The sequence below is a fragment of the Chionomys nivalis genome, chromosome 21 (assembly GCF_950005125.1).
Source record: "Chionomys nivalis chromosome 21, mChiNiv1.1, whole genome shotgun sequence".
Classification (NCBI taxonomy): domain Eukaryota; kingdom Metazoa; phylum Chordata; class Mammalia; order Rodentia; family Cricetidae; genus Chionomys; species Chionomys nivalis.
Genome location: NC_080106.1, coordinates 22,140,920 through 22,395,098, shown reverse-complemented (window position 1 = coordinate 22,395,098; position 254,179 = coordinate 22,140,920). Strand labels below are relative to the sequence as shown.

At 45.9% G+C, this 254,179-nt stretch overlaps 13 protein-coding genes across 17 annotated transcripts; 9 read left to right on the top strand and 4 right to left on the bottom strand.

Annotated features, from left to right (window-relative positions):
- The first annotated feature begins 18,504 nt into the window (after positions 1 to 18,504).
- On the top strand, positions 18,505 to 24,435 carry Esrp2 (epithelial splicing regulatory protein 2). Of its 2 annotated transcripts, none has more exons than XM_057753379.1 (15): positions 18,505 to 18,788; positions 18,868 to 18,996; positions 20,436 to 20,549; positions 20,659 to 20,773; positions 21,072 to 21,170; positions 21,378 to 21,432; positions 21,505 to 21,612; positions 21,685 to 21,817; positions 21,897 to 21,939; positions 22,099 to 22,400; positions 22,498 to 22,710; positions 22,815 to 23,013; positions 23,144 to 23,330; positions 23,580 to 23,745; positions 23,826 to 24,435. In XM_057753379.1, exons 1-15 carry the CDS (start codon positions 18,591 to 18,593, stop codon positions 23,913 to 23,915), a joined length of 2,151 nt encoding a protein of 716 aa, XP_057609362.1. In that variant the 5' UTR covers positions 18,505 to 18,590; the 3' UTR covers positions 23,916 to 24,435. The 2 variants fall into 2 exon arrangements, with proteins under 2 accessions (XP_057609362.1, XP_057609361.1); XM_057753378.1 differs by having other exon boundaries at positions 21,502 to 21,612.
- Positions 24,436 to 24,881: 446 nt separating this feature from the next.
- On the bottom strand, positions 24,882 to 95,353 carry Nfatc3 (nuclear factor of activated T cells 3). 3 transcript variants are annotated; one of them, XM_057753376.1, is made up of 11 exons: positions 95,022 to 95,353; positions 79,988 to 81,125; positions 76,621 to 76,783; positions 64,967 to 65,166; positions 61,909 to 62,081; positions 59,353 to 59,493; positions 56,560 to 56,615; positions 54,146 to 54,272; positions 48,242 to 49,240; positions 36,615 to 36,718; positions 27,426 to 27,538 (listed from the first exon to the last, which is right to left on the bottom strand). In XM_057753376.1, exons 1-10 carry the CDS (start codon positions 95,122 to 95,124, stop codon positions 36,618 to 36,620), a joined length of 3,201 nt encoding a protein of 1,066 aa, XP_057609359.1. In that variant the 5' UTR covers positions 95,125 to 95,353; the 3' UTR covers positions 27,426 to 27,538; positions 36,615 to 36,617. The 3 variants fall into 3 exon arrangements, with proteins under 3 accessions (XP_057609358.1, XP_057609360.1, XP_057609359.1); XM_057753375.1 differs by lacking the exon at positions 36,615 to 36,718 and having other exon boundaries at positions 24,882 to 27,538; XM_057753377.1 differs by lacking the exon at positions 36,615 to 36,718 and having other exon boundaries at positions 24,882 to 27,538; positions 64,967 to 65,076.
- A 4,762-nt stretch (positions 95,354 to 100,115) lies between these two features.
- Positions 100,116 to 141,633, bottom strand: Dus2 (dihydrouridine synthase 2). 2 transcript variants are annotated; one of them, XM_057753933.1, is made up of 16 exons: positions 141,551 to 141,633; positions 137,582 to 137,722; positions 128,685 to 128,730; positions 123,357 to 123,448; positions 121,383 to 121,426; positions 120,054 to 120,114; positions 117,800 to 117,847; positions 113,201 to 113,266; positions 112,996 to 113,066; positions 109,943 to 110,029; positions 107,778 to 107,946; positions 106,073 to 106,194; positions 104,795 to 104,944; positions 103,194 to 103,281; positions 102,216 to 102,289; positions 100,116 to 102,025 (listed from the first exon to the last, which is right to left on the bottom strand). In XM_057753933.1, the coding sequence occupies exons 2-16, from the start codon at positions 137,705 to 137,707 to the stop codon at positions 101,788 to 101,790; spliced, it is 1,482 nt and encodes a 493-aa protein (XP_057609916.1). In that variant the 5' UTR covers positions 137,708 to 137,722; positions 141,551 to 141,633; the 3' UTR covers positions 100,116 to 101,787. The 2 variants fall into 2 exon arrangements, with proteins under 2 accessions (XP_057609916.1, XP_057609917.1); XM_057753934.1 differs by lacking the exons at positions 121,383 to 121,426; positions 137,582 to 137,722; positions 141,551 to 141,633 and having other exon boundaries at positions 128,685 to 128,701.
- On the top strand, positions 141,625 to 143,512 carry Ddx28 (DEAD-box helicase 28). Its single transcript, XM_057753932.1, has one exon. It carries the CDS (start codon positions 141,708 to 141,710, stop codon positions 143,328 to 143,330), a length of 1,623 nt encoding a protein of 540 aa, XP_057609915.1. The 5' UTR covers positions 141,625 to 141,707; the 3' UTR covers positions 143,331 to 143,512.
- A 4,373-nt stretch (positions 143,513 to 147,885) lies between these two features.
- On the top strand, positions 147,886 to 150,521 carry LOC130863955 (DPEP2 neighbor protein-like). The gene is made up of 2 exons (XM_057754278.1): positions 147,886 to 147,952; positions 150,211 to 150,521. The coding sequence occupies exons 1-2, from the start codon at positions 147,886 to 147,888 to the stop codon at positions 150,519 to 150,521; spliced, it is 378 nt and encodes a 125-aa protein (XP_057610261.1).
- A 730-nt stretch (positions 150,522 to 151,251) lies between these two features.
- LOC130863719 (dipeptidase 2-like) lies at positions 151,252 to 162,558 on the top strand. Its single transcript, XM_057753937.1, has 11 exons — positions 151,252 to 151,365; positions 154,802 to 155,110; positions 155,557 to 155,683; positions 155,956 to 156,085; positions 156,165 to 156,306; positions 156,560 to 156,629; positions 157,012 to 157,188; positions 157,528 to 157,612; positions 160,124 to 160,199; positions 162,025 to 162,160; positions 162,271 to 162,558. Exons 2-11 carry the CDS (start codon positions 154,821 to 154,823, stop codon positions 162,511 to 162,513), a joined length of 1,476 nt encoding a protein of 491 aa, XP_057609920.1. The 5' UTR covers positions 151,252 to 151,365; positions 154,802 to 154,820; the 3' UTR covers positions 162,514 to 162,558.
- A 602-nt stretch (positions 162,559 to 163,160) lies between these two features.
- On the bottom strand, positions 163,161 to 163,958 carry LOC130863954 (DPEP2 neighbor protein-like; the record flags this gene model as incomplete). Its single annotated transcript, XM_057754277.1, has 2 exons — positions 163,161 to 163,216; positions 163,712 to 163,958. Coding segments are annotated over 2 exons (303 nt in total), but the record flags the coding sequence as incomplete, so codon positions are not given.
- A 9,010-nt stretch (positions 163,959 to 172,968) lies between these two features.
- Positions 172,969 to 178,800, top strand: Dpep3 (dipeptidase 3). Its single transcript, XM_057754107.1, has 10 exons — positions 172,969 to 173,246; positions 173,659 to 173,785; positions 174,241 to 174,370; positions 174,452 to 174,593; positions 174,883 to 174,952; positions 175,062 to 175,238; positions 176,055 to 176,139; positions 176,716 to 176,791; positions 177,147 to 177,282; positions 178,558 to 178,800. Exons 1-10 carry the CDS (start codon positions 172,969 to 172,971, stop codon positions 178,798 to 178,800), a joined length of 1,464 nt encoding a protein of 487 aa, XP_057610090.1.
- A 9,043-nt stretch (positions 178,801 to 187,843) lies between these two features.
- Slc12a4 (solute carrier family 12 member 4) lies at positions 187,844 to 211,034 on the top strand. Its single transcript, XM_057753465.1, has 24 exons — positions 187,844 to 188,006; positions 193,334 to 193,428; positions 194,756 to 194,887; positions 199,025 to 199,171; positions 199,246 to 199,300; positions 200,650 to 200,780; positions 202,612 to 202,853; positions 202,993 to 203,207; positions 203,759 to 203,923; positions 204,004 to 204,102; positions 204,365 to 204,422; positions 204,751 to 204,925; positions 205,266 to 205,384; positions 206,820 to 206,918; positions 207,177 to 207,296; positions 207,604 to 207,708; positions 207,942 to 208,110; positions 208,587 to 208,782; positions 208,897 to 209,066; positions 209,148 to 209,279; positions 209,356 to 209,463; positions 209,897 to 210,081; positions 210,212 to 210,345; positions 210,458 to 211,034. Exons 1-24 carry the CDS (start codon positions 187,892 to 187,894, stop codon positions 210,547 to 210,549), a joined length of 3,258 nt encoding a protein of 1,085 aa, XP_057609448.1. The 5' UTR covers positions 187,844 to 187,891; the 3' UTR covers positions 210,550 to 211,034.
- Positions 211,035 to 211,117: 83 nt separating this feature from the next.
- Lcat (lecithin-cholesterol acyltransferase) lies at positions 211,118 to 214,376 on the top strand. Its single transcript, XM_057753466.1, has 6 exons — positions 211,118 to 211,400; positions 212,114 to 212,270; positions 212,348 to 212,463; positions 212,561 to 212,656; positions 212,736 to 212,960; positions 213,781 to 214,376. The coding sequence occupies exons 1-6, from the start codon at positions 211,247 to 211,249 to the stop codon at positions 214,353 to 214,355; spliced, it is 1,323 nt and encodes a 440-aa protein (XP_057609449.1). The 5' UTR covers positions 211,118 to 211,246; the 3' UTR covers positions 214,356 to 214,376.
- Positions 214,377 to 216,364: 1,988 nt separating this feature from the next.
- Psmb10 (proteasome 20S subunit beta 10) lies at positions 216,365 to 218,883 on the top strand. The gene is made up of 8 exons (XM_057753936.1): positions 216,365 to 216,571; positions 216,788 to 216,875; positions 216,961 to 217,058; positions 217,173 to 217,313; positions 217,585 to 217,700; positions 217,814 to 217,872; positions 218,479 to 218,630; positions 218,720 to 218,883. The coding sequence occupies exons 1-8, from the start codon at positions 216,516 to 216,518 to the stop codon at positions 218,829 to 218,831; spliced, it is 822 nt and encodes a 273-aa protein (XP_057609919.1). The 5' UTR covers positions 216,365 to 216,515; the 3' UTR covers positions 218,832 to 218,883.
- Positions 218,884 to 220,635: 1,752 nt separating this feature from the next.
- Ctrl (chymotrypsin like) lies at positions 220,636 to 222,899 on the top strand. The gene is made up of 7 exons (XM_057753987.1): positions 220,636 to 220,690; positions 221,186 to 221,289; positions 221,380 to 221,459; positions 221,871 to 221,952; positions 222,107 to 222,287; positions 222,365 to 222,498; positions 222,589 to 222,899. Exons 1-7 carry the CDS (start codon positions 220,639 to 220,641, stop codon positions 222,748 to 222,750), a joined length of 795 nt encoding a protein of 264 aa, XP_057609970.1. The 5' UTR covers positions 220,636 to 220,638; the 3' UTR covers positions 222,751 to 222,899.
- An 89-nt stretch (positions 222,900 to 222,988) lies between these two features.
- Positions 222,989 to 253,352, bottom strand: Pskh1 (protein serine kinase H1). Its single transcript, XM_057754426.1, has 3 exons — positions 253,184 to 253,352; positions 241,146 to 242,160; positions 222,989 to 225,532 (listed from the first exon to the last, which is right to left on the bottom strand). The coding sequence occupies exons 2-3, from the start codon at positions 242,088 to 242,090 to the stop codon at positions 225,215 to 225,217; spliced, it is 1,263 nt and encodes a 420-aa protein (XP_057610409.1). The 5' UTR covers positions 242,091 to 242,160; positions 253,184 to 253,352; the 3' UTR covers positions 222,989 to 225,214.
- Between the last annotated feature and the right edge of the window lie 827 nt (positions 253,353 to 254,179).

The window sequence follows — 254,179 nt, the reverse complement described above, 5'->3', positions numbered from 1 at the left end:
TGGGACCCAAGAAACGGGTCCGGGAGAAGCTAGATCAACAACCTGTTCCAAATGATCGGCCTTTTCCAAATGAAGGGTTTGTCACTCGATTCTAAGTGCGGCAGGTGGAGTAGAGCTGGAAGGGGTTTTAATCGGAAACTCTAAGCCATCTATTTGTAAGTTCCCCCTGCTAAGATCGGGGCTCCGGAGCTTGCGCTGGCACGTCACCCCCTATCCATGCAAACCTGGGAACTCATGAAGGGTGCAAGATTTGAGCCAGGAGCTGGGGCCCGAGGCAGAGGCAGCCTGGGCTGAGGCTCAACACTGGTAATAAGCCAACTCTGTGGAGTAGAGTTAAGCAGGACATTTGAGAAATGAACCTCACACACTTCCTTCTGAAGGCCAGTTGCACCCTTGGGACGCTGCTTAGTCCCAAGATTTCTGTCCGACCCTTCACCTCTTCCTTCCCTCTTCTTAGTAAACATCTGACCCGTGTTAAAGTTGTTAAAGTTAGTTTTTATAGCAAAATGGGAAGTTTTTTAAAAAGATCTGTTTCATTTTGTGCGTCTGAGTGTTTTTGCCCGCGTGTATGTATGCGTATTACATGCATGCCTGGAGCTGGAAGAAGAAAGAGTCTTACCAAATAGAGTTTGCCTGGAACGGAGTTACAGGTGGCTATGAGGCACCATATGGGTGCTGGAAATCAAGCCACAGTCCTACGCAAGAGCAACAAGTGCTCTTAACTATTGAGCCATTACTTTTGCCCCAGAAAACAGGAAATTTTAAGGTCCACTAACCACTACCATAGACCCCACTTCCCCCACTTCCATCTCTGGCACCAGCAGAGGATTGCTACAGACTGATTGGTGAAGATCCAGTAGAAGATCATAGAGACATTAGGCCAAGGTTAGGGACAGTGGAAAGTCCAGAGCCAAGAGGCAGAAGGGAGATACTAAAAGGCTTAATAGCCTTGGACATTGACTAGTATGAACATCTTGCCAAACTAGCTGTTCTGGCCCTGGAAGAGTGTCACTATTGTCAACTGAGGTTTAGGTGTTCCACCTCCACAAACCCTGAAAGCGTTAAGAGTCAGGCTTACTGGGGAAAGGATGGCAAAAGCTTGTTAGTAACAACCCTTACTCATACAAGAATCAGAAGATGAGCCGGGCGGTGGTGGCACACGCCTTTAATCCCAGCACTCGGGAGGCAGAGACAGGCGGATCTCTGTGAGTTCGAGACCAGCCTGGTCTACAAGAGCTAGTTCCAGGACAGACTCCAAAACCACAGAGAAACCCTGTCTCAAAAAACCAAAAAAAAAAAAAAAAAACAAACAAACAAAGGCTTGGCCGGGCGGAGGTGGCGCACGCCTTTAATCCCAGCACTCGGGAGGCAGAGGCAGGCGGATCTCTGTGAGTTCGAGACCAGCCTGGTCTACAAGAGCTAGTTCCAGGACAGGCTCCAAAGCCACAGAGAAACCCTGTCTTCAAAAACAAACAAACAAAACAAAACAAAACAAAAAAACAAAGGCTCACTACATAGCTCAGTGTCTTAGCTAGTTTTATGTCAACTTGCCATAATCGAAAGTCATCTGACAAGAGAGAACTTCAATTGAAAAAAATGCCTCCATAAGGGACTGGAGAGACTGCTCAGAGGTAAAGAGCACTGACTGCTCTTCCAGGTATTCTGAGTTCAATTCCCAGCAACCACATGGTGGCTCACAACCATCTGTAACGGGGTCTGGCGCCCTCTTCTGGCCATCAGGCATACACACAGACAGAATATTGTATACATAATAAATACAAAACAAAGAACAAGAAAAGGAGGAAAAAGAAGATGATCCAGCTGTAAGCAGGTAAGATTATACAGGATTTCCTTAGCAATTGACAGGGCCAAGCCCATTGTGGTTGGGAACAGCCCTAGCCTAGTGGTTCTGGGTTCTTTAAGAAAGGAGGCTGAGCATGAAGAACAAATCCGTAGGCAGCATTCCTCCATGGTCTCTGCATCAACTCCTGTCAACCAAGCTCCTGCCTTGGCTTCCCTCAGCGGACTGTGATTTAGACTGTGTAAACCAAATAACCCCCTTTCTCATCAAGTTTCTTTTGGTCACGATGTTTCTTAACAACAGTAGAAAAGTAACTAAGACTTTCAGGGTTGTTATGGAATGATCTTTCTGTACACTGTGAAGATGTGTCTGTGCCTAGGTACCTTCTGGTTGGTTTCATAAAGAGCTAAATGGCCAGTAGCTAGGCAGGAAGAGGTTAGGCAGTACTTCCAGACAGAGCGAGAAAGAGAGAAAAGAGATGGATCTAGGCATGGAGGAGAGATGCCAGAGAATACCAAGAGGAAACAGGAAGTGCAAGATGGAAGAGAGGTAAAAATCCATGAGGTAAAACATAGATTAATTCAAGTTATAAGATGGCCTTATATAGCTTGGGACAAGCCTAAGGGATAGGCAGAACTTTCATAATTAATAGTAAGTCTCTGTGTCATTTTAAAACCCATCTATATATGGTGCCCAACGTCGGGCTCAAATATCCAAACACAGGGCCTGAGAAAGCTAAGAAAAGTCTAGACAAGGAGCCGGATATGACTTTCTAGTCTGCAGTCTCTCAGGCAGACCAGCTCAGCATATAGAAACACCACTTCCTGTCACAGCCTGTGGGCTGCAGGCTGGAGCCAGCCGCCAGCAGGACACACCAGCACCAAATGCTAAGCCGAGCCTTGCGGCAGATGACATGACAGTTTAAGATTTGTCTCCTGTGGTCAGAGAAGGCTGCAGGTACTCAGTGAAGACAGATCCAGACTGGAGGGAAAAAAAAAAAAAAAAACTCTAAATAGGTTTTTAAAAATGTGTGTAAGCTTTAAAAAAAAAAGAGAGAGAGAGAGTAAAAAAATAGTTTATAACTAATAAGATAAAGTCTTTAAAGAGAGAATATAATAACATAATATAAAAATATAATTAAAAGGATAAGCCCCGCCGGGCGATGGTGGCGCACGCCTTTAATCCCTGCACTCGGGAGGCAGAGGCAGGCGGATCTCTGTGAGTTCAAGACCAGCCTGGTCTACAGAGCTAGTTCCAGAACAGGCTCCAAAGTCACAGAGAAACCCTGTCTCAAAAAAAAAAAAAAAAAAACCAAAATAAAAAATAAATAAAAAAAAAAAAGAATAAGCCCCGTAAAGATGGAAAATATACAGAGTCTGAGTCATATATGGTGTCTTGTTGACTTTGAATTTTTTGAATGCTACTGAGTAAATGGCAGCTGCAGAGAAGAGGCACGGGATTGTAGAGGGACTGCTGAATTAAGCCAGCCTAGATACTTTAGGAATGCCTTAACTTTAAAATGGAATTCAAAAAATGTATTGAGTTGGGGAAGAGTTTATGCTTTTGTTTCTATGGGGAAATAAAAGCCCATGGATTCATTCAAGGTTAAAGGGAATTAGGTTTGATCAGGGAGACTGCCTGAAAATCATGGTTACTAGGGGCTGGAGAGATGGCTCAGAGGTTAAAAGCACTGACTATTTTTCCAGAGGTCCAAATGTCCTCTTCTGGCATGCAGGCATACATGGAGACAGAACACTTATACACAATAAATAAATATATATTTTAAAAAATCGTGGTTACAGACATAAAAAAAATAAGCCTAGAAAAACCTACAAGACAGGTGATAGATATTTACCTGCTCAAATATAAAACATCATCCTGGGCCGGGCGGTGGTGGCGCACGCCTTTAATCCCAGCACTTGGGAGGCAGAGGCAGGTGAATCTCTGTGAGTTCGAGACCAGCCTGGTCTACAAGAGCTAGTTCCAGGACAGGCTCCAAAGCCACAGAGAAACCCTGTCTCGAAAAACCAAAAAAAAAAAAAAAAAAAAAAAAAAACCATCATCCTGGGAGCTGGAGAGATGGCTCAGTGGTTAAGAGCATTGACTGCTCTTCCAGAGGTCCTGAGTTCAATTCCCAGCAACCACATGGTGGCTCACAACCACTAGTAATAAGATCTTGTGCCAACTTCTGTCTGCAGGAACACATGCAGGCAGACTATTGTATACATAATAAATAAATAAATCTTTAAAAAAATGAAATAAGCCGGGCGATGGTGGCGCACGCCTTTAATCCCAGCACTCGGGAGGCAGAGGCAGGTGGATCTCTGTGAGTTCGGGACCAGCCTGGTCTACAAGAGCTAGTTCCAGGACAGCCTCCAAAACCACAGAGAAACCCTGTCTCGAAAAAAAAACCAAAAAATAATAATAATAATAATAAAATAAAAAACAAAACAAACAAACAAAAAAAACATCCTGGGGGAAGGGGAGAGACAGGGAGGGAAGTAGAGAAAAATGTAAAGCTCAATAAAAATCAATTAAAAAAAATCATCATCCTCGGCTGGCTTGTGTAAAATGGTTCATACTTGCATCAATACAGATATGCACATTACCCTTGAAAGTGTGTGTGTTTTCAGAGCAAGGGGACCAGACATCGATGAAAACCAGTGGCCCAGATAACCAGCCTCTCAGAGTCCCTCTGCTACCGTTTCCTCAGGGTTCTATATCCAGAACAGCTTCAAGGCTGCTGGCCGAGATGATCCAGCCTCACAGACTATCCAGCCGGAACTTCAGAAAAGCCTTACACTTTCCCATTACACCAAGACTGGACAACAGCTAGCTCCCCAAGGACTTGACATTATCTTAATTTTCTCAGAGTCCCCTAGAGTTTCCATCACCCCCAGACAACAGGAAGTAATTTTAAGAACACAACGCCCATATTTCCAAGAGGTGGGTGAATGTTTTTGGTCATTAGGTGAGTTGAGGATGTTTATCATCATTTAAAGGGGTTGGTTACAAGTTGTTATTGGTCATGGAGGAAACTAAGATAGGAAGTTAGATCCAAGGATCTCTTTCTGAAAAGAGATTTCTTTCTGCAAGGCTAGGGATGATAGGATAAAAGAACAGATTATTGAATCTACTTTAAACCAAAAAACACCTATTAATATCAAATATGTTACATTGATATCGATTTTTGTATATTGATACAAATTTAAGGTTACTTTTGTTAGAATATACTCTATATATGTTTCTACTCTGGTTTAAGATACTTTTGTAGCTGGGCGGTGATGGAACATGACTTTAATCCCAGTACTTGGGAGACAGAGGCAGGCGGATCTCCATGAGTTCAAGGCCAGCTCTGGTCTACAAGAGCTGGTTCCAGGACAGCAAGGACTGTTAAACAGAGAAACAAACAAACAAACAAAAAATATTTTTGTAAAATGATACAAATTTGAGGCTATTTTTGTTATACTGTATTATATGTTTTTATTTCTTATTTAAGGTAGTGTACCTACCTATGTAGCTCATATAAAAATGTAATGTAAAGTTCTAGTCCTTGAAAACGATTTAGGATAATAAAAAAATATAGGTTAGTAGTTAGTCGTCTATAACAATCGGATTTACATTATGTATATTTTCTTTTTTTTAAATATTTATTTATTATGTATACAATATTTTGTCTGTGTGCATATCTGCAGGCCAGAAGAGGGCACTAGACCTCTTTACAGATGGTTGTGAGCCACCATGTGGTTGCCAGGAATTGAACTCAGGACCTTTGGAAGAGCAGGCAATGCTCTTTTTTTTGTTTGTTTTTGTTTTTGTTTTTTGAGACAGGGTTTCTCTGTGGCTTTGGAGCCTGTCCTGGAACTAGCTCTGTAGACCAGGCTGGTCTCGAACTCACAGAGATCCGCCTGCCTCTGCCTCCCGAGTGCTGGGATTAAAGGCGTGCGCCACCATTGCCCGGCATGCAGGCAATGCTCTTAACCACTGAGCCATCTCTCCAGCCCCCATTATGTATATTTTCAATGTCAATCAGAGGCAATTTTTTAAAGATTTATTTGTTTATTATGCATACAGTGTTCTGTCTGCACATATGCCTGCAGGCCAGAAGAGGGCTCCAGACCTCATTACAGATGGTTGTGAACATGTGAACATGATTGTGGTTGCTGGGAATTGAACTCAGAACCTCTGGAAGAGCAGCTAGTGCTCTTAACTACTGAGTCATCTCTCCAGCCCCAGAGGCATATTTTTAAATAGGTAGATGGTCTTCAAACACTTCAGAGATCTACAGAAAAAACAAAATAAATAAATAGGTAAATAGATAGATAAATAAATAGCCGAATGACCAATAGGTAGGCAGAAAGAGGTTAGGCAGGACTTCTGGGCACTGAGAGAGAAGAGATGAATGTAGGTATGCAGAAAAGATGCCAGAGAACACAGAGAAGAAACAGGAGGTACAAGATGGAAGAGAGATAAAAAGAGTCACAAGCTAGTGGAAGAAGCCTAAGCTATAGGCTGAGATTTCATAATTCATAATAAGTCTCCTAGTCACTCTTTTTGAGCTGGTGTCTGCACAGGCTGCCCTCCATCTGACTGTTCTGCTTCCGCAAACCAAGCTGGGATAGCATAGGCAGCCAGGACCAATGAATCCCCCTTTCACAATGGCCCTGCCGTCTCTTCAGTTCTAATCTACAGACTTGATACTATCCTGAACTCTGGGTGCCTACCTGCTTCCATTTTATGATTTTTTTTGGTATATATATATATATATATATACTAAATATATTATTTACATTTAATATTTATATTATAATATAAAAGTATACATCACATCATATATTCTAATATATAGTGTATGATATAATATCACATGTGATATTATATATTACTATATGTATTTATTTATATGTAAATATGGAACATATATGTTATGGAATAATCTTTTTTGTACACTGTAAAGATTTGTCTTTACCAAGGTGCTTTCTGGTTGGATTAATAAAGAGCTAATGACAGATGTCTAGGCAAAAACAGGTTAGGCAGGACAACCAGAGTATGCTGGGGAAAAGTAGGGCAGGGTCAAGGAGAGTAGCCAGCCAGACACAGAGGAAGCAGGCGATGAATATGCTGAAAAAAGGCAGTGCCACGTGATAGAGTATAGATAAGAAATATAGGGTTTAAGATATAAGAGCTTGCTGGGAGGTGGTGGCGCACGCCTTTAATCCCAGCACTCCAGAGAGAGAGGCAGGAGGATCAAGGCCAGCCTGGTCTACAGAGAGAGTTCCAGCATAACCAGGACTGCACAGAGAAACCCTGTCTTGAAAAACCAAAAAAAAAAAAAAAAAAACTAGTTAGTAACAAGCTTAAGCTATTAGTCAATTATTTATAATTAATAAGTCTCTGTGTGGTTATTTGGGAGCTGGCTGGCAGAACAGAAACAACACCTCCATATACACAATATGTAACTATTATAATGTTTTATAGATTTTACGTATATATGTTATACATATGTATATTGTGTGTATGTGTATGGTTTTGTGGTTTTATAAGACAGGGTTTCTTTCTTTTTTTTTTTTTTTGGTTTTTCGAGACAGGGTTTCTCTGTGGCTTTGGAGCCTGTCCTGGAACTAGCTCTTGTAGACCAGGCTGGTCTCGAACTCACAGAGATTCACCTGCCTCTGCCTTCCGAGTGCTGGGATTAAAGGCGTGCGCCACCACCGCCCGGCTAAGACAGGGTTTCTTTATACAGTAGTAGCTGTCCTGGTCATCTCTATGTAGACGAGGCTGGCCTCAAGTTCACAGAGATACATCTGCCTTTGCCTCCCCAGTGCTGGGATTAAATGCATGCACCACCACTTCCAGCTTGTTTTTATTATTTTAAATTACATGGGGGATGTATGTGTCCATGAATATGGGTGCTCTTGGAGGCCAGAAACATTGGTTTCCCTGGAGATGAGTTACAGACTGTTAGGGAATATTATTTTCAGGTGTGTGACTTTTGTTTACACTGTATTTGTTTTAACTCTGTGAAGCTGTGTTACTTTTCCTGTCTAAGACAACTGATGGTCTTAATAAAGAGACTAATGTCCCATAGTGAGGCAGGAGCAAGGATAGGCGGGGCTAGCAGGCAGAGAGAATAAATAGAAGGGAAAATCTGGGAGGAAAGAGAAGGAGGAGCAACAAGAGAACAAGAAGAAGAGGACATGGGGATCAGTCACCCAGCTACGCAGCAAGCCATGGAGAAAGAAGTAAACAAAGGTATATGTAGGCAGAGACTGCTTGTTTGTTTCCCGGTCACCCAGATCCAAAATAAATCACACAGAAACTGTATTAATTAAAACACTGCTTGGCCTATTATCTCAGGCTTCTTATTAACTAACTCTTACATCCTAAATTAATCCATTTCTATTATTTTATATTTTACCATGAGGCTTGTGGTTTACTGGTAAAGCTTTGAGACCTCTGTCTCCTTTAGCAGCTACATGGCATCTCCCTGACTCCACTTCCTTTTCTCCTGTATCTCTGTTTGGAATTCCCACCTTGCTCTATTCTGCCCTGCCATAGGCCCAAGGAGCTTCTTAATTCATTAACCAATAAAAGCAACACATATACAGAAGGACTTCCCACACTATTTCCCCTTTTCTGTCCAAATAAAAAGGAAGATTTTAACTTTAACGTAATAAAATTACATATAGAAAACAGCTATAAGCAAGAATTATAGTTACAATATTTAGTCCACTTACATTTGACAAATAAAGGAAAATACACTATTTTCTATCCTATTTCATTCCCAGCTGCTCAGACCCAAAATAATTCCACAGAAAACTATATTAATTTAAAACATTGCTTGGCCTATTAGCTTGGGATTCTTTTTTTTGTTTTTTGTTTTTTTTCGAGACAGGGTTTCTCTGTGGTTTTGGAGCCTGTCCTGGAACTAGCTCTTGTAGACCAGGTTGGTCTCGAACTCACAGAGATTCACCTGCCTCTGCCTCCCAAGTGCTGGGATTAAAGGCGTGCGCCACCACTGCCCGGCTCTAGCTTGGGATTCTTATTAACTAACTCTTATATCCTAAATCAATCTATTTCTATCATTTTATACTTTACCACAAGGCTCATGGTTTACCAGTAAAGTTCCGGTAGGCATCTTTCTTCTTTGGCAGCTACATGGCATCTCTTTGACTCTGCCTACTCTCTCTTTATATCTCTTCCAGTCTGGCTGTATTCTGCCCGGCTATAAACCAAAGAAACTTCTTTATTAACCAATGGTAATAAAACATATTCACAGTATACAGAGGGCAATCCCATATCACCTCCCCTTTTCTGTCTAAATAAAAATGGTGCATCTTATTATAATTTTCTGGTCAGAACTTCAAATGAGAACTTCAGAAAAACCCTACCAACTACTCATAGACTATTTGCAATTATACCAGACAGTAATCTTGAAACTTTTTTTTTTTTTTTTTTTTTTTGGTTTTTCGAGACAGGGTTTCTCTGTGGCTTTGGAGCCTGTCCTGGAACTAGCTCTGTAGACCAGGCTGGTCTCGAACTCACAGAGATCCGCCTGCCTCTGTCTCCCGAGTGCTGGGATTAAAGGCGTGCGCCACCATCGCCCGGCTTAGTAATCTTGAAACTTAACCATCATTTTAGTTTTACAGGATCTCATAGAAAGAACATCACCCCCATGACAGCTGAAATAATTCTAAAAGATGACATCCCCTCTTCCAAAAAAGTTTGTCCTTTAGGGTTAGGGACATCAATTAGGGGTTGATTATATCTGGTATAGAGTTGGAGATTAGGGTGCAAATTATGTAGGCTCAGGGATCTTCTTTATAAAAAAAAAAAAAGGAAATTGAATGGGATAATAAGTAGATTAGTGTGAACTTACACTAATAATCGTGAATATAAAGTGAATAATTATGAGCTATTATTTATAGACAATTTACATTGGTATAGACTCTTGTATATTGATACAAATTCAAATTATATGTGTTATATTGAATATGCTCCTATTTCTGTTTATACTTATGCAAAGTTATTTTGTTATATTGTATGCATGCATGTTTCTACTTCTACTTAAGACATTTTGTATATTGATACAAGTTTAAGATATATTTATCATATTGCACTATACATTTCTACATCTGATCAAGATATTTATGCATTGTTTACATTTTAAGTCATTGTCCTTATTTGCTGCACAGTTGTTTAAGGATTGTCTAATATTTTAATGTAAAGTCTTAGTCTTTAAGCTATATAGGTATTAATAATTATAGGTCAGTAGTCATCCATGTTTGTTATACTTACAGTTAGACTAATCAGGTTCTTTTAGATACATAGAGATTATATTCCACAGATAGGTAAACTTCAACCACTTCAAAGAACTGTAGAATGACATTTAAATAACTTAGGGTTCTGTTGACGTGAGACATGATTCCTCCTGACAGCACCAACCTCTTCCCAAGAGAATGTTGAGCACCGAAGACACTCAACTTGGGAATTTGTTTTCTTCTTGGCAAAACTGGCCTTTGGGCAAAGAACTGCCCATGCCTCAACCACTGACAAAATGCACAGTGTCCAGACTGGACAAGCAAGATACAAGAAAAAAGACTGCCAAACCTTGCCACATCAGAGTTTTGAAATTTTTCCTGCCTTTGAAAATGGTCTGTCATTTACCCTCAGCTTTAGCCAAAATTGGTTGCAAAACATTGCAAATGAAGCTGGGCGGTGGTAGTGCACACCTTTAATCCCAGCACTTGGGAGACAGAGGATCTCTGTGAGTTCGAGACCAGCCTGGTCTACAAGAGCTAGTTCCAGGACAGGCTCCAAAGCTACAGAGAAACCCTGTCTCGAAAAACCAAAAAAAAAAAAAAAAAAAAAAACATTGCAAATGAGACTTTGAGTGATTGCCCAGGTAGCCAGTTGTCTCTGTCATTTATTGCACATTTTGGAAGTTGCTTGATTGCACTTCCTGTCTACTCAAATGACATTATCTCCCTTCTCAGGTCTTCAATGGGGTTGGAGATTAGATAGTTGTAGTTACTTTCCTCTCATGACTTAGTGAAGCCATTTCTAATAAAAAGACTTAGACTCCTTAGAATAGAATAATTATGGAAACATTTAGCATATGTTTCTTGCTTAATATTGTTTATGCTAGTTGTAATTTTAATTTTTCTACTTGATATCTGTTCTTATTATATATAGTTTTGTATTGGGTTTAGAACTCTCTTATTTAAACAAAAGAAGGAGGTGCTGAGGGAACTCCTTCAGCCAATGGCCTTTGTGATGCTGGACCAGGTTGGGCATGGCCTTGGGTACTAGAAACATGCATGCACTCTCTCTCTCTCTTTCTCTCTAGGCTGTTGAATTTGATTACTGTTCCCTGCTCGTGCAGAAGACTGTAGATCTGTGAATCTATCCCTAAATAAAGAACCCTTTATTATACCCCATTCTGAACTAGTGTGGGATCATTTTATCACATTCATGTACAAGTATACAGAAATAGGGAAAAGGTCCAGAGGCAAAAGGTAAACAGGTTAATTTAAGTTAAGAAAAATAGGCAAGAAACAAGCCAAGCTAAGGCCGGGCATTCATAAGTAATAATAAGCCTCCGTGTGATTTATTTGGTAGCATTGTGGTAGGCCCCTCAAAAAGCCACCAGTAAAATATTCCACAACAATAGGCAGTTGCAAGCTACCCATAATGGATACTGGGAAGCAAACTTGGGTCTTCTGCAAAAATGACGTGCACTCCCCAGACCCACCTCCCAGCTTTTCTAACCTACAGCCTAGATAGTCAGCCAGTCTTTCCAGCTCATTCTTGTGAAGTCAAACTACCCTCACCACCACAACAGCTTCACTGCTGGGGTTCCAATGTGTGCCCTTATTCTGTAGGAATGTTCTCCATATGCTAGGTGGACACCATGAACCACAAAGTCAGGTCCCTCTAACTCACACGGGCCCATGGTGTCTCCCATTCCCAGTGAATGAAGACCTTGAATGATGTAGTCCGGCTCTGTCCTGTCCTCCCAGTTAATCTTGCCTTCTCATCTCAACCTCTGACTTCCATGCTAGTGTAGGATCCTAGGAGACCGCTGATCTTGCTGCAGTGACAATACCCTGCATTCCCCACTTAGGCTTCAGCCAAGAAATGACCGTTGCACTGGAAGCACCCTTGACTGGCTCCCACTAGGCCATAGTCACTGCAAGACCAAACTGTTTGCCTGCCCCGCTTCTAGCACATGACAGATACTTAACATGCTAAATATATAGTAATGTACTTTCTCCACAGTTTGCAAGGACGGCTCTTGGGTTCCTGTGGACCTTAGAGGAGGAAAAGGACCCAGAGGTGAAGCAGGTCAGCTATAGGTCTGAGAGAGAAGGAGGGTATTCCTGGGGGCAGGCACACTCTCGGGAAAGCTGACGTCAGTCTAAGTTAGCTCTCTCCCTTGGGTGGGAATACAGCCAACAGCCTCCTTATCTCAGCACTTCCTCATACAGACCTATGCTAGATCCCCTATGGAGACCAATGGATTATGGGCTTCCAAAACCAGGACTTCCAAAGCCATTTAGTGGTCACAGCTGAGCCCATTTGGATGCCAATCACTTTTCCCTAAACCCAGACTCTGCAGGCCACTATTCCTCTGCTTCCAGAGCCTTCCCGGAGTCACTAAGGGGACAAACTCTAGCCCAATTCAGCCATTCAATCCAGAACACAGAAGGCAAAGCATCCAGAACAGAGATCCAATCTGGCCTAGGCATCAAGGAAGGGTGTTTTACTTGAAGTATTTTCCAAGATAACAAAAGGTGAGGTAGGGCTCCAGCAGCCCAGAAAGCTAAAGAATTACAGCAGAAGGGTTCAGAATGCAAGGTGGGACAGAATCTGAGGGTCTGAAAAGTAAGCTTTAAAACTCATTGCTGCCAGGCGGTGGTGGCACACGCCTTTAATCCCAGCACTCAGGAGGCAGAGGCAGGCAGATCTCTGTGAGTTTGTCTACAGAGCAAGTTCCAGAACAGCCAGGAATTTAAACAAACAAACAAACGAAACAAACAAACAAACAACGAGTGGTAAAGAGTATCAGCTGCTCTTCTAGAGGACCTGGGCTCAATCCCCATCAACCACATGGCAGCTCACAATTGCCTGTAACTCAATTTGTAGGTGACTCAAGGCCTTCTTATGACCTCTGTGGGTACCAGGTAAGCACATGGTGCACAGATATGCATGCAGACAAAACATCAACACACATAAAACAATACGAAAAACGTATCTAAAACAATCCCAACCTATGTCTAGGATCATGGCTGGTCAAGTTTCTGGGAATAAGTGAGCATTGAGGGGGCTGGAGAGATGGCTCAGTGGTTAAGATCACTCACTGCTCTTCCAGAGGTCTGAGTTCAATTCCCAGCAACCACATGGTGGCTCACAACCATCTGTAATGAGATCTGGTGCCCTCTTCTGGCATGCGGGCATACATGGAGGCAGAATGTTGTATACATAATAAATAAATAAATCTTTAAAAAAAAATAAGTGAGCATTGAGTGCTTAGTCATAAAGAGAACACCTATACTACCTGTCCCCCTGCCCCCAAGGCTCAGGGAACGTCAAGGAAAAGGCAGACAGCATGAGCTGAGGGGAATGCTACAAAACACTGTCTTAGGGACACAGATGTAGCCGTGGTCCTCATGAACTTACAACAGCTCCAGCTGCTTGCATAGGGCCCTCAAAAGACAGGGACTCTTTCAGCATTCAGTCACAGTGGGAGGGGCTCGTGGGTCCCCACCTGGTCCGGGGGAAGTCATTGTCTTCAGTGAGTCACTAAAGTTATACATATGCATGAGCTTGCTCGCTAGTAGATTAAATGCTGTGTCTCAGGAGTCACACAGAGATTCTGAAGCCAGCGGGAAATGCTTGGCTGGCAGTGTCAAGGCTTTCCCTCTCTGTCCTAATTATTGCCCACAGAGAGATGCATGTTCTTACACATCACCATCACCTGCTACCTAAGGCCAGAGTCAGCACACCCTCTGGTGGTATTAAATGATTTTTGCACATACAGAGATGAGAAACTTGGATAGGCTGGCTGTTTCTAGTTAGTTACCCAGAGTTAGCTGGAAGAAGCTGAGGGCAAAAAAAGAGTGATCCTCTGGTATAATCTTGTTCTATCGCAGCATCTTTTCTGGTCAAAAAGAGAGGGAAGAGGGCGCACTTTCTCACCACTCCTGTTAGCATAAAAGTTGTGCCAACACCCCACCTCCCACATGAACCCTCGTGTGTAAGTGGACAATTGTGTGCACTCGCTTGAAACATGTTCCCTTCTTCCTAGAGTGCAATTTGGGACAGCATTTACTTACTACCTCTGTTTGATACCCATCTGCCATTCATATATTCATTCATTGATTCATCAATCACGCTAGAAAGCAGAGGAGTGGGGACTGACTTTGGCTGGGACCTTCATCAGTACAGAAATCTCAGACTGCACAAGGAATCCCTACCTGTACTTTGAGAGGCAAAAATGCCGAGGAAGAGCAGAGGTGGGTTGGGAGGAAAAGCCACAAAAGGAAAGGGTCCTTGGTCCAAAGAAACTTGCCAGTGCTGGCATAGAAAGCAGAAGCAGGGGCTAGAGAGATGGCTCAGTAGTTTAGAGTGCTTCGTGCTCCTGCCAAGGACATTTTTCAATTCCCAACACCCACCAGTGACCCACAGTCATAGGTAACTCCAGTTCTAGGGCATCTGACACCTTCTTCTGTTCTCTGTGAGCACCAGGTATGCACATAGCACACACACACACTAAATTAAAATAAATAAATAAAAAGGAAAGAAAAGGGGGGCTGGAGAGATAGTTCAGCAGTTAAGAGCACTGGCTTCTCTTCCAGAAGACTCAGGTCCAATTCCTGGCACACACAGTTCCTGGCAGCTCACAGTTGTCTGTAATTCCAGTTACAGGGCTTCAGATACCCTCATACCAATATACATGCAGGCAAAACATCAATGAACATAAAATAAAAATAAATTATATATTTTTAAAAAAGGAAGGAAGCAAGCAGTCAGGCATGGTGACACACACCTTTAATCCCAGCACTGGGGACTCAGAGGCAGGCGGCAGGCAGATCTTTGTGAGTCTGAGCCAGACTGGTCTAAATAGTGAGTTCCAGACCAGACCAGGGCTACAATAGTGAGACTCTTTTATGTATGTATGTAAGTATGTATGTATGTATGAATGTATGTACGTACATTGGTGTTTTGCCTGCATGTATGTCTATCTGAGGGGGTTGGATACCCTGGAACCAGAGTCTCAGACAGATGTGAGCTGCCAGGTGGGTGTTGGGAATTGAACACAGGTCCTCTAGAAAAACAGTCAGTACTCTTAACCGCTGAGCTGTCTACCCCGCCCTAAGACTCTCTCTTTAAAAAATAATTGGCTTCCTGGGGGAGGGTAAGGAGTGCAAAGTTGTTTATTGAATGATAAGGTAATCTAGGACCCATCAGTATTTGATTTGTTTGTTTTGAGATAGGGTCTCTGCAGCTCTAGTTGTCCTGGGGCTGTCCTAGACCAACAGGCTGACTAGAACTCAGAGATCTGCCTGTTTGTACTGGGATTTAGGCACGCACTACCACACTTGACTACAAACAATTTTTGTTTGCTTTTTTTGAGACAGGGTCTCTCTGTGTAGTCTTGGCTGTCCTGTCACTGATTCTGTAGACCAAGCTGGACTCTGACTCAGAAATCTGCCCACCTCTGCCTCCTGAGCATTGGGATTAAAGGCATGAGCAGCCACCACTGCCTTGCTAAAGAACTAATTTTTTTTTTTTTTTTTTTTTTTGGTTTTTCGAGACAGGGTTTCTCTGTGGTTTTGGAGCCTGTCCTGGAACTAGCTCTTGTAGACCAGGCTGGTCTCGAACTCACAGAGATCCGCCTGCCTCTGCCTCCCGAGTGCTGGGATTAAAGGCGTGCGCCACCACCGCCCGGCTAAAGAACTAATTTTATTTATTTATTTATTTATTTATTTATTTATTTATTTTTGGTTTTTCGAGACAGGGTTTCTCTGTGGCTTTGAAGCCTGTCCTGGAACTAGCTCTTGTAGACCAGGGTGGTCTCGAACTCACAGAGATCCGCCTGCCTCTGCCTCCCAAGTGCTGGGATTAAAGGCGTGCGCCACCACCGCCCGGCAAGAACTAATTTTAAAAATTAGTAATTTTACGTAGCTCAGGGTAGCCTGGAACTCCTATCTTAACTTTTGGTTAAGTGATGATTGCAAGCCCACACTTAGCTACTAATCTTACAGGTTTTTTTTTTTTTTTTTTTTTTTTTTCGAGACAGGGTTTCTCTGTGGTTTTGGAGCCTGTTCTGGAACTAGCTCTGTAGACCAGGGTGGTCTCGAACTCACAGAGATCCGCCTGCCTCTGCCTCCCAAGTGCTGGGATTAAAGGCGTGCGCCACCACCGCCCGGCTAATCTTACAGGTTTTATTTGTTGATCTATGACCTGGAACTTGGGTAGTAGGCTAGCTTGGATCTTTGCAGCCATCCTCCAGCCTCTGACTTTAGAGTGTAGAGACACTTTCAGTCTGGGTTCCCAAGCACTTGGGAGGTGAAGGCAGGGAAATCCGATTGGCAAGCTCAGCCTCTGCTATTTAGCCAGGGCATGGGTACTTGAGAGTCGGTCTCAAAGAACAAAACAGCTGTGGTAAGATGGCTTGCTTGAGTCCCACGCCCAGGATCCATTTCGTGGAAGGAGAGAACCAACTCATTCTGATCTCCACACAAGCGCTGTGCCATGCACGCACCTACACACAAGTACAAATAAATGTAATTAAAAAAAAAAAAGTAAAAACCAAAGACTTCGAGGGTCTAATATAGTTTTACCATGGGGAATGGCCGGATGAGCGCACCAAAGTTGAAAGGAGCCACCCAGTCTATTAGTACTGTGTTTCACCTTGTGGAAACCCAGGCACAATGGGCTCAGGACAGCCAGGTATTCCACAAAGGTTTTCTTAGAATCGGGAAGCGAGGTTTACAAGTTGAACGAGGCAGTATGCCTTGCTGGGAGGCTGTGGGTAGAGACTGACCCGGGAGCACCGGTATAGCGGTGTACGCACGCCACGGCTCTGCCCCACTGAACCAGAGGCTGTGGTGTTGCAGGCCTTGACGTTGAGTAATCAAGACAAGGAGTGGGGAGTAGCGGGCAGAAGGAACTAGTCGGAAGGGAGTGTCCTACGGAAAAGTCTGAACTGACGCAGGCGCGCTCCGGAATGGGAGGTGCTTTACCTCACGGTTTCGCCGGGTTCCTGGAGCAAATATTTGACATTCCAGTCTTATCGTCGGGGGCGGAGCTTAGGAGGCTGGCTGCGGGTGGGCCGTCCGGACCGGGATTGCAGGGTTCTCCCACCAACCACCTTCCACTATATCTCGTCATTGTGTTTCTGCGCTACTGTGTGGGAAAACCCGGGACGATCCACTCTAGGTTCCCTGGCTCCACAACTCTTTCCTTGGGTATGAGTTGGGGATGCGCCCGGGTTCTGGGCTCCCTTTTATTCTAGACTCATATGTAGCACCCCGCTTTTCCGGACACACGAGGTTCTTCTTTAGTCTTGGCTTGGGCATCCTGCATCTCTTCAGTCCCACCCCAGGCTGTAGCTCTTTTCTCCCGTCAGATTTCTAGTTACAGTTGAGTAGAAGGAAAACTATCCAGAGCCCACAGGGCAGCCTGGAAACAACAGTAAGGGAGCCTTACCAAACCCCATGGAGAGAATGGGACCAGCCTGAACCGGGCTGGGATGCAGGCTTTGTAGCCTGCACACACAGGTAGGTACGTAGCTTACCGCTAGCAGGTACCTGCCAGAGTGCTTTCAGCATCCAGATCGCACGTCTATCATCCAAGAAAGACGAAAACAGGCAGGCAATCCCCAAGTGGGGTAGGTAGGCTGTCTCCAGGCCCCGACGACCATTTTATTGGCTTAGCCTCACTTAGGGTTTGAGGAGAGGTGCTTCTTCCCTGGCATCAAGGCCTGAATCCTCGCGTCTATAGTGACTGCGCTTTTCACTGCCGGCACTTCGCCGCCGACGCAGTCCAAGACCGACTCTAACACCTGTATGGACACGTCCTTCCCTGTGATCTCTAGTGACCGCCCACAGCTCTAAGAACCCTTGATCTCTGCCGCCCTCTCTTTCCCCAACCGATCTCTCCCACCAGCTTCCAGTGGATACGTGGTAGCGCTCACTGTCGGTTTTTGACCCTTTGTGACTTCCATTAACGCCCAAGACGCACATCGTGACCCCCGACCCCCTACAGTCCCTAGATTGACTTCTGGTGACTTCCACCGGTTCCGCGTGACCCTCGCGGAATGGAAAAGGTCTCTGATCCTGCACATTCTTTTGCGGAGAACTCATTGCCTGCTGGAGAGGAAGTAGGAGAAATAATAGATTCGTCCCAGGAGTCCCGTAGGACCTCACCAAGAGGTGGACTCCAGCCTCAAAGGAGAGCAAGCACGCCAAGGCTAAAGTGAGCTCTCGCCTCCTGGGCAGGGTACTGGCCCTCCCCCGAGGTTCCCGGGGCCGCCCCGATCACGTGGCACTCGGGGCCGCAGGTAACTCGCCGAAGTGGGCTGGGACCAGCCGCCGCGCCGCCCAGCCCCAAAGGGCATCGCGGGCGGGTCTCTGCAGCTCCCACTGCCACAGCCCCGCCGCAGGTGCCGCCCCCAACACACCGGATCCCGCCCAAGCTCGTCTGTCTGCCGTCGGTCGGTGTGTGCGTGCGCCTCGTCGGTCCGCGTGCGTGTGGCCGAGCGCCCCCTTCCTCTGCGGCCATGACTCCACCGCCGCCTCCGCCCCCACCCCCGGGCCCAGATCCCGCAGTAGACTCCGCCACAGACCCCTGCCCAGGGTCCCAGTCGCTGGTCGTTTTGTTCGGGGCCACGGCTGGTGCGCTGGGGCCGGACCTAGGCTCGGACGAGACCGACTTAATCCTCCTAGTCTGGCAAGTGGTGGAGCCGCGTAGCCGACAGGTAACATTGGAAAAGAAAAAGGTGGCGGGGCACAGCCGCGATGCACAGCGGCTCATCGGGCTACCCCTGCTGCTCTTAGGTGGGGACGCTACACAAGTCGCTAGTTCGCGCTGAGGCAGCTGCCCTGAGTCCACAGTGCCGCGAGGCGAGCGGCCTCAGCGCAGACAGCCTAGCGCGGGCGGAGTCTCTGGACAAGGTGCTGCAGCAGGTGAGCGTGGGGGCCCGCGTGGGTTGTGGAACAGCTGGGTGGCAGAGACGCTACCTCGCCGGCGGGTGGGGGAGGCAGGAGGCGAAGCCTGGAGCGCCGCGCGACCCACTGGCACGGACAGTAGGACAAGGTCTCCTTTGAAACTTTTGAGTGACTACCGCGTGAGCGCGTGCTAGGCCATTCCTAGAGGCACCTTCCTTTCCACTCTTGTTGAGGGGGTGACAATAGCGGTTGAGGGACCCACCCCCGAGGTCCCTTCGTCTTCCCCCTTCCCCCCGCCCCACACTCCCCGGTAGCAGAGGAGCGAGGTCCAGCAGATCCAGAAATAGGGTCTAGGGGCTCAAGTTTGGCCCTAGATCACTGGTCCCTGCTGTCTGCCCTCTTGGGAGCGGCTGGAGCGGGGGCGTCGGGCGGTGTCTGCCTCAGGGGCAGACGCCGCTAGGCGAGGGCTGCTGGTTTAGGCCTGTCCCAGCTGACTGGCCAGGCGTGGGTGCTGTCTGTACTCTATCTGGGGGCTACCTGCCTGCTGAGCACAAAGGCCTAGGGGCATGTACCCCCCAAACCCGGGTCAAGTGGGAGTCAGCCTCACTGCTTTTTCCCTGTCTGCGCTGCTCACTCACCCTCCTTGACCCGAGTTGTAATGAGTGTTAAGTCCTTTAGAAGCATAGGTTCTTTCCGCTTCCAACTCTGTGGTTCTTAGGAAACAAAGATGCGGAATCTGAGCGTGTTACAGAAGGGCTCCAGGCCTAACCTTCTGCTCACCTGTGAGGGTGCTGCAGACAATCTGGGTGTCTTGCTCTGCCAGCCTTAGGCTGAAAAGTGTCCTAGAATTTGCAGGGAAGAGGCAGGAGCGTGTTGGGCAGCCTTCAGAGTGCCACCCCCTCTATGAGTAAACAGTTCAGTGCCAGTTGGTCGATAGGGTGTGGGTCAAAGCTCAGGTTGCCGCTAGTGTCCGAATCTGAAGCTCTGTCCTTGGTGTTTCTCCGTTCCTGGGTTGGTCAGACCAAGGGGCGGGGCTGCCATTGACCATGAGCCTCCTGGCCCTCAGGCAGGTGTGAGCCTCCCCCACCTGTCTGAGGGTGGCGCCTGGTCCAGGACAGGTTTAACCTGCTTTGCCCCTCCCCTCTCCACCTGCTTGCCTCACTCCACCAGGTGTTTGCTCTGGCCCTACTCCAGACTCCTGGAGTGTGTTTGATGGGGGCTTGCGTTATGTGTGACTGTTCTCATTTGGCCCGGAGGAGGTGACAGTGGACTAGGGCAGGGGTGGGGACTAGGAGCCTGGGACGTATAGAGCACCACCTTCTACTTCCCAGGCAGGGCAGGGCGGAACATCCTGCTGAACCAGCTTTGCAGCCTGAGTCCTTCCCACACACACACACCCCCAGTTTCAGCCTGCCTAGCTGTGAATCTATGTCTGAGTCTCCACTCCCTGTCCCCAGTTCTCACAGCTGGTGAGCAGGGATGTGGCTCTGCTGGGCGGGGGCCCCTACGTGCTCTGCACTGATGGGCAGCAGCTGTTGCGACAGGTTCTGCACCCTGAGGCCTCCAGGAAGGTATGCCATTTGAGGGCACAGGGTGGTTGGGTTCGCAAGATGCCTGTCTTTGTGGGGATGGCCAGACACCTCGGCTCCCCTCTTCATCCCTATTCCCACGTGCTCCCAGAACCTGGTGCTCCCGGACACCTTCTTCTCTTTCTACGACCTCCGCAGAGAGTTTCACATGCAGCATCCAAGCGCCTGCCCCGCCAGGGACCTCACAGTGGGAACCATGGCACAGGGTACCTGTGATCCAGCAAAATTAAGGTGGAGGGGTGGCTAATCTGAGCATGTGCACGCTGCTGTATGGGTTATATCGATGTAGGCAAGTCTGTTGTTGGCCTTGTCCTTTAGGGTACACATGTCTGCATCTATGCTGGGCTATATCTGGAATGTGAGCATGTCTGTGTTTGGTCTGAGGGCCTGTAGGTGCATGTGTGAGATGGGTCATAACTAGTCTTTGTTAGGATTCTGCGGGTGTTTGGGGGGTGACGTGGGGTGTGTGGACCTGGGCCCTAGTAGACACTTCTCTGCCTGTAGACTTGGGACTAGAAACAGATGCGACAGAAGATGACTTTGGGGTCTGGGAGGTGAAGACCATGGTAGCTGTTATTCTCCACCTACTTGAAGGGCCCAATGGTAAGACTCGCGCAGCTTGTCACCCACTGTCGGGGCTGGGTGACGCCCATTTCCGAGTCCTTTTGCAGACTTGTGACCTTCTCTAAGAGAACACAAGGTGGAAACCCCTCTATCACCTCAATTCCCTCACCTGTCCTATTTTTGCAGAGCTTGGTGGGGAGACTTCCTCCACCAGACCCTGCTGACCCCCATGCCGTCTCCTCTCAGGTCAGTTGTTTTCGAAGCCAGAGGTGGTAAAGCAGAAATATGAAACGGGGCCTTGGTGAGTGTGGGAGCAGGGGTGGGGGTGACAACGTTTGGACAGCTCTGATCCTGTGCCCTGCCCCCACAGCAGCAAGGCTGATGTGGTGGACAATGAGACTGTAGTACGGGCCCGTGGGTTGCCCTGGCAGTCATCAGACCAGGATGTGGCTCGATTCTTCAAAGGGCTCAACATTGCCAGGTGGGTGTGGCAGGATGGGAGGGGTAAGAGGGCAAGTCTACCCAGGAGGCACTAACAACACTGGCTCCACAGGGGTGGTGTAGCGCTCTGTCTCAACGCCCAGGGCCGCAGAAATGGCGAGGCCCTCATCCGATTCGTGGACAGCGAGCAGCGGGACCTAGCGCTGCAGAGACACAAGCACCACATGGGTGTCCGTTATATTGAGGTGGGGCTTTGGGCTAGAAGTGGAGCAGGGCAAAGGTGATTAAGGACTGAGACCTATGGGCTGCTTTCTGTACCCACAGGTATATAAAGCCACAGGGGAGGAATTCGTAAAGATCGCAGGGGGTGAGTGTGCCCACAGAAGGCCCGGGTTCTATTATGTCTTCATCTATATCCCATCCACCCCCCTCTTTGCTTCTTGGGTCCTCTGTGTGTTGGGGTCCGACATCTGTGGTGTGTGTTACAAGGATTAAACAGCAAGCGGCTCCTGTTTTCTCGACCTAGGCACATCACTGGAGGTGGCCCGCTTCCTGTCCCAGGAAGACCAAGTGATTCTGAGGCTACGCGGACTCCCTTTCTCAGCCGGGCCAACGGATGTCCTAGGCTTCCTGGGGCCAGAGTGCCCGGTGACTGGGGGTGCTGATGGGCTGCTCTTTGTGCGCCACCCTGATGGCAGGCCAACCGGAGATGCCTTTGCTCTCTTTGCCTGTGAGGAACAGGCACAGGCTGCTCTGCGCAGGCACAAAGGCATGCTGGGTAAGCGATACATCGAACTCTTCAGGAGCACTGCAGCTGAGGTTCAGCAGGTGAGCACTCAAGACTCCCCGTGTCCCAGTGTGCCGCTTCTTAGGGTGTGCCTTGGGTCCCCACACAGTGTGATAAACCTGTCGCCTTTCTTACTAGGTCCTAAACCGCTATGCAACCAGTCCACTCCTTCCCACACTGACTGCTCCGCTGCTGCCCATTCCCTTCCCACTGGCAGGAGGGACCGGAAGGGATTGTGTACGCCTCCGAGGCCTGCCCTACACAGCCACCATTGAAGACATTCTGAGTTTTCTAGGAGAGGCAGCAGCTGACATCAGGCCTCATGGTGTGCATATGGTGCTCAACCAGCAGGTGAAGCTCCTGCTAGGAAGGGTCCCTGAACAGGGTAGAAAAGGGTGTGTTAGGAGTAAGGCATTTTTATTTGTGGCAAACTGCTTACAAGGTGGTGTGCACAGGGCCGGCCATCTGGTGATGCCTTCATCCAGATGATGTCATCGGAGCGTGCTCTGGCGGCTGCCCAGCGTTGCCACAAGAAGGTGATGAAAGAACGCTACGTGGAAGTAGTCCCTTGTTCCACAGAGGAGATGAGTCGTGTGCTGATAGGGGGTTCCTTGAGCCGCAGCGGCATGTCCCCTCCGCCCTGCAAACTGCCCTGTGAGTGCTTCATGGGCTAGAGGAGGAGGAGGCCTGTGGGAGTCAAGATGTTACAAGCCACCATTTTCCATCCTACTTGCCCTTTTCAGGGAAACTGTAGGATCGCTATAAATGTGCTCCTTGTCTTTAGGCCTCTCACCACCTACCTACGCCACCTTCCAGGCCACCCCAGCCCTCATTCCCACAGAGACAACAGCACTGTATCCTTCATCTGCACTGCTTCCAGCTGCCAGGGTACCTGCTGCCCCTGCTCCTCTTGCCTACTACCCTGGGCCAGCCACTCAACTGTACATGAACTACACAGCCTACTACCCCAGGTACCTTGCTACATTTCTGGCCCAGATAATCCAAGATCGGTTAGAAATAAGACTTCACTTTGAGATGGCAAGGGAGTTACAGGGTGGGCTGACAGGCTGGAGATATCACCGTAGAGACAGAGTGTTCAGAAAGAAAAAGGATCAAACGCAGGGTAGAGGTGCAGGAGAGGCTGATCCTGGTCTAGGCTGCAGGCGGCACATGCGGGATAGGTGGGATGTCTGACTAACCTGCTGTCTCTCCCACCCTAGCCCCCCAGTTTCTCCAACTACTGTGGGCTACCTCACCACACCTCCTACTGCCTTGGCCTCTACTCCCACTTCAATGTTGCCCCAGCCAGGAGCCCTGGTCCGAATGCAGGGAGTCCCATATACGGCTGGTATGAAGGATCTCCTCAGTGTCTTCCAAGCCTACCAGGTGAGGCTGTGTGGTTGGGAGGGCCTGAGGGCCTAGCTGAGCCTGGAACGTCATCCCCTAAATCTGTGTTATTTCTGCAGCTGGCCCCTGATGACTACACCACTCTGATGCCTGTTGGTGACCCACCTCGCACTGTGTTACAAGCCCCCAAGGAGTGGGTGTGTTTGTAGAAGAGAAAACCAGGAAGCAGAGTGAGCTGATGTCCCCAGCTAACATGCCTTTCCTGAGTCCAGCGCACCCTCGATCCAGCGGCTTCTTTCTGGCTTGTCAAAGCTCTCAAAGGCACCAGGAAAAAAGATCAAGCTCAGCACCATTCTCCTTCCTCCCATACACCCTTGTTTCTCTGCCTGCTTACCCTAAAGATGATGGCCACCTTACAGGCAGGACTGGGGTTGTGATGGCGTGACACCCAGGAAGTCTTTGATCCGGTTGAAGGTTGCACAGCAGGCCTGTGTGGGTATCCACCTGAGCCTGAGACCCCAATGCTCTACTCTCCCTCTCCTTCCGAGAGGCAGGACAGCAGTGAGTCAGCACCCATGCTCAGGATACCTGGACTTCAGAAACAGTGCCAGAGATGGCCTTAAATAAGCCCTCTCCAGCCAGAACCAAGGAGCTTCGGATGGCAAAATCACCAGCTGGATGTGATGGTTTATGTCTGTAACCCAGCACTCAGGAGACACAGGGAGGAAGACTCTTAAGTCCAAATCTAGTTTGGTCTACAAAGTCAATTCTAATCCAGCCAAGGCTGTATACCCCTCTACCACAACACCCCCCCCCCCCCCCCCCCGTTATTCTAAATTGTGCTGCTGCAATATCCCCAGAGAACACCAGAGGGCAAGTAGTACTTGCAAACTCAGGTTAACTCTAAAGGGGCCTCTTGTCAAGGTTTTCTTGGTGACACCTTGGAAGACCAGCTATCTAAACCCCAGCAAACACTGTGGCGTGTCCTTTGCATCCATTAAAGGATGCAGAACTAACTCATCCTAGAAGGAATTTTGAACTCTTATCTTCTCTGTAAAGTAAATGAAAATTCCTGATGAAGCAGACTTTTAACAAGTCACAGGGCCCTTAGCTCTGGCCCGAAGGGTTCCACGCCAGCCCCGCCTGGAGAGAAACTGAGATTTCAAGGACACTGTTGATCGTTACTGTTTATTATTTCAGCACTGTAACCGAGGAGGAGCCTGAACTGCTGGCTCGTCTTCCCTTTGTATTTGTGTAAGGAGCACTGCACTCCTATAAAAGATTTTAAAATACAAAATGTACAAGAAAACACAATTCCAAGTGCTGTAAACATAACTGAGAACCAATTCCTTCGCCTAAACATCCACTCTGTAAAACACAGTTTCAACTTGAGCCCATCTGAGCCTTAAAGATGACCATGTGTTCTACATATTAAAAACTGGGCCTCCCGGCTAGGTCCAGCAGAGGTCTGATGATACTGGCTGGTCCTGGGTGGTGGTGGGTTGTACCCAGGGCAGCAGCACCACATACAAACCCAAACATCTCTTTTTAATGTTTTCAGCCATGTTTCTTGCGTCTCTAGTAAACAGAAGGCTGCTCCTTCGTTCCTCACCCCAAGGTGTAGTACAGGTGAGGGGAAAGTGTGTGTGCTAGGAAATGTCCAGCTGCTCAGTGCTGCTACTAGAAATCAATTTGCATAGTCCAATGGATGTGTGCTTTACCATCACAATTTTGCACAAAAATTTAAGTCTTTATCTACAAAGCCAAAAAATAATGACTCTTACATGAAAGCTTATACAAAGCTAATATAAAACCATTACATAGAATACAAAGCTCTATTTGAAAATCTAACCTGTTTTAAATAGGAAAGCATTTCTAATGCTACAGGCATCAAGGTATTTAAAAGGCATCAAAATTTGGTGCATAGCAACTCTGGATCATAGAGGCTTTTATTCTTGAAGGCAGCAAAGCAGCACCCCCAAGGGGTCTTGCAATGACCCTACATGAGGCAGCTGCCCCAGGGGAAAGAGGGTGGAAGCAAATTTGGCCAAGTCTCTGCAAGTTCACCTGAGAGGCCAATGCCCTGTAGAAGCTGTGGACTACCAACCATAGGCCCTAAAGCAAATTTCACTATATAAAACTCACTTTCAGAGAAATTTGGAAAATATCCGGCTCCAGGAGTGGCCAGAGCAATTTGCTGATAGACTGTTTTTTAACTAGTTTGAGGGGAGACATCTAAAGCATTGTGTTAAAAACAAACACATATTTCCCTCATTCTGAATCAGTATCTCCTACCCTGCTCACTAGAGGTGGTGGGCAACAGGCTAGACCCTGCTTAGGCCTGATGTAGCCTTAGTAAAGAAAGCCCTGCCATCAAGGGTCACAATCCCTTAGAGTAACAGCATTGAGTCTTTAGCCAGTGCAGCACAGTGTCTCACTTGTAGGCACTCAATTTGCTTCCTGAAAAAGTACACTATTTAATTTGAAAATATACTGTAAAATTCAGGGACTTTAAAAAGGAAGGGTAAAGGCAGGGTTTGGGAATAGTACCCAACTGGGGCACCTCCTTTGGTAGACAGCAGGCTGGAGTTTCTGCTGGCTCCTGCCTCGGACATAAGCCTCACCAGCAGCAGCACCAGGGTGTCTTTGGTGTGGAAGGACAGGTCTATGACACCACCTCATTTTTGGATGTGCCTCAAAGCCTTCTGGAGAAAAGGCTGGTTTTAGATCATATAGTCAGGACACTGTGGGACAGAGTCACTGCAGGCTGTAAACAGAACAGGAGAGAAGCCTTCCATGCCATCTGAAGTCCTGCATTTTCTCTGCCCCTCCTAGTACACAGCTCATTCATACTTAGCTCCTGACACTGCCAGCCTGACTAAGAGTTAAAACTGCAAAGCCTAAACTATCAGGAGACTGGCTTCAAAGACTACAGACTCATGGCAGGTGTTCCCACTTGAAAAGTTAGGTGGGTAGAAAATAACTACCCAAGCTAAAATCCTACTTTGAAATTCACCTTACAAATGACAATTTACCCAAGGTCCTGAGGGAAGAAAACGGCTTGAACATGGAGCTAGTGGAGAGACTGTTTGAGGATTATCTAAAGTTACAGAAAGACTATGCTCTGGAATGTATTCATATTCCAACACTTCAATGATGGAATGGTCTCTTCTTGACTTACCTAACATTGTACTTTTTATAAAGAGTATGAGCTACATTTGGCTTTACTTCCTATGAATCTATGAAAGGCTTCAGTATGCATGCTAAGTTTTTGAGGTGTAAGCATGGGCCTAGGATAATTTTTTTTGTCTGCCTCTGGAAGGTTTTATCAAAATTTCATATTTTAAAAATATCATCAAGACTAAAGGGCTCTCAAATGACCAGAAAGCAGTACAAATGACTAACCCTAGCTATGCAACCAGGTCACTTGCAGGAGCAGCACCTCTGAAACAGAGAGCCTGCTGCATTCGTACTCAAAGCACCCATCATATAAAAGTATCCTATTTAAATATATAAAAAAAGCAAAGCTCATTTTCCCACAGCTTATGCTGTTCCTGTTCTTTTACAAAATTTGCCCAAGGCTTGATTGAGGTGGAGGAAAGCTGCTTTTCCCACAGAGTCCAACTCCTTGAACAGGTTCTGAAGTCTGGTTGGAAACCCAAGGTCCAGGAGAGAAGCAGGTAGTGGGCACAAAGCTGCAGTGAGCACTGTTAGAGCCCATCAGATCTTCCTATATCTGGGGACTTGGGACTTGGGACAGGAGCATCTCTGCTCACCTCTGGGCCTTGGGAAACAGAAATCTGGGACATGTCTCTCCCAATTATCTCGTTCACTGAAAAAGAAAAAGAAAAAGAGTGGTTAGCGACCTCAAAGGAACATGAGGTTTACCTCTTAGGCACTTTCCTTCCAAGGGCTTTGAGCGAAGGTAAAGGCTACACTTGAAACGCACTCCATAGCGGAATGGCATAAACACAAAGCATCATTCCCAAGTGGATGCAGACCCGCGCCCCTCTCACTTATGTTTGGAGTTGAAGGAATGGCTAAGCACAGGAAACATTCTGTTAACACTTTGACGACATTACTTTGTTTGGAAGCTTTGCTTGCATGTATGTCTGAGCACCCTGCACTTTCACTCCTGGTATCTTAGAGGCCAAGACAGCACAGCATCCTCGCAAACCAGAGTTAGAGATGTCTGTGAGGCACCATGTTGGTGCTGGAAGTCAAACCCAGATCCTCAGCAACAGCAGCAAGTGCTTTATTTTTTGGTTATTCAAAACAGAATACAGGGCTCCACTGCATAGCCCTGGCTGTCCTGAAACTCACTCTGTAGACCAGGCTGGCCTCAAGCTCAAGAGATCCGCCTGCCTGCCCCTGCCTCCCAAGTGTTGGAAATAAAGGCCTGCGCCACAAGTGCTCTTAAGTGCTAAGTCATCTCTCCCACCCCAACAGGAAACATTCTTAGCCTCCTTCCAAAGGCTCAATGCTCCATGCAGAGCTGAAAGGTACTTTTAAGAAATAAATGTTCAAGCGTAATTTATTTACTGAGACAGAGTCTCATTATGTAGACCAAACTGGCCTTGAATTCAGATATTCACCAGCCTCTGCCTCAAAAGTGTATGACACCATGCCTGGCCATTTTCTTCCCTTTAAAGAGTAAAGTAAACTAAAAGCCCAAAGAGTCAACAGTCTTCAATACTAGTGCCAATAGAGTATGTAGATCACAGCACCTGGCCCACTTTTAGCAGCCACAATCCTTAATCTCAACACCTGAATATGTCTGTGTTGGCACAACCAAAGTAAAAACCATCAGCAGTATCTGCTGTCACCAAAGCAAAAGAAAACACTAATGACAACAAACTTCTTTTTTCAGGAAATGCTCAAGTTAGCAGTGCACTGAAATGTCCTATACAACAGAATATGCTTCTGTTTATAGCTATTTCTCAAACACAAGGACTCAAAGTTGTATTTCACAAGCATTGGTATGGCAAAAAATAAAAACAACAACAAAACAAAACACACCTCAAAACCAGATAAAGAACAACAAGGTAATCAGGGCGTGTCTTTTGTGTATTGATAAGGATACAAAATACTCAGGAGGGCTCTGGCCCACTTTATTCATTTATTTATTTGCTTGTTTATTTGTTTTTTTCAGACAGGGTTGCTTTGTAGCTTGTCCTGGAACTAGCTCTTTTTTTTTTTTTGTTTGTTTGTTTGTTTTTCGAGACAGGGTTTCTCTGTAGCTTTGGAGCCTGTCCTGGAACTAGCTCTGTAGACCAGGCTGGTCTCGAACTCACAGAGATCCGCCTGCCTCTGCCTCCCGAGTGCTGGGATTAAAGGCGTGCGCCACCATCGCCCGGCTCTGGAACTAGCTCTTATAGACCAGGCTGGCCTCGAACTCACAGAGATCCCTGTGTCTCTGTCTCCCGAGTACTGGGATTAAAGGCATGTGCCACCACCGCCTGGCTTGGCTGTTTTTGAGAAGGGTCTCTCTATGTAGTCCTGGTTGACCTGGAGCTCACTATGTAGACCAGGCTAGCTTCAAACTTAACAGAGATCCTCCTTCCTCTACCTCCTATCAGGAGGTGTTTTCCCCCATTTCCACCCAGGATGGTGTTAAGGATTGACTCAGGGGACTTTCATCTTTGTAATGGATTTTGACTATTAAGACTTTATTTAAGGGTGCCGGGGGTGGTGGCACACGCCTTTAATCCCAGCACTTGGGAGGCAGAGGCAGGCGGATCTCTGTGAGTTTGAGACCAGCCTGGTCTACAAGAGCTAGTTCCAGGACAGGCTCCAAAACCACAGAGAAACCCTGTCTTGAAAAACCAAAAAAAAAAAAAAAAAAAAAAAAAAAAAAGACTTTATTTAGAAGGCTGGGCATGAGGCAGAGACTGGTGGATCTTTGTGAACTCTAGGCTAGCCTGGTCTATATAGCGTGTTCCAGTACAACCAGAGTTATTTTTTAGGAGACATCCTGTCTCAAAGGAAGAAGGGGAAAAAAAGAGAGGGAGCTCTATTTAAAATCCCAGCATGCCAAAAGGATCTCTACAAGGCCAACCTGGTATACAAGTGGAGTTCTAGGCTAGCCAGGGCTACATATATAGAGACCCTGTCTCAAACAAAACCCATCCTCAATTTATATTTCTTTCTTTCTTCTTCTTTCTTTCTTTCTTTCTTTCTTTCTTTCTTTCTTTCTTTCTTTCTTTCTTTCTTTCTTTCTTTCTTTCTTTCTGTTTTGTTTTTTCGAGACAGGGTTTCTCTGTGGCTTTGGAACCTGTCCTGGAACTAGCTCTGTAGACCAGGCTGGTCTTGAACTCACAGAGATCCGCCTGCCTCTGCCTCCCAAGTGCTGGGATTAAAGGCGTGCGCCACCACCGCCCGGCTTTTATTTATTTATTTAAATTTTTTTTGGGGGGGGGTTTCGAGACAGGGTTTCTCTGTGGCTTTGGAGCCTGTCCTGGAACTAGCTCTTGTAGACCAGGCTGGTCTCGAACTCACAGAGATCCGCCTGCCTCTGCCTCCCAAGTGCTGGGATTAAAGGCGTGCGCCACCACCGCCCAGCCCTTATATTCTTCCTGAACTCTATGATTAAAGGCTTAATTATTATATCTTGTATAGGTAAACAATTTAATGGAGATTTTTTTTTCCATAAGATGGAAGCTACATACAACAGTCACTTTGTCAGTTTTACTTGAAGAAACTTAGAAATAAAGGAATGGTGTATAAATGATTTGAAATGGATAAGAAATCTAGTTAGTATTACTTTATAGTAAGTAACTTGTTTTATAAGTAATTACTATTCAATAGCAGTTTTACTAAGATTGAATTTTAGATTATCTGGTAAGTTATAAGAATACCATCTAAACTAAATGCATGAAATATTGAATGTATAGGACTATCTGCAAGTATTTGGGAGATGGAAGTGGGAAGATCAGGAGTTCAAGGATAGCTTGGGCTACCATATGAGACCCTGTCTCAAAAATTTGTTAATTTACTAAAATCTGATCAATGTGCCTTCTCAAGCTAAAGACAGAAATAAATTCTCAAATATTTAGCATGTATCTGGATTTTTCTGCTGTCTCTATACTTTTTTTGTTTGAGACAGAGTCTCACTGTATAGCCCTAGCTATCCTGCAAATCAATATGTAGACAAGGCTGATCCCCAATTTACAGAGATCCGCCTGCCTCTGCTTCTTAAATGCTGGGATTAAAGGTGTGCACCACGACTCCCAGCACAATACAGTCTTCACTAGTAACTGAAGTTTATTCAGCCAGTTTTCTGTATTTCTCAGTGTTCCTCTTTGTAGCTAGTGAAAGTCCTAATTTGTAATGTGAGCACCTCACACCTGCTTGGCTTCCTCCTTTCTCCTCTTCCTTCACTCCTTCAGTGGACTAAGATTTAGTCATCAAAGTGGTGACTACTTGATGAAATCTGGGAGAAAGCGAAACAAGTTTCTCTTTTTTAATTCCGAGTGCTGGAATTAAAGGTGTGCGCCACCACCACCCAACCCTTTAATCCTGACACTCAAAAGTAAAGGCAGGTGGACCTCTAAATTCAAGGCCAGTCTGGTCTACATTCGACTTCTAGACCACGCAGAGTTACACAGTGAGAACATCTCAAAACAGACACTAAGATCGATACCATAATGGCAACACAGAATATGTAGGTTTTTTTGTTATTTTTTTAGACAAGGTCTATTTAGTGCTGGCTGTCCTAGAACTTGCTGTGCGTGCACACCAGGCTGACCTTGAACTCACAGAGATCCACTTCCTGCCTCCAGAGTACTGGGATTAAGGGAGTGTGCCACCATGCTTTGAATTATATGGGTATCTTAAGCAGTCAAAGCTTTCTCAATATTTTTAATTTTCATCTTTTTCCCTTTTACTTTTTTGTTGTTAGAGACACGGTTTCCTACAGCTCTAAGCAGACTCAACCATGCTATACAACTGATCCTCTGCCTTTCAAGTACTTTTTTTTTCTGAGCCATGGTTTTGCCCTGTTGCCAATTCCTGACCTCAGATGGTCTTCTTCCCTCATTCCCCACAACCAGCTAGAACTGTGTAGGTCTATCCCCAGACTCACAGTTGCTCAGTTTTCAACAGTGGAGAATTCCTTACACTGAAGTTCATGTTTATACTTGCGCCACGTCCCCATTCCTAATATAAATCAATCTCGTCATGGAAGCTGTATTGTGACACGGTGAGTCAAGCAGTAAATCCTTTTATCCATATCTTTACTTGCAAATGTTCACTGCAGAGTCACTGGTCTGGTTTGAGGCCTCTGGTATCAGATATACTATCGATGCTGGGCCCTCATTGGAACTCCTATTAGTTAACCTGCTGCTGCCCCTATCTCCCATGTGCACAATTTCAGGGCTGGCTCACCCATACCTCTGCCAACAGGACTGGCTTTCCTGTGTTGCCCACCAAAGCTGGTGGAGGACAGGGGGTCCTAATATAATTTAAAAATTAACCTGAATGCTATAAAGCTTCCAACCATAGAATATATTGAAAATATGCACAATGATCAGAAGAAAACCTTCACTTTTTACATTACAGGGTCTAAGACTAGGTAAAGGAAAATTGCTACATTGTGCTTTTTACAATCAAGGAAGATATATTAATGGTTAAGATTTCATTTTGGGTGGGCGGTGGTGGCGCATACTTTTAATCCAAACTCTTGGGAGGCAGAGGCAGGCAGATATCTGAGTTCCAGGCCAGACTGGTCTACAGAGTAAATTCCAGCTAGAATTTTCTTTTTAAGAAATCTCTATGTACAATGTTAAATAGGTCTTCTAAAACAAACCCCCCACCCCCCAAAAAAAATCTGCTTAAATCTGAAGCTGAGACAACACTACATAGGTATTTGAAAGAACACTCAAATATTGGCCTGTACCCTTTCCTATCAGCAAAAACCGAAATTTGAAAAATAAATACTTCTTTTCAATTTGAGTCAAGGCATGAGACTGAGGAGTTTCACACCCTTTCTGGAGCACACTCAGAGCTCCTGCATGCTAGATAAGCACTCAATAACTGAGCCACATTCCTGGCCCCACAGAAGAATCTACTTATCTTTTACTAATCTAGTCTACTGATGGCCCAAAAACATGGTACTCTTTGAGGTAAATTTGAGCTCTGAAGTTATAAATCATTACTCATTCCAATATAAGCACTTTCAATCCTTTCCAAGACCTCACTCTATCAATGTTTGTTACTTTCCATCATCAGTATCATCTCCCCTGGGTAGGTTAGCATCTTAAAAAGAAAAAAAAAAAAAAAGAAAAGAAAAAAAAGAAAGGGAAATGAAAAAAAAGCAAGCAAATAAACATTAGATCTCACATTCCCCTCTATATCTAATTCTTTCAGTTTAACATTTTTTTTTTTAATGTTAAACTCTATAAGTGTTTTCCTGCATGTGTATCTGTGCACATGTGTAGTGCCTGGTATCTGAGGAGGTCAGAACAGTGTTACAGATGGTTCGAAACATTATATGGGTGCAGGGAATTGAACCCAGGTCCTTCGGAAGAGCAACAAGTGTTCTTAACCATTGAGCCATTTTTCCAGACCATAGTTTGTCATCTGAGTTTTGTTTCTGCTCTGTTTTACCTTCTACTAACTATATACACATATTTTTTTATTAAACCATCCTAACTAATGATAAACATCACTACTGACAAACTGCTGCTCTACATATAGGAAGAACACTGGATTAAATACTAGAACTGGAACTAACTATGTAGACCAAGCTAACCTTGAACTCACAGAGATTCAACCATCTACCTCAGCTTCCAAGTGCTGGCTGAGTTTAAAGACACACACCAACCATTCCCAACACAAAATTACTTTAAGTCCTCTGGCTATTATAATTCTCTGAAGTTTTCAATACTGGGCTAATTTTTATGTCATCTTGACACAAACTAGTTTCTGAGAGATTAATCTATTTTTTCATTTGAGAAAATGCCTCCATAAAATCAAGCTACAGGCAAGCCTGAAAGGGCATTTTCCAAGTAGTGAATGATGTGGGTGGAGCCACCCCTGGTAGTGGTCCTGTGATCTATAAGAACTGCAGGTTGAGAAAATCACAGGGAGCAAACCAGCAAGCAGCACTCCTCCATGGTCTCTGTATCAGCTTCTGCCTCCAGCCAGGTTGCTGCCCTGCTTAGGTCCTGTCTGCTCTCACTGCTTTTGATGATTAACTATTACATGAAACTGTGAGTAAAATAAAACCTCTCTTTCCCAAGTTGCTTCTGGTCCTGGCGTTTCATCACAGCAACAATAACCCTAACTAGGACACATACCCCTCCAACAGCTAACACTTTATCCCTATCACAGACAAGAATGACATGACACCAGAATAGGCCTGGATTTTGAAAGAAGCCAGAAATCCAGGGTTCTAATATCCTATCTGATAATCAGGAGGTTTCGAACTCCTAAAATATTGGGGCTAGAGAGACGGCTCAAAACCACCTGTACATAATTCCAATTTCAGGGGACCCAATGCCCTCTTCTGGTTTCTACAATCACCAGACACACATATGATACACATGCATGCAGACCAAACATTCACACACACAAAAAAAAAAAATCTTTTTTTTTTTTTTTTTCTTCAAGACAGGGTTTCTTTTTGTAACAGCCCTAGCTGTCCTGGAACTAGCTCTTGTAGACCAGACTGGCCTCAAACTCACAGAGATCCACATGCCTCTGTCTCCTGAGTGCTGGCATTAAAGGCATGCACCACAGCTGCCCAGCTCAAAAATTTCTTAAAATACTAAGTATCAATCATGCTTTGTATGCCTCTTCTTTTCCTTTTTTGAACATTTTTAAAAGGTTTGTTTGTTTGCTTTATATATTTATTTATTATGTGTACAGTGTTTTGCCTGCATGTATGCCTGTAGGCAAGAAGGGGCACTAGATCTCATTACAGATGGGTGTGAGTCACCATGTGGTTGCTGGGAATTGAACTTAGGCCCTCTGAAGAACAGCCAGCCGGGCGGTGGTGGCGTACGCCTTTAATCTCAGCACTTGGGAGGCAGAGGCAGGTGAATCTCTGTGAGTTCAAGACCAGCCTGGCCTACAAGAGCTAGTTCCAGGACAGGCTCCAAAACCACAGAGAAACCCTGTTTCGAAAAACCAATAAATAAATAAATAAATAAATAAATAAATAAATAAATAAAAAATAAAAGAACAGCCAGTGCTCTTAATTGCTGAGCCATCTATCCAGCCCCCTGTATGGCCTTTTCTAAATATAAATTCATGGCAGCTGACAATCTAACTCTAGTTTCACAGGCTCCAATGTACTCTTCTGGCCTTTGAGGACACTGTAACCATGATATACACAGACATACATGCAGACAAAATATCCATATACATAAAAGAAAAATAATCTTAAAATCAAATTCAAATGTTATTTAGGTAACTGAAATCTACATATTTAAAATTTCTATCACATGCTTCCCCTCTCCCCAATACTGAGGATTAAACCCAGGACTTCTCTACATGCTAGACAAGCACTCTATAATAACTTTCTTCTTTATGTGGGGCTTGGTGGCACATGCTTTCATCCTAGTATTAGGAGGTAGGCGCAGAAACATTCAGATCTCTGAGTTCCAGGAGGGCTATACAGGGAGACTGTAAAAGAAGAAAAGGAAACCGGGTGATAGTGGTACAGATCTCTGACAGAATGAGTTCCAGAGAGATGCTGTCCGGGGGGGGGGGGGGGGGGGGGAGGGAGGAGGAAGGCGATGATGAAAAGGATGACATCACAATTCTGAGATACTATCATTAATATCATTAAGTTTCCTAGACTGTCCTTGAATTTGAGACCCTCCTGCTTTAGCCACCTCAGTAGCCAGGAACATGGGCATTCACCACAGTTCTCACCTACATACTTTAAGTGTCTAAGTGTCTTTTTTTTTTTTTTTTTTTTTTTTGGTTTTTCGAGACAGGGTTTCTCTGTAGCTTTGGAGCCTGGCCTGGAACTAGCTCTTGTAGACCAGGCTGGCCTCGAACTCCCAGAGATCCGCCTGCCTCTGCCTCTCGAGTGCTGGGATTAAAAGCATGCGCCACCACCACCCGGCTTTAAGTGTCTTTAAAAGAATTTGAGAAAGAGTTGATCTAACAGCAAGGGAAGACTTCCTAGACAGATGTTGAGGTTCAGAAGCCAAAGGCCGTGGTCTTATTCTTACAGAAACTATGTTCTACTTGATGGCTTTCTTCCAAGTGGAACCACAGATGAGCTACAGGGTACAAATGTGGGTCTAAAGGCAGATCAAAGATGAATATTCTAGGTCGCTTCTTCAAACTGGACACAATTTTCTGCTTTACCTTCTATTATATACTGTCTTAAATATAACTTACAAGTATTTAGTCAGAACTGTGCAGGCTTAATACACCTGATTAGCAACCAAACTTTATTTTTGAAAAACTGTATTTATTGTGTATGCGTGCCTGTGTGCCCATGCCACAGTGCACCCGTGGAGGTCTGTGGACAATTTGAGGGAGTCAGTTCCCTCCTCCCACACGAGTCCTAGGGATTGAACTCAGGTTAGGCTTGGTGACAGGCACCTTTGCCCATGGAGTTATTTCACCAGACAAGCAACCAAACTTATTCAGTACCTAAGTCATAAAATTTATATACTGAGAAGTCCCTTTGTTCTAACAAATCTAATTAAATACTTGCTATTCATTAAAACAATCTAAAATTTTAAGTTCAGGTGTGAGAAGCTTAGTGTGGTTGGATTTTAAAAGCAGAATCTTAAGAGTCAAAGTGTTCCTACAAAGACAAAGAATGGACCTACCAAGAAAATGCCTGTGCATACCCCTCCTTTATAGCACATGCAAATCCAGCCATGACATGCAAATACCAGACGAGGGCACATGAACAATGACACATTTCAATCAACACTCACCCTCTAGATTCTCCAGAAAGGAACTGGACATGAGAGCTCACTGTGATTAGGCCATTTCACTGTTGAACCTGATGGCTGGTGTTCCAAGTCAGACATAAACTGGTCTGTGTCAGAGAAGACAATATCACTACTAAATGGAACAAACCAGAGGGTGAAAATCCACTACCCTGACTATTGTTTTCAGTTTTGTTACCTGAGAGTAAGAGGAATTTAATTCTTTTATGTATCAATTACTTTTACATACAATGGCTCCCATATTTTGCTAGGCAATCTAATACTGGAAGTCTAGAAAATTAAGGTAATAAATGATTTTTTGCTGTTGCTTTGTTTTTCGAGACAGGGTTTTTCTGTGTAGCCCTGGCTGTTCTGGAACTCGCTTTATAGACCAGGCTGGTCTCAAACTGGCCTCTGCCTCCCAAGTGCTGGGATTAAAGGCATGAGCCACCACCACCCAGCCTTGAATGACTTTCAACTAAAAAGGTAATGCTTTCAAATGAGTTACAATTACAGCTCGCCTCTCCTGCCCCCTGGGACAGGGTTTCTCTGTGTAGCCTTGGCTAACTGTCCTAGAACTCACTGTGTTCAAGGTTGGCCTTGAACTCAGAGATCCACCTCCCTCTGCCTCCAAGTGCTGGGATGAAAGGCATTTGCCTCCACCGCTTAGCCACAATTATGGCTTTAAGGAGGTAAATTCAGTTTAAATACACAGTTTTTATTACTGTAGATAAGAAGTTCAAAAGCCCCCTCCTATGACCTATATGAACTATTCTGGGCCTTTATTGTACAACACTATAATTCCACTCTGGAAGGAAAGAATCTGTATGTAGTATCTCTAAACACTAATTGATATCCTCATCTTAAGCAAACAAAAGATGAACTAATTTATAGTGCACCTTACAAAGGGGCTTAAAAACAAAACCCAGAGATTTGTCATATAATTTTTTTTAGGCCTCAAGTTTTTTTTTTTTTCTCAATTTCTAAGAGGTCACTTAAAATTATCCATTCTAAGGGTACCCAATCTTGTTATAAACAGATTCAAAGTGTGGGTGGGATGTGTGATTAATATATATATAATGACTAAGTGGATTTTATCCAGGAAAGCAAGGATGATTTAATACAAAAATCAATAAATACACAACATTAATAGAATTTAGGAATAAAAAACAGCTGATGGAAAAACTATGTCACAAAATTCAAAGCTTTTTCAAAATAAAAACAATAAGCTAGGAATAGAAGGAATTCCCTTATGATAAAAGCTACACATGACAAACTCACAGTTATTTTTTTATTTTCTTTTTGGTTTTTCGACACAGGGTTTCTCTGTGTATAGTAGCCCTGACTGTCCTGGAACTAGCTCTTGTAGACCAGGCTGGCCTCGAACTCACAGAGATCTGCCTGCCTCTGCCTGGGATTAAAGGTGTGCACCACCATCGCTTGGCCTTAACTCACAGTTATTATACTACTCATGGGTGGAGGACTAAAAGCTTTCCTCAAGATCAGGGGAAGATGTAAAACTGCTTCTATTCACAAACGGCAAGATCTACGCACATGACCCTAAAAGACAGTGGCAGTGGTGGAATGTGCACACTTTTAGGGAGTTCAAGGCCAGCCTGGTCTACTGAGAGTTCCAGGATAGTCAAGGCTATGGGTAAAAACCCTTTCTTAACAAACTAACAAAATTAAATAAAAAACAAAACCACCACCACCAACAAAAATCAATCCTACTACACAAAAACCAATCCTAAAAGACTCCCTCTATACACACATAAAAATGTTAGTGCCAAAAGCTATCATAGCAGCACAAGTCCACAATATCAACACTTAATAGATGGAGACAGAAAGACCAGTTCAAGGCCTACCCCAGCTATACAGCTAGTTCAAGGCCAGTCTGTGCAGCCTGAGACTATTTCTCAAAAACTGTTAGTGCTGGGGACTGGAGAGATGGCTCAGAGGTGAAGAGCACTCGTCACTCTTACATAGAACTGTCTAGAACTCCAGTTTGAAAGGATCTGAAACCCTCTTCTGTCCTCCAAGGCACCAAGCACACACATGGTGCACAGATACACATGCAGGCAAAACATTAATACACACAAAAATAAATAAAAGATTTAAAAAGTATTTAAAATTAGTGCTAATAATTGAAGTGTGGATATTAAATCAACACACACACACACACACACATATATACACACAGTTGCCCTCCCTCCCTCCCTCCCTCCCTCCCTCCCTCCCTCCCTCCCTCCCTCCCTTCTGTTTTTTTGAGACAGGGTTTCTTTGTGTAGCCCTAGCTGTCCTGGAACTCACTTTGTTGATCAGGCTGGCCTTGTATTCAGAGATCAGCCTCCCTCTGCCTCCTGAGTGTTGGGATTAAAGGTGTGCACCACCACCACCCAGCCTGGATCCTTACCTTACGTAGCATATAAAAATTCAAGATGGACCAAAGACCTAAATTAGAAAGCTAAAACTTAATTCTAAGAAAATATGACAAATCTTAAGTATGAAACCAAACCAAAAATACAGCCAATAAAAAGAAAAAATTATTAAAAATTAAATATAATTTTGAAAAAATTTATTTATGTATTTGGATGTATGCCTGCAGGTGAGAAGAGGGTGCCAGATCTCATTATAGATGGTTGTGAGCTACCATGTAGTGACCGGGAATTGAACTCAGGACCTCTCGAAGAACAGCCAGTGCTCTTAACTGCTGAGCCATCTCTCCAGCCCAAATATAATTTTTTGAGACAGGGTCTCACTATGTAGTCCTAGAACTTGCCATATAGATCAGATTGGCCTCTGAGATCCTTCTGTCACTGCCTCCCACGTGCTGGGACAGAAGGTGTGCACCAAAATATCTAGCTAATATTAAAAAAAAAAAGAGCATTAAAAAACAGTTTCAAGACAGTTAAAAGTTGGCCAAGAAGGCCTCTGAGACGCCCAAACAATACAGGCTATTGCCACTGATGCTGACTGTGTAACAGAACTAGCTGACAACACCACATGCTTTGGTTGCAGGATACAGAAATCAAGCTAGAACTGAACGAAAAGTTTCTTCTTTGCTGGATAGCTTTCACAGTGCTGGAAGATGCTCTGCAGGCTGCTTGTGAGAACTGTCTTAGTCTACCGTGGGCTCGATACGCTAGACCACTGACCTGCCAAAAGAGACGGGCACACTGCTGCCACAGAGGCATGACTGCTATGAAGTTGCTTGCTGATTGAATTAAGGCCTGTTCCTAAGAAGAAAATTCACACCTGATACTGTACACCTGGGCAAAAATCCGTGGCTGGTGAGATAAAACACTTATTTTAAAACAATTAGGAAGCTAAGTGTTTTGCTGAATCAGCACAATAACCTGCCTTCTAAATATTCATGTTTATGTCCCTACATTAGTCTTGCTATTAGATTTGGTCAGAGAAACTTCTTTTTGCAGTGGATGGTTGCAAAGTGGAGAAAGTCCTGAGTGAATGTGTGCTGTTGATATGCACACAACCATGTCAATGATCATAACCTCAGATCCATGAAAAAAATGGCAAAGCTCAGAGGGATAGCAATGCCTTCCTTTGGTCCATGTTTGGAGGCTGATGGTGTGTGCAGAAAATGTCCTCCACAGCTTTCTCTATGCAGATATTTATGGCCTGAAGACTGTTCCCCTACAGAGACTGCTCCTACTGAGATTAGCTAAACCTGTCATCTTAATTCAGCTGTACACAACAACCCTGCCTCTCTGCTCAAATGTGTATGATAAGCATGCTGAGTTTCTAGGGTGCTGAGGTTTCTCTATCACAGAGCGCAGTCTACCCAACCCCAGCTTATCTGCATGTTCCCATCTGTCATTTCTCCATTCTACTACTGCCCCAGTCAGGTCAGTTCCTTGGAGCTGTACAAGAACCCAGCAAAGTGGTACCCTGATGGGGACTTGATCAGGAACATAAACATGCACACCTGACTACAGGGATCGCTTACTGGCCAGACAAAAAGATGTTATAGGTAATGGAATAAAGAAGAAATAAGAATAAAGGAATAAAGGAAAGAGGGGAGCACAATTCAATTTGTTAGGTATAAAACACTGGGACGGGTAGAATTTCTAGAGACAGGCAGTTAACACATTAAATCTAGAGCTAAGGAGTTACATGTTGGTGCTTTGGGAGATTTTGGGAAACTCAGAAGTGGGACGGAAGCATTGCAGCTTCATCAGTTCTTAGACTATGTTCAGGAGACTATGTCCTTGGTTTCTTGGAAAAGAAACAGTAAGTTTGGCGACTTCAGAAAGAAACAGGAGAGCGACTGAGGAATAGAGCATGTTCCCACTTTTTTGCTTTGGGTTTAACTGCTTTCATGTTAACATTAAGAAAAAAAAGAAAAGGTAGCTCCGCAGGTTACAGACACACAGAGGTGGGGCTCTGGGTAGCTATGTGAACCACATGATTTGGCCTTTCAGTGGCCTGAATCTCCAGAGCCCAGATGTGACCTCAGTACAATAGAGGTTGCTGTACACTGGAGGACAGGAAGGTAGCCAAAAGCAAAGAATGGGAAAGCACAGATAGATGGAAGAGGTCTCAAATTCGGAGATCTACCCGCCTCTGACTCCCTAGTGCTAGAATTAAAGCCCGCCTCTGACTCCCTAGTGCTAGAATTAAAGGTGTGCACCACCACTGCCCAGCATTCAAAATGAAAAATCTTGGAAGGCTTTATATGCTACCTGTTGTGTCTGGTATCCATGTAAGGAGTCAGGGAAGAAGTCTAGTGGTCCTATGCTTTTTCATCCAGTGGCTTGGTCACATCCTCCTGACCTGTTTATACTGAGTCTCTCTGTTTTTGAGGGTACTGCTGTAACCAGCTGGAGTTCCAATAAGCTTCACTCAACTATGTGGGGTGGACTACAACCCTGCAAATTATATAACAGAATTAGCTGGGATTCATCTAATGGGTGCTTGGATTCAGAGTAATGATAGCGTAGGTGAGGTCAATTATATTTGCATATCCTAGAAAAGCAAAAGGATTAGATTAGATTGGTTTCTCCTGCTAATATTGCAAAAATTATCCTTAACAATCTTCAAGACTTCAATCCTTTATACCTGTTAAACATTCCTGGGGAGGGGCGCACAGCAGCTATTATGAGTTTCCTTCTTTATCATCCTTACAGTCTGGCATTAAGCATTGCAGCAAACTGTCCCTGGACTAAGAATGAAGATCCATTCTGAAGCTGGGTGGTGGTGGTGCACGCCTTTAATCCCAGCGCACAGGTGGCAGAGGCAGGATGATCTCTGTGAGTTCGAGGTCAGCTAGGACAGGTTCCAAAGCTACAGAGAAACACTGCCTCAAAAAACCAAACCAACCACCCCCCCCAAAAAAAAAACCCCAAACAAAACAAAAACAAACAACAAGATCCATTCTGAACATCTAAGAAATAAGGGAGAAATGCGGGGAGCAGAAAAAGCCGAGTGAATGAAGTCCTAAGTGGATATGTGGTGTTAGCATGGGCACGTCAAGGACCCAGGCCTCAGAACAAGGCTCAGAGGGATGGCAAAGCCTTCCTGTGGTTCATTTGTGGATGTTGACGTGTGCAGAAAATAGCTGATAGTGTGAGTAGAAAAATAGCTTTCTCCACCCAATATTTATAAGGTGAAGATTGCTCCCACTGGGATAAGCTAAACTTGTCTTCTTGATTCAGTTGTTTTCAATAAATCCTACCCTCCTGATTCAGCATTATACAATAATGCTGCCTCTCTATTCAAATGTATACTATATAATATGTATACATACTATCTGATAATAAACAAACTGAGATTCAGGTGTACTGAGGCTTCTAAATCAGAAAGCCCAGTCCATCTAATCTTAGCTTTTCTTCATTCTCTTGACAACTTAGTCAGGTCCATCCATCCCTAGATGTGGTAAGTGGAGTTACTATAGAAACTCACAACCATTTCAAGTGCTGAGAATAAGTCACTGTTGAATGCTCAGTTGCAAATGAGGTATCTTTTAAAAATATTTTATTTATGCACACTGAATGTTTGCCTGAATGTATGTCTATGTATCGCATGCATGCTGAGCTCCAAAAGGCCAAAAGAAGGCATCAGATCCTCTCTAACTGGGGTTAAAGGTGGTTGTCAGATATCATGTGGGAACTGGAAATCTGAACCCGGATTCTCTGGGAGGGCTGTCAGCGCTGTTATCCTCGGAGCAATGTCTCCAGCTCCCTAGATGAGATATCTATAGCATCTTCCAAGGTACAGGGAAAATTACCAGAGAGCATTAAAAGTGGATAAACCAGCCCCCAAACAAAGCTTTTTTCCCCTCGAGACAGGGTTTCTCTAACAGTTCTAGCTGTCCTGAAATTAGCCCTTGTAGATTAGGAAGGCCTCGAATTCACAGAGATCCGTCTGCCTCTGCCTCCTGAGTGCTAGGATTAAAGGCGTGCGCCACCACTGCCCCATCCAAACAAAACTTTTGACCCTAGTAATAATCCATCTTCAACTGGGCGGTGGTGGCTCATGCATTTAGTACTAGCAGTCAGGAAGGAGAGGCAAGTGGGTTTCTGAGTTTGAGGCCAGCCTGGTCAAGGAGCTAATTCCAGGACAGTCAGGAACACACATACAGAAAAACCCCATCCCCCAAAAAATCAAAAACAAACAAAAATGAAAATCAAAACCCATCTTCTAAGTACCTTGGAAAGAGGACACAAATAACAAAATAGAATAACATATCTTAAAAAATTGGTTTTGCTTTTTCACCCAGGGCAGACTTTAGAAAGCTACTGCTATATTTACAGAGTCCAGGATATGCAAAGAAACAAATCAGAGTTATTTTAGAAACTACTAAACAGGGGCTGGAGAGGTGGCTCAGAGGTTGAGAGCACTGAGTTCAATTCCCAGCAACCACCATGTGGTTGACAACCATCTGTAATGAGATCTGGTGCTCTCTTCTGGCCTGTAGGCATACATGCAGACAGAACACTGTATACATAAAAAACAAAACAAAACAAAACAAAAACCTATTAAACACATGCAAGAGTAGTTAAATTTCACACAAACCTGGATTTAACTCCAGTCATAATATTTGTAGCCACAGCATACTGTGAGAATGCTTAGCTCTCTGATCAATGTCTATACCAATAAGCCTAATAATTTACATCTTGTTATTAAAAATTTATATTAATAATTTATATCTTGTTATTAAAAAGGCTACAACTGGAGCTGAAGAGATGGTTCCATGGTTAAGAACACTGTCAACTTTTCCAGAGGACACAGGTTCAATTCCCAGCACTCACATGGCAGCTTGTAACCATCTGTATCCCCATTCACAGGGGATCTGAGGGCACGAGGAACACCTTGTGGTATGTAGAAACAACACTCATACATATAAATTAAATTAATTTTTTTGTCTGTTTTGATTTTTTTGAAGTAGGATCTCACTGGCTGAACTGGAATTCACTATGTAGATCAGGCTGGGCTCCAACTCAGAGATCTGCCTGACTCTGTTCTTGAACATTAGAATTAAAAGTGTGCACGCCACCACATCCAGCAATTAATTTTTTAAAAAGGTTAAAACTAAGTTGTTTTTGTAGATACATAAATTCACTTGATATAACAAAAGAGCTTTTCAAATGTTTTCTCACTGGATCTAGAAACTAGTTTTCTTTCTCTTCCTCTTCCTCTTTATTTATATATTTTTAAAGACAAGGTCTCTTTATTTTGTAGCCCTGATGGTCCTAGAACTCATTATGTAGTAAACCAGGCTGGCATATATCCTGCCTCTGCCTCACAAATGCTGGGGTTAAAGTCATGTACCACCACACCTAGCTGAAACTCATTTTTCTTACTGTATATTCCAGAGTAATAGTGTCTTAAGATCCTGAATCCTTTTCTATAATCCAAGTCTACATAAGCATTCTTTTTTTACAATCTATTTATTATGTATACAGTATTCTTCTTGGTATTCTGTCCTCATGTATGCCTGCAGGCCAGAAGAGAGCACCAGATTTCATTACAGATGGTTGTGAGCCACCATGTCGTTGCTGGGAACTGAACTCAGGACCTTCGGAAGGGCCGGCAGTGCTCTTAACCACTGAGCTATCTCTCCAGCCCTACATAAGCATTCTTTAATAGTTCTTTCAACCTTTGAAATTCTTCATCATATGTTTGAAGGCTGATGATACATATATGTATCCTACAAGAGGTTATGGTATTCCAGTTCCAGAGGCCCCAAGTTCAATCTCAGCACACACATGACAGCTTACAACTGTCTCTAACTCTAGTTCCAGGGGATCTGATCCCTTCATACCAAAAAGAAAGAGAGAAAAAGAACTAACTCTTGTAAGTTGTCTCTACAATCATTTCCAGGGACTCTCCTGCCAAACACATACACACAAAATAAAAATGTAATAAAATATTTATGTAAATACAATAAACACCAGTGAAACCACCAATAAATGCACCAAAACACTGATGTATTTACTTCTCTACTTATTCTCCATAATAGTCTCCTCCATCCCAGTAAAGCAGCCATGTTGTCTTAGTGTTCCTATTGCTGCAACAAAACATGCAAGTTGGGGAGGAAAGGGTTTATCTGGTTTGCACTTTCACATTGCTGTTCATCACTGAAGGCAGTCAGGAGCTGATGTAGAGGCCACAAAGGGGTGTTGCTTACTGTCTTGCTTCCCATGGCTTTCTTATAGAACCCAGAACTACTAGCCCAGAGATAGCACCAACCACCATGGGCTGGATCCTCCCCAATTGTTCACTAATTGAGAAGATGTTTTACAGCTATATCTCATCAAGGCATGTCCTCAACTGAGGCTCCTTCCTCTCTGATGACTCTAGCTTGTGTCAAGTTGACAAACAACACCAGCCAGTACATACGTGAATCTTGTGTTTACTATTCCTTTGCTTTTAAAATGTTATCTGTCAAGCCAGGCATTGTCGCAAACATCTATAATTCCAGCATTTGGGAGCCAGAGGTGGAATGGTTATGAATTTAAGGTAAACCTGGGCAAGGCTCTTCATTTAAAAAAACAAAGGAAAACAACCCAGCAAGCACCTACTTCTTAACGCTAACATACAGCTCTGAAGCAGCTGAGGTAATACCTAGATTGTTAACTTCAGAAACTGACCTACATTCAGGATTAGCATGTTGCTGCAGAGAGCCAGCAAGTGGCAGTGTCAGTTTTCATCAACAGCAGGTTGAACTATATTAAACACAAATCCTCTGATGCAAGAGCTGCAGCTGTGCTTCTGTTAGTCTAAGAACAAATGAAGACAAAGACAAACAACTAGTCAAGTTTTTTGTCTTTCCTTCTTTCTTCTTCTTCTTCTTCTTCTTCTTCTTCTTCTTCTTCTTCTTCTTCTTTTTTTTTTTTTTTTTGGTTTTTCGAGACAGGGTTTCTCTGTAGCTTTGGAGCCTGTCCTGGAACTAGCTCTTTTAGTCCAGGCTGGCCTCGAACAGTGATCCACCTGTCTCTGCCTCCTGCATGTTGGGATTAAAAGTGTGTGCCACCACTGCCTGGCTACTAGTCCAGTTTTACAATACCATAATCTTTTTTTTTTAAACTTATTTATTGTATGTACAATATTCTGTCTGTGTGTATGCCTGCTGGCCAGAAGAGGGCACCAGACCTCATTACAGATGGTTGTGAGCCACCATGTGGTTGCCGGGAATTGAACTCAGGACCTTCGGAAGAGCAGGCAATGCTCTTAACCACTGAGCCATCTCTCCAGCCCACAATACCATAATCTTAATTTAAAAGTTGAAAACATAACGACAATTATTTCTACATGTTATAAAAATAATATTTTACTATATATTATTTGGTCCAAATCTAGATCACATACAGCATAACATGCAGAAATCCTGCCCCCCACCCCCCCCACCCCCGCCCAGAGAGGGTTTCTCTGTACAGCCCTGGCTGTCCTAGAACTGGTCTCAAAATCATAAGAAAGCTTAAGAAAAATTACATCTCCAGACCAGACACAGAGGCCAGGTGGTAAGTGCACACCTTTTATCCTAGTACTTGGGATGCAAAAGCAGGTGGATCTCTATAAAGGCCATGCTCTTCCTGGCAAATTTCTCTGCTTTACTGTCTGAGTTGCCCACCGATTCAAATTTACTGAAAGCATATAGTCATCTTCCAAGACCCACTCACATATCACTGACTTATGAAAGCCTCACCAAATCCTTCTAATGAAATCTGTCATCCATATCTCTACTGACTTTCTAATATGGATCTTTTATAACTGGTTATAGCAATCTGACTGCCTACATTATACAGGCCACTAGTTAGGTATTATGTATGACTAGAAGGTCCCAGAAGCTTACAGGTTACATATTATTTGTCTTTTTTGGTCTTTGTGCTTAGGACTTTACATATAAATGTTTTTTTTATTTTATTTTGTAAGTGTTTTGCCTGCATGTATGTATGTGCACTATGTGCAGTAACCATGAAATCAAATAAGGCATTGGATCTTCTGGGACTAGAGTTACAGGTTATGAACTGCCATATAGATGCTGGGAATCAAACTCTGATTTGATAAAAGCACTTGTTTTTATCATTCCAGCCCTATGACTTGACATTTAATGACAGCTTTCCCATTAAGGAATGGATCTAGAACCTCTCCAAACCTGTAACAAGAGGGGGGCTGGAGAGATGGCTCAGAGATTAAGAGCATTTCCTGCTCTTCCAAAGGTCCTGAGTTCAATTCTCAGCAACCACATGGTGGCTCATAACCATCTGTAATGGGGTCTGGTGCTCTCTTCTGGCCAGCAGGCATATACACAGACAGAATATTGCATACATAATAAATAAATAAATATTAAAAAAAAAAACTGTAACAAGAGACAGCTGATCCAGAATTACTTTTCTATGAGAGATTAATATAGAATTAGAGAGAAAATTAAAATTATATATCCAGAATCTTTAGGCTTTTCACTAGATGATAGTCACAGGTAACTATATATGGTGTTTCCAGTAACATAAATGGTGCCTCATTCCTGTACCCCATTATTCGGGAAGCTGAGGGAGAAGGTTGTAATGATATTAATAAATAAAGATTGCCTGAAGACAAGAATGCAAAACAGCCACACTAGTCGGCCATAGAGGCCAGGCAGTGGTGGCACACACCTTTAATCCCAACAGCCACACTAGTTAGCCATAGAGGCCAGGCAGTGGTGGTGCCTTTAATCCCAGCACTAGAAAGGAATGTAAGGCGGGAAGAGACAGGAACTCATCATTCTCTCTCAGTCTGAAGATTTTACAGAGGTTAAAAGGTCTCTAGTGGTTTGGCTCCTTTGCTTTTGTGATCTTCAGGGCGAACCTGCGTTTTTACTATTTGTGCTACAGAAGGATCAACACGTAGTAAGCCTGAGCTGCACACTGAGTTCCAGTTCTGCAAACCCCCATCACCACCGTTATACACATACATCTTTGGTGTTCAACCCCTAGTTACTACATGGATCTGGTGGTACATGTTTGTAATCTTAGCACTTGGGATGATCAGAATTTTAAGGCCACCCTCCACTATAGAGTTCAAGACCAGCCTAACCCAAGTACAAATGTGCGTGAGCGGCGCGCGCACACACACACACACACGCACGTAGGGGAAATGGATGGTGGGGGTGTTGAGCCAACAAGACTTACCATCATCTAAAGTGATATCCTGTAGACCAATGGTTGCAAAGTTAGGTTCCTGATCTTCAGGTTCAGGTTTAATGCTCACAGCTGCCCCACCAGGTGGAAATGAGGCTGGGTCACACAAACTGTGGCATACTAAGGATGAAAGTGCAGGAAGACCTCCTTGGCCTGTACTTTGTGCTTGAGTTGAGTGCTGTCCAGAATGCATTCTGGTAGCTGGAGATGGTGATGAGGCTGTTCCTGAGCTAGGAGATTGATAAGGCATAGACTGCAGCTGAGGGGATGATGGCCCAGAAAGCGGTGAACTAGCCAGGGGATGAGAGGCTGCTGGGGAAGCTGCTGCAGCAGATCCTGGATGTGAAGGACAGTATGTAATAGGTTGTAAATGAGAAGAAGGCTGACCTGTGACCTGGTCTGCCACTGGAGAAGAAAGAGATCTTTGTCCTGTGTTTGAACAATGGAATCCCATTGACTGCAGATGAGGTGGGGTTTGCACAGAATGAGGTGAATGTGCTAAGAGATGTTCTGTTGCATCTGAATTCGAAGAATGAAATGGTGACAATGGTTGACAGCCAAGGTTTACTAAACTAGAAAGAGCTGCATCCTGCTGAAACAAAACTGGATCAAATTCTTGACTAGAGGCAGGATTCATAGGAAGACAAGTTGGTCCATTATACATATTAGTTTGTACAGACTGATAGGAAGACCCCATAGGAGATGTTGATGTAACTTGAAAAGGCTGGTGCATGACTGAAGGTGGTATTATGTGCTGTTCTTTACCAGTACCCTCATCCCTACACTGCAACTGTGGCAAATGGGATGAGGTTATTAAAGATGCATATGCTGGCTGGATTGGACAAATCAAGCTTCTCGATGCTGACAACGCACTGTCATGTGTGTGCCCTGAATCTGAGGAAGGCCTCTGGGTCTGGGCAGAATGAGGCACAGGTAAGGATGGAACTGAAGACAAATCAGTATCTTCTCTTTGTTCTTGCTTCATCAAAACTGAAAATAAATGATTAAAACAAATGTTATTATGCAGTTCATAAAATGATTATGACATAACTTAATTCTATAATTCTAGCTTGTAACTATAACACGTATGAGGATGAACTCAATGTCTTTAGAAAAGAAAACTGAGGTAAAATGTTTTATTTGTGTGCATATATATGTACATTCATACATACACACAAACAAGTATTTTTGGTTTAAAAAAATACATTCATTCATTTAGTTTGTGTGAGTGCATATATATGCCAGAGCACATATGTGAAGACACAGGACAGCTTGTTGGGAGTTAACGCTTTCCCTTTTATCATTTAGGTCCTGAGGATCAAACTTAGGTCATCAGGCTTAGCAGAAAAATGCCTTTACTCACTGAGCCAACTTGATAGTCATTTTATGCTTTTTGCATAACTTATTTTCTGTGTGATTATTTCGGGTCTGAGCTGCTGAGTGGTCAGGAAACAAACAAGTGGTCTTCTTATAAGAAAAATCAAAATTCATTTTAGAAGAAAAGCTAAATGCTACAGAGAGCCATTATCTGAACAAGAACTGTCCAAATACACCTGTGACACTCTTCCTTGAGTCCGTATACAGTATACATCCCTTTATTTCCACTCAGAAAATACAGTGTCAGCGACAATAGCTACAGTCCAATGCTCTTCCATCCTGGGAGGATTATATGTTTACTGTGTCCTCCCAATTCATGAGGTCGTAACATGAAAGCAGCACAGCCTCTCCTGTTTGCTTTTGCCTTTTAGTTACTACCACTATTAGGTAGTAATCAATACCTCTAATTTGTATACCCTACTTCTTTTCTTTTTTGTGATTACAAAGCATTCTTTGTCATTCAGGACAGAGATGAGTTTCATCACAACAATCCTTGATAACATCTGAGTGCAGCATCAGGGAGTTATACACCTAAGCATGGAGGTATATGTGTTTAATCTCAGCACTCAGGGGGAAGCAGAAGCAGAGACAGGCAGATCTCTTGAGGTCAAAACCAGCTTGATCTACACAGCTAATAACCAGGCCAGTCAGGGATAAAAGCAAAACAAACAAACAAACAAAACAAACAAACGACAAAAACATATCCTGAAAGTAATATAACAGGGAGAGTTAGGATCTACGAGTTCATGAGTATGGGAATCAGTCATCCTCTTCAGTTCGATCCATTTAGTTTCTTTGAGACACTGTCTCATTACATAGCCCAGGATGTAATTCATGATCTTCTTTCCTATCTTACCTTCTGAGTATTAAGATTACATATATGTCATCATGGCTGGCTTTAACCTCTATCTTTTAAAATCTTATCCCTTGTCACCTTCCTCAGAAATTTGATATTCCTGTTTTGTTTTGAGAAAGGGCCTCACTAAATAGCACTGGCTGCCCTGGAACTGTAGACCAGGCTGGCCTCAAATTCACAGAGATTCACATGCCTCTGCCAGGCAGAAAGTTGATATTCACCAATACTCCCATTCCTGAATATTTAAAACATGTTCACTGTTTGAGTTATTTTTTTTAAACTTCTGTGGGTTCCTGACATAAAAATCTAACTCTTCAGTTATGAGTTTGAAAGCCAAACAAACAGACCAACAAACAAAAAACCCCTACTATTCATTGACACAGAATGGCCGCCTACCACTGCTATGTACACCAAGCATGCCTGAAATTCATCTTCCTGCCTCTGTCTCCAAAAGTGTTTGGATTAATTACAGGAAGTCCCAGGTGGCTATGGAGAGTGAACTCAGGGCTAAGCAAAAATTTCACTACTGAGCTACATCCCAAGCCCTGAAAAATGTAATGTCTCTGTTATATACTACATATTATAAGTCTCATAAAATTCTATAATCCCATTAACCACAAGAGCTTGATATGAAAACATATGAAGTCTTTTTTTTTAAGATTTATTTATTATGATATAGAGTTCTGCCTGTGTAAGACTTTAAGACAATTCTGAAGCCATTTTGACAATTCTGAATCCTCTCAGCCTCTGTGCCATAGTGCTTCCCCTCCTCCCCTGGGAACCAAGGACCTAACAGCTACACTTGCACGTACTCAGTTCCTGAACAATTACCCATATACGTATGTTTTGGTTCAGTCCCCTGGGATACGGGGTCAAAATGACCTCTTACCTCACCTGATCTGGCAACAGCTCTCCAGTCAATTATTGGTAATAGCCCTTTGAATAAGTCAATCAAAATAGTCAAAGAACAACCCCCCTTGCTTCTGTGGCCCCTTTAAAAGTAGACTGTACCAGCTATTCGAGGTCCCTCGGCTTCCCAAATGCTGGGGGACCCTGTCATGACAGAATTAATAAAATTCTCATGCTTTTACATCAGCTGTGGTGTATGAAGTGGTCTCTGGGGGCGATTCCTCCTCAGTGTTTGGACACTGGAGTCCAACACCTGCACACCAGAAGAGGGCACCAGATCTCATTATAGATGGTTGTGAGCCACCACTGGGTTGCTGGGAATTGAACTCAGAACCTCTGTAAGAGTAGTCCTTCTCTTAACCTCTGAGCCATCTCTCCAGCCCCCATAAGAAGTTCTTATAGACTATAAATGTAGCATAGCCAGTCTGATACATATATATGACAAATGAATAACCCTTAATAATAACCAGAATTATGTGGTGGCATATACCTATTATTCTAGCACCCAAGAGGCTGAGACAGGAGGATTCCCAAGAGTTTTAGGTCAGTCTGGGCTACAAATTGAATCCCAGGTCAGTTACAGAGTGAGACCCACTCTGTTTCAAAACAAAACAAAAAGAAAAGAAAAAGAAAAAACCCTTCTAAATAAGCAAACAACCACCACCCTCTCACCCTCTCAAATAAACTGTTGATTCTTTTCACTTAGTATATACAGGGTAAAAGCTTTAACACAAGGAGCTGGAGAGATGGCTATAGTTAAGAGCACTGGCTGTTCTTGCAGAGGAACTGCAGAGGTTCAATTCCCAGCACCCACATGGGACTCAATTATTTCTAACTCCAGTTTCAGAGAATCTGAAGCCCGCTTTGGCCTCCACCAACACCGGACATGCATGCGGAACACAGATATGCATGCAGTCAAAACAACCATACATGTAAGATAATTTAAAATGAATTTAAACAAGCTTTTGAAAGAGTAAATCTTGGAGAGGAAGGTTCATTACAATGTTTTTAAATTACTATATTATTCCAGCCGAGCAGTGTTGGTGCACGCCTTTAATGCCAGCACTTGGGAGACAAAGGCAGGTGGATCTCTGTGAGTTCAAGGCCAGCCGGGTCTACAGAATGAGTTATGAGTTCCAGGACTGGCTCAATAGCTACTGAGAAACCCTGTCTAGAAAAACAAAAAACAAAAAAAAAAAGAGAAAGACAAAAGGAAAAATTATCCCACGCCTTGGTGACAAGCACAGTGCCTACAGAGAAAACCTCTATAAATATTTGGGTTTTTAAAAAAGATTTATTTATTATATATACAATTTTCTGTCTGCATGCATGCATGCATGCATGCCAGAAGAGTGTGCCAGATCTCATTACAGATGGTTGTGAACCACTATGTGGTTGCTGGGAATTGAACTCAGGTCTTCTGGAAGAACAGGCGGTGCTCTTAACCGTTGAGCCATCTCTGCAGCCTCTTGTTCCTTTATCATTATTATTAATTAAATCTTTTCCAAATATCTGTTCCCTAACTAATGTAACTATTAGTATATGTCACTAAATGTAATAGGCATGTCATTAAAAAAAAACAAAAACAACCTAGAGCCAAGTAGTGCTGACATACCTTTAATCCCAGCATTTGGGAAGCAGAAGCAGATGGATCTCTGTGAGTTTTCAGGTCAGCCTGATCTATACAGTGAGTTTCAGGACAACCAGAGCTACACACACACACAAAAAAAACCCCTATTTCTGGGGTCGGGGGGGGGGGGGAGAGACTAGAAAATTAAATCATCCTTAATGGTTGCAAAAAGTGGTATGGAACTAGACCTGGAAGGAGGTGGGAGGTCCTTGGACTTCCCACAGGGCAGGGAACCCTGACTGCTCTTTGGGCTGCTGAGGGAGGGGGAGTTGATTGGGGGAGGGGGAGGGAAATGGGAGGAGGTGGCGGGGAGGAGGCAGAAATCTTTAATAAAAAAAAAAAGTGGTATGGATACATCCTTGATTAGTGGTACCATAAAATCAAAAACTCTGACAGCAACGTTATATCCCTAGCTCACAGACTGAAACAACTATTATTTATCAAATGAAAATGCAACAAAAGTTGCATCATGGTGGTGTGCACCTTTAATCTCAGCACTTGGGAGACCAGCAGAGGCAAATGGATCTCTAAGTGTGAGGTTAACCTGGTCTACATAAGGAGTTCCAGGACAGTCAGGGCTCCATATCACAGAAACCCTGTCTAAGAAAAAAAAAAAAATGAAGACATCATGGACATACTAACCCCTTGGTATTAAAAGCACAATGGAAATTCATGATCCAAGAGCATGCACATTTTCCCTTCTTACAGTGTTGGTGATTTCTGAGAACTTCTGAAAAGTTCAAACCTATATTCCATCTTTTAATCCTAATATTTAAAGTCAATACAAATTCTAAGACTATGTTGTAGCTGGGTAGTGGTAACACACACCTTTAATCCCAGCACTTGGAAGGCAAGACAGCTGGATGAGTTCAAGGCCAGCCTAGTCTATAAAGCAAGTTCCAGGAAAGCCAGGGCTACACAATAAATTCTGTTTCAAAAAACAGTTTTTCTTATATTAGTTATAACCTCTTTTATTTTAGACAAAAAGGGGAAATGTAGTGGCATTTTAATTATGTTTTCATAAATGAAGAAAAGAAAAAAATAATATGTCGGCATTAACATTAAACATTTTAATACAAAATTCTTATGAAAGAAAAGTCTAAACCATCACAATTTCTTGTACCTGGTGTGTAAGTAAAACGTTGAGACTGGCTTTTTTTCCTCTTGCCATTGCACAGATAAAAGTGCACCTGCACTGCAGCTGTAACTGCTGGGTTATGATAGGGAGGAACTTCAAGGACAATGTGAGCCTAAGGAACAAGGGAAGCAACACTGTGTTATACTCAGAACTAAAAATGAAATGCACCTGCCAAACTCAGAGCAACTCATGAGACTTAACCCTTAATACAAGGTCTCCCTGTCACAGAAAATTATGCACATCAACTAGTCATATAAATCATTTGGAGATTTATTTACACCAGTATCTTGTTGACAGAGACAAAATCTTTAATCACTAAAGAAGAAATTGATTTTTACCCGTCCAATTAGTTGCAGCAAAAATAAGAGTCGTTAGGCATAGTGATGTACATCTGTAACCCCAGCACTCAGGAGGTAGGGCAGAGAGATAACAAATTCAAGGCCAGACTGAGCTACATTGGCCCTTTAAAATAAACAGATAACATCTTATTATATACTACGTACTGAAATATGTGACTCTACTCAACATTAAGATATATATCTTAGTAAAAAACCCACTTCAGAATATGATCATGTTTAACATTCTTCAAGTTGTATTATACTTTTTTAAATTTTAAATATATGAGTGTTTGCCTACAAGTATGTCTATGCACATGCATATAGTACCCAAGGAGGTCAGAAGATTTTGGATCCTCTGGAAATGAAGTTATAGAAGGTTCTTAGCCAACACATGGGTACTGGGGACCAAACTCAGGTCCTCTACAAGTGCAACAAGTGCCCTTAACTGCTGACCCATCTCTTCAGTCCCTGGGTTAGATTTCTTAGTATGAGATTTATACTCAAAACTTCTAACTGGAAAGTATATAAAAACCTATATACAAAGTGAAAACCTTTATTCAAAATCAAATCTGATCATCCGTGTAACTGTTCCATGTCTTTAGGAAGCATTGTGGAAAATAATATATTGTAGTCTAGAAAAGATTGCCTCTATTCCAATCAAGATGCAAGATCATAGTTTCTTTCAGTAAGGATTCTGGAAGGCTTAATGGCTTAATGAGTAGCTGTGGTGTTAGGAAGTGTGTTCAATGACAAATAACTAGGAGCTTGTCCCACAAAACAAAGTTGGTGTTTTTTAACAAAAGTACAGTTGCTGGGCAGCGGTGACACATGCCTTTAATCCCAGCACTCAGGAGGCAGAGGCAGGCAGAACTCTGTGAGGCCTGTGTGGTCTACAGAGTGAGTTCCAGGACAGGCTCCAAAGCTATAGAGAAACCCCGTCTCGAAAAACAAAAAAGGACAAAAAAGAAGTATAGTCACTGTCCTAGCTAGTCCTAATATTGCTGTGATTAAACACTATGACCAAACAGCTTGGGGAGGAAAGGATTTATGTGGCTTATCCTTCCATATTACAGTCATCATTGAAGGAAGTCAGGACAGAAACTCAAACAGGACAGGAACCTGGAGTTAGGAGCTGATGCAGAGGCCATTGATGGGTACTGCTTACTAAGGCTTGCTTTCCAGGGTTTGCTCAGCCTGCTTTCTTATAAAACCAAGGACATCAGCCCACATCAATCACTAACAAAAAAATGCCCTACCGGCTTGCCTACAGCCTGATTTTATGGAAGCTTTTTCTCGACTGAAGTTCTCTCTTCTCCAGTAACTGAATACAAAACTAGCTACAACAGTCACTTTCGGGGGCTGGGAGGAACATGTTATTAGCCTTGAACTTGTGAACAGTCTCAGCCTTAACATCCCTCCTGGTCTGCTTCTTGAGTGCTGTATTTAAGGCTAGCATCACCATACCTGGCCTGCCTCTGCCTCTGTCTCCCACGTGCTGGGATTAAAGGCATGGGCCACTGCCACTAGGCTTGTTTATTTTCTTAAATTTTAATCTGAATACCTAAAAATTCTAACCTTTCTTTTTCTCAATAGTCTTTCCCATAACAAAAAGTTAAATTATTCAATTTTCTCCTGAGTTTAACATTTCTTTCCTTTTTTTTGGGGGGGGGGGAGGAGTAAGGTCTCACAATAAAGACATGGCTAGCCTTCACCTCACAGACCTGTATCTAACCCTGCCTCCAAGTTCTGGGATTAAAGGCATGTCACCATGCCTAGCCTTAAATGCTCTTCTTTTTTATAAAAAAAATTCTTTGAGATTAATTTTATTTTGTATGTATAACCTTTTGCCTGCATGTATATGTATATGTACCGTGTATATCTGAGGAGATCAGAAGAGGAGATTGGCTCCCCTGGAAATGGAGTTACAATGTGAGTATGTGAGTACTAGGATCTGAATGCAGGTCCTCTGCAAGAGGAACAAGTTCCATTAACCACTGAGCCAATTCTTCAGTCCTGCTTAAATACTGCTTACTAATTAAGTAATTAAGGTGACTTTCTTACCCCTTGACATTTTTCTCTGATTATTTTTCCTTCAGCCTCCCAATGAGGTCTTCCATCTATTGAAAGAAAAAAATTATAGTTAAGAGCAATGCAAGTTTGAAAACAGAAAATCTAATCTATGTAATATCACAAATTATTAGTAGAGAGAATATTTTTCCTCACAGACTTTCAATAACAAAAAAACAAACAAACAAACAAACAAACAAAGAGCCAGGAAGTGGTGCACACCTTTAATCCCAGCACCCATGAGGCAGAGGCAGGTGGATCTGAGTTTGAGATCAGCCTAGTCTACGGAGCTAGCTCCAGGACAGCCAGGGCTACAAAGAAAAACCCTGTCTCAGAAACAACAACAACAACAACAAAAACAGAACACAACAAACAACTTAAGGTCAGTCTGGGCTATACGAGACTTAGTCTCAAACAAAAACCAAAACCCTGACAAATAAACAAGGGATCTGCTTGAAAGGGGAAGCAAGAGGCCAGGCAATAACCCTAAGTATCTGATATTATTCTTTTTTGTTGTTGTTCCTTTTCGTTTGTTTGTTTTTTGGACACAAGGTTTCACTGTGTAGCACTATTATTTTTATAAGAATGTTTTTTTTTTTAGGCGCTAGAGAGATGGCTCAGAGGTTCTTCCAGAGGTCCTGAGTTCAATCCCCAGCTACCACATGGTGGTTCACAACCACCTATAATGGGATCTGGTGCCCTCTTCTGGCAGAACACTGTAAACTTAATAAATAAATAAAATCTTTAAAAAGGGGCAGCATTATATATATACGTTTTTTAAGCCAGGCAAACATCTTTGCACTTGGGAGGCAGAATCAGACAGATCTTTGAGTTCGAGGCCAGCCTGGTCTACAGAGTGAGTTTCAGGACAGCCAGGGATACACAAAAACAAAATATAAAAGGTATTTTGACAATACTGGGCTAATGCCACCTCTTTAAACTATTAGAATATTCACAGAGTTGTCCAACCAACTACTAATTTCAGATCATTTTTATCATCCCTAGTCACTTCTGATGACTTCAAACAACTACAAAGCACTACATCTACTTCCTACCTCTGTGAACTGCTTATTCTATATATTTTGTGATGGCTTCTTATAGTATCTTCAACACTTGGCCGCATTACAACATGCTAGTAGTATTTCATTAATTTTAAATTTTATTTATTTATTTTTGTTTTTCAAAAATTTTTTTCAAAAAATTTGCTCTTCAAAAATATTTATTTATTTATATATTTGTTTATATATATATTTATTTATTTATTTATTTTTGTTTTTCTCTGTATAGCCCTGGCTGTCCTGGACTCCCTCTTATAGACCAGGCGTGACCTTGAATTCACAGAGATCTGACTACCTCTGCTTCCTCAGTGATGGGATTAAAGGCGTGAGCCGCCCCCACCTGGCTACTTCATTAATTTTTATGGCCAAATAATATTCCACTTATATATGATTAGGTTTTTTTCTTTTCTTGCTTTTTTTTATTTTTTTTAATATTTATTTATTATACATACAATATTCTGTCTGTGTGTATGTCTGCAGGCCAGAAGAGGGCACCAGACCTCTTTACAGATGGTTGTGAGCCACCATGTGGTTGCCGGGAATTGAACTCAGGACCTTTGGAAGAGCAGGCAATGCTCTTAACCACTGAGCCATCTCTCCAGCCCCCTTTTTGTTTTTTTTTTTAAAAATTTATTTATTTATTATGTATACAATGTTCTGTCTGCATGTATACCTGCCTGACAGAAGAGGGCACCAGATCTCATAGATGATTGTGAGCTACCATGTGGTTGCTGAGAATTGAACTCAGGACCTCTGGAAGAGCAGCCTGTGCTCTTAACCTCTGAGCCATCTCTCCAGTCCTTTTTTTTGGTTTTATGAGACAGAATTTTTCTGGATAGCCCTGGCTGTTCTAGAATTAGCTCTGTAGACCAGGTTGGCCTTGAACTCACAGAGATCAGTCTGCCTCTGCCTCCCAAGTGCTGAAATTAAAGGCATGTGCACCATTACTCCTGTATACGGTTAATGTTAACTGTCAACTTGATGCACTCTAGAATGGCTGGGCAGTCTCAGTGAGGGGCCTGACTAAGTCTGTGAGATCAACTGTGGATGTTACTAGCTGTTTCAAGTTCCTGGAAGAGTTGGAACCGGAAATTATAAACCAGAAATCCCTTTGTCACCTAAATGTCAGGGTATTTTATCAAAGCAACAGAGATGAAACTAAAATAGTGGGAAATAGTACATTGTTTTTAACTGTTGGTAAGGTTTCGGTTCTTTCCATTTTGGAGTTATTATGAACAATTCTGCAATAAACATTTTTTTCAGCTTTTGTGTGGGCATGTTCGCAGGTTTTCTGAGTGCATATCAAGGAGTAGAAATGCTGGATGAATTCTATTTTTAATATGCCATTAAAGAGGAAAATTTAACATTTATATATAAATTTATTAACTGTACCTTCCCAATTAACTCAGTGCTTAGATGATGACTATAGCCTAAGGAAATAATATTAATATCAATATAATATCTATAATTTCATTCTTTTATCACTTATAATGAAGTTAATTTGTATCATATATATATATATATATATATATATATATATATATATATTTTTTTTTTTTTTTTGGTTTTTCGAGACAGGGTTTCTCTGTGGCTTTGGAGCCTGTCCTGGAACTAGCTCTGTAGACCAGGCTGGTCTTGAACTCACAGAGATCCGCCTGCCTCTGCCTCCCGAGTGCTGGGATTAAAGGCGTGCGCCACCATCGCCCGGTTTATATCTTATATTATTTACCTTGTCCTTTTTCAAGAAAAATGATTTTGGATTCTGGAAGAAAATTAGATCCAGTCACAATCATTTCATGGCCTCCATTGACAGAGCAACTGTTGATACTGTACTTCTCAATATGAGGGAGCTCTTGAGCAGATCGCTGAGCTGTTTTACAAGTTAAGAAAACAAAATATTATTTTAAAACATTTCACACATACAAGATGAGCTCAAAACACAAAATAAGCATTGGGATTAATTAATTTAAGCTATTAAAATTCAAGACAATGGTAATAATTCTTATTAAAGAGCAAACATATTTAGAAACAGTTATACTGAATTGGTATAAAATTATTTCTTAAGACTACAACTGCAAAAAAACTGATAACGATAAATTAATGTCTTTTACTTCATATTGGTTTCCATACATTTACCTAATATTTTACTTTTAACTTAGCTTCTTGAGTATATGTCTTCCACAGAACTGCTAAAATTTACAAACCTAATTATAAAAATCAAGTCCAAAACTATGCAACTAAACTAAGAATAATTAAGAGAAGACAAGTATCTAAATAACTACTACAGGACAAACAACCCTTTCCTTATGAGAAATAGTCAATCATCATCATATTAGGCTTATATAGTAGATAATTTTAAAAATAAATAATACATAAATGAAACATATATTTTACAATTTAATTTCTAAAAGCAGCTGTACTTCTGCAATGACTACATTTCTCTACCTCCACAGGGTTTGAGGAATATAATCTGATCTTCTAATTCATAGTGTTACTTAACTATAAAGTTTCATAAAGTATTTTTTTCTATCTTTACCGTCTACTTTCTGTTCTGAACTGCTAAGTTATATTTTTCTAATATATGTATATGCGTGTATATAATATTCATATATATAATAAACATAATAGTTTTTCCCTTTCCTTTCCAAAATAAAATGCTGGGACTACCGAGCAGGCTCAGAGGTTAAGAGCACTTGTGAGCTGAACGTTCTGACACACATCTTTAATCTCAGCACTCCAGGGACAGAAGCAGGTGGATCTCTGTGAGTTCAAGGCTAGCCTGGTCTAGTTTCAGTTTTCAGGCCAGCCAAAGTTCATAGTGAGTCCCTATCTCAAAAAACAAAACAAAACAAAAAACCCACAAACAAACAAAAAAGAAAAAAAGAGCATAGGTTGCTCTTTCAGAAAACTGGAATTCAATTTATAACACCTAAATGGTTCACAATCATTTGTAACTCCAGTTCCTGTTGACCTATCCAGGCACAAGGCACACATGTGGTACACACACACACATGCAAGCAAAACATACAAATACAATAAAATAAACTTGTATGAATACATAAGATATCTGTGTCTGCTTTCACTATGCATGTTTACACCATTCTCAATGATTCAGTTATACCAGCTAACCTTCTGAGACCTACAGGTCTGCCACGCTTGAAAACATGTCAAGTTTTAGGACATTTTCTCATATCCTATGTTTGTAAATTGGAGGTAAAATCACCCACTTTTTGAAATGGATGTCATAATAATTCAATAGTATTAAAAAAGCAAAAACAAACAAAACCCATTAGCTTGTCATCTAGGTGCATGCCTTTAAGCACTGGAGGAAAAGGGAGGAAACTCTGAGTTTGAGACCAGCTTGATCTACAAAGGGATTTCTAGGCCATTTAGGTTAACTAGTGAGTGAGACCTTGTTTCCATCCAACCAACCAACATCGTTGATTCTTATTCAGTTGAGGAGTAAGCTTGCAAAACAGTATGCTATTATACTAAGGCTAGCATTTAAGTAAAACAAAGATAATCATGTAACAACTAAAAGCATAAAGATCATAACTTTATGACAGGATTCTCAACTGTTTTAATTTATAGTTAGTGTGGTAGTTTGAATCGTAATTGGCCCCCAAAATCTCATAGGGAGTGGCAATTAGAGGTGTGGATTTGTTGGAGTGGGTATGGCCTTGTTGGAGAAAGTGTGTCACTAAGCAGATGGGCTTTGATGTTTCTTATGTTCAAGATACCATCCAGTGACACAATCCACTTCCTATTGCCTTCTGATCAAGATGTTACCAGCACCATGTTTGCCTGCATGCCCCCATGTTCCCTGATAAGATGATAATGGACTAAACCTTTGAAACTGTAAGCAAGCCACAACAATTAAATGCTTTTCTCTTGAAGAGATGCTGTGGTCATAGTGTCTCTTCACAGCAATGCAAATCCTAAGACTGTTAGACAAGGTAACACAAACCTATACTGACCCCAACACATAGGCTTGGGGTAGGAGTCAGAAAAAATGTAAATCGGAGACAAGAAAGAGAGGGAGGGAGGCAGAGGAGAAGGAAAAGGTTTCTCTATAGTCACATAGCTGAAAAGAATCAAATTATAGTGAGAAGACATTTTGTAACATAAAGTTAGAACTCCTTTCACCTTGTTAGCTTATTTTCATGTCAGAAAAACAAAGCAGTAACTCAGAATCAATACTTTGTAGTTTTAATATATATCCCATTTTAATCAAAATAAACAAAACTTACACCAAAATCTTAAAACATATTGCAAGCTCACTTACAGCACTCAACAGGAATAGACGCTATCTGCAGAGAAAGGACTTTCCCACTAGGCTGTGGGATGTGCACACGAAATACCAGTCGTACTCTAGTATTCTTTCTGCCAATATCAGTTTCTCCTTTTCGAAGTTCTATATCTGAATTTCGAAGTTTCAAAATACCTGCACAGTCAATACTAGAAAAAAAATACATTTTAATTTCATTATTCAGAAACTGTTCTGAACAACTCAACTGCATAAATATGTACTGCAATTTGCCAGGTCTTGTGCACCTATAATCCCAGCATTTGAGAGGGAGAGAAGCAGGAGGATCAGTAGTTATAGGTCAGCCTTAGCTACACAGTGAGCTCAAGACCAAAATGGACTAGAGACTCTATCTCAAAGCCAAACAAAAATTTTCCAGAAAGAATTCTGTAACCCAAATCTGGTCAAAAACAAATATTTGAGCCGGGCGGTGGTGGCGCACGCCTTTAATCCCAGCACTCGGGAGGCAGAGGCAGGCGGATCTCTGTGAGTTCGAGACCAGCCTGGTCTACAGAGCTAGTTCCAGGACAGGCTCCAAAACCACAGAGAAACCCTGTCTCGAAAAACCAAAAAAAAAAAAAAATATTTGAGGTGAGCATGATATACATGTTTATAATTCTAATACTTGGAAGACTGAGGCATAATGATTACCTTAAGTTCAAGGCCAACTTGAACCTGCAATCAAAAACTAATGAACTGTAAAGATGGCTCAGTAGTTAAAAGGGTGTGCTGTTCAAGCAGAGGACCCAAGTTTGGTTCCTAGTACCCCAGCCAGGCAGTTCACAATGATTTGTAACACTAGTTCCAAAGGATCTGACACCATCTTCTAAACTTCTTGGGCACTGTATACAAATGGTGCACATACATACACTCAGCACACATACATATAAGAAAATAAATATACATAAGAAAATAAAAGGAAATAAAAGTAAATAGTTGGTTGGAACATGGGTCAGCAGTATGCGCACTTCTTCTTACAGAAGACTCAGGTTTGATTCCCAGCTTCCACAAGGAAGCTCACAATAGTCCATAACACCAGTTTCAGAACACACACTGATACAAATATACATTGAGCGGGGTGGGATACCTTTAATCCCAGCACTCGGGAGGCAGCAGCAGATGGCTCTCTGTGAGTTCAAGACCAGCCTGGGCTACAAGAGGTAGTTCCAGGACAGGCTCCAAAGCTACAGAGAAACCCTGTCTCGAAAAACCAAAATAAATAAATAATATATACGCATTGAACAAACCACTCATACACATAAAATAAAATGAAATAGCTAAAAAACAAAAGTGGCCCCCCCACAAGACAGATTTTCTCTGTATAATAGCCCTCTGTCCTTCCTTTGTAGACCAGGTTGGCCTGCCTCTGGCTACTGAGTACTGGGATTAAATAAAGTCTTGCACCACCACGCCTGGTTTAAAAATAATTAAAAATAAATAATTTGTTGACTAAATAAATAATTTAAAATATGTTTAATAAATAAATTAAAATTAAAATATTGGACTGGAGAGATGGCTCAGCAATTAAGAGCACTAACTGCTCTTCCAGAGGACCCAGGTCCAATTCCCAACAACCACATGGTGGCTCACAACCATCTGTAACTCTTAACTACAGAGGATCTGAACCCCTCTTTTATCCTCCTCGGCACCAGGCATGCACATGGTGCATAGATATACATATAAGTAAACTATCCAAACATAAAATAAACATATCTCAAAAAATGCTTAAATTTTAAAAAGTGATTTAAAAAAAAAACAAATTATAAGATTCTTAAAAGTAAGAAATGCAATCCCACCAAAAAATCTATATAAGCTTACAAAAACTCATATTTAGCAATGATAATACTTTTAATTTGTTTGAAATGACCGCTTACTTAATTTTGTTTTTTTTTTGAAATAAGGTCTCTCTCACTTTGTAGCCCAAATGACCTCAAACTCAAAAACTGTGCTGACTTAGACTTCTAAATGTTAGTATACGGTATATATTAACAAATTAACCTTTGTTTTCAGTCAAGGTGTAACACTGACATTCATGTTCACCCTATTTCTCAGACAGGAAGAAGTTAACAGTAGGTAAGAAAATAGACAGTGGCAGCATGTATCTATTGTTCTGTATTTCCATTGTTGTTTACTCCTCGGTTGTTTGTTATTGAGACGGGAGCTTAGTGTGTAGCCTTGACCGGCCCAGAACTGGAAATATAGACTAGGCTGGCCTCAAACTCAAAGAGATCCATCTGTCTCTGTCTCTGCCTATTGAATGCTGAGACTTTCAAAAGCATGAGCTTAGAAAAAAAAAAAAAAAAAAAAGCATGAGCTTGGTCCTTGTTCCTAGTTTTTGAGTCAGGGTCATATACAGCTCTGGACAGTCTCTAACTCACTATGTACTCAAGGATCACTCTCAACTCCTGTTCTTCCTGAATCTACATTCCAAATTCTGGGACTATAGGCAGAAGACACCAACTTTCTTTCTGGAAATATGAAACTTACTGCCCTCCTGAACAAACTTTCCAGAATTATATAATACTAGTAAACAATAAATATTTTTATAGTTAACTAAAAACCAAAACCAAACAAATCGTGTATTTTTCTAAGAACTTTCAAGAAAAGAAAACTGATTTTTTTAAATTAAGGTTTTAAAAAAAATTATTCTTAATTATGTATGTGGGGGGGGTAGGGATAGAGGGGCGTGCATGCACGTGAGTGCAAGGGCTTGTGAAGGTTATGGGCATCAGATAGCCTGGAGCTAGAAATACAGGCAGTTGTTAGCTGCCTGACGTGGGTGTGCAGAACCTAACTCTAGTCCTCTAAAAGAGTATGGGATTTTAACTGCTGAGTTAGCTTAATGCTCATTTTAACAAAGGTTTTAAGACGCAGAGACAGATGAATCTCTATGAGTTCGAGGCTACCATGGTCTACATAATTAGTTTCAGGATAGCCAGAGTTACATAATGAGAAACAAGAAAGAAAGGAAAGAAGAAAGGAAACAAGAAGGAAGGAAGAAAAAGAAACAAAAAACCACAAAAAACAAAAAGGATACCTGGCTGACATATTATTTTCGGGTAGGAGTGGAATTTCAAGAACTTTTGTGCTGGCAATTATTATCTCTTGACTTGCAGTAGCAACTGTCTTTCCAGTAATACGATGCACCTGGTAAAACGCATGAGGTCGTAAATATCGATCATCAGCTGTTCCAATAAACATTTGTAGATTTATTGGCTTTTCACTATAGCCCAGGAGCTAAATGAAAAGAAACACAAAAGTACATTTCATTATCCACACATTTTATAATAAGCTTAAAACAAGGCAATTATATTTATATCACATATTATTGTATATAAAAGTATTATTACAAAAAGACAATAAAGTAATTCCAAATTTTCTTTTAAAAAATTTTTTTTATGTACATGAGTGTTTTGCCTGCATGTATGCCTGTGCACTTACGTGTGCCTGACGCCGTCAGAAAACAAGAGAGCACAGGATTCCCTAAAACTGGAATTACAGAGAGCTGTTACTAGGAATCAATACTGATATAAATGCCAAGATATATGGCACCTGAGTAACAACGCCCAAGGTTGTCTTCTCGCCTCCAAGCAAATGTGTACATACAAACATACATAGAGACAAAAGACTACAAACATACATAGAGACATAGTCACGTAATTAAAAACAAGGACACATAACCGGACAGTGGTGGTGCACGCCTTTAATCCCAGCACTCGGGAGGCAAAGGCAGGCAGATCTCTGTGAGTTCGAGGTCAGCCTGGTCTACAAGAGTTGTTCCAGGACAGGTTCCAAATCTATGGAGAAACCCTGTCTTGAAAAACAAGGATACATTTTTCTGTTTCAGAAAAATGAGCTTAGAGTTTTATACAGAATAAACATATATTCTGCCACTAAGCTGTACCCCATAATCCCTGCAAAGGCTTTTTAAAAATCAATCTGGCCGGGCAGTGGTGGCGCACGCCTTTAATCCCAGCACTCGGGAGGCAGAGGCAGGCGGATCTCTGTGAGTTCGAGACCAGCCTGGTCTACAAGAGCTAGTTCCAGGACAGGCTCCAAAACCAGAGAAACCCTGTCTCGAAAAACCAAATAAATAAATAAATAAATAAATAAATAAATAAATAAATAAATAAATAAATATCAATCTGCAAGAATGTGTTTTTCCCCTTGATATTATTATAATATATTACATTAATTTGTTTTCATATGCTGACTTATACTTGCATTTCTCAAATAAGTCTTATTTGATATACAATCCTTTTAATGTGTTGTCAGATTTGGTTTGTCACTAGTTTTCTGAGTATATTTAAATCTATAATCATAAAGACAAATTTTTTGGCCTTCATCCCTATCAGTATGTTTTTGATATTTATTTATGTATATATTTTTCAGAACAAGGACTTGTTATACAGGGTAAACTGGCTTGGACTTGCAATCTTTCACTTAGTCTCCCAATCCCACCGACCTCTATATATACATGAACTGCCACATTTGGCTTATTTTTTTCCTTTAAAAAAGAGAAAAGCACTGGGTGGTGGCGGTGGTGCATGCCTTTAATCCAGAACTAAACAGTGAAACTCTATCTTGAAATACAAAGGGGGAGGCGGTAGAGCTGGAGAGATGGCCTGGTGGTTAAAAGCACTGGTTGTTCTTCCAGAGGACCGGAGTCCAATTCCCAACACCCTCATGACAGCTCACAACTGTCTGTAACTACAGTTCCAGTGGATCTGATATCCTCACACATATATGCAGGTAAAACACCAATGCACATAAATCTATTATTATTACTTTATTTTTTATTTTTTTCAAAACAGGGATTCTCTGTGTAAGAGCACTGGCTGTCCTGGAACTCACTCTGTAGGCCAGGCTAGTCTTGAACTCAGAGATCCACCTGCCTTTGCCTTCCAACTGCTAGGATTAAAGATTTGCGCCACCACCACCTGGCAAATAAGTTATTACAAAAAAAAAAAAAAAAAACCCACAGACAAATGAGACAGTTCAGCCTAACAGCTTAACATCCTGAGTTCCATCGCCAGACCCACACAGTAGGAGAGAAGCAAAAATTGTCCTCTGACCTCCATTTATGGGCCAGCTTGGACTATAGAGCTAGTTCCAGGACAGCTAGGGCTACACAGAGAAACCCTGTCTCGAAAAACCAAAAGAGAGAGAGAATGGAAAGAAACATAGACACCAGTTGGAAATCTGAAAACACTAAAATCAAAGTTTTAAAATTTTAAATTAGGGTAAAGGCAGGAACATAACAGAAACTATGAAAAAGTTATAAATACAACAAATCTTAGAAATCCTAAAGAGATATTTGTAATTGACTACATACAGCATAATAAAGAAAACAAGTCAGAAATTCTAAGCTTCAGTGCTTAAACGATGGCATTATTAACAAGTAAAGTATGACTCTACTACAGTAAGTAGAAGGGATGATATGACAGAATCAAGGAAAAATAACTCCTTATGATATTTTTACTTTTTAAATTTTCTTTGTTTGTTTGTTGTTGAGACAGGATTTCTCTGTGTAGCCTTGGCTATCCTGGAACTCAATCTGTAGACCAGGCCAGCCTTGAACTCATAGAGATCCACCAGCCTCTGTCTCAAGTGCTAGGATTAAAGTGGTGTGCCACTACTGCTCAGCTCCTTATGATAGTTTTGTAAGACTCAGAGAGAGAATCCAGTGTCTTGGTGGTGGTGAGAAGATAATTCTCTCTTCAAAGACCTTGCCATGCACCTGTCTCTCTATCTATGGCATTAATAAGCTTTCTAATAAACTCCTTACTTACATCCAAGAGAGTCTGCATGAGCAGGAAGTTTCAAATGAACATCATTGATTCCTACCCTACCTTACATGCTGTTGACCCCCCCCATGCCAGACAATCTAGTTTGCTAATGTGTTTCCAGCTTAATGGTCAAGCTGAGGATGTCTGTTTCCCTCTGTGGTGTGTGGCAGAGTATGAGTCTAAACAGAAATCATGTAAATCTATATCTATATATTAGTCATATAATACAACATCCAAGAAGAAATGCAACTAACAAGAGAAAAATGACATCAGAAACTATAAGGTACCTACTACTTACCAGTGAATACCAGCTAGCATACTGCCTATTGTGGGAACAGTAATTACCTAACACCAGATAACAAGCTACTCTATATTTATAAACTCATGGAATCAGCTGAGTTCTTTCTGGTGTGTGTACTTTTGATGGTTGACAAGGTGGATCAGCTTCAGAGGATGAGCTGGTTGTCAACAGGATCATTATTGTTTTCCCTTTTATAATATCTCAACCTCACTACCATATTGTCATGTTCTCACAGTGATCACATCAAACCAAGACTCCATGGCCCAAATCTATGCTCCAACCTGAAGATAAACTCAGGTTTGGACACAGAGTGGCCCAAGAACACTTTTAAGTATTACAAATCTATAGAAGATCCTGAGGATCATCTCCACAGTCACTCCTGTCAGCTGATATAACAGCTACATTCTCAAAAGACACCAAACCTATTTCTAGCTTCAGATATGCATCATCCTTCATGTTCCTGTCCCCAGCAAGGTGTTAAAGGGTAAACTGAGGCTACAGTAGTATCTCCTGGGCCTCCTGAGCAGAGACCAGGACATTCCAATAGATCCTAAGAAGGCAAGTGGGTGTTTTTGGTTTTTGGTTGTGAGCCTTATCCTTTTAACAGCTGAGCCTTCTACCCAGTTCAGGCTTTTGCTTGTTTTGTTCTAAAACAGGGTCTCAGGTAGTTCACACTGACTTCAAACTCATTATGGAGCAACAGTTGGCTCTGAACTCAAGTGCTAGAACTACAGTCATGCGTCACTATGACAAGCTTTCATACAGAGGTTCTTCCCACCCCCCGAGATAGGGTTTCTCTGTTTAACAGCTCTGGCTATCCCCAAACTCACTTCTGTACACCAGGCTGGCCTAGAAGTCACAGAGATCTGCCTGTCTCTGCCTCCCAGTGCTGGAATGAAAGTCATGCACCACCCCTACCCAGCTAAGACAGCAATTCTTAACTGTCCTAATTCTTCGACCCTTTAATACAGTTTCTCGAGTTGTGGTTCATTCCCAACTATAAAATCATTCCATTGCCATTTCATAACTGTAATTTGAATACTGTTGTGAATCGTTATGTAAATATCTGTGCTTCCTGATGGTCTTTAGGGTTGCTATCCATAGATTGAGAACCACTTGGCTAAGAGATATGTTCTTTTAACACAACCATAGCATTACTGCACAATTAACATAGGCCTTGATATTTAATAACAAGATAATACATAATATATGTGCTATGCCTTGAAAAAAATAACATTGAGGTAGGCTTTCCTTTTCCTGTTTGACAGTATGCACTGATAATATTTTAAGACCCAATATAGTAATTACAGCTGCATCAATGTCCTCTTCTGGTTTCCAGAGGCATTGCACACACAAATAGTGCACAGACATATGTGCAGCCAAAACACCCATACATACAAAATAATAAATTAAATAAAAAGAGAGACTAGTGGCTTTTAAATAACATATACACATCTTCAATCCTATTCCCCTAGCAAATCTGTATTTTAAAAAAATAAGATTTTAAGCCTGGCAGTAAGCCAGGCAGATCTCTGAGTTCAAGACCAGCCTGGTCTACTAATGAAATTCTAAGACAACCAGGGCTACACAGAGAAATCCTGTCTCAAAACAAAAACAAAACAAAAAACCCAACAAAACAAAAACAACAAAAATTCAACCCAGCATTTTGTTTTTGCATTATAACTATATGCATGTTACATATGAGCCATATTTTAAATATGTACACACAACCTTTCTTCTTTTTTTATCTTTCTTTTCTTTTTTTGGGGGGAGGGGGGATGAGACAGGGTTTCTCTGTGAAGCTTTGGAGTCTGTCCAGGAACTCCCTCTGTAGACCAGGCTGGTCTCCTAAGTGCTGGGATTAAAAGGTGTGCACCACCACCATTCGGTCTTTTCCCATTTTTATGAGATTGGGTCTGACTCAGCAGCTCAGGCTGGCCTTGAATTTGAGGCAGTCCTCCTTCCCAAGCTATTCAGATGCTAAGTTTACAGGTATGAACTACTATGGCTAGCTTTATCTGTAGATTTTAATTATATTTTCATAAAATTTTGTTTAAGCTAGAGTTAATTAAAACATTTTATATTAAGAGTCACTATGCCTAGCCTTATATATTTGATCTTAATTAATTACATTTTTATTAAACTTTCTGTTTGAGCTAGAGTTAATATATGCTTTTCATGTTAAAATTAGGTTTAGGTGCTTATAAGAAAAATCCAAAATAACTGCAATTTAAGCATTTTAAAATAATGAAGCTTATTTTTCATATTCTATAGGTCTTTTCTGTTGGGTCAGTTAGTACATCTAAAATAAATCCTTCGGTCTCTCATCTAACAAGAGAATAAACTTACTTCAAGTATTTTGGAAGTTAAGAAAAGGTATCATTCACAGGCTTTACTATTTAGTCTGTAAGCTTTCAGTATGTCTCATTCAATTAGCATTTTCAGCAGATCTACCAGGATTGCCCTCAGAACCTCTAATGCACATCTTAATGAAGATTTTTTACCTCATCTACTAAAATTACTAGCACTGTTGCATGACAAGATAGAAGTTACCAGCTGGTCTATAACAACCACGAACACACTATCAGGAATCTTACCCTCGTTTTCATAAACCTTTTTCAAATTCTACTGTTTTCCTCCTCGTCTCACACCCCTTTTCCAGGGACATCAGTGCCTCAAAATCCTGACATTACCTGGGGCTCTTAAGGTACAAAAATGAGTTGTGTTCTTTCACCCCATCAAAAGGTTCAAGTTGCAGCTGTCTTACACTCAACTAGGGTAACAATGTGTAATTTACTATTCTCAAGCAGAATTTATGGCTTTCTGTAAATAACTTTAAAATTAACAAAAAAATCTACAGGGCCAGGCGGTGGTGGCACTCAGCTTTAATCCTAGCACTTGGGAGGCAGAGGCAGGCGGATCTCTGTGAGTTCGAGGCCAGCCTGGTCTACAGAGCTAGTTCCAGGACAACTAGGGCTGTTAACAGAGAAACCCTGTCTCAAACCAATTCCCCTGAAAAATAATCTACCAATATTTTCAGTTTTAATTCCTTTCAACTGTTTTGTCATTAACAGATTAATAAAATTAAATTTTTAATTGAAAGGAAGCTAGTTAATAAAACATAAAATGTTCGCCGCGCGGTGGTGGCGCACGCCTTTAATCCCAGCACTCGGGAGGCAGAGGCAGGTGGATCTCTGTGAGTTTGAGGCCAGCCTGGTCTAGAAGAGCTAGTTCCAGGACAGGAACCAAAAAGCTACAGAGAAACCCTGTCTCGAAAAAAAAAAAAAAAAAAAACAAAATGTTCAATATGAACACAGTAAAAAAAAAGGCCTAAATAACTAAAGAAGAAATTGGGAATGCACGCATACACATATGTACACATGGAGAAATTAAATGATTTTCTTTTCTTTTGATTCTATAGCAGCAAATAAGTGATTATACCACACACACACACATACATAAAACAAAACACTCCTCTACCTCACTTATACTTACAGAGAGACAAAAAGTCAAGATAGAGAATGGCTAAATATTCTACTTTAACTGAGTCCATTTAATCCTAAAATTCCTGTAGAATATATGACATTTTTATTTTCCAGTCTACAGATGAAGATTGTAAAACTAAAAACACATAAAAAACATAAAACATAAAAAACAAACAACAACAACAACAAAAAAAAAACACCTAGGGACTTTTCCAAACTCAATGCTGATAAATGCTTCCTTCTGCTTTACCTATTGTTCTTTCATGTTCAAATTTATAAAAACCAACAGATCAACAGTTTGGCCAGTGATGGAGGAAACAACTTCAGCATTTACCTCTAAGTACTTGAAGAGAACAGCATCCACCTTGCTACCACTAGAGTCTATGTGTAAGCTTAGTACAATAAAGATTCTACATCATTGTTGAGTGAATAAATTCTGGAATAAGAGAGACAATTTGCTAGCACAAAATAAATCAAGACTGGTAAATATTGAAACAATAAATACTAAGTACCTGGCTAAAATGATGTAGTTAAATCTTAAAAAGAAAATACAAATTTAAAGATATTCCTATCACATGACAAGTGGATCAGCACCATCTATCAAAGACTCCTTGGTCACATTAGATGACTCATATTCACACCAGCCTGGCAAAGATATAAGCCACCTGTCCTTTTCTCTTTGATAAAATAAACTACTGCTGTGGGAAAGTAATCATACATATAAGATTTCAAAGGGAATATATATAAATATATTTCATAACACATACTTCGCCAACATCTGTTTAAGTACATATAACACAGCATAAGAAAAACATGACTGCTCCTCTGCATCTCAGGGATTTTAAAGAAGAATAAACTAGACTATCACCTTATCCCATCCCAGAAGGAACATATATGTTATATGCTATCAGTAAATCACTACTGTTAACATGATTCTCTAAAATCTTTCATCTACTATCAGTACTCTTCTACTCAGGCCACCCACTGGAGTGTGAAAGAAAGTAAGTCATTGTTATGTTTCTATATTGTTTCCATAGCAAAGGTCTGTGCCTGCTTAATTTAACTTAAGCTGGAAGGTTGAAGCCTGAAGGTCACTACAGGACACATTACAGCAGCTTTCACAACAGTTCCATTATCAGTCCTGCCAAATTACTCAGGGAGGGCCCTTAGATTTGACTATATCAGAAACACTGTACTAGAAACATTGTAGAGATATTAAAAATACAAAATTAAAATTCCAAAATATAAATCGGTTAAAAGTAAAAATGTGACAAAACAAAAATAAATGTTAAAATGTACACATAACAATATCATATAAAAAAATCATCACCAGAGTCAGGTATGGTAGCACATGCCTGTTATCCTAGCACTTGGAACATAGGCAGGAGGATCAGTACTTCATGGCCATCCTTAATTACACAGTGAGATCTTGTCTCAAAAAATTGAAACAAATAATCACTAGGAAATGGATTTTGATATATGATAAAATACAAAGTCTAAAAACAAAATTTTAAACCTTGTTTTTCAAACTACAGTAATTTCTAAAATAGTTCTGCCTCAGGCTAGGAACAGAATTTAGTCTTGCAGTACTTGCACTGTATGAGGCCCTGGGTTCTGCCCCTAGTACAGCAACAAAATGGAAAAGAAAAAGCTGACTTGCCAATGTTTATTCTATACTCTTTATTTTTACTTTTGAAACAGGGTCTCACTAAGCAGACCAGGTTAATCAAACTATATAAGTTTCTTTTTCCTTATACAAAAATCCCCATGGGTCAGCATATTGATTTCATGTGTATGCATTTATGTACTGTAACATGCACTTACAGCAACGAGCTGTATTAAAAACCACTGGCACCGGTATAATTGCTAACTATAGTTCCACACAGTTTCCACATATTTTATATGCAATCTTGTATGTTTGTTTGGTTGTATGCATTTTTATCACAGGTAGAGATTTAGGTAATTACTACACTGGTAAAGATATACACATATTCCATCATCACAAATACATTTTCTTGTGCTGCCCCTTCATATTAACTATTTCCTGCTAACTATTAATTTGTTCTGTCTCAAAAGTTTACTTAATTTGAGAAACTATATAAATAGAACCAAACTGTATATAATGCTGTGAATTTTTCTTACCAACACCCTTCCATAGAGAACCATGACAGACCAAAATTACGATGGAGAACCACAAAAGTTGTTGCACGTACCAACTATTTGTTCCTTCTAACAGACAGACGGAAGTACCTGTAAATATTCTAGAGGTTGTTTAACTACTAATCTACTTGAGTTGTTTCTAATTTGGGTTCATTAACTGCTATGAATATTGGTATTTTCTGATTAGTTTTTCTTTTTGTTGTTTCTTTCCTTATTTTTTTTCTTTAAGGTAGAGTCTCACTTTGTGGCTCATGTTGTCCTAGAACTCATGATGCACTCTTGATAAGTCCCAGGTTGACCTTGAATCCACAGTGATCCTCTTGAGCTAAGTATTCCGTGCTTTTGTTTTTGTTTTATTGAGACGTGGTCTCACTCGGTAGCCCTGGCTAGCCTTGAACTCTGTAGTCCTGACTGGCCTTGAACTCACAGAGACCCTTCGGTCTCTGCCTCCTTACTGTTGGGAGTAAAGGCGTGAACCACCACCCTAAATTAAATCTTCTGAAGGTTGGGATTATAAGTAAGGATACCACCAATAGCTTAAGATTCAGCATTTCTTAGTAACTATTTTCTTTTACCTTTCTAATATATATATATATATATATATATATATATATATTTTTTTTTTTTTTTTTTTTTTTTTTTTTCCGAGACAGGGTTTCTCTGTAGCTTTGGTGCCTGTCCCGGAACTAGCTCTGGTAGACCAGGCTGGCCTCGAACTTCCAGAGATCCGCCTGCCTCTGCCTCCCGAGTGCTGGGATTAAAGGCGTGCACCACCACCACCCGGCTCCTTTCTAATATATTTATTTATTTGTTTGTTTGTTTGTTTATTTGTGTGCACTGGTGTTTTGCCTGCATGTATCCTGGAACTGGAGTTACAAACAGTTGTAAGCTGCCATGTGGATGCTAGGAATTGAACCTGGGTCCTCTGGAAGAAAAGCTAGTGAGTGTTCTTTATCACTGAGCCATCTTTCCAGCCCCAAAGTTTCATTATTGTTTAATATTATAGTCCATTCAAGTTAAAAATAAAAATATCTTGATTCAAAGCTTTAAAATATGAGACATCTGAAAGATACCAAATTTTACATAATTTTATTCTAGGTAAGTTAAAAGAAAATAAATAATTTAATCACAAACTGTTCAATATAATTCTCTCTATTACGGTTTATGTATATGTCCTCCAAAGGCCTATTTGTAAAACCCTTGTTTGCCAATCTGTGGTGATATTTAAAAGTGGCAGAAACTTTAAACAGTGGTGGTTAATTGGGGAAAAAATTAGTTTACTGGACATGGTTGTTTATTTTTATTTTATGTGAATTTGTGTTTTGTCAGCATATATGTCTGTGTATGAGTATTGGATCCACTGGAACTGGAGTTACAGATAGTTGTCAACTGCCTTGTGGGACTGGGAATTCAACCCAGGCCTCTGGAAATGCAGTCAGTGCTCTAATCCCCTAGACTCTATGAGGTGAGGGGCTTCCTCTGCCATGTGCTCCCACCATGGTATACTGGCTCACTATAGGCCCCAATAAAACAGAACCAAGCAATCAACAAGAGTGAAACCTCTAAAATGAGCCAAAATAAGCCCTTTCTCACTACAACTTGATGACCACATGCATAATATCACAGTGATGCAAAGTTTACTAACCTACTATCCTCAAAAACTTATGAGGCAAGTGATGGTGGCAAACGCCTTTAGTCCCAACACTTGAGGAGGCAGACGTAGCAGAGTCTCAGTGAGTTCAAGGTCAGCCTGGTCTACAAAGTGAGTTCCAGGACAGCCAGGACTGCTACACAGAGAAAGCCTATCTCAAAAAAACAAAAAATAAAACAAACAAAAAAAAAAAAAAAAAAGAAAAAACAGTAATGAAGTTGGAGAATGGCTAAGCAGTTAAAAGCACTTGCTGTTATTACAGAGAACTTAAGTTCAGTTCTAAGCATACACACACTGAGGCTCACTGCTTCCAATAACTCCAGTTTCAGAAGATACAGGCACAGACAAGTAGGCACAAACAAATACACATAAAATATATTTTAAAAAATTAACTCATCTTTCTAGACAACTATCTAGTCTTCCACTAAATATATATTCAAGAGAAAGGTAGGGGACAGAGAAAGTGAAATGTTACTAAAATTTATCAAATGTTGTTTATTTTCCAGAGTGACAAATTTTGGATAATCTAGTGCATTATTCTTTTTACTTTCTGCATAACTTAAATCTGCGTATGTGTATGTGTGTATTGCATGATGTGAACGCACATGCAGTTCCTTTATCACTTTCTGTCTTACTGCCTTGTGACAAGCTCTCTCACTGAACCTGAAGCTGGCTCTTTTGACTAAGCTAGGCTGGCTGGCCAGAAAACTCCTGAAATTAGCCTGTCTCTTTGCCCTAATATTGAGAGTTACAAGCATATGTATTTATGTCTGGCTTTTAAAGCCACTTTTTAAAATTCAAACTTAAGTCTTCACATTTATAGAATATGCTTTTTCTCCAGAGTCATTTCCTTAGTCTTGTATTACTTACATTTTAAATGAGCATGTAATATATTTATAAACACAATATGCTCTTTTTTTGTGTGTTTGCTTTTCGAGACAGGGTTTCTCTGTGTAGCCCTGGTCGTCCTATAACTCACTCTGTAGACCAGGCTGGCCTCAAACTCAGAGATTCGCCTGTCTCTGCCTCCCAAGCGCTGGCCACCACTGCCCAGCACAATATACTCTTTCTAAGATCAGAAAAACAGCAATTTGACCACCAACATCTTATTTCCTCCGATGAAAAAGTTAGACAGGACGGTTTCTTCTAGACTAACAAAGAACATCCAATGCAGAAGTATGGCCATATCAACAAGCAGACGAAAGAGGCTCACCACATTTGCTTTCTCTTTTCGCTAAATCAATATATTCATTCACTCATTACTATGTGTACAGATCTATGAAGCAAAGCTCCAAAGTTTCATACCTTCACAACAGGGTGACCACCAGTAGAGGCTTTCACTGCCCCACGGCTACCTTCCGTTTCATAATGGGCTCGATGATGAGTTTTAGGTTGCACTTCTATTTTCAATTCACATTGTCCAAAGTGAGTTGGTAGAGGCCAGTCTAATGGAGGTAATGAAGATGTGCTATAAACAAAACACACACACAATTTCACCATATTATCATTGCTAAGCGGAGATCCAAAGATTCTCTTTGACACTCCCAGTATTTTTTCCAGTGGTTTTTGCAGCAGAGTATTCCAAAACCAACTTCATTTAGTAAGTTATAGTACCAACTATGGTATGTATTTAATAGACCATCCTTTTTAATTAATTTATTTATATTTTATTTATTAGTTTGGTTTTTTTTTTCTTTTTGAGACAGAGTTTCTCTGTGTAGTCCTGGCTGTCTTGAAACTCACTCTGTAGACCAGGCTGACCTCAAACTCCAGTCCAGGCTAAGATCCACCTGCCTCTGCCTCCCAAATGCTTTGACTAAAGTCGTGCGTCACTACCGCCCCATGACTATTCTTTTTAATGAATAATTATAAATAATTCTTTAACCTGAAGATTAAAATATACTGTTTCTACATTTAGTATTTCTTTTTTATTTTGAAAAAGGACAAACTCTATAACGATTTGTAAATTCTCAACTCTGTATATAACCATAAAAGCAATCAAAAGAACAGTAGTTCAGTTTCTTAAAGATATCCATTCTCTGTATATATATATCAGTAGCTCTATAAGACTAAGTATCTTTTTTAATGTATGAGTGTTCTGCCTGCATGTATGTCTATATGCCATGTGCACGTCTAATACCTGAATAGGCCAGAAGAGGGTGTTGTATTCCTTGGAGCTGAAGTTACAGAGGCTGTCAGTAGACAGGTGGGTGCTGGAATCGAACCGAGATCTTCTGGTTTTGTAGAATATTAGTTTATTTTGTGTTACATTTGCTTATGCTGTGGGATATTTGTTTAATAGTACAAAGAAGTGCTATATTCTTTTATGTTGCATTTATTTACCTCTGTAAGGTTAGGTTACTTTGTCTGCCTAAAATACTTGATTGGTCTAATAAAGAGCTGAACATCCAATAGCTAAGCAGGAGAGAGAAACAGTCAGGACTGGCAGGCAAAGAGAACAAACAGGAGAAACCTAGAGAGAAAAAGAGAGAAGGAGCAAGAAAAGGAGGAGAGGAAGATGCCAAGGGTCAGCCACCCAGCCAGCCACGGAGTAAAAAAGAAAAATAGAATAAAGAAAGGTAAAAAGCCCAGAGGCAAAACATAGTTAAAGAGAAACAGGATAATTTAAGTTAGGTGGCTAGAAACAAGTGAAGGCATTCAAAAGTAAGAATAAGTCTCCATATAATTATCTGGGAACTAGGTGGTGTGCCCTGAAGAGTTTAAAAAACAATAGCAGAAAAAAAAAAAAACCCTACATTCTTGAAAAGCAGTAGGTACTCCTAATAACTTGAGTAATCTCTCTAGGTTCCAAGCCTAAGAACCCTTAAAATCTAAATTTTTCTATTTCTTTCAGTATATATCTCTCCACCCTTGTGTACAGATCTGCAGAAATCAATCTATTATGCTTCTGGCCTCATCCACTTCCTATGATTTCATTCTTCTCTCTCTGAGAAACTGCTTATTATCTTAGGCATCCTCTGTATCTTGAAGAAAAATTTAGTTTCAGTGCATAACTGCCTAAAACAAAAACAAAACATCTGTAGTATATTTTAAAAGGTTAGTATTTCCTTGATTCATAAGAATTTAAACAGTATAATGACTGAAAGGTTAATTTATATATATTAATACTGAAAATGTTATAAGGGCTTGGGAGATTGTTCAACAGGAAGAGTGCTTGTCAGTCTTTGATGAGGGCTTAGTTTGAATCCCTGGAACACACCTATAAGCCAGAAGAGTGGCCCAAGTCTGTAATCCCAGAACTGGGGAGGCAAGATAGGAGGATCCCTGGGGTTATCCAGACAACCAGGTTAAATGAGATCTTATCTTTAAAAACTAAGTGGAGAGGCAAATAAGGAATGAAGAAGACATCCAATGTCAACCTCTGGCCTCCACGTGCCCCTATATGCACACATGTACACATACACATGAAGAAAATGTTGAACTAGAAAATTACTTACAAATCTACAGGTTAAACAGTAACAGACACAAAGCTCAGTTAGTAGAGTTCTTGCCTAGCCTTCAAGAAACCCTTGGTTTGAATCCGATCTACATAAAACTAGGTATAATGATATATGCCAGGAGGCGGGACAGGGGAATCAGAACTTCAAGGTCATTGCCAGTTAATATAGTAAACTTGAAGCCAGTCTGAGTTATATAGGACCCAGTCTCAAAGAAAGAAAATAAAACTGTCAAAAGTTAGGAAGGCCAAGCACAAATAGCATGTACCTATAGTCCCAGATACTCTGGGAGGCTAGAATAGGAGGACCGCATATTTTAGGTTGACATGGGTCAACACAGGCAATATAGCAAGACACTGTCTGAATAATATAAGCATTTAAAAGTAAGTAAATTGTGAGGAAAATGCTTGCCTTCAATAGGACAAAGCTAGAGAACTCAGTCAATAAAATGCTTTCCAAACTATGCAAGAACCCACATAAAAGTGGAAGGAAAGAATCAACTCCAGAAAGTTGTCTCTGACCAACACACACAGGGCATGAGACATATCTCATTCACACACATCCTTCTCAAGTGTGCACACATACAACAATAAAGTTGATTTTTTTGTTTTGTTTTATTTTATTTTTAAAGCTTGGTGAGCTCTCAGGCCAATAAGCAACCTTGTCTCACAAAATAAGATGATGACTCTAGGGAACACCACCCTTAGCTATCTTCTGGCCTCCATGTGAACACACATATACACCTTCACACATACACCTTCAAAATATGCAAATTCCCAGTTAATTTATTAGTAATATAATTCATACTATAACCTACCTGCACCATAATCTTTTCTAAATAAGAAAATTCCTTTTAGGGATCCTTAAATGTCATTTACTATTATCTACAATCTATCACCTATATTTTCTTCATTTATATACCTTTAAATGTAATGTTAGTCAATTTAAAAATACTTTTAAGACTTAAAGGGAAATAAAAAGGACTTCTAAGTTTTTTGCTGGTAGAATTTATTTTTTAAAAAACAAAGAACAAGGAAGATGAGGGCAGGGAAAGGGAAAAGAGGAGAGAAAAGAAGGAAAAGGGGAGAGGAAGGAGATAAGAGAGAGGGAAAGAAAAATGAGAGGTTGTCAAACATAAACAGATAATATAGTTAGACAATGCAAACAATCTTTAAGCATGAAAAAACAATCAGCAGTCATTTCTATCAACTCACCGAAATATAGGGGTGTGGCCAGGCTTTGGTTTGCTCCAAGTAAAGGGTGAAGGAACTGAAAGAAATTGGTCACCAGATGAATCTTTCTTTAAAGGATACTGAGATCCAAGGCCATCATCTACTGAAGTCTCCCGGGATGGTGATAAGCTCCCTTGATCATCTGAACAGACCTCTAATTTTCCTGGTAGTATGGCAGCTTGATCTTCAGAAGTCTTCCTTGTTTTCGAAGGGATATCAGTCTCAACACAGTACTGAAATGGGAAAGGTGTAGGGCCAAGGCCTGATCCAGTGTGGACAGAAGCAGTAAGCCAGGTATCTTCCGTTACACTTCCCCTAGGGGAGTGGCCAGGGGAAGGAACAGGTGAGTGATGGGGTGAAAGGGAACCAGCATAACACACTTCAGCACTAGAGTGCCGTCGTTTACCACAGGGAGAAGTGGGCCTTGATGAGGGTCCTGAGGCTGGTCTGGGGCTCAGCCAATTCTCATCAGTGATACTGGATCTAGGAGAGTGGCAAGGAGATTGCCGAGGTGACAAGGAGTGTCCAGGTCCATACTGTTGCTGCCAGGAGTCTTCTCCAGGACAGCCTCCTGGAGAGCCACCTGGAGAAGTCAGAGGTGAGCCGAGAGTAAATCGAGCAGCAGCTTCATTCAACTCTGAGTCCACATCATCATAAATGTGTGAGAGAGATTCACAAGAAGATGCATCTGAGAACCAGCTCCTAGAAGAAAGGCTGCTGGCAGGACTAGGACTAAAGGAAGACTCCCGGTAGGATGGCTCAAGTGGAAGATAGAGATGATCTCTAGAAGGTCTTTCCAAATATTCCCTTTCTGGGTCATTTATCTGTAGGTCGTCTTCATGTGCATCTGTTCCTTGATGACAGTTAGGAGAGATGGATGTAATTTGAATACTTGGGCACTCAAAGGGTTTGGGACCACCTAATGGGCTATATTTAGATTCAGAAATATCACCAGTTTCTTCATAATTTTTGTGACCTTGGAGCTGAAATGATGGTGACAAAACAGAGGAGTGAGACTGCAGCAGTCCATGATGTGGTAAGCCAAGTGATGAGTTTAAAGTAGATGGAGGTGGATCTACATTAAAGATGTAAATGGATGCACAATCATCTGGCTCAAGATCTATGAGGGAAGGAAAAACAAAAAAATCACCACAACCAAAAAAAGTCAATAAAAGAAATTAGAAAATTCAAGTGTATAAATTACTAGATGAAAAAGTAATAACAATCCTGAGAGAGAAAAAAATTTGGACACCAAAATGCATGTCATTACCTCCAGTAAAGGGTTGGGCACAGTGATTCTATCTGTTTATTGCAACACACAGGCAGAGGATTACTGAACATTCAACGCCTATCTTAGCTATACAGTGGGTTTCAGGCCAGCTTGAGCTATTTCATCAAGCCATATCTCAACAACAAGGTGACTTAAAAATGCATCTATTTATTTTTGCAGCTATGCATGACTATTACATATGGAAATATGTATTATGTGACATTCTTTTTCTTGACTTCCACATTTCCAAAAATTATTCTCTGAGAACAGACTATTTTTTTATAAAATGTATAGTGTGTATCTATATACTCACACACACAAATAAAAAATTAAAGCCACAGAACAATAAGATAATATAAATTGAATCAGCAAGATGGCTTAGTGGGTAAAGGGGCTTGCTGCCAAATCCAATGATGTAAGTTCAAGCTCTGGGACCCACAGGATAGGAGAAAACCAACTCCTACATTTTGTCCTATGACTTCTATAGGGGCACTGTGGCATATGCACACTCACCATCATGCTGGAAAAAAAAATACCCTGAATTTAATTTAAAATTTCAGACATTTTACTATTTTCATTTTTGTGTTTGCCTGCATTTATATTAATATACCACATGGGTACAAGTGGCATCAGATCTCCTGGAACTAGAGTTACAAAAGGTTTTAAGTAATTTTGTGGGTGCTAGGAACAGAACCTAGATCCTCTGCAAGAGCAGCAGGTGCTTTCAACACATATGCACCTCTCCAAGCCTCAAAGAATTTTTCTTTTTGGTTTTCTGAGACAGGGTTTCTCTGTGTAGCCCTGGTTGTCCTGAAACTCACCATGTAAACCAGGCTAGCCTCGAATTCACAGAGATCACCTGCCTTTGCCTCTCAAGTGTTGGGATTAAAGGCATGACCATCACTGGCAAGAATTTTTTTAAATGGTAGTGCCATATTTGGCAATTGCAGGTTAAGATTGAATGAAACAGTTTTTGAAAACACCTGGGACGTTGGATGGTGGTGGCAAATGCCTTTAATCCCAGCACTCAGGAGGCCAGAGGCCTGTGGAACTCTGAGTTCAAGGCCAACACAGTCTACAGATTGAGTCCAAGAAAGTCAAGGTTACAGAGAAACCCTGTCTTTGGGGGGGGGGGGGGACGGACAGAAAAAAAGAAAAGCACCTTGGGAGTTAGGAGGGAATGATGGTTTATACTTAAATCCTAGAATTTGGGAGGCAGAAGGATCACCAGTTCTAGGCCAGAGTAGGCCAGACAATGAGTTTGAGACTCATCTGGGATACACAGTGAGACTGTCTTAAAAAACAAATGGTAAGTTTTCACTAACTTTTGGTGGAGATATGGTTTATTGTTGTTTGTTCTACCCTACCATTAACTTTGACTCTTTCGTCATTTACTCTCTATAGGTCTCAGTTTCCTTGCAATAAAATTCAAGATTTCTCTTTTAAGAAGGTTATATATTTTTTCCTCTGTAGTCATATCATCAGGAATTCATGTTTGCACACAGCAGACCAGGATGGGGCTGGAAAGACGGCTCATCAATAGAGAGCACTGGCTGCTCTTCCAGAGAATCTGGGTTTGATTTGTTTTGTCTTTGAGCTTTTTGTTTGTTTGTTTGTTTGAGAGAGGGTCTTACTATGTCCTGAAACTTAGTATGTAGACCAGACTGGCCTTAAATTCACAAAGATCTTCCTGCCTCTGCCTCCCAAGGGCTGGAATTAAAGGTTTATGCCCACAAACCCAGTGTCTGGGATTGATTTGACTACCAGCACCCATACAGCAGCTTGTAAGTGTCTGAAACTCTAGTCCAAGAGGAACCAATGCCCTCTTCTATGGGTACAAAGCATGCACATGCTATACTGACCATTAGGCAAAACATCCATATACATAAATTAAAACAAAAATCACAGACACGGCTAGATCTTTACCGAAACAGAAAATAACTGATTGAGGATTTTGACTTATAGTTGATTATTAATCTTCATAAATTTAGAACTTTTAATTTATTCCTTAGCTAGGCATGGTAGCACACATGTATAATATCAGCACTCCAGTTTGGGCAGTGGGATAGAGTTTAAGGCTAGCCTTGGCTACCAAGAGAAACCCTGTCTCAAAATAAATAGTATTAAGTAAGATCAAATCCACCCCTTGCTAGAATATAATACTAAGCAAGTCCTGCCAGAGACTTAAAACCATACTAGCAACTATTATATTCTTCATCACTACATAATCCAGTTTTTAAAAACTCATTTTTACCTAATGTACTTTTTTAAAAAAAATCTTATTTTGAGTGAAAATCATTCATGAAAGACTTTATAGTTTCATTCTAAAGCATTTATTATACCAATGTTATTTCAGTGGTTGATTAATGCTGAAATTCATAGCTTCCTCCAAGTAAACTAAATAAAAAAGCATATAAATAAATGATGTGTTGAGGAATGGATCACTGTGTATCAGAGCTTTCTGTGTTGTCATGAGAACTTGAACTCGAATCTCTATCAACTAATGAAAAGAGATGGGTATGGGTGCATATGTCTGTAACCTCAGCACTGAGGGCTGAGAGGCAGGCAGTTCTCAGGAATTTCCAGCAGGCGAGCCTGCTCAGCGGAAATGGTGGGCTTCTGGTTCAGGGAGAGTCTCAAGGCTATAAGGTGAATAGCAATAGAGGAAAACACTTGACATCCTCCACAAGCCTCTTTGTGCATGGGAACATGGACACACACTTATAAACACACAAGCAGAATGTCTTAAAGTAGTACAAAGATGATGTAATGTACTGCTTCATCCTTTCCTCTCTGTCTAGAAGCCGCAACTCTGAAAATGATAGCAGCCACTCCAACCACACCTTAACAGTCTAAGATTTTCAACTCTAGATGCAAGATGCTTCAGAATCATCTCAAGACTTGTTAAATTTTTTAAAAAATGTTCTATCAGAGACTAGAGAGCTCTAGAAAAGCAGACAGCAATCTGGAGAACAGTAAACCAGGGGTTGACAAAATACAGCCTGTGAGCCAATCTGTCCTACCACTTGTTTGTTTTTTTTTTTCTTTTTTTCTTTTCTTTTCTTCTTCTTTTTTTTTTTTTTTGTGACAACCTACAAGCTAAGAATGGTTTTTAAAAGAAACTGGTTTTTTTTTTGGTTTTTTTTTTTTTTGTTTTTTTGAGATAGGGTTTCTCTGTAGCTTTGGAGCCTGTCCCGGAACTAGCTCTTGTAGACCAGGCTGGCCTCGAACTCACAGAGATCCGCCTGCCTCTGCCTCCCGAGTGCTGGGATTAAAGGCGTGCGCCACCACCGCCCGGCTAAAAGAAACTGTTTTATGAGATATAATAATATGATTCAAATTCTGTTGTCTATAAATAAAACTTTACTGGAACTTGGCCACATTTAATTATGTGCTGTCCATGGTTACTGTCCCATAAAGATAGAGAAGAGTAACTTTGAAAAAACACTTAAGTAGATGCCACATTGTTGCTTGGGACACAGTAATATAGTTTTGTTGTTGTTTTGTGGTGCTCAGGGCTGAACCTAGGGCTTTACAAATACTGGGCAAACATTCTACACAAAGCTATATATCCAGTCCTTTTTGTTTTGAGATAGAGAAGTGTGGGGGAAAGAGTGTCTGTCCATGAATCCCTGACTCGTCTGCAAACTGCTGTGTACATAAAGCTGACCTACAACTCTCTTAAGTGTACTAGTCTTGTGTTGAACCTGCAGTGATCCTGGACTCTGCCTTGTGACAAACACCAGTAATCCCAGCAGTTGGGTGGCTGAGGCACACATAGCAAGACTCTGTCTCAAAACAAAAATAACAGCAACAATCAATCAATCAATCAGTAAGCAAGATAAATATGGCATACATGCACATACTCCCAGCACCGGGAGGTGAAGCCAAAAAGATTAGGAATCCTAGATCAGCCATGGATATAGACACCTGGATCCTCAGTTCAGCTCTGTTTTCAAATTTTTAGCAAGGCACAGTAGCGCATATCTGAAATCCCAGTACTCAAGAGGATAAGGCAGAAGGACTGGCATAAGTTCAAGGCCAGCCTGAGCAACATAGTGAGTTCCAGAATTCTGGGCTACAATCTCAAAAAGAAAAAACAACAAAAAGAATAACTATGGATTAAGCAATTCTTCCCAGTTATATATTCATTAAAATATGTCTCTATAAGAACTTGTACACATATGTTTGTAACAGTATTATTTGAAATGTCCAAAGGGTGAAAAAAAATCAGATAATTCTCAATATATTAATGGATAACCAAACTGTGGTATATTCAATGAAATATAAAGTGGTACAAATAAGATACATTGTGGTACTGCATAAATGCAATCCAAGCTACTTAGTAGGCTGAAGCAACACAGTAAGAATCTTTCTCATTAAGAAAAGAAATGCCAGCTGAGAGATGACTCAGAAGTTAAGAGCACTGGCTGCTCTCCCAAAGGACCTGAGTTCAATTCTCAGCAACCATATGGTGGCTCATAACTGTCTATAATGGGATCTGATACCCTCTTCTGTCATGCAGGCATACACACAAATAGAGCACTTGGTGGTGTATGCCTTTAATCCCAGCACTCTGGAGGAAGAAGCAGGCAAATCTCTGTGAGTTCGAGGCCACTCTGGTCTACAAAGTGAGTTCCAGGACAGCTAGAGCTACACAGAGAAACCATGTCTCAAAAAAAAAAAAAAAAAAAAAAAAAAAAAGGGAAAGAAACCCACAATAAACAAATCCAGAATTAGGAAGAAGTGAAGACAAGCTAAAAAACTAATTGGGTACAAAGTTTTTTGGTTTTGGGTTTTTTTGTTTGTTTGTTTGTTTGTTTAATGAGTAACTAACTATGCTCCCAAATTCCCACACCCCCCAACTCTACTTTTTCTTAAGGCAGTAAATGAAATTTTCTGACAAGGTGAAAGGATGCCTGGGCAACCACACTGAAAACAGGATGATGAAATAAAGTCATTCTAAAATGCGTATATTGAAACCCTACGTGCTTTTCTACTCCCATGGCTCACAGCATAACACACTTATACTCTCTAGGCAATAGACTGGCAGACTTTCACTTGGGAATCTAATAACCTAAGGAAAAAGAACTACAGATAATGACCTCAAAGGTAATCTTGTTTTGTTTTTTTTTTTTAAAAAAAAAAAAACCTACAAGGCCTACAGTTAGCAAACATCCTTGTGATCACAGAATATATAATTTTGGTGCCCATTTAAGTCATTAGCAGGTTACAACAATCACCACACAGCTGAGAAAAGCTTCAAAATTTAAAATAGTCAAGTCAGGCATAGTGGCATATGGCCCTAATCCCAGCTATCCAGAGGCTGAGGCAGAGAATCTCAAATCTGAGGTATAGTTAGCTTCAAGATAGCCTAAGCAGCAGAGCAAAGCCATGACTCAAAAAACAAACAGATGCCCATTTAAGATTCAACAAGAGCCAGGTGTGGCAACACAAGCTGTAATACTAGTACTAAGAAAGCTGAGGCAAAGGATGTGAAACTCAGTGAGAGATCCTGTCTCAAAGGAGTAAGGCAGAACATGGGGAAAAAACTGCCCAACATAATCCTTTAGCTTCTGGGCGTGTGCAAACCAACATAGATAAAGAAACAAATAAACAAGAAAATTGTTGAAAATCACAACTTGAATTGAAAAAATATCGCAATAGAAGATAACAAAAAGTAATGTATTCCCATAGTTTCATTAATAAGCAACAGCAAGCCTGGCAATGATGATGCACGCATCCCAGCACCTGGGAGGAAGAAGCAGGTGGATCTCAGTGAGTTCGGGGCCAGCCTGGTCTACAGAGCGAGTTCCAAGACAGCCAGGGCTACACAGGCTCAAAAAAAGGGGGGGAAGTCAAATACATAAGGCATTCAGTAGGGCATTCAGTAAAGAAGTTTGGTGACACACACCTGTAATCCCAGCACTTTGAAGGCAAAGCAAAAGGATTACCGCCAATTTCAACACCACCGCTTGGAAGGTAGAGGCAGACAGATCTCTGTGAGTTCAAGGCCAGCCTGGACTAGTTCCAGGACAGCCAGGGCTACAAAGAGAAACGCTGTCGGGGAGGGGGAAGGGGGAAAGGGACAAAAAAAGGAAGGAAGGAAGGAAGGAAGGAAGGAAGGAAGGAAGGAAGGAAGGAAGGAAGGAAGGAAGGAAGGAAGGAAAAGAAAAACAATATACTGAGAAGCACTGTGCTAGAATAAACACATAATTTAACAAATATGATTTTTTATTATTAATATAGCCCATCAAGGCCGGGTGGTGATGGCACATGCCTTTAATTCCAACACTTGTGAGACAGAAGCAGGCAGATTTCTGGTTCGAGACTAGACTGGTCTACAGAGCTAGTTCCAAGACAGCTAGAGCTGTTACAAAGAGAAACTCTGTCTCGAAAAACCAAAATAAATAAATAATTAATTTATTATATATATATATATATATATATACACATATATATATATTACCAATGCAGAACAAAAATACTCTTCAAAGTATTTACTTATTTATGTGTATGGATGTTTTGATTGTATGTATGCTTGTGCATCCCATATATGCCTGGTACTCACAGAGGCCAGAAGAGGGATAGGTTTCCTTGACCAGCCTGGAATACACAAGCCAGTCAGAAAACCAGTCTTGAAAAAGAAAAAGAAAAGCCAGCCAGTCCCAGAAACACAGTGGAGAGCTACTAAGGAAGATACAAACCTCTGGCCTCCATACACACCAGTGTACCAGACACACACTGCATATATGTAAACACACCAATAGCGATATATCTGTAGTCCCAGCTACTTAGGCAAAGGCCAGACCGCTTGATCCAGGAGCTTACTGTGAGACTGGGTCATATAAAAAGACACTGTCTTTAAAACTGGTAGGGCGGGCTGGAGAGATGGCTCAGTGATTAAGAGCATTGCCTGCTCTTCCAAAGGTCCTGAATTCAATTCCAGGCAACCACATGGTGGCTCACAACCATCTGTAATGAGGTTTGGTACCCTCTTCTGGCCTGAATATTGTATGTATGTATGTATGTATGTATGTATGTATGTATGTATGTATGTATAAATAAATAAATAAATAGGAAAAATAAAATAAAATAAAATAAAAAATAAAACGGGTAGGGTTAGGGAGATGACCAAGTAATGTCTGTGAAGGGTCTGGAGGGGCTGGAGAGATGGCTCAGCAGTTAAGAGCACTTGCTATTCTTCCAGAGGACCTGAGTTTGGTTCCCAGAAACCACACAGTGGCTCACAACCATCCATAATGAGATCTGGTCCCTCTTCTGCCCTGCAGGTATACCTGCAGACAGAACCCAGCTATTCTCACTGTAAAACATTTTACAGAACACTTTTCACCTATCTCTGGAGGCTTGGAGCTGAATGAAGAAAGCTCTCTGAAGACTGGTACAATTTAAAATCCTATGACAGACTCAAATAAAAATCAGTAGCAGTACCATTACAGATGTGTCTTAAAAAATAAAAAGACAGCAATATTAGCAAGCAAAACAAACTAACAAACAAAAATCACACACACAAAACCAAGACCCAGTCCTGAAACACAATGTGATGAAAACAAAAGAATGAGGGTCAGTGGGCCTTCTCAGCAGGTTGAAGTGCTGGCCTCCAAGTCTGCTACCCTGAAGCCCACATGAAGGACAGCACTGGCTCCTTCAAGTTGTCTTCCAAACTCTACACATAAGCTGTGGCAGTGCAAGCGGACCCAAAATAAATATTTAAAAATGTTTTTAAAAATAAACATAGGGCCGGGCGATGGTGGCGCACGCCTTTAATCCCAGCACTTGGGAGGCAGAGGCAGGTGGATCTTTGTGAGTTCGACACCAGCCTGGTCTACAGAGCTAGTTCCAGGACAGGCTCCAAAGCCACAGAGAAACCCTGTCTCGAAAAACCAATAAATAAATAAATAAATAAATAAATAAATAAATAAATAAAAATGAGCATAGGTTTTTGTTTTCTTATTGGTTTCTTCCTTTTTCTTTCTTGTTTTTTTTTGGTTTTTGTTTTGTTTTGTTTTTCGAGACAGGGTTTCTCTGTAGCTTTGGAGCCTGTCGTATAACTACTTGTAGACCAGGCTGGCCTCAAATTCACAGAGATCCACCTGCCTCTGCTTCCTGAGTGCTGAGATTAAAGGTGTGCGCCACTACCGCACGGCTTGGTTTGATTTATTTTTTAAATTATTGTATGTACGATGTATCAGTGTAGGCATGTGCATGTCACAGTGTGCACTCAGAGGTCAAAACCTTGGGAATCGGTTCTTTCCTTACATCTTTACAGGGAGTTCAGGGACTAAACTCACTTCATCAGACTTGCATAACAAGTCTTTTGACTGCCATGCACATCTTACAAGTCCTTTTTTTTTTTTAAACTGGTTTCAGGTAGCCTAGGATTGCCTCACACATTTTATCTAATAATTATAGGCTAATCTTGAACTCCTGATCCTCCTGCCTCTACTATCCAAGTGCTAGGATTATAGGTATATATCATACCTCACATTAGATGAATTTATTTATTTACTTGATTGTTTGTTTAGTTAGTTAGTGTAGCCCTGGCTGTCCTGGAACTTGCTCTGCAGACTAGGCTGCTCTTGAACTCAAGAGATCCCCCTGTTTCTGCCTCCCAAGTGCTAGAATTAAAGGTGAGTGCCACCATTGCCCAGTTAGATAAATATTTTTAACAAAGCAATTATCACTCTTTTCTCCCCTGGGTTTTTCCTCATACTCACTAAAATACACTTACTTGTCTCTATCACAGTTTTGCTAGTATCTCTAGGAGCATCCTTCAATTCCTATCAAGTAAAGTGTGAAACAGAATATTAGCAGATACATGATGGTCCACATCTGTAATCCCAGCATCTAGAGAAGTAAAGGTAGGAGGATAAGGAATTTAAGATTCTCCTCAACTACATCAAGAGTTCTAGGCCAGCTTGGATTACAGGAGATCTTTTCTCTAAACAAAACAAACAAAACATTGAGCTTGATGTTACACTCCATTAATTCCAGCACTTGAGGAGCAGGGCAAGAAAATCTCTGAGTTCCAGGCTAGCCTGGTCTACATAGTGAGTTCCAGACCAGCTAGGACTATATAGTGAGACCCATCCCAAAGGAACTTAATAAATAAAGTCAAGCATAATGGTGTATACTTGTAATCCCTGTACTTGGGAGGTGGAGGCAGCAGGATCAGGAGTTCAAGATCAGTCCTGGTTACATGGCCCGGCTTGGCATACACAAGACCCTACCTCAAAACAAGACAAACATACAAAAGCACAATATTAAACTATTATTCCAAGTTAACAGTGAAATGTTAACCACTGACTCAATTACTCAATACATACTCTCACTGCATCCAAGTCTACAGAAAAATCTAGTCTATGGCATGAAAATATGTATTGGCAGCAATCAAATTCTCTTCTACAATACCTAATATATGAACTGTAAAAATATTACAGAAAATCGTAACAAGCAACTTCCCTTTTTTCATCCTGATTTAAATATCCAATTATACTTGTATGATCATTAAATCAATCTCCTTTCAAACCTTACTGAGTCAGTAACTGAAAAAAGTAGAACAATATAATTAAATGCAAAAGAACATCAGTATTTTTTTTTTTAAGGTAAGGTCTATGTAGCCCTGGAACTCCACTATGGAGACCAGAGTAGCCTTGAACTCACAGAGATCCTCCTGCCTCTGCTTTCTCAATGCTGGGATTAAAGATGTGTACTGCTATGACTTGCATTAAAAGAAAAAAAAAAGTAATGAAATCAGGGCCAGAGAGGTGGCTCAGCAGTTAAAGGCACTGACTACTCCTCCAGAGGACCTGGGTTAGATTCCAGTGACCCACACAAGTGACTCACAACCATCTGCAGCTCCTGTCCCAAGGGAATCTCACATCCACTTCTGGCTTCTACGGGCACTGCATATATGTGGTACACAATTATACACACAAAAACCCATATGTATAAATGTTAAAAAAAAAAAAAAAGCTTTTAAAGAATAAAATGAAAATGTCTAAGACCAATTACTCCAACTCATGTCAAGTTGTTTTTGTTGTTTGCTTTTGCTTTTAGATTTTCTTATTTTAAATCACGTGGGTATGTGCATGTGAGTACAGGCACCCTCAGGGCCAAAGGTGTAAGATCTCCCTGGAGCTGAAATACAAATAGTTGTGAACTTCGTGACATGTGTATTACCCCAGTTACAAAAAACTGAACAAAAGCACTGAGTGAAAATAAAAACAGAGCTGGGCATGGTGGCACATGAATAAGGGAGACTGACAGAGGATTATAAATTCAAGACCAGCTTGGATTACATGGTAAGACTGTATCTCAAAAATAAAAAAAATAGCCGGGCAGTGGTGGCGCACGCCTTTAATCCCAGCACTCAGGAGGCAGAGACGGGCGAATCTCTGTGAGTTCGAGGCCAGCCTGATCTACAAGAGCTAGTTCCAGGACAGGAACCAAAAGCTACGGAGAAACCCTGTCTCGAAAAATCCAAAATAAATAAATAAATAAAAATAAAAAAATAAAAACTGGATATTAGAAGATAATTTATCAAAGGCATAGTAAATTATATTGACAGCACTAAGCAAAGTAAATTACAGCCAAAAGCTCTATCTAGGAAAAAAGTCTCAAAGTTTACACATGAAAAACCTGTTGTAGTAGGTGTAGCTAAAACAGGAAAACTACCATAAGTCTGAGAATAGCCTGGGCTACAGAGGAAGCTATTTTTAAAGGAAAAAGGTATATTAATATTTGAGGATTATGTAAATTTCTTGCAAAAATAAATTATAAAACAAAATATTTCTTCTCTTCAAAAACTCAAAACCAGTAGTAGGTAAGATATTATACATAATGTAGCATGCATTTCTTCTGGTGATTCTCATTTTGGACTAGAAAATACTTAATAAATTTTGGGGTAGAAAGACAGCCCAACAATTATGAGGACCCACAATAGGTGGTCCACAACTGTCTATATCTGCAGCAAGGTGGGAGGTGGAGACCAGAAGATTGCTTAGGCTTGCTGGCCACCAGCATAGCTTCAGATTCAGTGAAAGATCTTGTCTTCGAGGGAAAAAAGCAAAGAGTAATAAAATGGAACATTGCACTTCCTCCTCTGGCATCTGTGCACATGGATATAGATATATATATACACACACACACATATATACATACATACATATACATACATACATACATACACACACACAAAAGCATGCTCACAAAAACTTGAGTGAATTCAAGCCTGTTTTGTGGGACCCTGTCTCAAATAAATAAACAAACTGAAACTGAAAGCTAGTCACATGTGGTAAGACAGGCTTTTAATTCCAGCATTAGGGAAATAGAAATAGGAGGACCCCATGAGACGGTTCCAAGAGTACAAGTTCATCCTCTAGTAGGTAGTGAGAGGTAAGCTACAGCTAAAGCACAGGAAGACCTTGTCTAAATAAATAAATAGATGGGGGAGAATTCAGTACATAAAGTACTTGCATCACAACTATTAGGACTAGAGTTTGGTTCCCAGAAGCTATGCAAAAATGCTGGATGTGGTGATGATACAGGTTTGTAATCTCAGCACTGAGGAAGGCAGAAACAGGAGGATCCCTGGGGTTGACTAAATTGATACATCTAACCTAATTGGTAAGCTTCAGACCAATGAAGGGACCCTATCTCAAAATACCTTTTCACTGTACGGAAATTTCAACATGCTCTATCTATTCTCAAACCTTCAGAGAAATACAGAACCAATGTAGGCCAAAATTAGAAGACTACTTGCATTTTGAGGCCAGCCTGGGCTACATAGTAGTGAGTTCTAGGCTAGCCTGTGATACATAGGGAAACAATATCTCAATAAAATACAAAAGCAAAAAGTTTTATTTTTCATATAAATTTCACCATAATGGAAAATATACTTTTAAGAAAATGACCAGTTGGGCAGTGGTGGCACACACCCAGCACTCAGAAGGCAGAGGCAGGTGGATCTCTGTGAGTTCAAGGCCAGCCTACAGAGTGTTGGACAGGCTCCAAAGCTACAGAGAAACCTTGGGGGGGGTGAAAGAAAGAAGGGAGGGAGGGAGGGAGGGGAGGGGATGGGACAGGAGGGAAGAGAGGAAAGAAGAAAAGAAAAAAAATGACGACTGAATATAGTGGCATATGCCTCCAACCCCAGCACTTGGAAGATGAGGCAGGAACCCACTTGGAATTAGAGACTAAGAAAAAAATGATAGGGAAAAATTAAAAAAAAGAGAGGGAAGAAAACCTCCTAGAATATTTTAAAGTGGGCTTCTGGTAAAAACTAAAACTGCTCATGTTTACCTCTAGGAATTCCAAGTGCAAATCGAGTCACAAACTTTCTTCCTAAAAATTCACTCAAACAAGTTGTTTTTATTTTTTTTCAATCTCCATAATCTAAGTACAATTCAATGCCATTCTCTCCATAAGCTCCTCTTTTCTGTTTCTTTTATATATGAAATTTATCACAATTCTGATTGTGATACAGTTATTTGGGCTATGTGTCTCTTTCCTCTATTTCCCAACCTCCTCAGGAGCCCGAATTTGCATCAATATAACACTACACAACTAAGTATCCAGTAGTATCTTCAACAAGAGCCTGGCTCAAATAATGCTAGTGGAACTGAAAACAAACACAGCCAACACTTAACTATTAAAATTATTTATTACATTGAAAAAGGCATCTAACATATAAAGGCTGAAAAGGGACGAATAAAACAGGTATTGTGCCATCTAGAGACTCCGCTTACAAAAAAAAAAAATTCTTTCAATGGAACTCCAGTAGTTTCAATATAGTATGGATAGCAGTAAGTACTCAATACTAGACAGAAAAACAGAGATACTCTTTCCCATCTTCTCTAAGTTCTCTTACATATGTAAAGGGAAACGAACTTAATGAACCACACTATTCCAAACCAGGTCACAGGAGAGCGTTAAGTCCCCAGTCATCATCCTGTTTCTATTTCCTGACTGGCCTGACCTGCAAGCATTATGGTGCCCGGCTTTCCCAACCTAAGATCTCCTTTTAAAAATCTTCTGAGAAAAGCTTTTTTCTTAAAAAAAAAAGTTGACTTCTAGAACATTATAGGTAATTTATGAAAAAAGCACCCTAACTTTAAAAAGAAAAAAGAAAAAGAAAGAAAAAAAAATCTCCAGAAACACTTTGCTCACGTAAAACAACCCGATTTTCAGAAAAGTCCGTAACAGTATACTTAAAATTAAGTGTGGAATATAAATTTGCAAGATTGAACAATTTCTCGAACGTGTTAACTCTCCTAGCAAAGCAGATTTAAAAAAAAAAATACACGAATTTTAAAAGGGTCCTACTCTTCTACAAGAGTACGCATCTTTCAAATGAAGAACTTTACAAACAACCTAAAAACAGCTATGTGCGCTTACGCGTGCTTCGCGGGGACGTTTCCTCAGCACCACGCTGGCACAGCAGCGACAACCAGAAACCTCTTGGGGCTTTGGCCCCAACCCTCCGCCTCCAAACTCCGGGCGGCCACCGGCCACCCGGAGTCCAGTTCCCTACGACTTAGCTTCCAGCCGAGCCACTTCCACGTCGCCGCCAACCACATGCCTCCTCCTTCTTTTCCTCCTCCTCAAATTAAATCGTGCTTCACTCACCACACGCACGCACCAACCAGGGGGACCAGGGGAGAGGCGAGCTGGCGGGAGCGCGGGGAGGGCACGCTCCCCAGTCCGGGCTGGCCCGGCACTCACCTGCAGGCCGCGAGACCTGGGACACCGGCGCTGGTGCCCCGTCCTCGCCGAAGACGAGTTTGAAGTCGAGCTCGTCGTGGGCGCCACAGTTTGCAGTAGTCATCGGCGTGGCCCCGGGTGCTGCGGCTCCTCGTCAGGCGGCCGCGGCGGCTCCTCAGCGCCGCTTCATGCTGGGCCGCGCCGGCCGGGAGGTCGCCGCTCCGCTGCAAACTTTCCGGGCGGGGCCCGCGAAGCCAGGCGTTCCGTTCCGACCTGGAAAGCTGGCCGAGCGCCCCGCTGCACCAGGAGCCGCCGCCGCCAGTCGAGGGTGCCTAACAGCCACGGTCGCCTGAACCAAGCTTCCCCGCCCCCCCTCCCACAGTCGCCGCCACTGCCGCCACCGCCGCCGGCGCGCTCCCGCGCCCTGCAGCGCGCCCAACCCCGCCCCGCCCCCCCGCCGCGCTCCCCTCCGACGGGGCGGCCCATAGGCCGCGGCTCCGCTGACGGTCATGGGCCCCGCCTCCCCGCCGGCCTATCGTGTGACTGCTCTGCGAGGAGGAAGTCACGTGAGCAAGGCGCTGTAGGGCCCCCGCTCCCTCTCGGGAGTTGTAGTTAAAGTCTATTTCTTCCTCAATTTCTAAGTCAAAGACGAGTGTGGGGCCAATAGCGCTGTCTAATTAGACTTGGAACCCGCCATAGGCCAATCGGAGACTCTCCCTTTCCCCATTGGGCGGAACTCACGTCGAGGAAGGGGTAGCAGACCGCTGGGGTTATGGGTATCCTGGTATTTGCCCCCACCGAGGTATTTCCCCCTTATGGCTGGGTTTAGAGTGGTTGCATCAGACCACTTCAAGGTTACTTACTTATACACCACACATTCCCTCCATACCAACTTCAGTGGCGGAATCTCGAGAGGCCCAGGGATTGGTTCGAGCTTCTCGGTAAATTGGGGTGGAGCTGAAACTGGAGTTGATTCAGACCCAACAGGGCACCCCCCACCCCCGGGCGAGGTGCCTCATTGTGTGTGCCTTTGTCCCCACTAGCCGGCGCAGATAGCTGCTCTCTTGAGGACATCGTGCATTCGAGGCTGCACCTAAATCAGAGGGGCCAGGTGTGGTCCCTGAAGGATGTCGAGCAAACACAACGGAAAGGCCCCTTTTGACTTCCTCGTCCTGTACACAATCATGAAACAGGTTTTGTGACACGGAGCCAATGACCACATATAGGAAGTGACACTGTCAAAAGAACCCATTTTCAGTTCTGGCTCCACCCCAAAGAGCCTGCCTTCCCCGGTGAGACAAGAGATGGCCCAAGACACCATACCTTAGAGTCTGGGGACTTGGTCTTGTTTACTTAGGGTATGATTGAGAGAGGGAGTTCGGAGAAGCCATGACCCCAACCCCCCACCCCCGCCACACACACCAGCACATCTCATACCACTCACAAAAGCCCCTGGGAGAACAAGACAAAGACAAGCTCCTTGCAAAGATCTCACTATCTCAGTGAGTCCCAGGCTACTAGGAAGGCCCAACTAAGCCTGGGTCCAAAGGAGCAACGAATGTTCTGAGCAGGGGAGCCACTCATCTTGGACTGGTTCATTCCTGCTCAGGGCTTTCTGCCAGTACTTCTGCAGGACCTGGAGATACAGAGATAGTCTCCCTTCAGGGTTAGGAGAGAGGAATAGCGAATATATAATTACCGTGCAAAGAGATGAGCGCTCTGATAGGAGCTCAGAGGACATTCAACACACACCCAACTCCAGGGCCTCCAGGGGTTAGTAGGAGCTGAAGAGCCAGACAGGAGAAGAGCAAAGCTTGTTCAGAGAGGGAACGGTGGGCAGAAGTCAAAGGTGATTCTGGATGGGTGGGCAGAGTATAACAGGTCCCTGTGTGATGCTTGGACTTTATCCTGAGGACAGTAGGAAGCTACACAAGTGTTTAAAGCAGGAGACAGTCAGTTCCATAGGGAACACTTGTCTGAAGACATTAAAAGCAGCAGAACAGAAAGTAGTCAGGCTTAGTGGCACCTGCCTGGAATCCCAGCACCTTGTAAGATGAGGGCAATGGATCAGGAGCTCAAGGTCATCCAGAGTTACATAGGAGTTTGAAGACAGCTTGGGTATAGGAGATCCTGTCTCAAGACAAACAAACAAATAAAACGTAGACAGTTAACATATTAGGTGGGGTGAAAAACACTTTATGATATGCTATCTTGCCTTCAGAGCGTCTAACTAGAAAGCTTGACTATGAAACTAGGAAACCAAGGGCTCCTTCAGCTCTGCAACCGTTTGAGACAGGCTAGAGGTTTACCAACTAGTTCACATGATCCCACTCTCCTATAAGGCCCCCCAGATCTGGTCAGCTTACTTCTCCATTCCCATAAAACTTAAAGCAACTTCCGCCCCATCTATAGACACACACACTTATAATTTAGTTTGAGAAAGTGGACCCAGTCTACCCACCCTCGTGTTGTGACCACATGAACCAGGGGCTCGGCCCATTAGGCTAACGTAGAGACAGAGGAGCTGCAGACATAACGTGGTGGCTAAGAGCACTTGCTGTTCTCCCAGAGGACCTGGATTCTGTTCCCAGCACAGACAGGGTGGCTCACGGCCCTCTGCAACTTCTAGGGAATCTGATGCCTTCTTATGGATTGACAGGCACACATGTAGTACCCACATATAAAAGTAGGCAAAACAATAATGTACATAAAGTCAAAATAAATAAATCTTAAAAAAAAATCAAAATCTGGCTAGGGAGGCAGAATGGAGTCCCTGGCCTGTCAATTCCAACACTTCATAAGGAACCACAGAGAAGTTACAGATAGATTGAAAAATCCACCCATTTATTAAATGCTCAGCAACAGATCTTTTCCCCAGACACTGAGTACCTGAGAATATCTAGAAAGGAAAGGGGTCATGCTATTGGGAAGGCTTCTGGTTGGGGGTAAACTAAGATTCTAACATAGAGTGATAAAGGATCAGCAGAGCTAAGAACCAATTGTAGGAAGTGAGTCATAATCTTTGTAAGAAAGGCAGAGTGGATTAGGGGGTGTTAGAAATAGCTAGGATCCTGTAGGCCATGGAGGTTCCCCCCAACACACACATACACAGAGGCTCCCCCCTCAGGTATACTCTTCACTGCTTCCCCAGCTGGGGCCAAGATTTTCCCCACCCCCACCCCAAAGCTCATCATCTACTCCATGTGCAGATCTCTCAGGGGCCTGAAGTACAGTTCAGTAGATAGAAGTTCAGAGCAGAGACTGTGGGGGTCTCTGTAGACCCTTGCCCCTCCAGTGTAAATTATGGCTCAGGCCTGAGAATCAAAAGAAACCTTTTTCTTTCACCTGATGCCACAGGTCTGGCCATGAGACTCTACTGCAGAAGCTTCTACACCTCAGAGCCATGGCATGAGACAGCTTAGCCCAGCCCAGTTGCATGTTCCTTCAAGTTTAGAAATTCTTCCTCTCTGTGCCATATACCCCCCAACTCTAAACTCTTATTTTAGTTGGCTGTGCTTGCTCTCTACCTCTGTGCCAGTACTGGCCGTAGAAAAAAGGACTGCCCCTGAGCAGCTTTCGATTTGTGGATGGATAGGTTAAGGCCAGCCAACTACAACCTCAAAAAACAGTTGCTCAAGTCAGCACAGAGTAATGAGAACCCAGGCCATCACTGTGTCTTCTGCTGCTGAACTAAGGAGGATTGCCCACAAGCTGGAAGCCAGCGTGTTCTAATAGCAAGCTTCAGGCCAGTCAGGGCTACATAACAAAACTCTACCGAAAAATAAAAAAAAATAAAAAAAAATAAAAACTGTCACTGAGGATGTAGGTCAATGTACCAGCTGGTTTTGTGTGTCAACTTGACACAAGCTAGAGCCATCAGAGGAAGGAGCCTCAGTTGAGGAAATGCCTTGATGAGATACAGCTGTAAGACATTTTCTCAATTGGTGAACAATGGGCGAGGGCCCAGTCCATTGTGGGTGGTGCCATTTCTAGGCTGCTGGTCCTGGGTTCTATAAGAAAGTGGGCTAAGCAAGCCATGGGAGGCAAGCCAGTAAGCAGCTTCCTTCCATGGCCTCTGCATCAGCTCCTGCCTCTGGGATCCTGCCCTGTTTGAATCCTGACTTCCTTCAGTGATGAAAAGCAATATGGAAGTGTAAGCCAAATAATCCCTTTCCTCCCCAGCTTGCCTTTTGGTCATGATATTTCATCGTAGCAATAGAACCCCTAAGACAGTCAGTTACAAGACTGCTTCCTGGCACCAACCTCTGGATTCAATCCCCAGCTGGAAGTAAAAATAAATACTAAAAAGAAAAATCTGTACAAGGGGCTAACAAGATGGCACCTGCCACACAAGCCTGATTGAGTTTGATCCCTGAAAACCACATAAAGATAATATGATTTCATAAAGTCATCCTCTTGATATCCAGATGTATCCACATGCACACAGAGTGATAAGCAGTAAGTAAATGAATAATACACATAAATTAATACAGGCTAGCTTGGATTGCAAAACAAAACAAAACAAAAAGCCCCCCTAATGTGATAAGCTAAGCAGAGTGCTTCAATCAAGGACATGGAGGGGTGGATACCACTACGAGCCTAGGAAGGGGTTGGAAAGTCGTTTTAGTTTAGTTTGTTGTTTTATTACTTTTTTTCCGAGACAGGGTATCGCTATAGCTTTGGAGCTTGTCCTGGAAATCGCTCTGTGGACCAGGCTGACCTCTGAATCAGAGATCTGTCTATCTGCCTCTGGAGTCTTGGAATTAACGGTGTGCGCCACAACTGCCCAACTGGCTGGGAACGCTGAGGTGAATTATGCTAAGGGTAGTCTAGAAGACCACGCTCTAGGCTTGACTGGGCCTCTCAGTCAGTCCCAGATCTTGGGCAGCTCACTGAGTCCAAGGTAGACATCACTGAAATACGATAATACTAATGAAGAAATGGTTTGAGGATGAGGACCAACACATTCATCCAGGATCTTCGCCAGGTATCCCCCATCACTGGACACATTCTAACCAACCCCTCTCCCCAGGGTCCTCGGAGCTCCTCCCACCACACACACACACACACACACACACACACACACACTCAGGGCAACCTGAATCTTAACTGCACTCTACCCTTGTCTCTGCTTCCTGTAGCAGAGAAAATTAATCTGACCTTGCCAAGGTAGGGGTTTCCCCAGGAAAACCACACTAATGGTAGAAGAGGCTTGATATCAGTCAGTACCCAGGACCACTTAGACTGTACCTGACACCCTGTCCCCAGAATCATCCTCCAGCATGCTTGAAGGAAGTGGTCCTCTGTGGCCTTGGTCTTCCTACTGCCAGTCTTAAGTATGAGGAAAAGTAAAGGGGGAATTTTAAGCCAGGTTTAGTAGAAACAAATAAATCAGGATACAAACTTTCTAAATCTTGATGGCTGAGATCAGACCAAGACTGTCTTTCCCCTTAGTGGGGCCCCTACTCTGACAGCCTTAGGATGAAAAGTTAGGGCAGTCTCTCAGTAAGCAGAAACATACCACATAGTACCCTATCCCAGGTCAGCTCCACATAAGCAGAGGACAATTATCCCACTGTGAGGCTGATTACTAGAAATGAGTTACCCAAGGTCAAAATGCAAGGGGCTCTGAAAGGCCTCTGGGAGCATGGTATCCTTATCTAACAAAGAAGAGCAAGGGTGGGTGTCCATGGAAACAGGCACAGCCTAAGTCACTGAACCATTGATTCAGAGACAGGCAGGGCCAGGGGCTGCTGACTGGCACAGGGCCATGAGACTGTCCCAGGGGACTTGGGGGAAAGACAGGTTTGGTTTAGAAGGGAATTCTCCCCCCATATAGCCTGGCAAAAGGAAGGTCACACAGCCTGTTTACAGCAGAGGAAGTGGGGTGGGGCAGGGTAGAGACCTTTGGTCAGGCCACCCCTCCCAGGAGGGGAGTGGGGAGGCCCCAGTAAATGTGGTGGTAGCTGTTTGTTTGCTTCTCACTGTCAGGAGGAAATTAAAGAGAATCTGCCACTTCCTTCCACCTCAAGTGGAGCTGGGGTGGGGAAAGTGACAGTGTGTGATCTGTGAATGCTGCATTTCCCCAAAGCCAAATTGAGCAGCCCCAGGTGTCCCCTGTCCCGAGCCGGCACTTCATCAGGTCTGAGCTCAAATTAATTGTAAGGCATAAAGGAGATTCTGCGGCCTTACCCCCACCCCAACTCTACTACACTGGCCCTTTACTGGGGTATCAGATACCCTTGTTTTTCTGGATTACATAGAACCTCTTGTCGGCAAAGTCAACTGATGGTTAATGCCTAGGTTTCCCACCGTTAAAATGGTTTTCTTGGTCCTTTCTTGCTTTCACCAAAATCCAGTGGACCCCAAAGGTCCACTCTTTCCCTACATGCAAGAGGCATGCTTTGGAACTCGGCAGATCTTCAGAGGGTAGAAACAGTAATTATGCCAGGATGTAGTCCAAGGCTGACGCAGTTGGCCATGGGTGAAAGTCAGGCTATCTTTATTGCACAGTACCAATGTCAAGTTAGAGGTGCGGCCTCAAAACCTTGCTTTCAAAAAAACATTCAGGTCACTGGGAACTTGGCTTAGCCATTCAGACCTATGAGAGGAGATAGGATTACCGCTGGACAGCCCTTGGCACTTGTTGCAGACTGATGGCCTGGGTCAGGACCTCTAACGTCTGCAATGGCGAGGGCCAGAAAACTGTCCAGTGGAATGTGGCTTAGGCCCCAGCACCCAAAACCACTTTCACGTCAGCCCCCCACACTGGTGGCAGGGACGGTAGTCAACAGCCTTCCAGGAGACTATCTTCGCTACTTCCCGGGGTTACAAATGGCTTCTTGCATATCTCTCCAGGTAGTGCTGGCTCCTGAACTCTGGCGCCCCCAAGATCTTGATCAGGGGCCGCTCGCTTGCGCTTGTTCAAGGAGGGGTTCTCCTCACCCAGTCGACCCTCAGGGAGGCCCTGATTCCGCAGACAGACAATAGCTGCAGTCTGCTCCGCCAGTTTCTTGGACTTGTCCCTGGGTAAATAAAGCAATATATTAATTAATAAAGCAAACAAATAGCAGCCCTACAGTCTTGAAGTCCCGAGTTTCGTCCTTTCCAGAGATTCTGATAAACCGGTGAGAGGGTCATCATCCAGTGCCCTCAGAAACAATACACCCAACTCTCCCACACCAAGAGTCTCACAGCATCCGACGAGAAACTCACCACAATGTGGACTGGTACCTTTGCTCCGCAACAGTGACAACAGAGCAGAACATGCGATCTACGGGCCGCTGAACCTGGTGCAGGGAGAGCAAGGGAAACACAAGATTGCCCACCTGCCTCATCACATGGAGAACACAGAAGAAAGGGAAGCACTTCTAACTTAAGTCAAGTGAAGGCTGCCTGATCACACGCTCCGCCCATGTGAAAGTACCTGCTGCATCTATCAAGGGGGAAAAGGCAGTTATGCAAATTGACCATAATGGCAAGTGTGTCAGAGTTCTGCCACTGAACTAAACAAAGGACCATCAGAGTCCATATATGACTATGGGGCCTCTGCCTACTGGCTTCTATGTGGGCCAGTTCCCAGCAGAAACGAGTTCACCAGATGGCAAAGGACTGAGACGGGACAAGGGTGGGGGCAAAACAGGTGCACCTGGCAGAGGGATCAGGGGATGTGGCTGGAGTAGAAAGTTGAGTGGAAGAGATAAAACAGCAAGCTATTTGGGGTCTTGTGTTCTGGGGAGCTGGTAACCTGAACAAAAGAGACAGATGTTAGGTTTGTTTTCCAGGTGTCACTCTGTAAGAGGGGACACTAGACCCAGAAAGCATAAGCCTGGAGGCCAGAAGGCCAGTACGAAAGACAGAGCAGCCACAGGGACCAGAGGAAGTGAAGCAAGACTCTCTCAAGGTTTCCACCCCAGGGGCCCTGTGTGTGGGCATAATTCTGTGTCCCATTGGCTGAAGCCCAAGCCAAGGATATATCTGCCAGGATTGGACAAAAGCTCAAGGTCAGAGGTAAAGGGCTATCAGTAATTAGCCCTGCTCCTAGTAACTTATGCACATCTGTGGGAATCAAGTACAGGTGCTAAGAAAGCAGCCTAGAGCTGAGTGTGTAAGCTGTGGTGCACTGGGGTGTTGATACCAGTGCAGGCAGCACTGTGGCTGGATGCCAGACGGGCAGCAGCCAGAAAAACTCACTGTTTCATACACGGGCTGTGGCAACTTCTCTCTCCGACACCATTCCAGTAGGCACATCTTGGGGGTAATTTGGGGTGGGTATGCTCTCCTAGGGAAAGGAGGAGAAACAGTTAAGGCCTGTTCACCACTTCTACTCTATCCCTTAGCAAGAGCCATCAATCAGCCACTGATAGGTGCTACCGGAACTGGAGAAACTGAGCTATTGGGCTGCTGCCCCGAGGCTTTTGTACCCACTCCCTTCCTGTTCTACCAGCAGTTGCAGCCTAGGTTTTTATCTAAAGAAAAGATGGGTTTCTGCATGCTTAGAATAATGAGTGCACATGTGAGAACTCCCAGTTTCTCCGAGCTGCAGCCGGGAAAACAGCCTTCAGCGGCCAGAAGGTTCACTTTGCCTTTCAAGGATGAGGTGGCTATACAGGGGGCTGACAGCTCTAGCTTACTGCCCACTGAGTCCATCTGCCGAGTATCAGGGTTATCTGCTCTGCTATAGACACAATAAACTCTGGCTTCAGAGTAAGTCTGTGACAGGGTGAAAGGGACATGCTCCATCTTCCACAGGGAACTCCCTCTGGCATATGATTGCCCAACAGCTGTCCTCTTAACCCCACCTCCAGTCCTTGCCAGACAAGACTGGCTCCTGGTCTGGGTCTGGAGACCAGAGAAGGCTCAGACCCAGATGGCAGAGTACAAGAACGAGAGCACCATTCAAAGCCGAGTCAAAATGTGAGGTAAGAGTCAGGCTAAGGCTACTTCTGCCTAGAGAGGGCACCGCTGGCCCGGTGAGTGGCAGCAGTGTAGGCAAGGGTACACAGTCAAGTAAAGTCAGGGTTCCTACAGCCCCTGAGGAGCTTCGGGGGGAAAAGCACAGACTGAAGAACAGAAGACCCATCTCCCTGTTCCAAGTTGTGAAAGGGAATGAGTACATCAGGAAAAAAGTGAAGTTCGATTCTGTTTTAGAAAAATACGCCCCCAGCAAGGCTGCCTGGGCTTTCAGGGACCATCTTCCCTAAAAACACCTTCTCTTGGAGGGCAAGAGGATCAGGAGTTCAGGGTCATCAACAGCTACACAGCAAGTTCAAGTTCAGTCTAAGCTATAAGAGGCCTTGTCTTAAATAATGCAGTAACAAAAATCTGGGCGTAGTGGTGCATGCATATAATCCCAGCATTCAAGAAGCAGATAGAGGTAGGATCTATGAGTTCAAGGCCAACTTGGTTTACATAGTGAGTAGCCAAAGCTACACAGAGAGACCCTATCTCGAGAAAAAAACAAAACAAAAACAAAAACAACACAGTAAAAAGTCTTGAGGTGGCACACTGAATGTCAGAAGTCTGGAGGCAGAGGCAAGTGGATCTCTGTGAGTTCAAGGTCAGCCTGGTCTACGTGGTGAGGAGTTCTAGGACAAGAGCTATCTATGTAGAGAGACCCTGTCTCAAAAACAAAAACAAAACAAAACAAAACAAAAAAACAGTAACAAAAAACACCTTCTTTGGAAGTTGAAGACTAGGAACAAGGAAACCTGTAGTTGCTAAGTTTGACATTATTAACACAACAGCCCCTAAAACTCCTACACAATTGGTCCTGGAATATAGTAGAAACCTACCGGTCAAATCTGATAGCCATCTTAATGATGCCAGATGTATCTTCAGTGGGTTCTTCAACTGCCTCTGGAGTCTTAGCCAAGAGGTCAGCTCGCCGGGCATCTAGCTTCCGAATGGTCTCCTCATAGAAGGCACCAAGGCCAAAGGCCTCACTGTGGAGAAAGGGGTGGAGCAGGATAGAAAACTTGGTGGAACAGCATCCAAACTACTGCAGGAGCCCATTACCCAACCAAGGAGAAACTCCTGTGCCACATATAACAAAACCAGGGTCTGACATCAGAAAGTGCTTCCTACACACCCTAGCATCTGCCTAGAATGGAAAGTAGAGAATGAATTTGAATCTTTGAGTATGAACACTGGAGGGAGGCTGGGTTGGGGAGAAAAGGTTCCAGAGGTTATCCCCCATGATTCTCAGCTCTCTCCCAAGGACGAACACACAGATGGATGTACCCAGGAAGCCACAGCAGAGCTGGCCTATACTGATTCACCAACTGGGATGTACATAGTATCATTCTGATGAGGACCCATGGGAGGAAAAGCTAATTGATTCCTCGCTGCCCATGGCTACCATGGACCTAGTTTGAACCACTCAGAGCTCCAGAGTTACATTCTCTTCTAAAATTCAAAAAACGCTATGTTCAGAAGCTTGGCGATAGCACAAGCCAAAGGCAGAAAAAGGATTCTGGAAGAGCTTTGCCTTCTGGAAAAAACATGGGTCCCTGAAGGCAAGAGTGATTCAGAAAGGCAATGGAGGAAGGAAGGTACAGACAGCCAACATGAGGAGAAAAGACCTATAAGACAGAGGACCCAAACATGAGCCATGGCAACAGTAGACAGGAAGCTGAAAGAGCTGGTTGCCAAGGACCTCCAGGTGTTAATCACCTGATCTGAAGGACCAGCAGTAGCCTCTCTGACCAGGCATATGTCTCTGACACAGGCATATGTCAAGAGCTCCATTCTAAAGCCTTATCTCTCTTGACCACTTGTTAGTCTGGCAGGCAAAAGGCCCATTAATAGAAAACCTTCTTCCTCAGGAATTCCCAGACCTATGTTTTGCATTCCTCTATTTTAACAGTACCCTAGTAACCAAAACTGCTGCTTAGATCAGTCAAAGACTGGAAGGCTTCAAAGCTGTGAAAGCAAAACTGTACGACCACTCAACTCCTGCACAAACACACCCAGAAGTTGTGCCCCTGGTCCTTCAGCAAAATAGCTTAGGGATCAAGGTCAAATCTGGGTCAAGTCTCCAAGAATAGATGGATAGACCCTTGTACTCTTACCAAATTTCCTGGGAAGACTGGGCAGCATGGAGCAACCTTCCTTGGGGCGACTCCAGCTGTTCCCGCAGCATCTGACACAAGCAGTATTTGGTGTTGGTGTAGTGGTTATCATACTCCACCGCCTAAGAGGAGAACTAGCATGAGCCCACCGGTTACCAGCAGACACTGAGATCTGAGCTTCCACCAGGAAAGAAAGGGGCTCTCAAAGGGCACTAGATGTGCTTACAGCCACCCGACGTGTCCCCATATAAGAACCACTGTAGCCCTGCCATCTAGTTCACCTGCTGTCACACAAAGCTTGAGCATTAGACTAGGGCTCGTGTTCACCACCATACCCACCTAGACAGCCTGACTGAGGGATAACAGCATAAAGAACCAACCCATGCTTCAGTTACCCCAGGCTACCACAGAGAGCCTAATGCTGAGCATCTTCTGGAGCAGAGAAAAGGAACACACCAAATTTTGGCAAGGCAAATCTAGCCCTAGGACGGGGTAAGATTCCTTACAACCAGGATCAACTATATCTTGACTAACCAATCTCCAACTTCCCCTATATGGGTGAGGCACAACCCCATCTCCTAAGCATGTTCATACACATGACTTATCAATTTGTATATCTATGCAAAGATAAGTATAGCTTTACCTCACTCTGCAGCCTGAGAAGTAAGGTCCAGAGAAGCAAAATGGCTACCCAGAAATAATACCATGGATATTCACCCAGCTAGGTGCTGGGCAGGAAAGCAGCAGGAAGTACAGGCTTTACAGGTAGACCTCCAGAACCCCCTCTAAGTACTTACCCCCTAAGCTTTAAAAATTTTCCTCTAGGCCTGTCTCCAGTGCCTAGGAAGGGGCCATGGCATGCTCAGGAGAAAGTATGGGATACATGAGTAAGTCCCAGCCAGGGCAGGCCCATGATTCAGCTTGTCTGGCCCAGAAAGTACCGGATGAGACCAGAAGCACCCATGTTGATGCTTGGGGCTACTCTCTTTCTCCAGGACAACACACCCTCTTGAAAGCTGCCAAATGATGGCTGAGCAAGAGTGACAGCCTCACCCTTCACCTAGTAAGCAGGCTCAGCACGGCTGAACATCTCTTCTCTGCCACACGCTTGCCAGGTGGCCAGAAGAGCTGGACAGCTGACCTGGGCCAGAGCTGACAGTCACCAGCCAACATACCAAGACACCCAGAACCAAGCAGATAAGGGCTATAGTGCTGAGGAGAGAAGGCACTCAGACAGAAGCTGCCAAGAACTGGACACCTGCCTCATCCTACGATCCCAGCATAAAAAGCACCCAATGCATAGATAACTCCAGGTGTTGGTGAGACTTGAGAATGAAAAGGGAGGTGGAAAACCGCCCTGGGAGAAGGCTGGAGCTTCTGTTCAGATCCAACTCAGTGAAGAACTTTGAGGCCATTTTATTGTTTCTGCCCACCAGGAACAGGTGTAGCCCAGAGTAGAATCCCACTGTCCCTAGAACTGTACTCAGGAAACTCATTTAAAAAAAAAACAAAAGACAAAAACCATACTCATAGTAAGAAGAAATTGATTTAGAAAAGGCTATTCTACAGCATGCGGTGACATATGCCTGTAATCCCAGCACGGAGGAAGTAGAGGCAGAAAAATAAGGGATTAGAGGTCAATTGAGGCTATGAGATTCTATGTCAAAACTAAAAAGTAAAAGCAAGAAAAAGCACAAAGACGTACATATCTGAGGTACTTCTGCATGACTTCCTCCAAGGGACGAAGGCCATCCTTGAGGAAGATGGAGGGGTTCCACATGGCTGCTCGAGCCACCATCACTGAAGAGGCGGCTGTGGCTTGGCGAAAGTCCTCTATGTCCAAATATTGCTGGATGTGATCATGAGATCCTCCACTAAAAGCAACAGGGGCACAGGAAGATCCCATAATGGAACCCACCAGTGTTTCCAGAAAAAGGTGATTTTCACATCTGCCAAGTTCCTTCAACTATCGGAACTTTAACGAAGTGATTAGAAAGCAAACCCCCCTGGCAAGTGAACCATGGCTGGCAATGAAGAGGTATTTCAGAAATTTGTCTTTTCTCCACTACCCAGGACAGTGGCCAAGGCAGACAATACCTGAAGATGTAGGACTAAACCTGAGCTATCAGCTGACATATACCTAGAACAGCAGCACCCAGGAGTGAAGGCAGAAGGATCATGACTTCCAGGTAAGCTTGGGTCATGTAGCCAGTTCTAGACCAGCATGGGGCAACACAGTAAAACCGTCTAAAATATAAGACTAAAAAAACAAAAGCAAAGCCGGGCAGTGGTGGTGCACGCCTTTAATCCCAGCACTTGGGAGGCAGAGACAGGCGGATCTCTGTGAGTTCGAGACCAGTCTGGTCTATAAGAGCTAGTTCCCGGACAGGCTCCAAAACCACAGAGAAACCCTGTCTCGGAAAAAAAATAAATAAATAAAAAAAGCAAAACATGTGGAATTGTGGCCACAGAAAAAACTCCAAACAGAGAAGTTGTCCATAGACCCTCTGAGGACCAGCTCAAAACCCTAGACTAAAGGAAGGGCGTGCTCACTGATGATGGTGGTGGAAAATAAGGAGACTAGGTTTGGTCACAATCCCCCTGCTTCCACCCTGCTGCTCTAAGAGACTTCTCTGTTCTCAACTATTTCATCCAAAGTCAGTCCCCGTCCAGAGACACCTGTGCTGGGAGGACTCTGAGGTGACAGGGAAAGCAGGGGCTCCAAAGTCTTCAGTTAGCCCTAAAAGCCACCTCTAAAATTTCTTTCTCTGAGATCATATGGCCTAGCAACCACCCATCACTACTTCTTCCTCACACTGATCAGAGGTAACTTTCCTCAGGACTTCCGTTTCCAATGTCCAGGCTCCCTGAGTCTCTGGTGTCCTAAGGTAGAAGGATGAGCTGGACTCCTAGGAGTTCAACACAGACAACTAGCTGTAGTCTGATTATTAAATCTTTGGGGTGGTCATCAAAACCCACATTTGCTAGCACAAGTGTCTGCAGTTACCCAGGGGTCTTTCCTCTCCTCCCCTCTTCTCCTCTCCCCCATCTCCCCAACTTACTTACTTCCTTTCTTCCTTCCTTTCTATCTTTCTCAAAGATACACCGCCTGGCTGAGATTTTATTTTTTATGTGTATGTTTGTTTGCCTGAATGTACATATGTGTGCATGCCTTTAATCCCAGCACTCGAGAGACAGAGGCAGGTGGATCTCTGTGAGTTCGAGACCAGCCTGGTCTACAAGAGCTAGTTCCAGGACAGGCTCCAAAGCTACAGAGAAACCCTGTCTCGAAAAAAAAAAAAAAAAAAAGTCCCATAAGAAGATCAAACTACACAACTGTCGCACACATGGAGAGACCAGGCCAGTCTCATGCAGGCTCCCTGGTCCTCAGTTCAGTCTCGGAGGGCCCCTATGAACCCATACGGTCAGTTTTTAGGTATTTCTTTTTTATATTTATTTGGTTGGTTGGGGATAGGGGAGCTCGATGACATGACCCAAGTGGAAGTCAGGGGTCAAGTTGCAGGATTCAGTGCTCTCAGGGACTGAACTCAGATGGTCAGACTTGGTGTCAGACACCCTTAACTGTCAAGCAAAATTTCCAGCACTGTATTTGTTTTTGTTTTTGTTGGAGTTTTCGTTTGGTCTCTCCTGTCTATCCTGGAACTCCTATATAGGTCAAGCTGGCTTTGAACTCATCTGCCTCTCTGTAGTTTGAGATTACACTATGGTTGGGATTACACTAGGTGTGTGTGCCACCGTGTCTGGCTTGTATCAGTCTTTCCATGTTCTATCATTCCAGTTTTTAACACTCGCACAAGTCTTTTCTAAATGAGGTGCAGCACAGGCAAATGAGGAAGAATGGCGGCTTACTTGGCTATGATAGGAATGGAGAGGGTTTCGGCGATGGCTCGTATAGCTTCACAGCTGACAGGGTGCTGAGGTCGTTCCTCCCGGTTCCTTAAAGATGAAGAAAAGAGATGGGGCCTGGGGGCTGAGGGCCAAAGGCCATAACACTCCTAAAATCCTTCTGTCCTTCCTACTGAACCTCAAGCAGATCAGACAGCTATGGGGCTATCTAGGAGAGGTTGCTGGGAATGGCCTCCCTGACCTAGGGGAAGGGCTCTGTCCAAAGGCGCAAGAGAGTGAGGTTAAGGCTAGTTCTCAAGATCATTAAGATGGGGCATAGCTGCAGAGGACCAGTGTGGGTGGCCTGATGCCCAAAGTCACACTGCTTTTCCCTGGCTACCCCTTGCCTCTGCCAGAAATAAGAGATAGTGTCACAAAAATGCTGTCCCTACAGTCCCAGCCTTGCCCTTCCCCAGGGACCTGGAACAGCTGCCACCGCTCAGACAGGCCACTCCCACACAGCTGCCTGTGCTGAGGCCAAGCTGCACAGCTGATCTTTGGGAGAAGCACCCGACACGGGGTAGGCCCCATTCCAGGGGCCACCAGGGCAGACCACAGACCATGACCGTCACGATAAGTCACAGGGGAAGCAGGACAACCCAGGGCTCCTTCTTACCAAGGTCAACAGCAAAAAGTTCCTGTGCATGAGTAAGCAAATCTTAGGTATGCTGCGGTGATGCTGGGCCAAGCTATGTGTGAAGACAAGCAGGAGAGGTGACTAACCAGTCCTTGCTTGAACACAGCTCCTGTGCTATATTCTGACTTCTCAGAAGAGCCTGCCAACCCAGCTTCCACCTCCGATTCCTTAGAGCTCCAGCAGCCAGTTTTATACCACACTAAATGGCTACATTTGCTGAATTTCTGATGGTCAGGAAACTCTTCCTTAAACTCTCCCACATTCGTCTTCTAATTGCGTCCAACTTCTGGGAAAAGTAAGTTTTCTACATATTGTGTGCAAGACTGTTCATTTAAAATTTCATAGAAGTGTCAAAATAGCAAGAAGCAGAAATTGTACTGATTGTTACATGAGGAATGTGTCAGTCAGTGAGGTTATGAAAAGGAGCAAACTGCAGAGCTGGGATTTCACATCAGGTGATTGGGTCTACAGCCGACTGCCTTAGCAAGGAATGCAGAATGTGCATTTATGTGCATGTGTCACCTCCAAACCCTCCTAGCTTCCATCCGGACAGCTCTACTTCACTGTTCTGCTTGTTGTTGCTTAGGGTATACCCCAAAATTTAGTAAGAGAGATCACCAGCAACCTGGGCTGTTCCTATAAACCCCTGAGTTCCCTACGAAAGGATGTCAGCCCAAGTCTATTTGTCAGGATTACATGCAAAAAGACATGCTAGGTACAGAAAGCAAGTTGCGCAGGGAGATAGAGAGCAGCCTACAGAAACACTCTGGCTTAGCAGGCCCTAGTGCTCATGCCTATAATCCCAGCACTTGGAAAACTGAGACAAGAGGATTGCCCATGAATTCAAGGTCAGCTTGGGCTATATGATAAGATGCGGCCCAGTCAGAGCAACAGTGAGAGCACCCCTCTCCCATATTTATATGCGTGTGTGTGTGTGTGTGTGTGTGTGTGTGTGTGTGTAGATGGCCCCGCAGTTAAGAGTGCATACTGCTACTGCCGGGCGGTGGTGGCGCACGCCTTTAATCCCAGCACTTGGGAGGCAGAGGCAGGCGGATCTCTGTGAGTTCGAGACCAGCCTGGTCTACAAGAGCTAGTTCCAGGACAGGCTCCAAAACCACAGAGAAACCCTGTCTTGAAAAACCAAAAAAAAAAAAAAAAAAAAAAAAGAGTGCATACTGCTTTTACGGAGGACACAAGTTCAGTCCCTAGCACCCACATCAAGTAGCTCCCGAATACCTGGAACTCCAGCTCCAGGAGATCCAGCACTTTTTTTCTGGCCTCTGCAAGCACCTACACTGAGACACACAGACATATACACATATGCATAATTAAAAATAAAATTAAAAAAAAAAAAGACTCAGTTCCCAATAGAGAACACATGAGCTACAGATACAAGAACTGTTTAAAGCGGACATCAGGGACAGCTGGCAGTCCAACAAGGGTAGGCAAGAAAGCCAGTGTCTTTAAATGAACAGCCATCTGCTTGCGGTCATTCAAAGGAGAAGCCAGTGCTCAATGAAGAGGAAAGAAAAAAAGATTCAGTGAGTGTGGTGGATCATGTCTATAATCCCAGCCTTGGGAGGCTAAGGAAGAAGGATTATTCACACCAGCCTAGGTTGTATAGTGAACCCTGTCTCAAAAATATAAATTTACTAATTAATTAATTAATTAAAAAAGAAAGTTGATTATAGTGTTGAATACCTATAATCCCAACATTAAAGAGATGAAGGCAAGAAGATCGGGAGTTCAAGGCCAGCCTCAGCTATGCATCAAGTCTGAAGCGAGTCTGGGCTGTATGAGACTTTATAACAACAACCAAACCAAACCAAGAAAGGGAAAATGGACTGGACATATTCCTCAATGGCAAAGCACTGGCCTAGCATATACAAGACCCTGGATTTAATCCCCAGCACTAGAAAGCAAGCAAGCAAGAAAAGGAGGAAGAAAGAAAGAAACAGGCACACAGGCAGGGAGGGAGGGGAAGGGACTTCCTTCTGTGTTTCTTTTTTTGTTTTTTATTTGTTTGTTTTTGTTTTTTGAGACAGGGTTTCTCTGTGTAATAGCCCTGGGTGTCCTGGAACTCGTTCTATAGACCAGGCTGGCCTCAAACTCACAGAGATCCGCCTGCCTCTGCCTCCTGAGTGCTGGGATCAAAGGTGTGCACCACCACCACTCCTCTTGTGTTTCTAATGCTTGACGTTGTTCCTGCCATCAGAAGGTACTCAATGAATAAACAAATGCAGAGTTTGAATGGTCTCTGGATTCACAGGCTGTCAGAGAGCTAGGCAGAGGTAGGCCATATACACAGAGAAGCTGTTTGTCACGCAGGGTCTGTTGAGGCGTCTCCTTGCCAGCCATCACTAAGAAGGCAAACGCTCACCTCCCATGAACTGCAATGGCTGAAATGCCAGTCCTCTCTATCCGCTTCACAAGGTTCAGGGTGTCTTCTAGCTGGGTAAGAAAGATTACAGCACAAGGTGGTCGTTAGGACTCAAGGAAGGAGCTGCTGACTCCTAAAGCAGGCTCAGTTTGCCACCAAATTTAACAGCACACGAGAGAATAACCTTCAAATAACACATCCTTACCGACGGCAGGATTCGGATTTTACAAGTCACAGGTCTGTGTGTTCCTTTAACAAGAGTGCTGAGAATCTGCAAAGAGGAGCAAAAGGAACATCTATCTCTTCTGGAACAAACACCACACTACTTGCACTAATTAACACACCTATAAGACCCGGGCATACCAGTAGAAGGACAGTTTGTATATTCATGACTGCTTCCATTTATCTGTTGTATATAATTACATGTAAACTCCATGGGGCAAGGATTCTGCCTCTATTCTATGTTAAAATCCCAACACTAGCAAGTCCCTGCCTGGCAATACAGGTATACGAATACATACACGTTAAATACACTGAAGGGGGAAATGAGTGTATCTGCACATAGTCCAGTGTGGAACACAGAGATTCTTCACCAGGGAAAATATCAGAATTACCTGGAGGTTTGGTAACACAAACTCTTAGATCCGACCACAGCATTTCCTGAATGGCTCTCCAGGGACAGAGCTTAGAAACCTGTGCTTTCCCATCATGGGACCTAAGCACTCTGCATATTTGTTACAAATGTGGAGCTTGGTCCTTCTGTGGACTCCTAACAGTGGAAGCAGGGGCTGTCTCTGACTCTTTTACTGGCGTTTGGGACCCTACTCCTCATACTGGCCACCTTGCCCAGTCTTAATACATGGGGGGGTACTTAGTCTTACTGCAACTTGATATGCTATGCTTTGTTGATATCAATGGGAAGCCCACCCTTTTCTGAACAGAAACAGAGGAGGTGTGAATGGGGGGCTGAGGGAAAGGACTGGGAGAAGAGGAGGGAGGAAAAAACTGTGGCCAGATGTAAAATAAGTAAGTAGAAACCCATGCTTTCGGTTGGGCGATGGTGGCGCACGCCTTTAATCCCAGCACTCGGGCGGCAGAGGCAGGTAGTTCAAGGCCAGCCTGGTCTACAAGAGCTAGTTCCAGGACAGGCACCAAAGCTACAGAGAAACCCTGTCTTGAAAAACCAAAAGAAAAAAAAAAAAGAAAAAAAAAAGAAACCCGTGCTTTCAAAATCATTACCCAACACCCTCAATATAATCCTGAGGCTTAGTCCTGGTTATGAGCACAAGACTGACAGCTTTCTTCCTCTCCTCCTCTTCTTCTTTTCTTCCAAAGCAGGGTTTCTCTGTGTAGCCCTGACTGTCCTAGAACTCACTCTGTAGACCAAGCTGGCCTCGCCTGCCTCTGATTCCCAAACGCTGGGATCAAAGGTGTGCACCACCACTTCCCAGCAAATGACAGCCTCCTTTCTGAGTTAAAGGGATATTCCAAGTGCCCCAACTACAGAATGAGACTAGGAAGATCTTGAAGGGCTTAGGTCCTGTCCTCATGAATTCTTCTCTTCTGAGAAGTCAGATATACAAACATATAAACTAGAAAAGGAAACACAACATTCAATGTATTTTTACTGCTCCCTAAACAATAATTAGAAAAGGTTGCAGAGGAAGATCAATAAGTCACGCAGTAGTCACGGAGGTAACATGACAAGGCAACATGAGACTCAGAGATCACGAGAGATAAATGACAATGAATGTCTGTAGCATCGCTATCTTCTTTCTACATGAGAATTTCAGGCCAGGCACAAGGGAGGGAAGGTGATCTCAATAGCCTTCTTCCAAGAACTGGATTTCTAACCAACAGGGGCAGCTGGGGGCAGCAGAGAGCCAGTTATAGTAAAACTTCCTTATCTAAGAGCAGAAGAAGGCCACCTCAGACATCAGGCCAAGAACCCTGCTGAAAGGGAGACAGTTCGCCAGCAAGACCAGCAGGAGGACCCTCCAGGTGCTGCCTCAGACAACAGCCAGACCTGATTTCCCAGTCATCCTGCCAGGCCTTAAATGGGTATTTGCACTTTAAGGAAGGGGACTCTCAAGCTCATGAGGATAAGTCACAAAAATTCTCACTCAAGCTGGTATACACCTCAGTATTTGGGAGGTAGAGGCAGGAGGAGCAGGAATTCAAGGTCATTCTTGACTAGAGAACAAGTAGAAGGCCAGCCCAGACCATGTGAAACCCTGTCTCAAAATACACAAATCAACAAACATCTCTAGAAGGTTGAAATGTGAGGACAAAATAACAACTGGTTTGATACAGTATTCAGTCTTAGAGAACTTCCTTTTGATTTATTCAAAGTAGCTCTGGGAACTTTCATTAGAATTTCTGTTCACATGTACATTAAAGATTAAGAAGGAAATTAGGGAAGTGAAAGACCCAGCCACTTGCTAGGATTGCACTAGGGAGAAATGGGCACACACACACACACACCCTTTGTAGGTGAGACAGGGCGTCTCTGTGTAACAGCCCTGGCTGTCCTGGAACTCACAGAGATCTACCTGCCTCTCCCTTCCAAGTGCTGGGATTAAAGATGTGCACAACCACCGCTGGGCTTCCTGAGGCTGTATTTCGCTGGGCTAGGTAGCATGAAATTCTTGAAGCTCTAAATCATGCCACAGTTACATTCACAATGTGGTACAGCTAGCATCACTGCATTATTTCCAAAGCTTTTTCCTGACCCTACATGAGCATTTTGAGAAAAATTTCAAAGTACCTGCAAAGCTCTCAGCCAGTACCCAGCTTGCAAGTACAGTGTGGATCTGAACCGAATCCTGCCCCAGATGCGGAAGGCACATTCACTGTGGAAGTCGCAACCTCCTTTTCATGAGGTAAGCCCCATTTACTAGTCCAAGCTGCCCCCGTGACTGTAGCAGAATGAACTGAGCTCCTGAGGTGGAAAGCAGCGCTGCAGTCTCCTGACAAATGTGCCTCTCTAAAGTGACAAACATCACTGGGCCGAGAAGTCAGGAGGACGGAGGAGAGTGAAAACACCTGTGTGCACACGTGACCCATAACTTCCTTTGAGGCATCTCCTACTCAAGCGTGGGAACCACTTTGAGATTCACAGTTATCCACTCCATTCTGCGCAGGGGTGTCTGATTACAGCTTCTAAAGCTCAGGCGGCCACTGAAACGTGGCTTAAGAACTACCACGACCACCTTTAGCACGAGGTGTCACTGAGAAGGGACGCTAATGTTGTGGCTAGGAGTCACAGAACTACAGCTCTGAGTTGGCTCCGTCTGCCCATATTTGGATCTTAGGCAATTTACTATCTTCCTCTCTGTGCTTTGGTTTTGGTCTTTTGAGATAAAGTCTCATCAAGTTCAGCCTGGCTTTGAACCCCTGCTGCTCCTCTCTCCTCCCAATTGCTGGGCTCTCAAGTGTACCACATCCAGTTCAGTCTCAATACAATATCCTGGTTTTGTTTGTCTGCATTTCATCTTTAGGTTTTTGTTTGTTTCTTGCTTGTCTGTTTAGTTTGCGTCTTTAGTATTTTTATCAAAAAGGTAAAAATTGGTCTGGTGGTACGTGGTAGTTTAAATGAGAAATGTCTCCCATAGGCTCAGGCATTTGAACACTTGGTCCCCAGCTGGAGGTGCTGTTTGGAGACTTTACGGGGAGACACGTCCTCGATGGAGGGAGTACCTCCCTGGGAGACAGGCTTTGAGAGGCAAAAGCTTGACCACTTCCAGTGTACTCTCTCTGATTCAGTCTGTGGTCCAAGATGTTATCGCTCAGCATCCAGTTGCTGCCACGCCTCCTGCCATGACTGACCCTTATCCCTCTGGAACAATAAGCCCATTAAACTCTGCCTCCCCCCTTCCCTGTTTTTTTTTTTTTTTTTTTTTGGTTTTTCGAGACAGGGTTTCTCTGTGGCTTTTGAGCCTGTCCTGGAACCAGCTCTGTAGACCAGGCTGGTCTCAAACTCACAGAGATCCGCCTACCTCTGCCTCCCGAGTGCTGGGATTAAAGGCGTGCGCCACCATCGCCCGGCCCCTTCCCTGTTTTTTGAGACAAGGTTTCCTTGTAAAGCTCTAGATGTCCCGGAACTCACTAAGTAGTCCAGGCTAGCCTCTAACTGGGGGAGCCGGGGATGGGAAGTGGCCTGCGGTATACTCTACCCATATGGTCTTATGCAGGGGACACTCTGCTACTCTCATCCAGTCCCCTAGGAGAGGCCTGTCCATCTACACACAGACTTTCAAGCATGCCCTTACCCAGAGTGATCTGCCCTCTGCTCTCAGATCATCCTGGAAAGTGGCAACATAGAGGGGGAGGAAGCCATATCTGAGTCTGAGGCCTGCTGGCTCTCAGCTGACATGTCCCTATATAGCTTTTACAGAACTCAAGTGCACTGAAGGCTGACTGAGGGCTCCTAAATCTAGCTGCATATCAAAGTCACTTTTAAAAAAATTTCAGGCCAGGGTTGGAGAGATTTCGTAGCAGTTAAAAGTGTACCATGCTCTTGCAGAGGATGGAGTTCAGTTCCTACCACCCATATCACGTAGCTCATGAACCACCTGTAACTCTATTTCCGGGGATCCAATATCTCTTCAGGCACTTCATGTACATGGTGCAGACATATGTGCAAGCAAAACACCCATAGCACAGAAAAACAAATAAATTAAAATTTTTGCTCTATGGGACTCAAATAGAGAATCTAGGTAGACATCAGTAAATCTGGAATGGGGGAGAGACATTTTAGGTAATTCTAAATCACAGCATGTTTGGGGACCCTACTGTCACTTACCTTCTCAATCTTGTCAGGGTCTGACAACAAAGCAGCTCCCATTCCTCCCTAAGGAGAAGCACACAGAAGGCCTTACGATTGGAGGATGATGGTGCCAACCACGGGAGGCAACACAGTGTAGCAACACGGTAGCCAAGGTCTGCTGGAAACTGGCATTTCCCTAACCACAGAGGAAAGCAGCACTGTCTGTGCACACCACAGATCCCACCCGGAACCAGAATGTGATGAATCTGGAAAGCCATCACTCTGACCATTTTTGCAAAACCATGTATCAACCTAGAAATGGGCACTAAAGTTTTATTTTCTAGGACTTCCTATCCCCATAGAGATCTCAGAGTTACAATAAACTGGAGCTTGCCATCTACTGTATCCTTAAAACAAGGAGTTCACCTGAGCATCATGGCACACACACTCAAGAGACTGAGTCAGGAGGCTCAAGAGTTTGAGGCCAGCCTCAGTTGCACAGTAATGAGTTCAAAGCTAGCTTGTACGTCACAGATATATCCTGGGTCAAAAAAAAAAAAAAAAGTCCAGCAATGAAAACCACCAACTCAAAGAGCAATTTAGAGTTCAACAATGACAACAATGGTTTTCTCTTTCTCAAAACTTTTTAGTATTTATTGTGTGTGTGTGTGTATGCATGTGCGCGTGTGTGTATATACATGTGCACAGATCAGAAGACAGTTTGCAGGAATCAGTGCTCTCCATGTGCATCCTGGGGTTTAAACTCAGGTCACCAGGCTTGGTGACAAGCATTCATATCTGGTGAGCCATCACTCCTGCCAATGGTTGTTTCCTGACAACAGACTTATTTACCAATAATTTTCCTGCATTGGAATAATCCTTCTATATGCAGTGAATATGTATTCTTCTCATTGGCTAATAAAGAAGCTGCTTTGCAAGGCAGAATAAAGCCAGGCGGAAAAGCCAAACTGAAAATCTAGAGAGGGGAAGGGTAAAGGGAAGAGAGACGCAGGTCAGCTACCCAAGAAGCAAGATGCCAGTAGACCGGAAAGGTCACAGCCACATGGCAATACGCAGATTAATAGAAATGAGTTCATTTAAATGTAAGAGCTAGTTAGTAATAAGCCTGAACCATAAACAGTCTGTAATTAGTATTAAACCTCTGGGTGATTATTCTAAAACAGCTGTGGTATGGGGTGATACAGAGAGACCTCAGATACATTTTCCTGCTTTTTTCATAATTGTCTATATTTCTGAAGTATTGGAATTATTATGGATTATTTTGTGTTTTGTTTTGTTGACACAGGATCATGTTATATAACCCTGGATGAGTTCAAGCTGGCTTTGAACTCACTGCGATCCTCTTGCCTCAGCATGAGCGCTGAGATTATAGTAGTAAACCACAAGCTGCTGTGAATTATTTTAATAAATCGTGGGTGGGGAATAGAGAAGGGATTTTTTTAAATATGTATGTGTATATATAGGCCACATGTGTAGGTATGCCCTCAGAACCCAGAAGGGTTCAATCTCTTTGAGCTGGAGTTACAGGTGGTTATGAGCTGCTTGACTTGTGTGCTGGGAACTGAAGTCAGGTCCTCTAGGAGAACAGCAAGCACTCTTAACTGCTAAGCCCATCTCTCTAGCCCTACAGGGAGGATGTTGTCAATTTAATTGTATTTGCTTTTATTGTGTATATGTCTGGTGTGTGGGGAGGGAGCACATGCATGCCACAGCACATGTGTGGAGGTCAGGGGACAACATTTAGGAGTTAATCACCTCCTTCCACAGAAGACTCAGAGACTGAATTCATGTCATCAGGCCTGATTGCAAGCACTTTTGCCCACTGAGGCAGCTGGCTGACCCACAGGATCTGCAAAAGTCTGAATTCATTAAAAAATAAAGTGAAGGGACTGGAGATGTAGCTCAGCTGGTAGAATTGTAGCTTAGCACACAGAAAGACCGGGGTTAAATCCCTAGCTCCTCATAGAACTGGATGTGGTGGCAACACCTGTGAGCCCAGCACTTGGGAGGTAAAGACTGTTGGCTCAGAAGTTCAAGGTCATCTGTAGTTTAGGCTAGCCTCCAACTCATTGTCCTCCAGCCTTGGCCTGTGCAAGTTCAGATTATGAGTATGTGCCATCATACCTAGCCTAATAGCATCCCTGTGAGCATTTTCCTCATCCAGGGCAGGATCCAGCTAGCCCAAAGCCAGACTTAACTGTCATGTATATAGTAAGCCTCATTTTATCTGCACAGTATACTTATAGGGAACATAAAGACATCATTTTACCTTAGTGGAATATTCTTTTGGACAGCCCATGTTGACATCAATGCCAGCTACATCATTTTCTCTGAAAAAACATGAAGGAGAAAAGGTAATAAATATTCTACTTGAGGGGGAAAATAGAAGACAGATAAAGGGATTCTGTGATCCTGATTCTCCTGGGCCTGTGAAACACACTAATTCTCAATCACAAATGCTGAAAATCAGAAAAGAGTTCCATCATCCCCAAACTGCAACTGCCTCATCTGAGCAGAGTTCCAGAAGACATCACGAATACGTATCTATAAAGAGCTGGGTGTAGAGGACAGCTACGCTGACAGCTACGCTGTGGGTGGGGTTAGTATCTCACGTATGATCTGCCGTCCTGGGGCTACCGATTCAGCTGGGATACTGGAAGCCATTAGTCAATGTGGGAACGTGGCGTGAGCACAGAGCCCATCGCCAGAGCATATCTTCTATAAAGTTACTACACTGAGCCAGCCATGGTGGCATAAACATGTAATCCCAGCACTCAGGAAGGGGAGGAGGCAGGAAGATCATGTTTGAGACAAACGTGGGCTACATAGGAGAGAAAAAAAGGAGGAGGAGGAGGTGGTGGTACTGGTGGTAGTTGTAATAGACTGGCTTCCTTTGCTGAGTTGCACAACTGGTTACTCCAAACAATTCTGTGATATAGAAGGGATCCTCCCCTTAGCCACTGGTTTGGAACAGTCTGTGATATGCAGCAATTATGCCCTGAGTTCTTTCTTACTCTCACCATCACCAATCACAAGCGCTGAAATGAAGCACTCATGATGTACCACATGTTGCAGAGACATGACATGCATTATTTCACTTGCTGTTTCCTAAAATGCCAGAGGTTAGTAGGCATCATTTCATAAATAAGAGAACAAAGCTCTCAATGATAATAGGTAATTTACCTGAGTTCACACAGCTAGCAAAGCACAGAGCCAGAATTCCAACTGAGCTCTCCTTTAATTCCAAAGACCACCACTTCAACTATGCATTCTCCTGACTGTTAGGTCAGGAAGGAGTGTATTCTATCTACATTTCATAAGGGTTAAAGCTTCAGGACTCCCAGAAGAATCCCTGGAAAGGGATCCCATGAATAAACACTAACACGAGGGCTCGATAAAGAGGCTCTCTAGGATATAACCATAGTGGGTGTACAAGAGACCCAGGACAGCCTTCAGATACCACAGGGAAAGAAACCCAATACCCTTCACCTGAAAACAGAAGATAAGGGGCTAGGAAGAAAAAGATGGGTTGCTAGTAACATTAAGGTCTCACAGCTTACAGAAGAGACAAGGCATTCCCAAGGAGGGAAGAACTTACACAAGCCTGGCCACAGCAAGGGCTCTCTCTGCGTCTGAAGTCCCCTGGGAACACAAGAAACTACATCAACCTGTCTTGACACAAGTGCACACAAGTAGACAAACACACCTATTGGTATCTTACACACATACATACATACATGCATGCGTGCATATGCCAGGAAGTATATGAGTCAGGCTTGCTTGGGGCTGGGGAGATGAATCAGCAGTTAGAAGCACTGGCTGCTCTTCCTGAGGACCCCAATTTGGTTTCCAGCATCTACATGTCTATAATTCCAGTTCCAGGGGATCCAATGACCTCTGTAGGCATCAGACACACACAGGGTACATAGACATACATGCAGCAAAACACCCATACACATAAAATAAAATAATAACTAAAAATTTAAAAAAAAAAGTCAGGTCAGTACGCTACATTTGCTCACCAGCAAAGGAAAAAGAACTTGGAAGGACTAGGCAATCTCATTAATATCACGGTTACTTTCAAACAGGGGCTGGAGAGGTGGCTCAGTAAATAAAATATTTGCTATGCAAGCATGAAGGTTAGAGTTCAGATCACTAGCACCCACATAAAAACCAGGTAGGGGCCAGCAAGATGGCTCAGTGAAAAAGACATTTACTGCTAAGAATGTCAACTCCTGGGATACATAAGGCAGGGGAACTAATTCCACAAGTTGTCCCCTTACCCCTTAGCTCCACATGTGTACTGTGGCACACACATACACACACACACACAAATAATAAGTAATGCAATAAAATTTTATTTTAAAACACTGGGCAGGGGCTGGAGAGATGGCTCAGCAGTTAAGAGCACTGCCTGCTCTTCCAAAGGTCCTGAGTTCAATTCCCAGCTACCACGTGGTGGCTCACAACCATCTGTAATGAGGTCTGGTGCCCTCTTCTGGCCTGCAGGCATACACACAGACAGAAAAATAAATAATAAATAAATATTTTTTAAAAATAAATAAATAAATAAAAATAAATAAAACACTGGGCAGAAGTGGCAGCCTGCCTATAACTCCAATGTTCTGGAGGCAGAAACAGAGAATCCCTGGAGCAAGCTGGCTAGCTGGACTAGCCAGATCAGCAAGCTCTGAGTTCAGCAAGATCCCCGCCTCAGTCAACAGACTGAAGAGCAATGGAAGATATCAAACATCAACTTCACACACACACACACACACACACACACACACACACACACACACACACACTACTGCCACATACCAAAAAAGGGGAAAATTTTATAGCATGTATTCAGATACCCATAACTCAAATTCTACAATAAATATTTTGCTATGCATTTTGTCTATCCATTGCTACTAATTTTTAAAGTATCTAAATGTCATTCAGGAGTTATTCCTAAAGATGCCAAGCTATGCCAAAAGAAAGAGGGTAAAGCTAGCCATGTGGTGGTGCTACACACTTTTAAGTCCAGCACTCGGGAGGCAGCGACAGACAAATCTCTGAATTTGAGGCCAGTCTAGTCTAGAGAGTGAATTCCAGGATAGACAGGACTACACAGAAAAACCCTGTCTGGGACGAGAGGGAGGAGAAGAGAGAGAGAGAAAAAAAAGCTATATTATGGTTATATTTGTAACATAAATTTTAACTAATCTTTAGAAAATCCAAGTCTTTTGATATATACTACATAAAAATAAACACTTTGGCCAGAAAAATCAATCTTAAGGATTAAAAAAAAATACAGAAGCCATACCAAACAGATAATTCCTATAATTAGCTAAGTTTGAGGCTGGAGACTTGGAACAGATGGCAAAAGCTTGTTTTTCCAGTCTCCAACAGTATGCCAATCATGAATGAATCTCTGAAAATGTTCAAGTCACATACATAGGCTGCTACCACTGCGCAGTGTGTTACAGGCATCCAGCAATGGCAGGCATACGCAGGAATTAGGAAACTCCAGGGACCAGGGAACCTCAGAAGGACACTAGACACTCGAGTGGGAGGTGTCTCTTACCATCTGGAAAACCACCCTGTTCTTTTCTCTTTCACATGTACGAAAAACTACTCTGTCATCAGGAGCAACGAAGTCCACTGTGTTGAGTACCTCTGCAAGAAAACACAAACCACCCAGTTAAGATGCAAGTTCAAGCCAGTCTAAGCCTTGGAAGCCACAGTCAAACTATAACCTAGAAAGGGAAAAAGTGGATTCTAGATAAATATTCTTCTTTCTATCTCTCTTTTCTTTCTTCCTTTTTTTTTTTTTTTTTTTTGTTTTGTTTGTTTGGTTGGTTGGTTTGGTTTTTGTTTTTTTGAGACAGGGTGTCTCTGTGTAACAGTCTTGGCTATCCTGGAACTTACTCTGTAGACTAGGCTGGCCTCAGACTCACATAGATTCACCTGCCTCTGCCTCCCACCTCCCAAGTGCTGGGATTAAAGCTGTGTGCCACGACACCTGGCTTGACATATATTCTTCCTAAAGGAAATAAATATGCACTTAGAAGCTTTCTGAGTTGCTGATGGTGGTCTCTCTCCAGAGTAATGATAGTTCACCTTACAGTTCTTTTATAAATGGCATGTTTATAGTTAACATCCTGCAATTTTAACATGCTATCAGCATTTTAGCTAGGAGAAAGGGACACATAGGAAACTTGAGCCCACACTGCTCCACAAAGCAGCACTCTCAGGTTCAGCAAAGCTATCATTTCTAAATGTAGTGCCCAGGCAGCGTGAGTGGAGACTAACTGCACTTCAGTCAGCCTTCCTTACCCCCTTATTTACTAAAATCAATTTATAACCTGCGAATCAATATTTTCAATATTTCTAATCACTCATAGACAACAAATGTGGCAAAAAAAATTGAGTCACTTTCCCAGCTGAGGTCAAACAAGGCGACATTCTCGTTTGTTTCCATACTGTAGAGCCAGGCATTGATGGTGCACACTGGTAATCCTACCATTTGGGAAGCTGAGGCAGGAAAATGAGGAGTCCGGCCTCATCTTCAACTACACAAGGAGTTCATGTCAGACTAGATTACATGAGACCTCGTCTCAAAAACTACTCTACAAATCATGCTTAGTGGTTCCTTGAATTTTATGTTTTATATTGGTATTCTCTTTGTTTAAAATGACTCCGGTAGGATCTCTGAGTTCGAGGCCAGTCTGGTCTACAGAGTGAGTTTCAGGAAAGCCAAGCTACACAGAGAAATCCTGTCTTGAAAAACACAAACTGAAATAAAATAAAATAAAATGACTCCAAGCATAGTGATAAAGAGCTATGTAGTGTTTCTAAAACTGTTTTTTTTTTTTTTTTTTTTTTTGGTTTTTCGAGACAGGGTTTCTCTGTAGCTTTGGTGCCTGTCCTGGAACTAGCTCTTTTAGACCAGGCTGGCCTCGAACTCACAGAGATCCGCCTGCCTCTGCCTCCCGAGTGCTGGGATTAAAGGCGTGCGCCACCACCGCCCGGCTAAAACTGTTTCTTTTTAATTTAAATTTTTTATTTTACTTTTGTGAGTGTGGTTGTCTTGCCTGCATGTATACCCGTGTGCCACTTGTGTGCCTGCTGCCCCCAAAGGCAGAGAGAGAGCACTGGATCCTTGAGATTATAGTTGCAGAGGGCTGTGAGCTGCCACATAGTACTGGAAACTGAATCTGGGTTCTTTGCAAAGACAACCAGTATTCTTAACAACTGGCCCATTTGCCTAACCTTTCTATTACTGATTCTAATCACAAAAAGGCTGAGGTAGGCTTAGTAGACAAAATACATCTGTTAGAATTTTCTAGTTTTTATTGCTGTTTTATTTACCCTTTAGTAAGTACAATTAACAGTCAAAGAAGACTACTACATAAAAAAGATCCAGTATGGTGGATGACTGAATACACCTATGACACAGGCTATTTAGGGACACTCATGCAGGCCACAGGCCATGCAGGCCGCAGGCTGCCACCCGAGCCTACATCCAGTGTTCTGAGTCAGGACACTCAAGCATCTACTCCGTCTACAAGCTGCTGGAGCTCACAGAGGAGCTGGTCCTGCAGAACCAGATACCATCACTGAATAGGGCTGGCTCTAGGCCCACGGGGTGGCACCCAGCATGGAGCCACTGCGGCACAGCCCACACTGCCTGCTGGGAGACAGAGCACAGAGCAGAGGTGCTGCCTGCATGCTCCAGCACAAAGGTTAAGCTCAGCAAACCGATATTGACGGCTGAGAGGTGAACAGAACCCACCACAGACATCCTGCCTAGCTGTAAAATCACCTGACTCTGGGCAACAGCAAGATGTCTGAGACGAGTCTTGGCAAGAATCCAGGATTGATATTGATGGTGTGTCAGAAATCAGAAACCTTGAACCAGACCAAAGACTCAGTGTAAGGAATATTTCCATGTAAAGCTGTTTGAGCATGTGTGTGTGTGTGTGTGTGTGTGTGTGTGTGTGTGTGTGTGTGTGTGTGTGTGTGTGAGAATGACACCCTGCAGTTTCCAATGTCACTATGACAAACGAATACGAAATTAAGAGGTGGGAAAGTGGAGGACAGAGTGGTGAGTAGGCTGTGGAGAGAGGCAGAACTAGAGAGGCTACAGCGTCAGGAACAGGTGTGAGAGAAGGCTGAGGTGCGGGGGATGGGGGAGAAACATATGCTGCTGTCAAGTAAGGTAGGCAGGGTCCTGTGCAGCAGCCTGGAGTTTTTGCAGACTCAGTCCACAAACACACTGTCTAGCCAAACAGTCACCCTGGCTGAGCCGTGCTGATGACTGTGGTCTGTGCTGCCACCCAGGCCACGCTGATGTGAGCGGCCTGTGCTACGACCCGAGACCATGCTGACTGTATGGGGTCTGTGGTGTGAGTTGATGTTGGAGACCATATTAAGGTCTGAGGTCAGTGCTGCCAAGGGAGAACCTGTTGATGTCCATGGTCTGTGTTATCTCTTGAAGATATGTTGATGTTCATGGGCCGGACAGTCACAGGGGACAATAGTGGTGCCCATGGTCTGTGCTGCCGCTTACGGATATGATGATGTCTGTGACCCTTGCTGCAGCAGAGTTCTGTGTTGATGTCCATGGTCTGTCTGCACTGCCACCGGAGACCATGCTGAGGTCAGTGCAATGTGCTGATGCCAGGGACCCTGTGGAAGTCCATGATCCATGCTCCCTCTGACTGCAAAGGACAAGGAAGCTACTTCTGTAATGGTATTGAGGTCTGCAGACTCCCCGTGTGAGGACCTGAGTTTGCAAACTCCGTTTTAAGGAAGGGGCTTCATCTTAAGCCATATAATGAGTGGGGCGGGGAGGGGGCAGATCTCAGCTCCAGAAATGTGCTTCGATAGCAGAATTTGAACGGATACCCTGAAAATGGCCAATTAAGGAGCGAGGGAGCAGGGCCATAAGACTTAATGAGGTCCAGATGTTCCTGGGAGGCAGCCTGTCCTTGAAGACACCTGATCAGTTATTAATGGCTCTTTGTAAGAGTTTTCGTGCCCAAAAACTGGCTAGTGGTTTCCGAAACTATCTTATCCTATGCCTTCCGTACCCAACCCCAAGACGACAATACTCGAACTCCCTCGATTACGGCGTTTCCCTTTCAAAGTCCTCCCCTTCCCCAGGCTCAGCGCTGCGCTGCCCTCACCGACTGTACTGGCGTGCTGGAGATGTAGTCTAAACACAAGTCTGAATATTAAAAACCTCTTGCGCATTACATAGGAATCCGGTTCCGTGGAATTTCTTTTTGGGGGATAATGAACTTGGGCATAACAACAGCTAAGAAAGAAACTCATGAAAGGTTTCTGTGACAATCCCGACCCCCCAAAAAAAGTAACAGCCTAGACAAGAGGCTATTGAAGAGAACTCCTTTTTTTTTTTTTAAATGTATAGAGTGTTTTGCCTGTATGTCCTGTTTTCTATGTTATGCAGATCTGTTAATATTAAAATTTATTTTGGACAAGGTCTCAAAAACACGCATTAGATTCCCAATGCCCTGTCAAAGTGATGACCCAGTAAATACTGAAGTTGGTTTGTTTGTTTTAAGACAGGGTTTCACTAACTATGTAGCTCTGGCTGGCCTGGAACTATGTTGCCCAGGCTGGCCTACAAACCACAGATTCTACCTGCTCCGTCTCCCAAGTGCTGGAATTAAAGGCGTGTACCACTGCTCAACTCTGAAATTTTCATAACACAAAATAAAATATAATTTAAAATAAACAGTACTGCACAACTGTAATCCTAGCACTTAAAAGGTAGAGGCCAGAGTATCAGGAGTTCAACGGCATCCTCCACCACACAGCAAGTTCAAAGACAGCCCAAGAAAACAAACAAAATCTCTAGATCTCTAAGGAGTGTACTGCTGCCAGGCACTGGAGGCCTTTAATCCCAGCACTAGGAGGCAGAGGCAGACGGATCTCAGTGAGTCTGAGGCCAGCCTGGTCCACAGAGTGAGTTCCAGACAGCCAGGGCTACACAGAGAAACCCTGTCTGGGGGCGGGGGGAAGATTACAATGCTAATTAAAGCATAATCAACCCATCAATAAAGCAGAAGGGATTTACAGTGCATCACCACTAATTCCATCCCAGAGCTTAAGGTGTGCAAAGTACTTATTGGTACTTTATCTCCTTTATGCAACAATCCAATTCTATGAATTAAGTAAAACTAGGCTTATGATTTTCATTTCACTACTAAGAATCTGAGATGGAGACAAGACATGAGATTTGCCCACGGTCACACAACTATTAGACATCTGAGCTGGGGGCTGGAGAGATGGCTCTGTGGTTAAGAGCACTGACTGCTCTTCCAGAGGACCCAGGTTCAATTCCTACCACCCACATGGCAGTTAACAGCTGTCTGTAACTCCAAGATCTGACACCCTCAGATAGACATACATGCAGGCAAAACACCAATGCAAATAAAATAAAAATAAATAAATTATTAGGAAAATAAATATATTTTAAAAAAAGAAGTCTTAGCTGGAGCCAGTACTAAAGTTATCCTTACTCCAGGACCCCAAGGTCCTACCTATTCTATGAAATATGGAAATTTCTGCGCTATCAAGTCTATTAGAGAAAGGCATTCATAGCCTGTTTCACAACCAATTCATTTATTTGTTTGTTTCTTTCTGTGATTTTGAGGATCAAACCTAGGCTTTCAAACATGTTAACCAAGCACTCTACCAATGAGCTATGCCTGGGAACCTCACATATGGCTCTGGTCACTACATCAAGAGCAGTGACTACGCTTGAGGGAGCAGGTGCTCCATGCAATTACACAAACCAACAAGAAAGGATCCTGGGCAACGGCGGAGACAGGTGCATGAGCCACCTGCACACACCCAATCCGGAGGCCAGGGCGACATTTACCGTTTACCACCCGCTTGCACTGGAGCATCTTCAGGTCAATCAGCTCCTGCAGAGGAATCGGAAGATACTGTCAGTCCTGGACACCAGGCTTCCACACAGATGGAGGATCTTTATTACATCCCTCATGACCGCAGTGCCGACAACAAACCATGGCTTTGGGGACACAGTGTGCTGTTTCCTACAACTAAGCCTGGCAAAGCAAGGCCCCGAGAGAGCCACTGTGAATCTGTTTCCTCCAGGGCTCTAACAATGGATGAGCCACTCAGAGTGCTAGAAAGAAGGGAACTGTCCAAGATACGGACACTGAGACACCGTTCTTAGAAACTGATCTCAGCCCAAGCCCCACCACTTCAAAGAAGCTCCCACTGCAATTACTAGGCAAAGGGCAGGCAGGGAAGGGTTCTCAGGAACAGCCAAGGACAAAATTAAAACTGGAGAAGAACAGCCCAAAGAGGCAGGTTTGAGACAAACACAGGAAATAAAAAATCTACCCAGCTTACTGTATGTAAACAAAGAAATGAGGCTCCCACCAGGGTAAGATAATTCCAACAGATTCAGGACAGAAAGGAAAAAGAGATTTCTTTAAAATCAGCATTATAAATGGAGGGAAATGCGATGTCTTCTGGTAAGTAATACTTGGTGGGATACAAGACTGTTCTGCTTTGTTCAGTGATTATTTCAGCAGATGTGTAAGCTCATGGCCATGGACTCTGGGCATCCAAAAGAAAGTAAAAGATTATCATCCAAGATATTCATCCCCAAACGGACCTCTTAGGAGCCTCAGCAAACCACACTGCAGCCTGGTGATACCATTCCATGTATAGGAGTATCAAGGAGATGATCAAAAGGTCCTGATGGTATCCACGTGGCTTCTCTCAATATAACCAACATGTGGGTAAACATATGTCTCTGTGTCTATTCCTCCGATACAATATTCAAATCACCAAACATCTAATGTCCAGTCCTGAACAAAAAAACACAGTCAAGTTTGGGCACATGGTTCTGATTCTATGCCCCATGTCCACAATCTCAACTACTTGGGAGGCAGAGGTAGAAGTTAGACATTTAAGGGGAGTCTAGCCAATTTAGTGAGATTATACCTCAAATGTAAAATTGTATATTCGAAAAAAGATTTATTTTTATTTCATGCATATGAATGTTTGGCTTGCATGTGTATGTATACCATGTGCACACCTGGTGCCACAGAGGTCAGAAGAGGGCACTAGATACCCTAGAACTGGAGTTATTGATGGCTATGGCACATTTTGTCAGTGCTGGGAACCAAACCAGGATCCTCTTGTAAAAGCAGCAAGTGCTCTTAACCACTGAGCCATCTCTTCATCCTCCAAACAAATTTTTAAACGATTGAACAAGCTAACCAACTGCACCACATAAACACTCAAAAATTTTTTCTGAAGAGCTGGCAACATAGCTCAATAGTGTAGTCTTGAATTTGTTCCCTAGTACAACCAAAGCAACAACAAAAGTAAGTAGGACATGGTAGTGTCTGCCTATAAACCTAGCATTTAGAAAGTGAAGGCAAGGGATTTACGAGTTCAAGACCTGCATAGAATGTTGGGTACAGTGGCTCATGACTGCAATTCCCAGGAGACAGAAGCAGGCAGAGATCTCTGTGAGTTCAAGGTCAGCCAGGACTAACTAGTAGACTAACTAGTAACAACCCATCTCACTGAAGATGTAGCTCAGTTGTTGAGTGCTTGCCTATCATTGACAAAGCCTGAGTTCCAGCCCCCAAACTGCATAAAAGCAGCAGTGGGCTGCACACCTGTAACACCAGCATTTAAATGGCAGAAGCAAGAGAACCAGAAGTTCAAAGTCACCTTTGGCTACAAGGTGAGTTTGGGGTCAGCCTGGAGCACATGAGACTCTATCTCAGAAAAGAAAGACTAGCCTGGATTACAAATCAAAACCCTTTCTCAAGAAACTAAAAAAAGAAAAGAAAAAGAAGAAGGAAGGAAGGAAGGAGGGAGGGAGGGAGGGAGGGAGGGAGGGAGGGAGGGAGGGAGGGAGGGAGGGAGGGAGGGAGGAAAGGAAGGAAGGAAGGAAGGAAGGAAGGAAGGAAGGAAGGAAGGAAGGAAGGAAGGAAGGAAGAAGAAAGAAACTAAGGGCAGGAGCTCTCTGTCTTTCTCTCTGTGTGTACACATACATGTGGATACCATGCCATTCACACACAGAGGACAGGACAACTTTTGGGAGTAGTTTCTCTCTTTCCACCATGTATGTTCAAAGGATTGAATTTAGGTCATCAGGGTGGCAGCAAGAGTCTTTACCCAAAAAAAAAGTATTTATTAGCTGAGCGGTGGTGGCGCACGCCTTTAATCCCAGCACTTGGGAGGCAGAGGCAGGCGGATCTCTGTGAGTTCGAGACCAGCCTGGTCTACAGAGCTAGTTCCAGGACAGGCTCCAAAGCCACAGAGAAACCCTGTCTCGAAAAACCAAAAAAAAAAAAAAAAAAAAAAAAAAGAGTCTTTACCCAGTGAGCCATCTCACTGGCTTTAGCTAGGTAAATTTGGTTTTATTTTTGTATTCTTTTGATTTTTAGACTGGGTCTTGCTATATAGCTCATGGCTGGCCTGGAACTCAGATCCCGAGCTGGGATTAAAGACATGTGTTACCACATACGGCCTAGATACATCTTAAAAACACTATGCTAGAGCCTGGAGAGATGATGGCTCAGCTTGAAGAGCACCTGCTACTCTTGCAGAGGACTAGCATCCAGTTCCCAGCCTCCAAGGCAGGTGGCTCACTCCAGTTTCGGGGACCTGCTACCCTCTTCTCACCTACGCAACCACTGCATTCATATGCCCATACCCACATAAAGTAAAATGAATCTTTAAAAATGAAAACGAATCTAAAAAAGACATTACGCTAGGTAAAATAAACCAGTTACGCAATGACAAGTACTGGAGAGTTCCTAGTACCTGAATAACTCACAGAAACAGAAAGCAGAATAGGGTTATCAGAGCTTAGAGAGGAAGGAAAGAGGGGAGTTGCTCTTAAAGAACTTCAGTTTTATAAGATGGTAGATAGAGCTTCAAAGATCTGTTTCATAGCAACATAGATATAGTGTGCACTACTGAACTGTACACCAAAAACGGCTGTGATGGGAGGAGGAGATGGATTGGTGGTTCAGAGCACTTGTTGCTCTACAGGAAGACGCAGGTTTCGTTTCCAGGGTCTCGCACGGCAGCTCACAACCACCCCAAACTCAGTTGCAGGAATCCCATGCCCTCTTCTGGCCTCCTGGAGCACCACGCACCCACAGCTTGCACAGCCATTGCTGTGTAAGAGTTTCCTCTGAGGCTAAGATTCCTTTAATCCCAGCACTCGGGGAGGCAGAGGCAGGAGATCTGAGTTCAAAGTCAGCCTGGTCTATGTAGTGAGTTCCAAGACATCTAAAGCTACACAGAGAAACCCTGTCAGGAAACCAAAAAAAAAAAAAAAAAAGAAGAAGAAGAGGAGGAGGAGGAGGAGGGGGAGGAGGAAGAAAGGAGGAGGAAGAAAGGAGGAGGAAGAGGAGAATGAGAAGAATAAAAGATGAAAAAGAAGAAAAATTCCATCCTACAGGGACGCTTGCTAAGACAGGAAGTAAACAACTCAAGTTGGCTGACCAGATTCCCTAGGCCACTCCCTCCCCAAGCATAAATAAGGATTGCTAAGACACTCTCAGACCAGTTCAACTACTTGGAAGAAGTTCAGACCCAGTAGCCAGGAAGAAACAGATCAACCAAGCAGACTGGAAGGAGCAGAAACCCCCAGAATTACTTAGAAGAAACAAAAACCAGCTGAGCTGCCCGGAAGAGGCTCAAACCAAACGAGCCACCTGGAAAGTCACCCTCCAGCCTGTTAAGGTGCCTGCAGGCTGTGCGGTGTGCTCTGAGTTCCCAGCTTTTGTGAGTTGTCGCTGTTGGTTCCATGTCTGGGGTGAGAGATGTTTGCTCACATCTCCCCAGGAGCAGGGTCGCACAACTGATAACATACAGGTGAAACACCCATATATCAGGAAAAAATGAAAAATAAATCTTGTCAGCTGTGCTGGCACGTGCCTTTAATCCCAGCACCCAGGAAACACTGGGAATTCGAGGCCACCTTAGTCAACACAGTAAGTTACCTGCCCACCACAGCGACAAAATAAGACCCTGTCTCAAAAAGCCAATTACATACACGAAGAAAATAAGTCAGGTGTCTCCTTAAAGTCTGGACTCCTGGAGTCCCACTGTACAAGGCGGGTGAGCTGAGTCGACCACTTAATCACACAGATCAAATATGTCAATCACCTAGAAAGAACATCCAGGCAGTTCATCCTGATGTTGGCCTGTAGGACAACTCTGGTTCCACCAGGGGGCACTAGGCACCACACTGTCGCATGTCCAACACTCAGACTCTGGTCCCCAAGCCAAACAAGAGAAGCACCTGCTTCTCTGCCTGCTCTCTTCAGAGGCTGGGCCTGGGTGGAAAGCTTAGGACTTCTCTAACAGAAACATCTTTGTTCATAAATCACACCAAGTCTCTCAGCATAGACACATCAAACAGGTGTAAGGTATTTGGAATTTTCACTCTCACTCCAAATCTAAGCAAAGCCCCAAAAGAAAAAAAATGAGTCACATTTACGGTAAAACATGCTTTTCAAGTTGGGGAGACAGCTCATCCAGTAAAGGGCTTGGTGTGCAAGCTTGAGGGTTCAGGTCACTATTCAACACCCACATTAAAACAAAACAAAACACACACAAAACCAAACAAATAAGCAAACAGGTACAGTGGCTGGGTAAATGGCCTGACTGGTATGAACCCTAGCTCAGACGCTCAGCCTGTAAGCAACTCTAATAAACACCCCAAGCATATATAATGATTATATTACATATAATTATTAGAAATTCTATCATGATTATGCACATTAGTTCTGTTCCTTTAGAGAACGCTGACTAATACAACAGCAGCACATGGAAGGTGGAGATAAGAGCATTAAAGTCATCCTCAGGGTGGCTGGAGAGATGGCTCAGAGGAATAGAGCACTGGCTGCTCTTCCAGAGGTCCTGAGTTCAATTCCCAGCAACCACATGGTGGCTCACAACCATCTGTAATAAGATCTGGTGTCCTCTTCTGTACTGCAGGATACATGAAGGAAGAAACCTATATACATAATAAATAAAAATCTTTAAAAAAAAAAAAAAAAAAAAAAAAATAAAGTCATCCTCAGCCACACATGAGACCCTATCTCAAAAAAAGGGGGGGGTGGAGGGGAGAAGGGAAGGAAGAGTGGAGCAGTGGGGAAAGGAGGCACACACTAAAATAATCACATAAACCTTGGTCCCCTTGGGGGCTGGAGAGATGGCTCAGCGGTTAAGAGCATTGCCTGTTCTTTCCAAAGGTCCTGAGTTCAAATCCCAGCAACCACATGGTGGCTCACAACCATCTGTAATGAGGTCTCGTGCCCTCTTCTGGCCTGCAGACAGAATATTGTATACATAATAAATAAATAAATATTTAAAAAAAAAAAAACAAAACTTTGGTCCCCTAACTTCTAAATGGCTTGAACCAGCCCAAGGATTCCCAGAAAATTAGCTGACAGTGTGGAGCCTCGCAGACAGCTGCTCCAGCAGCACAGCTTCCACGACCCCCATTAGCGGATGACCCAGGCTACCATCGAACCATGAATGTTAGAACAAGCACAGTACTGTGAGGGTCAGCCCGCCCTCCCACCTGCATATCGTCTACACTTCTCCCAGTGAAAACATACCCAGGTTATGGCTCTCTGGGCTCTCAGGAAAAATAAAGGTCAGAGGAAGGGACTGAGAGTATAAATGTAGGCACCACTGCACCGCTGCACCACTGCACCACTGCATCACTGCACCGCTGCACCACTGCACCACTGCATCACTTAGGAGCTCGCCCCAGAACCGGCTTGAGCCCACAGGAGCTGATGATTCTAAAGAGCTAAGCCCTTACCACCACCTGTTTCAGTACATTAGTAAGATGGGCATGGCAGGGACAAGATGCCAGCACCCCATGGATCAAGTCTTTCTCACTAAAAGCGATAGGACATGGGGCAGACAAAGATTTATCAATGAAGACAGAATGCAAAATGCAAGGACAATGGAGGGGGACACCATTCACCCTGAGCTTTGAGGTGACCCTGGGAGGGCACAGCTGGACATAGAAGGAGTAGACAGCAGGTAAGCTGTGGGTTTCCCCTAGAATCTACCATCCCCTGAACCTGCTTGGTAAAAAGGGACTCTGCTGGTGAAGATCTCCCGTGTCCCTCTCTGTGGTCCTGAAGATGCATGTGGGCTCACCATTAGGAAGAAAACTTAGCAGCTGCCTGCTGGGCATGGTGGTGCATGCCTTTAATTCCTGCTCAGGAAAATAGAAGCAGGCGGATCTCTGGGAGTTTGGAGTCAGCCTGTACTACACAGTAAGTTCTAGACAAACCAACGCTATATAGTTAGACTCTGTCTCCACAAAAAAAAAAAAAAAAAAAAAAAAAAAAAAAAAAAAAAAAGGACTTAATAGCTGTCTACTCCCTGGGATTTGGTCCCTTTTTTTTTTTTTTTTTTTTTTTTAGTCCCAGGCCTCAAGCTCTGAGAAGTCAGAGTCAATGATTCTTACTTTCCCTTTTCCTACTTCATTTCCAAATCCAAGAAACTTTTCTGGAGGGTAAAGGTTAGTGATAGCCAAGAAAAACTACGGATGACACACAGATGAGCACCCCAGGGACCTTCATGTCTGGTGCCCCAACACCTAACCCCAGGACACAGCTCTCCTCCGTGCTGAGGCAGGTCTAACATGAAGGCTCACGGATCTGCCTGCTCGCAATTCCTATCACATTTCTCTACAGATATTTAAGAACGAGGATGTGAGCTCTGTGAGCCCCAATGCAGAATCGTGTTTTCTGCCCTCTGCATTCAATTTTTGGAACAGCCAGTCCATCGTGGCACGTACCTGCAATCCTAGGGATTGACTAGCACTTGGGAGCTAGTCAGGAAGATCTAGACTTCAAGGCTAGCCTTAGATATGGAGATAGTTAGGGGACAGCCTGAATTACAATAAGAACTTGTCTTGAAAAAACAGGGGAAAAAAATCTCTTTGGTGAACACTTCCTTCCTCCCACTTTACCTTGCCATCATCTTAGAGACCCTGGCCCTAAGCTACAGCATGACAACCCCCATCCATCGGCATACCCTCCCTCAACCAGGCTTCTCAGCTTTCTGTTCCATAGGCTGTAAACAAGCATATCCGCGTGCCAGTCAAACTACACACTCATTTCCCCAGAAGAAGATGCAAGCTTCCCCTTCCCAGGTTCCTGCTGAGATGACTAGGAATACCATCCTATCCCAACTTTATTCTGTGTCTGCCTGGTCACTTCCCAGCCTTCCACACTTCCCACCCCCAATAGTCACCTCTGCCTTGGCAGCACTTCTGGAACTGTCCATGACCTTGACCATGGCCCAGACAATGCAGTGTCTAGAAGATATTGCTGAGCCTCGCAAAGAAAACACATGTTGCCAAGTAGTGGTGGTGCACATGTTTAATCCCAGCACTTGGAAGCAGAGGCAGGCTGATGTCTGAGTTTGAGGGCAGCCTGGTCGTCTACAGAACAAGTTCCAGGACATCCAGGGCTACATACAGAAACCCTGACTCAAAACAAACAAACCCCCCCCCAAAAAAAAGAAAACAGATGTTACTAGGTCTCTCTAAATCCCTCACTAAGGTTCTGTCTCCCATAATCATGGTTTTGTCTTTGAAAACTCCATACCTCTGATGTAGGGACCAGAGAAGAACACCCTTCTCATTGCACATGGTCCAGGGCCTTATAAAAGCCCTCCCCTTTGCCCAGCTCTCTGCTGTCTTTCTTCCCACTGAGAGGCAGCCACTACCTTGTGTTTCTCCCCCAATAAATCTCTTGTGTGAGGTTTGTTGCATAGTGTGAGTTTGTGGTATTTCTTGGCTCCTGGCTGCCAAGGAATCCTTCTGCTGGAAAAATCCTTACCCCTGATCTTGGGTATCAAGAGACTTTTCAGAGGCACCAGCCCACTCTCGGTCTGGCCATTAATAAAAGAACTCAAAACTAACGGGAAACTGAGGCAACAGAACAGACTTTGGGGCTAAACTAGGCTACATAATTAGATGAAAATGGAAAAGAAAAAAAAAAGCTTACTTGTTAAAAGATTGGCCCCTAATGCAACATTTCCAGAAATGGGCTTTTGACTTCATCAGTAAGTTCATGTAATGGCATCGTTGGAAGAGGACAGAAATTTGCAGAGATGTGGTCTAGCTGGAGGATGCATGTCTAAGGGGAATGTACACCTGCTTTGTGTTCTCTCCCTCTGGGCTGACACGAGCTGAGAAGTCTCTACTCCCACACATCTCGACCACCACGTTGATAGGCCTCCAGGTAATTCCCATAAGTGTTCAACTAGGAACACTCCCTCACTTCCCAGCGTCAGCTTACTCTTGCAATTCCATTTTCCTATCAGATCCTTCTGAACATGAGTCTTAAACCCTAGTAATCTCTGGAGCAGCCAGTGGATATATTTACTGACCTATCACCAGAAAATCCTAGAGCCACCAATGCCAACCTCATCCTACTTCCTTAGCCTGCATCTGGTTCTCTTTCTCCCCTTCCAGGTGTCAGTCAGTACACCAGCGTACTGAGCAGGGGCCTGGGCAGTGACAAGACAAGATGGTCATCTACCCATCTGACCCACTGCTGTTGCTGAGGGCCTCGGGACCACCTGAACTCATCAGGTCACGGGCGTTGATCTCTCCTGATTTTAGTGAGGTCCCATTCTACCTCCCCTTCTCCTGACACTGCCATACCCAAAGATGAAACCTGTTCCCCGTCCCCCGAGGCGCCCAGAAAACCAGGAATACCTTACCTCACAGTAAACAATGTCTGCTCCGTAATCCAGGGCCAGGAGACGCATTGGTAAAGTTCCCACCCGGACCATGGGGGCTAAGATGAGCTTATTGTGGTAGCACAGGGAGAGGCTGTTCCCAATCATTCCTCCTCGCTATGCCTGAAGAAAGGGAAAACGTAGGTTAGAACAAGAGCGGCGGGCGGGTGAAAGGGTTCGGTGGGTAAGCGCACGTGCTATGTAAGCCTGACAACCTGAAGTTGATTCCCGGAGCCCGCAGCAGGAGAGAACTGACTCCTGAAGGTCATCCTCAGGCCTCAGCACGTGCCCACGCCCAGCACACACAATTTAAAATCATTTTTTTGTTGTTGTTATTTTGGTTTTTTTTTTAATATTTGTTTATTTATTATGTATACAATATTCTGTCTGTATGCCTGCAGGCCAGAAGAGAGCACCAGACCCCATTACAGATGGTTGTGAGCCACCATGTGGTTGCTGGGAATTGAACTCAGGACCTTTGGAAGAGCAGGCAATGTTCTTAACCTCTGAGCCATCTCTCCAGCCTCTGTTATTTTGTTTTTTATTAAAAGATTTATTTATTATGTATATAGTGTTCTGTCTGAAGAGAGTGCCAGATCTCTTTACAGATGATTGTGAATTGCCATGTGGTTGCTGGGAATTGAACTCAGGACCTTTGGAAGAGCAAGCAATGTTCTTAACCGCTGAGCCATCTCTCTAGCCCCAAAATCATTTTTAAATTAAAAAAAATGGCGAATTGGCGAGAAATCTGTGGTTAGGAGCGCTTGACACTCTTGCAAAGAACTTGAGTTTGATTCCCAGGACCTGCATGGTAGCGTACAACCTTCTGTAACTCCATTTTCAGGGGTTCTGACACGCTCTTCTGACCTTCGCAGGCACCAGACTCAGAAGTACAACAAAGATACACATGCAGGCAAAAACACTTATATACATAAAAAATAAAAATAACTTAAAAAAAAAGAAACATAAAGTTCTAGGCCAGCATGGTCTACAAGAGCTAGTTCCAGGACAGGAACCAAAAAAGCTATAGAGAAACCCTGTCTCGAAAAATCCAAAAAATAAAAACATAAGCGAATAAAAAAAATGCCTCCTATCACCGGGCAGGCTTTCTCCGTACTTCTAACACACATCTCTGATTCATGCTTAGCCATTCATCTAACAACTATTCATTAAGTGCCAGTCACTGCCAAGGTCTCTTGGGAACAAAACTGTCATAGACTCAGAGAACAAAATGGACTAGCACGACTAACTGGACTCCTGCCTAGCAGAGTGTTCAGTCCGGGGGGGGGGGGGGAGTACTGCAAAACCAGTAAGTATATAAATAAATAAGCCATTAGATAGTGTCCTGGGAAACTAGCAACACACAAGAATTTAAAAAAAATAAAAAGGAAATGAATCAAGACGGAAAGCACTAGAATCAGTTTTTAAAAAGAGAAGTTGGGGTGTGTGTCATTAAAAAGATAAGATTTAAACAGATTTGGATCAGTCAAGTAGGAACATAGTGCAATGCACAACACAGGCAGTGGCCAGTGCACAGGGCCTAAAAGAGGAGCCTGTGTGGTACTTTGGAGGCGTCCGAAGGAGGACAACATGGACCACACAAGGAGAGAAAATAACAAGCTCAGTAAGTGACGTAGCAGCGGTGAGAAAAGAGGCAGTCCTGAGACACGTCTCTGGGGCATCAAAGAGATAACTTATCAAAGTAAAGGCTTATGAGTGGAGTTCGCTCACGTTTTCCCAGGATCACAATGTCTGTTGTGTGAATAGGAAACTGGAGGAAGGGGTCAAGAAAGGACTTTCAGCAGCCAGGACTGCAGGGAGATAAATTCAAAGGCAATCCAGTGATCAGCATGAGTGGTGGCGGGGATTCAGGGAAGTTGGTGAGAAGTAGTCACATTCTAGAGCAACAATAGAGAGACAAGGGGAACTAAACTAAAAGAAAGTCAGCGGCTGGGGCTGGGCATGCTAGCTGGGCTACATAAAGGAAGAAAAGGAGGGGAGTGGGGAGGCTGACAGTCAAGGGCTGGGACTGTAGCTCACTAGGGAGGCACTTGCTCAGTTCGCATGCACAAGACCCTGGCTTCCATCCCCACTACCACAGAGAAGAAGAAGAAGAAAATAAAATCCTATATCCTACTTTTTTTATTTAAAGACAGGGTCTCACTATTAGAGTCCAGGCTGACATGGTATTTAGACCAGGCTGGCCTCCAACTCAGAGATCGGCTGCCTCGGACTCTCAGTACTAGGATTAAAGGCATGTGCCACCATGCCCAGATAAATTCCGATCTTTTTAATGGTACTGTCATCAATAGGTAGCTATCAGAGCCCAGTTTAGAAACCTCAGGGATACTAAAATCTGAAGATGCTCAAGCCCCTTATATAAAATCCTTACATATCCATCCATATACTTTTGTTTTTTTGGGAGACTGAATTCAGGACTTCATAAATGATAGTAGGCAAGCATAGTATCACTAAGCTATATCCCAACCCTCTCTCATATGTTTTGAATCATTTGTAAGTTGCTTCTAATGACTAATACAATATAAACAAAATGTAAATAGTTGTTATACTATATTGTTAGGGAGTAACATTAAAGGAAAATGTATACCCGTGTTTAGTACAGACACATTTTTTTCATGAATATTTTCACTCTACAGTGGGAAAAATCCACAGATGTCCACCTATAAATATGAAGGGCTAGCTCTAGTTAATGAAATTAAAACACTTTCTCCAGATGTTAGAAACCTTCCAGGATGCCGGGCAGTGATGGCGCATGCCTTTAATCCCAGCACTTGGGAGGCAGAGGCAGGCGGATCTCTGTGAGTTCGAGACCAGCCTAGTCTACAAGAGCTAGTTCCAGGACAGGCTCCAAAACCACAGAGAAACCCTGTCTCAAAAAACCAAAAAAAAAGCCGGGCGATGGTGGCGCACGCCTTTAATTCCAGCACTCGGGAGGCAGAGGCAGGCGGATCTCTGTGAGTTCGAGACCAGCCTGGTCTACAGAGCTAGTTCCAGGACAGGCTCCAAAGCCACAGAGAAACCCTGTCTCGAAAAAACCAAAAAAAAAAAAAAAAAGAAAAGAAAAAAAAAAAAACAAAAAAAAAAAACAAAAAAAAGACAAAGAAACCTTCCAGGTAATCAATCCACAAACATCGACCTTATCTCCCACTCCAGGCACTTTACACTATATAAAATATCTGACATCCATTTTTTCCCAGACGTGTCCAAGAAGAATAAAATTAAAAAAAAAAAAGTTTAAATAACCTGAACCACCAAATTCAAGATAAGTAGTCTGCTTTGTGAGATAAGCTTAATCACTCCATAAGGTTAACGGGACCCTTCTTACTACTTCTATTCAGGCAATTCAGAATCTGCCCGAGGAGTCAATGGATAGCAAGATGAGTGATGAGTCCGGTATGAGAAGCTGGAAGGGGTTACAAGGAATGGAGGGTGAGGTTTGCCTGGAAAGGACGGGGCAAAGTGTAAAAACGAGAAACTCCTTCTAAAAGAACTGAGACCTTATCTCCTACTTCAGAGATGAAATAAGCAGCAGCCACCAGCATGCACTCTGGAGTCTGAACTAGAGAACAGGGTTGAGCCTAGATCCGGACTCCCAACCTTTGCGTCAGTCCCCCCGGCCTACTGTTCATTCAGACTCTCACCACACTTGAAACACCCAGGCTTTTGGCCGAGCACGTATCTATGAAAACATCGCCGCACTCCGCAGCCTTGGAGTTTTATGGGACGCTTGACAGGGGCAATGAAGACCGCAAATAAGAATCTCAGAAATTAAGCACCCAATTGACAGAGGCCATCCTCACTCCTGATGCCTTGAGCCAGGGCCCCACGGCCACCTCCTATTGGCGACCCGAGATCCTGCCTCCACCGAGCACCCTTCCCCAAAGATGACCCCAATCTGGTCGTCGCCATGCCCGACGGGAACCTACACACCTCGCAGCCACTGAACTCTAAGAATCCTCCCTCTTTCCGGACGATGCTGCAGCGCCACACGCCACACGCCACACTGAGCTGCGCCAGCCACCGTACCCAAGACCACGGTCGCGCCCTTGACGTCACTAGCAGGCGCCTCTTCTGCATCAAGGGAACCATGGCTTTAGCCCGGCCCATGCGACTGTTGTCGCTAGCGGTTCGGTTGCTTCTGGAGCCCCGACGGAACATAGCGGTGCACAGTTCCGATGAGCCCTTGCCAGTGGTGCGCATTCCGCGGGCTCTGCAGCGACGGCAGCAACAGCGACAGAGCGATCGTGGGAGTTTCCCACGGCCGGTGCTAGTGCGACCCGGTCCACTGCTGGTCTCGGCGCGGCGGCCAGAGTTGAACCAGCCCGCGCGCCTCACGCTGGGCCGTTGGGAGTGCGCGCCACTGGCTTCGCGTGGCTGGAAGCATCGACGATCGCGTCGGGATCATTTTTCCATAGAGCGAATGCAGCAAGAGACGCCCGCGCTGACGAACCTCTCGTCCCGTGGCAGCTTCGTGGACCTGGGTCTGGAGCCCCGAGTGCTGCACGCGCTACAGGAGGCTGCGCCTGAAGTCGTTCGGCCAACCTCGGTGCAGTCGAAAACCATCCCGCCAGTGCTTCGCGGCCGTCACCTCCTTTGCGCTGCCGAAACCGGTAGTGGCAAGACCCTCAGCTACCTCATGCCCCTATTTCAACGTCTCTTGAGAGGACCAGGCCTGGACTCCCGCAGTTCCACAGCTCCCCGAGGCTTGGTTCTGGTACCTTCCCGAGAATTAGCCGAGCAAGTGCAGGCCGTGGCCCAGTCACTGGGTCGGTACCTGGGCCTACAGGTGACAGAGCTTGGGGGCGGCCTCGGCATGAGTAAGCTCAAACTGCAGCTGTGTAGACTACCGTCAGCAGATGTGCTCGTGGCCACTCCCGGGGCTCTGTGGAAGGCCCTGAAAAGTCAACTGGTCAGCTTGCAGCATCTTTCCTTCCTCGTGCTGGATGAAGCCGACACATTGCTGGATGAAAGCTTCCTGGAACTTGTGGACTACATCTTGGGAAAGAGCCCTATAGCAGAAAATCCCGCTGAGTTAGAAGACCCCTTTAATCCCAAAGCTCAGTTAGTGATGGTGGGAGCCACGTTTCCAGAAGGCGTAAACGAACTGCTGAGTAAAGTCACCAGCCCAGACTGTCTCACCACCGTCACCAGCCCCAGGCTCCACTGCATCATGCCTCATGTCAGACAGACATTTATGAGACTAAAGGGAGCGGAGAAGGTAACAGAACTGGTTCAGATCCTCAAACAGCATGACAAGGCAAATAAGACAAAAGCCTCAGGAACCGTCCTGGTGTTCTGCAACAGCTCCAGCACTGTGAACTGGCTGGGATATATTCTGGATGACCACAAAATCCAACATCTGAGACTGCAAGGGCAGATGCCAGCCTCGATGAGGGCCGGCATCTTCCAGAGATTCCAAAAGGGCTCCCAAGACGTCCTTGTCTGCACAGACATAGCATCGCGAGGTCTAGATAGCATCCATGTGGAACTGGTTGTCAATTACGATTTCCCCCCTACTCTGCAGGACTACATCCACAGAGCAGGAAGGGTGGGTCGAGTGGGCAGTGAAGTGCCAGGGACCGTCATCAGTTTTGTGACCCATCCCTGGGATGTGAGCCTGGTCCAGAAAATTGAGCTGGCAGCTCGTCGAAGAAGAAGCCTTCCAGGATTAGCCTCTTCAGTGAAAGACCCTTTGCCTCAACAAGCCTGATTTTTGGCTGGCTGGAATACTAGAACAGGGATCTTCCTGGGGGGCCCAGGAGGGTTGAATACTTTGGTCAGTGGATGACATCAGATCACCACACCACCCCTTGCCTCTCTGAAAACATGATGAACTGTTTGGAGATTTGAAAAGTAAGCTACTGGCCAGAACTGGAGACTAACATATTAAAAATAAATAAATAAATAAATAAATAGGATTTTGACTTTATATAATGTCATGATTTCATTTTTCTTCTTTGTGTGTGTTGAGGTCAGAAGACAATTTTGTGTAACCAATCCTGTCTTTCCACCTTTCTGGGTGTTCCAGGGATCTAGACTCACTAGACTTGCTTGGCAAGTGCCCTTGTCCCCCTAGCCATCTCAATGGACCTCAAGTCATGATTTCTAACAAATGATTTGTGTATTTTGAAACAGGTTGACACTATGTAGCTCACAATTGACTTGAACTCACTGTGTGTCATTAGCTCAAGTTAGTCTTTAGTGATCCTTTTTTCCCTTTTTTATTTTTTCCCAATTTTTTTGTTTGTCTTTTTAAGATAGGGAGGTGGTGGCACATGTTTTTACTCCCAACACTCAAAAGGCAGATACAGAAGGATCTCTAAGTTTGAAGCCAGCCTAGTATACACAACAAGTTCCAGGACAGCCAGGACTACACAAAAACCCTGTCTCCAGAAAATAATAACAACAACAACAAAAAACCCAGGATCTCATAATGTAGGCCTGACTGTCCTGGAACTTACTACATAGACCGGGCTGGCCCCTAACTCACAAAAAACTGTGTGCTTCTATCTCATGAGCGCTAGAACTAAAGGCATATGTCAGCCATTGTTGATCTTAACCTGGCTGATGAACGCTAGGACTGGAGGCTTGTGTCCCTACCCCTAGCTAATCACGGTTTTGTGTGCAGTTCCCTAACAGTAACCACCCTCTGAAGAGAATTTAGTAGATTTTGAGGATTTACACTCCATCAAATGTAAGATTTTGTTGACTTGGATTGGGTTTTTTTTTAAGGTTTATTTAGCTTTGAAATATTTGTATGTGTGTCTGTATGTAGGTAGGTGCACATGAAGCAGGCACTTTCAGAGGTTAGAAGATTGAGTGAGATTCCTAGAACTGGAATTACATTCAACTGTGAATGTTCCCATAAAGGTGGTGGAAACCAGACTCTGGCCCTCTGCAGGTATGCACTCTTACCTACTGAGCCGTCTAGCCAAGCCCTGTTTGGTCTGTTGTTGTTTCTTTTTTTTTTTTTTTTTTTTATTTATTTATTTTTCGAGACAGTGTTTCTCTGTAGCTTTGGAGCCTGTCCTGGAACTCCCTTTGTAGACCAGGCTGGCCTCGAACTCACAGAGATCCGCCTGCCTCTGCCTCCCGAGTGCTGGGATTAAAGGCGTGCGCCACCACCGCCCGGCTGTTGTTGTTTCTTGTCGTGGTTGTTTGCCATACTGGCACTTTAACCCGGGACCTCAAGCGTGTTGGTCAAGTGTTCTACTGCTGAGCTAAGCTGCATCTCAGACACTATTGTTTTTTGTTTTGAAAAGGGAAGCGGAAGGGTTGTCCATTTATGTCACTGGATAAATACTATTTCTACAAAAATATTCTGCCAATCCCACTTTGTAAAATCACTGACAACTGTTTTCCCTTGCAAGCACCTCTAACATCCTCCCAGTGTATGTCAACTTTAAATACAGTGATCTACAACACTTACAGTAGAAGCTTGTCATCATGTTTCTGAACGCTATAAGTCTGGAATCCAAGCTTGAACAACATGAAGCCATAGTCTTGCTGAAGAAAACACCGATCCTGGGCCACTGAAACGACTAAGTGAATATGGCACCCGGCATCAAGTCTAACAACCCACATGGCGGAAGGTGATAACCACCTCAAATTGTCCTCTGACCTTAGCACTAATCTGTGGCAAATGGGCACACACACACACAGACATACAAACAAAAAGTCAATGTAAAAAGAAAGTTTTCTAAAAAAACAAATACAGTATCTGTGTGACCCCGGGTAAACCTGTAGATTTCATTGTTTGAATTTGGCAGGGGTAGAAGGAGACCAGGTTTGGGTTTTGTTTTTTTCATTTTCAGTTTTTTATTTTGTTATTTTGCTTTTGTTTTTTGAGGCAGATCTTACTATGTAGCCTGCTGGCATGGAACTTGCTCTGTAGACCTGACTGGTCTCAGACTCAGCTCTTTCTGCCTCTGCCTCACACTTGCTGGGATTAAAGCTGGCTGTGCTGGCATATATGACTCATATTTTCAGCAGTTTGGAAAGGATCTTACTATGTAATCCAGGCTGACCTTGAACTCATACTGATCTTCCTACCTCAGCCTTTTATTACCACTACATTTATTGGCCCATGCCTGCTTAAGTCTTTTTTTAAAAAATGGAATAGATCTGTCAGGCAGTGGTGGTGCACACCTTTAATCCCAGCACTCGGGAGACAGAGGCAGGCAGATCTCTGTGAGTTTGAGGCCAGCCTGGTCTACAAGAGCTAGTTCCGGGGCTAGAGAGATGGCTCAGTGGTTAAGAGCACTGACTACTCTTTCAGAGAACCTGGGTTCAAGTCCTAGCACCCACATGGCAGCTGACAACTGTCTGTAACTCCAAGATCTGACATCCTCACACCAACATACAAGTAGCAAACCACCAATGCAAATAAAATAAAAATAAATTATTAAAAAAAGAGCTAGTTCCAGAACAAGCTCCAAAAATGCAGTGAAACCCTGTCTTTAAAAACCAAAAAAAATGAATAGATTTCTTTATTGAGAGGAAACTTTTTTATGGTAATTTTTTATTGATTTTTATTGAGTTCTACATTTTTCTCTGCTCCCTTCCCTGCTTCTCCCCCCCCGAAAGGAAACTATTTTTTTTTTGTTTTTTTTTTTTTTTTTGAGACAGGGTTTCTCTGTGGCTTTGGAGCCTATCCTGGAACTAGCTCTGTAGACCAGGCTGGTCTTGAACTCACAGAGATCCACCTGCCTCTGCCTCCAAGTGCTGGGATTAAAGGCGTGCGCCACCATCGCCCGGCAAGGAAACTATTTTTAATAACTTATTTTATGTTTATGAATACTCGTATGTTATGAACATTCTATCTGCAGGTATACCTGCACTCCAGAAGACAGCAGCAGACCTCATTATAGATGGCTGTGAGCCACCGTGTGGTTACTGGGAATTAGAACTCAGGACCTCTGGAAGAGCACCCAGTGCTCTTTTTTTTTTTTTTTTTTTCAAACCAATGCCTGCTGGACTTAAAGGCGTGTGCCACCACCACCCAGCTCACCCAGTGCTCTTAACCACTGAGCCATCTTTCTGATGGCTGCTTTCTGATCCTGCTGCATCCACTCCTAAGAACAGAAACTACAAGAGTATGCATTCTGGTTTATGTAGTGCTGGGGATGGAATCAAGGACTTCCTGCAGGCTAGGTGAGTACTCTGTTTTTGTTTTTTTTTTTGTTTTTTTTGTTTTTTTTTTTTTTTTTTTTTTTTTTTTTCGAGACAGGGTTTCTCTGTGGCTTTGGAGCCTGTCCTGGAACTAGCTCTGTAGACCAGGCTGGTCTCGAACTCACAGAGATCCGCCTGCCTCTGCCTCCCGAGTGCTGGGATTAACGGTGTGCGCCACCATCGCCCGGCTAGGTGAGTACTCTGAATGTAGCTTTATACCCAAAGCCTACTCCTGAAATTTTCTTGAGACCTCAATTGTAAAAAGATAAAGGTTCTCTGGGTTCTATGACTGCATTCTCTGGACAGAACAAAGCCAATAGAAGCCTGGTTTTGTGTGTGTGGTCTGTGTGTTGGGGGCTAGGTTTTTATTTTCTGTTTATGCTTTCTCTGCACGCGTGTTTGAGAATGACAGTCACGCAGTGCCCTTGAAGGTCAGAAGGTGTTGGATCCCATTGGAACTGGAGCTACAGACTGTTAGCACGTGAATGCTGGAATTAAACCCAGGTCCTGTAGAGGAACAGTCAGTGCTCTTGTCTGCTGAGCCATCTCTCCAGCCCCTGCCTTTCATTTTTGCTAGCTGGTATGTCTTTTGAACGTGTAAAGATTTGCCTTTTTTTTTTAAGGGTCTCGCTATATTGCTTCAGCTGGCCTCAAACTCAAAAGATCTGCCTGCCTCTGCCTCCAAGTGCACCGAAGCACCACACCCACGCTCTCTGGCTCTCTAATCCACCCAACCTTCTGCCCTTCTATTGCTTAGGGGCTAGTTAAGGTTAATCTTCACTCTGTCCAATTTTAGAATTTGTGTTTCTCACACCCTCCAGTGGCCACTGGGACTGTAACCACCTAAGTGCGCCACAGGGATCCCCAGGGAGTGGTTACTTAGGTAGATAGTGCGGAAGAACCCTATCCAGGGTTCCTCTCTGCCTTTACCCTGCTCTCCTTAAAACCTCAAGGTCTGTTCTATATGTGACCTCAGTAGGTTGTGATGACATCACAGCTCTCAGTTTCCGTGGTGATGTAACTATAGAAACTTGGATGCCTTAGGAAAACATTCCTACCGTTTCTGTACTGGATACGAGTCTGAGTGTCTGAGAATGACTGACCGGATCTTCTATATTAATTGTAACCTGTCCTCTATCCCCTGTGAGTGCTGTTACTCAGGTAAATCTAGACCAGGCATCCGCACAAGAGCCTTTCGTATACATGTAACTTCAGTGGGGACTGTATATTTCTCTTAGGCTTGTCATCCCTCAGAATTTCTCTAACCATGAGTAAGGGAAATTGTAACACTGACTCATACACCAAGTATTTGGCACACTCTCCTCCCAGTCCCTCTCCCCCAGATCCACCCCTCCTCTGTTTGCCTTCGGAAAAGAGCCGGCCTCCCAGGGATATCAACCAAACACAGCATAGCAAGTTGCAGTAAGACTAGGCACGGCACGTAACCTCATATCATGGCTGGACAAGGCAACCCAGTAGGAGGAAAGGGGTCCCAAAAGCAGGCAAACAAGAGATAGTCCCTGCTCCCCCTGTTAGGAGTCCCACAAGAACACCAAGGTACACGATTATAACACAAAGCTCAGACCCACACGGGCTCCCTGATTATTGTCCAGTCTCTGTAAGCGCCTAGGAACCCTGGTCAGATGACTCTGTGGTCCATATTCTCATGGTGTCCTTTAATCCTCTGGCTCCTACAATCCTCTCCCTCTTCACTGGGTCTTTGTATGCGCTCCTATCCATTGCTGGATGAAACTTTTCTGGTGACAATGATGCTATGCACACAGCAGAATATCATTAGGAATCATTCCATTGACTTTCTTTTTTTGCCAGTTGTGTATGTTTCTATCCTAAGACTCTGGGCTATCCCACCTCTGCTTACTGGCAATGCAGGAAGTGTCAGGCATGGGCACCATCTCATGGAGTGGGTCTCAAGTTGGACCAGTCATTGATTGGTTGGCCAATCCCTCAACTTCTGCACCACCTTTACTCCAGAACATCTTTTTGTTTGTTTTTTGTTTTTATTTTTCGAGACAGAGTTTCTCTATATAATAGCCCTGACTGTCCTGGAACTCACTCTGTAGACCAGGCTGGCCTCGAACTCACAGAGATCCACCTGCCTCTGTCTCCTGAGTGCTGGGATTAAAGGTGTGCACCAACACCGCCTGGCTTCCCCAGCACATCTTACAAGGAGGACAAATTGTAGGTCCAAGTTTTTTTTTTGGTTTTTGTTGCGGGAGGTCCTTCCGCTCCTCCAGCCAATAGCCACCAAGATACCAGCCCATTGGGGCGTGGTATCTTTCCCTTTAAAAAAAGCGGCCACTTCCCTCCTCTCTCTCTTTACTTCCTGCTCCGGTTCCGGCGACTAGACTTCTTCCCAATTGCGTGCGCAGAGGGCTGTTGTCTGGGACCGTGATCTGTAAGTTTATTCCCCTTTAAATAAATACCACCCTATTAATCACAATTCCAAACTGGTGTGGGATTGTTTATGACTTGCGCCTTCAGGTTTTTTTTGTTTGTTTGTTTTTTGGTTTTTTTGGTTTTTTGAGACAGGGTTTCTCTGTAGCTTTGGTGCCCGTCCCGGAACTAGCTCTTGTAGACCAGGCTGGCCTCGAACTCCCAGAGATCCGCCTGCCTCTGCCTCTCGAGTGCTGGGATTAAAGGCGTGCGCCACCACCGCCCGGCTAGGTCCAAGTTTTTGAGGCTGGTTTGGTATCCCAGGCCCTCCACCGGGGGACTTGCTTGGTTACAGAAGATGAATCAAGCTCCGTATCCCCATTACTGGGAGTCGTTGCTAGGGTTACCCTTGTAGATTCCAGGGAGTTTCCACTGCCCGAGGTTTTTACCTCACCACAAAATGTCTCCCAATCTCAATCATCTCTCCCAGTATTATCTACCCCCAGCACCCACCATTACCTGATCCCTCCTGCTCCCAGACCTCCTGAAAAATCTATTCTATTTTCCCTTCCCAGGGAGAACTATGCCCCCCCCCCCCGAGAACTTCTTGTTACTTGGTCTCTCTAAGTCTGTGGATTATAACATGATTATCCTTTACAGCTAATATCTGCTTTTCCAAACATACTCATTACAGCCCAGAAACAGCAGGCTTTTAGAAATCCTTCTCATTTGTGGGAGGAGAAATGAAGGGGGTCTCAGTTGTAGCTAGCTCGAGGGTCTGCCGTTCTTTATGGAGATGGGCCACACACGCAGGCCTCACACCGCTGCCACTGGCTCCCCAGAAGCCAAGCGCTCTTACAGAACCCCCTCCAAGGGGACCCACGGCAGTGACAGGCAAGGCTGTGTCTGGGATGCCAAGCAGACAGGAGGGCTTCAGGCAGAGACAGGAAGGGGTCTGAGAGGAAGGGCTCTGCAGGACAGAGGACAGAGCAGAAGGGACTGATCCGTTCTGGTTTTCTCTGCAGCACCCGTGCCTCCCGCAGCCCCCCATTCCCCCAGATACTACCATGTCCTCTACAGAGAGCACGTACAAGCCCAGATAGCCTGGCATGGAGAGACATACTGCCTGATTGGAGGCTGCCGTGTCTATGGGGATGCTCCGCTGGCCACCCCGGCAAAGGCTGAGGAAGAGAAGCCAGCACCCAGGCGGGCTCGCAAGAGACAGAGAGTTCAGGAGGAGTCAGACCAAGATCTGGGGTGTCCTAGTGCCAAAATTCCTCGCCTTAAAATGAAGCATGGTGGCAAAGGGGTAGTCACACGGAAACACGCTGCCTGAGCATCACTGCCCAGAGGACAGGCCAGTGACTACCTCAGATGACTGAGCCCTCTTCAGCAATGACCTCCACTGACCACTAATGTAGCTGTTCTGCCTGTGCCCTCTCTAGTCAGGAATCTGCTAGCATGCCAACTAGCCATGAGTAAGGGGCCTCAGAGAGGATTAACTGCTCTGCACAGCCCCCCTCCTTCAGTCCTCTAGAGTCTTCTTCGGCAACAAAAAGGGACAGTCGGCTGTGAGTGGAGTAGACAAGCGCAGAGAGAGGACACAGAGGGGCTGGGCTGAGGCTCTCTCTATGAGTAGACTTCTGTTCTTAACCATGCCAGCAGCCAGCAGCACGGGACAGGTGTGGCCGCACTTCCTAAAACTAGAGGAAATAAGCAGCAGTTAACTGAGGCTCCTGCCTAAAGGCTCCAAGAGGCAGAGGAAGAGCCCCAGGGAGACCTGCTGCCTGGGGCAAGAACACTGTGGAAAAGTTCGCAAATACCTCCCCATGCCTGAGGCTCACAGGTTCCTTTAATTCCAGCCCAGTACTGCTTTCGGGAGGTCCCTCCTGTCCAAGAAAGTGATTTTCTGTGACCAATGTTGGACTTGAAGTTAAAGACCAAGCCTCAAGCCCTCCTTGCTCCTCTGAAGTAAATTCCTTCACAGAGAAACCAGTTTCTAAAGTCCTGTGCCTACAAGGATCCCCAGGGTACACCTTCTTTCTGGTTCCTACTCTTGAGAAGAGGAGATTTAAACATCGAATCAGCAAAAGTTTTGAAGGTGAAGCCCTGGAAATACAGCTTCAAGAGCTTCCTATGTTCCGGGTGTAGGGGCACACGCTTTAACCCCAGCACTGAAGGTAGGTCTCTGAGTTCCAGGCCAACCTGGTCTACATAGGAAGACTCTGTCTCAAAACAAACAAGAAATCCCTTCCTGGTACATGCCTGAAGCCCTAGCTAGTCAGAGGCTGAGGAGAGAGGACTGTTTAGACGACAAGTTGATGGACAGGATGGGTATGGTAATACAGAGAGCTTCTATACCTCTAAATAAAACAAGTCAAAATGAAAAAGCTCTTCACATAGTCCAGTTTATAGGAAAAACAAGGAGCAGAGAAACACACCAAATACCATAGAATATAATTAGTAAACTCAAAAACATGGAAAACAAAGACAAAACCCAGCAATTTTTTTCAGTAAGTCAATTTCAAAGCTGTCATTCTCTTTAGAACTCAAACTAAACCATGACAACCACATTCAATATGCTATATCATTTTTACACTAAAATTCAAATAATTCTAGAAAGTAGGGAATCATGAGGATTTGAACATGATCGTTTGGGACAATAAAGATGTTTTGTGAAGTCCAGTATAGTGACACACACCTGTAATCTTAGCACTTGGGAGACTCTAGTATGGTGATACACATCTGTAATCTCAGTACTTGGCTGACTGAGGCATCGAGAGAATTGCAGTGAATTTGAGAATCACCCGGACTATATAGTAAGTTCCATACCAGCCTGGGCTACAGAGACACCCTGTCTCAAACAAAACAAAACAAAACAGACAACTAGGGATGGCAGATTGTTCAGCAGGTAGGTAAAGGTGCCTGCCACCTGTTAGAAACATTTCTAACATTGCCTCTCCATCAATGCAAATAATTTCAATCAGACTAAATCAGACGGAATAAAAGATGCCCATGTTTAATGTAGTGTTCCCGGATGGCACCTGGAAAGCTTGGTGAGGGGGAAGAGAGAGAAGGGGAGACCACGTGAAACCCAGAGACCATGTGTTCATTCTCTGTGGGGCAGCCTAAATAGCTGTGGGAGTGGTCCTGACCCTCCCTGGGGAGTTGTCACTGCTTAGGTGGGCTTTCCCCCAGAGGTGGAGTCACACTGCGCTGGATCTCAGCCCTATGGTTTGCTTTAAAATAGGGCCATGACTGGAGAGGTGGCTCCGAGGTTAATAGCCCTTGTTTCCAGAGGATCAGGGTTAAATCTCAGCACCCCCGTGGTGACTCACAAGTATCTGTAACTCCAGTTCCAGGGCATCCAGTGCACTCTTCTGACCTCTGAGGGCACGAGGCATGCATGTGGTAGACAGACATACATGCAAGAAAAATATTCATGCACACAAAATAATAAAAAATAAATTAAAAAACTTTTCGAAACAAAATAAGGCCAGCAAGACAGCTCAACAGGTGATGGTGCTTGTTTGACACCCTGTGTTTGATTCCTGACACACACGTGATGAAAAGAGAGAACAATGCCTGCCAGTTCTCCTCTGACCTCCACACATGTACCCACACAGGAAAGTAAGTAAATAAATGTAATAAAAAAAATTTCAAAAACAATTTGTAGCGGAGGTGGGAGAAATAGCTAAGTTGGTAAAGTGTAAGCATGTGGACCTGAGTTCGGATCCCCAGCACACAGGGAAAATATCAGGCGCTGATATCAGCCTATAATACCAGCATCGGGCAGGGAGGGACGGAGGAAGGACGATGCCTGGGGCTGGCTGGTCAGTCAGGGCAGCTGAAACCGTGGGCTTCATGTTCAGTGAGAGACCCTGCTTCAAAAAATAAGACATAGAGTGATTCAGGAGGATACTTGGAGCCCTCTTCTTTCTCTTCCCCTCAGCTTCCTGGGGCTTATTAGGAATGGAACAAACAGGAGGTTACCCTCAAACCCACAGCTGTGATATGGAGACCAGCACGTCTAAAAGTTTCTCTTCCCTTTTGCCTCTTGGCAGTGGGGGAAGGGAAAGGAAAGGAGCTGGGCCTGAGTTGGGATGGGCAGAAAAGTGCCCTGGCCTGACCCTAAAGGAACACACATTCTGTAGTGGGCCTACCAGTGAGCAGCAAGCCAGGAGTTGACTGCCTTGAGTGCAGAGCTATCACAGACAGCAGGCCCTAGTGTGCAGTCCCCGAAACACAAATCCATCCCTGCTGGGTAGTCCAAGATTTCTGTCCACTTTTCAAAGAGTTTTTTCATTTCCTTCTTAAGTTGTATTTAATATTTATTCATTTGAGACAAGGCTCGCTTTGTAACTAACTCTATCTGGTCTACTCATTAGGTAGACCAGGCTAGCCTTGAACGCACAGCCGCTTGCCTCTGCCTTTCAAGTTCTGGGGTTAAAGGCATTTGGTATCATGTCCAGCCTCCACTTCCTTTTTTAAGAGGGCTTCTCTACCACATAAACCAAGAAAAAAGGGGGGGGGGCTTTTCATATATCCAAAGTGATTATGTCACCTGAGGAAGATTCCAGAAAACGGAGCCGCTCCACTAGCGCAGGGATCACGACGGAATCTTAAGTGGTTGACAGGAACAGCAAAAGTTTTCTGGTGGAGTGTGAGCAGAGCTCTTGAAGAGGCTTTATGTCATTTAGAGTCCCGTCATTGGACTTCTACAAAAACGCGCGCCCCATGCGTGCATTTGCTTGCATGTATGTGTGTGCCTGTGTGTTTCTGCGGCTGGGGGTGTTCCTGGAGAAGAGAAAGGGTTTGGGCTGGGAACAGGGTGGGGCTTGCAAGGAAGGAAACTAAGCCCCCGCAGTTTCTGGCAGAGCTCGGGCCACAAGAGCCACAGATAAGGTGTATGAAGCCACTAGACAGAAGTCCCAGGCCTTAGAACTCATACTTCTGCCCTGGCTTCCGCACTGAGGGAGGAGGTAAGTTTGCAATCCTGGGGAAGAAGGTGCTGGGATGGGGTTCTGCTGACCTGGAAAGCATTTCATTCCCTTCCATTTCACTAGCTAATCGACTTTGTGCCTATGTACTAAGTGAGTGTTCCCTGAATGAGCACCACTTAGTGCGCATTCAGTTCTCATCTCTGATGGGTCATGGTGAGAGTTCTGGGCAGGTACAGCATCAACAGAGGAAGAGAGCCCTCACCCTGAATGATGACAGAAGGGAGTTGGGGTATGGAGGTGTGTGCTCTGAGTAGTTCCCAGTGGCTGGCTGGGAGTCAGGGACACGACGTGGTCTTGCCAAGAGCTCACTTTCGTTGTGTGAAAGACTACCACAGGTCCGCTTTCTCGAAGAGCAATCCCTAGAAACAGACAGGAAGTCACCGGGATTGGCTCCCTGGGAACAGTAAACAGGGAAGAAGGCATGGGACGAAAGACGCCCAGAGAGGAGCTGAACTGAGTGCTGTCGGCTTCAACTAGCCTGCCCTGCGGAAGCGCCCTTAGAGATTAGGATAACTGGGTTGTAGGTCCCCCTGGCGGCTGTGCTGCGCCGCCGCATTCGTTGACCTCAAACCCCTTCTCACTAGACCCGGTCTCTTCGGTTTGTCCCTCTCAGGCTTTTGAGACGTTCACCTATGCTCGCTTGCCCCGCCCTGAGCAAGATGCGACCCACGGGCCTCGAGAGTCACCGGATGCCCAGCCCAATGCTTTCAGTGTTCCTGTTGGTGCTGCTCCTGGTAGGGCCTTCACAGCCTCTAACAGGGACCCAGACCAGATCAGGCATCTTTGGAGCACCAAGTACTCCCAGAGTCCTCACCAAGCCCGACACCACCTTCAGCACCCCAACCACTGCCAGCAGCTCCAGTTTTCCAGACCTACGAGATCGCGCGAGAGCCCTGATGCAAGACTTCCCTCTTGTAGATGGGTATGTAAAGGATGGCTTGGGACTGAAACCGGGCTGAGCATACTCCTGAGCTGTGGAGGGCTCTGAACCTGCCGGTCCTCTCCTACTATCGACTTCTAGATGTTGCCCCCTATCAGCAATGTTTGGCCTTTCTCTATCACTCCTTCTCTGGTAGCCCAGGCTTTAGGGCATCTCAGTATGGTCTGGGTAACGTGGGTTAGGAGTAGCAGAATTATTTCTGCTAGACCTGGAAATCAAAGAGGTAGAGCCATGTGTTCTCTGAGTGATGTGTGTGTCCCTCTCTCTAGCCCAGGCTGCTCCAGAACTTACCAAGTATCCTAGAATGACCTGGAACTTTAAATGATGCTCCTGCCTTAGCCTTCTGAGTGCTGGGATTACAGGCACTCAGGATAGATACCATCCAACCAATTCTGTTTGAGCTAAGCTCTTTCTTGACTCTCCTGCAGTCACAACGACCTTCCTCTTGTCCTGAGGCGATTTTACTGGAGTGGGCTACAGGATGCTGACGTGAGAAACTTCACCTATGGCCAGACAAGCCTGAATAGACTGAGAAATGGCTTTGTGGGAGCCCAGGTAACACATACACACACACAAATGCCAGCATGGCTGCTGGGGAAGGCTGGAGAAATTGGGGCCCCAGAAATGACAAGTTAGTCAGATGGGAATTCTGTTACTATAGTGACTTAAAAAACCAATATGACGCTGTGGCTAGAGGGGTCAATAGCAAGTCAGCAGGTGGGTATGAAGTACCACAGAGCAAGCATCACGTTCATTATATGTGGTCTCTAGACCCACAAGTCTGTCAGCTGTAAAGGCCCAAAGTCAACCCCTGACTTTGCCTCCAGTTCTGGTCCGCTTACGTACCATGCCAAACTCAGGACCGGGATGCCTTGCACCTCACACTGGAACAGATTGACCTCATTCACAGAATGTGTGCCTCTTATTCTGAGCTGGAGCTTGTGACCTCGGTTAAGGGTAAGTGGATTTCTTTAGGGTGTTGGGGACTGGATGAAGCTACTACTCCTGGACATAATCACCTGACCTGTGCTTACAGCTTTGAACAGCACCCAGAAACTGGCCTGCCTCATTGGTGTGGAGGGCGGCCACTCACTAGATAACAGCCTCTCCGTGCTTCGAAGTTTCTACCAGCTGGGGGTGCGCTACCTGACGCTCACACACACCTGCAATACACCCTGGTGAGCACAGTGCAGATGGTGCGAGCCTGCTGAAGCAGAAAGCTGCCCTTGTGGACACAGACCAAGGTTTACTGATACCGCCTGGGACTCGCATACAGGGGCTGGTAGTTGGGGTTTATAAGGCAAGATTGGGATTCCTCCTTTTGCCAGGCACAGTCCAACTGGGGTTTTTGAGTTAGCTCTGTAGGGTTGCAGGAATGAAGAGTTTGGAGGGCATGACCACCAATTAGCTTGCCTCTTGCCTGTCCTGCAGGGCAGAGAGCTCATCTAAGGATGTCCACTCATTCTACAGCAGAGTCAAAGGACTGACCAGCTTTGGCGAAGTAAGGACTCTGAGTGATACTCCACGCAAATGCACGTACCCCTTCCCTGGATGAGTAATGCATGCATTATGTACCCTGCACATACCCCTGGATGAGTAATGCATGCATGTATGTACCCTGCACGTACCCCTTTCCTGAATGAGTAATGCATTCATGTATGTACCCTGCATATACCCCTTTCCTGGATGAGTAATGCATGCATGTATGTACCCTGCATGTATCCCTTTCCTGAATGAGTAATGCATGCATCTATGTACCCTGCATGTATCCCTTTCCTGGATGACTAATACATGCATATATGTGCCCTGCATGTGCCCTTTCCTGGATGACTAATGCATGCATGTATGTACTCCTGAGACTTCCTCCTAACCTGCGCTCACAGAAAGTGGTGGCAGAAATGAATCGCTTGGGTATGATGGTTGATTTGTCCCATGTCTCGGATGCTACTGCACGGCGGGCCTTGGAAGTGTCACAGGCACCTGTGATCTTCTCCCACTCGGCTGCCAGGGGTGTGTGCAGAAATGCTCGGAATCTTCCTGATGACATCCTGAGGCTTCTGGTGAGAAACTTTCTAGCCCTGGGACCTAAATCTAGAAATTCAAACCAGGAGGCCTTGAACTTGAAACTTGTCCCCTCCGTTCCCTAAGCCCCCACAGACTGAGCATTCACTGCCTCACAAACCCACAGTCCATTGCCCCTCAAATTCTCTGTCATGGGGTGAGGAGGTTGTTGCAGATAACTATTCCTATACCCCTCAAATTTAGGGCCAAGACATCACCTAAAACAGAGTTAAGTCTTGCTCATTGACACTGGTCCCCAAAGCTTTCTCACAGGGTGGAGGTAGACACATAATTATGCTGGGGCGCCAAGCTGAGTGTCCTTTTGACCGTCTTTGCAGAAGAAGAACGGTGGCATCGTCATGGTGACATTCTCTGTAGGAGTGTTGCAATGCAACCCCTTAGCCAATGTGTCCACTGTGGGAGGTGAGTCTCCCAAAGCCTGCCTCTTGGTATATCTTTTTCTCTCTTTCTTTGTCTTTAAACACCAAAGACAATCTTATTGGAGTTTGAAAGGACAATAACAAGAAACAAGTCGTAAGGCTGGAGAAATGGTTCATTGGTTAAGAGCGCTGCTTGTTCTTCCAAAGGTCCTGAGTTCAATTCCCAGCAACCACATGGTGGCTCATAACCATCTGTAATGAGATCTGGTGCCCTCTTCTGGCCTGCAGGCATACATGCAGACAGAATACTGTATACATAATTAATAAACAAATCTTTAAAAAAAAAAAAAAGAAGCCGGGCGGTGGTGGCGCACGCCTTTAATCCCAGCACTCGGGAGGCAGAGGCAGGCGGATCTCTGTGAGTTCGAGACCAGCCTGGTCTACAGAGCTAGTTCCAGGACAGGCTCCAAAACCACAGAGGAAACCCTGTCTCAAAAACCAAAAAAAAAAAAAAAAAAAAAAAGAAAAAAAAAAAGAAAGAAAGAAAGAAACAAGTCGTAAACATCAGCATCTTCAGTGATGAGGGAAGGCGAGAGAGAGATAGATGAGGGGAGACAGGAAGAGGGAGGAAAAGCGGCAAAGTTACTTTCTGAGGTAAATCCCAGCAAGGGCACGTGCTTAGCAATGAAGGTCTGGAAACCGTTCCCCCCTGGGCTTTCTGAACGGTGCTGAGTTTGACCTGAAGACTTCAGGGTGTCGGCACAGCAGTCTAGACAAAAATGCTGTAGTTCCATTTGCAGAGCACTTGCCTCCTATGAAGGCCTGGGTTGACTCCATCCCCACTAGCTGTTAATACAGAGCAAGTTCCAGGATGGCCAGGGTTATGCAGAGAAACCCTGTCTCAAAAAAAAAGACATTTTAAGCCGGGAAGTGATAGCGCACACGTTTAATCCCAGCCATCGGGAGGCAGAAGCAGGTGGATCTCTGTGAGTTTGAGGCCAGCCTGGTCTACAAGAGTTAATTCCAAGACAGGCTCCAAAGCTACAGAGAAACCCTGTCTTGGAAAACAAAACCAAAAAAAAAGGGAGGGGGGGTAAAAAAAATGTCCATGGTGGACAAGACGCAGAGCACTTTAGTACTACCTTGGAACCAGAGTCAAATAACCCAAGCTGCCTTGTGAGGGGGGCTGGGGACCATTCTAGAGCGATGAACCTGCTATCTGTGCTTCTGCATGGGCTACCCTACCTATCTCTGCCTTCAGTCTCGTTGAAAGGAGGCCCTGCCATGTTTTCCAGACTGGAATCAGAGATAAATTAGGTTGACTATGAACTAAATTAGGGGCCCCTCTAAACACTTTCATTCCAACCTGAAGTCTAGTCTAGAGCATCTTGTGTTAGTTCTGGTACCAGGACTGTGTGTTACAGCTACAGTTACAGGAATCTGTTTGGACCACAGATGCCATCTTCCAGTAATTCACCAAAAATGCCAAACACAAAAGGAAAGAAGAAAGCCACCCTCTGTAACTTCTCCAGGCCTTTTCTTTGTTTGTTTTGATTTTATTAGTAATTTATTTTATGTGTATGGGTGTTTTGCCTGCATGTATGTCTGTGTACCCCAGACATGCCTGGTGCCTGCAGAGGATAGAAGAGGATAGAACTGAAAATATAGATGACCGTGTGGATGCTGGAAATCAAACCCTGTTCAGGTCCTCCAGAAGAGCAGGCACTGCTTTTAACCACTGACCCATCTCTCCAGCTCTTTCTAAGGCTTTTAAGAAATATAGATTTGTTGCTTTGGCCACATATATACACATCTATGAAAAGGATAATACTGTAGACATCAAGGAGTTGGGCACTATTCAGAAAGAAAGGCCTCATAAATATTACCCTGGCAAAATTGTTTACAATATCACGCAGCACGCTGCTGGCTTTGTTGTGAATAAGCAAGTCAAGGGCAAGATTCTTGCCAAGAAAATGTTCAGACTGAGCATTGTTAAGCTCTCTAAGAGCCAAGATAGCTTTCCTGAAATGGGTGGAGAACAAGAAAAACAAAAGAGAGAAAGAAAAGAAAAATGAAAGAAAAAGAAGCCAGAGAAAGGTCAACTGAAGCAAATAGCAGTCTCTTGCACTCAGAGATGCTCACTTTGTGGGGCTGACTGGGAAGGAGTCCAGGCAGCTGGACCTGTTCCCTGTGAAGTTATGGCTTATGAAAATCCTAGACTGAGCTGGGCAGTGGTGGCACACGCCTTTAATCCTAGCACTCAGGAGGCAGAGGTAGGCGGATCTCTGTGAGTTCGAGGCCACCTGTTCTACGAGAGCTAGTTCCAGGACAGGCTCCAAAGCTACAGAGAAACCCTGTCTCAAAAAAAGAAAGAAAGAAGGAAAGAAAGAGAGAGGAGAGAGAGAGAGACAGAGAGAGAGAGAGAGAGAGAGAGAGAGAGAGAGAGAGAGAGAATCCTAGACTGTAATCCAAGGAGGAATGGGATCAGCCAAACCTAGTTCCAAGGCCACTCTTTTCCTGAAAGCCCCATTCTGTTGACTGTCCATTTCCCCAGATCACTTTGACCACATCAAAGCAGTGATTGGATCGGAGTTCATCGGGATTGGTGGAGATTACGATGGCGCCGCGCAGTGAGTATTTCTCCGTGGCTGATCTGAAGCTGCTCTCGCAGCATCAAGGTCCTCAAGGCCTTTAGGCTTTACTCATTTGACATCTCTCCATTCCCAGGGCTCTTTCCTGTGCTCTCCTGTATGTCTTCAGCCCAAGGCCCCCACTAACGTACTTTGAAAAAGCTCATTTTTCTAGCCCGTGCACCCACTGCAGACCTCTGAGCGGACTATCTTCTCTGCCAGTTGTTATTCTTGGTACTGTTGTTAAGACAGGGTTTCTCTGTGTAGCCCTGACTGTCCTAGAACTCACTCTGTAGACCAGGCTGGCCTTGAACTCAGAGATCTGCCTGCCTCTGCCTCCCAAGTGCTAAGATTAAAAGAGTGCACCACCACTGCCTGGCTTCTCTGCCAGGTCCCAGGAAACTTCTTGCCTTCTTCCCCACCCTCCCTTCCTTTTATTTGTTTGTATTTTGGACACAGGATCTCACTATGAATCCCAAATTGACTTCAAGCTATTTCTTTTCTTTTCTTTTTTTGGGAAGTGGGGGGTTTTGAGTCAGGGTTTCTCTCTGTAACAGTCCTAGCTGTCCTGGAACTAGCTCTGTAGACCAGGCTAGCTTCAAACTCACAGAGATCCACCTACCTCCCCTCCAAGTGCTGAGATTAAAGGTGTGCTCCACCACCGCCTGGCTATTTCTTTTCTTTTTTTTTTTTTTTTTTTTTTTGGTTTTTTGAGACAGGGTTTCTCTGTGGTTTTGGAGCCTGTCCTGGAACTAGCTCTTGTAGACCAGGCTGGTCTCGAACTCACAGAGATCCGCCTGCCTCTGCCTCCCGAGTGCTGGGATTAAAGGCGTGCGCCACCACCGCCCGGCTATTTCTTTTCTTTTTTAAAACAATATTTACCACTTGGAAAGTGGGGTGGATGTGCACAGTAGGGCACACGTGGCAGGAGTCACTCTTCTTCTCCCATGTGAATTCCAGAGACTACACTCAGGTTGCTAGGCCTTTAGTCACTGAACCTATTATTGGCCCCTGCGTTTGTTTCTTCCGTATTCTTTTTTTTTCTTTTCCAGTTCTAGGAATCAACTTCAGAACCTTCCTGAAGTTAGTCAAGCCAGGGACTCTACTCCTAAGCAACAGCTTCAGATACTCCTTTTTTTTTTTAACAGAGGGGATATCTGCATTTATTAGAAAGCATAAATCTTAAAAAAAAAAAAAGCATAAATCTTTTCTTGTTTGTTTGACTTTGTTTGGACAGAGTTTCACTATGTAGCCCTGACTGGCCTCAAACTCAGAGAGATCTGAAGCCTACCTCAGCCTTCCAAGTGCTGGAATTAAAGGCGCGCACCACCACTGCCCAACTGGAAGGCATAAATCTTAAAAGACCATTTAGTGAGTTTTAGGAGCTATTCAAGGAAGGGACTAGGAGTGATAGGGTACTTGCTTATCTATGAGGCCCAAGGTTTGATTTATAGCACTGCATTTTTTTTTTATTTTTATTTATTTATTTTTTGGTTTTTTGAGACAGGGTTTCTCTGTGGCTTTGGAGCCTGTCCTGGAACTAGCTCTTGTAGACCAGGCTGGTCTCGAACTCACAGAGATCCGCCTGCCTCTGCCTCCTGAGTGCTGGGATTAAAGGCGTGCGCCACCGTTGCCCGGCAACTGCATATTTTTTTTAAAGAGATTTTCAGACCTCTGAAGAATTAGGACTGGAGCAAACTACTTACCCCTTCCTAGTCTCCAGCCCCATATATGACCATTGCTGAGGGTGCAACTCAGATAGAGCTGAGGTTTTCAGTTGGATTAGGATATCGGGTCTGAGGTTCGCCTGCTGGTGACTGCACAGGTTCCCTCAGGGACTGGAGGATGTGTCTACATACCCAGTGCTCATAGAGGAGTTGCTGAGACGGGGCTGGACTGAACAGGAGCTGCAAGGTGTCCTTCGAGGAAACCTGCTGCGCGTCTTCAGAGGGGTGGAACAGGTATGGTGAGAGGGCAAGAGACAGGGCATGAATCTGCGCAGGGGCTTCCGTAGCATTAACGGGCTACAGGAGACCCGGAAGAGCTGCTGACTGACAACTGTCACCTCCAGGTCCGGGAGCAAAGCAGATGGCAAAGTCCTCTGGAGGACATGATTCCAGAGGAGCAGCTGGACAGTGCTTGTCACTCAGTCTTGCCACGTCGACAAGAGAAACGGCAAAAGGAAAAGAATCAATCAGAGATCCCAACACATCATACACTCAAGTTATCACCCGAGGGGTTACACTCAAAATCTTCTCCCCACAGAGCCCCAATCCTCACCATTGTTACAGCCTTTCTAGGCCTCATTGTATGACTTTGTGATCCACGCAGTTCTCTCAGTTATCATTCTGTACCCTTGAACCCCCTCCACTTGTACAGGAGCAAACATTTAATGGAAGTAAATGTGTTTAATGAAGAAACAGATGTGAGCGTCCTTCTCTGTGGCAGTTCAGGGTAACACAGGCTCCCAGCGCTCCTGGTCTGTGGAACGTGGCCTTTCAGCCACCTTTTGCTCAAGGAAGTTGTCAGTGATCTGCACCACCTAGGTGGCTGCGCCCAACACTGGATGAAGCCAATGGGTTGGGTCTGGCTTCAGGGAGAGGTCTGGAACTTAGAGGTCGTTCTGAGCATTTCAAACTGAACCACTGATTCCCACCATACAATCTCTCAAGCGATTCTTTAGATTCCTAAGAAGGGAACCTGGCTGGACCATGAGTAACCTTCATTCTTCTTGGGACAACAAAGGCCAGAACTCCAGGACACATACTGGGTCCTGGGCCTCTGCTGGTTGGACTGGCTTTGATGTGGTGAGATTTCAGCAGGCAGGAAGTTCCTCTTTACCAGGTACAAACTGCTTAGGTGTCCATGCCATCCGACGCCCAGGGCCTGACTGGAAATTAATAGCAGCTGCAGTAATAATAATAGGCAATATCAACAGCTAATACTGGGCTCTTTTGTAGCTTAGTTGGTAGAGCGTTTGCCCAGCATGCAGGAAGTCCCGGATTTGATCCGCAGCACTGCACAAAACCAGGCCTGTTGCTACACACCTGCGGCTCTAGCACTTGAGAGGTAGAGGCAGGAAGAGCAGAAATTTCAAGGTCAGGCTGAGCTGGGGAACCAGCCTGGGGTACGGGGGAACATGTATCAAAAATAAATAAATAATAAATAAATAAGCAAATGAAAGCTGGTGCGGTAGCTCTGTAAGTGAAGTGCTTGCCCTACAAGCAAGCGTGAGAACCGGAATTCAATCCTTCAGACTCAAACTTTAAAAAGCCCAAGAGAGGGGGCTAGAGAGACGGCTCAGCAGTTAAGAGCATTGCCTGCTCTCCCAAAGGTCCTGAGTTAAATTCCTGGCAACCACATGGTGGCTCACAACCATCTGTAATGAGGTCTGGTGCCCTCTTCTGGCCTGAAGGCATATATGTATAGACAGAATATTATATACATAATAAATAAATAAGTGAGTAAATAAATAAATAAATAAATAAATAAAAGAGCAGGGCGCAGGGCACCAGGACATCTTAGATCTTGGTCTGACTCCTCCTGAACTCTCTGTCTCTTGCGAGCCCGCCTGGGTGCTGGCTTCTCTTCCTCAGCCTTTGCCGGGGTGGCCAGCGGAGCATCCCCATAGACATGGCAGCCTCCAATCAGGCAGTATGTCTCTCCATGCCAGGCTATCTGGGCTTGTACGTGCTCTCTGTAGAGGACATGGTAGTATCTGGGGGAATGGGGGGCTGCGGGAGGCACGGGTGCTGCAGAGAAAACCAGAACGGATCAGTCCCTTCTGCTCTGTCCTCTGTCCTGCAGAGCCCTTCCTCTCAGGCCCCTTCCTGTCTCTGCCTGAAGCCCTCCTGTCTGCTTGGCATCCCAGACACAGCCTTGCCTGTCACTGCCGTGGGTCCCCTTGGAGGGGGCTTCTGTAAGAGCGCTTGGCTTCTGGGGAGCCAGTGGCAGCGGTGTGAGGCCTGCGTGTGTGGCCCATCTCCATAAAGAATGGCAGACCCTCGAGCTAGCTACAGCTGAGTCCCCCTTCGTTTCTCCTCCCACAAATGAGAAGGATTTCTAAAAGCCTGCTGTTTCTGGGCTGTAATGAGTATGTTTGGAAAAGCTGTGTAAGATAAATTTGTTAAGAACTCCTCCCATTGTGGTTGCCCGCCCTTCCTGGGACCCGTTCATTCCAGCCACACTCAACAGTAGCCCTGTTTTAGCTAGGTTTCAGTATGCTGTTTTCTTTTTTGAGACATTATCTTAATATACTGAGAGCTATAACTGTAATTGACCTTGAACTCTCTCTCTCTGGTGTATTTGTCTTGTGTAGTTGTGTTTGTGGGTGCATGTGCCTGGGCAGGCACAGAGGCCAATGCCAGAGGAGGGCAACCCATGTCCTACCCTATTATTTTCTACCTTTGAGGCCTGGTTTCAAATTGAACCTAGAGGTTCTTTTTAGCTAGGTTGGCAACCTCAAGGCCCCAGCAATCCTCTGTCTTCTGCCCTCACACCACTGGGCTTACAGGAAATTTGAGGCCATACCCAGTGTGTTACCTGTGTCTTCTGAGCTGGGCAACAAGTTTTCTTAAGTGTGGAGCCATCTCTCTACCTCACCTCATTTTAAAATAAGATTCTTTTTGTTTGTTTGTTTGTTTGTTTGTTTGTTTGTTTTGCAAGACAGGGTTTCATGGTATAACCCTGGCTCCCCTAGAACTAGCTCTGTAGACCAGGTTTACCTCAGACTCACAGAGTTGAAGAGGGACTTTTCTTTATGATTAAAGGCATGTGTCACCACACCCCAAATCAAAGATTACCTCTCACACATTGCTCCAACTTCCTGAGACACCGTTTCCCTTTTTTTCTTTTTTTAATATAGGGCTTCTCTGTGTAACAGCCCTGCCTCTGCCTTCCAAGGGCTGGGATTAAAGGTGTGTGCTCCAGCGCCAGGGAAGATGCCTTCTCCTTACTCTTCCATTCCCAACATGACTTCCCCTCCACAAACCCTACCCCCTGTGTCTTCCCACATGTATGACGCCTTTTCTCTAACGCTCAGCGGCTTACACTTACAGGCAGCAGAGGGTCAGCATGTGTTTTCCGGGACAGGTCAGGAAAGTCCCTGAAGGTTTCAACAGCCTTCCCCAAGCTCTTCCATTCATCACTGGGCAATAAAGTACATTTTGTTTTTGTCGAGTCTCATCAAGAAAGGGTCTGGCCAGACATGGGGTGTGCGTCTCTAATCTTAGCTCTTGGGAAAGAGAGGCAGGAGGATTGTCACAGTTTGGAACCAGCCTTATCTACATGGAGATGTTGTAGGTTAGCTGGGCTACATAGGGAAATTGTCTTAAAGATTTTTTTTTAAAAGTCTGATGAAAGCAGTTTATATACCAAAGAAAAGGCTAAATTAATGAAGATGAGGGGATTTCCAAATAAACACTTGCCTAGAGATGGAATGTCGCTTGCCCTCAACATTGAACAAGAATAACTGGTCCCTAAATGGGGCCAGGCTGTGGTGGTTTGAATAAGAACGATAGCTCTAGTCAGGTGGTGGTGGTGCACATCTTTAATCCTAATACTTGGGAGACAAAGGTCGGTGGATCTCTGAGTTCGACGACATCCTGGTCTACAGAGGGAGTTCCAGGAGAACCAAGGCTATAAGAAAAACCCTCTCTGGAAGGGGGCAGGGGTGGCCCCTATAGCCTGGCAGTGGTAAAAACAACACAGAAACAACAGTGCCCCCACACAGGCTCATATATCTGAATGCTTGGTCTTCATTTAGTAGAACTGTTCCAGAAGGGTTAGAAGGTTTGGCCTTGTCAGAGGTGGTCTGTCACTGTGGGGTGAAGACTTTTTTCTTGAGAGAAGTCCCACTATGTAGCTCTGGCTGTCCTGGAACTCGCTTTCTAGACCAGGCTGGCCTTGAACTCACAGAGATCCACCTGCTTCTACATCCCAAGTGCTGGGTACCTTTATTTGTTTGCTTGGGTATTTTTTTTGTTTTTTTTTTTTTGTTTGTTTGTTTGCTTTTCGAGACAGGGTTTCTCTGTGGCTTTGGAGCCTGTCCTGGAACTAGCTCTTGTAGACCAGGCTGGCCTCAAACTCACAGAGATCCACCTGCCTCTGCCTCCCAAGTGCTGGGAATAAAGGTGTGTGCCACCACCACCCAGCCCTTGTTTATTGATTGGTTGGTTGGTTGGTTGGTTGATTTATTGCACAGAGTCTCACTCTATACAGACTATGTATCCCAGAAATTACTACGTACTCCAATCTGATCTCAAACTCACTACAATTCTGCCTCAGTCTCCCAAGTGCTGGGATGCTGGGATTACAGGTGTGTGTCACTATGCCAGGCTTCATAAAACATCATTATTATTCTAAACTATCAAGTTCAAATATCCATGATTGCTCAATTTTTATAGTTGATTATTTGAATCTTAGTATTCTAAAGATATTTCATATTGTATTAAGTTGTTATGACTTAATCTGTAGGTGGGTCTTCCCCCTTTAAAAGAATTAGTAATTCCTTGCAATTGGCTTTGTTTTGTTTTTGAGACAGGGTCTCACGATACAGCCCCAGCTGGCCTAGAACTCTACGTAAACCATGCTGGCCTGTAACTCACAGAGATCCACTTGTCTCTGCCTACTCTGTGGAATGTGGGGACTAAAGGCAGGCACCACCACACCCAGGATGAAACTGACATTAAAAAAGAATACTGGTTTTGTCGTTGGCATTTTGTGGTTTTTGTTTTGTTGTCTTTTAAATTTTTTTGGAAATATTTTTTTTTTCGAGACAGGGTTTCTCTGTGGTTTTGGAGCCTGTCCTGGAACTAGCTCTTGTAGACCAGGCTGGTCTCGAACTCACAGAGATCCGCCTGCCTCTGCCTCCCGAGTGCTGGGATTAAAGGCATGCGCCACCACCGCCCGGCTTGGAAACATTTTTTCACCGATATATTCTATCACAGTTTCCCCTCCCTCAGCTCCTCTCACCCCGTGTTCCGTGTTTTTGAGTTTACCGATTACATCCTACAATGTAATTTAGTGTGTTCCTCTGTTCCCTATTTCCTATACACTGCTAATTTGGGGAAGTTTTTATTTGCCTGTTTGTTTAGAGGTGTGGAAGCCCTTTATTACTTAACCTGTCCTTCAGGTTGTGGCGTGAGGAATCCTCCTGTCTCAGCCTCCTAAGTAACTAGACTACAGACATGCACCAATGTAGCCAGCTATTAGAAGCTTTTAACTGTGTATTTCTGGGCCTTCAGGTTCAAAACTGGTATGAGTGCTAGGATCTAGCATTCATTTTAAAATCATTTATTTATTTACTGTCAGCTGCCATGTGAGTTCTGGGAATTGAATCTAGTTCCTCTGGAAGAGCAGCTGGTGCTCTCTCCAGCACCTACTTATTTTATGTGTAAGAGTTTTGCCTTTGTGTATGTATGTGCACCATGCATATGTCAGCTATCCTCATCAAATCCCTGGAACTGGAATGACGATGGTTGTGAGCCACTGTATGGGTGCTGGAAACTAAACCCAGACCAGCTGCAAGAACAAGTGTTCTTAACCACTGAGTCATCTCCCTAGCCCTCCCAAGAGTCCCTGTCTCTTGTCTCAGAACTGTCAAACTGTTAGGTGTCTCCAGTGACCCCACATTGGTCTTCACACAGATTATCAGAGGCCCTGTGGTGGGCTAACAGAGACTTCCGTTGAGAAGACTCTAGGAGCCCAGGCCTGTATCTCCATCCCCTAGCTTTGTTAGAGGAAGTTGGTGGTATTGCCTGAGGAAGAAGCATCCATCTTGCTGCTCTGGCCCCTAAAGCCGGGTGTGCTGTCTCCAGGACAGGCTGACTAGTACTAAAGATGGTGGGTTGCTTATAGCAGCTGCTTCCTGTTCCAGGCAGCTGGCGTGGGTAGTCCTGGAATACAACTCACCTCTTCTCTGCTGACAGCCCTCCTTCCCTTTCCTTAAGACCAGCTGTCCACTTCACTGCTGGGAGACATTCCTCTGTTCACACCCATCGCTTTACCTAGCTTGCGGCAGCCAGAGTAACCTTTTCAGCTTCTTTCTATATCAGATGTCCTAACTATCTTGTTCAGGTTCCTCCTATAACTCCCCTTCAGACCAAAGCCAAAAGCAGCTCTCCTCACCACAGCTGCCAAAGCCTTCTGTAGCCTGCCCAACACCTACTCCAGTCACAGCATTTGCTCCCCTGTGTCTTTCCTCACCGCTGCTGGAACAGGTTGGCCTCATGTCTGTCTCACGGTATTTACACAAGCTGTCTCCTCCAGGAAAGTTTTCACTTCAGCTCCCAAGACTCCCTCGCTACCTTCTCCGCTGAAGCCTTCCCTTAGTACTTTGTCTAACAGAACATCACTTATCTTTCTTTCTTCCAGGCAGGGCGACATGGCTCTGGCTTGCACACAGTTCACTATGGAGTCCAGTCTGGCCTTGAGCTCTCAGCAAGTGCTGGGATTGTAGGCATGGCCCCCACACGGAGCTTTGTTCTAGTGATTATCTGAAGTTGTAGTGTGTGGGAGGCCTCGCTGGTGAAGGTCACACTCAGAGTCTTGCACATGCCAGTCAAGAACTCTGCTACTAAGCTACAATTCCCATCACGGATACCTGCATATTCTATTACTTATTTTGATCAGTCTATTTTTTTTTGAGACAGGGTTTCTCCATGTAATACCCCTGACTGTCCTGGAACTCACTCTGTAGACCAGGCTGACCCCAAACTCACAGAGATCTGTCTGCCTCTGCCTCATGAGTTCTGGGAATAAAGGCCTGTGCCACTGCCCGGCTCCTAATTTTTTTTTTTTTTTTTTTTTTTTTTTTTTGGTTTTTCGAGACAGGGTTTCTCTGTGGCTTTGGAGCCTGTCCTGGAACTAGCTCTGTAGACCAGGCTGGTCTCGAACTCACAGAGATCCGCCTGCCTCTGCCTCCCGAGTGCTGGGATTAAAGGCGTGCGCCACCACCGCCCGGCTCCTAATTTTTTTTTAAAGACAAAGTCTTGATATGTATGCCTAGATAGCTTGGGATATCCAGTATATAGACTAGGCTAGCCTCAAACATGCTAGGATCATCTTGCTTCTGCCTCTGGAGTTCTGACATTGCAGGTGTACTCTATCAAGTCCAGTCTGTCTCATCTTTTAGTTTCTGAGTGACTTGAGGCGCACTAGATGGCATAATAAACCCTTGTTCAATAAACAGATAGATGGATGGGGTTGGCTAATGGGCTAGCGTCAGTCCTGCCTCTCCTGCACTCATGTAACAGCCTGTGCAGCCTGTTAGAATGAAGTTCTTTTTGCCTTAGGCTCCATTTTTTTTTAAATTTTATTCTGAGTTGTCATTGAGTAAGTTTTAATAGTGTTGCTTTTATTTTTAATTATTTATTTATTGCTTAGGCTTTGTTTATTTTGAGGCAAGGACTATAGCCTAGGCTGGACTAAAGTCATTGTGTAGTACAGAATGCCCTCTAATTCAAGACACTTTTCCCGCCTCTGGTTTTCAATAGCCGGGATTATTGGCATGAACTACTGCTGCCCAGCTGCTCCACAGAGTTGCGGCAAAGGCACAAGGTGACACTGAGGTGAGCTCCAAGGTGAATTTTGAAAGCTGTATTCACCTTTCTAGATTGTAGAAACAAAGGAAAAGACGGGGTGCTGGTGGGAACTAGACACTTACGGAGCCTTATGGTGCTGGGGACATAATTTTTTTAATTGTTATTTTTTTTTCTGAGATAATGTTGCTATGTAACCTAGGCTATCCTCAGACTTGTGACAATCCTCCTGCTCAGCCTCCTGAGTATTGGGATTACAGGCATTTACCAGCATATCCTTGTTATGAGGCTCTAAGTCTGCTCTGTAGGTGGAGATGCTCTAATGCCAAGGCGGGTCTGTGGCAGTCAAGAGAAACTGGCAAGTGGGGCCATCCGCTGCTCTTGAGGGTGATGAGAGGAACAGGAATGACAGGAAAGACACCCCACTTTCCTCCTCCTCTCCATGTCTGCTGAGTGGCCCCGTGGCGAGGACACTTAGTAATGCGATTCCAGCATTGATTGCTTCCGGTTCAAGCCCTAGCATCACGATTTGTATCCTTCAGCAGAGATAAGGCAGGTTAAGAAGCCCTTACTTAGCAGATGCAGAAACCCACAGCCAGACTTCAGGAGGAGCTCAGGGGGCGGTGGTGAAGGATTGTAGAAGCCAGAGGGGCCGAGGACACCATGAGAACACAGCACACAGAATCAACTAAGCGGGGCTCATAGGGGCTCATGGAGACTGAACCCACAATCATGGAGCTTGTATGGGTCTGAGATAGCTCCGCCGCACATATGTTATTCTTGTGGAACTCCCACAGCGGGAGTAGGAGCGTCTCTGGCTCTTTTGCCTTCTCCTCCTACTGGGTTGCCTGGTCCAGCCTTGATATGAGGGTTTGTGCCTGTTCTTACTGTAAATTGCCATGTTCAGTTGATATCCCTGAAAGGTCAGCTCTTTTCTGAAAGGAAACAGAGGAGTGGATCTGGGGGAGAGGGAAGGTGGGGAATGGGGAGACCCGGAGGAGTGGAGGGAGGGGAAATTGCAGTCAGCATGTAATGTATGAGAGAAGAATAGAAAAAGGAACTGCTTAATAAACACGATTGCAGCATGCCTAGGGACACTAATTCTGAATCATCCAGCCTCCGAGGATGCGTTCGTCATCTGCCAGCTCAAAACAGAGAACATGTTTATCAGGGCTCCCATCGTGTTGAAAGTGTGTCTTTGTCTCCACAACGTCCGTAGAGAGAGAGAAGTTTTTTTTTAAGATAGGGTCTCCCTCTGCATCCCTGGCTAACCTGGAACTCACTGTGTAGACTCAGGCTAGCCTGTCTCAGAGATCTGCTCACCTCTGCTTCATTGGTACTGGGATTAAAGACATGTGCCACTATACCTGGCTAAGAAGATAGTTTTTTATTTTGCTTTGTTTTTAATTTATTTTAAATTAGTTTAATGAATTAATTTCATTTTAATTTAATTCGTTTTTAATTTAATTTGTTTCATTTTGGTTTTTTTTCTTTTTGAGACAGGGTTTCTCTGTGTAGGCCTGGATGTCCTGGAACTCTCTTTGTAGACCAGGCTAACCCTGAACTCACAGAGATCTGCCTGCCTCTGCCTCCCTTCTGTGTGCCATCACTGCCTACAGAAAGTGGTTTGCTTTTTTAAAATGTCCATATCTACTTAAATATGGTAGTGGGGTTGAGCCTAGGCCATCATACTCGTTAGGCACTTGCTCTGCCTCTGAACTGCCACCTTTGTTTTACTCAGCTTTTTCATCTCCGTTTGTAAAAATTATTTTATTATTAGTATGTGTGTGAAAGAAAGGGGGCAGTGACTACCTACCATGACATTCCTATTGAGGTCAGAGGACAACTTCTCCTTACTGAGGCGGGGTCTTTCTTCCCTGCAGGGGTGCTGGGGTCACAGACACATGTCACTGCACCTAACTCTTTATTCTTTAAAAATGAAATATGCACATAGAACTCGGGTAGTCTGGCTGGCATAGCAAGTGTTTGTACTCAGAGCCATCTCGATGCCCTTCATCTTCTTTATGAGAACAGTAGAAATTTATTATTATTATTTTGTTTATGGACTTTATGAATGATTTGTTTGAATGTAAGTCTGCTCACCAGAAGAGGGCATCGGATCCATTATTGATGGTTGTGAGCTGCCATGTGGCTGCTGAGAATTGAACTCAGGACCTCTAGAGGAAAAGACGGTGCTCTTAACCACTGAGACACCTCTCGAACCCTAGAAATTTAGTAAGAAACAATTTTAGTGTATCTTGGAAGAGGTGTTTCAGGAGGGAGAGAGATGTTTAGGAAAAGTTAACTACACTCAAAAGCGGGCGCAGGTTTCTCAATGGAGAATCATACTTTAGTTTGTTGGTTGCCTGGTTTGAGACAAGGTCTTCTTACTCTTTAGTTCAGGCTTGCCTAGGATTCTGTGTAGCCCAGGTTGGCCTTGAGTGTTCTGAAACCCTCACGCTTCCGTCTTCCAAATGCTGGGATTATGTGTGTGAGCTACTATGCATGATTTTTTTTTTTTTCTGATGCAGGATATTGCTATATAGCCCAAATCGGCTTCAAACTCACAGCCCTGCCTTTACCTTCTGATCGCCGGGATTTTACACTTGGCTAGACAATATTTTTTCTGTTAGTGGCGATGTACTCCCTAGATGACAGTACTCATACTGTCGATAGCTTGAGTTCAGGAGCTCCAGGCTAGTCCCAGCAACACAACGAGACCCCGCCACAAAAACAAGACTAAAACCTAACAAAACCCACACAGATCTAATTAACTACTCTAAGCAGAACGTAGCAAGATATTTGACCCCATTGAGGATAAGGCACATTTGGGCACTAACACATTTACATAACGGCTATGGGGTGAGATTAGTTAGATTTCTCGTCTTCCCCCCCTCCCCCAGTTGCTCCCCACTAGTCTCCCTCCTCCTTCAACTCAGCCAGAAACCAGAAGCAGTGAGCGAGTAGATGGATGCTGCGAGCAGAGACCCGCCAGGCCCAAGGGGGCGCCCTTCTACGTGGGGGAGCGGAAGGGCGGTGGTGCCCTCTAGCGGCTGCACTGCGCTTCTAGGGGTGGAAAGTTCCAGAGCGTCCGTTGCACAGCCGTGTGACTGCAACCTTTTCCAAGCGAGGCCGCGTCCTAGGTACCCTGAATCGAAGGTCAGAACCCCATTGACACCCTCTGCCCTATCCCAGCCCTTCTCAGGCTTTTGTGACCAAGTCTGAGCAACATGCAGCCCGCGGGTCTTGAGGGTCCCCGCGCGCTCGGCCTGCGGCCTCTGGGGCCCTGGCTGTTCCTGCTGGAGGTGCTACTTGTAGTTCCGCCTCTGTGGGTAACCTGCACCCCGACCACTCAAAGCATCTCCAGCTTTTCGACCACACTGGCGACCTCCAGTGCCAATGCCACTCCGGACACTTTCAATGCCTCCGCCACACCTGGCGTGACCAGTGACCCTCGTCTTCGAGAGCAAGCGTTGGCCCTGATGAGAGACTTCCCGCTTGTGGACGGGTGCGTACGTGCGGGGGTGGGACCGAAGAGGGCTAAGCTTGCCGGGAGGTGGTGGCGCACGCTTTTAATCCCAGCACTTGGGAGGCAGAGGCAGGCGGATCTCTGTGAGTAACTAGGCCAGCCTAGTTACAGAGCGAGTTCCAGGACAGCCAGGACTGTTTCACACAGAAACCCTGTCTCAAAAAACCAAAAGAGAGGGCTAAGCTTACCCCTAGACTATTGATGAGGCCCCTTAGCACCTTCGCCTTCTGTCGTTCATGAGTGCCCCTTCTCCCTTTTGGCGCCATTGCCGGTGGAAAAGCTTTCCAGCTCGGCTTGCAGGGGATGGGGCCCGGTGAGGTGGGTGAGAAACAAGACCCGGGCTGAAGCTTCTGACCTGGAGACCATGTTCTTACACTGACCGTATCTCCAGCCATAACGACCTGCCTCTGCGCCTGAGAGAACTCTTCCAGAATAAGTTGCAGGATGTGAATCTGCGCAATTTCACCCACGGCCAGACCAGCCTGGATAGGCTTAGAGAAGGCCTTGTGGGCGCCCAGGTAACCGTGCCAGAAGAATGGGGATGTTGGGGACACAGAAACCTGAGTAGGCTGGGCCGTAGACAGCTGGGTACTTGGGGCATGCAGTACACCGTCATGCAAATACAAGAATGTATGAGGCCGTGGAGGACCAACACAGATGAGCCGCACAGATGCTCAGGTTCAGGGGAATACATAGAAAAGAACCAGAAAATACCTGGAGAGTGTGGAGGTTGAGTTTGCTAGAACCACAAAAGATAGGGTAGCCTTGCCTGGGACATTCACACGGGGTCATGGACAGACAACAGCTATGTCATTAGTCCACAGCTTGTTTGCTGGCTGCTAAGCTCAGTAGTCCTGAGTCATGACACTATGGGGAACCGTTGACTTACATGGGTGCTAGAGGGGTTGAGGCAGAAATGGTGGGCCTAAGAGATCATATTGGCTTGATCGTGGACCTCTGGACTTCCCTCTAGTTCTGGTCAGCCTACATCCCATGCGAAACCCAGGACCGGGATGCCGTGCGCCTTGCCCTGGAACAGATCGACCTCATTCGCCGAATGTGCGCTGCTTACCCCGAGCTGGAGCTTGTGACCTCGGCTGAAGGTGAACTGGGGCACAGCCTGGGATCGACACCAGTGGCTCTTTTCTTGGGATGTGGTTGTTTGACTCACCACCGTCTTCTAGGTCTGAATAGCACTCAGAAGCTGGCCTGCCTCATTGGCGTCGAGGGCGGTCACTCACTGGACAGCAGCCTCTCTGTGTTGCGCAGTTTCTACGAGCTAGGAGTGCGCTACCTGACACTTGCCTTCACCTGCAGCACACCCTGGTGAGCGTGCTGCCTGGCCCTGAGGCATGGCAGACAGTGTGGTGAGGAAACTTCTCTCCGTGGCATGGACCTGGCAAAAGAAATGACGATAAAGTGGTCCGTGAGGGGAGGGGAGGTTGCGGGGGAGGGAGAGGCACGTCTCCCAGCAGGTCCCTCACACTTCCACCAGCTAGCCGGCCCTGGTCCTCATCTGTTCTACGTGTAGGATGGATAAGCAGAGCCCCTGCCCCCAGTCACTGATAGCCAAGCTATAGCCAGCAAGAATTGCTTTCTCTTGTCTGTCTTGCAGGGCAGAGAGCGCCACGAAATTCAGACACCACTTCTATACCAACATCAGTGGATTGACGAGCTTCGGTGAGGTGAGGATTCTTGTACCATACCCTACCCTGTGTGTTTCCTGCAGATCCTTGTACACACCTTTGCTCCCTGACACCCTCTGTTCCCTCCCAAATCCAATTGTCCCTGCAGAAAGTAGTGGAAGAAATGAACCGCCTGGGCATGATGATTGACTTGTCCCACGGCTCAGACGCCTTAGTGATGCGGACCCTGGAGGTGTCTCGGGCTCCTGTGATCTTCTCCCACTCAGCGGCTAGAGCTGTGTGTGACAATTTGCTGAATGTTCCTGATGACATCCTGCATCTTCTGGTGAGTAGCCAACTGGGCCCTCAAACCCAGGACTAAGTACACTTCATCAGAGAAACTCGCTCTGTAGACCAAGATGGCTTTAGCTGCCTAGAACTCGCTCTGTAGGACAGGCTGGCCTCAAACTCACAGAGATTCCCAATGCTGGGATTAAAAGGCATACATTGCCACTGCCTGACTTTTTCCATTTTTTGAGACAGGGTCTCATTATTTGACTCTGGAACTCGATATGTGAACCAGGATAACCTTGAACTTGCAGAGATCTGCCTGCTTCTGCCTCACAAGTGCTAGGATTAAAAGTGTGTGCCAATACATTTGACTCATTTTGAGGGTCTTAAAGCCAAACATAATAACACATGCCTACATGTGAGAGGTTGAGGTAGGAGGATCATGAGTTGAGGCCAGCCTAGGCTACATAGCAAAATCCTATCTCAAAAATCCAAAAAGGAAGGAAAGAACGGGGACAAAAAAGGGTCTTGTTTGTTTGTGGTAGGGTCTCTTACATAAATAGTCCTGTCCTGTCCTACCTGAACCTTATACTACCTCTCCCTTGGCCTCCCAAGGGCTGGCCTTATATGTGCCATCATGTCTGACTGCGAGGAGAGTTGTGACCCTGAGTAAAGAAAGCTATTGGTTGACTAACCTTTCTCCATCTTTGAAACCAGGTCCAAATCAGTTTTACCCAGGGAGCCCCAAACTCAGGAGAAAACATTCTTCCAGCCCCTGCTAGATTGCTGCCCTGCAAGCGTCCCCCATTAAGGGAAGCTCAGTAGCAGTCCAATGGGGCTGGCCTGATTGCCCCTTCGTCTATCCCTTTAGAAAAAGAATGGTGGCATTGTGATGGTGACGCTGTCTATGGGGGTGCTACAGTGCAATCTGCTTGCTAATGTGTCCACTGTGGCAGGTGAGTCCCACCTCAACTCTTAATTTCTTTTTTTTTTTTTTTTTTTTTTTTGGTTTTTCGAGACAGGGTTTCTCTGTGGTTTTGGAGCCTGTCCTGGAACTAGCTCTTGTAGACCAGGCTGGTCTCGAACTCACAAAGATCCGCCTGCCTCTGCCTCCCAAGTGCTGGGATTAAAGGCGTGCGCCACCACCGCCCGGCTCAACTCTTAATTTCTAAACGGTGTTCCTGGGTATTTTCCCTGCCTGTGTGTCTGTGTACCATGTGTCTCCCTGGTGCCCCATGGAGAAATGGAGGCTAGAGGGGATGTTACAGGTAGTTGTGAGCCACTATGTGGGTGCTGGGCATTGAACCTGGGACCCACCGAGCCATCTCTCTGCCCCGCCCCCACACATACCTCAGCCCTGTGCAGTTCTGACTTGAACTCTAGCACATGCTGGGTAGTGGCCGACCTTCCAGGGACTGTAAACTCAGCTTGTCACTGTCACCCAGATGTGAACTGGATAACTGGCCAGGACCCAACTTTCCATTTAGAAATGCTCCCAATTGCTAACTCTTCTACCCACCTCTGCTTTCTAGATCATTTTGACCACATCAGGACAGTCATTGGATCTGAATTCATTGGGGTTGGTGGAGACTATGACGGATCTGGAAGGTGAATGTTATCCCTGGACTCCTCCTGGAGGCAACAGCAGAGGTTTTAAGCCTTAGGTCCCCATTCAAAAGTCGGCTCATCCTTCAAATCTCAGCTACAAGCTCTGGTCTTCCAGTCTCCATCTCCTCTCTCACTCCTAGGCTAAAAGAATCTTGTTAATGCACTGCTCCCCAGCCCAGCTCTATTGTGGGCTGGGTATGGTCACAAGAACTCAATCTTTAAAGAACTTCTAAAGTCGTGTTCACTAATCTAAAGAACTTGGCCCTTAGTTTTGGTCTTATGTGCCTGGGGCTGGTGGGATAGCAGGCGCTAGACCAGGATTAGGGGCAAGGTCTCACAGTGGATATCTGCACAGGTTCCCTCAGGGCCTGGAGGACGTGTCTACATACCCAGTGCTCATAGAGGAGTTGCTGAGACGGGGCTGGGGTGAACAGGAGGTGAAAGGTGTCCTTCGAGAAAACCTGCTGCGCGTCTTCAGAGAGGTGGAACAGGTACATGGGTTAAAAAGGAAAGGATGGTGTATTAGTCATGCCTCTCTAAGGAACAGAACTGATAGAGCATGCACACACATACATACACACGTACATACATACATATGTGGGGTGGGGACATTTGTGCGTGATTTACAGGCTGTGGTTCAGGTAGTCCAACAATGGCTGTCTCCTGTTGGAAAGGCCAAGAATGGAGTAGTTGTTTAGTCCATAAGACTTGATTGTCTCAGAAGTCTCAGTCTAGTGCTGAAGTCCCAGAGGATTACTGAGAGCTGCTGGTCTTCAATATATATGAGAATCCCAAAGAAGTAGGCTCTAATCCTAGAGAAAGAATACCTCAGCAACAGGGTAGATGAGCCCTCCAGCTAGTGAGGGCAAGCAGGCAAAACTCAAAAACTCCTCCTTCCATATTCTTTTATTCGGGCAGCCACCAGGTATTAGGGGGTGGTTCTTCCTACCTAAGATTATCCAATCAAAAAAAAAAAATCTCTGGTGCCAGGCGGTAGTGACACACAGCCGTAATCCCAGCACTTTAATCCCAGGCAGAGGCAGGTGGATCTCTGTGTTCAAAGTCAGCCTAGTTCATAGAGTGAGTTCCAGGACAGCCAGGGCTACAGAGAGAAACCTTTTCTCAAAAAACTAAAAAACAAAACAAACAAACAAACAAAAACCCAAAAATGAAAAAAAAATAAAAAGACTGAGAAAGAAAAGAAAATCTCTGAAGGTAATAGAGGTGGCTCAGCAGTTAAAAGAGATCACTGGCTGCTCTTCCAGAGGATCCAGGTTCAATTACCAGCAGCCACATGGCAGCTCACAGTTGTCTGTAACTTCAGTTCCAAAGGATTTCACAGATTCCTCACACAGACATACATTCAAGCAAAACACCAGTGCACATAAAATAAAAATAAATAAATAATTAACAATGTGAAGAAAGAAAGAAGAAATCTCTCACAGGATTGCCCAATTGTTTGGCTTTACTTGATTACAGCTATAGTCAAGTTAACAATCAGGATTGGCCGTCACTAGTTGGTGGTGGTGGCACATGCCTTTGACCCTAGCATTTGGAGGCAGAGGCAGGCAGGTCTCTTGAGTTCAAAGTCAGCCTGGTTTATAGAGTGAGTTCCAAGATAGCCAGGACTACACAGAAACCTTGTCTCAAAATATAAACAAAAAAAAAGGGGGGTGGCAGGAAGAAAGACTGACCACAGATAGGTGGTCACTAGTGGAGTGTGGGAGGGGTGGGGGTGTCTGTTTTACTGTGACTCCTTCCCTCAGGTGAGAGAGAGAAGCCTGGGGCAGAGCCCTGTGGAGGTCAAGTTTCCAGACAGGCAGCTGAGTAGCACCTGCCACTCGCACATCCTGTCTCAGCCCCAGGAGAAGCACCAGGACTCACACTTCAAGGTGACCAAGAGGCCAACTAATCAGGTCCTCCGGAGGGCCTCAGAAGCTCCCCCATGCCGCGTTTCAGGCCTCATGGCTACTGTCACCTCCTTAGCCCTTGTCGTTTGGCTTTGGTGATCTGGCCTCAGGTCAATGTGGCAAAATCCACAAAGTTCCCCTCCTCACTGCCCAGGTCCAAGTTTATTTTGAGAATAAATATTTAAAACATTGAGCCAAGTGTTCAGTGCCTTTCTTTATTGTTGGGATTAGGGTCAGAGAACCCTTAGTGAGGGAACCTGCAGCCGTGGTCCCCTGGACAGGCAGAGACAATTCACCATATCCTGAAAGCTGGAGTCAGCTAAGGGGAGGGGGGCAGGGGGAGAGGCAGGGGTGAAAGCTAAAAGATCAGAGAAGAGCGGCCAGCCACTAGAGTTCTTACCTCTACCAATGCTCAGACCAAAGGGGCAATCCTGTCCCTATGAATCCTCCTGTGTGTGCATTTGTGTGTGTGTGTGTGTGCGCGCGCACATGTGCATGCATCCCATCTCCCAACTCCCCATCCCATCCCCCCACTTTATATTCCTCTCTCTGCCCAGCCATATCACTACTGTCTCCACCTCCCTAGTGCTGGGTTTAAAGGTGTGAGTCACTACAGCCTGTCTCTTTCTCTCTGAGCCTGGATCAGTCTGGTGTGGCTCAGCATGACCTTGAATTCACAGAGCTCCGTCTGCCTCTTGTCTCCTGAGTGCTGGGATTAAAGGCGTGTGCCACCACTGCCTGGTCTCTATGGCTAACTTGTGGCTTAGTGCTTCACTCTGATCTTCAGGCAAGCTTTATTTGTTAGATAACAAACAAAATATCACCACAGACCAAGTCTATGTTGCCTAAGCTGGCCTGGAACTCCTGGGCTCAAGTGATCCTCCTTCCTCTGCCATCCAAGGGCTAGAATTTTGAGTATGTGCCATCCCGCCTAGCTTTCTGGTTTTCTTTACTCCATATAAAAATCACCCTGGCAGCACTCAGGAAACAGAAGCAGGCAGATCTCTGTAACTTCAAGGTTTGAGGTCAGTCTGGTCTATATAGAAAGTTCTAGGCCAGCCAGTTCTGCATAGTGAGACTCTCTCAAATAAATATCAGTCCTGATCTACGTATGATGACTCAAGCCTCTAATCCTAAAGGCAAAAAGATCATCCACAAATTCAAGGCCAGACCTGTCTATTCCAGGCCAGCTAGGGATACATAATAAGACCCTTCATAAAAAAAAAAAAAAACCAAGAAAATTCTACAAGATGATTATAGGAAAACAGTTCCGACCTGAATGTGGAGATGCTGGACAGAAAAAGCAGGAAGAACTTTTTGCCCAGGCGAAGTGCAGGGCCGACTGTCCTGAGTGTTGCAGTTGGTGAGGGGCAGGGACAGTTCTTCTGTTCTCATGCCCCCGGGATTGCTTTCCTCCCTCTCATGAGTGGCAAGGGTTGGGGATGAGGGCATACTTCCCTTACCCTTGCCATTCCATGGCATACGAGGGAGGAGGCAGGGGCAGCTCTCTTGCTCTCACGCCCACAGGCCTAGCCTACCTGTGCCCTTGCCTACAGGGTCAGCTCTGGTGTGCTGCCCAGGTGAAGTGCCATGCCCACTCTCCCATGTGCTGCCGCTGGGCGTGGGGCAGGTCCAGTTCTCCCATTCTCATGGCCCAGGGGCCACCTCTCCTGCAGTAATTGGCAAGGGGTGAGGAGAGAGAGGACATTGTATTTCCTCATTCATGCCACCATACGACAGACGAAGAGGGGCAGACTCGGGCCTCTTGTTCTCATGCTCCCCAGGCCTGCTCACCTCTGCCCCTTCCAGCAGGGTCAGCTCTATTGTCAGGTCAGCAGGAAAAGTGCAGGGCCTTCTCTCCTCAGTGCTGCTGCCAGCAAGGGCAGGACCAAGTCTGCGCAGCCCTATCTTCACTGATTTTGGTGGTAACAGGAGCCACAGACCCAGACATGGTCCCCGGCAGTAGCCTAGGCCCAGGCGGCATCGTGGTCCTGGGTGGCAGCGCAGGCTACTCAGATCTGCATGGCCCTGGCAGAGGCTCAATCTTTAGACACTAACCTGGCCCCAGGTGGTCGCCCAGGTCCCTGACGATCTAGTGGCATCAATACAGACCCCTGCTGTGATCGAACCATGGACCCAGACATGGTCGTGAGCAGCACCTGGGCTCAGATGTCACCATGGTCCCAGTTGGCAGTGCAGATCAACTTAGATCACCCAACAGCAGCATGGAGCCCCCAAAGCACCACGTGTGGCCCAGACCCCAGGCATCTGCACTGCCATTGATGGCAACAAGAGCCTCAGACACCAACATGGGTCCTGTCTGTGTCAGGACCACAGACTCAGCTCAGGCCCGTACACCTCGGCCCCGGGAGGCAGCACATGTGACTCAGGTCTGTATGGGCCTAACAGCAGCATAGCCCTCGGGCACCAAGAAGGCCATGGGTGGAAGCCCAGATCCTGGGCATCTGTGTGGCCTTTGGTGGCAATGTAGGCCTCAGACAGCACAGACTCAGGCTGAGGTAGGATCATGGACCCAGGCATGGTCCTTGGCAATAGTCTGGGGTCAGATGTCATCATGACCCTAGTTGGCACCGCAGATCACCCAGATCGGCATGGTCCAAGTGGCGGCAAGGCCCCAAAGCCAGCATTTATCCAGGTGGCAGCCCAGACCCCAGGTATCCACTTAGCCTTTGATAGAAATAGGAGACATGGACATAGACCCACACCCTGACTGTGGTGGGGTCACAAACCCAGACATGGCTCATGGCCACATTTTGGGACCAGATGACACCATGGCTCCAGATGGCAGCATGGGCCACCCAGGTCTATATGACCTGGGCAACAGTTTGACCCTCTACGACCAGCACAGCCTCAGGTTTCAGCCTGAACTGTGACCTCTTCATGGCATCATGGATATCAACTCAGAGTCCAGCTGCCGTAGAGCCATGAACCCAGGCATGGCCCCTGGCAGCAGTCTGGGCTGGGCATCACAATGGTCCTAGGTAGTGGCACAGGAATACTGGATCTGCATGGCCCCTGTGGAGGGGCATCCCTTGGACATCACCTTGGTCACAGGTAGTGGCCCAGACTCCAGGTGTTCACAGCGCCATTGGTGATAGCAGTCTGGCTAATAAATTTTTAAAAGCAGAGCCAAATGTGGCGTTTACTGTTAATGTTATCACTCAGGAGGCCGAGGCAGGGGGATCTTTCTGAGTTTGAAGCCAGCCTGATCTACATAGTGAGATCTGTCTCATGCCGCATAAAAACAAACAAAACTGCAGCCCAGACATGGTGACACCATGTCTTTAACCTCCCACGAGGGAGACAGAGGCAGGCAGATCTCTGTGAGTTTGATGCCAGGCTGGTTTATAACAGGTTAGCCAGGGCTGTTAGACAGAGAAATCATGTCTCGCCAAACAAACAATACAAAAAATTTTAAAACCAGATGTGGTGGTGCATGCCTTTAGTTCCAGCATTTAGGAGGCAAGTGTATCTATGTGAGTTCCTGGTCTACAGAGGACAGCCAGGACTACACAGAGAAACCCTGTCTTTAAAAAGCAAAAAACAAAACCAAAGCAAAACAACCAGGCCAGGTGTGGCAGTCCGCAATACCTCTAATGAACACCTCTAACAGCACCACTTGGAGGCCGAGGAAAGTGGGTCACCCAAGATCCAGGCCAGACTTGGCTGCACAACGAGTTTCAGGCCAGAAAGACTACACAGAGAAACCCTGTCTCAAAAAAAAAGTCAGGGCTGGTAAGATTACCCATCAGACTTAACCAAGTAAGTCTGGAGACCTGAGTTTGACCCCCAGGACCCTTGGAAAAGCAGAGGAGAGAACTGACGTCAGAAAGTTGTCCTTTGAGCTCCACAGCTGCACTGTCATACATACATACATGGGCACAGCATTTTAAAAACATTGGGAAGATGTTTAAATAGAAACTTTACAAGAAAAGAAATCAAATTTCCCAGTAATAATATAAAGAGGTATTAGTCATTAGGAACCCCAAGATGAAAGTTCTACATTGCTGGGGTGTATCTCAGTGGTAGAGCATAGGTTTAGCATGGGTGAAGCTCTGGGCTCAGGTCCCATCACTTAAAAACAAATTCAGGGTCTTAGTTACTGTTCTATTACTGCAAAGAGACGCTGAGGCCAAGACAACACTTTTTTTTTTAATTTTTTTTTATTTTTTAATTTTTTTATTAAAGATTTCTGCCTTCTCCCCGCCACCACCTCCCATTTCCCTCCCCCTCCCCCATCAAGTCCCCCTCCCTCATCATCCCTAAGAGTAATCTGGGTTCCCTGCCCTGTGGGAAGTCCAAGGACCACCCACCTCCATCCAGGTCTAGTAAGGTGAGCATCCAAACTGCCTAGGCTCCCACAAAGCCAATACGTGCAGTAGGATCAAAAACCTATTGTAAGGCAACACTTTTAAGAGAAAGCATTTAACTGGGGGCTGGCTTACAGTTTAGAGGGTGGGTCCACCCTCGTCACGATGGGAAGCAGACAGGCACAGTACTGGGGCTGTAAACCAAAAGCTTTAAGTCCTGATCTGAGGCTGCAGGTAGAGAGTGAGATCCGGCCTGATAAGGGCTGTTTAAACCTCAGCCCTCCTCCAGTGACACACCTCCTCGAACAAGGTCACACCCCCTAGTTCTTTCAGAACAGCTCCACTTCCTGCTGACTTAACACTCAAATATTTGAGTTTAAGCAGGCAAGGTGGCACACCCTTTAATCCCATCACTCAGGAGGCAGAGGCAGGTGGATCTCTGTGAGTTCAAGGCCAGTCTGGTCTACAGAGTGAGTTCCAGGACATCCAGTACTGCTTCAGAGAGAAACCCTGTCTTGAAAAAAAAAAAAAAAAAAACTATATATGAGCTTATAGGGGCCATTCTCATTCACACCACAACACCCAGCCTGTGAGCTTCCTTCGACAGCACACTAGCCCACTTCCACTTTCCTTTTTTAATAAACTAACCCTCATAATAAAGGTGCCTAGGATTCAACACAGTAAAATCTTTTATATCTATGTTTTAAAAAAATAGATTAACCCACTTACAGCAGGCTTTGAATGTCTCAAATAGCATCTCTCTCTTTTTTTTTTCATTTATTTCATTATTTTATGTTCACTGGTGTGAGGGTCAGATGCTCTGGCTGGAGTTACAGGCAGTTGTGAGCTGTCATGTGGTTGCTGGCAACTAAACTCAGGACCTCAGAAAGAGCAGCCAGTGCTCTTAATTGCGGAGCCATCTCTCCAGTCCCACAGCTTTAAAAAAAAAGTATTAAGTATATTAATATATTATACATTATATGTTATTATATTAATATGATGTATTACATATTATATGTTATTATATTATATCGTATATATGACCAAAGCTCATCACAGTTTGTTTGTTTGTTTGTTTATTGCTTTGGAGTTTTTTTGTGTAGGTCTGGCTGTCCTAAAACTCACTCTGTAGACCAGGCTGGCCTCAAACTCACTAAGATCCACCTGCCTCTGCCTTCAAAGTGCTGTAATTAAAGGTGTGCACCACCACCGCCCAGAATTATTTTTTAAAAAAATATAGCTTCTAGGGATTAAACTTAGGTCCTCATGTTTGCAAGGTATGCTTGTTAACTTCCTTCGTGCTGTGAGGAAATCCCTGACAAGCATTTTAAGAATCGTTTACTTCAGTTCACAGCTCCAGGGTACACTACAGTCCAGCATGGCAGAGCAGTCACAGGGGCAGGAGAAACTTGAGGAAGCTGGTCACAATGCATTTACAGTCAGGAAACAGGAAACTAGATGATAGTACTCAATCTGCTTTCTTCTTCTTTTTTGGGGTGTGTGTGTGGTTTGAGACAGGGTTTCTCTGTGTAATAGTCCTGGCTATCCTGGAACTTGCTCTGTAGACCAGGTTGTCCCCAAACTCACAGAGATTCACCTACCTCTGCCTCCAGAATGCGGGGATTAAAGGCGAATGCCACCAGGCCTAGCACCGCTTTCTTCTGATGTAGTCCAGGACCAAAGCCGTTGTCCTCCTAGACTAGAGGCCATCCTAATGTAGATAATCTCCCCCAGGTGTGCCCAGAGGCTTGCTGCCTGAGTGATTCTAAACTAAATATTTAAGGCAAGCTCTTTACCAACTAAACTATCTCCCCAGCCCACCAATAACTTTTGATATAGTCACAGGTTATATGACCATTCTTTCTACCACGTTCCATAATATTCTAGTCACGATGAGAGGAAACCACCATTAAACAGTTACCCTCGGGCTGGAGAGAGGGCTCAGTGGTTAAGAGCACTGACTGCCCTTCCAGAGCAGTTCAATTCCCAGCAACCACATGGTGGTTCACAACCACCTATAATGAGATCTGGTGCTCTCTTCTGGCCTACAAGCAGGATACACTATAAATAAATAATCTTTAAAAAAAAAAAAGGGAAAAAACTAGTTACTCTCTGCTCCCTTCCTTCACTCCCACTCAACTGCCAGTCTGATTTTGGTCTCGGAGTATTCTCGGTATTTCTTTTTTTTTCTTTTTCTTTTGTTTTAGTTTGGTTTGGTTTTTGTTTGTTTGGTTTTTTTTTTGTTTTGTTTTGCTTTTTTAAGATTTTTATTTATTATGTATACAGTGTTCTGTCTGCTTATATGCCTACTCGCCAGAGAGGGCACCAGATCTCATTACAGACGGTTGTGAGCCACCATGTGGTTGCTGGGAATTGAACTCAGGACCTCAGGAAGAGCAGTCAGTGCTCTTAACCTCTGAGCCATCGCTCCAGCCCCCTGTTTGTTTGTTTTTTGTATTGTCGAGACAGGGTTTCTCTGTAGCTTTGAAACCTGTCTTGGAACTCACTCTGTAGTCCAGGCTGGCCTCAAATTTACAGAGGTCCTCCTCTCTCTCCCTCCTGAGTGCTGGGATTAAAGGTGTGCACCATCACCACCCAACTTCTAGGTATTTCTTACAGATGGAATCTCATGCTATGTGACTCGTGTTGAGTGTCTTTATCTTAGTATAATGTTCGGGAAGCTCATTCCCAGGTCTGCTTCAAACTCCTTAGGTACCCAAGGATAACTCTGAACTTCTTTTTTTTTTTTTTTTTTGGTTTTTCGAGACAGGGTTTCTCTGTGGCTTTGGAGCCTGTCCTGGAACTAGCTCTTGTAGACCAGGCTGGTCTTGAACTCACAGAGATCCGCCTGCCTCTGCCTCCCGAGTGTTGGGATTAAAGGCGTGCGCCACCACCGCCCGGCCAACTCTGAACTTCTGAGCCTCCGGCCTCAACCTCTGGTCCAAGTGCTGAGATTACAAGTAGGCACCACTTCCTACGCCTCCGTCTTAAGTAGTATGCACTCTACCAAGTGATCTACATCGAACTCACTTTTTGGTTCTTTGAGACAGGGTTTTATACGTAGCCCAGGCTGTCCTCAAACTCCTCATTCTGCTGAGTTCTGAGAATGCAACTTTTTTTTCCCTCTAGTTTAATTTCGTTTTCTGGGATTTTTATTAGTCAGGTGTTAGGGTTTCTGTTGTAATCCTCTATCCCATCCCCCCCTCCCCCCCGCCCGCGCGCGCCTGGCTGCCCTGGGACTTACTAGGTAGACAAAGCTGACCTGCCCCTGCCTCTCTAGTGCTCAGATTAAAGGTGAGTACCAGGTGCGGGAAAGATGACTGGACACTTAAGAGCCCTTGCTGTCACTGGGTGGTGGTGGCGCACGCCTTTAATTCCAGCACTTGGGAGGTAGGCAGATCTGTGAGTTTGAGGCCAGTTTGTCTACTAAGCGATTTCCAGGTCAGCCAGGGCTACACAGAGAAACCCTGTCTAGAAACAAAGCAAAACAAACAAAAAGATGAAAAGATGAGTGTCACCATGCCTGGTGTGTGTGTGTGTGTGTGTGTGTGTGTGTGTGAACTCTGGCTTGCAGGAGCTTGAGGAGACCAGAGGGCATCGAATCCCTTGGAGCTGGAGTTACAGGCAGCCGCGAGCCACCTGATATGGGTGGATACTGGGAACTGAATTTGGGTCTGCCCTAAGAGCTTCAAAAGCTCTTAAACACTGAGCCGTCTCTATGGCAGAGAGCGCAGCATGCGGAGAGCAGAGAAAAGCCCGGTTGGAAAGCAGTGAAGGGTGAGGAGAGGGAGGTCGGGTAGCAGCCCAGAAAAGCTGAGCAGGGTTAGAAGGTAGACTGCTCCAGGAGAGGGGAGGGTCCTACCGGGCTTGTAGACCTTGAGCAGGCCGGCCCACCCACCGAGTTCGAGCTGGGATTGGACAGCGGCCGTCAGAAGGCGCGGATCCTACGATCAGCCCACGTTTTAAAGGCTGTTCAAGCTAGAAAGGGGGAGAAGAATGGAGATAGACTCGAAAGATGGGCCCTGAGGCTTTCTGATAGGAGAGAAGAGGGGAGGGGAGAGAAAAAGAGGCCGAAAGGACAACCCAGAAAGATAAAAATTCTGAAGTAAAGGCAACTAGATAAGTTATCTGAATGTGAAAGAAGTTAGCACCAAGAAAGGAAAGGGCTTGGGGTGCAGAACCGCCAGGAGGCCGGGCTGTGAAGGAGCAAGTTCAAATGAGATAGCTGGGCTAACCTCAAGTGTCACATAGGGCCGGGCGGGCGGGTGCCACCTCTGCATCCGCAGGACTGAGGGCAGAGACTGTGCGTCCGCGGGGATTTGGCTATCAGAGACACGAGAGAGAAATGATGGAAACGGACGAGTGTGTACATGCGGTGATGAGCGACTCAGGGATGTTAGGGGTGGCCACTGAGACACTGGGCGGGCCCTGCCTTCCCTTCCCGCTAAGTAACAGAATAGTGATTGAGAACTCATCAACTCCAAGGCGCAGAGCCAGTGCACCCTGCGCCCCGTCTACCGCCATAAAGCCCCTAACTTAAGTGGAAACTACTTTCCCTCACTTTATAAGTATCTCATCTAGGACTCAGAGAGGGCAACCCCTGAACCAAAGTCACACAGGAACCCAACTCTCCAGCAGCCTGAGTGCTCTGTTCTTGGGGTCCTCTCACCACCCTGTCTCCCCCCTCGGGGAGGAGCCGGCCCGAGCCCCTCCTGCTCCCCGCCCCCGAGGGGCGGCCCGGGGGGCGGATGGAGGAAGTGAGCGCAGCGGGGTGGAATGCGAGCGGGCGGGGCGGGGCGGCCCAGGGCGGCGGGGACAGCCGGCTGGAGGCCGGGACAGCGGCCCGAACGCGCGCTGCGATGCCTCACTTCACAGTGGTGCCAGTGGACGGGCCGCGACGCGGCGACTATGACAACCTCGAGGGGCTCAGTTGGGTGGACTACGGGGAGCGCGCCGAGCGGGAAGACTCGGACGGTGAGGGTGCGCCCGGCCGGGGTCGGGACGGGGGGCGTCTACACGGGACCCGCTCGCGCCGCCGGACCGCGCGCGAGCACGTCCATGCGGGACTCCACTTTTCTTGCTCCACGAGCGCTCAGACCGACCGGTCTTCTCGGTCCGGGACTCCCGAGCCAGGTCATCCTCCACCCTCCCGCACCCCCAGCTCCTCCCCCGAGAGCCGCGGGCGGGGGCTGCAGACGTGGCCGCCTGGGGAGGCCGGCCAGCAGGCTGCCTCGCTCAGGATGGTGCCGAACGCGCGTCCCGGGCCCGGACCAGGCTCAACGGAAGCCTGGATTGCAGCTTCCTCGCTTTCTGTGAATCGCCCCCATCCTCTTGAGTTATCCTTTCTTCCCCTGTGACTCACCGCCCCTCTCTTGTCCTCTCCCCACCCCTGCGCTCTGGCCGGGTAGAAGCGAAGGGTGTGCTCCTTGTAGGGCCTCTGTTGGCCTGGGTGTAGATCTGTCGGTACATCAGGCTTCTGGGGAGCAGTTACACGGGGCCAAGCTTGTCTAGGCACTGTACATGAAGCAACTCGTTTTAATCCTCCAGCCTCCCCCATGGGACAGGTTCTGTTACTCGCACTTAGAAAGAAGTGAAGAGAGGTGATGAAGAGTTATGTAACTGGTTCCCACTAGGATTCAAACCCGGATGTGAAAGTGCAGTGCCTTAACCTAGGACTGGCCATGGAGGCGAACCCTTCCCCTCTTGGGGTGCCCCTTCCTCCATCTTCCACCCTCGGAGGGATCCTCAAGGCCAGTCCTGGCACACGCTTGGAATGTGACCATCCCTGGGAATATGTGTCTGTGGAGCTGTGTAGGCATGTGCAAATACATGTGTGTGGCAGAGTATCGCAGGGTGAAGGCAGGGTCAGGTCAGGACATCCACATGGCTACTGTTTCCAGCAAGGCTGCCAGAGAGGAGCGTGATGCTATGATTGATATAACAAATGTTTGTGATGTCTGGGACTGACAGTCACAGAAGCCTGTAGGGTGATATTATCAGAGGCTAGCTGGTAGGCCCGTAATGGTGACATGCTTGGGGTAGCCTGTGCCTGATGTGAATGATGGCAGTGTCACCTGTCTGCTACGTGTAGATGTGGTACAGGCCAGTGGCTTGAGCTGCCTGAGGTCGTGGAGATCTGTCAGACTTCACAGCTGTGTGTAAGTAACCCTAGGCCCAATATCCCTGACTGCCTCTATCCTGGTCCAAGGAGCCAGAACAGTTTCCCTCCTCCCCTAGGCCTGGAAGGACGTTTGTCCCCAGATGATGTGCTGAGCCACATCATTAGCCTGGACTAGTGGGCAGTGCTAAGCCTTGGCCACGCCTTGGTCCTTCACAGGATGACCGGAGTAACCTGGAGCTATGCTGGCTGCTGGCTGTGTCCAGCCAGGTCCCTCCAGGCTAGGCCACCTCCTCCCATCCCACCCCCTTCTCCTCCTCCTCCTCCTCCTCCTCCTTTTCATCCAGACTGTGGCTTTGTTTGCAGCATGGGGGATACCCTGCACCCTGGTGAGTGATTTTGCTTCTTCTTAACCCGTATAGCAAAGGGTCAGAGAGCACAGAACTATCTTAGGCCCAGCTCTCCTGAAACCCCTCCACTTCAAGCACACGCCCTACTCTGAGGGGCCAAAGTAGGCTGTCTCATCTAGGTGGCCTGTGGCAGGAGTCGGAAGGTCAAGGAAGGGCACTGTAGGTATGTATGTAGGGACCAATAATGTCACCCAGGTCATTTCCTACCATTGGGACTTTTACAATTGCTGGTAGGAACACACCTGTGTGCTTCACAGGAAGCCCCGGGCTTGAGTTGTGTCTGGTTCTCTGAGGGTCTCAGGTAATGTTTGAAAAACTTGAGCCTGGCAGGCAGGCATGCCTAAACCTGCCTTGGAATTTTTGGAATAGCTGAGGCCAGGGCGGGTAGCTTGAAGTTTAGGGGAGTACAGATCTGAGGCACTGTTTAGACCCTCTCATATCCTATGGGAGGGGTCCTTAAATGAGGATTTGTGGAATCTAAGGAGTGCCTTCCCCGTGTCTGAGACCAGAGAGAACTTTTTCTGATGCATCAGGGAAGTTGGAAGAGGGAGTTCCTGCCTCTACTTCACAGACAATGATAGGGGTACGGAGAGAGTAAGCAGTTTCCCTTGGGTCACACAGGGCAAGAGGCAGGAATTCAAGCCAGATTGCTGGCCCTCTGAACACCCAGAGGCTGGGGTATGCACACAGTGGCCAAACTACATATCCCAGAGGTCATTTCTATGCTGAGGTATCTTACTCTATCCCAGAGTGCCCCCTAAATGGACTGGGATCTAAAGTGTGAAAAGGGAACCCACAGCTCATCTGGCCCTCTTCACCACACAGCCATGCCTTGTCTTGTTCCTGGAAGAGGGTAAATGACATACACCAGAAGGTCAGGTAATAGAGACAGCCTCTAGAACATCCAAGCCATCTGCGAGTGATGGTTGTAGGGACAAGGGATCAGCGGGTCATAGAGGGGTCACTAGTGTGTACTTGCTCAGCAGTTTGTAGAATTTTTTCCTTTGGTTTCTTTTTTAACACAAGTTTCATGAGGTGCTGGGGATCGAACCCAGGGCTTTGAGTGTAGCAGGCAAGCACTCTGCCACTGAGCTACATTCCTGGTCCTTTGGCTGTTTTGTTTGTTTTGACTCTGCAGCCCAGGCTGCCCTGGAAACCACTTTGTAGCCCGGATTGACCTTGAACTCACGCTTTTCCCTCAACCACCTCACAGGGTCAAGGATTACAGATTTGTGCCACCACGCCTAGGTCTACAGCGATGATTCTCTGTGATTCACAGGGGTCACTTAAGACCATCGGAAAACACAGATATTTACATTATTGGTTCAGAACAGTAGCAAAACTGCAGTTATGAAGTAGCAACAAAAAAAATTTTCTGGTTGGGGGTCACCACATCATGAGGAACTGTCTTAAAAGGATTGCAACATTAGGAAGTTGAGAACCACCGATCTACAGTTTCTAAATAATCATCCATTGTTCTTAGAAACAGTTGAGGTAGGCCAGCCAGCAGTGTGTGCACTGAGAATCATTTATGTTTATTCCCAGCCTCGTTCCACAAAGGGATCTGAAATACGCAATGAAAGTGCTCCCTGCAAGGCTCCAGGGGGAGAGGGCCGCATCTGAGGGATAAATTTATGAAAATTCCTAGTGGGAAAGGCAGGAGGAAAGGAAGATGAGCTGTGGAGCTGCTGTTCTCATTTCTGTTGTGTTGCTCTATCTTGTTGCGGTGGCGGTTGTTTCTGTTGTCAGAGTTTCTCATTGAAGAGTTGTCGATGGAAATGGCAACCGTGACTGAATTTTTTTTTTTTTTTCGAGACAGGGTTTCTACATAGCTTTTGGTTCCTGTCCTGGAACTAGGAACTAGCTCTTGTAGACCAGGCTGGCCTCGAACTCACAGAGATCCGCCTGCCTCTGCTTCCCAAGTGCTGGGATTAAAGGCATGCACCACCACCGCCCGGCCCGTGACTGAATTTTGACATTTCCTTCCTCATGATTCCTTCTCCTTCCTGAATGAGCACGGAAGTCACAAATGCCACAGAGTGTCTGAGGAACTACCTGACCCCACCAAGCTTTAACGCTACTTGGTGGATTGAAATGACTGCTGCTTTGACATTGGTCTACATGTTCACCAAATGTGGGCGGAGAACCAGGTGCACAAAGCCAGGCACATGCACTTTCTTTGATCCCGGCCCTGGGGAGACAGAGCCAGGAGGATCCCTGGAGCTTGCTGATTGGCCAGTCTAGCTGAATTGGTGAGCTCTTGGTTTAGTGAGAGACCCTGTCTCAAAAAATAAGATGGCGAGTGAGAAAGGAATACACCTGATGTTGACGTTGGTCTCCATACTAAGTAGACATGTTTGCGTGTGCGCGCATGCGCGCGCGCACACACACACACCCACCCCACATATACAAAAAAGAAAAGGTGTGAGAGCTGGGCACGGTGCTTACATCTTTAATACTAATACTTAAGAAGCTGTGGCAAGAGGATTGGCACGAGCTTGAGGCCAGCCTGGGCTACAGTGAGATCCAGCCTCAGAGGAGAAGGAGGGGCTGGAGAATGTGGTTGTGGCCCCTTGGTATAGCATTCGCCATAGTGCTCCATGAGTTTGTGGGTTCATCACGACACATAGCAGAAAATGAATTTGCGCAGACTCCCTCCTTGCTGGGAGGTTTTCTGGTTGATGAGGCACATTTTCACCAGTCTGAGAAGTGAGTGGAGCCTACAGTAGGCTTCTTAATCTGTCCTGGAGCAAACCGGAACCCTCGGACTCCTAAACTCAGGGATTTTGTTTGGATCTGGCCAACAGATGACACCCCTGCCCCCAATGCAGTTCATGCTCCTACATAGCTTCTGCTCAGTCCAAGATTCTTCCCATGCCCTGGCTTTCCCAATGGCTGTTTCTGGCTCCTTGTGTACCCATGTGAGATTGGCCCCGTCTCCCAGCATGCTCTGGGCTACCCTCCGGGACACCTCACGCGGTGCATGGTGGGGTAGCTAGCTGGCCCCTAGTGGGGCCATGGCAGCGAAAGGCACTCTGTGTGGTTTCATCTTCCTGGATGGCAGATTCGTGTCTGGCACTCTAGGTGCTATAGATCTGTGGGAAGAAGGAAGGTGGGGTCTCAGTGTTGGTTCTGGGCAGGCCCCGCCTCCTCAGCAAGCCCCGCCCTTCACGTACACTTGGCGCTAGTGTGGAAATGTGGACTCTTCTACAGAGAATGATGCCCTGAGATTTGATTCCTGGTGCCTTCTTTATGATCCTTCAAGAAGGCTGACAAGTGTATGATGAGGAAATGGAGGCTCAACATCTCTTTCCTTTCCCTTTCTTTCTTTCTTTCTTTCTTTTTCTTTTTTTTTTTTCTTTTTTTTTTTTTTTGGTTCTTTTCGAGACTGGGTTTCCCTGTAGCTTTGGGGCCTGTCCTGGAACTAGCTCTTGTAGACCAGACTGGCCTTGAACTCACAGAGATCCGCCTGCCTCTGCCTCCCGAGTGCTGGGATTAAAGGCGTGCGCCACCACCGCCCATCCTTTTCTTTTTTATTTTTTTCTTTCGTGTGTGTGTGTGTGTGTGTGTGTGTGTGAGAGAGAGAGAGAGGGGGGGGGGAGGGTTCTTAAAAGCTATGGCTTCCAAAAGTGTTTTAGAGAGACGGTGTATTTGTGACTTCTCAGCCTCCTGGCTAAGACATGCAGTGCTGTTTTGTGGGTTGTGGCCGTCTGGGGTGGGGTATAGGCTGGGACTCAGGAAGGTAGCAACTCACTTTCCCTCTCTCTCCACAGGACAGAGTAACCACAGAGAGAACAGCCCTTTCCTTTGCCCTTTGGAAGCTTCCAGAGGAAGTGACTACTATGACAGGAACCTGGCACTGTTTGAGGTATCTGGGGGAGCCATTCAGGTGCGGTGGACAGGTGGGCGATTGGCAGGGGCTTCTCCAGACCGCTCAGCTAAGCCAGGCTGTGGTTCTCTTGGCCCCTCTGAGACCCTCGCAACCCTACGTCCGTTGCCATCTCCAGGGCCATTCACCCTTTCCTTGTGCCCCTCACCAAGGCGACCACTTTCTTCCCCCTTCATGCCCCGGGCTTTTCCCAGCCCATGGCTCTGCTGTCTGCTGTGGATAGAATCTTTCTTTTCATTTCTAGCTGGCTCTTCCGACCCCTTTCCCCTCTGGTTACAGAGGCCTGTTCTTCCTCCTCGCTCGCTCTGCTCTCCGTAGCTGTCGCTCTGGTGCACACTTCTCCGGAAAGGTTCCCACATTTCTGCCTTCCACCGGGATTTTTTCTCTGCAGACCCAAGCTGAGAAATAAGATCTGGACTTAAGACGTGGTTCAGATTCCTAAACTGTGAGCCTGTACATTAATCTGCCTCACAGCCAAGAAATGTAGGCTTCTCAGTCTCCACACATCCAAAGAACCTCCATCGTCTCTCATCACTCCCAGCCAGACTCCCCGTGTTACAGGGTCAGAAAGGTGGCAGGGAGCATCACAACAGGTGGTGGTCACAGTGCTAAGGCCACAGTGGCAGGGAAACCTTCGACCCCTTGAGTGCTAGAAGTCCTGTGATCTGTCCCCACCTGAAGAGAAGGGGGAGGCGGACAACAGACATCCTCCCTTGGAGATAAGTATGTTTTTCATAGACTAGGGTCTGGGGACACCAGACAGGTCAGGGTTCAGACAACTAATGGATTACAGTTGTTCCAGATATCCCTCTTTTGTCTTTCTCGGTTTTCCGGATGTAACCTGGGTGATGTGTGTGTGTGTGTGTGTGTGTGTGTGTGTGTGTGTGTGTGTGTGAGCGTGCACATGTGTGCACACGTGTGTCAAGATAGATGTGAATCCCAGAGACCCAGCCATAGCTTCAAAGTGGCCAAGCAGGCAGGATGAAGTGTACAGTCTGCCTCCCCGCCAGCAGGGCCTGCCCTTCCTTCTCCCCTGAGGCGGGTGGTTTTCACAAATGAGCTGGCAGTGATTACAGCCAAGGTGGGGCAGAGAAGCAGCCGCTGGGCCCTTGAGTGCTGCCTTCTGGGGTGTGGTGCCCACACCTGCCCAGCTAGCTGGCTTGGGCTTCCCCAGGCAAGAGCTGGGATCAAGTCCAGGCCTGCCTCAGGGCTTGGCACTAGGCCAGCAGCCAGGCTGCTGGCTACACACAGGTAACCTGACACTGGCCTGGCCTGTTGCCATCTTGCCCCGTGGCTCTGTTTATAGGAGGAACTGGACATACGCCCAAAGGTGTCTTCTCTCCTGGGCAAGCTTGTCAGCTACACCAACCTCACCCAAGGAGCCAAGGAACATGAGGAAGCCGAGAGCGGGGAAGGTGCCCGTCGGAGAGCTGTCAAGGTGAGCAAGTCAGTGTCAGCAGAAGGGCCGCATCTGGGGAGCCAGAGTGCCATGGATTTAGATGCTAGAAATAGATGCTTCCCTTTGGGGTGTTGAGCATACCTGGACCAGTGGGCGGTAGGCATGCAGGGTGAGAACTGAGTGCCTTAAGCTGAAGGAGACTTCAGAGGCTAAGAGCTGAGGAGGAGCTCCTGGGAGCAGAGGGCCAAAGGAACCTCAAAAGCAACAGGAGGAGCAGTAGCTCCTTGTTCCTAACTGTCGGCAGATGAGACACAGTTTTCAGAGTGGACCCAGGTTGGTCGGGCCGTGGTGGTGCACACCTTTAATATCAGGAGGCAGAGGCAGAGGCAGGCGGATCGAAGAGTGAACTCAGGATCTAGAATATTATTTTCACAAAAAAAATCTTTGAGATGGAAGTTGGGCTTGGTAGTACACACCTGGAGTCCTGGTGATTTTAAAGGGGCTAATGCAGGCAGATTGGCTGCACCTCAGCATTCCCAGAGGGGCTAACGCAGGCAGATTGGCTGTGCCTAGGCCTTCCCAGAGCTGTCTGGGCAAGCAGCTGTGCTTGGAAGGAACGGGGGTCTGTCTGAGCCCGCTACCGCATTCTCCTTGGCAATAAACACAAGCCAAAGTAATTCCTGGTTGAAATAAACCAGATTACTGGCTTCAGACCTGCTTGTGGAGATGTGGGCATTGCTGAGGGGGGTCCAGGAAAGTTAACCAAGCCAAAGTGTGTCCTTTATCATCTTCTGCTTATGCAAGTCAGTCCCCTCTTCAGAGAGGGCAGCTGGTATCTTGAGGTGGTCTAGACGTGACTCCACCTTGTTCTGCTGGTTGTGATTTTGTTGGCATGTTCTGAACTAAGACAGCAAAAATTCAGTCAGGCGGTGGTGGCATGTGCCCTTAGGCCCCGCACCCCGGGTCTGAGTCCAAGGCCAGCCTGGTCTACAGAGTGAATTCCAGGAAGTCCAGGGCTACAAAGACAAACCCTGTCTTGAAAAACAAGCAAACAAGCAAAAAAGATAGCGAGAATTCTGCCTGTCTCTGGTCATCCTACATAGCCCTACATAGGAGCTGTCTCAACTTCCAAAGAGTATTGCTTAGTGCTAGTAGAATCCTTGGGCAGTGCCTGGGAGCTGGTGACTGGGGCTAAAAAACCAAGAAAGGCCTGTGGGGACAAACCTGAGTTTGTAAGGGGCTTTGGTCCTGGGCTTAATTGGGAGCCTGTGAAGATACTCAGCCACCCAATGTACCTGATCCTAGTATAGTAATGATGCAAGAAGGTAGCGAACAGTCATGGCCCCGCGGCTGACCCATGGAGCGAGGACTCTGGCTAAATCTAATAGGAGCTAGGGAGCCATGGGCCTCAGAAAAGAAGGCTTGAATCAGGGAGGGTGGGCCTCCAACCAGATCGTGCCAGAACTGAAAGTCAGCCTCTTCTCTCTGGCAGCCACTTCTGCTCTAACCCAGTGACCTTCTGAGACTGCCACGGGTTATTTAGGGATGCAAAAAGCATTTCCTGCCCGGCCCTTTCCCACACTGCCCTTTAGAGTGACTCAGCCTAGGCTGGGGGTAAGAATAGGAGCTCTTGCTACTACCACCATCCTGTAGGTGATGTCCTCCAAGAAAGGCACCCAGAACAAGGTTTATCTCTCACCCATACAGCCTTGTGCAGGATGGCATATGCAAGCTTCTGTTCTGACTCAGGCTTTTTTGAAGATCCTCAGGCCCCAGGCGCAGCTTTAGGGCAGAGGAGGGTCTGCTGGGGTTCTGTGGATGCTCTCAGGACCCCACTGCCCTGGGTTGTGTCCGTGTTGCCTTTGCACAAACCACCTCTCTCATGGCCTCCTGGGTAGCCTGCCCTTCCAGAGTCAAGAAGCTGCCGGCCTGTAGTTAGAGCTTTCCCACTTGCTCTGAGAAAGCCTGACTTCTGTTCAGTCTGTGAGACTCCCAAAGCAGGAAGGGACTTAGAAGGCTCCAAAGTTCAGGAGCACCTTGAGTGGACTTGTTGGGCCTGGTGGTGTTAGAACAATAAGCGAACGGTGTTAGTCAGGGCTCTCTAGAGGAACAGAACTTAAAGAATATATATACCGAACATATATATATATATATATATATATATATATATATATATATGAATGTATATACATGTATGTGTGTATATATACACACATATAAATATATGTATAAATATAAATACACACACACATATATAAAGGGATTTACTAGATTGGCTTTACAGGCTATGGTTCAGCTAGTCCAACAATGGCTGTCTACCAATGGAAAGTCCAAGAATGCAGTACTTGTGCAGTCCACAGGGCTGGATGTCTCAGCTGGTCTTCAGTGTATGCCGGGACCCTGAAGAAGTAGGCTCTGGTGCCAGTGAAGGAATGGACTTGCTAGCAAGACTGAGAGCAAGCTTCTTTATTCCATGTGCTTACATAGGCTGCCAGCTATGTATGTGGCCCAGGTTAAAGGTGGATCTTCCCACCACAGAGATCTGAGTTAGAAGTAGGTCTTCCTGCTTCTGATGATTTAATTAACAAAGAAAATCTCTCACAGGTGTGCCCAGCCATTTGCGTTTTTGTTAATACTAGTTGTAAAGTCGACAACCAAGAATAGCCATCACACAAGCCAAGTCTACTAAATACGGTCGTGGACATACTGATGTATAGTCCAGAGGAATGTAGTTCAAAACTGGGCCTGACGGGAGGTATTGGGCTATGTCCAGTGTCCAGAGCCGAGGAGTCTGGACCACATGCCCCACACTCCGTTAGAGGGCAGTGCAGAGGATTTTCAACAGGAATGATGGCTTTGGACTTGGTTTTCAGAGGTTGGCAGGCACGGGAGGTGCCATCCAGTGTCCTCGATTACCGGTACAAAGCAGGCTAGTGTCCAAGCCGCCTCGAGGCCAGCAAGGCAGAATTCCTTCTACCTAAGCTGGAGATGGGGGATCAGAGAGAGGGAGGGCAGCAACAACATTCTGAGCTTTGGCTTGCATAATGAGGCCTGCCAGTGAGAAGGGCTCCACTTCCCAGAAGTTAAGCAAAAGTCCGAAGTCAGGTGCGGCAATGTACTCCTGTAATCTCAACACCCCAGAGGCCAAGACAGGATCGTCACAAGTTTGAGGTCAGCGTGGTTACATAGTGAATCCCAGGCTAGCTTGATCAAAGAGTGAGACCCTGTTTCCAAAAGCAAAAACCAAGAAGAGGAGAACCAGAAATCGTGCACACGTCTATAATCCTAGGACACAGGAGGCTAAGTGAGGCAGGAAGATCATCAGAAGTTCCGGGCTCTCTTGGTCTACATAGAGTTCCAGGTCAACCAGGAACTTACCTCAAAAGCAAATGAGCAAATGAAGATCTGAAGAGGGGAAAGAGGCAAGCCTTGTGGGGGGCTAAGGTTTAGAGCCCTACACATAAGAAGTAGGGGCTTGTCTGTCCAGACGACTGCATGGGTAACAGCACTTGAGGCACACACCTAATGGCTTGAGTCTGAGCATTGTCACATGAACGTGTAGATGTGTGCACATGCTGCGCCCACACACATACAGTAATGATTTATTTTTATTTTATTATTATTATTATTTTTTTTTTTTTGGATTTTTCGAGACAGGGTTTCTCCGTAGCTTTTGGTTCCTGTCCTGGAACTAGCTCTTGTAGACCAGGCTGGCCTCGAACTCACAGAGATCCGCCTGCCTCTGCCTCCTGAGTGCTGGGATTAAAGGCATGCGCCACCACCGCCTGGCTACACTAATGATTTAAAAGAAGCTGGGCAGTGGTAGCACACGCCTTTAATCTCAGCACTTGGGAGGCAGAGGCAGGTGGATCTCTGTGAGTTCGAGGCCAGCCTGGTCTACAAAGTGAGTTGCAGGACGGCTAGGATTGTTACACAGAGAAACCCTGTCCCGAAAAACAAAACAAAAAGAAAAAGAAAAGAAAAATCGGGTCTCATACCTTCTTAGTCTGAACTGCCTTCCTATGGGAGAGCCTGCAGAAATAGCCTCGCTCTGCTCCTGCCTCCTGTGCTCCACTGGACCCAGGCATAGAGGCTGCTGAGTGACTAGGTGCTCTTTCCTGTGGCATATCTGGGCCTCTCTGATGCCGTGTGCCCCCTCCTTTCCTGCCCATTTAGGCACCCAGCATGGGCACCCTCATGGGAGTGTACCTTCCCTGCCTGCAGAACATCTTCGGGGTCATCCTCTTCCTGCGGCTGACGTGGATGGTGGGCACAGCCGGTGTGCTGCAGGCCCTCCTCATAGTGCTCATCTGCTGCTGCTGCGTGAGTGTCTGGGGGCGGAGCCGGGCTGGGAGCCCACCCAGCTGAGCCGCTCATCCAGGCCTTCCTTCCTACAGACCCTGCTGACAGCCATCTCCATGAGTGCCATTGCCACCAATGGTGTGGTTCCAGGTGAGTAAATGCCACCTGTGGGCCTGTTGTAAGGAACATGGCTCGGAATCTACCTAGATCTGCCTGCTGTCCTCCATTACCCCTCCTTCCCAGGGAATTTTCTGGTAGGGCCCCATCCTTGCCTCTAAGACAGTGCCTCCTGGGAGCTTTTCTGCTCAACAGAATTTGAAGCTGCTGTTGTGTTTTTTTGTTTTTTTTTTTTTTTTTTTTTGGGTTTTCGAGACAGGGTTTCTCTGTGGTTTTGGAGCCTGTCCTGGAACTAGCTCTTGTATACCAGGCTGGTCTCGAACTCACAGAGATCCGCCTGCCTCTGCCTCCCAAGTGCTGGATTAAAGGCGTGCGCCACCACCGCCCGGCTGCTGTTGTGTTTTGTCAATATAAAAGTAGTGCGCCCTTCCCAAGAAGGAACAATGCATATTTACTATAAGAGAGCTTAAATGGTCAGGAAGCAGGAAATCAAAAGCACCCATAACCTCACCAGGCTGACTGAGTTTCTAACTGCTAGCTTTTTTTTTTTCCGAGACAGGGTTTCTCTGTGGTTTTGGAGCCTGTCCTGGAACTAGCTCTTGTATACCAGGCTGGTCTCGAACTCACAGAGATCCGCCTGCCTCTGCCTCCCAAGTGCTGGGATTAAAGGCGTGCGCCACCACCGCCCGGCACTGCTAGCTTTTGAACGTGCATGGCCTTAGGTGCTTACAAAGTATTAGTCTCTCTCTATGTGTATACAATTCACATTTCCCCAAGTTTGAAAATTTTCTTGAAAGCAGGTTACTTTATGCTAGGATATAATCAGTTTATGGAATTGTCTCCTGTTTATGGATTAATTTTCAACAGTGTATTTTGTTTTGGGGTTTTTTGGGGTTTTTTGTTTGTTTTGTTTTGTCTTTTGAGACAGAGTCTCACCATGTAGCTAGCCTTGGCTGGTCAGAAACTCTCTATGTAGACCAGGCTGGCTCTGAACTTGAAGTGATATTGCATATGCCACTACATCAGCCTTCCCCCGCACCCCCACCGTTGTATTGTCATGACAGTCTGAGACACCTTGATTCTTCTTAAGGTGGGTTTTCAACATAAAAGAGACTGACCACTTTTGCATTTTTTGATACCTGTTATTAGACTCTCAGCAGAGAGGACTTAATGGCAGTGTTGGGCCACTGTCTCTGCTCTTTGTTGACTGCCTGCTTTCTAGGGTGCCAGATCCTAACAGAAGCCAAGACTCAGAGCAGGCCTGGACAAGACGCTGGTGCTGCCCTGGTCTGCTAAAGAGAAACGCAGTCTTTGTTCTTTCCCTGTGAGGGAGATCTCACTGAAGAACCAGTCTTGACCTGTGTACACTTTCTCCATCATAGCTGGTGGCTCCTATTTCATGATTTCCCGTTCACTGGGACCAGAATTTGGAGGTGCCGTGGGCCTGTGCTTCTACCTGGGGACGACATTTGCAGCGGCCATGTATATCCTAGGGGCCATTGAGATCTTGCTGGTGAGTTGTGCAGAGCCTAGGTTAACCTAGTGGTGAACAGTCTCTAGACTCTAGAGGCTGTTAGTACTTCCCTCTTCCCTGATCATCAGGGTAAGGGGTTTTCTGATGGAGGCCTCAAGGGAACAGGATCATTGCTCAGATCTGTTCCCCCTTAAACCTGTGCTAGTTTGGGCCAAGCAGGGAAAGGCCTGGTTGCCTCCATGACCTGGATACTCCTCCTGTCCAAACACTGTTTGGGCCATGGCTCGGGGTCGGCCAAATGTTGGATTAGGCTGATCTTGATGGTGACAGAGAGATTGCCTCCTAGACTTTTGTGGGCCCTGACAGCTCTGTCTCCCCCAGACTCTGTGCCTGCCGGGATCCTTTAGATCTATTTTCTCCTTGTTCTTAAATCAGAGTGAACAGCCATAGGCTGCTAACTGGAGGCCCTTGAATCCCATGGGTGCCGACTCAGACCCAGACCCCCTACTCACCAATGCATGGCTTACACCAATGGGAGAGAAACTGTGGGGGAAGCACGGCGACATGAGGAGAGTGTCCCGGGGTGACAGGTGCCCCTGGAGATCCAGAGAATAGATGTTTAGACACACTGTGTGGTACCACCAGCCAGAAGCCAGGACCTTTTGTCTAGATCTGAGTTTTTATTTCCTGTTTCTCACATTTCTTCTGTGTTATTTGGGAGGAGATGTTATCTGTAAGGAAATGTGTCCCTTTTCCCCAGTGTATTTGTTTCTTCAACCATGTAATTATATGGGCTTCTGGAGGTTTACTTTGTTCTCTGGGTTATTGGTATAATCCGATACCATCTTTATTTAGTTCCTCAAACCATATCTTTTTGGCCCTTCCTTCCACAGGTTGGCACCTGGGTCTGTATCTCCTTTTCTTCCATTCCTTGCCTTCCCTTTCTTTCAATACTGGTTTTGTTGAACTACAACATGCATGGCAAGTAATTCATTACCCATTCAGAAGTGTCCGGCTCAGGCCAGTGAATGGCTCAGTGTTCAGTCCTCGGGACTCACATGATGGAAGGCGAGAGCCGGCTCCTGCAAGCCCTACCCTGACCTCCGCCCTCATATATAAATGCTTTTTCTTTTTTTCCTTTTTTTTTTTTTTTTTTTTTTTTTGTGGTTTTTCAAGACAGGGTTTCTCTGTAGTTTTGGAACCTGCTCTTGTAGACCAGGTTGGCCTCGAACTCACAGAGATCCACCTGCCTTTGCCTCCCAAGTGCTGGAATTAAAGGTGTGTGCCTTTAATTCCCAGCTTAGATGTTTTTTCTTTAACATTAGAACTCAGAAGGCTGAAGCAGGATATTTTAAGTTTAAAGTCAGTCTGAGCTACATAGCAAAACCTTTCTCTCTATATATGTGTGTGTGTGTGTGTGTGTGTGTGTGTGTGTGTGTGTATGCTGGGTATGAAGGTGCCACCTTTAAATCCCAGTACTCAAGAGGTAGCCTGGTCTACACAGTGAGTTCCAGAACAGTCAAAGCTACATAGTGAGATACTGTCAAAAAAAAAAAGAAAGAAGAAAATGTACAAAGTTCTTGGTTTTCAGGATGCTCAGGGGATGTAACTACTGCCAGAATCAGTTTAGAACGTCTTCATTATTCTAAGAGAAACTTCATTATTAATTAGTCAATCTCCCTTCTTCCCATTCCTTAACAGACTCTAGTCTGTGTTCTCTCTCTGTGTGGATTTGCTCTTCTGGACATTTCATACACTATTGGTCTTCTACAGTTGGGTTCTTGTAGACACACTTTTACAAAGAAAACCAAATGACGGTTTCAGTCCCCAGACAGAAGCTTTGAACTGGAGCTCTGTCCTCTTGTTGCAGACCTACATTGCTCCACCAGCTGCCATCTTTCACCCGTTGGGCACTCACGACGTGTCAAGTGCCACCTTGAATAACATGCGAGTGTATGGGACCATTTTCCTGACTTTTATGACTCTGGTGGTGTTTGTTGGTGTCAAGTATGTGAACAAATTTGCCTCACTTTTCCTGGCCTGTGTGATCATCTCCATCCTTTCCATTTATGCTGGAGGCATCAAGTCTATTTTTGACCCTCCTGTGTTTCCGTAAGTAGCTAGGGCATTTGTCCAGTCATTGTGCTGACACCCTTTCTAAGCCTCTGATGCTCTGTGTATCCCTCAGATTGCTGGGTGGGAACGGGCTGGGACTCCAACCAAGCAGGTGCCAGTGCTTCTCTCCCTGCAGGGTATGCATGCTGGGCAATAGGACCCTGTCTCGGGATCAGTTTGACATCTGTGCCAAGACGGTTACAGTGGACAATGAGACAGTGGCCACCAGGCTGTGGAGTTTCTTCTGCCATAGCCCCAACCTTACTGCTGACTCCTGTGACCCCTACTTCCTGCTCAACAACGTGACCGAAATCCCTGGCATACCTGGGGCAGCTGCTGGTGTGCTCCAGGGTGGGTCTTCCCTCTGGTCTCCTAAGCCCACCATACCCCCAGTCCCCAGGCTAAGCAGCAAAGCAAAACACAGAGCTGTCCTTGTATGCCCAGATCAAGGCAGACGGGGCAGGCTTGGCGGCTTTCCCTGCTCAGCGGTGTCCTTTTAGCCTGGCTCCTTGTAACTGAATTTAGGGTGAACAGAGCCTGTTTGGCCAAAGTCCCAGGCCCACAGTGAACCCTGTAAAGTTCTGGCATTCCCTTTTGCCTGGCTACCAGCCCCTGATGCAGTGGGGGATGTTCCCACAAGAATCATAAAGGGCCTCTGTCTGGGAGTCGGGTAGTAGTGAGGTCCAGGCCAACGAAGGTTCCGTCACCTTTATCTGTATAGTTGTAACAGGACAGCATCCTCTCTGGCCAAAGCAGTCCTATGGAAGACTCCATAGTCACTGTGCTGAGGCTGTCCCCAGAATTCCCCGAGCTCCCCTGCATCTGTAGGATCTTGCTGGGCTGCCCCAGACTTCTCTGGGGACATCAGTGGTGCTATAGTGGTAATGCTCCTGCCTCTACAGAAAACCTTTGGAGTACTTACCTGGAGAAGGGTGAGGTCGTGGAGAAGCATGGGCTGCCCTCTGCAGACACCCTTGGCCTGAAGGAGAACCTGTCCCTGTATGTGGTGGCTGACATTGCCACATCCTTCACTGTGCTGGTTGGCATCTTTTTCCCTTCTGTAACAGGTAAGGTCTTCATGCCCACACCCTTAACCCTATCCCAAATTCTAGACACTCCCTGAGGGAATCTTGTCTGTTTTTTGGAGGCATCATGGCTGGCTCAAACCGTTCCGGGGACCTCCGTGATGCCCAGAAGTCTATCCCAGTGGGGACCATCCTGGCCATTGTTACCACTTCACTTGTGTGTATCCTTACGTGGCATGATAGGGCAGGTGTTAGGAGGGACTTCTTTGTATATAAATTGCCAGGCAGTGTGTGCGGACACACCACACTCACACAGCGTGGTACTTAACGTCCTTGCACACCACTGAGACTGCATGTGTACACCACAGGACCTTCTGATGTCTGTAGGTCAAGGCTATGGCTGGGAAGGTCTCTAGGGCGCTGTGTGGGGAATGAATTGGGGCTACAATTTGGTAGACACCTAGTTTCCTTAATACAGCCCAGACTTCAGCAGCGTGATTCTCTTTGGCGCCTGCATTGAAGGTGTCGTGCTCCGGGACAAGTGAGTGAGCCATGCCCCTCCCTGTCGACTTTTTCTGCCCTCGCTCCAGCCCATCCCTCACCACCCATGGCCCCACACATCTCAGGCAGTTGACTCTAGTAAAAATCTGTGTAACCAGGTAGGTCAGGATCCTCCATGACGTTTGCCTCTGAGCTGATGGTGATGTTACGATCAAGGATGAGTTAAAGGGCAAAGACGCAAAGTCCAGGGCTGGCAACTGGCCTCCACTAGGATTTAGAGTCCTTCCTCTCAGCCTTTCTCCCTGAGGTCCCACCCAGGGCTTAGAGGGCTTCCCATCAGGAGCATGGTCTGAGCCTGGCCTCTGCAGGTACGGTGATGGCGTCAGCAGGAACCTGGTGGTGGGCACCTTGGCCTGGCCTTCGCCCTGGGTCATTGTCGTCGGCTCCTTCTTCTCAACATGTGGTGCTGGCCTCCAGAGCCTTACTGGGGCGCCACGTTTATTGCAAGCCATTGCCAAGGATAACATCATCCCCTTCCTCCGGGTAAGCCCTCCTGTGTGCCCCACAGCCTTGATGTTCTTGGCCCCTCATCCTGGCAAGGGGAGGGCAGATTCAGATGCAGTGTGGCTAGCTACACTGGCCCAGGCCTTGGCAGTCATCCAGAAGGAGCTGCTGAGAGCTTCTCTGACCCTGTTTGCTGTTAGCAGTGTTGATTAGACCCAGAGTCTGTGGCTTGTCTGTGCTTCATCCAGAGCAGAGCAGAGTTGGAGAAACTTGTGATTCCTTTAAGGATAGGCATGGGGCTGGGACCAGTGGGATGACTGGGGGCTGCAGATGTGGGCAGTGGAGGTGGTAGGAGCAGCTCCTTTTCTGGTGCCCACAGGTGTTTGGCCATGGGAAAGCAAATGGCGAGCCAACGTGGGCACTCCTCCTGACGGCACTCATCGCTGAGCTGGGCATCCTCATCGCCTCCCTGGACATGGTGGCTCCCATTCTGTCCATGTGAGCTGGGGAAAGGCAAGGGGTAGTCTTGGGGAAAGCTCCTTCATCAGCCAAGGACCCCAGCACCTCCCATTGGTCCTACCTGGTGTCTAGGGTGCCGCTGGGAGATGGGCTGGGCTAAGGGGGAGCTGGCAGGTCTGTTTACACAGAAGCCAGCCTGGTACATCCACAGAGGCTGAAGAAACCAACAGACCCTATCTATGCCCATGGGAGCAGAAGGACAGCAGATGCCCACTTTGAAGAGGGCGAGTACCTGGGTCGCCTTAGCCAAGCCCTTGCTGCCCCATCATTATTTTCAGTGTCCTGTAAGCTGAGGAGATGAGTGTGCTCGCGCCTTTCAGGTGTGGTGGCCAGCATGCTTCCTTGGGATCTCCGAGGCAGTTTGGTTTCTATACTCACCTATGCCCATGTTGGGGCCCTCACCCGTTCTGCCCCACGACTGATGGTCCGTCCTTGTTCAGTTATAAAGGGGCTTTGTTTTACACACTCAGCTTACAGACCTGACAGGGCTGCCTTCATCCTGAGCAGCCTCCAGCCCTGTCCCCAGCCAGGCCGGTCACATCCGAGTTCTGTCACCCTAGCGCTCCCAGCTCCCCACAGAAGTGCATACCTCAAGCTATACTTTGTTTTTGTTTGTTCATTTGTTTTGGTTTTTTGTTTTGTTTTGTTTGATTCTTGGTTTTGAGACAGCATTTTTTGTGTAGCTTTGGAGCCTATCCTGGAACTCACTCTGTAGACTAGGTTGGCCTCGAACTCACAGAGATCCACCTGTGTCTACCTTCCTAGTGCTGGGATTAAAGGCGTGCACCACTATGGCTCAGCTAAGCTATTCTTGCTGTAGGCATCTTGAGTGGTGTCTCTCTTGCCTAAGCTAAAGGAAATAGGGCATCCTCTGTCATGTGACTCTTGCTGGCAGTCCCATGTTGGGACTTACTCCCCCATGGGAGTTCCTGCCGCCTGATATCTCCCTCCCTTTGTCCATTTTCTTCATCACTGCGGATGGCGTTTGATGGCTTGTCCCCTCTCTTCCTTAGCTAACTCCTCAGAAGGGCTCACCCAGCCTGCCTTGCCCATGTCCTAATTCCACACGCAGCACAGCAGCCCCTGTTTCTTCAGAACAAAATTACATAGTCTTTGTCATGTTTTCCTGACAGCCCCCATTCTGTCCCACGGAGTGTCCCCTGGCATTTCTCGACAGTCCTGTTACAACCTTCCCCTCATTATACCTGGACTTGGCTCCTTTCTCACCGCTCTGCTGGTGAATACTTCCCCATCCTCTGCCACTTGGCTCTGAGGGCATTTTCTCTATAGGAGTGGGTACCTGGGGGATAGGAGCCATGGTATGGGTCAGTTTCAGGGTCAGGTGTAGCCTGTTTTCAGGTGCCTTGAGGTACCAAGGAAGCTCCTGTGCTCCAGCTGCCTCCCGGTCCTGTAGGTTCTTTCTGATGTGTTACCTGTTTGTGAACTTGGCCTGTGCTGTGCAAACACTTCTGAGGACCCCCAACTGGCGGCCCCGATTCAAATACTATCACTGGTGAGTGAGTGCCTGCTGGATCCCTGGCGCAAGTCCCTTGACCACTGGCCCTCCTGGGGAAGCCATGAGACCCTTCTTGGAAGATGCCCGAGTTTCCCAGGCCTTTGCTCCTGAAATACTCTGAGGGGGATTCTCTGACTGCACACTTGGCCTGCTTCTCACGTTCCAGCTTGTGACTTGGCACCTGTAAGGGTCACCAGAGTGTGGGACAGACTGTGGCCTGGATTCCCCATTCTTATCCTCTCATTGCCTGCCCAGGGCGTTGTCTTTTCTAGGCATGAGTCTCTGCCTGGCTCTCATGTTTGTCTCCTCCTGGTACTACGCCCTGGTCGCCATGCTCATCGCAGGCATGATCTACAAGTACATCGAGTACCAAGGGTGAGTGAGGGGCTGCCGGCCAGCCTAGCAGTTGCCTGGACAGCTCTGCCTGTGCCTCCTGAACAGTTAGAATGGGCTGAGTGCTGGGCTGGCGATGGCAGTCAGGGCCAGCTTTGCTTTTTGGTCCGTAGTTAGGGGCTGTGACTCGGGGCCTGGCCTTCCTTCAGCCTGTATTCACATAGAAACCCCTGGGTCCAGGGCTAGGAGTGCAGCTCCACAGTAAAGTACTCACTTAACATGCAGAAGAGGGAGGGGGAGAGGGGGAGGGTGGGACCAGGGGCTCAGTGTCTTGTGGTGGCATCTGCAGGGCTGAGAAGGAGTGGGGTGATGGGATTCGAGGCCTGTCCCTGAGCGCTGCGCGCTATGCCCTGCTGAGGCTGGAAGAAGGGCCTCCGCATACGAAGAACTGGCGGTAAGTCCATGGCCTGACTGGCGGGGCCATCTCAGGGTTCTTAGAGAACACTGAGGGTGGGAGGTCCTAGAGTTCCCCCCCAGAGTCTATAAGAGGTACCCTCTTGCTCGCTGAGTCCTTGCCTCTGTGCTTCCCAAACCTGTGGGAGTCCAGATTCTCTGAGAGTGAAAGCAGAGGACTCTTGGGAAAGGCCAGGCCCTCATCTCAGGCTGCCGACTGTCTGACCACCGCAGGCCTCAGCTCCTGGTGCTGCTGAAGCTAGACGAAGACCTTCATGTGAAGTACCCCCGCCTTCTCACCTTTGCCTCCCAGCTCAAGGCTGGGAAGGGCCTGACAATCGTTGGCTCCGTCATCCAGGGCAGCTTCTTAGAGAGCTATGGTGAGGCCCAGGCTGCTGAGCAGGTAATGGCCAGGGGTGGGAAGGCAGCTTAGCCAAGTCAATGGTGACTGGGGCACAGCAGGCATATATGGGAGGGAACCAGTCTGGGCCACGATGGTCAACAAGGTGGACAACACTGCCACTGTCTTTGGGCTTGAATGAGTATAGTTGTCCCACCTTGAAAGCCTGGGCTGTGGGCTGGCAAACACCTCAGAGGGTAGACATTCACATATAGACCTAAGGTTGATTCTCAGACCCTGCAAGGTTTCCCATGAGACCCACTCCCGAGAGTTGCCTTTTGACATCCGTATGATGTCGTATGTTTGCACTGAATTTACATTTACATACACACATCACATTAGCACACACATAAAATGCATGCAATTCAGAAAATAGAACCTGTGGGCGGCAGCTTGCTCCAAGGTCTCTCCTATTAGGGATCCCAGCTGGGGTGGAAGCAGGTGGTCCTTGCCTTTTGATGCTCTTGTATTCCCCACAGACAATCAAGAACATGATGGAGATTGAGAAAGTTAAAGGCTTCTGCCAGGTAGTGGTGGCCAGCAAGGTTCGAGAGGGACTGGCCCACCTCATCCAGTCTTGCGGCCTGGGCGGCATGAGACATAACTCCGTGGTGCTGGGCTGGCCCTATGGCTGGCGACAGAGTGAGGACCCACGTGCCTGGAAGACCTTTATTGGTGTGTGAGGGTCTGGCATCTAAGCTGGGCCAGGGACCAAGGGCCAGGGTTAAAGTGAGGTGGCAGAGACCAGAGGGTCACAGGCTGGCAGTCAGCAGTGACCCTCCTCCCTAGACACTGTGCGCTGTACCACAGCTGCCCACCTGGCCCTGCTGGTGCCAAAGAACATAGCTTTCTACCCCAGCAACCACGAGCGCTACCTGGAGGGCCACATTGACGTGTGGTGGATCGTGCATGACGGAGGCATGCTCATGCTGTTGCCCTTCCTGCTTCGCCAACATAAGGTGTGCCGGTTGGTTGGGCATGGGTGAGGGCAGCTGGGCTCTTGGGAAGCCAGGTGTGGTTGAACCGCTTCATCACGGCAGGTTTGGAGGAAGTGCCGGATGCGCATTTTCACCGTGGCCCAGATGGATGACAACAGCATCCAGATGAAGAAAGATCTAGCCATCTTCCTGTATCACCTCCGCCTGGAAGCTGAAGTGGAGGTGGTAGAGATGGTAAGCTGCCTGCCCTGGCCTGGCCCCGAGGATCCAGGTCCTGCAGTCTGGTCCTCATAGCTTCCCCTCTCTCCAGCATAACAGTGACATCTCTGCGTATACGTATGAGCGGACCCTGATGATGGAGCAGCGGTCCCAGATGCTGCGGCAGATGAGGCTGACCAAAACCGAGCGGGATCGAGAGGTAAATGGCTGCCCTGATTCAGGCTTGGGTCATGGCCAGTTCACACCTTTGGAGACACTGTCGTCTGGTGGAGTTATCAGGATGACTCATTTGACCAGGCATGATGGCTTATATCCATAACCCCAGCACAGGATGTTAAGACAGGTGGATTCCTATGAGTTCAAGGCTAGCCTACTCTGCTACATAGTGGGACCCTGTCTCAAAAAACAAACAAAAACCAACCAAACAAAAAGCTGGGCATGGTGGCTTATGGCTGTAATTGCAGTACTTAGGAGGCTGAGACAAGAGGCCAGCTTGCTTTAAACTAACAAACAAAAGCCCTCACCTGCTCCACCTGAACCAGAACAATCAGTGCCCGTATCCTAGAGGCAGGGTGGTCATGCCGGGCCAGCCAGGCCCCCATTTTCTCAGGGTGCACTGTGGTTGTCCTCAGGCCCAGCTGGTCAAGGACAGACACTCAGCCCTGCGGCTAGAGAGCCTTTACTCAGACGAGGAGGACGAGTCTGCAGCGGGGACCGACAAGATCCAGATGACGTGGACCAGAGACAAGTACATGCCTGAGCCCTGGAACCCCAGCCATGCCCCTGACAACTTCCGGGAGCTGGTGCACATTAAGCCGTGAGTTCAAACGATGTTGAGGTCTGGAGTGGAGGAGGAGTGGGAGCAGGCAAGCTGTGCAGATGGGCCAGGGACAGAGACTTCTTTGCTAGGAAACTCTCGGTAGCCTGTGATCAACTGCTCTCTGCAGGGATCAGTCCAATGTGAGGCGCATGCACACTGCTGTGAAGCTCAATGAAGTCATTGTCACACGTTCCCACGATGCCCGCCTGGTCCTGCTGAACATGCCTGGCCCCCCTAAGAACAGCGAGGGTGATGAGAACTGTATCCTTTTGTGTAAAGGCTGACAGTGCAGTGCTATCCTCTCCTTGAGGTGCCCACGGGTGGGTGGGAGGTGGTGGTCCTGTGGCTGCCTCCTTGACCTGATACCCTGCAGACATGGAATTCCTTGAAGTGCTAACTGAGGGCCTTGAACGGGTGTTGCTGGTGCGTGGAGGTGGTCGTGAAGTCATCACCATCTACTCCTGAGGCCAGTGGAATCTTGTGGCCTGGAGTTGGGGTGTCTAGGACAACAGTCCCCACCCCTACACCTACTTGCCAGTTCTGCTTTGCCCAGCCTTGCTCTGGACCAGCTTTGCTAGGTCTCCTGGGAAACCAAGCTTGGACCTGGCAATTGAAATGGATCCGAGGACCCGTGGGACCCTGGGGGATATAGGGACTTTCCCTTCCCATACCCCAGTATAGGCCTGTCCTGACTAGAAGACTGGTGAGGGTTGGTATGGGATTTGAAGTCCTAGTCTGGCCCAGGAACGTTATTTATTGTATATTTATTGTTTGGATGTCATCATCAGAAAAGAGGGGAGGGCAATAAGAGGGGAAATTGAGCTGGGTCTGCCTGCAGGAAGACCTGGCTCAGGCTGCTGTGGACAGAGACCCTCATCAAGCCAAGTGGAATGGAGCTGGCCAAGCTGAGCCTGACTTTTTTTCAATAAAACATTGTGTACTTCTGGGCCTCCTGCTGCCCCAGCTCTTTTTTCCCATGGCGCCAAGGGAAGAAAGACTGAACTGAACCCAAACCCAGAGCCAGATCCCTAAGGCTATGCCCCTTCCTGGCCACCCCCATTGGTGGTTCTGCCCCTCCCTCTGGCCCTGGGGCCCCTCCCATCCCCGGTCTAGATAAGGCCAGCCCAGGACTGCCTCATCTGGCAGTAGGCACTGAGCTGGAATGGGGCTACCTGGCTCCCCATGGCAGTGGGTGCTGCTGCTTTTGGGGCTGCTGCTCCCTCCCGCTGCCCCCTTCTGGCTCCTCAATGTGCTCTTCCCCCCGCACACCACGCCCAAGGCTGAACTCAGTAACCACACAAGGCCTGTCATCCTAGGTAAGCCCCCACTAGGTCCCTGATGCATCAAACGAGACCTTGCTGACCCTGGGTCCTAACACCTGACAGCAGCAGATGCTGTCAAGGTTCTTCTGCCTCCACCATTAGCCCTCATGCCAGACTCGGTACGGGGAAGGGTCAAGGGTTTGTTCTACAGAGACACTGCCCCTTTCCCTTCACACTGTTCTGTCTCCAGGTTGTCTTCTTCAGGGGTTTGGGATGGGGTGGTGGTCGGCGAATGGGATGCAGTTTGCCTACGGCTTTGGACAGGGCAGCGCGAGCTGCGGCCAACTCCAGACACACTGGATACTGGGTTAAGCCCCACTGCTTCCTTGGCTTCTGCCTTATCAAGGACAAGACACCTAGTCCAGGACAGGACAGCAGAGGTCCAGAAAGGCCTGCCCCTTGCTCTAGGCCCAGCCCCTGTTCCCCTGTACCTATTTGTTCTCTCTTTGGACTTTGGCAATAATGGAAAGCCAAGCTGGATGTTTGTTTTGTGGGGGCAGAGGGCAGCGGCCTTGGTTCCTGCACCTTCCCTGCCTGAAGGGAGTCTGGAATCTGCAGAACTGGTGGGGCTGTAAGAAGTGTGGTGGAGAGGATAAGTGTCACCAGAACCTGAGGGTGCGGGAGACGGAGGGGGGGCTTTCTTGGTGATAGGGTTCGGGGTGTGGAGAGAAGCTAAGTCCAGACAGAACAAAAGCTGGTGCCCACAGTACCTGGCTGCCTGGGGAATCGTCTAGAAGCCAAGCTGGATAAACCAGATGTGGTGAACTGGTTGTGCTACCGCAAGACAGAGGACTTCTTCACCATCTTCCTGGATCTTAATATGTTTCTACCCCTTGGGGTGGACTGCTGGATTGATAATACCAGGTATGTCCCATGTGCCCTACCCAGCCCCTATACACCGCCCTTTGGCTGCTGGCTGCTAAATGTCCCACTGTCCCTAGGGTTGTCTACAATCGCAGCTCTGGGCGCGTGTCCAATGCTCCTGGTGTACAGATCCGTGTCCCTGGCTTTGGCAAGACCTACTCTGTTGAGTACTTAGACGACAACAAGCTAGCAGGTGTGTGTGCTCGGGGAAAGGCAGGGGCTCTTCTTGGCCATCAGGCTGGCCTACCGGTGTCATGGACAGAGCCCCCTATGTTGCTGCCTCCTCGCAGGTTACATGCACACATTGGTCCAGAATCTGGTTAACAATGGGTATGTGCGGGATGAGACGGTGCGGGCCGCACCCTACGACTGGCGTTTGGAACCCAGTAAGTGCTTGCAGGTGAGGGGCTGGGGTATAACAGGTGGTCCCAGACCCTAACTGCCCTGATGTCTACCCGTCTCCAGGCCAGCAAGAGGAATATTACCAGAAGCTGGCAGGGCTGGTAGAGGAGATGCATGCTGCGTACGGGAAGCCTGTCTTCCTTATTGGGCATAGCCTGGGCTGCCTACATGTGCTGTATTTCTTACTGCGCCAGCCTCAGTCCTGGAAAGACCGCTTCATTGATGGTTTTATCTCTCTTGGGGCCCCATGGGGTGGCTCTGTCAAGCCCATGCTGGTCCTGGCCTCAGGTGAGGAGCTTTTGATCACTGTTGTCCTGTGTGGGGTGAGGAGGGGATGAAGCACATCACAGAGCTGGCTGTCACTCCAGCTGTGCTCACAGTGTCGCCCAGGGAAATTGTCTGTGGGGCATACAGCTGTCCAGCTCCTTGAAGGTAGTACCATTAGGATGTCCCCTTGCAGAGTCTTTAGTGATGATAAGGGAGGTGATGGAGGAAGTCAATCCCGGGAGTCTGTCAGCTTCTGATTTGCTCTATGTAGCCCCAAGTCCTCTGGCTTCCAGCTGCTTTTTGCTCCCTGGAGCCCCATGCCCAGGAATCTGTTTTATTGAGGACGTATTTGCCACAGCATGGCCAGACCTCATGCTCTGTGTTTTTGAATAGCTTCCCCAGGAACCCAACACTAATACAGCCACCACTCACTGAGTACCGTTTATACTGGGCACAGCAAGACCCAGCCTTCACTGTGGAAGTTCACAGCCTTGTGAGTAACTCACCAGACTATGTCACTGACTGTAAAACAGACACCATCTAATCCTCCAAAAATACAATCCTGTGACCACCATGCAGCATAGGCCCCGTACAGGACCTCAGGAAGAATAGCCAGTACACACGTATGCACACACACACACACCACAGATCTTACTCTCTTTAACTGACACACCGTTTGAGGCCCCAGAGCTCTGGCTTACAGAAGTAGCAACATGGCCTCTTCAAGCTTGAGCACCTGACTGGACACCAGGCCTGCTTTGGTCTGGGTCTTGTAATCAAGGTCAGGACGGGCCCAGACAGGGCTGAATGCTCCCTGTCCCACCGAGCTCTGTATCCACAGGCGACAACCAGGGCATCCCGATCATGTCCAGCATCAAGCTGAGAGAGGAGCAGCGCATCACCACGACGTCGCCCTGGATGTTTCCAGCCCACCAGGTCTGGCCTGAAGACCACGTGTTCATTTCCACCCCAAACTTCAACTACACAGGCCAAGACTTCAAGCGTTTTTTTGAGGATCTGCATTTTGAAGAAGGATGGTACATGTGGCTGCAGTCACGTGATCTACTGGCGGGCCTCCCTGCGCCTGGTGTGGAAGTGTACTGTCTGTATGGTGTGGGTCTGCCCACACCCGGCACCTACATCTATGACCATAGTTTCCCCTACAAAGACCCGGTGGCTGCGCTCTACGAGGATGGGGATGACACTGTCGCCACACGAAGCACTGAGCTCTGTGGCCGGTGGCAGGGCCGCCAGTCACAGCCTGTGCACCTGCTGCCCATGAATGGGACCGAACATCTCAACATGGTCTTCAGCAATAACACACTGGAACATATCAATGCCATTCTCCTGGGTGCTTACCGTCATGGTACTCCTGCGTCCCCCGCTGCCAGCCCAAGTCCCCCACCCCCGGAATAAAGACCTTTGCTGTTATAAGTCCTGTGAATTGTGGGTTAAATGGAAGGCCCTACTAGGATCCTTAGATTCACGTATCACCCGACCCAGAGGCGCACGAGGTGAGATGGGTTTTGCTAAGCCTGCCATTGAACTGAACAATGAGAGGTATAGCGTCTCATTGCCCTGGTTGAGCTGCTCAGAAAGCCTGCCCTTTGCCTTCCTTCACAGTACCTGTGCCAATATTCAGATATAGGTACAGCTGTTGGAATGGGACACAGAGACATATGATTTGGATACAAGAGTTTAAAATAGGACCAGGTGGTGGTGGAGCATGCCTTTAATCCCAGCACTTGGGAGGTGGAGGCAGGTGGATCTCTGTGAGTTTGAGGCCATCCTGATCTATATAGTTCCAGGATAGCTAGGGCCACATAGACCTTGTCTCAAAAACAATAAATAAATAAACAAACAAATAAATAAGGCTGGGCAATGGTGGTGCACACGTTTAATCCCAGCACTAAGGAGACAGAGGCAGGCAGATTTCTGAGTTTGAGGCCAACCTGGTCTACAAAGTGAGTTTCAGGACAGCCAGGGCTATACAGAGAAACCCTGCCTCGAAAAAACAAGACTAAACTAAATAAATCAATATATAATATGGGAGCTGAGAGCTGGAGATCTGTTAAGAGATCTGTAAAACTGGGGCTGGAGAGATGGCTCAGAGGTTAAGAGCACTGGCTGCTCTTCCAGAGGTCCTGAGTTCAGTTCCCAGCAACTACATGGTGGCTCACAATCGTTTATAATGAAGTCTGGTTCCCTCTGGCACGTAGGCAGAACACTGTATACATAATAAATAAATAAATAAATCTTTAAAACACACACACACACACACACATAAGATTGCATGGTCGTGGTGGTGCACCCCTTTCATTCCAGAACTTGAAAGGCAGAGGCAGGTGGAGTTCTGAGTTCAAAGCCAGTCTAGTCTACAGAGTGATATCTAGAACAGCCAGGACTACACAGAGAGAAACCCTGCCTTGAAAAAACAAAAAAGGCAGGGGAATGGAAGGGCTGGAGAGATGGCTCAGTGTTAGGAGCACTGGCTGCTCCTCCAGAGGTCCTGAGTTCATTCCCAGCCCAGCAACCATCTATAATGAGATCTGGTGCCCTCTTCTGGCATGCAAGCAGAACACAATGGTCTACAGAGCTAGTTCCAGGACAGCCAGGGTTAAACAGAAACCCTGTCTCGAATAAATAGGTAAGTAAATAAATAAATAAATACATTTAGAGCTACGTGATGGCACTACACGTTTTTAATCTCTGCATTCAGGCCAGCCTGGTCTACAGATTGAGTTCCAGCACAGCCAGGGCTACATGGAGCAACCCTGTGTCAAAAACCAGAAAGAAAGGGGCTGGAGAGAGATGGCTCAGTGGTTAAGAGCATTGCCTGCTCTTCCAAAGGTTCAATTCCCAGCAACCACATGGTGGCTCACAACCATCTGTAATGAGGTCTGGTGCCCTCTTCTGGCCTTCGGCATACACACAGATAGACTATTGTATACATAATAAATAAATATTTTTTTAAAAAAAGAAAGAAATTAAAAAAAAAAAAAGAAAGAAAAAGTCTAGGAAGCTTGGGATCTTCAATTCAGCCTAAGAAGGGGATGGAGAGATGGCCCAGAAGTTAAGAGCACTTGTTGCACTTGCAGAGGACCTGGGTTTGGCTCCCAGCACCCGCATGGTACACCAAATGGTTCACAATCATTCGTTCCAGGGAATCTAATGCCCTTTTCTGACCTTGGTGGGCACCTGGCATCACTAGAACACAATTAAACCTAAAAGGGCTTCATTTATACTTCAAGAGTTATGTGGTAGAGTGTTTTGCCTGCGTATATGTATGGGCTTGCAGTCAGATAAGAGGGGGGATGGAGGAACTGAGGAGCGCCATGGAAGACCTGGCAAGCACAGCCCCTTCCTCAAGCTCCCAAAGGTGAAAGTGAAAGAGAAGACGCACAAAGGGGCCTGCAGCCTCTGAACTGGGGTGGAGGTGAAACCGAAAGTGGGAAGCGCGAAGCGTCCTGTACAACCCTACCGAAGCCGAGGCAGACGCTTTTCTGCTTCGCCCCACGGGCTTCACTCTTTTCATCTGATCGACCCCCGGATCTCAGCTGGCTTCCCTGACCCGAGATGCTGAAGCAGGCAGTGGAACACAGAGGAGGCTTCTCTTTCGAGAACTGCCAGAGGTGAAGGGGGAGTGGAGTTCTAGTTGAGAGCTGTCGAAAGTAGGCGGCCTTTTTTTTTTTTTTTTTTTTTACTGGTGGAAGTGGGGGAGCCTTATGTTGGGTAACCAAGTAGGGGCTTAACCCAGGAGATGAGAAAAGTAGAGATAGTTTGGGGGGCCGGTTCAAGGGCTCTCCCTAGAAGCAGAATTGAAACGTGAGTCACCCCACTGTTTGCAGGAATGCGTCCTTGGAACACGTCCTCTCGGGCCTTCGGGTCCCTCATGCACGCAAGACCGGGACTACCATCGCGGGACTCGTGTTCCGAGTGAGCAGGACGATAGGACTGGAGGGTTAGGTTGGCGCCACTGCGGAGATCGAGTGGGCACTAAGGCTGGGCTCTTCCTCTGCAGGATGGAATTATTCTGGGCGCCGATACGCGGGCCACTAACGATTCGGTCGTGGTTGACAAAAGCTGCGAGAAGATCCACTTCATCGCTCCCAAAATCTAGTAAGAATCCCCAGCTCAGTCCCCACACTCCAATAAACGCGGCACTGTCTGTCACTCACGCCCTCCTCTGTCCCTGCACGCCCCAGTCTACACCCACCATCCCTTTCCCCTCAGCTGCTGTGGGGCTGGAGTAGCTGCAGACACTGAGATGACCACGCGGATGGCAGCTTCCAGGATGGAGCTACACGCACTGTCCACCGGTCGTGAGCCTCGGGTGGCCACGGTCACCCGTATCCTGCGCCAGACACTCTTCCGGTGAGGAGGTGGGGTAAAGATGATCCCTAGCGAGGGTCATTTACTTGAGGTAGGCGGGGTTGACGGGGTTGGGGGGCGGGGGGAGCAAGGAAAAGGCCAGGCTGCTACCTGCGAAAGAAGCCAGGCCGGTGTGACCAAAACTGAGTTCCGGAAGAAGCCACATCAATCATAGGACGCCAGGTCACAGGAAGGGGAGGGACTCAAGACCTAGAACTGGCATAAGAGGCGGAGCCGGCTCCAGTTGGCAGTAACAGCGCCCGCTTATCCACAGGTACCAAGGCCACGTGGGAGCATCACTGATTGTGGGCGGGGTTGATCTGACCGGGCCACAACTCTATGGAGTTCACCCCCACGGTTCCTACAGCCGTCTGCTCTTTACGGCCCTGGGTGAGTGCTTCCCTCCTTTTCCCACGAATCCTGCCCCTGCAACACTACCTTCAAGGTTTGTTCCCCAGAGTAGGCAGCAACAGCTAACTTCAGATGCCCCTTTCCACCTGTAGGCTCTGGACAGGATGCAGCCTTGGCACTACTGGAGGACCGGTTCCAGCCAAACATGACGGTGAGCGACTTCTGTCCATTACTTCATGCTCACAGGTGGGGAGTGTAAAACAAAACAAAACAAAACAAAACAAAACAAAAAAAAACTGGCCAAGTAAGGAAGGCTTGGAGGGGAAGAAGGTGACACCTGAGTAGGGACCGAATAATGCTGAAGGTCCAGTCAGTAACCAAGCTTAGACCACTGAGAGATGCTCACAATGCTCACAAATGATCGTTAACTGAAGGAAGAGGTAAAGCCCAGTGCGGTTCTATATGAGGTTTGAGGTCTGGACTTTGGAGTGCGATAGAAATTGGCGACTATGTGCTTCAGGAACAACTAAGGCCCAGAGAGACACTTTGTGACAGAGGACTAGATTGGTGGGTGGGAAGACCGCCGGAAGGGCCCTGGAAGTGTAAGGGACACCCACAGGGGGACCAGTGGGTGGAGGCAACACGGGGATTGGGGAGAAAGCAAGTCAGAAGCCGAGGGACTGGAATTTTGACTGGCAGGAGAGAAAGGAGGTTGGGCTTGCACAAATGGCCGACTGTCTAGGGTTCAAGATTAACAAAGTCCCCAGGTTAGTGTGAGGCCACACCAGGCTCCCTAACCTCATTCCCACTACCACAGCTGGAGGCTGCACAAGAGCTGTTGGTGGAAGCCATCACTGCAGGGATCCTGGGTGACCTGGGCTCTGGAGGCAGCGTGGATGCGTGTGTGATCACTGCAGCAGGCGCCAAGCTGCTGCGGACACTGAGCTCACCCACAAAGCCCGTGCAGAGGTGGGAGCAGGGGAAGGGAGGACCGCCCGCTGGACGGCCGGGAGGACTGCCAGGCTGCACGCTGAAAGGCTGGCCCTCCTCTCTTCTAGAGCTGCCCGGTACCACTTTGCTCCTGGAACCACAGCTGTCCTGACCCAGGAAGTGAGGCCCCTGGACCTGGAGCTTCTGGAGGAAACCGTGCAGGCCATGGAGGTGGAATAAAGTGGCCTAAGACTTAGAGCTTGGAACAAGGGGGAATAAACCCGGGGAATACAGACACTTGAATAAAAGACTCTTGTCATTTTTGAGAGGAGTGGGACAAAGAGCCATAGGAGCTCTGTGCCTGGGGCGTCTAAGGACCACAGGCCTGGTTCCTTCATCATCACCTCAGGGGTCGGTCCGGGATCCCAGCTCTAGTCAGCACTACAGGCTTTGAGGTGGAAAGCTACATCCTGTCATCCCAAATCTAATTTCACACGGTGGAAGCATACCCCACCAGTCTCCATCTTGAACGACCCCATGGACAGCCCCTACTCATTGCGTTCCCTGGCTTATCAGTGCTCCCAGGTCCACCCTAGGTTCTACGGGGACTAAACTGCTGATAGAGCAACTGTTCCCTGACTCTAAGGCCGGTGGCAAGTTCTCACCAAGCACCCCTCATCCGCCTACAGTGCCTCTAACTTTATGGCACCCCTCAAATGACCTGGCATGTGAAAAGCTGGGCCTTGTCTGCACATGCGGGGCTGTGAGTAGGGAGATGGATTCCAAACGCTCTGGGGTGAAAGCAGTCGTGAACTCATGGGGGAAGATGACACATTTAACAAGAAACTTTTGCTAAGCGTCCACCGAGGGCCCAGCCCCTGGGTTGCTGCTGGGAACATCCTGCTCTCAGAGTAGCTAAGCCCCTCTGGGTCCTCAGAATGAATAAGCCACATTCTCCAGAGAGGTTCTTCTCTTCCAGGCTGGACATCTTTGGCCCCTGACTTTGTGTTCCCTGACATTTTATTATGAAAAAGTGTATATGCAGTAGTAAAGTTAAGGGAACAGTTCACTAAGCATCCATATGTCCATCAGGTTATAATTCATATTTTGTTGGATTTGATCTTATTTCTATCCACCCCTTTATTCACCTGTTCACTGTTGCACTTTTTAGACTGGGGTATTATTTTTTTAAATCTTTATTTATTCATTTTACATCCCGACTGCCTTTCCCCTCCTTCTCCTCCTCCCAGTCTCTCCCCTAGGCTGAAGTATTCTTGAGCCAGTCAAAGCCTTTGATATTCTAGAAAAATTCAAGCCAACTCACCTGTTGCAACTCTGCACACAGAGACACCATCTCTCCATTGATTTAGTTCAGCCTGGAGCTCAATAACAAATGCACTGTGGACAAATCTTACCCGTGGCAATCTGGGGTCTAGAAACAGATGTCACGGCTGTCACTCTTGTGCTTCCAACTTCAGTCCAGAGTCTGTCACTCAGGGCTCACTCACACTTTTGGCAATATAGGCCTTAGAACTGTCCCATCCCACCTCTCTGGGCAAACCTCTGACTCCTGTTCCACATTGATGAGGAATCCAAGATGATGTCTGTTAAGATTCAGAACCTCCATCCCTGGCCTTTACAACAGAGGCAGCAGTCACGGTACCTGTATGTTCTGAGCAGGCTTCTCTGAGAGTCCAGTACTCCTGACAGCCCTGGGAAACTTCATAGTTCCCAGCAACCAGTTTGATATTTTACACCTAGTTCAGCCATATGTCCTTAGTATCTAGTGACCAACACTTGGGACAGGAGGTGGCTCAGAAAGCCAATAGGAAGACAAGGCTTGGGGAGCCACCTCCCCAAGGTGGGAGCCTCACACCTGGATACTTGATAATTCCAAGGACTTTGGCCTAAGAAGACCTCTCCTAGGCTGGTGTGGGAGTGTGCTAAGACCACACAGCTGGCCTAGTCTCAAGCCCAAGGCTTCTGCCCAAGGACAAGGATACCCATAAATAAAGCCAAGCCCTTCTCAACTTCATTATCTTCCACAATGGTACTGCTCAGCCTAACACTTAGCCTGGTCCTCCTTGGCTCCTCCTGGGGTAAGTGGGCTGGGGACCAATCCTGACTGATCAACTTAGGGCAACTTAGCTTCCAGCTCCTGCTTAGGGGACCAGAGAAGGAGTTGACCTGGCTAGAAGGAAAGTGGACAGTACAGGCAAAGGAAAACTAATGTACTTAGGCTAAAAAAACAAATGAGTCAGACAATTGAGCCAGACCTGAAAAAACATGGAAGATATGTATAGTCTAAGCAAAGCAGACTAACAGAAGGCCAAGGAGATGACCCCAGAAATAGGGAGAAAGGTGGCCTGGAGAATATCAGGACTAGGCTGGTAGATGTGATGTGCACAGGATTTGAGGGCTGGTAGGATGGGGTAGCCGAGACAGCTGTGTATGCCTAAAAGGCACTCAGGAGAAGGGCTAGTGAGAAATCCTCATGATCCGGATCCCTCTGGAATACACAGCTTGGGGGCCTTGAGCGAGAAGGGATGGCGAGGTGGGCTGGGATGTGGATACTCACCACCCTACTATGCCAGGCTGTGGTGTTCCTGCCATCAAACCTGCATTGAGCTACAGCCAGAGGATTGTCAATGGGCAGAACGCAGTGCCAGGCTCCTGGCCCTGGCAGGTGTCTCTACAGGTACACCACTCTAGGGGTGGGTCAGGGTCCTATATGCTTTATGCCTATGGGTAATTGAAGCCCATTCACGTATCTGACTTTTGACCCTAGGAAACGAATGGCTTCCACTTCTGTGGTGGTTCTCTCATCAGCCAGAACTGGGTAGTCACTGCTGCCCACTGTGGAGTCGTGTGAGTGTAATCTACCTGCCCTGCCTAGTCCATCTCTTCTTCCTTGTAGCATCCCCACTACATACTACACATACTACGGTCCTGTAGCGCCTGTACAGTGCCTGTACAGCGCCTGTACTACACCTGTAGCGTACCACGGGACAGTCCGCAAGCCAGATTGAAACACAAATACACAGAGACAGAGGTCATCCTTGAATTCCCCAAGAATGCCCCCTTTATTGTGTTCAGGGGCAGCTTATATAGTGCTCTGGTCACATCCCAGCTCTCAGAATCTTTCAGCTGCAGACCAATCAGAAACCACTCCCCTGCCATCAGGGTCTCATGCTCAGAGCAGCTGCAGGCTGCTCAGAGCAGAAGAAAACAAGTTGTTTACAGGAAATTCAGGGTCTGAATTTATTATTATCCTTGCAGTGCTGGACGACACTTAGTTGTTTTGGGAGAATATGACCGATCTTCCAATGCCGAGCCTGTGCAAGTGCGCTCCATCTCGAAGGTAAGTCCCTGGCTGCACGTGTACAAAGGACAATGGGCTTTAGGTGGTCTGCTTTGGACACAGAAACTCAAGCATGCCCCGACCTACCCCTCGGCGCCAACCTTGGGTACTTGCGCATGCTCCAGCTTCCCATGGCTCTCTCCTGGCTCCGTAGGCCATCACACACCCTAACTGGGACCCCAACACTCTGAACAATGATGTGACCCTCCTGAAGCTTGCCTCACCAGCCCAGTACACGGCACAAATCTCACCGGTCTGCCTGGCTTCTTCCAATGAGGCACTGCCTGAAGGCCTCAAATGTGTCACCACTGGCTGGGGCCGCACCAGTGGTGTGGGTAAGAACTTGGGTGAGAGCGAGGGGACCCTGGAAGAAGCACCCTGGGCCAGCCTGACCACCTTTCTTGGCCCACAGGCAACGCGACGCCAGCATGCCTGCAGCAAGCAGCTCTACCCCTGGTCACTGTGAACCAGTGCCGGCAGTACTGGGGCTCAGGTGTTACTGACTCCATGATCTGTGCAGGAGCGTCGGGCGTCTCTTCATGTCAGGTAAGCACAGGCACCCTTTCCTCTGTACTGTGTCCCATGGGATACTTCCTCAACTGCCATCCCAACTTTCCCCCTTTCCTTCCCTTTCAGGGTGACTCAGGAGGCCCCCTTGTCTGCCAGAAAGGAAATGCCTGGGTGCTAATTGGCATTGTCTCCTGGGGCACTGAGAACTGCAATGTGCAAGCCCCAGCCGTATATGCCCGGGTGAGCAAGTTCAGCACCTGGATCAACCAGGTCATTGCCTACAACTAAACTGTCTGCAGATCCTTTCCCCATCCCAATTCAATAAAGACACCAGGCTCAGTTCTTTTGTGTAGCCTTGTCCTCCATCCTGGCTTAGTGGAAAGAAGAGGCTCTCAGGGGCTCTCCCCCTGACCTGGACTTTGCCACCCCAGGCTGTGGCCCCGACTCCTCTTTTTTTTTTTTTTTTTTTTTTTTTGGTTTTTCGAGACAGGGTTTCTCTGTGGTTTTGGAGCCTGTCCTGGAACTAGCTCTTGTAGACCAGGCTGGTCTCGAACTCACAGAGATCCGCCTGCCTCTGCCTCCCAAGTGCTGGGATTAAAGGCGTGCGCCACCACCGCCCGGCTCCGACTCCTCTTTTTGAACAATCCACTAGTCGCAGGGCACAGTCATGGGAATCAGAAGAAAATGGCAGCCTTCCCTGGGGATGGCAGCCTGTTTATTGAGTTTTGGTTTTTTGTTTTTTTTTTGTTTTTGTTTTTTTTTTGTTTGTTTTTTCGAGACAGGGTTTCTCTGTAGCTTTGGTGCCTGTCCTGGAACTAGCTCTTGTAGACCAGGTTGGCCTCGAACTCCCAGAGATCCGCCTGCCTCTGCCTCCCGAGTGCTGGGATTAAAGGCATGCGCCACCACCGCCCGGCCAGCCTGTTTATTGAATACAGAAGATACATTTACAGGGTACACAAAATAAATAACTGCACATTCTCCATCCACAGTCCATGGCATGAATGCCTGGTGGACCTATCAAAGGCCCAAGACACAAACTCCCTCTGCCCTATCCTCACAACCAGGCCTATTTTGGGCAAGAAAGACAATTAAATCCCCAGTGGTTCACACCCCCAGAAATTCCTGGGGCAACTGGTAGGTGGAGGGTTCTAAGGCTGTGAGGCTCCGTCCTCCAGGGCCTCCTATCCAGAGGGCAGGAGGATATAAGGAGAGAGTACATAAGGCACAGTTGACTTGGCACACAGTGGTCTCTTTGGCTTGGTTTCCCAATGGAGGTGGCATACTTAGAAAGAGGGCCTAGCCCAAGGCTGCCTACTGAGAGGAGTTGTGTGGGAGTCAGACCCTTCTGCCGACAGAGGCTCTTAGTCTAGCTAAGGCTCAAGCTAGGCTCTGTCTGGCCCCTTGCTACCCAGTGAGAGCAGCTACAGAGGGAGGGAGCTTGGATTCCAGCCTAGTGTGGTGGTGGTAGGGAGACCATGCCAGCTATAGGAGCTGTTGCGGCTCAGTTCTCTGGGAAAGCAGCTCCTGCAATCCTACCCTACCTCCCGGAGGAGCTCCCTCCAGCCTGACTCAGTGGGGACAGCCTCGAAAGTTAATGCTATGAAAAGAGGTGGGCACAGGGCAGATAGGGCAAGGCCAGCACCCAAGGCACCCGGGGTTCAGAGGCAGGTAACACAGTACGGCTAAGTTCCAGGGTGAGGTTTGGGAGAAGCTGAGCAGAAGAGGAGTTGAGCAGCCCAGGACTCTCTCCCAATTCAGCAACTCCTTTCTTTCCTCTTCCTTTAGGAGGGCTGTGGCAAGGGGGTGCACGAGTCACCACCCCTCCCCCGGCCACCTATACCTAGACCAGACACTAGATGGCGCCATCGTGAAGCTATAAAGAGGGCATGGCAGCTTTAGAAAGGGACCAGCAAAGGACAATACCAAAGGGTGGAACAAGGGTTGACAATGGAATTCTGAGGACTCTTCACGCACATCCACCCCCAGGTAGCAGCAGTGGATCTCCTCCACCTGTCCAGGTGGGGAAGGAGGCAGCTGGGGACGACATGGCGTCTAAGCAGGAGAGGGAGGCAACAATGTGCTCTGCAGAGGCACTGAGGTGATGCGCAGAATCCTGCTTACAGAGAGGTCGGAGCCTGAGACGAAGGCCCATGCCACAGTCCTACCACGCGGCAAGTCTGGGGGCTAGAAGGGCTCCTGGTGGCACCATGAAGAAATGTTGCTGTCGGCTGGGGAAAACGGTGGGGTTGCTTGGACCTGACTGGGGCTCGCAGTTTAGTTGTGGCGAAAGTTAGACCTCCCACTGGAGCATACTCTTAAGGATTGGTATGACGTAGGACATGGGAGCTAGACCAATGCTTTGTGGAAGAAAGGGGTTATAAAAGTAATGGATTCAAAGAGTCCTGAGCCATAGGACCCATTCTACCCAACACTATAAACCCCTTTGGTCCAAGAAAAAGGCAAACATTAAGGAGATCAGTGGGGACTGGGTCCTGTCCTTTCTTCCAACTCAGCAGCTGCCTACCAGGTGCTCAGGTTAGATGGTCCTGGGCCACCATCCCATCACAACAGGCCTAGGCCCAGGCCCATGAGAAGGTAGGGGCTACTAAAGGCACAGAGAAGAGCTAGACCCAGACATGCTCTATATACTGCTGGCCATGATGCCTGGGTACAGAGAAGACATTGGGCCCAGGTGACAAAGCAGAGAGTGGCCAGGAGGAGACGACAGTGTGTCCATGTCACAGCTGGTGGCTCAGCCATTATACTGCTGCTGATAGCGCAGATTGAGCTCCCGCAGTTCGCGCTCCCGAACACGGCGGGACTTGTTGGAGCGTGTGGAGCGGCTGGAACGTGTGGACTGGGAAGATTTGGTGCTCTGGCAACGAGAGGAAGCACGCTTGAGGAGATTCTGGGAGATGGATCGGTGCAGATTCTTCATGGACGAAGAGGCTGCCATGCTTACTACCCATGGATGTCTCAGGGCCTGCAGTGCAGTCATCCGGGCTCCAGGGTCCACTGTCAGCAGGCGGTCAATGAAGTCCTTGGCCAGGTTAGATACACTAGGCCAGGGCTAGAAGCCAAGGACAAGCATTAGTGTGAGAGGACTCAACGCTGCCCTCCCCTCTGGATGATGCCTCCACAGCACTAGGATCCTCCAGCATCTGTGCAGTCTAGAGAGGCAGCACCTCTCCTCTGGAGCAGCACACGGGAGCTCCTTTCCTTCCCCTCGGCTGACACAGCTTACTGAGCAGGCGCTGCCTGCTCATGAGTCTGACAAGGAGGAAAAGGACGCAGCATCTATCCTGGGAAGCAAAGCCTAACTAGAGGAGGTGGGCCATGCCGAGACCCCTAACCTACCCTAGGGATTTATTTTTTTAAACAGTGTCTCCTAAAACTTACTCTGTAGATCAGGCTGGCTTCGAACTCACAGAAATCTGCTTGCCTCTGCCTCCCTGAGTGCTGAAATTAAAGGCGTTTTTTATTATTATCTTTTGTGTGTACCTAAGTGTATGTATGCCCACCACACACATGCAAGAACCCACGGAAGACAGATGGACTGGAGCTTCGGCAGCTGTTAGCCCTCGGTCCTTTGCAAGGACAGCTCTTGACTGCTGAGCCATCTCTCCAACTCTAGATTTTTTTTTAATTATTTATTTTTATTTCATGTGCATGTGTCTGTATGGGGGTGTCAGATCCCCTGGAACTGGAGTTACAGACAGTTGTGAGCTGCCATGTGGGTGCTGGGTATTGAACCCAGGTCCTACTGGAAGAGCAGCCAGGTGCTCTTAACCACTGAGTCATCTCCCCAGCAACCCCAACACTACATTTTTGAAGAAAGTGATCCACATTTTCTCACCATGGCTAAACTCCATCAACCATCTGTCTGGACCATATTGAGTAGAGGGAAATTTTACAGTCCTTACTGAGAGGGTCTCACCTTCTAACTTCCAAGGAGTTCCCCATCAGCATTCAGGCACCAAGAGAAAAAAAACCATTTAATGCATTTATATTTCTCAGTTTGGTGACAGGGTAGGGATTTCTGGAGCCAGATAAAAATGATTACCCTTCTCAGAGACTCTGTCCAGTTTGTGTGGTGATAATTCATTTGTTATCTTAATAAATAATGCTTGCCTGAAGTTCAGAGTAAAAGAGCTGCACTGATCAGCCTTACAGACTAGGCAGTGGTGACACACACCTTTTTTCCCTCTGCTTCCCAAGTGCTGGGATTGAAGATGTGCCCATCACCACCCAGCGTAACACACACCTTTAGTCCCAGTAGCCACATTAGTTTGCCACAGAAACCAGGAGGTAGTGGTGCACACCTTTAATCCCAGCACTAGACACAAGTATAAGATGGGAGGAGACAGCTCTCACACACAGTCTCATTCTGAGATTCCTGGAGGCAGGATCACCATTTCAAACTGAAGTAGAGGTTAAGAGCCAGCGGCTGGCTGTTCTGTTTTCCTGGCTTTCAGGCCAAGCCCCAATTTCTGTCCTTGGGTTTTTATTAATTGTGCTACAAGTTTATATAACTTCTTTGAGCCCCAAAAGCCCCTGACATTAACCAGGTATAATGGTACATGCCTTTAATCTCAGCATTTGGGATTGACAGACGTCTGTGAGTTCTAGGCCAATATGGCCTACATAGTGAAAGCCTATCTCAAAGCAAACAAACAAACAAGTCCTTAAGTATTATGTGCTAGCCGGGCGATGGTGGCGCACACCTTTAATCCCAGCACTCGGGAGGCAGAGGCAGGCGGATCTCTGTGAGTTCGAGACCAGTCTGGTCTACAGAGCTAGTTCCAGGACAGGCTCCAAAGCCACAGAGAAACCATCTCGAAAAACCAAAAAGAAAGAAAAAAAAAAAAAAAAAAAAGTATTATGTGTCAGCCTCCTTCTGGTCCATTTCTGTCCCTACAGAGCTCTCCTAAAAGCCTGGTCTGCTACAGGTAACCAGAGTTGCCTTGCATTAGCCATTCACACAACGCTGGCTCTCAGCCTCCCTAACTTGTCTTTACCTAGATGAAGTTAAATTCTTAGGGGAAAGGACATTTCCTTCAATGCGCTCCTAGCCTCCAGTGCTTACAATTATTCCAGTCTCTGAGCTCCAAGTTGATTATTAGCATTCAATGTACTGAGCCTTAGTGCTCGGTGCAGCTCACACAGGAGGCACTGAGTAGGTTCAGGTGGTTGAGCAATCAGATGCTGTCGAATGAGTACTCTCTGGGAAAGCTGCTTCAGGCCATGGAACCCAGCCTCTGGGCCCCTGAACTTCCTGAGAGAGCTTCTAGAAAGGACTCTGACGCTCCTTCAAGGGTAGGCCGCTGGGTAATTCCCTGTTCTGCTATATGGGCTCTACTATGATGCTAGGACACCACTCTCTTTTTACTGCTAGGTGAAGGCTGTCTGTCCTACTCCATGGCACCTTTTACCTTGGGGAACCTCTGAACATGCTCTCCATGGTCAGGCACACCTTACAACGGTCCACATTCCAGGTAGGGACATGGCCATTTAACAAAGACACACACCTGCTGATTCAATTGCCCTAGCAGGGCTCCCTTGACCTCTTGCTAGGAAAGAGGTCACCCTTTCCCAACTGACAGACATAAGTGATGCAGAAAGGAGACTCATCTGGACTCCTAAGAAGAGGTAGGCAGTTTTCTTGTAGTCACTGTCCTCACCTCCCTGTTAGTAAGCAAAGCTTGCTGGGCAGTGGTGGCGCATGCCTTTAATCCCAACACTCAGGAAACAGGAACAGGCAGATCTCTGTGAGTTCAAGGCTAGCCTGGTCTATGGAGCAAGTTCCAGGACAAACAGAGACACAGAGAAACTAAACCCTGCCTTCCTCAAAGAAAGAAAGAGAGAAAAAGATACAAAGAGAAAGAAAGACACCCATTCACATAGTTTTTTCTTTTCCTTTAAAGAAAGTCCTGTGGATTGCTGTTGCCACCTGAGTACAAGCCTCTGCCTATCATGAGATGGATGCAGCAGGCCTATTAGAACACGTGATGAAGATGGCAAGCCCAGAACAGATCAGATCAGAGTACCTGCAGTATGCTGCCCTGCTGGGCTTCTCTGGGAACTGGGAAAGCTACTACAGCCCAGCCTGGCTTGCTGGAAGAACAACTCCAAGGCAGCCCAGGGTACTCCGAACAGAGCTGAATGATTCTTAGTCTGTCCCTTACTCAATTCTGAACAGGAGCAACTCCTAAGCCAGGGATTTTGGTACACACATTAGATCCTAGCACTTAGCCAGGCAGTGGTGGTACACGCCTTTAATCCTGGCACTCAGGAAGCAGAAGCAGATGGATCTGAGTTTGAGGGCAGCCTGGACTACAGAGTGAGTTCCAGAATAGGCAGAGCTACACAGAGAAACCATGCCTTGAAAGAATAGTAGTAGTAGTAGTAGTAGTAATAATAATAATAAAAAGATCTCAGTACTTAGCAGGTAGAGGCAGGAGGATAAGGAGTTCAAAGCCACCCTAGACTTTATAGACAATTTGAAGCCAACTGAGGCTTCTTGAGACCCTCACAAACACACTCCTCCAAATAAGAGTAGCCACTCTCTGCAGAAGGTGGATTCACAAGCTAGAAGCCTAAACAAGGATGAACAATTAAAGCATGGACTCCTGCGGCTTGCAACCAGTCTGCTACTGTCTTAGAAGGGCCTCTCAGCAGACCTGCACAGTGAGCTTAAACATCTCCATCTCCAGAGTAGCACAGGCACACACCAGGCACTAACCCCTGCTGCCTGTCAAGCGCTCAGCCTGTTAGTGACAAAGCGAGCCAGATTGATCCACCCTTCCTACTCCCCAGACTCTCGCCTCATCAATTATTGTGTTCGTGCCACTGGGTACAGAATACCAATGGACTCATTTGTCTGCAGGCCAGCCAGCTCTCTGGAAAGCCCCCAACACTCCCCATCTATGAGAAGCTGGGAGCAGCTATGCTGGTAGTGGTCTCCAAGCCAATGTGGCTCAAGTCACACTAACCAGTTTCTCCATCTAATCTTTGTGTGTTGGAAGAAACCAGAGTAGGAAGTCAAGCAGGCTGAACACAGGGAAGTGGCCCTCATCCAGCTTGCAGACAACGAGGCAGGAGTTTGGGGTGACCTCAGTTGAGCAACCTCTTACCTCGACCTCCCACATTACTCAGAAACGCAAGGCCTCCTGTGTCCTCCACAGTCCCACTTCTGGACTCAAGTTCATTCCAGCACCTCCCAAGAAAGTGGCCATTGCCTGAAGTCCATCCCACCTGCTTCTCTGAACCCTAAGTAAGTCTGTCAGGCTATGACTGACTGGTCAGGAGGCATTCTGGACATGAGAAAAAGAAAAATGATTAAACAACCACGCCCTTCAGTTTCCAAAGTTCTAACTGCTTTCTCTGGCTAAAGGACAGAACTCTGACCTCAGTATATACCCTTGTGGTCAGATAGGGACATTCGTGGGCCTCAGGTGACCAACAGATGGGACAGGTCCCAATTGCAGTTGGTTAGTCTCCCATTGGTCTCTACCTGCATCTGGACCAATATGAAACACAGGAGGGGTGAGGACTAGAAGGAAGAGGTCAGTTAGCTCTGCCTGCAGACAGTCAGGAGATCTGTATATGCTACTATGAAGACAGCTTCAGTATATGCCACTAGCCCATACTCTTCACAAGTCTCTGGACCCTGTATGCGTGGGCTGGGCCCTGGGCTGAGGCTGTGGGAGGAGGGTAATCACTGGCACTCCGAGTCTGATCATCAAGCTGGCTGCCTTTTTCCTAGTACACAAACTCCAAAAGACCTTGTTCCCTTGCAGTTTAAAATACCTACTCTTGAGGTTGTAACAGCAGAGGAGACAACTACAGAGAGTGGGAGAGACCACTCCCTAAGCACCCCCTCACCAATTTCCCCTCATTATCCCCTACTTTTCTCCTGGGCAAAGCCATTCCTCTGTGGACTCCAACTCTCTCCTAGAGGGAGAGGCACCAATATACAAAGGCACTGTGTTCCAGCTCAGAGAGCGTTTCTCCTGTTTCTCTCGGCCCCTCTACTTGAGTGGGAAGGTATGGCAAGAACATTTCCCAAGGCTACAACATAGTCTCACTTTGAGCCTGAAAGCTAAGAAAAGTAGGCTGGAGGCAGCTGTCCAACTGAGGCTGAATAGGGATGCAGAAAACCCTGCTCACCTGCTGCCCCAGACTTCCTCTGGTAGAAGGCAGACTACTTTTTTTTTTTTTTTTTTGGTTTTTCGAGACAGGGTTTCCCTGGAACTAGCTAGTTTTCCTGGAACTAGCTCTTGTAGACCAGGCTGGCCTCGAACTCACAGATCTGCCTGCCTCTGCCTCCCAAGTGCTGGGATTAAAGGCGTGCGCCACCACTGCCCAGCTAAGGCTGACCGCTTTCAAGTGAGATTACAAGAGAACAAATGGCCCAGGTCTTTTCTGGATGGCATCAGGGTGATAGGTTAAAGTGTCAGGCTACAAGCCCAGTGACCAATTCCATTTCTTTGTATGACTTAAGAGAACTCACAGCCTAACTATTTTCAACACAGAGAGACTGAACACAACATAATTCTAAGTCTCTCCTGATTTTGAAAGTTCTAGATTTTAAGAAATGGCTTCCCATCTCTCAGTCCTTGGCGGCATGTGAAGGTCCAGGATGTGCTATTCCAGACAACCTCCTGACCCCGGGGTTCCTCATACAGCCCATGAGTTTGGGATGAGAAGGCAGTCCTGCTGCACAGCAGTCGGGGGAGGAAGGAACAAAGTTGGGCTTGCTACCATGACTCAGTTCTTCCTTCAGCTTTATCTCAAGATGTATTTTTATATTTTCAGACCCAGTATTCCCACCCTCAAAGGCCTCCTTTCTGTACTTACGTGGGCCTGAATCAAAGCCAAGAAAAGGGCACAGAAGAAATTCTTGGAAATAGAGCTTTGGGTTTACTTAGGAGAGCAGAACTCTCAATATAACAATAAGGACAACACACTCAGAAGCGGCCTCCAAGGTTATGTTTTTTGAAAAATGTAGCAAGTTTGGACACTGGTAGAGCCAACAAACCCTCTGATCAAGATGGCAACATCAGATCCCTCCCACTGAAGTCCATGGTGGCTAGGGAGGGAGGGACAGCCGAGAAGAGGATGTAGAAGGACAGTCTAAAGACAGAAAGAACAGAAGTTTTAAGGAGTTTGTAGAGACAAGGTTTCAGGTCAGCCTCAGCCTTCTGGGTGTTGGGATTCTAAGGGTGTACCACCATGCCTTACTGGGCTTTGCTTTTGTTTTTGTTTTGATACATAGTTCCCCCTACCCCCACCCCTCAGGCAGGGTCTCAGTAGCTTTGGAGTCTGTCCTGGAACTAGCTCTGGTAAACCAGACTGGCCTTGAACTCACAGAGTTCTGCCTCTACCTCCATCGACCTCCAGAGTGCTGGGATTAAGGCCCGTCAGGTGTTTGTTTTTTGTGGTGCTTCAAGCATACTAGTAGAACTCTAATATGTATATATTCCATACTTTCTTCATCCATTCTTCCATTGAAGGGCATTTAGGTTGTTTCCAGGTTCTGGCTATTACAAACAATGCTGCTATGAACATAGTTGAGCATATACTTTTGTTGTATGATAGGGCATCTCGTTCCAAAGCCACAGAGAAACCCTGTCTCGAAAAAAACCAAAAAAAAAAAAAAAAAAAAAAAAAAAAAAAAAAAAAAAAATGATAGGGCATCTCTTGGGTATATTCCCAAGAGTGGTATTGCTGGGTCCAGGGGTAGGTTGATCAGAAATTTCCTGAGAAACCGCCACACTGCTTTCCAAAGTGGTTGCACAAGTTTGCATTCCCACCAGCAATGGATGAGTGTACCCCTTACTCTACAACCTCTCCAGCATAGGCTATCATTGGTGTTTTTGATTTTAGCCATTCTGACAGGTGTAAGATGGTATCTTAAAGTTGTCTTGATTTGCATTTCCCTGATCGCTAAGGAAGTCGAGCATGACCTTAAGTGTCTTTTGGCCATTTGAACTTCTTCTGTTGAGAATTCTCTGTTCAGCTCAGTGTCCCATTTTATAATTGGGTTGATTAGTTTTTTACAGTATAGTTTCTTGAGTTCTTTATATATTTTGGAGATCAGACCTTTGTCAGTTGCGGGGTTGGTGAAGATCTCCCAGTCAGTGGGTTGCCTTTTTGTCTTAGTGACAGTGTCCTTTGCTTTACAGAAGCTTCTCAGTTTCAGGAGGTCCCATTTATTCAATGATGCCCTTAATGTCTGTGCTGCTGGGGTTATACGTAGAGTTAGTAGTTAGAGTACTACTCAGCAGTAAAAAACAATGACTTCTTGAATTTTGCATGCAAATGGACAGAAATAGAAAACACTATCCTGAGTGAGGTAAGCCAGACCCAAAAAGAGGAACATGGGATGTACTTACTCATAATTGGTTTCTAGCCATAAATAAAGGATATTGAGCCTATAATTCGTGATCCTAGAGAAGCTAAATAAGAAGATGAACTCAAAGAAAAACATACAGTCATCCTCCTGGATATTAACCTTCATCAGGCGATGAAAGGAGACAGAGACAGTGACCCACATTGGAGCAATGGACTGAAATCCCAAGGTCCAAATCAGGAGCAGAAAGAGAAAGAGCACGAGCAAGGAACTCAGGACCGCAAGGGGTGCACCCACATACTGAGACAATGGGGATGATCTTTCGGGAACTCACCAAGGCCAGCTGGACTGGGTCTGAAAAAGCATGGGATAAAACCAGACTCACTGAACATAACGGACAATGAGGACTACTGAGAACTCAAGAACAATGGCACTGGGTTTTGATCCTACTGCACATACTGGCTTTGGATGCTCACCGTACTAGACCTGGAAGGAGGTGGAAGGTCCTTGGACTTCCCACAGGGCAGGGAACCCTGACTGCTCTTCGGGCTGATGAGGGAGGGTGACTTGATTGGGGGAGGGGGAGGGAAATGGGAGGCGGTGGTGGGGAGGAGGCAGAAATCTTTAATAAAAAAAAAGCATACTAGTAAATCATCTCTAGCCCTGAAATTTGCACTTGATCTTAGCCCAGCAATTCTCAACCTGTGGGTTTCAACCCCTTTGGGGTTGCACATCAGATTCATAACAGCAGCAAAATTAGAATTATGAAGTAGCAATAAAATTTTATGATTGGGGGGTCACTACAACATGAGGAACTGTACTAAAGGGTCACAACATTAGGAGTGTTGAGAACCACTGTCTTAGCCAAAAGGCCAAGAAACAAACAAACAAACAAAAAACCCAAGGAAACAACAAAAAATAACAACAACAAACAAACAAAAAAGATAAGAACAAAGGGTATTTTGGGTTTTGTTGCTTTTTTTCGAGACAGGGTTTCTCTGCTTAGCCCTGGCTGTCCTGGAACTCGCCTTGTAGACCAGGCTGGCCTTGAATTCCCCCAAAAAAATTTTATTTCTAAAAATTAAATTTAATTAGCTAGGTGGTAGTGCACACCTTTAATCCCAGCACTCAGGAGGCAGAAGCAAAAGGATCTCTTGAGTATGAGGCCAGCCTGGTCTACAGAGTGAGTTCTAGGACAGCCAGGGTTATTCAGAGAAACCCTGTCTCGAAAAAACAAACCAAAACAAAACAAAATTTTAATTTAATTAAATAGACACAGAGAGGGTAAGCGTGTTGCTCAGTAAAACAGTGCTTGCTTATCGCTGTACAAGGCTCAGAATTCAATTCTGAGCACCAAAATAGAGAGGAAGAGAAAGAGAAGGAAGGAAAAGGAGAGTGAGGGAGAAAGGAGAGAAAGAATAAGAACAAAATGCAATCTTGTCCCTTCTAAGAGCTCATGAAGCGAAGGGGGACAGGAAAGGGGATGGAGACAGCACAGGGTGTAACTAAGGGCCTAGAAGAATGACAACCCGTGCCAGCCTATCTAGCAATGTCTATTTTAACAATGTCCAGGAACAACCCTGGAGGGTTCTCGATCTAGATGAGTGCTAAAAATGATCTCTTTTGTTTCCATTCAACGATTCTGCCGAAGCCAAGTAGTATCCAGAGCCTGAGCTAGCTTTCTTTCCCTTGTTTCTTTCTTTTTTTTTTTTTTTTAAATATTTATTTATTATGTATACAATATTCTGTCTGTGTGTATGCCTGCAGGCCAGAAGAGGGCACCAGACCTCATTACAGATGGTTGTGAGCCACCATGTGGTTGCTGGGAATTGAACTCAGGACCTTTGGAAGAGCAGTCAGTGCTCTTAACCGCTGAGCCATCTCTCCAGCCCTGGTTTTTTCTTTTTTTGAATTTTTGAGACAGGGTTTCTCCGTAGCTTTTTGGTTCCGGCCTGGAACTAGTTCTTATAGACCAGGCTGGCCTCGAACTCACAGAGATCCACCTACCTCTGCCTCCCTAGTGCGGGGATTAAAGGCATGCGCCACCACCGCCGGGTTTTTTTTTTGGTTTTTTCGAGACAGGGTTTCTCTGTGGTTTTGGAGCCTGTCCTGGAACTAGCTCTTGTAGACCAGGTTGGTCTCGAACTCACAGAGATCCGCCTGCCTCTGCCTCCCAAGTGCTGGGATTAAAGGCGTGCGCCACCACCACCCGGCCCTTTCCGTTGTTTCTTAAACAAACAACTTCTTTCCATATTTTTAGATGTATTCCAAGCTGGGTCAAACTCATTGCACAGCTAAGGATGACCTTGATCCTCCTGCTTCACCTCCGGAGGTGTATACTACCAATCCTGAGAACATGTAATGCTCAGGACCAAACCTAGGGCCTCAGGTATGCTGGGGGAGCCCTCTACCAACTGAGATACATACCCACTTTAACTCTGAGGTGGTATTGAGCCTCAGTGACTGTTAGAATCTCTCTCACAGATGTTGTGGTCTCTGTCTTCGGAGGTCTGTGTCCCTAGAACCCTAGGCACAGCAGGACTTAGTTCAGGACAAGTACTTATGCAAGACTGAATGGCAGGATGAGTGAAGAGATGAAAGTAACTCAGCTTTCTGCAAGTAAGCCAGACAGCATTGGACCGGAGCCCAATACGGGGTACCAGGCATTTACTAGGACAGAGAAAACAAGGCATTCTAGGCAGAAAGAGTGGCTCTGTGAAATGAGAGACTAAGTGGGGAAGGAGAGTATGCAGAGGTATGGCCAGTAGGAGACAGGTGGACCAGGTAGATCACCATAACCATCCACCCAATAGAGAGTTAGCACCTATCTTAGCTGAGGCAGAGGGAGTGTTCAGGCCATGAGTGACTCTGAAGTCAGAATGTGGGAGAGATGATAGCCTAGCCCCCAGAACTAGAGAGCCTGGAAGCAACAGAGCCTATGACAAAGAGGTGAAGTCAGACGGTGAAAAGGAGAGGGAGGGGACACAGGGAATGACTCTGAGCACAGCCATGTTGTTTCCTTTTGCTGGAGGGCCTCTGAGGGCTGCAAGTGGAAAGGGCAGAGATGAAAGGTAGCTCTGGGGGGCTGAGAGATGGCTCAGAGTTACACACTGGGGAGTGTGTAACCAGGTAGCAGCAATAGAAAAATGCCTAAAGGATTAGACTCTGGAGCCTGCAGCCAGAGAGGTAGCACATGATGGGGCTCTGCCTTCTTCCCTCAGAGCCTGTCTCCTGCCCCATCACATAGAAAACAGCCCTTATCTTCCTAAAAGAGGATTCCAAACAAGGATAGGTCTCTTGCCAGCCACTGAGAATCCACTACACACCCAGTGGCCCGAACAAGGTCACCTTTCAGAGGCACTTGTTGCTAGGTATTAAGGAAGGCCTGTCTGAGGGTATCAGCAATCTAGTTTGTCTGTCTAGGGCATACAAAATGGTGAAAACTGAGGTCCTGCCCAATGTGGTCCAGTTCAACTTGGAATAGAAAACTGTGTCGTGCTGGGTGGTGGTGGCGCATGCCTTTAATCCCAGCACTCGGGAGGCAGAGACAAGTGTATCTCTGTGAGTTTAATCCCAGCACTCGGGAGGCAGAGACAAGTGTATCTCTGTGAGTTTAATCCCAGCACTCGGGAGGCAGAGACAAGTGTATCTCTGTGAGTTTAATCCCAGCACTTGGGAGGCAGAGACAAGTGGATCTACGTGAGTGTAATCCCAGCACTCGGGAGGCAGAGACAAGTGGATCTCCGTGAGTTTGAGGCCAGCCTGGTGTACAAAGCAAGTTCCAGGACATTCAGGACTGTTACACAGAGAGAAAAAGATTCACGTCTTCATTCATCCTGCCATGCCATGTTGTCCAAGGGCAAGTCCCAGTGTCCCTTATTTGTATCTTCTTGAAATGGCAGTTATAGATTTTGGAACATCATATAGCCCTGAGTGCAAGCGCTATGATAAAGGAAGTGAGGAAGAGTGAGGTGAGGAGCGGGTCAGGGAAGAGCTGACTCTGGGAACCCATCTTATTACAGGTGATCAGAACTAAACGGTGTTAGCCCAGCTCACTGCCCTCAAGAACCCTTGGCTCCAAAAAGAAGGATGGCTAGCTAGCCCAGGGACCACCTCCCACTACCCCATATTTCCCAGCAGAAGCAGGGTGGGTTTCCTCTCCCACAACTCTGTCACCTTCTCAGAGGCACTTGGGCTCCTGGTAAAGTCACCGAGGTTCACCCACGGCTCAGAATGCCCAAGTGGAGGAGGATGAAAATTCAGGCTTCTAAATTCGAAAGACAGCAGAACTGCTGATGGCACCATCATTCTGCCATCAACCTCCAAGAGCCTCTTCATAATCCTGCCTCTAGGAATAGAACCCTTGACAAAAGCAATGACATCAGGCCAAGGAGTGTCACACTTGTCAAGTGAAACACGGCAGCTGAGAGAGAGACCCCCCACTATACTTCAGTGTGAATCTAGATGACTCACATCCTGTGCTCTCTCCTGTAAAACAGCTCCTCCAGCCTCCTGAGCCTCCTGTTAGAGGAAGTTCACCTTTGGGGGGCTTTGTGTCTTCAGTCTTCTCTCACCCTTATACAGGTCTACTTTGCCCCTCAACAGAATGTTCCCTCACTTTCAAACTGCCTTCTTGACTCCAGCACCTCCAAATAGGTAAACTTAAGACTTCTTTTTGCAATATTAACTATCTGCATGCATTTCCTCGTCTTTCAATGCCCTGTATTTGCCCTAAGTGAAGAGCACAGTCACTCCTGGTGTTCTGTGAACCCTTCTGTCTGTGCCCACAGGCAGCCCTCGCCAGGAGTCTCTAGCACACCACCAGCAAGGTCTCTGCTTCAACTTGCCTACCAGCAGCTGCATTTGAACCCTTCCCAGGGCAGAGCACAGAATCTCTGGTTCTATCTAGTCTTTGAATTTCAGTAGAAGCAAGTACATCCCCCCACTTCACTCTTGTTATTCCCTCATGCTCAGATAATCAATAACTAGTTAGTGACACTGTGCAAGCTCCAATTAAATAAACTGCTTCATCAACAATTGCCAGAATCAGAAATTCTTAGGATTTTTCAAGTCTTTCCATTTGAGAAACAGATTCTCTCTCTCTCTCTCTCTCTCTCTCTCTCTCTCTCTCTCTCTCTCTCTCTCTCTCTCTCTCTCTCTCTTCCTCCTTTAGCTAAGATCCATGCTGCCCTGTCATCTGGAGGGACCCTCAACAGCTTGGCACATACAAAGCTCAGAATAGAAGCAGCCTTTCAACTTTCAAACATTTACATTCTCTTTTTGATTTTGTTTTTGTTTTTCGAGGCAGGGTTTCTCTGTAGCTTTTGGAGACTGTTCTGGAACTAGCTCTTGTAGAGCAGGCTGGCCTCGAACTCACAGAGATCCGCCTGCCTCTGCCTCCCGAGTGCTGGGGTTAAAAGCGTGCACCACCACCACCTGGCTCAAACATTTATATTCTATTTAAAGCATCAGTTTCAGCTATAACCTAATGTAGTCCCTGAGCCTCCTATCAAAACTACAGAATGTTCTGAGTGCCTCTACAGGATGCACTGGCTGACCTGTGGCATCTTATGCTGTTTCGTACTAGCCCAGCACAAATATGTGAGAATCAAATTTTCAGTCACATACCCATTCACTTAAAATCCACAAAGGACAGGAGACCAGGCATGCGCCTTCCATGGTACTGCTGGCTCTGTGGAAACTATCAGGTGTTCTCTAGCAACCCCTGCACTCCAGAGACCAAGCATAGGTGTCAGTGTAAACAGTTATCATCTCTCCCATAAATGGTGCAAACAGAAACCCTCCTCAGTGCCTGTCACATAGTTGCACTGAAGAGGAAGTCTTTTGTCCTTAAATCACTGCCATCTTTGAAACGTCTGACCTGGGAACCCTCCTAGAGAAGAGCAGCTCCATTCCTGAGAAAGGGACATCCTTAACTAACCCCACAACCTCATCTGCAAACTAACAGGGAGGCTGACAGAGCAAGGAATCTCAAGCCCTGAAACAAAGTGATCTAGGCCCTTGGGTGACTCTTACAAGGAACACTGTTCTGAGCCAGGTGATGGGGATGAGAGGGCTGGGCCAAAGCCCTGGGAGGAACTAGGTCACAGAAAACAGTTGCTCCCAGAGCTCCTTCCCTTCTCTGCAAGTGACAAAAATGGCAGAAATGGCATCTGACAGTGGTGAGGCACACCTGTAATCCCAGCATTTGGGAGGTGGAGGCAGGAGGATTGCAGTTCAAGGCCATCCTTGGCTACACAGAACCTCAGGTCAGTCTAGGCTACCTGATACTCCCCCTCAAAAACAAACAAACAAAGCAAAGGGGCACTAAAATGTGCTCAGTAGGTAAAGTATGGTCTGAGTTTGAGTCCTAGAATCTACATGAAGGTGTAAAGACACAACCTACTCCACAAAGGTGTTCTCTGACCTCTACATACATGCTACGGCATGCACATGCCCACACACCCACATTATGCACACACATACAATAATAAGTAAAGCAATAAAAAGTAAAACACAAATCAAAATAAAATAACCACAAAAAGAGGCACAGACAATAGCATACTGGTAGCCCCAGCCCTGAGGGGAGCACTCTGTACTTTGGGGGAGGGGCCCTCACTGTCTTGGCAGAGTCCTATGGTCCTGCATAACTCAGCTCATGTTCTCACAAAGCATGGCCACTCTTCCACAAGCACACAGGTATTCTCCAGCTCGCAGTTTACGGCAGTCAGCCTCATCCCTACCCCGTCAGAATCCTCTGAAGGGTAACCAGCAATGACTCTCTTTGCACCTTCCTTTAGCAATCAGCAATACTAAAAACTGACAATTTTTTTTGCAACTATCAGAAGTATCCATGGATCTGGATACACAAACTGGATGGGTCGCTATTTGAATTTGGCACACAGGCTAGCATTTGTTGACATATAACTTACTATTTAAATATATGAGCTAAAGCTAGGTATGGTGGTGCAAGCTCATAATCCCAGCAGGCAGGAAGATTAAACGTTTAAGGCAGTGGTTATATATTGAGTGTGAGGTTATATGAGACTCTGTCTCAAAACAAAAGTAAACTAACTTCTAACATCCTAAATCAAATGAAGAGCATACATGGGTCCTCGTTGTCTGGCAAAACTGAACAGAGATAGGAAACTGAATAGAGATAAGAAATAGAGATAAGGGCTGGAGTGATGGCTCAGTGGTTAAGAGCTAACCAACATGGGACTGGGAACTAAACTCAGGGTCTCCACAAGAACAATACACACAGCCAGGCAGTCACCAGTGGCACATGCCTTTAATCCCAGGCAGAGGCAGGCAGATCTCTGTGAGTTCGAGGCCAGCCTGGTCTACAAGAGCTAGTTCCAGGGCAGGCTCCAAAGCAACACAGAGAAAGCCTGTCTTGGGGGAAAAAAAAATATATATATATATATACACACACACACACACACACACACACACACACACACACACACTCTGAACCATGGTGCCATCTCTCCGCCCCCACCTCCCCCAAAAGAAATCCTTAACTCATAGGGTAGAGACTAATTAACCACACACGCTTGCTCTTTGGTGATACATTTTTGTGACACATTCCACATAATTATTCACAAGGTTGGGAGTGGGACTAAGTTCTAGTACCCCACAGTGGTAGCCCACAGTGGCAGTTCACTTCTCTGTGTGGTGTCTGGGTGTGCATGCGTTTGTGTGTGTGTGTGTACAGGTACACATGCACATATGTGATGAGGCCAGAGGGTGATTTCCTTTATTATTCCCTACCCTATTTTTGAGACAGGGTATCTCACTGAATCAAGTACTCAGCAATTGGCTGGATGACCCTGCCATCACTGGCTCCCCAGTACTCAGATGACAAGCACATGACACTACATCTCTTTTCCATGGGTTCTGAGGATCAGAACTCAGGTCCTTGTGCTTACATGGCAAGCATGTAACTAGCTGAGCCATTTCCCCAGTCCCAGCCCACCTGTTTTGTTTTGTTTAAGCCAGGGTCTCACTACACAGCAATGGCTGGTCTGTAACTTGATATGTAGAGCAGACTAGTCAATCCACTTCTAAATGTACTTGTTCATTAGACTTACTTCTTTCCTGCATCACTTTCTCCTGTCTTTACTGAACCACCTCCCACATAAGCTTTCTGCTCTCAGGTCCTCACCTCAAGACTTACATTTAGGAGAAACCAAACGTGGACACTTTACTAGTCTCTGTTGTTTCTACACTATCTGCCTGGTCAAACAGATCCCTCTGACCAGGAGTTAATACCTTCCCACAGAGGGGCCTCTCTAATATCCCTGGAACAGAAGCAAGACATACTCACCTCCCCCAAATAACTGTATTTGCCCCTGAGGATCTGCCGGTAAAGCCGGGTGCGGTTGTCATCCTCAAAGGGCATGGTGCCACTGAGTAGGATGTAGGCAATGACACCCAGTGCCCACATATCCACGGAATTGGTGTAGGGTTTTCGAACCAGGACCTCAGGAGCAATGTATTCAGGTGTGCCACAGGTGGTTTTCATCAGGCAATCATCACCTTTCTTTCGGGCACTGGCCAAACCAAAGTCAGTGATAATGATCTTGGAGTCAGTGCCTGGGTGGTAGTAGAGGAGATTCTCAGGCTTGAGGTCTCGGTGTGTGATGCCCAGGGCATGCAGATATCGGACACCATCCAGTACCATTTGCAGCACTCTTGTGGCATCCCGCTCAGTGAAAGAACCTTTGGCAATTATCCGGTCAAAGAGTTCACCACCAGTGGCCAGCTCCATCACCATGTATACACGCTCCTGTGTCTCAAAAACTTCCACCAGCTGAATGATGTTGGCATGGCGCACCCGGCGCAGCACTCGGAGCTCGGACTCACACACCTCCCGCCCTTCTCGGTACTTGGTCTCGATCATCTTGATAGCATATGGCTGTCGGGTTGCCCGGTGCTCCACTCGTACCACTCGGCTAAAGCTGCCTCGACCAATCAGGGCCTTGATGTCATACTTAGCTGTCACACGTGGGTCAAACTTGGCTCTATACTTGGCCACCCTGACCCTGCGTGGTGGTTCTGAAGGAGGTTCTGTGTAACCAGTAGTGGGAACACCAGGGCATGGAGGTGCATGCTGACTGGCAGCTTTGAGAGGGCCAACACTATCTACCTCTGTGATGAAGTGCTTGTATACATCAGTCTTGGTGCCACTAAAGGGCTCTACTTTCTTGACCAGATCCAGCTGGACATCCTTGGGTGGCTCAGGAAGGACCTTGCTTGTCCCACAGCCCATCACGGACACGGGGGCATCCTCTCCAGTGAGGCTGGCAGGACCTGCTCTGTAGGCAGTGCCCCGTCTACACCTATGCAAACAAAAGAGAGGGTAAGTCAGTATAGTCAGGGATACCCCTGAAGGACAGCAGTCATCCTCCCTCTTCCTGTCACCTTGATAATGCAGTCTAATTAAGAATGAAGTCAGATATTGTGGTGCATATCTGTAATTCTAGACTCTGGAGGCAGAAGTAGGAATACCATGCAAGTTTAAGGCCAGTCTGGACTACAAAACAATTCTTCTGGGCCATCCAACTTTACATAATGAGACTCTGTCTCAAAACAAACTAACACAATTGACTGACACAATACCCTGCAAAGGGGTGTTGTTGACATCTTAAGAAGTTAAGAGTAGGGGATGGTGCCGGGCGATGGTGGCGCACGCCTTTAATCCCAGCACTCGGGAGGCAGAGGCAGGTGGATCTCTGTGAGTTCGAGCCCAGCCTGGTCTACAAGAGCTAGTTCCAGAACAGGCTCCAAAGCTACAGAGAAACCCTGTCTCGAAAAACAAAAAAAAAAAAAAAAAAAAAAAAAAAAGAGTAGGGGATGGAAAGATGGCTCAGCAGTTTAAGAACACGGTGGTGGCGGTGCACACCTTTAATCCCAGCACTTGGGAGGCAGAAACAGACAGATCTCCATGAGTTCGAGGCCAGCCTGGTCTACCAAGTGAGTTCCAGGACAGCTCCAAAGTTACAGAGAAACCCTGCCACAAAAAAAAAAAAAAGAAAGAAAGAAAAGAAAAGAAAAGAAAAGAAAAGAAAAGAAAGAAAACTGGTTGCTTTTCCAGAGGATCCAAGTTCAATTCTCGGCACTCATACGGCAGCTCACAATTGTTTGTAACCCCAGTTCCAGCAGATCTGATGTCCTCTTCTCTTCTAGCCTTTAATGGCACCAGGCACACACATGGTACATAGACATACATATAGACAAAACACCCACTCACATTAAAAAATTTAAATAAAATGAAAATAAAGAGACATTAGACAGAGTACAGAAGCCAGACAAAGTAGCAACTCACGCCTGTGATTTCAAATTTTAAGAGGTTGAGGCAGGAGGATTATCTTAAATTCAATACCAGGCTAAGTTACACAGCAACTTCTGAGACAGAGTAGGGTTACAGAGACCCTGTCTCAAAACAAAATAAAAACAACTCAGGCTGGGCGTTGGTGGCGCACGCCTTTAATCCCAGCACTCGGGAGGCAGAGGCAGGCGGATCTCTGTGAGTTCAAGACCAGCCTGGTCTACAAGAGTTAGTTCCAGGACAGGCTCCAAAACCACAGAGAAACCCTGTCTTGAAAAAAACCAAAAAAAAAAAAAAAACTCAGACCACAATCTCATTCTGAGGGGAGGGTCTAGGAAAAAGACCATGGCTGATCTCTATGGCCTTGGCTTACATTTTCCTGGATCGTGTGTTCTTCAAGCACACGATCGTGTGTTCTTCAAACAGAGGGCAAGACGTTCACCAGGCACATCTGTTGGGTCCTTTATTTCCTCTTTATTCTTCCTGACCCTCCTCGCTGAAGTCTTATATTTCCTAAGTGTTAAAATCACTCCTCATCTTTCTGACTCATCTCTTTTGAAACAGGGATGTAGAGTGTTGGAGACCTCCTCCAGCAGCAGCATCCATAAGAACTCAGAAAGCTGTATCTCCAGGTCTCCATGGAGAGCTTCCTAACCGTTATCTTCTTATAGAGGTGGACCCTACAACAGCAAAGCTACCTTGAGTCGGTCCTTACTTCACTTTCCTGCATGGGCTCTACAGCTTTCTCTTTGGCAGCTATCCTGCTCCACAGTCTCATATTTGCCCAGTTTCCACATGGCTAAAATCTAACCCAGTGAACTGGAGACCAGAAATCTTGGCACAGTGTCACTAGGTATCAAACACCTATAGGATAAAGGCAGGAATAAAGGATAGAGGCATGTTCCAATATAGTCCTTTTTAGATTTTTGTTTTTAATTATGGGGGAGGGATGTGCACATAAGTGCAGGTGCCAAGGCTGGGCAGTGGTGGCGCACGCCTTTAATCCCAGCACTCGGGAGGCAGAGGCAGGCGGATCCCTGTGAGTTTGTCAAGGCCAGCCTGGTGTACAGAGCAAGTTCCAGGACAGGCTCCAAAGCTACAGAGAAACCCTGTCTCGAAAAACCTTGAAAAAAGAAAAAAGAAAAGGAAAAACACTGACTTCACTTCAAACAAAGCCTGCACAAAGACCTTAAGTCAGCAGTGAAGCACCATGTTTCTCCCGTTAGAAACACTCAGGCGGGCTGCTATCAGTACTCTACCGTTCCAAATAAGGACTGAAATGGGGAAGGTGCAGCTAGAAAGAAAGCCAGCAAGCTAGGGGACATAAGTGACATCCTCCAGATGATCCGAGCAACTCCAAACTCCAGCCACAGCTGTGTTTTTTTTTTTTTTTTTTTTTTTTTTTTGTTGTTGTTTTTTTTTTGGTTTTTCGAGACAGGGTTTCTCTGTGGTTTTGGAGCCTGTCCTGGAACTAGCTCTTGTAGACCAGGCTGGTCTCGAACTCACAGAGATCCGCCTGCCTCTGCCTCCCAAGTGCTGGGATTAAAGGCGTGCGCCACCACGCCCGGCTTGTGTTTTGTTTTTTGAGATAGGGCTTCACTATGAAGCTCTGACTAACCTGGAAGGCTTCAAACTCAGAAATTTACCTGTCTCTGCCTCTGGATGCTCAGCTCCACCACATCTACTAACTTCTCCCAAAGTGACACAGGGAAAATGGTGCTGACTGGCAAGAACCTGCTGAGAACCTGCTTGAGCTTTCTTGTGTATGTGCCAGCATGGGTACTGGGGTAGACAGGATGAGCGAGAAAGAAGCCTCAGGAAATGTTATAGCAGGTCACAAAGCTAACACAGAAATTAATCCGTTCTCCAGGGTCCGTGCTGCACCTTCAGCTCCCACACTGATACCAGCCACTCCTCCGGGAAAGCCCAAGCATGCTGGATGGTGCCAGATGGAGTGAGCACGTCCCTGACACTACAGAAAAGACGAGCCAAGAGAGGAAGTGAGAATTGTCCAAAGCCACTCAAATTGTGCTCAAGCATGGACTCCGGTCTCCCGGTTCTCCATCCAAGGATCTCTTCTTCACACAGTCAAGACTTCAGAAGTATCTGGGCCCAGCAGAATTTGACCTCACCAGGTCAAAGCCTGAACAGTTTGCTCACTCCACACCTCTGCTGAGCCCTTTTCTGTCATGGGGCTCACAGCTTTCTTTTGTTTGTCTTCTCTTTTAGACAGACTTGCTGTGTAGCCTTAATTGACCTTGAACTCACTGTGTTTCTATAACAGCGAGACTGTTGCAGCAATTCCACTTCCAGAAGCAATGCTACAAAACTACTTTCAGAAGAGTACAGATATGTGCTGTGGAATATTACTTTAACTATGTAAAGATGCATTACTTTTGTTTATGCTGCATTTGTTTAAGAGGTAAAGATGCGTGGACAGCCATTAGCTAGGCAGAGGAGGGATAGGTGGGGCTGGTAGGCAGACAGAATAAGTAGGGGGAGGAATCTAGGCTGCAGAGAGAACGTTCCCAGGGCCAGACAGATAGGGAAGAGGCATGAAAATAGGACATATAGAAAGAAATAAAGGTAAGAAAGGCGCAAGGCAAACGTAGGTGAAGAGAAACAGGTTAAATTAAGTTATAAGAGCTAGCTAGAGGCCAGTCGGTGGTGGCAGCACACGTCTTTGATCGATCCTAGCACTTGGGAGGCAGACACAGACAGATCTCAGAGAGTTCAAGGCCAGCCTGGTCTACAAAATGAGTTCCAGAACAGTCAAGACTGTTACTTAGAGAAACACTGTCTTGGGGGGGAGGGGGGAAAAACAAAGTTAGCTAGAAATGAGCATAAACTAAGGTAGAGCATTCATAACTAATAAGAAGTCTCTGTGTCATTTCTGTATCATGATTGGGGGCTGGCAGTCCAAGAAAGCCTGCTACTAATAAGGTGTGTGAGAAAATTCATGATAGCATTCTTTAACATGATGATAAACTCGGGCCTGGAAATATAGCTAGTGTCAGAGTTCGTGCCTAGCATGTGAGAGCTCTGGATTCAAACCCAGCACAGAGAAAGTAATTTCTTTTTAAACTGGAAAATAAGATTTGGGGGATGGCTGAGCTGGTAAACCCATGAGGATCTGAGTTTGTACACCCAGCCCCCATGTAAAAAGCTGGGCATTGTGGCACAGGAATGTCATCCCAACACTCTGAGGCAAGGGAGGCAGGAGGGTTCCTGGAGATCACTGGTCAGCAATTCTCACTCACATGGTGGCTCACAACCACCTCTAACTCTGGTTCCAGGAGATCCTATGCTCTCTTCTAACCTCCACAGACACACATGCAGGCAAAACACTCATGCATATAAAATGAAAATAAATAAATCTAAAAAACTTTTTTTTTTAAAGATTTATTTATTTATTATGTGTACAACATCCTTCCATGTGTGCCTGAATGCCAGAAGGGGGCGCTGGGTCTCATTATAGATGGCTGTGAGCCACCATGTGGTTGCTGGGAATTGAACTCAGGACCTCTGGAAGAGCAGTCAGTGCTCTTAACCACTGAGCCATTTCCCCAGCCCTCTAAAAAACTTTTTAAAAAAATAAGTGAATGATAGAGAAGACATCTGACATTTACCTTAGGCCTCCACGTGTAGGTGCACACACACACAAACACATACACAGAAAATAATTTTTCTCTTTGGTTTTTTCGAGACAGGGTTTCTCAGTGCAACAGTCACTCTGTAGACCAGGCTCGCCTCGAACTCACAGAGATCCGCCTGCCATGTGGTTGCTGGGAATCAAACGTAAATTCTCTGGAAGAGCACCCAGGGTTCTTAACCATCTTTCTAGACTCTTTGTTTTTTTTTTTTTTTTTTTTTTGGTTTGTTTGTTTTTTTCTCGAGACAGGGTTTCTCTGTGGTTTTGGAGCCTGTCCTGGAACTAGCTCTTGTAGACCAGGCTGGTCTCGAACTCACAGAGATCTGCCTGCCTCTGCCTCCCAAGTGCTGGGATTAAAAGGCGTGCGCCACCACCGCCCGGCTTGATTTTTTTTTCAAGAAGGGTTTCTTTGTATAACAGCTCTGGCTGTCATGAAACTTGCTTTGTAGACCAGATTGGTCTCAAACTCACAGAGATCTGCCTGCCTCTGTCTCCTAAGTGTTGGGATTAAAGGCATGAATGCCCACAGCCTGGCCTGGTATCCCATAAAGTTTTTTTAATTCAAAAAATTTTAAATCAGGGCTGGAGAGATGGCTCAGAGGTTAAGAGCATTGCCTGCTCTTCCAAAGGTCCTGAGTTCAATTCCCAGCAACCACATGGTGGCTCACAACCATCTGTAATGGGGTCTGGTGCCCTCTTCTGGCCTGCAGGCATAACACAGACAGAATATTGTATACATAATGAATAAATAAATATTAAAAAAAAAAAAAGAGCATTGCCTGCTTTTCCGAAGGTCCTGAGTTCAATTTCCGGCAACCACATGGTGGCTCACAACCATCTGTAATGGGGTCTGGTGCCCTCTTCTGGCCATAAACACAGAATATTGTATACATGATAAATAAATATTTAAAAAAAAATAAAAAAATTTTAAATCAGAAGGTAAACCAGCATTTGTTCCTAAAAAGCACTTATGTGTCACTTTCTCTTATATTTTAACTTTTATGGGGCATTTTCTGTTGTTCTAAAATAGGGTCTCCCTACTTAGCTTAGGTAGAAACATGTAATCCTCCTGCCTCTGTCTCCCAAGTGCTGAGATCACAGATGTGTATAACCATGCCTGGCTTTTAACTTTTAATATCATTAATGATTGTTACTATATTTTTCTTTGTGTTTTAGACATAGGATTTCTCTATGTAGCCCTGGCTGTCCTGGAACTCACTCTGTAGACCAGGCTGGCCTCAAACTCAAGGATCTACCTGCCTCTGGCTCCTGAACGCTGGGACATTGTGCTGCCACAATTGCTATAGTTTTTACTTACTCTGTTTCTTATTTATTTTTGAGATGGGGGTTTATATTGCCCTTGCTGGTCTTAAACTCCTAAGCTCAAGCAATACCTCTGCCTCAGTCCCCTAAGGAGTTGACACCACAATCATACACCACCATGCCCAGCTATGGTTTCTTGGGCTATAGTATCTTGGGACCCCACTTTTCAAGGACTACAGCTGAACACTGTCCTCACGGTAACAGCTGGTAGACAATGACCCCCTCTTGCTGAGAACGAGACTTCCAAGGTTTCGTTTTCCCACTTTGTGATGATCCCCAAATCTAAGACCTCCCACCATCAGAAATACAGATCTAGTAATTCACCAAGTTCTCCCTTCTAACCCACAAATATTTACTGATATCCTGCTTCGAACTAGAAACTTTTTAGGGCAGTGATAAAAAGTAAGGTATAGTCTTTGCTCTCGAGGAATTTATACCCTGGACAGTGCTTTTTTTTTTTTTTTTTTTCCTGAGACTGGTTCTCACCATGTATATAGCTCTGATTGTTATGGAACTCACTATGTAGACCAGGCTGGCCTTGAACCTACAGAGACCTACCTGCCTCTGTCTCTCCTGTGCTGGGATTAAAGGTGTGTGTCACTAAACCCAGCTGACCATCATTCGTATGATTCCTTGAAAGGCTAAAAAAGTCTCTCAGATAATTTCCTTACAGCAAATGAAAACATCACATTTTCATTACCTTAACATCTAATACCCTGACAATGCAAGGCTGTATCAAAAATTAGTTCCGTGATGACCTAGCCAATACTAAGATTTCTGGAAGGGAAGCTCAATAACCGGGATTGCTTCCCTCTTTCTAGAGTTTTACTTCTCAGATATACAGAGAAGGACACTCCTGTGCAATGCTCTGGACCAATGCAGACAGCTGCTCTCAGCTACACTCAAGTGTAAGGTCAATGGCTTCAGCTGCGTACAGCATGATCGCATCATCACACAGCTGTTTAAGTGCCGAGGAAGGTCAGAGCTGCGCACATAACGTGCTCATGCTTACAAAGCCACATAATAGGCCAAACCAAATTCTCACCCATCTAACCATGACCTGTGACTCTGACACAATACCTCCGCATCTATTTCAAATTCCACAGGCACTCGGAGCTCAAGGGTACTCTGTGGCAAGTGACAAGAAAATCAGAGATGTGAAAGTACAGCTCACTGTCAGAGGCAAACAAGCTCCCTGAAGGCTGCACTTTCCCTGGCTCATTTATACAATTTAAGCACAGGATTACAATTAGATCTAGAGAACTCGCTTACTTAGCAGCAAACATCCCCTAGCGAGTTAGATCCTAATGACCTTCTAGGGGAGTGGCCAACTGTATCTATCTGGTGAGAAGTGTTACCAGAGCTCTCAGTTGCCTAGAAGTGACCTTGAAGAAACCACAAAGCACAAGGCACCCTCCTACACGCAGCTCAATACGAAGAACAACTTTAAAAGATGACATTTTCTGGGTCTGGTGAGAAAGGCCCATAATCCAAGTTACTCAGGAAGCTGAGGCAGGAAAATCCGAAGACCTGTCTTAGCTACAGAGTAAGTTCAAGACCAGCCTCGGCAACTTGGTAAAACCCTATCTCAAAATCAAAAGTGAAAAAGAGGGCTGGGGTTATGCCTCACTGCTAGAGTTCTTGACTAGGTCCAACACTTAGTATTAGGGAAAAACAAAACAAAGACATCAACTACAATGGGGCTGGCAAGAGAGCTCAGTGGGGGAAGGCACCTGCTTCCAAGACTAACAACCTGCGTTACAACCCAGAACCATCACTTACACACACACACACACACACACACGAAAAAAGGCAAAGAAACACAGAAAGATGAAAATTTCCGGAGCTAGGGGTTGTAGCTCAGTAGCGTAGAGTATGTAATTGGCATATGTTTGATTAGTATGCATAGGGCCTGGGTTTAATACCCAACACTGGAAGGAAAAAAAAAAAAGATGAAAGACACTATGGACATTAGTAAATTGGTTCCATGTAGAAAATTTCAAGTGTAGCCGGGCGGTGGTGGCGCACGCCTTTAATCCCAGCACTTGGGAGGCAGAGGCAGGCGAATCTCTGTGAGTTCGAGACCAGCCTGGTCTATAAGAGCTAGTTCCAGGACAGGCTCCAAAACCACAGAGAAACCCTGTCTCGAAAAACCAAAAAAAAAAAAAAAAAGAAAATTTCAAGTGTACTCAGCATTTCATACAGACTATATCACCCATCTGCACTCTAAGGAGATTTAATGAAGTAACATGACTTTCCTACCTTGGATATGGAGAAATAGAACTCAGAGACTCTCAGGATGCTAAAAAGCCAGTAACAGAGCTGGGCAGTGGTGGTGCATGCCTTAATCCCAGCACTCGGGAGGCAGAGGCAAGTGGATCTTTGTGAGCTCGAGACCAGCCCAGGACAGCCAGTGCTACACAGAGAAACCCTGCCTTGAAGAAAACAAACAAAAAAGGCCAATAATCTAATTTAGGTCTTTCAAAATTTTCCAAGATCGAGGCAACGAATCCATAACAAGAGTCTACAAGGCCGTAGCTTCTGAAGCAATAACACAAAATCTTCATCCAAGGAAGTACAGTAATGTCTTTAGCTTTGGCTTTTTTCATTTTCTTTTCTTTTCTTTTTTAATGTGTAGCCCAGGCTGGCATCGAACTCATAATCCTCCTGCCTCTGCCTCCTTCAGCAAATCCTACCAGCATGTGCCACCACAACCAAGACAGTGTCTCACTCTATAGCCCAAGATGGTCTAGGGAACTCACTATTAAGCAAGACTGACCTTAAACTCACAGCGATCCTCCTGCCTCAGTATCCAGAAAGCTGGGATTACTGATATGCACCGCCATGACCTGCATTTGTTGTTTTTTAAAATATAGATTTCTGAAATGGGGACACAGCTCATTTGGTAGAATGCAAAACATCCTGGGAACAATTCCTATACATGGGGAAGAAGACTTAAAAACAACTTTAAAAACACAGGTCTTAGGATTGGAGAGATGGCTCAGCAGTTAAGAGCACTGGCTGCTCTTCCAGAGGTCCTGAGTTCAATTCCCAGCACCCACATGGTGGTTTACAACCATCCATAATGAGACCTGGTACCCCTTTCTGGCCTGCAGGCATACATGCAGGCAGAACACTGAATACATAATAAATTAAAAAAAAAATACAAGTCTCTATCTCATATCCTGCTTCCTATTTTTGTTTTGTTTTGTGAGACAGGGTCTCACTCTGTAGCCCTGGCTGATTGATACTCAATACAGTCTGGGGTAGCCTCATACCCATGGTCATCCTCCTTCAGTTTCTTAGATGCTGGGGTTACGTAAGTTACCACACAACTTCCGAACTCAAACGGTAAACTGACCAAGTAGCTTACATATCGTCTAAGTGCTAAGAGTACAGGCCCGTGTACAGTCTCCATCACCATCATCATCAACAACAAAAAAACAGAGTGAAAGAAATTCCCACGAGAGCCTCCGGAAGTCGTATTGGATTCTTTCAACTTCTGGGCATCCCCCTGCTTCTGCCTGCAGCGTGCAAGTGATCACAGGTATGCCCACCCTATCTGGGCTTTGGGGTATTTTGTTTGCGAGACAGAGCCTTGTGGTTCTAAACATACTGTGTAACCTATTCTGGCCTTTACTGTCACCCTACCTCCATCTCATAAATGGGATTAGAAGTGTATCCTACCTTTTTAATTAAAAAAAAAAAATTCTTTTGAGACCGAGTTTCTCTGTGAAACAGCCCTAGCTGTCCAGGAATTCACTCTGTAGATCAGACTGACCTCGAATTCAACAGGATCCGCCTGCCGCCTCTGCCTCCCTAGTGCTGGGATTAAAGGTGTGCGCCACCACCACTCCGCTGTATCCCACCATTTCTACTAAAAATGAAACTCTTGAATTTTTGTTTTGTTTTGTTTTTCGAGGGTTTCTCTGTAGCTTTGTGCCTGTCCTGGAACTAGCTCTTGTAGACCAGGCTGGCCTCGAACTCAGAGATCCGCCTGCCTCTGCCTCCCGAGTGCTGGGTGGGATTAAAGACGCCGCCCGGCAACTCTTGAATTGAATCTTGGAAAATTACTCCAAAGATTTTTAGGTCATTAAGGTTGAAGAGGAAGAAGCAGCACCTATCACACAAAGATAGGTGTTTGCTGTGACTGTCTCAGCTGCTGGCTATGACAGATGCTCCACCGTACAGCTTAATCTATTCAAGCCAGTACTATAAGCCTTAATCAAACACTACTGCTATGTGCAAGCAAGGGAGAAGGAAGAGACGTCCCTGGTAGATTTTTAAGGACACATGTAAATTTCCTATACTGGTGGGTGAGGGTGGAATGAAAGGAAGAAGTTCCTAAACCGAGAAAGCAGCTTATCTGAACCTCAAGGGTATGGAATCACGGAGCTAACAGGAGGCTCGCATGCCTCAGCAATGCACTCCAGAAAAGCAGCGCAGCGCCCGAAAGCTGACTGTAGGGCTAGGCCTCAGCAAATGATGATAAGCTCTGAATGCCGCAGCCTAGAAGGGTCAGTTTTTCCCTACAGTGACTAGGGAGGCGGTTACAACTAGTGATTTTTCAGGTGGGAATTATCACTACAGCAACTTCACGGGAGACAGGGCGGGGATGGGGCGCTCCTTGGAAGTATGACAGGTTTGCCGTGCAAGCGACCCAGCTGGACTCTGGCCCGTTTTCCAGCCAGTACATGGAAGGAGATCGGTGGCCCCCGCAGGACCCTGGCGTTTACTGGCAAAGGCAGGATGTAGAGCAGGCGCCGCACACAAGGTTAGATCAATCTGACCCGCGCTGGGTGCGGGACGGCTGAGCCACAGCCAGGGCAGCTGACCACGTCCATCGGGCCCAAGGCCGCAGCAGGTTTTGAGGCCACGCCAGGCGACCGTGGGTAGCCACGGCCCGGCCCGCTCCCCAGCCCGAAGGCCCCAGTGCACAGGGGCCGAGGGCTCGGAGTTGCACTGCGGCGGCCCGGCAGCGCCAAGCCCACGCCGCGGCCGAGCTCGTCAGCCCCTCACGCCGCCGGTCAGGCCGAAGCCCCGAGCCGGAAGGCCTCACCTCGCGCGGCCGGCGGGCTCTTCGGAGTCTCGGCGGCTCAGCCCACCGTCTCCCGGCCCAGGCCACGGACGCCGCCGCCATTCTCTCGCGTCAGCGTCGTGACGTCATTACCGCGCGCGTCTGACGCCAAAACAAACTTGGGCGGCCTACAGGGAGGAACCGAGGCGGACCCTCCGCTCGGCGGACGCGGTGGGCGTCCTCTGAGGACCTGCCAATCAACGACTTCCGGGCGGAGATGGGCTCCGGGAGGGTGGGTCTATCTGTGGCTCGAAGCCGCCGGGAAGCGGGTTGTGGGAGGGACACGAGAAGACTGAGAGGATCAGGGAGAAAATGTCAAGGTTATAGAGCTGAAAAGGGCTCCTGAAAGGCGAGGAGAGAGCACAGTGAGCGCAGAGGTTTCCCGAACTGCCCCTGGATCTCCGCTGATGACTGACTTAGATCTCATTAATTAAATGTGTTTGTTCTGTTTCATTTGAAACTCGCTCTGACTCTGTCACTCTGGCTGACCAGGAATATATACTACGTACTCCAGGCTGGGCTTGAACTCTCGGAAATCCTCCTACCTCGGCCTCCCGGAATGAGGGATTACACGCTAGTCTTAAAAATCTAATTTTGTTTGTTTGGTTTGGTTTTTCAAGACAGGGTTTCTCTGTGTAGCTTTGAAATCTGTACTGGCAAGCTCTCTGTAGACCAGGCATATGAACCACCACCGCCCGATTTAAAATCTATTTGAAACAATTGTGAATAATCAGATGTGTTTAAGACGGCAATTAATTTCTGAATTGTGGTGAAGTAAGTTTTGGACCGACTTCTAGATAGTCATGGGTTTTCTTTTCTCTTTTTCTTTTTTTTCTTTTCTTTTTTTTTTGGGGGGGGGGGTTTCGAGACAGGGTTTCTCTGTGGTTTTGGAGCCTGTCCTGGAACTAGCTCTTGTAGAGAGCTGAGATCCGCCTGCCTCTGCCTCCCGAGTGCTGGGATTAAAGGCGTGTGCCACCA

Coding starts and splice junctions, on each gene's coding strand:
- Esrp2 (XM_057753378.1), top strand. CDS start 18,591: ATGACTCCACCGCCGCCTCCGCCCCCACCCCCGGGCCCAGATCCCGCA. Junction 21,171..21,377: donor CCTACTTGAAGGGCCCAATG/GTAAGACTCGCG, acceptor GTCTCCTCTCAG/GTCAGTTGTTTTCGAAGCCA. Junction 23,331..23,579: donor TACACAGCCTACTACCCCAG/GTACCTTGCTAC, acceptor CTCCCACCCTAG/CCCCCCAGTTTCTCCAACTA.
- Nfatc3 (XM_057753375.1), bottom strand. CDS start 95,124: ATGACTACTGCAAACTGTGGCGCCCACGACGAGCTCGACTTCAAACTC. Junction 76,784..79,987: donor GGCCACACCCCTATATTTCG/GTGAGTTGATAG, acceptor TTTTGTTTATAG/CACATCTTCATTACCTCCAT. Junction 27,539..48,241: donor GGATATCACTTTAGATGATG/GTAAGTCTTGTT, acceptor TTTCTTTTTCAG/TGAACGAGATAATTGGGAGA.
- Dus2 (XM_057753933.1), bottom strand. CDS start 137,707: ATGATTGGGAACAGCCTCTCCCTGTGCTACCACAATAAGCTCATCTTA. Junction 110,030..112,995: donor GCCATTGCAGTTCATGGGAG/GTGAGCGTTTGC, acceptor TTCATCTTTAAG/GAACCGGGAGGAACGACCTC. Junction 102,290..103,193: donor CACAGCCCGTGTATGAAACA/GTGAGTTTTTCT, acceptor TCCCTGCACCAG/GTTCAGCGGCCCGTAGATCG.
- Ddx28 (XM_057753932.1), top strand. CDS start 141,708: ATGGCTTTAGCCCGGCCCATGCGACTGTTGTCGCTAGCGGTTCGGTTG.
- LOC130863955 (XM_057754278.1), top strand. CDS start 147,886: ATGACTGACCGGATCTTCTATATTAATTGTAACCTGTCCTCTATCCCC. Junction 147,953..150,210: donor CTGTGAGTGCTGTTACTCAG/GTAAATCTAGAC, acceptor TTTTCTCTGCAG/CACCCGTGCCTCCCGCAGCC.
- LOC130863719 (XM_057753937.1), top strand. CDS start 154,821: ATGCTCGCTTGCCCCGCCCTGAGCAAGATGCGACCCACGGGCCTCGAG. Junction 157,189..157,527: donor ATGACATCCTGAGGCTTCTG/GTGAGAAACTTT, acceptor CCGTCTTTGCAG/AAGAAGAACGGTGGCATCGT. Junction 162,161..162,270: donor TCTTCAGAGGGGTGGAACAG/GTATGGTGAGAG, acceptor TGTCACCTCCAG/GTCCGGGAGCAAAGCAGATG.
- Dpep3 (XM_057754107.1), top strand. CDS start 172,969: ATGCAGCCCGCGGGTCTTGAGGGTCCCCGCGCGCTCGGCCTGCGGCCT. Junction 173,247..173,658: donor GACTTCCCGCTTGTGGACGG/GTGCGTACGTGC, acceptor CCGTATCTCCAG/CCATAACGACCTGCCTCTGC. Junction 174,371..174,451: donor GCTTGTGACCTCGGCTGAAG/GTGAACTGGGGC, acceptor ACCGTCTTCTAG/GTCTGAATAGCACTCAGAAG.
- Slc12a4 (XM_057753465.1), top strand. CDS start 187,892: ATGCCTCACTTCACAGTGGTGCCAGTGGACGGGCCGCGACGCGGCGAC. Junction 204,423..204,750: donor GGTGTCGTGCTCCGGGACAA/GTGAGTGAGCCA, acceptor TGGCCTCTGCAG/GTACGGTGATGGCGTCAGCA. Junction 208,783..208,896: donor TGCCTGGAAGACCTTTATTG/GTGTGTGAGGGT, acceptor CCTCCTCCCTAG/ACACTGTGCGCTGTACCACA.
- Lcat (XM_057753466.1), top strand. CDS start 211,247: ATGGGGCTACCTGGCTCCCCATGGCAGTGGGTGCTGCTGCTTTTGGGG. Junction 211,401..212,113: donor CACAAGGCCTGTCATCCTAG/GTAAGCCCCCAC, acceptor TGGTGCCCACAG/TACCTGGCTGCCTGGGGAAT. Junction 212,464..212,560: donor AGACGACAACAAGCTAGCAG/GTGTGTGTGCTC, acceptor GCCTCCTCGCAG/GTTACATGCACACATTGGTC.
- Psmb10 (XM_057753936.1), top strand. CDS start 216,516: ATGCTGAAGCAGGCAGTGGAACACAGAGGAGGCTTCTCTTTCGAGAAC. Junction 216,876..216,960: donor TCGCGGGACTCGTGTTCCGA/GTGAGCAGGACG, acceptor CTTCCTCTGCAG/GATGGAATTATTCTGGGCGC. Junction 217,873..218,478: donor GGTTCCAGCCAAACATGACG/GTGAGCGACTTC, acceptor CCACTACCACAG/CTGGAGGCTGCACAAGAGCT.
- Ctrl (XM_057753987.1), top strand. CDS start 220,639: ATGGTACTGCTCAGCCTAACACTTAGCCTGGTCCTCCTTGGCTCCTCC. Junction 220,691..221,185: donor CCTCCTTGGCTCCTCCTGGG/GTAAGTGGGCTG, acceptor CTACTATGCCAG/GCTGTGGTGTTCCTGCCATC. Junction 221,290..221,379: donor CCTGGCAGGTGTCTCTACAG/GTACACCACTCT, acceptor TTTTGACCCTAG/GAAACGAATGGCTTCCACTT.
- Pskh1 (XM_057754426.1), bottom strand. CDS start 242,090: ATGGGCTGTGGGACAAGCAAGGTCCTTCCTGAGCCACCCAAGGATGTC. Junction 225,533..241,145: donor AATACAGTTATTTGGGGGAG/GTGAGTATGTCT, acceptor CTTGGCTTCTAG/CCCTGGCCTAGTGTATCTAA.